This window comes from Mercenaria mercenaria, chromosome 2, assembly GCF_021730395.1.
Source record: "Mercenaria mercenaria strain notata chromosome 2, MADL_Memer_1, whole genome shotgun sequence".
Lineage (NCBI taxonomy): Eukaryota > Metazoa > Mollusca > Bivalvia > Venerida > Veneridae > Mercenaria > Mercenaria mercenaria.
The window spans coordinates 10,712,808-11,001,165 of record NC_069362.1 but is presented as its reverse complement, the minus strand read 5'-3'; the positions used below and the strand labels follow the sequence as shown (position 1 = coordinate 11,001,165).

General features: G+C 35.3%; 12 protein-coding genes across 23 annotated transcripts; 3 read left to right on the top strand and 9 right to left on the bottom strand.

The window, feature by feature from the left end:
* Positions 1 to 7,494: 7,494 nt before the first annotated feature.
* On the bottom strand, positions 7,495 to 11,797 carry LOC128550494 (uncharacterized). Its single transcript, XM_053529689.1, has 2 exons — positions 10,071 to 11,797; positions 7,495 to 9,992 (listed from the first exon to the last, which is right to left on the bottom strand). The coding sequence occupies exons 1-2, from the start codon at positions 10,223 to 10,225 to the stop codon at positions 7,682 to 7,684; spliced, it is 2,466 nt and encodes an 821-aa protein (XP_053385664.1). The 5' UTR covers positions 10,226 to 11,797; the 3' UTR covers positions 7,495 to 7,681.
* An 11,711-nt stretch (positions 11,798 to 23,508) lies between these two features.
* Positions 23,509 to 28,495, bottom strand: LOC123563171 (uncharacterized). The gene is made up of 2 exons (XM_045355809.2): positions 26,234 to 28,495; positions 23,509 to 25,253 (listed from the first exon to the last, which is right to left on the bottom strand). Exons 1-2 carry the CDS (start codon positions 26,563 to 26,565, stop codon positions 24,089 to 24,091), a joined length of 1,497 nt encoding a protein of 498 aa, XP_045211744.2. The 5' UTR covers positions 26,566 to 28,495; the 3' UTR covers positions 23,509 to 24,088.
* An 8,547-nt stretch (positions 28,496 to 37,042) lies between these two features.
* LOC123563169 (uncharacterized) lies at positions 37,043 to 40,311 on the bottom strand. The gene is made up of 2 exons (XM_045355807.2): positions 39,770 to 40,311; positions 37,043 to 38,728 (listed from the first exon to the last, which is right to left on the bottom strand). The coding sequence occupies exons 1-2, from the start codon at positions 40,099 to 40,101 to the stop codon at positions 37,402 to 37,404; spliced, it is 1,659 nt and encodes a 552-aa protein (XP_045211742.2). The 5' UTR covers positions 40,102 to 40,311; the 3' UTR covers positions 37,043 to 37,401.
* Positions 40,312 to 56,410: 16,099 nt separating this feature from the next.
* On the bottom strand, positions 56,411 to 59,505 carry LOC123562567 (uncharacterized). The gene is made up of 2 exons (XM_045355194.2): positions 58,883 to 59,505; positions 56,411 to 58,728 (listed from the first exon to the last, which is right to left on the bottom strand). Exons 1-2 carry the CDS (start codon positions 59,212 to 59,214, stop codon positions 57,387 to 57,389), a joined length of 1,674 nt encoding a protein of 557 aa, XP_045211129.2. The 5' UTR covers positions 59,215 to 59,505; the 3' UTR covers positions 56,411 to 57,386.
* A 2,311-nt stretch (positions 59,506 to 61,816) lies between these two features.
* LOC123563165 (myosin-3-like) lies at positions 61,817 to 152,092 on the bottom strand. 8 transcript variants are annotated; one of them, XM_053529624.1, is made up of 22 exons: positions 151,257 to 152,091; positions 138,749 to 138,832; positions 138,155 to 138,205; positions 134,365 to 134,520; positions 130,604 to 130,627; positions 127,345 to 127,485; positions 125,900 to 125,945; positions 121,241 to 121,317; positions 114,036 to 114,203; positions 112,985 to 113,836; positions 106,027 to 106,149; positions 105,606 to 105,680; positions 102,969 to 103,079; positions 90,802 to 90,983; positions 90,317 to 90,379; positions 86,072 to 86,173; positions 84,992 to 85,027; positions 84,336 to 84,362; positions 70,084 to 70,191; positions 69,141 to 69,185; positions 68,470 to 68,590; positions 61,817 to 66,706 (listed from the first exon to the last, which is right to left on the bottom strand). In XM_053529624.1, the coding sequence occupies exons 1-22, from the start codon at positions 151,737 to 151,739 to the stop codon at positions 66,395 to 66,397; spliced, it is 3,387 nt and encodes a 1,128-aa protein (XP_053385599.1). In that variant the 5' UTR covers positions 151,740 to 152,091; the 3' UTR covers positions 61,817 to 66,394. The 8 variants fall into 8 exon arrangements, with proteins under 8 accessions (XP_053385599.1, XP_053385618.1, XP_053385605.1 ...); XM_053529643.1 differs by lacking the exons at positions 84,336 to 84,362; positions 84,992 to 85,027 and adding an exon at positions 85,301 to 85,315; XM_053529630.1 differs by lacking the exon at positions 84,336 to 84,362.
* A 3,936-nt stretch (positions 152,093 to 156,028) lies between these two features.
* Positions 156,029 to 173,992, bottom strand: LOC123563163 (uncharacterized). Its single transcript, XM_045355784.2, has 9 exons — positions 173,779 to 173,992; positions 167,938 to 168,768; positions 167,457 to 167,497; positions 165,806 to 165,950; positions 161,857 to 161,982; positions 161,488 to 161,565; positions 160,317 to 160,416; positions 159,609 to 159,783; positions 156,029 to 157,358 (listed from the first exon to the last, which is right to left on the bottom strand). The coding sequence occupies exons 1-9, from the start codon at positions 173,855 to 173,857 to the stop codon at positions 157,323 to 157,325; spliced, it is 1,611 nt and encodes a 536-aa protein (XP_045211719.2). The 5' UTR covers positions 173,858 to 173,992; the 3' UTR covers positions 156,029 to 157,322.
* Positions 173,983 to 183,264, top strand: LOC123563164 (translation machinery-associated protein 16-like). 2 transcript variants are annotated; one of them, XM_045355787.2, is made up of 2 exons: positions 173,983 to 174,005; positions 182,561 to 183,264. In XM_045355787.2, the coding sequence occupies exon 2, from the start codon at positions 182,580 to 182,582 to the stop codon at positions 183,216 to 183,218; it is 639 nt and encodes a 212-aa protein (XP_045211722.2). In that variant the 5' UTR covers positions 173,983 to 174,005; positions 182,561 to 182,579; the 3' UTR covers positions 183,219 to 183,264. The 2 variants fall into 2 exon arrangements, with proteins under 2 accessions (XP_045211722.2, XP_045211721.2); XM_045355786.2 differs by lacking the exon at positions 173,983 to 174,005 and adding an exon at positions 174,142 to 174,260.
* A 2,131-nt stretch (positions 183,265 to 185,395) lies between these two features.
* LOC123563162 (F-box/LRR-repeat protein 15-like) lies at positions 185,396 to 198,146 on the bottom strand. The gene is made up of 5 exons (XM_045355783.2): positions 198,050 to 198,146; positions 193,843 to 194,003; positions 192,124 to 192,681; positions 190,563 to 190,694; positions 185,396 to 189,162 (listed from the first exon to the last, which is right to left on the bottom strand). The coding sequence occupies exons 2-5, from the start codon at positions 193,950 to 193,952 to the stop codon at positions 188,973 to 188,975; spliced, it is 990 nt and encodes a 329-aa protein (XP_045211718.2). The 5' UTR covers positions 193,953 to 194,003; positions 198,050 to 198,146; the 3' UTR covers positions 185,396 to 188,972.
* A 17-nt stretch (positions 198,147 to 198,163) lies between these two features.
* LOC123563161 (DNA-directed RNA polymerase III subunit RPC4-like) lies at positions 198,164 to 232,760 on the top strand. Its single transcript, XM_045355782.2, has 9 exons — positions 198,164 to 198,257; positions 200,833 to 200,954; positions 201,882 to 201,980; positions 202,276 to 202,493; positions 219,439 to 219,563; positions 226,561 to 226,813; positions 230,096 to 230,208; positions 231,520 to 231,678; positions 232,334 to 232,760. The coding sequence occupies exons 2-9, from the start codon at positions 200,875 to 200,877 to the stop codon at positions 232,445 to 232,447; spliced, it is 1,161 nt and encodes a 386-aa protein (XP_045211717.2). The 5' UTR covers positions 198,164 to 198,257; positions 200,833 to 200,874; the 3' UTR covers positions 232,448 to 232,760.
* On the bottom strand, positions 201,313 to 218,028 carry LOC128550461 (heat shock 70 kDa protein 12B-like). Its single transcript, XM_053529571.1, has 5 exons — positions 217,916 to 218,028; positions 214,746 to 215,054; positions 210,136 to 210,354; positions 205,902 to 206,052; positions 201,313 to 205,254 (listed from the first exon to the last, which is right to left on the bottom strand). Exons 1-5 carry the CDS (start codon positions 217,916 to 217,918, stop codon positions 204,206 to 204,208), a joined length of 1,731 nt encoding a protein of 576 aa, XP_053385546.1. The 5' UTR covers positions 217,919 to 218,028; the 3' UTR covers positions 201,313 to 204,205.
* Positions 232,761 to 245,394: 12,634 nt separating the features above from the next.
* Positions 245,395 to 256,348, bottom strand: LOC123563158 (multiple inositol polyphosphate phosphatase 1-like). Its single transcript, XM_045355780.2, has 4 exons — positions 255,463 to 256,348; positions 254,948 to 255,069; positions 249,266 to 249,387; positions 245,395 to 248,407 (listed from the first exon to the last, which is right to left on the bottom strand). The coding sequence occupies exons 1-4, from the start codon at positions 256,196 to 256,198 to the stop codon at positions 248,026 to 248,028; spliced, it is 1,362 nt and encodes a 453-aa protein (XP_045211715.2). The 5' UTR covers positions 256,199 to 256,348; the 3' UTR covers positions 245,395 to 248,025.
* Positions 256,349 to 256,365: 17 nt separating this feature from the next.
* LOC123563159 (DNA-directed RNA polymerase III subunit RPC8-like) lies at positions 256,366 to 271,884 on the top strand. 4 transcript variants are annotated; one of them, XM_045355781.2, is made up of 8 exons: positions 256,366 to 256,483; positions 260,054 to 260,175; positions 261,378 to 261,474; positions 262,124 to 262,210; positions 267,759 to 267,822; positions 268,404 to 268,490; positions 269,430 to 269,544; positions 271,658 to 271,884. In XM_045355781.2, exons 2-8 carry the CDS (start codon positions 260,065 to 260,067, stop codon positions 271,706 to 271,708), a joined length of 612 nt encoding a protein of 203 aa, XP_045211716.1. In that variant the 5' UTR covers positions 256,366 to 256,483; positions 260,054 to 260,064; the 3' UTR covers positions 271,709 to 271,884. The 4 variants fall into 4 exon arrangements, with proteins under 4 accessions (XP_045211716.1, XP_053385540.1, XP_053385532.1 ...); XM_053529565.1 differs by lacking the exon at positions 256,366 to 256,483 and adding an exon at positions 257,227 to 257,545; XM_053529557.1 differs by lacking the exon at positions 256,366 to 256,483 and adding an exon at positions 257,596 to 257,768.
* The last annotated feature ends 16,474 nt before the right edge of the window (positions 271,885 to 288,358 follow it).

The window sequence follows — 288,358 nt, the reverse complement described above, 5'->3', positions numbered from 1 at the left end:
CTTAAGTGTCAAAGCCGTGCCTATCTATATTTTGTTCACTTATGTTTGTGATAGGGGAGGTAAAACTCACTTGTAAAAATATTAGGGGGTAGGGTAAAGTTTACGTCTACAAGTTGCTTCACTGTTTAATTACAGTAACTATCTTATTGTCAGTAAATGTATAATTGTCAAACAATGACAGCCATAAGAAATTTATCAAAAAGGACTGAAGGGCAAACTGGATTTCAAGGTCAAAGGTCAGATTTATGTTAAAGTCACAAAAATTGGCACATTTGAAATTTATTTTTATTCTTAAAAAATACTTTGTTATCATAAGTCACTCATCTTTATTTATGTAATGTGAATATATCAGCCAAAATCAGAAATGCAAATTTTATTGCAAAAAGTCAAGGTCAACCCTGATAATTGTAAGTCAAAGTTCATTTTCATGCAAAAATGTGAAAATTATTATCTTTACTTTTTTTAATCTGCTTAATATGTCTTCACATTATTAGTCACTGAAGTTAATTCATTTTAATGTTTGTATGTCAGGCAACGTCACCAGTGCAGATGTAACCCCAAATCTGCCAAGAGTAAAGCTAATATCAAAGGTCAAAGGTCAAATTTGTGTTAAAAATTGCACAAATAGCTTCCTGTTTGAAATATAACAGATATGTTTTCATCATTATAAGTAATTACTCGTGGTTTATTTTAGTGTATATATGTCTCACAATGTCAATAAAGAAGATATCGTCTAAAGGCAGACAAGTTCAAATGTAATATTAAGGATCAAAGGTCATTTTCATTTAAGAGAATGATAAAATAGCTCTTTTACTTTTCTCTTTTTTGACAATTTCCTGTCGATCTAGTCAATGATATCTGTTCATTTTAATGTATAAATGTTAGGCGATGTCTTGTATGCACATATAATTTCAAAACATTCAAGTTCAACCATAATATGAAAGGTCAAAGGTCAAAAAGTGAGTAAAATGTTGCAATAATATCACCTATTTGTAATAATTTTTATTGTTAAAATGTATTTGTTTTGTCATTTCAGTAACTGATCGTTGTTCATTTTACTGTATATATCTCAGACGATGTCATGGAAGAGAAAATAAGTCAAGGTCAAACCTGGTATTAAAGGTCAGGGGTCACTTTTGTGTAAAAGATCAAATGTAGCATACTTACTCATTACTTTTTTCAAAAATAGCTTTTTGTTATAATTCACTGTTAGAAATTTATTTTAATGTATACATGTCAAGCAAGGTCAGCAATATAGGTTTTGTTCTAATAAGTCGAAGCTAGTCCTTTTTATCAAAGGTCAAATGTCAAATTTGTGTGAAAATTCAGAAAAACAGCACGTTTGCAATGATTTTTCTTTATTATTTTAGGGTATTTTTGTCAACACTAGTAACTGATTATTATTCATTTTAAAGTATATATAACAGGTGATAACAATCTTCCTTAATTACGAAAATATTAGTCAGTGTAAATCCTGACATTAAAGGTCAAAGGAGAGCGTCTTCAAGAAACTTGCCATTATGAAAAAATGGCTTGAACAAGTTGGGGAGCAAATGAAAAGATCCTACGGCAAGTCTACACAGGCACCGAATGGCCCATAGCAGAGTAAGCATCCACCTCATGGGTAACTGCTTCCATAACCAGTAAAGATAAACTGGACAACGTTCAAAATTCAGGCCTGAGGATAAGTCTTTGAGCAATGTAAACAACTCCAATAAAGGAAATGAAAAAGACATCCAACCTTGAGCCATTAGAGACAAGACGAGAGTACAAAGCCCTTAGGCAGGCAGAGAAGGCAAAGAGACTACAATCACACCCACTCTATTCAAAACTCGAGAGCAGAACAAAGAACAGACTGAAATGACAGAGTCTCAACCATATCGTCAAAGGACTGCAGAAAGGAAAAGCAGAAGCACTGGACACAGAGGCAGAACCGCTTGTGCCCGGTGAATGGGCTCCTAGACAGTGTGCTCCAAAGATCAGATTTGAGGTGCCAGGAGTAGAAGAAAAGGGAAAAAGAACATCAGGCTCACCAACAATCTTTTACACTAGAAATGATCAATGACCGCTATCCAGCATACTCTTGGATCCAAGCATATACCGATAGATCAGTGGAAAAGCAGTTCAGAATGCTGGGAGTGGTGCCTACATCAAATTCTCTCACACTCTGTCATCCAGTAGGCAAGAGATTCTTCAACTTTAGAACCGAGACGCAAGCCCCCATTTCGGCCACACCCCAACTGTATGAGCGAGGAGAAAAGGTACAAAGTATTTTTTTCCTAACAGACTCCAAGTGAGCTCTTCAGGCTCTCTCAGCAGGTCCATCAGACATCTTAACGAGACAGCTGCTGGAAATGTGGGCATAGCCGAAAATGAAGCTGCGGACGAACTTTGCAAAGGAAGCAACCAATAAATACAGTCCCAAACCTCCAACTTCATACAGAGAATCTCAGATTCTGCTAAAGAATAGATTTGCGTCAGACTAGAAGAACATAAATGATGGAGGCTACCTGCCCAATAATAACGGTCTACACAAGCTAATCCGAGAAAGCCAAACAACTACCCTCCGTTAGTGCACTGGACACTGTGGCCTGAGAAAACATATGAAGAAGCGGGGTGTTGCAAAGACACCAAAATGCCAGTGCGTATCAGAGGAACAAATACCATTACACATCCTGCAAAGCGGTTTCTATCTGGAAGAAGTACGCCAGTAGGTTTGGCCCACAGACATCCCATATGAGACCAGGCTGTGGGGAGATGCCAGCGACCTGCAGAACCAGTGCAGTTCACTGCCGCATCTAGTGTCAAAGCCATGCCTATATATATTTTGTTCAGGAAATTTGATGTAGGCACCACTCCCAGCATTCTGAACTGCTTTTTCCACTGATCCATCTGTATATGCTTGGATCCAAGAGTGTGCTGGATAGCGGTCATTGATCATTTCTAGCGTAAGAGATTGTTGGTGAGCCTGGTGTTGTTTTCCCTTTTCTTCTACTCCTGGCACCACCAATTTGATCTTTGGAGCACATTGTCTAGGAACCCATTCATCGGGCACAAGCGGCTCTGTCTCTGCATCTAGTGCTGCTGCTTTTCCTTTCTGCAGTCCTTTGACGATATGGTTGAGACTCTGTCGTTCCAGTCTGTTCTTGGTTCTGTTCTCGAGTTTTGAGTGGAGTGGGTGTGATTGTAGTCTCTTTGCCTTCTCTGCCTGCACAAGGGCTTTGTACTCGCGTCTTATCTCTAATGGCTCAAGGTTGGCTGTCTTTTCCATTTCTTTTATTGGAGTTGTTTATCCTCAGGCCTAAATTTTGAACCTTGTCTAGTTTATCTTTACTGATTTTGGAAGCAGTTACCCATGAGGTGGATGCGTGCTATGCTATGGGCCGTACGGTGCCTGTGTAGACTTACCGTAGGATCTGCTCCCCAACTTGTTCAAGCCTTTTTTCATAATGGCGAGTTTCTTGAAGACCCTCTCCCTTGACCTTTAATGTCAGGTTTGACCTTGACTAATTTTTGATAATCAAGGAAGAATGATATCATCTGTTATATATACTTTAAAATGAATAATGATCAGTTACTAGTGTTGACAAAAATACCTAAAACAATAAAGACAAATAATTACAAACATGCTGTTTTTGCGAATTTTCACACAAATTTGACCTTTAACCTTTGATAAAAGGGTTGGCTTTGACCTTTTAGGGAAAACCTACATAGCTGTCCTTGCTTGAAATGTATACATTAAAATAAATTGCTAAAAGTGAATTACAACAAGAAGCTATTTTTAAACAAAGAAATGAGTAAGTATGCTACATTTTGATCTTTTACAGAAAAATGACCCCTGGCCTTTAATACCAGGTTTGACCTTGACATACTTTCTCTTCCATGACATCGTCTGACATATATACAGTAGAATGAACAACGATCAGTTACTGAAATGACAAAACAAATACTTTTAAACAATAAAAATTGTTACAAATAGGTGATATTATTGCAACATTTACTCACTTTTGACCTTTGACCTTTCATATTATGTTGAACTTGAATGTTTTGAAATTATATGTGCATGTCAGACATCGCCTAACATTTACATATTAAAATGAACTGATATCATGGACTAATATCGACAAGATATTGTTAACAAAGAGAAAAGTTAAAGAGCTTTTTTTTCATTCTTTTACTTGAAAATGACCTTTGATCCTTAATATTACATTTGAACTTGTCTGATTTTAGACGATATCTTTATTACTGGCATTGTGAGACATATATACACTAAAATAATTCACGAGCAGTTACTTATAATGATTAAAACATATGTGTTATATTTCAAACAGGAAGCTATTCATGCCATTTTTCACACAAATTTGACCTTTGACCTTTGATATAAGCTTTACTCTTGGCATTTTGGGGGTTACATCTGCACTGGTGACTTTGCCTGACATACAAACATTAAAACGAATTAACTTCATTGACTAATAATGTGAAAACATATTAATCTGATTAGAAAAAGTTAAGGCAATAATTTTCACATTTTTGCATGAAAATGATCTTTGACCTTCAATTATCAGGGTTGACCTTGACTTTTTGCAATAAAATTTGCATTTCTGATTTTGGCTGATATATACGCGCTACATAAATAAAGATGAGTGACTTATGATAACAAACTATTTTTTAAGAATAAAAATAAATTTCAAATGTGCCAAATTTTGTGATTTTAACATAAATCTGACCTTTGACCTTGAATATCCAGTTTGCCCTTCAGTCCTTTCTGGTGAATTTCTTATTGCTGTCATTGTTGGTCATATATACATTTACTGACAATCAGATAATTACTGTAATTAATCAGTAAACTTTACCCTACACCCTAATATTTTTACAAGTGAGTTTTACCTCCCCTATCACAAACATAGGTGAACAAAATATAGATAGGCACGGCTTTGACACTTAAGAAATGGGTTTTCATGGAGGATATGAAATACTGTTTCCAAAAATGTATAAACTTCTTTTGGCCTCAATTATTGCAATAAAAGTCCGTGAGCTCTCGGACTATACGTTTTGGTGCTTGTTCCGATAATAATTCAGTCAAGTAAGATGGAGCTTGGCCGATTGAACAATTAAACATGACAGTTAAAATCTTAAATTCAATTCTAGCTTTAATAGGAAGCCAATGTAGTCGGAACAAAGCTTGTTTTGAAATGTCGTACTTGCTGAGTCTTAAAACGAGTTTGTGTGACAGGAAAGGCCGTACCGGCGACAGTAACCATCAGAACAAATCAACACCCTTTACAATATTTACAAATTTATTTACAAAAGATGATTATTAACAATGAATAGATATGAAAAGAAAAAAAAACTGATTATAAGAAAGAAAAAAAAAAGAAAGTTCAGTATCTCTAGATACAAAAGTTCTTAAATTCCATTCTAATCTGACGTGACACAGTTCTTTAATTCAATTGTGAACTTTAAGTAGCACAAACAAAACGCAGCTTCTAAATTCAAAATACAGTCCCTTTAAACCGTGAATACGTTGATTCCGTGTTGGCTCCCTATGGTGGTAGGTGATTGCATCCCTGAGCTGACTTCAGAGGATAACAAAAATCATCGTCTTTGCGGTTTACGGCACAACCATGGGACGAAAGCTCTGCGCTGGGAATATCACATCCAGGCGAGTGAAGACAAGTGAACCTCGGGCATTGTACTTCCGGGTTATGACATCACCAGGTAAAATCGTCTGGCGGAAGAAGCTCGATCGAGCATAAATTTCTAGCAAGAAAATAATTCAGACATAGATTCGTCTATAAAGTCGTAAGGTGGTGTGCGCAAGGCATATCTAGTCCAGTCTATTTAAAGGATAATGTCCCGCCAAATACTAAATTTCATGGGATTCACGGCTAAGCCGTGAGCTATGACTATTGTCATTTTCACGGGATTCACGATATAGCCGGGAAATCTAACTACTTTGGCGCGAATTTAAATTGACAATTTGAGGCCCATTATAGTGGTTTTGGGGATAAAAACATAAATTACTGAAGTTTATAAAATATCAACTTTCTTATTACTGAACAGAATTTAATGAAATTTACATGGAAATTTAAGTTATGAAATACAGAAAAACATGAGAGGTATTTCATGCGTGAAATCTGACATTTACCTCAATAACTCAAAAATTTACAAAAAGATGATGCAATACCTGCATTTACAATACATATAAAATAGGCCCGTATGTCAATTTGTGACACACGTCCCCCCTTAAAAAGAAAATTTATAATTTTCTTAAATGAAAACAAAATGACATACTGAAAATAGCAAACACAAAAGAAAACACACACTGTCACTATCTGTACACAATATAATATAGCCACTTGTCTACACTCTACTCAAATAATCTGCGCCTACATTTTCTCTACCAGGAATTGCTCTGATACTGATCCTATATGGCTGCAATGCCAATGCCCATCTCATCAGCCTGGAATTGCTAAGTTTCGCTTTATTCAAATAAGTAAGCGGCTGATGATCTGTCTCTAATACAAAGTCTTTACCGAACAAATACCGGTGAAACTTAGCTACTGCCCATACTATCGCTAAACACTCCTTCTCTATCACTGAGTACTTTTGCTCCTAGTAGAAATTTTCTACTAGCATACGCTACAGGTAATTTCTCTCCATCACTTTCCTGAAGCAATACTGAGCCTAAACCTAAATCTGAAGCATCTACTCTCAATATAAAAGTCTGATCTAAATCTGGCAACTTCAAAATAGGCGGACCCATTAAGCTAGCCTTCAAAGTCTGGAAAGCCTTTTCTTGACTTTCACCCCACTCTACAAGATTTGGCTGACCCTTTTTCGTCAAATCTGTGAGCGGAACTGCAATGGCGCCGACATTTGAGATAAACTTAAAAAGTATCAATAGAAGTACGCATACAAAATATATATCTGTCAATACCTTTGAGAAATTGTCTAACAAATCTACTACTTCCTGTTTACATTCTACTGGTAACTCCGGATTTATCTCTACATCTTTGTACGTTTCTGTACCCTGCTTTATAGGACACAAAACTATATCCTTTTCTACTCTACTCGAAAACTCATCACTACTTTCATTCGGATCTAATCTGTCATAATCTCTCTGATCCTCCTCTACAATAGCTGCTCCAACCTTACTTAAAATACCCTTATCTGGTATAGACTTACTATCATCCTTCCTTTCACAGTACTGTTTCAGCATGTTTGCATGAAACGTTTTCAACTTTCCGTCTACATCTATCCTGTAATCTAGTCTATTTACTACCTCTACTACTACGTAAGGACCCTTCCAATGTAACAACAACTTATTATGTTTCGTAGGTAACAATACAAGTACCTTACTACCTGCCTTAAACCTCCTATCTCTAGCCTTCTATGTAATACTTCTTGTATCTAGCACTACTTTTTGCTAACTGTTGCTGAGCTATCTTACACGTATCCTCCAACTTTTTCTTGCAAATCCATAACATACTGGTAAGTGGTTTTAACCTCATCATTCTCCATCTTACCAGCCCATAACTCTCTTAGCACAGTTATCGGTCCACGGATTGTTCTACCGTAAAGTAACTCAAAGGGAGAAAATCCCAAACTTTCTTGCGGAACTTCACGGTAAGCAAACAACATAGCATTCAAATACCTATCCCAATCTCTAGGTCTCTCACTACACATACGCTTTCAACATTTGCTTCAAACTACCGTTAAACTTCTCTACTAAACCGTTACACATAGGGTGATACGGTGTTGTAGTTAACTGCCTTAATGACAATAACCTACTAACTTCTGCCATAAGTTCTGACGTAAACTGCGATCCACAATCGGTAAGCATTTCCTCTGGCACTCCTAATCTACTATACATATCTACTAATGCCTCTGCTACTCTCTCAGTTTCAATACTAGGTAGTGCTATAGCTTCTGGATATCTAGTAGCATAATCTACCATAGTCAAAATATACCTGTTTTTCCTATCAGTCATAGGTTCGATCGGACCAACGATATCGACGGCAACTCTCTTAAACGGAGTATCAATCAAAGGCATTTTTCCTAACGGAACTTTACTTACTCTACCCTTAGCTATAGTACGTTGACAAATACTACATGACTGACAGTACCTCCTAACCTCTGCCATTACTCCTGGCCAGTAAAATTCGCCTAATACCCTATCACTAGTTTTCCTTATACCTAAATGGCCTGACAGTAATGAATCATGTGCAACTTTCATTACAGTTTCTCTAAGACATTTAGGTACAATCAGCTGTCTACTTTTGTCTAAATTCTGGGCGGTATACTCTCTATATAACAATCTATTCTTTATCTCAAACCTAACTGAACCTTTACCTCTACACTGCTTAATCGTACCTTCCTCAGCCTTCTTTCTACACAAATCTAAAGTGCTATCTTTCTGTTGCTTTTCTAAGAACTCCTCTCTAGATACATCTAAAATCTGAGACGGAACTTTAAGCTTTACTTGCTTCTTAACTTTGGCTTGCGCCCTAGTTTCTACTGCTGACGCTAAACTACTAAACTGAGGTTCTACAGCTCCCTCTACATTACCAATTATAACATCATTGGTAGGATTATCTACAACCAACGCCTCTACTGTACCCTTGAAATACGGACAATCAATATCTATTCTAGCTACATCTAGCCTATGTTCACTCCCATCTATGTACTTACATCTACGGGTTTTCTCTAAAAACTGACTTGCTTCTACTAAGTTCCGTTTCACTATCACACATGTACAACCTGTATCCCGCATAGCGATTACATCCCTACCATTACAAGTACCGGGTTTTGTAGGACATGTACTTACACTAAGCATACCTAACTCCTCAACATCACTTAGTTCTATAATGCTATTTCCACTCTCTGACCTACTTGACTTACTCCTATCTCTATCTCTATTTCTTCCTCTACCTCTACTCCTAGATCGGTCACGGCCTCTACCTCTATTTCTACTTTCCTTACTATTTCTATTCCCCCCTTTACTACTTTCCTGCTCTACCTCTAACTCTGCTGCTGCATTGGCACTATTACCGCCGTACTTTCCACTCCTACAGTAATATGAGCTATGCCCTATTCGACCACACTTATTACACTTTAGTACACCAAAGGGTTGAAAACTTCTACCTCTATTAGCAACATTGCTACTACCTCTATTACTAGTGCCTACATTACGACTACTAGGATAGTGTCTCTGAGGTATTTCATATGGTTTATAGCTCCGGTCCTTATTGGTTCGATTCACGACATACTTGGGACCTCCTCGAGTCTTTGCAAACAAATCTGCATCTTCTGCTACATCCTTAGCTTTAACTAACCTCTTACTACTCAAATTCTGGTATAGTTCTCTATTACATACATCTAAAAATTGGTCCCTAAGAATAAAATCTAACAATCCTTCGTACGTTTTATCTACCTTACTCAGTCTAAGCCAACCATCTAAATATCTACTTATTCTGGCTAGAAACATCACAAAGGTCTCATTATCACGAGGCCTCTCAGTTCTAAACTTTTTCTTATAGCCATCGTCAGTGAGTTCGAACTGACGTAGCAAAGCGGCTTTCAGTTTATCATAATCCTTCCTATCTTCCAACGGAAGCCTATCAAAAACCTCTCTTGCCGTACCCTTTAGAAGGAACGGTAAGTTAAGTGACCATATCTCTTTATCCCAATCCTGCGCAACAGCGTACGTTTCGTACACATTCAAGTACGCATCCATGGAATCAATTTTCTCATCAAAGGGAGTCATCTTAACCTTTACCTTTTTCTTACTCATCTTTTCTAAGTCTGTCTTAAACTTATGCTCTGTTTCTAATTTCCTACTTTCTGCTTCCTCCTTCTCTGTTTCTAACTTCCTAGCTAACACTAACTTCTCCTTTTCCATTTCTAACTTATCCTGTTCTAACTTACGTCCGTATTCTAACTTATCTAATTCTAACTTACGTTCATACTCTATCTTTTCCTTCTGCAATCTAGCTTCTAACTCTAATCTTTCCTTCTCTGTCTCTAAACTACTTTGTCGTTCATATTCTATCTTTTCCTTCTGCAACCTAGCTTCTAACTCTAATCTATCTTTCTCTGCTTCTAATCTACTATGTCTTTCATCACGTTCCCTAGCCTGCTCTTCCTTAACAAAGTTACGTAACTCCTCTCCTTCATAACCTAACTCCTTTCCTACCTTCGTTAACTCTACTACACTAGTCATGATTACACTACGTTAACACTATATAACACTACGCACTACAGCTACTATAACAACCTGAGACACTAAATAAACAATCGTGAGGGAATACTAGACTACACTAGTTTACACTAAAGCTCTACAGTTACCACTGGAGCCAAAACAAAATACTATACTCTACGTATATACTACACCAAACGTCCTCACTAAAATAATAATACACTAAGTTGCGCAACAGTACTATGTGTCAATCAAGGTTGCATAGGCAACAATCAACAAAGTACAGTGACAGTAGGCTGTAACAATACCCTAGCCTTATCAAATATCAATCAACTGTAACTGGTGTTAACACTTTAGTGTAACAAATAAACAAAAATAAATCAACGTGCTTTATCCTAAGATAAAGTATAGGTATAACACAACAGTGTAGCACTAAAACATAAGAGTAGGTTAAAAGTATATGCAAGTAAACAAGCTTGCTAACACACACAAATTAAAAAAAAATACTGTATCTGGTATGTATACAGTACACTAATACAAAATAAGATCACTGGGAGAAGTAGGGCGACGCACAATTATGAGTGAGTAGGATAACTCTCCTTGTCAAGGGCGATCACTCTCAGCACAGATATATGGTGGCTTAATCATAGAGTGACACAAAATAAACCCAAAAGAAAAATAAAAGGAACGAACTCACCCCAGAATCCAAGTGTCGTAAGCAACTGTCTATCAGTCTGTGACCACTAAAGCTGGTTAGCTGAAGTTACGGATCTGTCTTGTCTTGTCTGAGGTAAGCCGTCACTCTGAAAAATGAATAAAACTATTATATGTGTAACAATAGAACAAAACAAGAGGAATCTTTACAAATTATTGCTGCAGTTAAATGGGTGTTAATAATGTTCGAATAGCTACTGTGTCTGGTCGACCAATCCCACTTCTGACACCATTGTGACAGGAAAGGCCGTACCGGCGACAGTAACCATCAGAACAAATCAACACCCTTTACAATATTTACAAATTTATTTACAAAAGATGATTATCAACAATGAATAGATATGAAAAGAAAAAAAAACTGATTATAAGAAAGAAAAAAAAAAGAAAGTTCAGTATCTCTAGATACAAAAGTTCTTAAATTCCATTCTAATCTGACGTGACACAGTTCTTTAATTCAATTGTGAACTTTAAGTAGCACAAACAAAACGCAGCTTCTAAATTCAAAATACAGTCCCTTTAAACCGTGAATACGTTGATTCCGTGTTGGCTCCCTATGGTGGTAGGTGATTGCATCCCTGAGCTGACTTCAGAGGATAACAAAAATCATCGTCTTTGCGGTTTACGGCACAACCATGGGACGAAAGCTCTGCGCTGGGAATATCACATCCAGGCGAGTGAAGACAAGTGAACCTCGGGCATTGTACTTCCGGGTTATGACATCACCAGGTAAAATCGTCTGGCGGAAGAAGCTCGATCGAGCATAAATTTCTAGCAAGAAAATAATTCAGACATAGATTCGTCTATAAAGTCGTAAGGTGGTGTGCGCAAGGCATATCTAGTCCAGTCTATTTAAAGGATAATATCCCGCCAAATACTAAATTTCATGGGATTCACGGCTAAGCCGTGAGCTATGACTATTGTCATTTTCACGGGATTCACGATATAGCCGGGAAATCTAACTACTTTGGCGCGAATTTAAATTGACAATTTGAGGCCCATTATAGTGGTTTTGGGGATAAAAACATAAATTACTGAAGTTTATAAAATATCAACTTTCTTATTACTGAACAGAATTTAATGAAATTTACATGGAAATTTAAGTTATGAAATACAGAAAAAACATGAGAGGTATTTCATGCGTGAAATCTGACATTTACCTCAATAACTCAAAAATTTACAAAAAGATGATGCAATACCTGCATTTACAATACATATAAAATAAGGCCCGTATGTCAATTTGTGACAGTTTGGCACACATGTTCTGTATCCTTTGCATTTTCTGAATTTCACAGTGAGGAATGCTATACAATATTGCATTGCAATAATCTATACGTGAAATGACCAGTGATAATACCAGAATTTCAGTAGCCTCTTTAGTAAGGTTTTTTCTAATATTTTTGATTCTAAGATAATTAACCATTGCGGTCTGACATTTTCTCTTGACATGATCCTTAAAACTAAGATTTTCATTTAAGAACGCCCCTAGGTACCTTATAGAATGTACTGATTTGATTGTCACCTGCAATGTCAATTTCTGTTATTGAACATTTGTCAAGTTGCTGTCTACTACCGAATAAGATGAATTCAGTTTTTGACGTATTCATTTTAAGTTTGTTTTGTTTCATCCAGGTATCAATGGTGAATGCGCAGTTTTCAAGTTCTTGAATAGCCTGTTTCTCATTTTCAACTGAAGATGGTCGAAATCGTTTGTTGGCAATATGGTCATCAGCAAACCCATACACTGATATTGACTTGGGAATGACATTAAATAGAGTTCCTGCGTAAGTGAGATAGAGCCAGGGGCCTAAACAGCTACCCTGGGGAACGCTACATTGTAATGGGCGTGGAGTTGAAACAGCAGTTTCTACACTTACACTACAACTGCGTGGCCTAAGATAAGAGTCAATCCAGTTGAGAGCTGTACCACATAGCCCGTACTGAGAGTGTAACACTTGCACTAAAATATCGTGGTCAACAGTGTCAAAGGCGGCACTCAGATCCAGTGCAATTAGGGCACTGACCTCTTGATTTTCCAAACCTTCCAACAAGTCACTTGTTAATCGGAGTAAAGCCGTTTCGCATGAGTGAAAGCGTCTATACGCAGACTGATCCTTGGGAAGAAGATTGTATTCACTAGCGTGTTTATTTAATAAGAAAAGAGCTGCCTTCTCTATAAGTTTCGATAGAAATGGCAAATTGCTCACAGGGCGATAATTGGATAGCACAAGTTCGAGTCCGACCTTCTTCAACAAAGGCCTGTCTATCGCATGTTTCCACTTCGATGGAAAAACCCCTTGACGTAATGACAAATTAACCAAGTTAGTTATGAAAGGGACCAATTCATTGAGATGCATCTTTAATATTTTTGTGGGTAGTTTATCAAGCTCACAGGATTTGGTTTGAAGTTCATTTATCAATGTTTTCACTTCTGCTTCACTTAGATCTCTGAAAACCTCAAAACGTGGAACATCCCTTTTTTCTGGTACGTAACTTTCATAATTTTCAAGTGATTCGCGGATCTTTTCAATTTTGTTCAAAAAGAAATCCGCAAATTTCTCTGCCAATGTAATGTTACTTTCTTCAGCGGGCATTGGATTTTCAGACTTTGTTCCGGTGAGTTCCGATACTTACCTGTACAATTTTTTTGAATCGCCTTTTGAACTTACAACTTTCTCACTAAGAACTGATCTTTTTTCTTTACGAATTTCATAATGATACTTGAAACGTAGCTTTTTTACAGTGTCAAGTTGATAAGGTTCTCGGTATTTTCTCCATAATCGTTCAGCCTTACGTAATGACCTTTTATGTTGATGTAAGTCGACGCTAAACCATGGTTTAGGTGGCCGACAAATCTTAGCTTTCTGTGTCAGTGGTGCATGTTTATCAAGAACTGACTCTATTTCTGTTTCAGACCGATCGGCAAAAGAATCGACGTCTTCACTAATTACCGATATATATGCAAGGTCTTTTGAAAATTCTTCGTGACTGATCCGTTTAAGATTTCGAAATTCCAATGTTTTGCTTGTTATACTTTCTTTTTGTATATTTAGAACACATTTTACAACACAGTGGTCCGATACAAATAAACCAGGTTCACAAGATAAAATGTTGACACCATTTGCAGCTTCAGTAATAACCAGGTCCAGACTTTGACCTGCTGTATGAGTAGTAAAGTTAACATGTTGCTCTAGACCCATAGCACATAACGAATTTTTGAATTCTGAAATTGTGCTGCTGTTTTCATCTATATGTAGGTTGAAGTCACCCATTACCAAGATATTTGTAAACTTTGGGAGTGTGTCTTCCATAAACTGAAAGAAATCTGAGACAAACTGAGCAGGAGTCGACACTGATGGAGATCTATAAATGCCGAGCAAATGAACAGTAATGTTTTTAAGAATAAGTTGCCAGACGCCAAATTCAAAAGTCTGTGTAGTTCCCATGGACAGTCTACGCATATTCACTCCTGTACGGCACGTGACTGCAATACCACCCCCGCTGTCTAGTGTGAAGAAGTACAATGCAGTCTCTAATGATAACGAGTACATTGCAACCCTTGTAGCATGAACAGTTACATTGCAGTTCCTCGTTTGGATAAGTACTGTGCAGCTATTCAAGTGTGAATGGGTACAGTGTAGTCTCTGTAGTGTGAACTAGCATAGTGCAGTCTCTTGCTTGAAAGAGTACAGGTTAATCCCTCTAGTGTGAACGAGTACAGTGCAGTCTCTGTAATATGGACCACTAGAGTGTAGTCTCTAGTGTGAACAGGTACAGTTTAATCTCTGATGTGTGGAAAAGTATAATGCAGCCTCTGTAGTGTGAACGAGTGCAGTACAACCTCTCTAGTGTGAACACGTATAATGCATGCTCTATTGTGAACGAGTACAGTGCGGCCTCTGCAGTGTGAACGTGTGCAATGCAGCCTCTCTTTTGCGAACGAGTAAAATGCACCTTATCTAGTATGAACAAACACAGTGCAACCTCTGTAGTTTGAATGGGTACAGCGCATCCTCTAGTTTAAATTAGTACAGTGCAACTTATCTAGTGTGAAAGAGTACAGTGCTGTCTCTGTAGTGTGAACGTGTGCAGTGCAACCTGTGGACAAATATAGTGCAGTTGCTATTTTGAACGAGTAGTGTGCAACCTCTCCAGTGTGGACTAGTACATAGCAGTCTCTGTAGTTTGAAATAGTACAATGCAATTTTCCTAGTGTGAACAGATTTCAGTATATTATCTGTAGTGTAAACGAGTACGTTGCAACTGTTCTAGTGTGAACAAGTGCAATGAAGTCTCTGAAGAGTGAACGAAAACAGTGGAACCTCTCTAGTATGTACAAATACAGTAAAGACTCTGTAGTGCGGAAAAGGAAAGAACAATCGTTAATTTGAATTATTACAGAGCTACTTCTCTAGTTTGAAAGAGTAAAATGCAAATTCTCCAGTGTGAACGAGTACAGTGCAATCTCTGAAGTGTCGACAAGTATAGTGAAGACTCTTCTGTGAAGGAATACAGTGCCATTTCTGTAGTGTGAACGAGTACAGTGCAACCTACCTTGTGCGAACACTAACAGTGCAACCAATTTAGTGTGAACAAATAAAAAGGAACTTCTGTGGTGTGAACAAATATAGTCCAGTCTTTAGTGTGAACAAGTTCAGTGCAGCCTAGGTAGTGTGAACGTGTACAGTGCAGTTTCGAGTGTAAACGAGTACAGTGCAACATCTGTAGTGTAAACAAATGCAGTCTATAAAGTAAATGAGAGCAGTGTAACCTCTCTAGTGTGAAAGAGCACTGTGCAGTCACAGAAGTGTTAACGAGTACAGTGATGCTTATGTAGTGTGAACGAATGCAGTGCAACCTCAGTAGTTTGAACGAGTACAGTGCAGCGTCTGTGATGGGAATGGATATAGTGCTACCTCTTTATTATGAACAAGTATCATGTAACCTCTGTAGTGCGAACAAGTACAGTGCAACCTCTGTAGTGCGAACAAGTACAGTGCAACCTCTGTGGTATAAACAAGTATAGTGCAACTTCTGTAGTGTGTATAAATGCAGTTCAGCAATATGCAAGCTCTGTGCAATATATTGCATCTCTACAGTGTGAACAACTACAGTGCAACCTCTGTAGTATGAACAAATATAGTACAACTTCTGTTGTGAGAACAAATGCAGTTCAGCAATATGCAACTTATGTGCAATATATTGCAATCTCTATAGTGTGAACAAGTACAGTGCAACCTCTGTAATGCAAACAAGTACAGTGCAACCTCTGTAGGTTAAAGGTCAGTAATTCAAATCCTTCTTTGTTTCATATAAAAAAACGACAACTTCAGGTAGTCTTTACGTATCTTTAGAGAACATCACTTTTTCCTACACCTATTTTTCATGGAAGTTCTATCACAAATTAACGAAAAAATGAAAAGAAAATAGGGGGTTATGTAGTTCCTAGTGAAATGCCAGTCAGTTGTGGTCTGCTACTCTAAAAATGGCGCATATTTGCTCTCGTCCGCGCAATAAACACCTACTTCCGGTTTCGATCTGCAAAACTTGCCATGTGGGGTGTATGAACATGAAAACCGTCTCATTTCATGCAGGATATATTCTAGTAGTGAAAAATGGTGATTAAAGCACTCGTTCTACACGAATTTGCGCAAAAAATGGGAAAATTAGGATCTATGTATTATGGACTTCTTTCGACTACACCACGGAAGCACATTTTCGACCGACTTACTGACCTTATTCCTGTAGTATGAACACACATAGTGCAACTTCTACTGTGTGAACGAATAAAGTTCAGCAATATGCAAACTATGTGTAATATATTGCAATCTCTATAGTGTGAACAAGTACAGTGCAATATCTATAGTGTGAACAAGTACAGTGCAACCTTTGTAGTGTGAAAAAGTATTGTACAAGCTCTGTTATGTGAACAAGTATAGTACAACCTCTGTTGTGTGGAGAGGTTTAGTTCGGTCTCTATAGCGTGAACAAGTATAGAGCAACCTCTGTGGTGTTAACAAATACAGTACAACATCTAGTGTGAACGGGTAAAATGCAAACTTTCTAGTTGCTCAATTTTCCTGTGCAAGAACGAGATGACTTCTTGTAAACACATGATGGATAATAGACTGACAGAAGCAACTCTGTTTAAAAACATCTTGTAGCTTAGTTAAACACAAAATAAATGTAGCTTAGTTAAACAGAAAATAAATGTAGCTTAGTTAAACACAAAATAAATGTAGTTTAGTTAAACTATATTTTATTTCTTCATGAATTAGATAGTGAGTAAAAGAATTTGAAAATTAGGACTGGCATTAGTAGAAAAAATAGTTCATGTAACAGCTAAAAGGTTTTGTGAGAATTTTTAGAGTTACAAAGTGTCATTAGTATGACATGTGGCTATGGGTATTACTATTATTATCTCTATAATCAGCAAAGCCTCACCAGGAACGTTCATGTTGTTTGTAATTTTGTAAGTTGGTGAAGGTCAGAGTAAGGAAGTAGGCTATCATCTGTCTTTCAAATAATGTACATATATGACCTGAACTTAATTAGGACAAGACGAAAATGAGCTGCAGATTAACTTATGCTTTACAAATTAATAAAATATATGAACAGTGACAATGATTTTATGTCCTACATCCTTTGTATTTCTACATATTTTAGAGAAGTAGCCAATTCCTGTGGAGTTTGATACGGCTGCGTTACGTTATTTATGAACACCAGCATAATATTTGAAAATAAACTAGATCTAGTTCCTAGGATATAGTATAATCAATTTCTGCTTCTATTTACAAGGTTTCTTTACTTTGTTTCTATGCAGTTCATAGACACTTAAACTATTACTGTTGAGCACAGTAACAAACAATGTTCTCCGATGTTGGTCGAAGCAAACCGATATACCGTCCTTCACATCTCCTAGAACAGTCTGTTCTGATATATCTTTTCCCGACGATATGTTGAATTTCTTTTGTATCTGTACAACACAAGACGAACCATAGCCACAGACAAATGTCATTTCTTTACCATCAGTACAAACACCCCAGAGATTAACTAGTTCAGGATGAGAAAATGACGATTCATAATTTCCTTGAATGTCAAGAGTTATCAAACCTTTCTTTTGGTCTGCAACGTACATTTTGGCCCCACCACTGCTTAAACATATATGCCTGATGCTACTGAATATCGGATTGCCTGATCCATCAGTTGTAATTTTATGGAGCATAGTGCCTGTCATTTCATGTACATAGATCGATAAACATACATTTGAAATATACAGCTTTTCTTTATTGCAAACCAGTCCATAGCAGTCATGATTAAGCTGTAATGGTTTTGTTGTTTTCATCTTATTTCGCAATGAAACAAACTGAACGGTGTTTTTGTTTGGAGTTGTTGCAGCCTCATCTCTGTTGGTTTGACAGACTGTAAAACATGTGCCATGAACAGAGCATGTGTATCCTTGAGTTCTGTGAGGAATATCTATCTGATTCTGGCTTTTCACAGTGTATATGTGGGCGCTTAGCTCGTTCGATTGAGAGTACGACATCAATATCACATAATAGCATTGCCGAGGTCGACAGTAAGACGACATTGATAGCGTGTTATCATGTTCCAGTTATACATGCACAGTCACAGTAACATAGTAGGTGTAGGTTATATACCTATAATGACAACGACTCAGTTAAAAAAGAAGTTTTTGTAACAGAGATAGCTTCTGCAAGACAAAATATCGTCAGAAATACACTATGAAATGCAAATCTGTAGTAATGACATCTGGAATGATAAGATTATAGTTCACGATCAAGGCTTGGGTGGAACGGGTGGCCGCATCATGTTGTCATGCTATCGCGTCGTATCATCGTGCTGTTGCATCGTGTTATCGTGCTATTATTATCTCTATAATCAGCAACATCTTTGGTCACCAGGGACGTTCATGTTGCTTGTTATCTTCTTTGTAAGTTGGTGAAGGTCAGAGTAAGAAAGTAGGCTATCATATGTCTATCACATAATGTACATATATTACCCAAACTCAATTTGAACTAAAGGAAAGTGAGCTGCAGATATACTGCAGTGATTTGTCTTGGATGCTTTACAAGTTAATAAAATATCTGAATAGAGACTTGGCTCCCCACGGCTGTTTTAAACAATGATTTTATGTCCTACATCCTTTGTATTTCTACATATTTTAGTGAAGTAGCCAATTCCTGTGGAGTTTGATACGGCTGTGTTACGTTATTTATGAACACTAACATAATATTTGAAAATAAACTAGGTCTAGTTCCTAGGATATAGTATACTCAATTTCTGCTTCTATTTACAAGGTTTCTTTACTTTGTTTCTATATGCAGTTCATAGACACTTAAACTATTACTATTGAGCACAGTAACAAACAATGTTCTCCGATGTTGGTCGAAGCACCTACACATTTCCTAGAACAGTCTGTTCTGATATATATTTTCCCGACAATATGTTGCATTTCTTTTGTATCTGTACAACACAAGAAGAACCATAGCCACAGACAAATGCCGTTCCTTTCCCGTCAGTACAAACACCCCAAGGATTAACTATTCAGGATGAGAAAATGATGATTAATAATATCCTTGAATGTCAAGAGTTATCAAACCTTTCTTTTGGTCTGCAACATACATTTTGGCCCCATCATTGCTTAAACATATATGCCTGTTGCTACTGAACGTCGGATTACCTGATCCATCAGTTCTAATTTTATGAAGCATAGTGCCTGTCATATCATGTACATAGATCGATACAGTGGCATCTGATATATGCAGCTTTTTTTTTTATTGCAAACCAGTCCATAGCAGTCATGATTTAGCTGTAGTTGCTTTGTTGTTTTATCTTATTTCGCAATGAAACAAACTGAACGGCGTTGCTGTTTAGAGTTGTTGCAGCCTCATATATATTGGTTTGACTGCAATTGGACCAACCTCTAAATCCAGATGATCAGTGTCTGACTTTGAAGATATGTGTATTCGCATTAGTGTTTTATTTTTGTTATCAGCCAATAGTAAGAAACCTTCCCTTGTAAAACATGTGCCATGAACAGAGCATGTGTCTTCTTGAGTTCTGTGAGGAATATCTATCTGATTCTGGCTTTTCACAGTGTATATGTGGACGCTTAGCTCGTTCGGTTGACAGTACGACATCAGTATCACACAATAGCATTGCCGAGGTCGACAGTAAGACGACACTGATAGCGTGTTCCAGTTACAGTTATATAGTACGATCCATATTCCTATTCGATTCTATGTTGAAAATGGTAATAACACACTGATTATTATTTTGGCCTCAGTTGTTGCAATAAAAGTCCGTGAGCTCTCGGACCATACCCACAGGTTAGTAAAATAAACTTCATTGTTATATCGTTTGAGATTCTTGGCAAAAAGGTAATTAAAAACTGTAAAACAATAAATCACTTATCACATTTTATGTGTACAATGTCGATTTTTATTTCCAATATAAATATGTATAGATTTAATTTTTTTATACTCACTAGGCCTATAGCCCTCCAAATGCGCATAACGTAATATACACTTGTAGATGAAAGTAGGTCGTCGGTTTGAAAATATTTACTACAAAGATATCCGGTGGTTGACACATAAATATACAAATTGCATTCTTCAATCTCAAATAGCATATAGTAAATTAAATAATAATATTGAACACTTATGTGTATATTTATCCCTTTGTATAACCCGTACAGTGTTAGAGTCTTATTTAATTGTTGAGTGTGTTCCCCTTTGTTTCTTTGACATATAACTGTGCAGTGCATATGTGGTGGCATCAGTAAGGCATCCAACATTGACTTCATTAGTCCCAAGATATAAAGATATGGTATATATGGGGTTCGATCCTTGTTAGGGAATTTCTACCTCTCATTTACATATTAATATATAATTCAACGTGTTTCAAATGAACCTTTACATGCTTAAACATTAAACATGGACGACACACTATGTATTTTCCAACATCTATTCTCCTCTACTTATGGCCATGGCTATTATTTTATGGCGATATATAATAATTAGGAAAACGTATTTTAGATCTGTTATGTCTAAAATGTCAAAATGTTATTTCTATTCATTATCTCTACAATGTGCATTATACATTATTTATTAATATAAATAATGACACACCTTGAGAACAGCAAATGGGCTGGAGTTAAAATGTATAACAAACTGCCCCTCATCGCAATGTGTTCAAAACTTCGTTTGGGATGTACAATTCTTGCATGTTATAATGCCATCTTACTGAATTACGCCAGGTCTGTGGTGCTGCCAAGCGGCCTGAAATATTTTCCACGGTACACCAGGGTTCTTCATATAAGACACAAAATTAAGACATATGGCCTGATTTGTGTTGGTGTGACAAAAATAATAAACAAAACAAAATTTACGCTGAATGAATTGCGTCTGCGCATATAAATTGTGGTACTAGGTCGACCATTTTCTAATATCCTAATCTGTCCACATAAGGATGCTATAAACCGAGTTTGTTAAAGATCCATTCAGTTGTTCATCACGAGAAATTGTACAAACAGACATAGCGGAATAATTCTAATAAACTTGAGAGAGGTCCACAACAGGATGCTACAGCCGAAGTTAGGTATAATTCTAATGAGAAATTTCAAAAGAGAAGATATTTAAGTAAAAAAATGCGATGGGTTCAAGACGACATACCATCCAACTAAATATACTAACACAATGCTAACGGCTCAACTTGAACGTTTCCTCCGTGTATATCAAAGTTATGAGATAGACCTGCCAGACAAGTTCTTATATGACAGTAACCTTTGATATAAGGTCTGTGGATTTGCACGCATATTCCGTCAAATGTTTGCAAACATTACTGCAAAATAATAGAAATTGCTGCATACATCTTAAGTTATTGTCCAAACATGAACGGCCAAACGGACGGACAAAACAACGCGCATACATCGCAAGCAGGCTCCATATAACTAGAATTTTGAGACATATTATGCCAACTATCTAGACGGACATTATGTGAAAATACAGTATCATATCGTCAATGGTTTCAGATATTTTAAATTTTGTTACATTTCCTATGTCCAAAGAGAATATTTTTTGATACAGACCAGAAATATTAAGGAAAACCTTCATTATCCTAGAATTTGCATTTATATTAAATTTGAAGAATTTGCATCATATGTAATAAAGTCGATCCCAACATACAAAAAAGAGTAATAAACAGGGCATAAAAACCTGAAATATCGAGGCGTGCCCTGACATGATGCCTTTGACATATAAACTTCAGTATTCATTTTCCCTTCATCCACTGATTCACATTTTTATTTTCATATTTAATCAATTTTGAAATTTATTTGAGTGCCTCTTTGAGAAATATGTTAAATCAATTTTTAATACATTATCTTACTTTTATTGTAGAGTTTCCACATTTTTTTTAAATGAAGGTAGACTAAAATTATGTCTTATAATTCAAATCCTTAGGTGTTTTATATTCTGTTAAAAAATGCACATCTCTACCAGCGATCTCTTTTGAGAGTGAAAATGGACGTTGTACCTTTTAAAGTGTGTTAATAATCTATTGAAGTCGTAGATTTTGTACTTTGCTCTGTCAAAATTTAGACTGATAAAGTTCATATGTTATCATTTCTGAAGGTCGATGAAAGCAAGTAAAATAAGTAGGCCATTAAAATTATCAATAATATAATGTCCATGTATTGCATGACATCGTTTGTACTGTGGGTATTTCAATGGAAAACATGTATCAATAATATCTATAGTGTACTTTAATGCTGATAGCACGAAAACATTACAGTCAAACCTGTCTGTAAAGGCAACCATTGGGAGAGCCAAAATGTGTTTTTATTGGAAGTTGGTTTTTATTCACAGGTTGAAGTACACTATAAATGTTAAAATGGTAAACAAAACATGTAGTCTTTATAGCCAAGTGGTCTCTGTTCAGAGGTGGTCTTTAATACAGGTTTGACTGTATATAGAAGAAAGACGTTTTAGGACCTGCAGATAAAACTTAAAAGAAATGAAGAGTTCTTGTTTCACGGGTGGTAAACGGGCAATCCAATTCCCACTGCGAATACGTTTCAAATGGGTTGCGCAACTTCAGGTGCTGGTGTTACTCATCAGTATATATAAAATCGAGGTAGATGGGGTTTTGTTTTTGTAAATAATGATACATTTACGAGTGTTTTCGAAAAAAGCAAAATGCTATTCGACACAAAAATGAACAAAGACCATATGTTTGAAATACCAACTTATTAATTTAAGAATCAGCCCTGATATCACGAAAATCTTGACTTGTTTTTCATATGATAATTTAGGTATAATATATATATAAATGATGTCAAGATGGGTTGAAATTAATGTTATCAGTGATAACGAAGATAAAGCCGAGGACGTTGGATCAATTGAAAACTAGGTTAAAATGTATGTTGCCCCACGTCTGGACAAATAATTGTAGTGGACGGAGATATTTACCAGTTTTAGATTTGATGGTTCTTCTGCAGTTTTCCATCATGAGTGTATTTGAACTTTTTACTTTTTAACTTGTTATAACTTGAACAAAGTTTAAAGCCATCAAACGATTTCTACATTTCTTATTATTTTCTTAAATGCTTTAAAAATAATGTCATACACATTTCTGTAAAAGATTATTTTCATTGTTGAAATGCGATTACAAAGTTTACATCAAGTAAATAGAATGTATCAGTTCCTTCCGTAGTGACATTATATGAAAAAACAAAACAACAACAACAACAGATAACGCATGCGACATATGTAACAAAGGATTAACTTTGTAGTCTGAATTGACCAGACCATACATTCAGCATATTATATAATTGATCGCATGAAATGGTTATATCATTTATCACTTGACATGATTCTACTAACAAGTCGTTTGTGTGAAGAAATATATACTTAATAACATTTGAAAAGAAGAATGTAATGTTTTCAGTCCTTTAATCCCGTAGTCGAATGATTGGAAAAACAAAAACATTTACTCTAGTTCGTATATGTCTACAGTATCTCTGTTACACATTGTAACAACTAGTTGTTGTTGCTCTGGATCAAAAGAAACTGTCTGACTGTCTTTAACTTTCCCAATCAACCCCAGCTTCTTCATTGTCTTTTCATTCATTTGGAAAATATTGGACTGTTTTCAGCCACAAGTGAATATATTTCCTCTACCATCGGTACAAACTCCCTCTAGTGGAACTAAATCAGGATCATTACATGTTGATTCATAATTCCCCTGCAAATCAAGGATTATCACACCTATGTTGCGATCAGCTACATATACCCTATCTCCATAACTGCTGAGACTGATATGTCGGTTTGCATAAAAAATGGTATTTCCTTGCCGGTCGGTTGTGATTTTGTGTAGCACAGAGCCATTCATGTCATGAATATAGAGAGAGGTACTGCCGTCAGAGACAAACAGTTTACTATCCTTGTAGGCAAGACCCCAGCAACTATGATCTAGCTTTAGTTGTTTCGTTGTTGCCATCTTGTTTCCGAGTGATACGAATTGAATAGATTTGTTTTGAAGGTTTACAGCAATTTCATCTTTACCACTCTGACAGATAGCCTGAGGTGAAGCTCCCAGGACTAGCTGATCCTTGACAGATTTTGAAGAAAGATCTAAACGTTTCAGGCTTTTGTTGTTTGAGTCAGCTAGTAGTAATAAACTATCCGCTGTGAAACATGAGCCTTGGATATAACAATTCCTATCATTTGCATATCTGATATTTACTTCATACTTGCTTTGCACTTGATACAATGTAGTTTTTAACCCTGCAGAGACCATTCCTAATGATTTCACCTCATTCAGAAAAGCTGCAATTTTTGAATAGGCAGTAAATAAGATTTTAACATCCAAAGCTTTTCTAAGAACTCTTTTTGATTTTGTTGTTTCAAAAATACGTTTGTTTGCCATTTTAACAGAGACAAACTCTTGTGCTTTATTTCCAAAGGATTTGCTAACATTTTCAGCCGACAGTCCTAGTTTATCTATGGTCTCCTGTGCAACTTTGATCTCGTTTTCTATGTTTTCTCTCATTTTCCTGTATACTTCTTCCAAGTTTCTGATAGACTCTGTCTCAAGTGTGTCTAGCACAGCTTCCATTTCTTTTCGGAAATTCCTAATTGACTTCGCTGCTTTCTCTTTGTATTGATCAAGTTCGATGACAAGATGTTCTTTTGCCTTCTTTATGTCTTCCATATTAGCCTTCTCTGCGAGTAGTTGTCCCTTTATTTCATCAGCAGTTGACTTCTCATATAAACTGTCTATTTCGTCAGGAACAGAGTTCATAGTTTTGCACGTTCTGAAAGATTAAATGTATAAATCTGCTAATTAACTCTAACAAAGTACTTTGTTTACGGATCATTTAAAGTGTTTAAAAACACACACAAGTGGATTTTAATTTCGGAAATCATGCACCATAGACCCATTACTTTTTCTAATACACATATACTACAGCAGAAGTATTATTCTATTTTGTAGAAAATGTCAAACTTCCTTTTTAAAAGTATTTTTCCTTAACTTTGCTTTGATTGTGTGGTTAACACATGTATAAGTAACGGAATATAATGGTTAACGTATGTGAGCCGTGCTACGAGAAAACCAACATAGTGGCTTTGCGACCAGCATGGATCCAGCCAGCCTGCGCATCCGCGCAGTCTGGTTAGGATCCATGCCGTTCGCTAATGGTTTCTCTAATTGCAACAGGCTTTGAAAGCGAACAGCATGGATCCTGACCAGACGGCGCGGGATCCATGCTGGTCGCAAAGCCACTATGTTGGTTTTCTCATGGCACGGCTCATACAGTAGCAGTATTTTATCATTGTGAGAGCTCTATTTTCACTTTCGTTTTGCCGTTTTTGCAATTTTCTGAAATGTACTTGTTTTCACTTTTGTCACATTTTCAAGACCCTGAGTGCCCATCAAAACAAGTTGGTTAAACACTAGTTAAAGTTAAAATAACAAAAAAAAGTTTGATATTTTCTACAAAAAGAATATGGACAATTGAAGTGCATGTGATATAACATAAAATTTGTTGTTCCAACCGCAACAACATGTATTGAAAACAGCTTATACTTATACTTTTTCCGAAAAACAAAGACATACGAGACATAAAAATCCTAAAACACAAAAAACCGTAAATGGATAAATATGAATATGAAAGTTAACTATTTAATGGTTTTAATGTACAGTACTCGTTATCTCATTGAGATTTTTTTCAATGTTTGGTACATTTGAAAGCAGTAACGTTTGATTGTTACAAGTTATTATATGAAGTGTTACCTGTGATTTAAAGCTATACAAGTCACACATACGATTTCATCATGGTCTGCACAATACATGTCAAGCAGGTTGGTGTTGTGAACGGTACATCTTTCTGTTGGGCAACTTGGCAACATTGTCTGTGCACTATCTGTACTGAAATTCGACTTGTCAAGGAATTGATGTTCCCCAACTGCAGATGGAAACAGCTTGTGAATGTCTGCGCATGGTATACAGAAATAATCCTGACACTCCACACAGTATATATCTGCCTCTCTTGTTATACTTTTCTTTGCACATATACAACATCTAAAGTTGATTGTTTCCTCTGATCCATCTCCTCCAGTAGCCATTTTTCCCACTTGTTTATTTTACTTCCTCGTAACAAATGCAATATATAACCGATCAATTTTCAGAAAAGTACACTAAGTAAACGGATGCATAAAATTAAATCCTCGTATCCTGGTATCTAGTTACTGATAATGTAATACAATGTTCACCATCTTTATCTAAGTGTGTAAGTTTAAAAATAAAAGTGTTTTGTTGGTCAATACAAATTTACACCGTAGCCTGATTTAATAACGCTATTTTTGCTAAAGTATATATATATGCAGCATTCATGTTAAAAAAGGAAAGTGGGGTATCATTAAGTGTACTGTATACTAAGTTTCAAGTTTATTGATATTCCTTTAAGGGCATCTGGCAACTCCAACAACATAAACAGTAACAAAATAATGAAAATGGCAAAAGCGGCAATGATATTGAAGTGTGACAGCATGAAATATTATTAGTTATAATAATTGCCATATCGTACAATTGTCGTTTTTCAATATGGAAAGCCATAGCTGTCTGGTACGTTATGCTGTTCTTGTATGAGTGTATGAAGTGGATTTTGAGGGGTAGGGAAGTGGTTAACGTCACACCGACACAGTTAATTATAGGTCATTTGGCTTCAAGTTTGATAATGGCGGAAGACCTCTGGTGTTCCCGGAACATCATTTCATCACGAGCTGGCACTGGGTAGAACAATCGACCTTCCGTAAGCTAGCTGAATAGCTTCCACAAATGAAGTATTACACGCCCTGAGTGAGGTTCGAACCGACATCAAAAGTGATTCGAAGTCAGCGGGTATGCCATGGAAGCCTAAGTATATGATTGTGACTACTTATATGTGTTTATAGTTTATATGTATACGATGATATCATGTGCTCAACAATGTATATGGTGTTCTTTCATCATTTCTGTGCGGTCCTTCCAGAAGTACTTTCGATTCTTTTATTTTATTGTGCAGTTTATTTCACTTCATATGCGGTCTTTTCAGCTGTTTATGTGGAGCTTTCAACTTAATATGCACTGCCTTTGACTGTATATGTTATGTTTTTAACATTATGTGCTTTCAACTTTATGCGGATTTAACTGTATACGAGGTCCTTGTATCTGTATATATAATGCATGTGGTTTTTATATCTATAGCCTGTGATTTCAATTGTATCTGCGGTGCTAGTTTGAACGAGTACAGTGCAACCTTTCTAGTGTGAACGAGTAAAGTGCAGTGTATGTAGTGTGAACGAGTACAATGCAGTCTCTGTAGTGTGAACGAGTAAAGTGCAGTGTTTTTAGTGTGAACGAGTACAATGCAGTCTCTGTAGTGTGAACGAGTACAATGCAGTCTCTGTAGTGTGAACGAGTACAATGCAGTCTCTGTAGTGTAAACGAGTACAATGCAGTCTTTGTAATGTGAACGAGTGAAATGCAGTCACTACAGTGTGAACGAGTACAATGCAGTCACTGCAGTGTGAACGAGTACAATGCAGTCTCTGTAGTGCGAACGAGTACAACGAGCACAATGCAGTCTCTGTAGTGTGAACGAGTTAAGTGTAATCTCTGTAGTGTGAACGAGTACAATGCAGTCTCTGTAGTGTGAATGAATATAGTGAAGTCTGTGTAGTGTGAACGAATACAATGCAGTCTCTGTAGTGTGAACGAGTACAATGCCGTCTCTGTAGTGTGAACGAGTACAATGCAGTCTCTGTAATGTTAACGAGTTCAATGCAGTCTTTGTAGTGTGAACGAGTACAGTGCAGTCAATATTTGCAGTCTTTACTTTGAACGAGTACAGTGTAACTTCTTTAGTATGAACAAGTGTATTGCAGTCTCTAGTTTGAACGAGTACAGTGAAGTCTCTGTAGCATGAACAAGTATATTGCAGTCTCCAGCTTGAAAGAGTACAGTGCAACCTCTCTAGTGTGAACAAGTACATTGCAGTCTCTAACTGGAACGAGAACAGTGCAACCTCTGTAGTGAGATCAAGTGCATTGCAGTCTCTAATTTGAACGAGTACAGTGCAGTATCTCTAGTATGAACAAGTATATTGCAGTATCTAGTTTGAACGAGTACATTGCAGTCTCTAGTTTGAACGAATACAGTGCAACCTCTCTAGTAAGTACAAGTGCATTGCAGTCTCTAGTTTGAATGAGTACAGTGCAGCCTCTATAGTGTGAACGAGTAAAGTGCAGTCTCCAGTTTGAACGAGTACAGTGCTGTCTCTGTAGTATGAACAAGTGCACTGCAGTCTCTAATTTGAAAGAGTACAGTGCAACCTCTCTAGTATGAACACTTATATTGCATTTTTTGTTTGAACGAGTACAGTGCAGTCTTTTGTTTGAACGAGTAAAGCGTAACCTCTCTAGTGTGAACAAGTGCATTGCAGTCTCTAGTTTGAACGAGTACAGTGCAACTTCTCTAGTGTGATAGAGTAACGTGTAGTCTCCAGTTTGAACGAGTACAATGCAGCCTCTCTAGTGTGAACACGTGCATTGCAGTCTCTTGTTTGAACGAATTCAGTGCCACCTGTGAACGAGTGAAGTGCAGTCTCTTATTTGAACGAGTAAAGCATAACCTCTCTAGTGTGAAAAAGTAAATTGCAGTCTCTAGTTTGAGCGAGTACAGTGCAACCTCTCTAGTATGAACGAGTAAAATACAGCTTCTGTACAGTGCAGTCTCTAATGTGAACAAATGCACTGCAACCTCTGAAGTGTAAACGAGTACGCAGCTCAGTGCCTGTAGTGTGAACAAATACAGAGCAACCTCTTGGGTGAACAAGTACAGTGCAGTCTCTAGTGTGAACGAGTTAGTGAAACCTCTGTACTGTGAACTCCTCGGTTATGAACAAGTACATTATAAGCAAGTACAGTGCAGTCTCTGTAATGTGAACAAGGACAGTGCATTCTCTGTTGCATGGAAATTATAGTGCAGTCTCTAGTGTGTACGGTTACAGTGCAACCATTGTAGTTTGGACAAGTAAGGTTCACACCTATAATGTGAACGAGTATAGTTCAAACTCCCTAGTGTGTGTGATCAAAAACAGTGCAACCTCTGTAGTGTAAACAAGTACGCCTTAGCCTCTAGTTTCACGAGTACATTGCAACCTATTTAGTCTGAACGAGTAAAGTGAAGTCTCTATAGTTTGTACGAGTATAGCGCAGTCTCTGTTGTGAATGAGTACAGTACAACATCTGTAATGTTAACGGGTGCGCAGTGCAGTCTCCGGAATATGAACAAGTACAATACAGTCTCTTATGTAAACGAATGCAGTGCAACCTCGAGCTCTCTAGTGTGAAGAAGTACAATGCAGTCTCTAATGATAACGGGTACATTGCATCCCTTGTAGCGTGAACCGGTACAGTGCAGTTCCTCGTTTGGATAAGTACTGTGCAACTACTCAAATGTGAATGGGTACAGTGTAGTCTCTGTAGTGTGAACTAGCATAGTGCAGTCTCTTGCTTGAAAGAGTACAGTTTAATCTCTCTAGTGTGAACGAGTACAGTGCAGTCTCTGTAATATGGACCACTAGAGTGTAGTCTCTAGTGTGAACAGGTACAGTTTAATCTCTGATGTGGGGAAAAGTATAATGCAGCCTCTGTAGTGTGAACGAGTGCAGTACAACCTCTCTAGTGTGAACACGTATAATGCATGCTCTATTGTGAACGAGTACAGTGCGGCCTCTGCAGTGTGAACGTGTGCAATGCAGCCTCTCTTTTGCGAACGAGTAAAATGCATCTTATCTAGTATGAACAAACACAGTGCAACCTCTGTAGTTTGAATGGGTACAGCGCATCCTCTAGTTTAAATTAGTACAGTGCAACTTATCTAGTGTGAACGAGTACAGTGCTGTCTCTGTAGTGTGAACGTGTGCAGTGCAACCTGTGGACAAATATAGTGCAATTGCTATTTTGAACGAGTAGTGTGCAACCTCTCCAGTGTGGACTAGTACATAGCAGTCTCTGTAGTTTGAAATAGTACAATGCAATTTTCCTAGTGTAAACAGATTTCAGTATATTATCTGTAGTGTAAACGAGTACGTTGCAACTGTTCTAGTGTGAACAAGTACAATGAAGTCTCTGAAGAGTGAACGAAAACATTGGAACCTCTCTAGTATGTACAAATACAGTGAAGACTCTGTAGTGCGGAAAAGGAAAGAACAATCGTTAATTTGAATTATTACAGAGCAACTTCTCTTGTTTGAAATAGTAAAATGCAAATTATCCAGTGTGAACGAGTACAGTGCAATCTCTGAAGTGTCGACAAGTATAGTGAAGACTCTTCTGTGAAGGAATACAGTGCCATTTCTGTAGTGTGAACGAGTACAGTGCAACCTACCTTGTGCGAACACTAACAGTGCAACCAATTTAGTGTGAACAAATAAAAAGGAACTTCTGTGGTGTGAACAAATATAGTCCAGTCTATAGTGTGAACAAGTTCAGTGCAGCCTAGGTAGTGTGAACGTGTACAGTGCAGTTTCTAGTGTAAACGAGTACAGTGCAACATCTGTTGTGTAAACATATGCAGTCTATAAAGTAAATGAGAGCAGTGTAACCTCTCTAGTGTGAAAGAGCACTGTGCAGTCACAGAAGTGTTAACGAGTACAGTGATGCTTATGTAGTGTGAACAAATGCAGTGCAACCTCAGTAGTTTGAACGAGTACAGTGCAACGTCTGTGGTGGGAATGGATATAGTGCTGCCTCTTTATTATGAACAAGTATCATGTAACCTCTGTAGTGCGAACAAGTACAGTGCAACCTCTGTAGTGCGAACAAGTACAGTGCAACCTCTGTAGTATAAACAAGTATAGTGCAACTTCTGTTGTGCGTATAAATGCAGTTCAGCAATATGCAAGCTCTGTGCAATATATTGCATCTCTAAAGTGTGAACAACTACAGTGCAACCTCTGTAGTATGAACAAATATAGTGCAACTTCTGTTGTGTGAACAAATGCAGTTCAGCAATATGCAACTTATGTGCAATATATTGCAATCTCTAAAGTGTGAACAAGTACAGTGCAACCTCTGTAGTGCAAACAAGTACAGTGCAACCTCTGTAGTATGAACACACATAGTGCAACTTCTATTGTGTGAACGAATACAGTTCAGCAATATGCAACCTATGTGTAATATATTGCAATCTCTATAGTGTGAACAAGTACAGTGCAATATCTATAGTGTGAACAAGTACAGTGTAACCTCTGTAGTGTGAAAAAGTATTATACAAGCTCTGTAATGTGAACAAGTATAGTACAACCTCTGTTGTGTGGAGAAGTTTAGTTCGGTCTCTATAGCGTGAACAAGTATAGAGCAACCTCTGTGGTGTTAACAAATACAGTACAACATTTAGTGTGAACGGGTAAAATGCAAACTTTCTAGTTGCTCAATTTTCCTGTGCAAGAACGAGATGACTTCTTGTAAACACATGATGGATAATAGACTGACAGAAGCAACTCTGTTTAAAAACATCTTGTAGCTTAGTTAAACAGAAAATAAATGTAGCTTAGTTAAACACAAAATAAATGTAGTTTAGTTAAACACAAAATAAATGTAGTTTAGTTAAACTATATTTTATTTCTTCATGAATTAGATAGTGAGTAAAAGAATTTGAAAATTAGGACAGGCATTAGTAGAAAAAAATAGTTCATGTAACAGCTAAAAGGCTTTGTGAGAATTTTTAGAGTTAAAACGTGTCATTTGTATGACATGTGGCTATGGGTATTACTATTATTATCTCTATAATCAGCAAAGCTTCACTAGGAACGTTCATTTTGTTTGTAATTTTGTAAGTTGGTGAAGGTCAGAGTAAGGAAGTAGGCTATCATCTGGCTTTCAAATAATGTCAAATATGACCTGAACTTAATTAGGACAAGACGAAAATGAGCTGCAGATTAACTTATGTTTTACAAATTAATATAATATATGAACAGTGACAATGATTTTATGTCCTACATCCTTTGTATTTCTACATATTTTAGTGAAATAGCCAATTCCTGTGGAGTTTGATACGGCTGCGTTACTTTATTTAAGAACACCAACATAATATTTGAAAATAAACTAGATCTAGTTCCTAGGATATAGTATAATCAATTTCTGCTTCTATTTACAAGGTTTCTTTTCTTTGTTTCTATGCAGTTCATAGACACTTAAACTATTACTGTTGAGCACAGTAACAAACAATGTTCTCCGATGTTGGTCGAAGCAAACCGATATACCGTCCTTCACATCTCCTAGAACAGTCTGTTCTGATATATCTTTTCCCGACGATATGTTGAATTTCTTTTGTATCTGTACAACACAAGAAGAACCATAGCCGCAGACAAATGTCATTTCTTTACCATCAGTACAAACACCCCAGAGATTAACTAGTTCAGGATGAGAAAATGACGATTCATAATTTCCTTGAATGTCAAGAGTTATCAAACCTTTCTTTTGGTCTGCAACATACATTTTGGCCCCATCATTGCTTAAACATATATGCCTGTTGCTACTGAACATCGGATTACCTGATCCATCAGTTCTAATTTTATGAAGCATAGTGCCTGTCATATCATGTACATAGATCGATACAGTGGCATCTGATATATGCAGCTTTTTTTTTATTGCAAACCAGTCCATAGCAGTCATGATTTAGCTGTAGTTGCTTTGTTGTTTTATCTTATTTCGCAATGAAACAAACTGAACGGCGTTGCTGTTTAGAGTTGTTGCAGCCTCATATATATTGGTTTGACTGCAATTGGACCAACCTCTAAATCCAGATGATCAGTGTCTGACTTTGAAGATATGTGTATTCGCATTAGTGTTTTATTTTTGTTATCAGCCAATAGTAAGAAACCTTCCCTTGTAAAACATGTGCCATGAACAGAGCATGTGTCTTCTTGAGTTCTGTGAGGAATATCTGTCTGATTCTGGCTTTTCACAGTGTATATGTGGGCGCTTAGCTCGTTCGGTTGAGAGTACGACATCAATATCACATAATAGCTTTGCCGAGGTCGACAGTAAGACGACATTGATAACGTGATATCATGTTCCAGTTACAGTTATATAGTACGATCCATATTCCTATTCGATTCTATGTTGAAAATGGTAATAACACACTGATTATTATTTTGGCCTCAGTTGTTGCAATAAAAGTCCGCGAGCTCTCGGACCATACTTATAGGTCAGTAAAATAAACTTCATTGTTATATCGTTTGAGATTCTTGGCAAAAAGGTAATTAAAAAACTGTAAAACAATAAATTACTTATCACATTTTATGTGTACAATGTCGATTTTTATTTCCAATATAAATATGTATGGATTTAATTTTTTTATACTCACTAGGCCTTTAGCCCTCTAAATGCGCATAACGTAATATACACTTGTAGATGAAAGTAGGTCGTCGGTTTGAAAATATTTACTACAAAGATATCCGGTGGTTGACACATAAATATACAAATTGTATTCTTCAATCTCAAATAGCATATAGTAAATTAAATAACAATATTGAACACTTATGTGTATATTTATCCCTTTGTATAACCCGTACAGTGTTAGAGTCTTATTTAATTGTTGAGTTTGTTCCCCTTTGTTTCTTTGACATATAACTGTGCAGCGCATATGTGGTGGCATCAGTAAGGCATCCAACATTGACTTCGTTAGTCCCAAGATATACAGATATGGTATATATGGGGTTCGATCCTTGTTAGGGAATTTCTACCTCTCATTTACATATTAATGTATAATTCAATTTCATGCGAAACTCGTTATCATAGTATATTTTTTATTTGAAATATGATACACACGTGTTTCAAATGAACCTTTACATGCTTAAACATTAAACATGGACGACACACTATGTATTTTCCAACATCTATTCTCCTCTACTTATGGCCATGGCTATTATTTTATGGCGATATATAATAATTAGGAAAACGTATTTTAGATCTGTTATGTCTAAAATGTCAAAATGTTATTTTTATTCATTATCTCTACAATGTGCATTATACATTATTTATTAATATAAACAATGACACACCTTGAGAACAGCAAATGGGCTGGAGTTAAGATGTATAACAAACTGCCCCTCATCGCAATGTGTTCAAAACTTCGTTTGGGATGTACAATTCTTGCATGTTATAAGGCCATCTTACTGAATTACGCCAGGTCTGTGGTGCTGCCAAGCGGCCTGAAATATTTTCCACGGTACACCAGGGTTCTTCATATAAGACACAAAATTAAGACATATGGCCTGATTTGTGTTGGTGTGATAAAAATAATAAACAAAACAAAATTTACGCTGAACGAATAGCGTCTGCGCATATAAATTGTGGTACTAGGTCGACCATTTTCTAATATCCTAATCTGTCCACATAAGGATGCTATAAACCGAGTTTGTTAAAGATCAATTCAGTTGTTCATCACGAGAAATTGTACAAACAGACATAGCGGAATAATTCTAATAAACTTGAGAGAGGTCCACAACAGGATGCTACAGCCGAAGTTAGGTATAATTCTAATGAGAAATTTCAAAAGAGAAGATATTTAAGTAAAAAAATGCGATGGGTTCAAGACGACATACCATCCAACTAAATATACTAACACAATGCTAACGGCTCAACTTGAACGTTTCCTCCGTGTATATCAAAGTTATGAGATAGACCTGCCAGACAAGTTCTTATATGACAGTAACCTTTGATATAAGGTCCGTGGATTTGCACGCATATTCCGTCAAATGTTTGCAAACATTACTGCAAAATAATAGAAATTGCAGCATACATCTTAAGTTATTGTCCAAACATGAACGGCCAAACGGACGGACAAAACAACGTGCATACATCGCAAGCAGGCTCCATATAACTAGAATTTTGAGACATATTATGCCAACTATCTTAGACGGACATTATGTGAAAATACAGTATCATATCGTCAATGGTTTCAGATATTTTAAATTTTGTTACATTTCCTATGTCCAAAGAGAATATTTTTTGATACAGACTAGAAATATTAAGGAAAACCTTCATTATCCTAGTATTTGCATTTATATTAAATGTAATCATATGTAATAAAGTCGATCCCAACATACAAAAAAGAGTAATAAACAGGGCATAAAAACCTGAAATATCGAGGCGTGCCCTGACATGATGCCTTTGACATATAAACTTCAGTATTCATTTTCCCTTTATCCACTGATTCACATTTTTATTTTCATATTTAATCAATTTTGAAATTTATTTGAGAGCCTCCTTGAGAAATATGTTAAATCAATTTTAATACATAATCTTACTTTTATTGTAGAGTTTCCACATTTTTTTTAATGAAGATAGACTCAAATTATGTCTTATAATTCAAATCCTTAGGTGTTTTATATTCTGTTAAAAAATGCACATCTCTACCAGCGATCTCTTTTGAGAGTGAAAATGGACGTTGTACCTTTTAAAGTGTGTTAATAATCTATTGAAGTCGTAGATTTTGTACTTTGCTCTGTCAAAATTTAGACTGATAAAGTTCATATGTTATCATTTCTGAAGGTCGATGAAGGCAAGTAAAATAAGTAGGCCATTAAAATTATCAATAATATAATGTCCATGTATTGCATGACATCGTTTGTACTGTGGGTATTTCAATGGAAAACATGTATCAATAATATCTATAGTGTACTTGAATGCTGATAGCACGAAAAAATTACAGTCAAACCTGTCTGTAAAGGCAACCATTGGGAGAGCCAAAATGTGTTTTTATTGGAAGTTGGTTTTTATTCACAGGTTGAAGTACACTATAAATGTTAAAATTGTAAACAAAACATGTAGTCTTTATAGCCAGGTGGTCTCTGTTTAGAGGTGGTCTTTAATACAGGTTTGACTGTATATAGAAGAAATACGTTTTAGGACCTGCAGATAAAACGTAAAAGAAATGAAGAGTTCATGTTTCACGGGTGGTAAACGCGCAATCCAATTTCCACTGGGAATACGCTTAAAATGGGCTGCGCAACTTCAGGTGCTGGTGTTGCTCATCAGTATATATAAAATCGAGGTAGATTGGGTTTTGTTTTTGTAAATAATGACACATTTACGAGTGTTTTCGAAAAAAGCAAAATGCTATTCGACACAAAAATGAACAAAGACCATATGTTTGAAATACCAACTTATTAATTTAAGAATCAGCCCTGATATCACGAAAATCTTGACTTGTTTTTTCATATGATAATTTAGGTATAATATGTATATAAATGATGTCAAGATGGGTTGAAATTAATGTTATCAATGATAACGAAGATAAAGCCGAGGACGTTGGATCAATTGAAAACTAGGTTAAAATGTATGTTGCCCCACGTCTGGACAAATAATTGTAGTGGACGGAGATATTTACCAGTTTTAGATTTGATGGTTCTTCTGCAGATTTCCATCATGAGTGTATTTGAACTTTGTGCTTTTTAACTTATTATAACTTGAACAAAGTTTAAAGCCATCAAACGATTTCTACATTTCTTATTATTTTCTTAAATGCTTTAAAAATAATGTCATACACATTTCTGTAAAAAAAATATTTTTATTGTTGAAATGCGATTACAAAGTTTACATCAAGTAAATAGAATGTATCAGTTCCTTCTGTAGTGACATTATATGAAAAAACAAAACAACAACAACAACAGATAACGCATGCGACATATGTAACAAAGGATTAACTTTGTAGTCTGAATTGACCAGACCATACATTCAGCGTATTATATAATTGATTGCATGAAATGGTTATATCATTTATCACTTGACATGATTCTACTAACAAGTCGTTTGTGTGAAGAAATATATACTTAATAACATTTGAAAAGAAGAATGTAATGTTATCAGTCCTTTTATCCCGTAGTCGAATGATTGGAAAAACAAAAACATTTACTGTAGTTCGTATATGTCTACAGTATCTCTGCTACACATTGTAACAACTAGTTGTTGTTGCTCTGGATCAAAAGAAACTGTCTGACTGTCTTTAACTTTCCCAATCAACCCCAGCTTCTTCATTGTCTTTTCATTCATTTGGAAAATATTGGACTGTTCCCAGCCACAAGTGAAAATATTTCCTCTACCATCGGTACAAACTCCCTCTAGTGGAACTAAATCAGGATCATTACATGTTGATTCATAATTCCCCTGCAAATCAAGGATTATCACACCTATGTTGCGATCAGCTACATATATCCTATCTCCGTAACTGCTGAGACTGATATGTCGGTTTGCATTAAAAATGGCATTTCCTTGTCGGTCGGTTGTGATTTTGTGTAGCACAGAGCCATTCATGTCATGAATATAGAGAGAGGTACAGCCGTCAGAGACATACAGTTTACTATCCTTGTAGGCAAGACCCCAGCAATTATGATCTAGCTTTAGTTGTTTCGTTGTTGCCATCTTGTTTCCGAGTGATACGAATTGAATAGATTTGTTTTGAAGGTTTACAGCAATTTCATCTTTACCAGTTTGACAGATAGCCTGAGGTGAAGCTCCCAGGACTAGTTGATCCTTGACAGATTTTGAAGAAAGATCTAAACGTTTCAGGCTTTTGTTGTTTGAGTCAGCTAGTAGTAATAAACCATCCGCTGTGAAACATGAGCCTTGAATATAACAATTCCTATCATTTGCATATCTGATATTTTCTTCATACTTGCTTTGCACTTGATACAATGTAGTTTTTAACCCTGCAGAGACCATTCCTAATGATTTCACCTCATTCAGAAAAGCTGTAATTTTTGAATAGGCAGTAAATAAGATTTTAACATCCAAAGCTTTTCTCAGAACTCTTTTTGATTTTGTTGTTTCAAAAATACGTTTCTTTGCCATTTTAACAGAGACAAATTCTTGTGCTTTATTTCCAAAGGATTTGCTAACATTTTCCGCCGAGAGTCCTAGTTTATCTATGGTCTCCTGTGCAACTTTGATATCGTTTTCTATGTTTTCTCTCATTTTCCTGTATACTTCTTCCAAGTTTCTGATAGACTCGGTCTCAAGTGTGTCTAGCACAGCTTCCATTTCTTTTCGGAAATTCCTAATTGACTCCGATGCTTTCTCTTTGTATTGATCAAGTTCGATGACAAGATGTTCTTTTGCCTTCTTTATGTCTTCCATATTAGCCTTCTCTGCGAGTAGTTGTCCCTTTATTTCATCAGCAGTTGACTTCTCATATAAACTGTCTATTTCGTCAGGAACAGAGTTTATAGTTTTGCACGTTCTGAAAGAGTAAATGTATAAATCTGCTAATTAACTCTAACAAAGTACTTTGTTTACGGATCATTTAAAGTGTTTAAAAACACACCTAAGTGGATTTCAATTTCGGAAATCATGCACCATAGACCCATTACTTTTTCTAATACACATATACTACAGCAGAAGTATTATGTACGTTCAGATTGTATACTTTGTCAAATAGCACATGTACTGCGACAGGCCACGTTCTATTTTGTAGAAAATGTCAAACTTTTCAAAATTATTTTTTCCTTAACTTTGCTTTGATTGTGTGGTTAACACATGTATAAGTAACGAAAAATAATGGTTAACCTATGTGAGCCGTGCCACGAGAAAACCAACATAGTGCCTTTGCGACCAGCATGGATCCAGCCAGCCTGCGCATCCGCGCAGTCTGGTTAGGATCCATGCCGTTCGCTAATGGTTTCTCTAATTGCAACAGGCTTTGAAAGCGAACAGCATGGATCCTGACCAGACGGCGCGGGATCCATGCTGGTCGCAAAGCCACTATGTTGGTTTTCTCATGGCACGGCTCATACAGTAGCAGTATTTTATCATTGTGAGAGCTCTATTTTCACTTTCGTTTTGCCGTTTTTGCAATTTTCTGAAATGCACTTGTTTTCACTTTTGTCACATTTTCAAGACCCTGAGTGCCCATCAAAACAAGTTAGTTAAACACTAGTTAAAGTTAAAATAACAAAAAAAAAAGTTTGATATTTTCTACAAAAAGAACATGGACAATTGAAGTGCATGTGATATAAGATAAAATCTGTTGTTCCAACCGCAACAACATGTATTGAAAACCGCTTCTACTTAAACTTTTTCCGAAAAACAAAGACATACGAGACATAAAAATCCTAAAACACAAAAAAAACGTAAATGGATAAATATGAATATGAAAGTTAACTATTTAATGGTTTTAATGTACAGTACACGTTATCTCATTGAGATTTTTTTCAATGTTTGATGCATTTGAAAGCAGTAACGTTTGATTGTTACAAGTTATTATTTAAATATGAAGTGTTACCTGTGATTTAAAGCTATACAAGTCACACACACAATTTCATCATGGTCTGCACAATACATGTCCAGCAGCTTAGTGTTGTGAACGGTACATCTTTCTGTTGGGCAACTTGGCAACATTGTCTGTGCACTATCTGTACTGAAATTCGACTTGTCAAGGAACTGATGCACACCAACTGCAGAGGGAAACAGCTTATGAAAGTCTGCGCATGGTATACAGAAATAATCCTGACATTCCACACAGTATATTTCTGCCTCTCTTCTTATATTTTTCTTTGCACATATACAACATTTAAAGTTTATTATTTCATCCGATTCATTTCCTCCATTAGCCATTTTGTCCAACTTGTTTATTTTTACTTCCCGGTAACAATGCACACATATAAGGCTATTACCAATTTAAACATGAACAATTCCGATACAATAATATACAACTGATCAATGTTCAGTTAAGTTCACCGAGTAAACGGCCTTAATACGAATGCAGAAAATTAAATGCGCGTATCTAGCAACTGATAATCACTATCTTTATATATGTGTGTTAGAGTACCGATAAGGGGAAGTAACACTTTGTTGGAGTTTGGTTTAAAAGATAATAGATTTTGTTGGGCAACACAAAATTACACCGTAGCCTTATTAACGATATTTTTGCTAAAATGTATTTGGAATAGAACTGCGACATCATGTAGAGCTTCGCAGCCATTGCCAATAATATTCGTATACATTTGTCACATTTTTCAAAAGTAAAGGCCTAGATCGATCTTGACAGTGGGCCAATGGATTTCTGTCTTCATTAGCATAGTTGGGGGCTAATGACTATCACAATATGGTTCCAGTAAACAAGGGTCATTGTTTATTGGAAAGTCAGTCTACCTTAGAAATGTATCAATTAGTGGAAAGGGGAAACAGTGTATTTTATTTAATAAATATACCGTACAGTGTACTGAAATTTCCATCAGTAATAAGTGTACTTCACCAGCTGTTTCAACTTATATTTGACTCAAGTCTGATTCCATCAATATGGAGAAAAGCAATTATCAGTCCAATTCATAAAGACCCAGCATCTGATCCCCGTGTCCCAATGAACTACAGAGGTGTGAGTCCGCTATCGTGTGCCAGTAAATTATATAGTGTTTTCATGAATAAACGTTTAACACACTATTTAGAGAACTCGGAGCTACTTCACATTGAGCAGCATAGTTCGGAACAATTCGCCGCCTTTATCGGCCTTCGGAAATGTTTTGACTTTATCAATCGTAAAATGATGCTATATAAACTACTTCTTAATGGAACAGGCGGGAAACTTTACAAGTCAATTAGGAACATATATCAACATTCTAGCTCCTGTGTTAGGATTAATGACAAACTGACAAGAGTGGTTTGACTGTAAGTCTGGTGCAAAACAAGAGGACAATCTTTCCTCAACACTGTTTTCCGTCTTCATTAACGACCTCGTGAAGGAAATTAGTGATTTGAACATCGGTTTCGATATAAGAGGGAATAATATCTACATTACTTTATGTAGTTGAGATTGTTTTATTGGCAAAGCCAGAAGACAGACTTGCAAATACTGTTGTATACTTTACACACTCGGTGCAAGCAGTGGCGTGTTTTAATTAACACTGAAAAATCAAGATGTGTTCATTTCCGGAAAGGTAGAACATTACAGACCAATCATGTTTTTAAAATAGGAAACAGTGTCCTAGAAATTGTTCAGACATATAAATATATAGGTGTAGTATTCAACAGAAATGGAAACTATGTACAACGCTGGCACAGTTGAGTGCAGGGACAGCACTCGGAAAAATCATTTCTAAAGTTCACCATTTAAAGTCTCTCGGTATCAAAACCTTTCAAAAACTGTATTTCTCGTGTGTAGTAAAATTTGGATTACTGTTCGGGCGTTTGGGGATACCGGAAATTTTAATGTCTCAAAAACATTCAGCATCGGGCAATCAGATACTATCTAGGCGTCCATCGTTTTGTACTTGCCATCACAGGAGACGTCTCATGGCTCCCGGGAAACTATAGACGGTGGATTAATATTATCCGTTATTGGAACAGACTATTATCGTTTAGTGAAAACCGATTGACAAGGAATGTATTTGAAATGGATTACAGTTTTTGTACAAATAATTGGTGCAGCGATTTAAAAGGAATGGTATCTTTAATTGGTCTTGACGAGTCTTTCAACAACAAAACCGTTATCAATCTAGACTTAGCACTCTCAAAGATAAACCATTATTACAGTTGTATATGGAAAAAACGGTATTGAGAGTGTATCTAAATTGAGAACTTATGTTTCATTCAAAACAGATTTTGAGACAGCAAACTTTGTTAAATTAAATTTGAAAAGAAATGAACGATTCTTTCTCGCCCAATTAAGATGTGGTATTCTACCACTACGTATTGACACAGTGGCCGGTACATCGGGAAACGAGTAGAAGACAGAATATGTCGTTTTTGTAATGACCAGTGTATCGAAGACGAGACGCATTTTGTGATATGCTGCTCTTTCTATAGACACATTTACACATTTACATCACTAATACGAGGGTTGTTCAAAAATTACGTAGACTTTTTCTCTAGCTTTTATATACTTCAATAAAACAAAACAAAAACATATACTATCGTGATTCGCAATCTTTCTACTCACTGCACTGCAAATCTGGCGTGATTCTGTTCATACTGTCAGGAATTACACCACTTCGAAAATAGTCACTTACACGAACCCGGCGCACGGTGACCATATTTTAACGACGTTAAAGACGCCGTGCCTTCATCGAGATGCTATCATTAAGTTTGCATTATTCAATATTTGTAAAATTCTTTTATTAGTTTGGATGAACAACACCTAAGTCATAATGAGTTGTGTGGTTAGAATACTGAAAATTATGAACACTTATGCCAAGCATCTCAGACAGAGTGCTAAACATGAGTACTTGGTATTGACGTTAACACAGAATCACGGATTTTTGTTTTGTTTTCTCCCTTCATCTCCACTGCTTTTAAGCCAGTATGGGACATTTGCGAATCGTTTTTACCACTTGAAAATCAAGACACAGATGACCTTACATTGCTGTGGCCTCTGCTTTATTAGTTTACAAATTTCAGTTGCGTTTCGCAAAAACTTCTACATAACTAAACAACTGCCTGATTATCTATGCCAGCCGATGACGACATTAATTGCATTATAAACAGTGATACTGACTTAGTTTAAATGTTGTTCACTCTCACCGCTTACGTCCGAATGATGCCATACTCTCGGTGCATTTCAGTCTGATGTGTTGCTGCACTTTGACATATTTTCTGGCGAACAAGTAAACTATCAGTGCACATATTATCGATTAAATTCAAATTATGACAGACGAAAAAGCGACTGCGCCGGTAATGCGTAGCTGTGGTAATTCAAACGTTCCACGCGCTTGGCCTATCAGCAAAAATGTTACAAAAAAAGTATGACCAAATATGAGAAAGATTGCGAATAACAATGATATATTTTACATTGCTCTTTACATAATATGCGTCTTCTGACAACAAAAGTCTACGTTATTTTTGAACCGCCCTCGTATATATTTAATTTTAAAGCAGAACTATTACTACCTTATATATACTTGTATTCACTTGTGACTTCATGTAAATATTGTATGATTACTTGCATGTTTAAAAGTGACTTATAGGCCCATTTTGTATGTATTTGTATGACTTAGTTTTGTAAAACTATTTACACATGTCACTATAATAACTTTTTATGAAAAGGAAAATATTTGTTGATCAAACTATAATAAAATAACAAGCCACGTATTTAGGAATATGTTATAAATCTTATGGTGTTTTTAGGGAAAAAAGCAAGGTTTATTTTTCAAGTTCTGTCTGGAGATGTGCACATATTCAAATTTTATATTTTAGAAAAATGTGACATTGACTCATTCTAAAAGTTTTGTTTTAATGCTTGCAGATTATTGTAAATAACATTTGTCTAACATTGAAAACCAAATGCGCATTTCAGTGTTATAAAGTAAAGAATGAAAAAAGTACACTTTAAGGCAATTTATTATGGAAATCGAAAATAGTATGATAGAACACAATAATTTGATTTTATCAAGTAATATTATGTTCAAATAATGGTGATTGCATGTACATGAGAAAATCATTTCCCCATTTTTTTGTAAATGTTTTATGTAAATATAATGGAAGGGTCACCTTCATCGGTATGACCTTTTTCATTATAATTATGATATTATAGTTATTGTTTGTCAACACAAAGAACACATTGAGTTTTCACATATAATACATGTACCTGAGTTTTATTATCATTATTATTTTTAATATTATTACTATATCTTTTATCATTTTAATTTGTAATATTATAGAATAATAATAATCTGATGATAATAATTGTCTGTATAATAACAATGATAATAATAAAATAGATAGATAGATAGATATATTCTTTAGTTATTCTTAATAATTAGTACTTAATGATTAAATACTCCCAAATGGGATTTTAGCCATATAGTTACTGTTTATTTTTGTGCATTATATTCATACCTATAATATGTGATATGCAGTACTGTCTAATATAATGGAGTATAATAGGGCTTGCTATCCTTTTTGTATTCTTCGTTTCGTTTCGGAAGGATGCATGTCGGGATATCTCACCTGTTGTATTTTAATAGTTAAACTGCAAATATACCTTAATCAAGGATTGAGTAAATTTGTGTATATATGCTGATTATTTCACAGTATCGTTAACGTACTGATGCTTTGTGCTGTCTGTACATAAGATTGTATGTTATAAATGTTGTTCTATTTTGATGTGATTATGTTTGTATGTATATCTGTAATTATTGATAGCTCTCCTTGTTGGAGGTAATAAAGAATCTATCTGTATCTAAGTTGGGACCCCTTTGGGGGCGGATACACTTATATAGTAGTGGATCTAGGCCTTTAAGAGCAATTTATTGTTAGGTTTTCGTTCTTAAACATGTTCTTTCTCAGTTTGTATAAAAATAATCTTTGTAAGAATAAAAAAGCTTTATTCAGTTTGTACTTTCCATATTTTACATACATAACAACGATAATTTCAAGATGAATTTCAATTTTTTATTTGGTAATGTTTTCATAAATAGCGCAGACAAAGAAAAACAATATCTACAGCATTTTCGAAAATATGTTGAAAAGTAATTTTCTAGACCACTCTAAACAGATTCTCTTTATATAGATTTAGGATTGTAACTTGTAAACATAACAAAATACCAACAATATGAACATAAAAGAAGGATGGCTTAAGCTTCAATGATCTTGTTTTAATTAGATTTATGCTTTCTATGATTTTTCAATGTACTGATAATCATTTAGTTACCATCCTATATCCTTTGCAATCTTACAGTGGTGTTATTCTATGGAATGCCGGAGTGACATGCTTCTTGCTATTTGATTTTTGCTTTTCGTGTTTTACGTTTTTGTTTTTGCCTTTTCCGACGGTGGTCATATGTGCATATTATTTCAAATACACTTATGTCTACTGCCAACATTTAAAATTTCCGCTTATGCCGGTGCTAGAGGGTATGAGACTGCTATACTATTTTTCTGCATTCTGTGCTTCAAAATGATCTTATAGATTGTATTGCTTGTTATTTTATCGTTTTTTTTTATTTACTTGAACGCTTCGAAAAGCAAAAAGGTAAATACCAAGAAAGCTGAATGTAGTATAATAATAGAAAATAGAAAATAGTAAATAGTAAAACAAACACAAAATAAGAATATATAAGAAACATCCCATGTAATAGTCAACTCTTTGCAAACTCCTTCTTGCCATCTACAATTACCTCTTGAAATTCCCTATCTGACAACGTAAAAAAACTCACCATCAATATCAGCCTTCAAACATGCTCTTAATAAACCCAGTTCAAATGTTCCAAACTTCTATTATTCTATTATTCTTCAACGCGCAAGATTACGCATGCACTGTAGCACTCTTAAACAACACCTCTTCTCTAAAACATCATCGATAGCCCTTTATGTGATTGTGGAGTCATCGAGGATACAAACCACTTTCTTCTGTCATGTCTTCTATACACAAATCAACTGCCCTCTTAAACAATTTAGCAAATATAACACCAATCACTACAAATATTCTACTTTTTGGAAATGACACTCTTGACAACAACACAAACACAGTTATATTTCAACATGTACATGACTACATCACTCAAACCAAACGATTCAAACACTAAACCCACACTTGCTTCTACCTGGAACTTGACCCTTCCTTTCTCTCTCTCTTTCTACATCTTTCACTCCTTCCTATAGCATTATATATGCTATACCTGATATTATTGCAACTGTCATCACTACTGGTACTGATGATAAACCCGAACAGAAAATGAGGTTTTTTACCTGTAACTTTTTTATTTCTGCAAATTGAAATCAATGGTCGGTATCAAAATAAAGCTTAACCTTTGCTGAAAACTTTACATAATTCAAATTTATATTTAGTAAGCAAACTCACACGAAGTGAGGGCCTCAAAGGGGTATGTAAAAAGGGGACTTTATGAACGTTGACTGATGATAAATTCGAACCCTTTGTCATTTACAAAATTTCCTTTGTATTATTATATTGAAACTTTCCCCAAAAAGCTGCAACAGTCATTCCTGATCAAGTAATGAAAATTTTATAAATGTCAGGCCTTCATGTTTCGGCAGTGAGCATGCACAAAAAAACACCCTCTTCCCCAGTAATTTTGGATAAATATTTTTATACAAATTTATGTAAGTCATTTATTTATACAAAATATTTACCAATTTTGTTTTTGTTTACACCAGTTGGTGTTGTAAGTGGAAACTATTAGATGGTGTGTTCAATTTTATGAATAACCGATTGCAATCGAATATTTCCAAGGTGTTCGACTTTATCATCTGTCCGGGTTTATCATCAGTACCAGTATACGTATGCCACTCATGCTTGCTAAGATATTCATTCTAAGTTTCCATTTATTTCTTATTATGAACCATTCCTTTACCTATTTATTTTTTGTTTTATGTAGGTTTAAACCCATATAACTGAAATGTTTGAAACAGCGTAAGTGCAGCATTATATGACCTTCAGAAGCGAGGCATTAGTATAAGCTCCAAGCTTTCTCCTCAATTCTGTGAGCAATAAGTAACACCATTTGTAATTTGTTCTATCATTTTGTACAGCTATTATTTTGTAGTGTGTATATTGTATGAATTGCTTGTAATACATCTGAAAAATAAATATTGTTTAAACCAAAAAAAGTGGAAACTCCTAAGGTCGCTCAACATAACAAAAACGAAAATGTTGCAGGCTCGGTTTGATTGAGCATGTTCATGGACGGTAGTGTAAATGCATGCTACCGTCCACGCCCTCTAACCCCGGGTTGAGCAGTACTCAACATTTACACATGCTAAAAGTACAAAAAACAATTTAGAGACATTTGCAGATGTTCATACGGCGGTGCACATGGAACCTTCAATGCTACACTACCGTGTAATTCCATGAAAAGCGGCGTATGGTCCCCAGTTAAAATAATGGGTTTGCCCTAAACGAGAAAACCATGGGCAGAACTAAACAAACTGGAATTTAGAAAGGGGATCTGAGGTTATGGTGCCTGCATGTCACAGGGACTGCCAAATGACAAAATTAAAAAGCAGGCACCATATCCAAGGGGTGATTATACAATTCCCAAAGCTATGAAAGCGGGAGTATTGGAACCACCCAGGCCGAAACGTTCATGCTGAGAAACTAAACAGTACCAGTAATACGACATAAAAGTCGTGCTGAACGATCTCAGAAGATCGAAATATGACAGCCCATAGGGATTTCATAAAATGGAGCCGAATCCGCTGCTTAAACCTAAAACATCATCAATTTTGAATCTTCAAAACTGCCAGATACGATGTTGTCTTCATAGGTATTTATTGGATTTAGAAAAGCAGAATGTATAATAGCAAAACAACACAAACATCATATAGCAAGAGGCAAAACGCTAAACGCAGGAACAAATAGCAAAAAGCTTGTCGATTAGAATTCCATATCAAGCATTGATTATGCAAATGCTTACGTGACCAAGAATCAGCTTGCGCTAAAAATAAATCCCAGTCAACATCTTGGTAAATAATAGTTTTACAATTCATTTGGTAACGCTATGGTGTTTTTTTATAAATCGAAAGGGTAATTTGTAACAGAAACATATTTGGAAAAAATGAAGAACTCTCAAGAACAGGTAAAATGTATTAATGTCAAGTTGTTCAGTACTTAAAGGGAATTCCTATAGTTTTTTTCCTTTCATAGAATTTTTTTAAATTCACATATATGATAGGAAATTTTGTGCTGAAAACAATGAACAAATATAAACAATAGGTCACCAGGCTTGTTTTTGTGAAAAAATGTATTGAACACACCCACTGTTGCTGAAACTGCTAGCGATTTTTCAACATTTTCATAATTTTCTGCTTTTTTATAAATACCAACCAGAATAAACATTAAGACAGCACAATAAAGTTTTTTCTTTTTACAGATTTTATTATATACTTATTTGATATCATAGTCATAATTGTAATACTCTATCCTTACAATAATGGGTAAAAATGAAAAAAAAATATTGTTTCATATTTACTTTTGTGAACTTTTTTCAGTGAAAAATACCCATAGTGAAGAATTTTTTTTTAAATTTTGAAAAAACTCTTTCATAGATTTTTTCCTGTTTTTCTTGTGTATAGATAATTGTATTGTGAGCATAAAAATGGCTAAAAATATATGGGTCACCAGGCTAAATTTTATGTTAAGACCGCTAGAATACAACACCTGTTCGGACGGAAAATGGCGCGAACCTGGCCAAATTGATTACATGTATGTCTGCTAGAAGTTAAAAAAAAAGTTTAAAAAATTCTTAATTCTTTCTATAATTGAATACAAAATAATCTGAAAGGTGATATTGTCTTATCAGTACTAAGTCAATTATCTTACATTATATGAACAACACTGTCTTTGTACTAAAATGCGATGTGAAAACACAACCACAAAAATAGCAAGATACCGGTCAGGCATGATACTTGTCAATACAACATAAACCAGTATCAACATTTGATTACTGATAAAACTTATCAAAAATGTTATTTCATTCAAGATTCCTCATATTTAAGACTGTCTGTAACATGTTTCAACAAATGTTGACTTCAGTTCAGTTTTCCATAGAAAGTGTCGGCTGCGCAGAAAGATGCGCATAAAAAACTATCGGAATTTCCTTTAAGCAATACTTTTAAAGGACGTGTCTCTGAAACAACATTTCTCAAGCGTTCAATAAATATTTGATCATCGTTTTTACTTCTTTGTTATTTCACAGTCACTCTTATTTCCATTTTGAACAATTTAACTACAATTGTGAGCGATAGTGCAGTCTCTGTACACGGTGAGGATGCGTACACTGGATATTACCATTGCCATTTAGTGGTAAGATATTTTCCGAAAACGTGATTATTTTTCGTCAACAAGGTAAGTAAAACCCCATTTTACTATTGTATTATACTACAATAGAACAAAAGAGGAGTAATTTTAATAACCAGATACTGTGCTCTCACAAGCGTAAAATAAGCCAATCTTAAGTAAAAACGCTAAAATTTGTGATAAAATGACAAGTTTATCATTTGAACACATTTGTCCTGATGCCATCACCTATTTGCATTTTGGGAAATCTGAATCAAACAATTTATTTAGTTACATCCAAAGAAAAAATGTGCAAAAATTCAGCTTTGTAAATGTTCAAATGACGGAGAAATTAGTGATAAATGAGCTGTGTGTATTGAATTTTCAAAGTAATATTTCTAATGTGTATTGTAGTTTCGAGTACTGAGTATTAATTTTGAAAATCGTGCAAATTTTCAGCATTGATGGTCATGTAATGGCATTGGCCCAAATGATGGAATGTCTTTTCTGTTTGCAGATGAAATTAGACAACACAGCGAAAATAACAAGTACCAGTTTGAACACCACTGAAATTACAACTTACAATTAAAGCGGCACGCAAGTGATCACTCCGAGAAAATGTCTAAAGACTAGCCATTGCCGATTACAGGCTCGGACACAAGAACACCAGTGAAGTTTTATAATAATGTAACACAGGATACCCCTATTGATTTTCGTGTCAGTTGTTCAAAGGTCAATGTCGTAGGGGTTTTGAATTTTTAAACTGGTTTCTCCTCAATAACCTCAGACTCATTTGACATAGAACCTTCAAATTAGTTTCACTTGAAAAATTTCTAAAAAATAATATAGTCAAAGTTATTTTTATTTCTTTAAATGTATTGATCTGAAAGGTAACCCGCTCAGCACTTGCTTTATACGAAACAAAATAGATGTCATATGCACTGAGCAATTCGTTTTTAAAATAGGAGGAAACAGTGCCATGTGTTATTCTTGAAATATATTTTACACACTTCATTTACAAGATATATGCCATTTCTATGCAAACAGTTCGTTATTACTTTTATGAAATCAACTTGTCTGATCAAATGGTCAAAATAGTATATTTTTTTGTCAAGGTCAACTCTGAACAATAAGAAACGTTCATAAACTGACTTGAAAATCATTCCGAATGTTTGCATGTATTCATACTGTTAAATGTAAAATGTTTATGAGCTGTGTTATTTTATGAATTTGTGTTTACGTTATATGTTTGTTTAATAATTATTTCAATGAACATGACTACTTGTTCTTTATCAAAGTAAAACATGGCTTAAAATATTACTTGTCAAATAATGTTTGGTAAAATAAATGTCACAACAGAACCTATCTCAGTATCAATGTCCAGTCTTTTATTTGGAAGTAATGTACTCTCACCACATTTATGCAGTAACTAGCTGCTTCTTTTAATGTCAATAAATATTTGTTTGTCTTGCTTTTCTCTGTCCTTTTAACTGAGCGTCAGAAATGTGGTATCTGTTATGCAAGCAGTTGTATAATTGTAAAATCCTCGGAAGAGTCTTAAACCTGTTCTTCAAAACATTTTGTTACATTCTTTCAAAGACTGTATAACAATGTATACTTTCATAAAATCTCGTTTGTCCGCGGAATTGCACGCTGTGTATCATTGAAGGTTCCATGTATACTGCCGAGTGGGTGTCTCTAAATTTATATTTTGGTACTGGTAGCATGTGTAAATGTTGAGTTCTACTAGAGGGCGTGGTGGGTAGCATGCATTTCGTCGTGTCATTATTACGATGCTCTAACTCCATTTTGGTAATTTGTGGGAAATTGACTTTGAAAATTTGGTCTCTTATTTTCTGTGATAAAAATGGAAAAATATCAAGATTTTTTGGCTGGACATTGCTTTGGTAACAACTTCAGGTGCCCCATTTTCATGATATCTACCGGTATATCGATTTTTTTGAAAATTAAATTTTTCATTTGGAGATAGAACTTTTTCCAAATTCCAGCATTTCAAACGTTCAGTATTACATTGCTTTTGAATATAGGACGTTTTAAGATGACACATGATAGCTGTTTGTTCAGTATTATGATGCAACAGGACTTAGCACTATGTAAGAGAGAAAACTAAGTGGATAATGTTACAGTACTGTTCAAGAATATTGCAAAAGATTGTCACGTGATCTCCACTGAAATGCAATATTTCTTATTATAACACTGCTCTATCTCCACTATAATTTAACATTTCTTAGAATTACATTGGTCTATGTCCATGTAATAACGGACATAAGACATTGTAATACTAAGTTCAACTTCAATTTTAGAAAGCAAAGAAGGAATTCCATGCTATTTTGTCAAGTAGAATTGTCAGATCAATGAATGGAATAGAGCTGGAGATAGGACTTGAAATCCCGAATCCAGCGGTATATCATACTCAATTTTCATAAAAATGGAGTTAGAGCATCGTAATAATGACACGACGATTTCCAGAGCCGTCCTTGAACAGGCTCCTCACAATTTGCCCAAATCAAAATTGTCTTTACAACCTTTTTGAAGGGTTTCTTTTTGTTGAAAATTGGTCCCTTTTGTAAGCGGGTTCATTTTTGAAATATGCATTTAAATATTTTCTGCATCATCATTATTTTTCCACTTTTTTCTCTGCGTATTTCTGGTGTTATCTTGTAATTTACCTTTTTGCGGTTTTAGCCGTTAGCGTACTATAGTATTTTCATCATTTGGGTGGTATTCAACAAAATGACAGACAATGGCTTTAAACTCATTTTTTCTAGCTATAAAACAAACATAAATAATTTATTTGATAACTGGTAAGCATAACAATCAAAGGCCTGAAGGGCCTGAGTCGGCTAATGATTGATGTACTGACAGTATAGTCTACCAGTTTCAGTTTGTTTTTAGTTTTTTTCCCCAACTAAAGAGAGATTTTGTTACAATAAATGAAATGAACATTCGGTCGATGCCTAGTAAAACTTTGATTGACATTATACAAGTATTTAAACCCAATATATTTCTCTAAAATTGAAGTGGTTCGCAGAAATAAAAATGTTGAAAGTACAAACTACAATTTGACAGCTGACACTAAGATACTGCCCATGACTTTATATATTTTCCAGTAAACATTTGCCTCCGGCATTGCCAAAAGAGGCAATTATCGGCTGGTATATATTCGCACATGATAAAATTTGAATATGACAATTTATAATATTAAAATTTTACAGCGCGGATTGCCACATACAATTTGTAACGGATGGACGAAAGAACTGATATTTTACAGATATTATAATGGGCCTGGCGATAGCCTTGTCATATGTTAGGTATTGTTCAATCATATTATAAGTGATGTCAATTTAAAGTATACTTACTTTTGCGTTTAGAGATACATGTATGTAAATGTTGCTGAGTGTCAATATATAGTGTAACCGATATTAATAAATGCAGTTCTTTTTTAGTTAAAACTATCATTTATTCTATTTCAGACTTGTTAACCCTTAAAAATCATGTCTGTTATCCCGAAGTCCATCCACTTTCAATTATCCATTTTGATTCATGCAGACAGACAGGCCCAGACTGGGCAGAAAAAATGTTTGAGCCATTTTTACAGTGGTCGGTAGCAGGGTGGGTGTGGGGAGGGAGTTTCTTTCCGCTTTAAATTGCAGTCAGATTTTGAAATGGGCATTGCGGCAGGTGGTAAAAGGGCAAATGTATCAAACTGTAAAGTGGCAATATGGGGGAAGGGTGTGGGAGGATACCCCCTCCTGCAAGAAGGGTTTGGGGTATTACCACAAGAAATTTTTGAATATGTAGACCCTTGATACAGCCTTTGGTGCGATTTTAACTGAAAATCTTCTGTTTCAATTTCTAAATATTACCTAGATTCTTTCTAGTATTACAATATCCAAAGTATGACTGTCACTTCATCTTTTTACTTTCAGATCATGCCTCAGGACTAGAATATGAGTCTGATATAGATTATATGTAGGTGTAATAAAAATAAATTCTAGAATCATTTCTGTTACAATAATATCTATCATGTATGTTTCTTGAATGTTAAAATTTCATAACACAGCTCGATATTTACCCAAAATATTATATCCGGATACGATTACACTTTTCTCCAGTATCTGACATTGAAGTTTACGGTTAAATTACCTCTTATTTAAATCTTTTCATAAAAACGTTGTTTCGTTTCGTCAAAGCAGCCAAACATAGACGATCTACTTTCGATTTCAAAAACTACAAGAAAATACAATTTAATGTTTCGCCGATTTGTTTATTTCTCGAAAAATCAGAAATAAAATCATTTTTAATATCAGTAGTAACTAAACAAACCAGTAAGAGCTTCTTCATCCGATAATTTATCCGTTTACTGACTGCAAATTCAACCCACGCAAAGTCGTAGAAGCGTTGTTATAAACAGGTCACGCGTGTTCGCCGACAAGTGTCCAGAATGTAGTTAGGATTCATCCGCGAAGTCTCGCGGAAGAATTAACGTACTGCACATATCTTATTCGGGTCATTTAAATGAAGCTGTCATAATTAAATTTCATCGATTGGTAAACTCTTTGATAAGAGACATTCAAATGCTTTCAGAGGTACCCACTCAATAAAATACTAGCAGTATGTTCTGGAACTATATTTTGTCTTTCGCTGGATGTTACGCAAGCTTTGTAAGTCTGCGCAATTCATAAAATGCACAGCGCAATAAATTTGTTATTTACGCAATGATTTTAAAGATTATTTTTTGAAACGGACAGGGTAACAAATGGATAATTTGGCTAATAAGTTAATATGCAGTTTTTATTTGAATTTGTGAACATCATATTTGCTATTTTGTGACAAAAGGGCATAAAATTCGTCACCATAATCATATGCGCAAATGTATTACCAAATCCCGCAGAATCGTTATGCGTGTTTATGCTTAATGAGTTACCGCGGAAGAAAATACGTGGCTTTATTCGAGTATTGCACAATTACAAGTCATAAATATGACGATTACATCGTATATTGGTCATAGCAAATAGGATTGATATAAATGAACTTCATTCGATCAATGAACTCTTTGAAATTAGAGACAATCTAATGGAACTACATCACTTCGCTGTGTTGTGAGGCCATTTAAGAATGAGAAATCGTGCGATAGCAAGGACTCATCAAACGCTTGACAGCGTTTAGCCGACTCAAAAATCATTGCCCACTGTTGAACTTTTGAGACTGTGAGTTACGATTTAGAGCTTATTACATAAACTACAACAGACTAAACGTTATAGATATCAATGTAAAGACAGTACGTATCTTCAGGACTAAAGAAATTACTTTTTCGAACTTTTGAAAAGGAAATGATAGTGTACATTTTGTAAGATTTATTCTATAAAACTCAGTGTTAATGTTAACATTACACAGTAGAGTAACATGTGATACAGGTCAATACACAGTGCATATATTTGCAATACACAGTACACCATCGACGCTCATTTATGTCCGATTTCTCCGGTATTTGAACATTTACAAAGCTGAAATTTTGCACATGTTTTCTTTGTATGTAACTTAACAAATCGTATGATTCAGAATTTTTATCACACGACAATAAGTGACGATATTGGGAGAAATGTGTCACCGACCTACATTTATCAAATGATAATGTTGCCATTTTATCACAAATTTTAGCGTTTCTTCACAAGATTGACTCATTTTACGCTTGTGAGAGCATAATACACTGTAGCTGGTTTCAAAAAATATAATCCCCCTTTTTCTATACTAGTATTAGTACAATAGAGAAGTAAATTAGATTTTTATTTACCTTGTTGACAAAAGTCAGTCACCTTTTTTCGGAAAATGCCTTATCACAAAATGGAAATATCCGGTGTACGCATCATCACCGTGCTGTAGAAATTCTTGAAAATGCATTTTGTTTGTCACTGGGGATGCACAAATATTTGTTTGTAGTACAGAATGTTTTACAAGGTGAGATCATTTTACGAAGAAACTGGTATGAAAATATGTGGGTTTTTTTAACAGTCAAGTTTTCTTTGGAAATACTTCGGATACTTCTTATACTGTATTGCTGTTTTGCATACCAAACGTAGGGTAATAATAACGGTAACAAGTTATTTCACACAGTTAACGGGTATTTGTAAACTAGAACATGTTTGGCTTAATACATTTATTCTGTAGCTTTCTTACTTGAAGAAAGTGCTTTCTAGCTGCCAAGTTTGGACAAAATCTAATCAAATTTTGTAAAACAAGCTGATTTTGTAGTCTACCCTTTTCGATGAACTTGGAGCTTTGTAAAACGAAAGTAACATGTCATTTACCTAGAAACAACTATTTTGATAAATGCATGCTTTAAAATAGGACATTACTCTAATCATTATTCAAGACAGCTTTTCTAGCTTGCAGGTCATAGGATATGTTTTAAAATGCAAGCCTGAATTTGTACCCTGTGAGCTCTTTTGGTGACCTCGTGGCCTGTGTAAAACTTGAAATAAGCAAGTCAAGTAGTGTCCTAGAAACAAGCTTATATTGTCTTCGTTTATAAATGTGGTGTTAAAAGAATCTAATTCTATTTCTTCAGAATCTAGCTTCTCAATGTATTTCAAATACTTGTTGATTGAAAGTGAGAGATCTGTAATATAAAGTTTCACTAAAACTCCTATCTAAAGGTGGGGGGGGGGGGGGGGGGGGGGGGGGGGGGCAAAATTTTTGCATAATGCAAGTCAGAGTTATGAAACTTTCTGATCATGAACAATTGTTAAAGGCTAGGTATTTAAAAAAAATCAACAGTAAATTAACACATTTGGTGAAAATTATCCAAATGATTTTCAACTTGTTTTAGCTTTTGCAATCAAGGTAAATTGCTGCTGCAGCCATCAAGTAATCAATCAAGCGTTTGTACCTAACAGGCTATTTTAGTTAACGTCTCTAAGAATGTATCACCACGCCCTCTTTAGGAGTTAAAAAAAATTCTTAAAGGGGAATAACTCAATGGAAAATGGTTCCCATAATCTATATCTGTACACGTATTCCTGCCCCTTGATCGCATCTGCTTTCGTATGTTTACAGAGCCATTAAAATGGCTTCGGAATTACATACTTTGCAGCTTCCAAAAAGAGAATTAAGTACATAAAATTTATTATAACAACAGATAACACCCGAGACATAACGAATACAACTACATTTTTGTTCAATTCCTAAATGTAACAAAAATCTAAACAATTAATGATGCATGTCCATTATGATAGATATTTATGCATGCCTTCATAATTCCTCACCCCAAAGTCATTACAATGGTAGGTAAACCTTTATCTGTTGTTTGATATAATTATTATATAATTGTACACACATGTATTTCTTCTTGTAATCTTGTAGGGAAAACAATTATTTACACAACAGCCAAAAGGTTTACTAACAAACAATGAGTTCATTCCTTTAAATTGAATAAACATACGAAAAAAGTTCTTTCGAGTACACCTATGTCTTTCTTAATACAAGGGATAGCATAATCAAGTTGAGTTTAACATGCTTAACAAAGCATTCATAATGCAGATTCATTTTATTACAAAACATTATATTTCATTATTTCACAAAGTCACAATATCAACCAATATATCCAGAGTTACAGCCTTAGCTTTATCAAAATGTCAGTGTACGCTGCATTATCACTGATTATTTTGAATGATTTAAAATCTGGTTTTAAACAAAGTTGTAAAAACATGTGAGAATAATCTATTTCCAAGTCATTCATATGGGAAAGATAATGCAGAGCTTATTTCACCTTAAAGATGAGTTTGTGGATGTTTGTTAAATATAAATGAAAATGAAGTCTTATAACTGGCGTTTTTTTTCTGACAAATTGATACTGCTTGCTGGTGTACCAGTGAACTGCTGTGACTACTGTTACTGCTAACTTCTAATTTGTACAGTTTCTGCATACTTGTATTTCGCCTGTAAACTATGCCACGTACTCTCCGTGTGTCATTTAGTCATTTTGGAAACATTTCATGCAATGACTAGTACGTAATAAACTTAAATATTTGAAAGAAATGTCTTTGATACATCTTTTGATTAATATCATGACTGAATTTTAATTGGTAAGTGACATCGGTTTGAGTAATTTAAGGTTTTTCAATTTTTACTTACTCTAGCTTTAGCTAGTCACTTATACTAACTCGTACACTTCTACAATATCGATATCGCTCGGAGTAACAACCAATTTGTTCTGTTGCGGATCAAAGCAAGCTGAAGTACTATTCTTCACATTCCCAAGCACTCCTGTCTTGTATCTCGACTTTTCATTTACCTGAACAACATTGGACATTCCAAAACCGCATGTGAATATATTACCTCTACCATCGGTACAAACTCCCCATATATGAAATAAATCAGTATCAGTACACGTTGATTCATAATTCTCCTGCAAATTAAGGGTTATCACACCTTTGTTATAATCAGCTATATATATCATATCTCCATCACTGCTGAGACTGATATGTCGGTTTGATTGAAAAAATGCCTTTCCTTGCTGGTCGGTTGTGATTTTGTGTAGCATAGAGCCATTCATATCATGAATATAGAGGGACTTACCGCAATCAGTGACAAACAGCTTGCCATCCTTGTAGGCCAGACCCCAGCAGTAATAATCAAGCTTCAACAGTTTCGCGGTCGTCATCTTGTTTTCGAGGGATACGAATTGAATAGAGCTGTTGAGAAGGCTTACTGCAATTTTATCTTTACCTGTCTGACAGACATCTGCAGGTGAAGCTTCCAGATCGAGATAATCCTTGACCTTTTTTGAGCAAAGATCTACACATTTCAGCTTTTTGTTACTGTAGTCAGCCAGTAGTAACAATCCATCCGCTGTGAAGCATGATCCATAAATATTACATGTAGCCTTATCATTTGCTTGTCTGATATTTATCTGTCTCTTGCAGTCAACCTCATACAATGTAGTTTTCGGCTTGTTTATTGCAGGGTCAGGAACAATTCCAAATGTCTTCAATTCATTGAGAAAATATTTGATTTTAGGATTGGCAGTAAATTCGATATTTACATTCACTGTTTTTGTCAGAATTTTTTCTGAGTCTAGTGTTTCAAAAATAGTTCTCTTTGCAACTTTAACACAGACAAACTCTTGTGCTTTATTTCCAAAGGATTTGCTTATTTTATCCCCCGATAGTTGAAGTTCAGCAATGTAGTTCTTTGCTACTTTGATCTCGTCTTCTAAACTTTCTCTTATTTTCATGTGTTCTTCCTCCAAGTTTCTAATTGACTCACTTTCAAGTGTGTCCAAGACAGCTCCCATTTCTTTTCTGAAGCGCTTTATTGACTCTACTGCTTTCTCTTTGTATTTATCCAGTTCGGTGACAAGAAGTTCTTTTGTGTTCTTTATGACTTCCATTTTATCCTTTTCTGCGAGTAGTTTTAACTTTGTTTCATCAGCAGCTGACTTCTCAAAGAAATTGTCTAATTCATCCGGGACCGAATGCAAGTTTTGGCATGTTCTAAAAAAGTAAATAAATGAATTATGGTTTGACATTATCTGCACGTAAATGCCTTTTTGATAAAAATATAAATGGATCAAGTTTTAATATCTTTATGACTTAAATACTGCTATTTGATTGTGATAAATTGTGCTAAAATATTGAAAATAGATACCTGTGATTTAAAGCTACGCAAGTCGCACACACAATTTCATCATGGTCAGCATAATACATGTCCAGCAGCTTACTCTTATGGACTATACATCTTTCTACTGGGAAACTTGGAAGGACAGTCTGTGCACCAGAAGTACTGAAATTCGTTTTGTCAATGAATTGGTGAACACCAATTGCAGAGGGGAACAATTTGTGTAAATCCGTGCATGATACACAGTAATAATCCTGACATTCTACACAGTAGTTCTCTGCCTCTGTAGTTATATTTTTATTAGCGCATATACAACATTTAAAGTTTATAAATTCGTCTGATCCATTTCCTCCAGTCGCCATTTTATCCAATTTGTTTATTTTACTTCCTGGTAAGAAATTAAAATTGAAATGCTGTTTCGTTTTGCTTCGTTTTGTCACACAAGCCTTGATACCGTTTTTCAATTTGTGTTTACATTATTCTTATCACATGCTTGTATTAAGCCTTGATATGGAATAAACTTGACTTGAAAAAGTCACAACCGATCAATATTCTTTAGCTAATATGAGATATACATGTAATACACAATCATGTCTAGTCCAGTATATCAAGTAACTGATACCGTTAACTACTGTTCATTGTATATTAATTTATTTTTTATTTATTTCGGGCGCTATGCTAGTTTTAAATGTTGAACATAATAAAAATACTCTTATTGTTCCGATCAATAAGCAGATTGATATCTACTTCAAGTGCTACTCGTCACATTTTAAATTTTAATGTAGGCTTTTGGGTTAACTTGAACATAAAGTCTAAGTCTATTGCCAATGAGTAAAGCGTCTGAAACACAGTCGAAACAATATTCTTAAGGAGGTTTTACTGTAAGATTAAATTATCTTTCAGTGTCCATACGTATGTAAACCCTGCCAAATAAGGGTCTTTATGCTAAATATGTGCGTTATTCTACAAGGTTTACACGTGTACGAAAACCAGAAAATATGCATTAATCCCAACAAATGCAAATGATTAAATGGTTAAATGTGTAATTAAAGAATGAGACAGAAATATGTGAATAGACTGTCATTTATGAAACTTGAACTTTACTTATAATATACTAATCTGTCTTAATCAGAAAAGTCCAAAACTGTAATGGTTAAAATCATTATCACTTAATCAGTCAAACCGAGTCTGCTACTACTTTGCGCGATTGCATTCTATGCTTCCAATAGATTTTATTATATGGAGTTCGAACGAAATCATTTGATCAAGAGGTTCCATGAATCCTACTTACATGTACTTACAAAGGGACAAAAGCCCTGCATGAAGAGAGTGAAAATAAAGCTCTACAATTCAGTGAAAAAAAAGATCAAGATGATTTTTTTTATTCTGTACTTCTGTGCAGCAAAGAAAAATATCTTGAAAGCATGATTCGCGCAAGATTTTCTACATATCAATGTTTATAGCCTACTCAAGATTCTTTACCATGTCAAAAATTGTACACATTTGTAAGCCCATCTAATCCTACTCTGCAAAATTATCAATTAGTATATAAACAAGGTGTGTTTGTAAAACACTGATGTCCTAGAGAGCTGACTGCCTCCCAAGATCACTATAACTTTTGTCCTTTGATCAACTGACCGCAAAGACAATAGGGATTATCTACTGACCCGGTGCAATCATCTGAGATGTTTCACGCCTGTTGGCCAAAGCATTCATGTTATCGCTAGGCCAACCTATAGTCGGCAGAGAGAAACAGGCTTTGACACAAACACCAATTAAAAATAATGGCTGCTGAAAAAAAGACGAGACTGTTTAACTTATTTGCATGCATAGTTTGAATGGTGCCAAGTACATTATGAAGGTAATGAAAAAAATTAAATGACTTACCATGCTTAAGATCTCAGTACTGTAGACAATTTTTACTGACTAGCCTCTAAGCAATTTAACAGACTCCACACTAGAGGTTATCTACTTCAAAAGCCCAATCATCTTATCATGTTTGAAGGTCCATGCCCATGTGACCTTGACATTTCATCTACTGACCCCAAAACAATACGGGTTATAAGCCCAGTCATGCTTCAAAGTTTAAATAATCTGGGTCAAGTGGTTTTCAAGTTATTGATCGGAAACTGTTCGCTCTTCTGACTGACGGGCATATCAACCGACGCGACCGACATGTGCATAGCAATATGGCCCTGCTTCATTACTCTGATACCCATTATACAAGACAAAAACACAGCATTGATCTACAGTTTTATTATACAAAAACAGAGGGTGTACACAGGTGACAGTTTGACGGAAACTGTAAAATGCATATTGTAAAAGAAGTGTTCATTTCTAAAATCTAACAAACACATAAAATAGTTTATAGTAATAGTTTCCGTAATAAAAATTTCCATATAAGTTTCCAATGTTCATGACTCCGAGACCTTGATCTTTGACCTATTCGCCCCCAAAACAACAGCGGTCATCCACTTCATGAACCCAGTTATGCCATTAAGTTTGCAGATACTGGGTAAAGTGGTTCTCAAGTTATTGAGCCTAAACCGTTTTCACGGTTCAGGCCCCCCGTCACCTTGACCTTTGACTACTGACCCCCCCACCCCAGCTACACACACACCACCACCACCAAAGAAGTTGGGTCGCTTAATTCATACACTCAATCATACTATTATGTTAAACGTTTTGGGTCAAATGGTCTTTAAGTTACCTTGCAGAAATAGTTTAGTTATTGAGCATGGAAACCGTTTACTTTACTGATAGATAGGCATACTGACTAACACAACCGACATGTGCAAAGCGATATATATTCCAATTTTTTTAAAGGGGGTGAGGGAAGGAGTATAAGTACTAGCTACATTACACTGTATACATTAATTTTGACCATAAGCCTTAGTCATACAATAGAACATGGCTGGATTCTTCATTACTCTGATACCCACTATACAAGACAAAAACACAGCATTGATCTATAGTTTATTATACAAAAACAGAGGGTGTACACAGGTGAACAGTTGGACGGAAACTATAACATGCATATTGTAAAAGAGGTGTTCATTTCTAAAATCTTACAAACACATAAACAGTTTCTGATGTATTTTCATATAATAGATATACATGAAATGCTTAATACATGCCATCACCAAAAAGCGACTACCATGATCAAAAAATGAATACTTATCTGATGTAATCCAATTCTTCAAGTCATAAAGAAAAAATCTCCTTTATACACGAGCCATGAGCTTGATTCAAGAATAATGATACACTGATCATGACAACTGATCCTTCAGTACATTAATCATGCAATGAAACACTTTCATATTCACCTAGGCTTTCTAAAACTTCTAAGAACATCTTGCAAATGTCAATTTAGCTGATCATAAGCATGCGTTCAATTACAAATAGCTAAATAAACTAGTTTGTAAATGATTAATACTTGCTTTGTTTATAATTTCTGATATATAACAATGACAAATTATACTTCCGCAAAAAACAGTAAAGGGATGCAAGTTTTAATCATTACCTGAAGGTTTGCAGTATTTGAGAAAATAAAGTATAAAGATATTAGACATGTAAACTTTTCAGACCAAATATGAAAAAGAGTTTTATTATTTACCAAGTATGAAAAATCATCTCAGCTGAAAATGAGACATGTGATATTGTGTACTACTAAGTAAATCATTTTATGAAAACAAACTGGACTTTAAATGGGGCCTAGACAATAATGTGTTATTCTACCCTTTTTATTCTTTTACTGACCACAAGTCTTTAGCTACAAGTGTAACAAAAACGGCGAGTAAATCTTGGCCGAGTCATTAAATAATTAAAGTCTTGTACATGTATTACTTGATTTTCAAGCAGCTAGAAATCTATATTAGGTTCCAACATGACAGGTCCTGCTAAATTTCCGGTACATGATAAAAAGTTTCAAGCTGCTAATTAAGGTTAAGACATGGTTGTTTCGCTTTAAAGATCAAAATTTCACTTTAAAATCATTTTTTTTATATAAAAAACAAGTTAAAAATAAACTCACTGTAAGACTTAGAATCAAGATATCACTGTTAACAAATATCACAGATAAGTTTATACATTTCAAAGTGAATCTTTAAATGACTACCTTAGATAAGTTTAAAAAGCGTTTTTATACAGCAATATGATTAAATGTTTCCTTTTTGTTGGGTTTAATATCACGCCAACACAATTATAAGTCATATGATGACTTTCTTGCTTTTGACAGTGGAGGATGACCCCAGGTGCCCCTCCGTGCATTATTTCATCAAGGGCGGGCACCTGGGTAAAAGCACTGACCATACTTCAGCTGGATGGCTTCGTCACATGAAAAAATTCAATGCCCCAAGCAGGTCTGAAACCCACATCTGTGAGGGGCAAGTGATTCAAAGTTAACAACCTTAACCACTCGGCTTAAGAGGCCCTGTCATTGTAATAAAATAGTTCCTATATTAAGATGGGATACAATAGAGCACACTGGAAGTTTGAGCATACTAAAGATACTTCTAAGGCAATATCAATTTTGCAAGCAGAGATGTGTTTTTTTATAAATATTAACAATTACAAATAGTGTTAACATTTCAAACATACAGATATCTTAAGCTAACAATAAAACAGGTTTTCTTTTTTAAACTGTTTGCCGTTCTACAAGGCAGTCCATTTTGACATGACTTTTCACAAGCAAAGGTAACTAATTCAGAATCATTCTTTCATTGTTTAGCATGAAAGCAGAAAAATAATATCAGCAAAGATTTTTGATTATAAGATATCAATAGATATATTCTATACTTAAGCAGGAAGTAAATATCATGCTGTTAGCTCCTTTCTTTCTTTGTAAAGATCAAAGAAGTTTAAGTATAAGAAAAACATGCTTATGTGTATTAATCATAGTTCTTATTAATGGTCTCCATTCAAAGTGCCAAACCTACATAACTTAAAAGGGTAAAAAAGCAGGTATTAAACTGAACTTCATAACAAAACCCCTGAAATTTCAACATCTTTCGTAAGTAAATCTTGTGACAAAAATGTGGTTTTTACTTCAATTTTTTTGCATCATTTATATTTATTTATTTACTTCTCCTGTAACCTTTCGGCATTTTAAATGGAAGTCATTGACATAATATTATTATGGGACATTTGTATATAAATAACAAAAGGGACGGAAGCACACAATAAGGCAATTTAATTACTAAACATGACAGAAAACAAGACTTAGCAACATTGTAAATTATGAAATTTACATCAAAAAAAAAGAAAAGGTTTAAAAGAAATTATTCTAACTTTCTGTTCTCATGTACGCTATTCAAGATGAGACATTTACAGCAAATATACTTTTGCAAAAAAAAAAACAAGTAACTTTCACTTTAATTTTTTACTCACAGAGGTAAAGGTTGTTTAAATTGAGCCCATTACACCCTTTAAATATAAAACAACAAAAAACATCAATGTTAAAACTCGCTTAACACATTTTCTTTTATAAGCAAATTATTTCATTTAGAGACTGCTAATATAATAATAAGTGCTCTGTATTCCCAAAAAGGACATTACATTAATTTTGTGTTTATACACAAAAATATCTTTCTCAATAAAGGTTTTTTTTAAAAGATTGCGTAAAAAGAGTTGAAATTCACAAAAATCACATAAAACCAAATATTTTCTGAAACAGGAAATATCAAATATCATTAATCTGGAAAATAAAAGTTTCAAAACTTTCAAACCAGGTGTCCTATTTAGATATCATGTCTCACATAAATTACTGAAACATTCAGAAATGTGTACAGAAATACTCTGTACAGTTATACGCCTACTGGCTTTTGTAAGAAACATCTTGAAACAAACGAGACCAACAGACATGTTAAAGATTGCACTTGAATGAAAGACAGTCAAGATGTCAATTTGTGAACAAGTGAACTCAATATCTACCAGTACTGCTGACATTACGTACACAGACTACTTGCTTGCTGTCTTTATATAACTTTTTATTTCATTTTTAAAAAGAAAATCTCAAAATGAGAAATTTATTTCTGATAAAAATTTGTAATAGATAAACTAACTGGTACTAATGTATTCTAAAATGGAATATGTATGCTGTATCTATATCAAACCGAAAACTATCACATCACTAGAAAACCATATTATACCAGGTTCTTGCTCATATTAGTGAATTTCCAGCTTTAATTGCTGGAGGCAGACCAAAGGTGCTGTTCCCGACATTATTCCAGGCTTAGGTGCCCCCTCTCCCCCACGGATAGAACCATCTTTCTTCTGTAAGCTGTCAATTAAGCTTCTTAACACGAAAAAAGTCTACAATCCAAGTAAGCTTTCGAAACACAAAGAGGTGAGAGGCACTTGATTCACAGTCAATGACCTCTAAACAATCACTCACCCCTTAATTCAAATCATTACGTACTTTTATTTTGAAATAACAATTACGGCACAGACGTTGACTATCACTAACTTGTTCACAGAATGCCATCTTGAACTGATGTCAAATGTAGGTTGCACAAGGACGAGTATATATATAAACATTTGGAAAAAATAAGGTCTACAGGACACTGGAACAGATATCTACTTGTAATGATACACAGAAAAGTTAAACACAAAGAGAAGGAAAATAAGGTCATAACAAAATTTTAATGAAACAAATTTATATCAACGATGTAACACTATTTTAGTTTCAAAGTTGTTAGTAGTTTATAGCTATTATAATTATAGCTAAAATTAATGAAAAATATACCAAAAAGGCGTTAATAGTGTAGTTTTTTCTATATTTTTTTTTTTGATTCAATGTAATAAACTACCACTTCCTGCATGAGTATGCCTAAAATAATAATGTAAAACTGATTTCTATAAATAGAATGACAGCACATAAATAATCAAGTATGTTGATTTTTTTTTATAATTTTCATGCATTCAAAAAGATACCTGTATTCTATCTATAAGCATATAATTTTGATACTTAGATAACAAAATAGTTATATTAATACAAGGTATATATCTTAAATGAACAAACATAATATTTGCAGTAATACGTATAAAGAAGCAACCATACAAACTGTGCACTACTCAAGGAACACATAGTAAAGCAAAGACCGACTAAAAACTGACTTTAAAAGGTGCAATAACTCAACAAATCACAGAAATATGCTTGCAACAACAATAATTGTGGTTAAACAAAGAAGGTTTTATTTACAAATAAAGAAGTAACAACAGAGCTGTACATAAATTTTAGAGACAATCTAAAAAGGTTATCACAAGGCACATAAATAATACTGGAGGTACAATTGTAAATATTCTAGTTAACAAGCCTTATATAAATAAAATTCAAAATCCAATGCCTTTCTCATAAACTGAGCTATTCCAATACTTCTATTAAGCAAAATACTTTATGCAATTTATACAGTTGTAAAATTCCTACAGAGGGTTTTAACTTGCAGAAAACATTCTAAAAAATCACATGTCCTATAATATAATAAAATATTTTTTGTAAATTCTATATTGCTAAGTCATTGCTATGTCAAGAAAGTCATCAATTCAATTTCCAACAGGATCAGCAGACGGCATTTCTAACTGGATGCTTTGTTCCTGTACTGGTTCCACAGCTTCCTGTTGCCCCTGTGATGACTCAACAAATGCTTCTCGAGCAGTCTGCTCCCGAGTCTTGACAATTTTAGCAGACATTGGCCTTGACCCTTGTTGCTGACCTTGACCAGCAGATGAAGGTCGAGGTGATGGTGGTGTCCTGGCAGACACAGGACGTGCTCGTTGCTGCGTAACCAAAGGAGACTGTGGAGCTTTAGGTCTATATTGTGGAGGATGTGGACTTGTAGACCTTACATTCATTCCCTGAAAAAAAAAGATACTGTAAATGAAACAGACTTTATTCTTTATCCATATGAAATGGAAACTAGCATTGAGCTTAACATATGTAAATTAAATTGGATATTTGACTTAGCTGGAGTAGGTGACACCCATGTATTCCCTGGCATGACCAACAAAACCCCTTTTGAAGCTTTCTCATAAAAAATATGTGATGTTATACATATGACTTCATGAAATTTGAAACTCATGATTTACTGATCAGTGTTACAACGGATTATTAAGGTTTCATTTACTTATACTCGACACTCCTGGCAAACAAGAAATGTGAAAATTCCATGAAAATCAGGTTTTCAAACTTTGCATCATCCCAACAGGTTCTGTTTAAAAAAGGGTTATGTTCTGTTATACAGATTTGACTGCATCCAATCGTGCCAGTTATTCAGCAAATACAATTTTCTATCTTTAGTAACAGTGACCTTGACCACAGTGACCCCTAAATATACTCCCAACTGTTTTCTTTGATAAGAGCTACCTAAACATTAAGTTTGCTGACAACAGGTGTACCTAAACTAAGATATTTTTAAAGTGTCCCCAAATACAATCTGAAGCATATTCTTCATAACAGCTTGCTAAACATCAAGTTTGGTGGCAGTAAGTCTATCATAACTAAAACTATACACTGGAAACCACTCTTTTAAACAAAATCTATTTCTAAAGAATAGAAATTTAGACCCTGACTGGGGAATATGAGCTGCTATCCACCTGTTCCACAGCACAAAAGACCACTTTGGCCCACTGCACCACAGAGGAACTTTCAAACTGTACAGATTAATTAAGTTATCTCATTTCAAACTAGAGTTATTGAGCAGAAACCATTTTTCTATTTTTGGTAACAGTGACCTTGACCTGAGAGACCCAAAAATTTGTGTTTGAAAAAAAGCTATCTACACAAAAAGCTTATTGACAATATGTGTACCCAAACTAAAGATATCGAGTGGAAACCATTTTTCCTTTTTCAGTAACAGTAACCCCAAATGTTATTCAAAGCTAAGGTTTTGTATTAGCTGGCTATCAACCAAGTTTGGTGACATTAAATTAATCCAAACTGAAGTTATAAACTGGAAATCACCCATTGATTCAGACCACTGTGCTGAGGTGGAATTTTCTTAGTATGCACATTAATTAAGTTATGCTAACCTTGAAATTGACCCCCGTGACCCCATACTGTAAAATCATTTAATTTCGTGGGCATGAAATTTCGTGGTTTGGGTCAAAATGGCAATTTCGTGGGGATATGAATTCGTGGATTTCAACTTTTGAACATAAAATTAATGGGAATTTTACTTGTTCGTTGGCATTAAATTTCGTGGATTGACTCAACCATGAAATCCATGAAAATTAGTCCCCCACGAATATTTATGATTTCACAGTATACAATCCCAACCATGGTTTTTCTATAAGCTACCTATAGGCTAAGTTTAATTTCAATACATCAATCCAAACTAGTTATTGATCAGAAACCATATTTTTTCTATTTTTTATAAACAGTGAGCTTGGCCTTGACCCTAGTGATCTCATATGTAATCCCAAACTCTGATTCTATACAAGCCACCTATATACCAACTTACATTGAAAACAATCACACTAAACATTAGTTATTGAGTGGAAACCAAAAGTTAAGGCCATCTGCCAGCCAGCCCAACGACATAAAATTATGCCAGTCTAATAACCAGATTTTTTTTAAAAACCTGGCAAAAAAACAGACTGCATTGTATGTAAAAAATTACCATATTATTGTTATTCTGTCCTAGAGTTGTTGGAAACCTAGCCTCAAGTTTTTGTGTAGGTCTTTGATCGTGACGTCCACGGTAAATATGGCCATCAGCTCCCTGGATATCTACCTCTTCCCTAAAAAATAAACATTTTCTGGTGGTATAGTCATTTGATATGAACAAACAGAATTATACTTGATTTGTGCTAACATGCTACTGTCTTTGAATATAATCTTTAAAGTAATATTCACATGAGCAGTTTGATTTTTAATAACTTTGTAGAGATGGTATTCAAATTCCAACTTCTAGTCAAAACAAGTCCTGTATTTCCACTTGAAAATTGAAATACCTATATCTATAATGTTTATTATTATTTTTTTTTGCACCAACACTTTTATATATCATATAGTAACTTTCCAGGAAGACCCCTCCATGCATTATTTCGTCATGAGCAGGCACCTGGGTAGAACCACCAACCTTCCTGTGTGTGATTTGAAGTCAGCAATATTACCACTTGGCCATGGAGACCCCCTACATTGTACATGTAAGTCATCATTATTTCTAACTTACGTAAGTTAAATGTAATTTTAATCTTGTTTTTTAATTGGGTTTTTTTGCTTGTTTTTCTTTTGTGTGTAAAAGTTACAGAAGAATAGCAAAAAGCAAATAATATATTGCTGTCTTACTTTGTTGCTGGGATGATAATCGCTTCATCTTCACGGAACAAATGGCTGCAAAACAACAGTAGAGAAACATAGAATGTACCCATAACCCAATGTTGCTAGCTGCCTGTGATTTAAGAAAGGTTACAACCTACTGAATTTACTCTAGGGTGATGCATCACTCACCGTTTATCTTACACATGCATGTTTTATTTTCCAAACATATACAATTTTCAGAATGTTCATTTCATAGGTTACGAGCCAGCTTTGTTGAATGTGAAACACTTTTTTACTGGATTTGTTACTGATCCTCCCTATAAACATGTAGGTAAAGTATGATAAATGTGGAGGGGAGGGAAGGGTGCATCAAGGCATTAGCAGCACTAGCAGCTGAGTTCCTCTATTCATCAATGTTCCCCAACACAATTCTGTGGAGGGTCAGTGACAAACCCATTAATCAATCTGATTTATCTAGCCTAACTTGGTACAGAAATATATGGAGTTATCATGTGACAAGCTTTTGATCAATGAAAATGCTCGAAGCTTGTAAAACAAAATTAAAACATATTGTATGGCTGACCATAATTCTCTGATATTCTGAACTAAATACTCTAGATAAAACAGATTAGACGACATGTAGAAAAAAAAGCCATGATCTATATCCATCAAAAGCTGAAGTCCACTTTTTCAAACTGTTGCATATACTATGTCCTGTATTTGTCAGTGTATAGAATCTTTTGATACATATGTTATGCTATGATATTACACACAAAATGCTGATACACGCTAGCTAAAACTGCAATCTGATGCCATTTTCATGACCTATCATTACAATACCCAAACAAATTATATGATACTTAAGAAAAGCTATGATAAACTGTACCCAAAAGCCACAATTTGCTAGCTCATACTACAATTTATAAAATTTTCATCACCTGTTATTATTATGGCATGCATAAAAACCTACCTAAGGTGTGTGAGCTTTGTGTTCCTCTTGTGTGGGTAGGTCAGTGTGTGACTCCCACCACACGGTCTTGGTGTTGCATAGTAATCTGCGACCTCAGTGTTGGTAAAACTGAAATCATCCAATCAAAATACAACATAAGAATACAGGTCTATTTTCAGTGCTATAAACTAGCAGGTGGGGTACAAACAATTACAATAAAGAATCTTTAAAAGCAGAGAAACTGTCGACAGAAAATGACTAGTATAACTAAACAGACCAACTAAACAAAGCACTATAAGAGAAGTTAGTAAAACTAAGCTCTAGCAATTACATTTTAGTGTTATTACAAATAAACTATTTGCAACTGTTAGTATTGTATATAAAAACATGCAAGAAAAATTCACAACAACAAATTTAACAAAGAAAAGAACCAAATGAACCAAAGAAATTCGAAAATATAAGAAAAATACAATGGTACAGTTCTCACTTTGAATTTGCAGTTTACAGAAACAAGAATGATGTCAATATTGTAAAACACAAGCCCGGGCCGCCCCCCACCCCATACCCCCTCCACCATGCAAATGCTTGATAGAGTTAAACAAAAAGTCAACAAGAGCTCTGCCAAGTGGTGCAATATACGCCCGAAGGGTTACATCAGAGGATGGGAGCAAATTTAAAGAACTTGACTGTTGAAGCCCAAAGGACAGGAACAACAAAGGGAAGAAATTCAAAAAAAAATATTCTAAGTCCACAAAAAAATCCTTACCAGGTACAGGTATGTCAAAAAACACCTAAAAATTTGAGGTACCATCCATGTTGTACCACAGGAAAGTTGTCTCGGTTTTTCCCTACGGCCGATAATAAAAAAGTTTCAAAATAAGCTATTTATAGTAAAATAAAAGGGAAGTACATGTAACTAAAAAAAATTAATTGTAAGTGAACAAAAAAGAGATCTGCCAAATAAAAACGAGAGCACTATAATGCAGAGCAATATACACAAAGCAAAGTCATATAATGACCTTTGACCCCTAAGTGTGACCTTGACCTTGAAGCGAGTCATCAGAAACATGCGCTCTGCATGTCGTCTCAGTGTGGTGAACATTTGTGCCAAGTTTCTTTGAAATCCTTCAAGCAGTTCAAGAGTTACAGAGCGGACATGAAACAAACTGATTAGACCTTTGACCCCTAAGTGTGACCTTGACCTAGAAGCGAGATATCCAAAACATGTGCACTGCACATTGTCTTGGTGTGGTGAACATTTCTGTCAAGTTTCTTTGAAATCCTTCAAGGGGTTCAAGAGTTACAGAGCAGATACAAAATTGTTAACGGACGGACCGATAGACGGAGGGACAGACACCGGGGGTATAACATAATACGTCCCTTTGGGCGTATAAAAAGGGGACAAAGTCCACATAAGTATCTTACATGAAATTCAAAACAATATATGCATGTTTATTTCACACTGAAGAAGGACACCAAGTTCATTTTTGAATTGGATGGAAACTGTAAGAGTTGAGTACACGAGGTAGAGATGTACTTGCATTATAGTTAAGTCCAAAAAGGTGCAAAACTAAGAACATTTATAAAAAACATAATACCATCAGGTTAAAATGGCATTATGCGCATCTTACTGCACATAGTGTGTGTTTTGGTGAATGTTTTATAAAAGCAATTTTCGGTTGTTGTGCATTTAAATGTGTTAAAAAAACGATAATGCCGCGTAAGTATTTGAAGTTAATGCTTTAGAAATAAAGAAATCGGACTAATAAAATAACAGTTCTTTTCTTCAATCTTCTATGCAGTGTTCTCCCTTACCTACAGGTAGAGATTTCTGAAGTTAAAGGGAAGCAACTCCTGCAAGCAGTTTGACTTATTTAAACAAGAGGACCATGATGGTCCTGAATCGCTCAACTCTTCCCACATGACCCAGTTTTGAGTATGACGTTGTTTTTTCTATTATTTGACATAGTGACCTAGTTTTTGAGCTCATGTGACCCAGTTTTGAACTTGACCTAGATATTATCAAGATAAAAATTCAGACCAATTTTCATGATGATCCATTGAAAAATATGGTCTCAAGAGAGGTCACAAGGTTTTTCTATTATCTGACCTATTGACCTAGTTTTCGAAGGTACGTGACCCTGTTTTGAACTTTATCTAGATATCAACAAGGTGAACATTCTCACTAATTTTCATGAAGATCTCATGAAAAATATGGCCTCTAGAGAGGTCACAAGGTTTTTCTATTTTTATACCTACTGGCTTAGTTTTTGACCGCATGTGACCCAGTTTCAAAACTGACCTAGATATCATCAAGGTGAACACTCAGATCAATTTTCATGAAGATCCATTGAAAAATATGGCCTCTAGAGAGGTCAAAAGATTTTAATAATTTTAGACCTACTGACCTAGTTTTTGTCCGCAGTTGACCCAGTTTCAAACTTGACCTAGATATCATCAAGATGAACATTCAGACCAACTTTCATACAGATCCCATGAAAAGTATGGCCTCTAGAGAGGTCACAAGGTTTTTTTATTCTTGACCTACTGACCTAGTTTTTTAAGGAACGTGACCCAGTTTCGAACCTGACCTAGATATCATCAAGGTGAACATTCTGACCAATTTTTATGGAGATCCATTCACAAGTATGGCCTCTAGAGAGGTCACAATGTTTTTCTATTTTTAGACCTACTGACCTAGTTTTTGACCGCACATGACCCTGTTTCAAACTTGACCTAGATATCATCAAGATGAACATTCAGACCAATTTTCATACAGATCCCATGAAAAATATGGCCTTGAGAGAGGTCACAAGGTTTTTCTATTGATTGACCTACTGACCTAGTTTTTGACGGCACGTGACCCACTTTCGAACTTGATCTAGATATCATCAATATGAACATTCAAACCAACTTTCATACAGATCCCATGAAAAATATGGCCTCTAGAGAGGTCACAAGGTTTTTCTATTATTTGACCTACTGACCTAGTTTTTGAAGGCACATGACCCACTTTCAAACTTGACCTAGATATCATCAAGGTGAACATTCTGACCAATTTTCATGAAGATCTCATGAAATATATGGCCTCTAGAGAGGTCACAAGGTTTTTCTATTTTTAGACCTACTGACCTTGTTTTTGACCGCACATGACCCAATTTCAAACCTCACCTAGATATCATCAAGATGAACATTCAGACCAACTTTCATACAGATCCCATGAAAAATTTGGCCTCTAGAGAGGTCACAAGGTTTTTCTATTATCTGACCTACTGACCTAGTTTTTGATGGCACGTGACCCAGTTTCGAACTTGACCTAGATATCATCAAGGTGAACGTTCTGACTAATTTTCATGAAGATCTTGTGAAATATATGGCCTCTAGAGAGGTCACAAGCTTTTTCTATTTTTAGACCTACTGACCTAGTTTTTGAAGGCACGTGACCCAGTTTCGAACTTGACCTAGATATCATCAAGGTGAACATTCTGACCAATTTCCATGAAGATCTTGTGAAATATATGGCCTCTAGAGAGGTCACAAGGCTTTTCTATTTTTAGACCTACTGACCTAGTTTTTGAAGGCACGTGACCCAGTTTCGAACTTGACCTAGATATCATCAAGATGAACATTCTGACCAATTTTCATGAAGATCTTGTGAAATATATGGCCTCTAGAGAGGTCACAAGGTTTTTCTATTTTTAGACCTACTGACCTAGTTTTTGATGGCACGTGACCCAGTTTCGAACTTGACCTAGATATCACCAAGATGAACATTCTGACCAACTTTCATAAAGATCCCATGAAAAATGTGACCTCTAGAGTGGTCACAAGCAAAAGTTTACGGACGGACGGACGCACGGACGGACGGACGACGGACACCGCGCCATCACAAAAGCTCACCTTGTTACTTTGTGACAGGTGAGCTAAAAAGACTGCCCCAGTCAAAATAAGAAAAGTCATATTTGGAAAGTTATTATTTTGTACTGGTAACAGGAAGTTTGGTATTTAAGAAATGAAACTTTTTTTTCAGGGGACATGCGAAATGAATGACAGAATAGGATCCATGTTTAAAAAAGTTTCATTTCTTATACTTGCATTATATTTCCGTTCCATTTTTAAACAGGATGATAATATAAATTGCACACATTTTGATGCATTTAACATTAAAATTAGCTTCCCGTCCACTCTGTTCACCAGACAGAAAATCTGCGACATCATCTAAGGAATGTTCTCCCTGACGTGGACGTCGTCAAAACAGCGTCCGTTATCACTAAGCAGCAACGATGTAACTTTCGCACCTTTGTTTTTGCTGTTCATACGAAATGAACTTCATAATTTTCAATGGAAAAGAATAGGGTGAATGTAAATATATTGGGTTAAAAGCATAATTTCCTCCACCTTTTTTACAAACACATCTATTTCAGCTGGATTTTTACTTGAAAAATGCACATATTTCCACTTTAACTAGAACAATGTTGAAATGTGTTACTTTTTCTGTGCTTTTGGATATATGGATGCTCCATAATTTAGGCTATTCATTCAAAGTGAGAACAAAAGGGAAGTGTTAGCATGCACTTACTTATGTGAGTACTGTGCAACGGATGGTAATTCTTGTTTAAAATGAACAAGAAAAGCTCTAAGATCGGACTTTTTCAGTGCGGCTAGCTGTCTCTCGGCAAGGGCCCGCTCAAAGTTCAGCAGATTTTTACCCCCATTGTAACTACAGAAACAGAGCAAACAAAACACAGTGCACAGCAATAAAGTAAGAAAAAAAACTGAGAAAGCAACCAAGCATTATTGATGGACTCCACTCAGGATGACAAACCTACATAAACTAATTTCTCAGGAGAAGAAAACTGAATATTTTTCAAAACCATGCAAAAGCAGAAATTGCTACTTAAATGCTTCAGCGTTTATGAAAAAGGCTTAAGTTACACCTTCTTTGCAGGTTTTCTGTTTTTGTTTTCTTTTACAACCAGTTGTGGCATGACAATTTACCACATGATCAAATAAGAAATTTTCTGACTGGGTTAACATGTTGTTATCATTTTTCTGGAGATATGCTACATGCATTCTTACCTTTGATGATGAACATTAAAGTAGAATCAATACCTTGAATGGAGACCATCATTATGTCTCTTTATATTCATTACGGATACAACACCTGTTTACTGCCTGCCAGTGAATGTTAGTTCTGATCAGTAAGGAAAGTTGAACTAATGTTAGTTACTTACCCTCTATATATTCAAAACTACAGTGAAATTCCACTAAACAGAAATCCCTGAGTAACCGTAACCACTCTAAAATAAGCTGCTCTAATTGGTCCAGAATATTTTCCATTGCAAACATTCTCTCTAAATCAGAAACTCAAATAAACTGACATTTTCCTTTGGTTCTGAGGCTGTTCTGTTAAGAGGGGTTCCACTGTACTTTCAACTTCGATTATTTATATGGTGAAGTATCTAATGCTTGAGTTATTTGAAAATCCTTTCATGCTGCATGCTCAGTGAATACTCATGATGTTGCACAAGATTTCAAACATTTTACTCTCAGCTGTGTAGTGTATTATAGTTGTTAGTGTTTGAAATTATTATTTGTCCAATGGCATTGCAGTATTTTTCAAATTATCGGGAAATTTATTTTGGTAAATCAGCGTTTACTTCCAGTCGTTTACTAACCCGGTAAGTCACATACTTTTAAGAGAAACAATTGTGTCCCGCCATGACATTTTTATCCCAAATGACACAAGCCTCGATATCGGTAAAATGACGTTGAAGTTGACGTCACTTAATTAGATATTTGTTTTCAATAATTTGTTTTTAAAGCAACAGCCATTTAGTGTTAAAATCAATAATATAAGACGAAGATTTTTAAGTTTAAACGGTTCAACATTTAGTTATCGCAATACAATGTAGTATTGAAATATCACAAATAATGAGTGAATTAGCGAATTGTTTCCCTTTGAAATCTTCACGCCATTAACGGTGTATACATGTGTGAAACTGGGTCAGAGAAAACATGTAGTTATTGCTCTGAATATACGCGGATATTTAAAGTACATGGCGGACTTATTGGTTGTTATGGTAAGTGTTTATTTTTATCATAAATTTATTCGTAAGTTAAGTAAAAAAAGAATGGACAGACCGCTTCTTTTGTTGATGCATCGAAGATACAACTTGGCAGCGAAAAATGGCCGTGTTGACATTTTGATTTGACTGTCTGCTTTCAAATATTTTTAATATTTTTTTCTGTATAGATATTTGTAAATTTTCATGATGGCAGAATATACTTGCAGCCAAGACAGTCAGGCATCTACTATATTAAGTACATTCTGTAGGAAATTTTCTATCCAGAAATTGTAAATAAACAGGATTTTTGTACATTTTCTTTTATGGGTGGACGGATAGCTCAGTGGTTTGCACACTGGCCTTCCAATCCTGAGGTCGGGGTTCGATCCCTGGCAGCTCCTCGGGAATTTTTAGAAACGCTTTTCAGTGTTTCCCACCCAACTAGAGGTGTACTGGTCAGGAACCCAGGCAATCCTTGCTTGTATCAGTGCTATACACTGGGCACGTTAAAGAACCAGGCTGTCTATTCGAAACGAGCTAGGCTAAGTTAGCCGGATAAGCCTGTATCTGATTTCTGATCTCTCTGTCGTGGGGGCTTTGTCTCACTCTGTCCCTCTGGTCAGATCGCTCTGTGTCTGTACTAGTAGAGGATGAATTATGCGCCCTGTGTGGCTGCATTTGAACTATGTAAAGCGCCTTGGGCGCTATATAAATCTGGTATAATTTAATGTACAACGCCAGTGAATATACTATGTGTAAAATTAGGCGTTTAATCAAATAAAGCAGTTTCAGTTTTTTTTTTTTTTTTAACTGTCACAGATGTGAACTGGTGAATAATTACATGGTCATTAATTATTAATTTATGCACATACAGTAGAATCTATGACAATTAGAAAAGAAAAGTACAATAACACAGGAAAAGTGATGTTTTAAATTGTCACTTTTTGTTGTAATAGCAAATAAAATAGACCTTGAAAATTTCTTTAAAAAATATACATGCAATTTACAATGCTTTTTTTATTCTCACTACTGTCAGTACTGACAGAAAGCATACTGGTTGGCTACTAAATAAATGAAAAATTCTTTGTTTATATTTTTCAGGACAACCTCCAGCAGTATGAGATATAAAGGTTCACTGCAGTTTTGACTGTGCTCGACAAGTACTGTACACATACTATGCTCAGCAAGTGGAGTTGCTGTGAGTTCTCATGCAGGTATAATATTTAAAGTTAGTGTTTACATTCATATCAATGTCAGTATTAATTTCTCAAATGCATTTTTTTTTCAATATCAATTTTAAATATGAAATTCCATATACTGCAGTATCACTAACTTAAATTCCACAGTCTTCAAAACAACCATGGCTCTACAAATAAAACCTACAAACCTACAGTGCACATTTTACTTTTGAATTTACAGTGACACCTTAATAACAGAAATTTGTTAAGTGAAATTATCCAAAGGAAGTTGTATTTTTAAGACTTGATTTTACTATTAATTTTTTGCTTGTTAGTTTTTTTTTTCATGAACTTTTTGTAAATCCTGAAATGGGGTGAAAATACTGCATTGGTTTATAATAAAGATGCTGTATAATAAGCACTGTAAATCAGAATTCAATTAAATTCTGATAATGCAAGTTTTTGTCAAGCAGGTGTCTATAAGAATGATGGACATTTTTGGTCAGTGTTGATTCACCTATTTTGATCAGGATTTTGATATTTCTCATAAACTGTTCTTGTTTTTAAGGCTCTCAGTTTCTACCTAGTGTATGAAAAGTACAGTACTGCTGTTGGAAGAGGAGCATCATGCTGTTTCATTACATATGGCCAACATATTGGGACAATAAGAAGTGTTAATAGGTAGAATTTCCAAAAATAAAGAAATATTTATCAGCCTCAAAGAACTTGATGTTGAAATTAATTTCACAGTGTGTCATACACCAGTTTGGAGGTCACTGATTTCAGTTTATAAATTAATGTGCATAATATTTATGTAATGAAACATCAATCTCCATGATAACATTGATTTGACAATCTAATATTGCATACTTGCATAACATATTGTATTAAAAAATTCACTGTGTAGCTGGTATTTAATTGTTGTAATAAGTGATGCTATGTAATATCTAAGGACTACACTATTACTACTTAAGGTTCTTGTTAAGATTCATTGTTTAAAATATACAATTATTTCAGTCTGGATGTGGCTTGTTATGATGGTCTACATGATGACTTGGGGGTACAACCTAATGGAGGCCGGCTTGCAGAATTCATCCTGAACATTTTAGGTATATTGGCTTGTCACATCTTTAAGCAGTTTTTGTAATAATCAAGTATTGATAAACTTGCTGCAGAGTTCTGTCTGTAAATAGGCACTTATATTAAGATGCCACATTCTGTTTCTTCTTATGTTGTTAAAGAGTTTGTAGCTCACTGCAAGCATTCAACAGAAATAACATAATTGTAATACAAACTATTTTTTCTTATCCAGGTTAAAGAACTATTTGTTAAAACGAGATCAAAATCATGGCCCTTACTTGATGTAAAATATGTGCAATGGTTGAAATTTTTGATGAAAAGAGTTGTCATTACTATAATAAATTCTAAATGTAAATTAATGTAATTAGGGTGAGCATAGACAGCGTTGTTCAGAATTGAAAAAAGGTTATTAGTGTTCTTTGTCTTAAATATTGATACATTTATCATACAGATTCTTCTGCGAGACTTGGTATAGCATTCTTGAAGGATTATAATTCAATACAGAGACAGAGATTATATTTTAGGCAGGTGACTGGCATGAGCAAACTTCAACATTACCATCCTGAGCTGGATGCAGTCGACAGTTGTACCTGTATAATGAAATAGCGCCGCTTTGCAGCAACAACAATGTATGCTCAAAATTAGCAGTGCAAAGCCATTAACTGAGAACTCAGTCATGTAAACAAAATGAATGAAAAAAGTGTTTAACATTAAAGTAATACAGGAGAAAGAGCTCAGCTCATTGGTACTTTCTGAAATTTGATTAACTGAAAGTGTTTTTGAATTTTTAAAAGTGTACTAGACCAAAATTCCATATATATGAATATGAACAAATTGCTACATTTGGTGTCAGCAGAGTATGCATGTGTTTAAATAAGACACACTGTATGTAGTAGGCTGACACAGTATAAATGTGAAATTCCTAAAAGGACACTGGAAGATTGTTCAACAATCTACAGTTTAGTACTGCATGACATAAATTATGAATGGACCTACATACACATGATTTATACATTAAGCAAAGTAAATATATTTATTGATCTTCTTGATGATTTTCTACATTGAAGTGATTACCTAAAATGTTAAATTTTAGTGAAGATATATTTATGCACTATATCAGTTGAAAAAGCTACATCCAGGAAGATATTTTGAAATGATACTTTTACTAGAAAATTTTTGTGAAAAATGAAGGAAATAGATGTTATATGAATCTTTTTTATAAAAATGTTGTGCCATGGAAACAGAACTTGAGTATTAAGTTTATCTGCTTTCATACCAGAGTTATATGACTTTTAATTATAATAATGTTAACAATTTAATGTTATATAATCACCACTCATCTGATACTTTTGATTTTCAATTAACAGTCATTGAGCAATGCATCTTAAGTACATTTGAAGTTGAATGATACATTACAAATATTAGATATTGATGGAATTGCTTTTAGATATTTTTGAGTTGAATATAAATAAAAAAATTCACAAATTCTAGTTCTTCTAGAGAACTAATATACATTTTATAAATTTACATTTTTAGTACCAAATGTAGACTAAAATGTCTGTTAAATTTACATTTAAAGCAATTCTTGTATTTTGTTGCTATGGAAACATGAATTGTGACAATTTTTTAATATAAAATAGCATATTTATAGCAAGAAGGCATTATCAACTGTGCTAATCATGTTAAATACTTTTGATATTGATGGCAAAATATGAAATTAAAATATATGATAAAAGCAAATGATTTTATCATTTATCATTATTATTAAACAAAAAATGCAAGTTTGCGATGGGGAGTTATTGTACAAAAAATGCTATAATTTTGTTATTTTAAAAGATGCAGGTCTAAAATTTTGAATTTATGTTAAGGACACATGTACAGTTCAGAATATGTGAAAAACTCAGTTTCCATAAAAATGTCATTTGGGACCATTTTGTCATGACTTGTCACAATTTACAAGCGCTGTATAAGAGGCGTGCGTGGTTATTGATTTTACTCAATCTGACGTCATCCGCGACTCTCTATGAAACTAGGGGCCTTACAATGTTCAAATGTTACGCAGATTGGGAAAATCATTTTCTACTTTTAATGAAAAATTGTAACAATTAAAAAACAACAACAAAACAAAAACAAAACAAAAAACAACAAATCAAATGAATGTCTACTTACGTGCCAATAGATCTACATGTAATTAATTTCCAAGAGAATAATCTCAATCGGACAATTACAAATGAAAAATATTTGTTGTATCTAGTCCAAAATGACTACAACGGAAAAGTGGCACACGTAAAAAAAGAGTCATGTTTAGTTACCTTCACAGCGCAACAGTTACAGAAACTATATAACTATTGAATTTAAAACAGGTCAACTACACTGTTAGAGTAAACCCTTGGAGAGAAAATACCAAGGTCCCTACTAAGGGGTAGAACCCCGGACCTTATGATCCGTAGGCGGACACTCTAACCACGTCGCTAAAGGGTTAACCCAACAGCTAAGCTGTTGGAAGTGGCCTATAAGCCTACTACCACAAAACTGTCAACTGTTAAAGAGTCTGAAATATTTATACTTCAAAGATCATTTACGTCCCGTCATTTTTAATAATGACTGGATTCTTTACACAGTTAGGAACAATAATCACTAACGCATCATTCATGAAATTGTTAAGTGGCACAACTGGTTGATCTGTTTCCGGCATCTCAGAGATTTGTTCGGACTACACGAAGGGAGCTTTATCATTGCCGTCGGCGCGTTAACTGGTAATTCAATTTCAGTTGTTTTTTTAATCCGGCTCCAGAGCACCGCTGTTATATCATTCAAAATCAAGCAGATGGAAGCTCAACTACATGTCTTTCTCGTTTTCATTCATAATTGTTGCAGTATTCGGTACTGGAAATGACCATGTTCCTAGTGATAACATCAGCTGTTCTACATGTATAACTAATTTGATCGCCTTGAAAGATAGGTTTAACTCTACCAGGTAATCAGGTACACAGCACGTGTTTCTGTAGGCGGAGCTTAAATTTGTAAACAAAAAATAATTTCAAACACTAAACAGGTTAGTATTTATTAGTAAGCATTTATCAAATTAAATTGGTCGCGCGGCTGTGCCGCGCCAGACCAATTTAATTTGATAAATGCTTACTAATAAACACTAACCTATACTTAGACATGCAAATGTTTTTTCTCTCCTAAAATGTGTTAGTATATTGGTTAACAATAGGAAAGAAAGTCTGTAAACCCTTTTAGATTACGACAGAAACAAAACTTATGATAAAGGAAAGTACAAGGCCACTGAAATATTACTTATATAAAAAATAGGCATTTAATCAAATAAAGTGTTTCAGTTTCCAAGTCTATAAATGAATAAACAATAAAAAATCCTATTTCTTAAGAAAGGTAAACATTATGGCACTTAATAATTGACATTCATGATAAATGACAGATTCTAAAATATCATTTTATAGTAAAAATTCACATTACTTTGGTATTTCATAGAAGAAATAATTATGAATTATACCTTTTGAATATGGCATATCATATAAAAAGCAGCTTATATTCCCCATTTCTCCAAAAGCATAACAGGTTTTACATTCTACATGTTCTATTTATAAGCCTTCACATACAAGAAGATTTATTTCAAAAATCTGATTTGCAACAGAACAAACTGATGAGGATTTAAATGTGTTTCAAGAAAATCAATAGATAACCATTTTAACAAATATAATGCATATGCACCACCTAATTCTGGTCTTCAAGTTCATTGTAAATCTTAACACCAAAATCTTATATTAGCTGAAAATACTGTGGTTTTCAAATGGATGACCTTTTTCTTGTCTCATAAACATGATTCTTTATGTCTGGATAAACTGCTCTAAAAAGAAGCTCTGTTTCATGAAAGGTTTGGCTCCGGCAGCAAGTCTTGTGGAAGGTTTAGCTTAGACAGTATGTCTTGTGGAAGGTTTAGCTTAGACAGCATGTCTTGTGGAAGGTTTGGCTTAGACAGCATGTCTTGTGGAAGGTTTAGCTTAGACAGCAAGTCTTGTGGAAGGTTTAGCTTAGACAGTATGTCTTGTGGAAGGTTTAGCTTAGACAGCATGTCTTGCGGAAGTTTTGGCTCAGACAGCATGTCTTGTGGAAGGTTAGGCTCAGACAGCATGTCTTGTGGAAGGTTTGGCTCAGACAGCATGTCTTGTGGAAGTTTTGGCTCAGACAGCATGTCTTGTGGAAGGTTTAGCTTAGACAGTATGTCTTGTGGAAGGTTTAGCTTAGACAGTATGTCTTGTGCAGGATTAGCTTAGACAGCATGTCTTGTGGAAGGTTTGGCTTAGACTGTATGTCTTGTGGAAGGTTTGGCTCGGACAACAAGTCTTGTGGAAGGTTTAGCTTAGACAGTATGTCATGTGGAAGGTTTAGCTTAGACAGTATGTCTTGTGGAAGGTTTGGCTCAGACAGCAAGTCTTGTGGAAGGTTTAGCTTAGACAGTATGTCTTGTGGACGGTTTAGCTTAGACTGTATGTCTTGTGGAAGACCTGACTCAGGCAGTAAGTCTTGTGGAAGGTTTAGCTCAGACAGTATTCCTTGTGGAAGGTTTAGCTTAGACAGTATGTCTTGTGGAAGGTTTAGCTTAGACAGTATGTCTTGTGGAAGGTTTAGCTTAGACAGTATGTCTTGTGGAAGGTTTGGCTCAGACAGCATGTCTTGTGGAAGGTTTGGTTCAGACAGCAAGTCTTGTGGAAGGTTTAGCTTAGACAGTATGTCTTGTGGAAGGTTTAGCTTAGACAGTATGTCTTGTGGAAGGTTTAAGTTAGAGAGCATATCTTGTGGAAGGTTTGGCTAGCACAGCATGTCTTTAAGAAAGTTTGGCTCAGACAGCATGTCTGGTGGAAGGTTTGGCTTAGACATTATGTCTTGTAAAAGGTTTTGCTCAGACAGCATGTCTTGTGGAAGGTTTGGCTCATACAGTTTGTGGAAAGTTTAGCTCAGACAGCATGTCTTGTGGAAGTTTTGGCTCAGACAGTATGTCTTGTGGTTTTGGCTCAGACAGCATGTCTTGTGGAAGGTTAGGCTCAGACAGCGTGTCTTGTGGAAGGTTAGACTCAGACAGCGTGTCTTGTGGAAGGTTAGGCTCAGACAGCATGTCTTGTGGAAGTTTAGGCTCAGACAGCATGTCTTGTGGAAGTTTTGGCTCAGACAGCATGTCTTGTGGAAGGTTAGGCTCAGACAGCATGTCTTGTGGAAGGTTAGGCTCAGACAGCATGTCTTGTTGAAGGTTTGGCTCAGACAGCATGTCTTGTGGAAGTTTTGGCTCAGACAGCATGTCTTGTGGAAGGTTTGGCTCAGACAGTATGTTTTGTGAAAAGATTTGCTCAGACAGCATGTCTTGTGAAAGATTTTGCTAAGAAGTGCAAGGTTTAGGTCAGGAATCATGTTTTCTGGAAGGTTTGGCTCATACAACATAATTATTTTGTAGATGATTTTGTTCAGACAGCATGCTTCGATGAAGGTTTAGTTCAGGCAGCATTTTTTTACAGACGGTTAAGCTTTAACAGCCTGAATTTAGATTGTTTCATCTTTAGGCGGCCACAGGAATTAAAGGCTGATACTATTGTTAATAATTCCTCACTTTACAGACATGTTAAAATTTTATGAATACAGACATGTAGTGTTTCTGGGTACAACCTGCAACAGTTTGGACCAAAATCAGTATTATGAATTGATGTTCAGTCCAATAAATGGCTTTCTACATGCAACCAAAAAATAAATACAAATATACACACACATAATACATCACAATATAACATTTTCATGCAAATATACAATATCAAAATATGTGCTGTGTAACATTATCAATCATGTGCAAGTTTATTTATCAAACATTTTTATTTTATATTTGTAAATATACAGTCATGCTCCAAAGCTTTTTAACATTTGTTTTTTTTTTACTCACCAACGTTTTGTATACTTGTGTAGGTGACTGTGGATACAGTGTGCAGTAAAAGTTCAGGCATTACAGTTTTTTTTTTCACTTAATGTAACAGCTTAGAATTTTAGTATGTAATTCAATCCTTAATCATGTACTGATGGAAAACATATTTTACACTAGCATAATACCATAATATAACAGTTTAGGTGTTAAGACAATTTTTAAAACTAAAAATTCCAAATAACATTTTACTTGGAAAATTATTTAGCATGTATAATATATGATAAAAATTCACATAAAATTTTTATCACTTAATTCCAGATAAAATGCACTTTCCAAATGAAATATGATAATTATACTCTTTGAAACATAAAGTTTGGAACATTAACTGAAGTTTCGCATTTACATACAGGCATTTTAATAGAAAAAAATAACAGTAACTTTCTATTTACCAATAATTTCTATTTTTTAAATTTCTTTAACGATCATGCAAAGAGGATAGTTTATATAATGAACCTTGGCATGCACTAAAGTTGTGAAAATGTTTGAACATTTTCTATAAAGTACCAGCATAGGAGAAGACAGGTTAAAGGTAATACATGTGAAAGGGAAAAAAATCTAGAACTCTGATCTATGTAAAAGTTATATGGGTTAAACATCTAAAAGCTAAAATTTGTTACCGGGTATAGGCTGACTTATCCGCACCATGATAAACTCTATTAGATAAATTATTATTGTTAACTTCTTATTAAGTTTCAGTAGAACATGTTATATTTTCTTAGTTATGTGTATTCTATCTTGCAAACTAGTTTCTTTAAATTCTTTCATTTTTAATTAGTAGCTTTCGGCAAATCCTAGAAGATAGTTAAAAAGTGACTTATAATCAGTATGTTAGAACAGTTCACTAGTCCCAAAAGAAGTTATTAAAAGATACCCCAGCCAAAAATTGAACCGACAAAAGGTAAGAGTGTCTGACTTTAAAAAATTACCTTGCATAATCGTAGCTAAAAATTGAAAATTGTTCTTTAATATAGTGAAAACTGAAAACTGCTCTTTAAAAGTAAGACAAGGCTACATCTAGCAAGAAACACAAACTAACATCTCTATAAACTGGGATTTAGAAGTCTAACTAAAATGCTTGCAGAGATTGCAATCTTATAAAAATTAAAGTGCTGTAGCACAGAATTTTTGCAATTGAGAGAAACTGAGCAAAATGAAAATATAGATGTAAAACACCATCTGTTTCTAATAAATGATTAAAAATGTTTTGCCAGGCTGGTCTGGATCCATGCTGGTCACAAATGCACTATGTTGGTTTTCTGATGGTGAGGCTCAATTATCTGCTTGTAAGTTTGTAAGACAATAAAACAGATAAGCAGGTCTTAAATTTCTACAGCTCTGTAAGGTTAAAAATGTACTTGAAACAGCATAAATTTGAGCTGTATATATAGAAAAGGGACAATAAAATTAGAACAAAAGAAAACTGTCATAATAAGTCAAGCTAATAGACATCAGAGTAAATGTAAGCTGTTCAAGCTTGTGTAAGGCTTTGATATCATTTCATTGAAATAAACTCTCAAACTTTTTTATAAATAAATTCATTTGCTTATCTAGATAGACTGAATTCTGAAAACTTAGTTAATGCTATACATAAGAAACAAAGTTGTAAGCCACTAAATGACTGTTTGTGAAAGTGTGCTATAAGCTACATAAAGTATTGATTTGTGGTCAACAATTTTTTATATTCTTATCAAACTTACCTCTTTGCATGTTGTCTAATCTGGTCCAGCTCGAAAGTGGTGTAGGGTCTTGGAGACTTGGTTGGGTTCAAACCCATCTGAGAAGGCAGGGAAGGCACTGGCCTGTATGATAGATAAAACATAATTAAATAATGTTAAATATGAAAGTTCATTCTGAAAAAAACATGCATTGTATACTTGATTGTACAATTTGATTAGCAACATCTTGTCCTGAAAGTGATATGTCTGCTCCTTTATATTTATAATTTCCCAGAATGGGGAATACGATAACACTGTGATTGTATGAATACAAGACATTGTTAAATTCTACAGATATAGCTCTGTGCTAATTTTTGTGAAAACAAAGCTATTATGTGACTTAAAATTTTTCAAAATCGAAAAAGTAAGTATGGTTCATATTTTCTATAAACATGTGAAATAGATGACCTGTATTTTGTAAAAAATATACCGGTAATTATCAAATCATGCAGGTTTTAACAAAATCAGAAACCTGAGACACAATTAACAGAATGGAACTATGTAAATCAAGTGTAACCTGAGACACAATTAACAGAATGGAACTATGTAAATCAAGTGTAACTTCAACTGGAACAAAGAAGGTCATGATATTACCTGGCTCTGTCTCAAGTCTAAAACTCTGATCGAGGCAATAACTAATAAACTTCTCAAATCTAACAAAAATGTTAAACATAGAGAGGTTGATCTTATACTCACTCCTTTTTTCTTGGAGAACTGTTATGGATATCATTCAATTATTTGTGTAAATGGATATTTCTCAAAGTTTCTACATGATTTCATATAAAAGTAAGAATTTCTGGGGGTTGAAATTTGTTGAACCTACATGCCAGCAGTGCTTAAGCGCCATTCCTGACCGTAAAAAATATGTCTAATACTTGGACTCAGTGTTATTATTGTATCTGGTACATTGAGTCAATTTGATGACCCAAGTAGGGCCCAAACCCAACACAGGTGAGGCAAGTGATTAGCATCCTTAACCACTCTGCCAAAGGGGCTCCCACAAACACATAGAATCTGCGTCTCAGTCAGAATCTCAGAAACAGACTTTGAATCAATAATGACTCCTTCCTTCAACATTTACGATACATGTATGATACAAATACAGCTAAAGGAGTATGTTTCTATTATTCAAAATATAAATGTAAGTGCTATGGATAAAATAAATCCTAGATATGTACATTATGTAAATAATATAAAGTTCCGTTTATTGTAGCTTACAAAAAAAAAAAAATAGTTCTGAAAATTAGAAAAATTTCAAACATAGAGCTTCTACCACAGGTGTTACACAATTCAGCAAGATTTAAGCTGTGAAAAAGCATTGCAAAATATCACATATTTATATATTATGTTCTCTTCTATTTCATATGTAAGTGTGTTTAAGTTAAATATGAAACTATACAAAAATTATTTCTATATACCCCATTAAGCTGAGGAAGTTGCTGGTGAAAAAATTGTGCAAAATAAAAATGCTTCTCAAGACAGGGTAAAAGATGATTCAAAAACTTTCCTAAGAGCAAGTGAAAGTTGAAGCATTCAAAGTATTCAAGACTCAAAGAAATTTTTGCCTATAACCCATGCAGAGACTTTAATTTATTACAAATAATTAAACAAAGTTGAACCTATTTCAAAAAAACCTTTGCACTGTTCCTATACTTTACTAACCCAAGTTGAGAAGCATCATATAAGATGTTTCTAGGTTCTTACATCTAACTTAAGTAAACCTTATGAAAGACCAGAGTTCAAGAGAAGTGAAAAAGATATAAAATACTTCTGCATTTATCACACTACAAACTTACGGTAAAGGTCTGAAAATATCAAACAAATTAGTGTAAGCTAAAATTAATAAACCAAGAAAAAAAACTATGCAACCATTTAAAACAAAAAAGACCATTTAATTGATTCTGTGCCTAAAAGTGACACTGACACAAGTTTTAGTTGGGTCAAATAATGTGTCAGACTGTCAGTAAACAGACTAAAGTCATCCTAGCTCACAGTGAGAACATTGTTCTCTGTCAGGTTTCCATCAAACTGGCCATAAAACACAAACCAAAACAAAGCAAAGAAAAAATCAAGTAGCAGCTTACATAATATTAATACTTCTATCAAAGTAAAACTCTACTTTTAGTTCAATTATTATTTGGCTAAAATATACTGAAATCTTGTTTTAATCACTTTTTCTTCAGATGTGCCAAAAAACAAAAGAAAGATTTAAATATTTTCATGTCCAAGAATTTTAAAAAGAGAGAGAATCCATTAAGCTTAATTAAGTCTGTCGAGACAGAGTACAATGGTATGCCATGAAACAGCGTCTTGAGACCAGTCTAAAAATAAAAGTTTGCTATTTGCTATGAAAATTGTTCTCAGAAAGAGCAAATCAAATGCTGTCATACTGAGACTGGTCTCAAATTAGACAGAAGTCAGAATAATTTTTTGTCAATGATACCTTGGTGTCACATGGTAAAGTTAATGACCACGGTTGTAAACTTTGAAAACTGAGTAAATTTTAAGTTAAGTTAAATCAAGCTACTGTTAGAAAATCTGAAATGAGCCGTGCCATGGGAAAACCAACATAGTGGCTTTGCAAACAGCATGGATCCAGACCAGCCTGCGTATCAGCACAGTCTGGTCAGGATCCATGCTGTCCGCTAACGGTTTCTCTGATTGCAATAGGCTTTGAAAGCGAACAGCATGGATCCTGACAAGACTGCGCAGATGCGCAGGCTGGTCTGGATACATGCTGGTCGCAAAGCCACTATGTTGGTTTTCTCATGGCATGGCTCAAATTATGCTAACATCTACTTTGTTTAAAGTCTAATAACTGGCCCTTACCCAGTACTGCTTCACAAAAAGATAAAAATGAACACTTCAAATTCTGATAAAACTGCTATCTTAGAATATACACAACATAAAATTTTTAGTAAACACATCTGCTTAATGTTACACATACAAATTTATATCAAATCCAACTTGTCTAATTTCTATCAAAATAATATCTATTTTTATTCAATATCAACCCATGAGACCTTTAAAACTTCTGTATCCAAAAGCCCGATTAGAAACAAGAATATTGTTAAAGTTGATATCTTACTCATCAAACAAGTTCAGGGACCTGTGTTAAAACACGATCAGACTGAAAATAACATATTGGTGACAAAAATCAAACCTGATTCAGTGATCATCTCTATCAAAGAAACTTGATTATCTTTTGTACCTCAAAAAGTTTACAAATCCAATTTAAAAGCAATAAAATTTTGTGTTGTAGCATTTACAATTTAACTGACTGCTTTAGACAAAGAAGTAGTTAAAATCCTGTTAAATGCACTCAATTCAGGCATGCATGCTTTTTATGAAGGATGCTTTCAGTACAAAAGATTTCAATTAAAAGTACAGCAAGACCATCAAAATAAATAGATAAATACACAAAAAATACTCTATAAAAGAATAACAAGAGTATCACTGTGTTGAGCAAAATACGTCTAACGCAATATGCCAATAAAGATAGAAAATCATAGATCAAAGCATTCTTAGCTAAATTACAAAAAGATAGATGACCAGCAACATGATATAACACATCCATTTATTTGCTTTTCACCACAGTGACCATGACCTTTGACTAAGAAACCACAGAGTCAAAGGAGGACCATGGTGAATGTTCTTTTAGCACTAATGATCACTGTAACTTGAACCTTTGACCCAATGACCTAAAAATCTTTAAGGGTCATTCACTGTCCATAAGCAGTAGTAGGTCAAGTCATTCTCATGCTATTGAGTGGAAACTGTTTTGTTCTGTAAGTCAGTGTGAACATGACCTTTGGTCCATTGACCTCAAAATCAATGTCAGTCATCCACTGTATGGGCAATGTGCAAATCAAGTTTGAGAATCACTGGTCAAAGCATTCCTAAATTGTATATATTGGGCAGATAAAATTGCTAAGACTGACAAAAATGCCAACAGACGGACGACCTGACCATCACATAATATATCCTTTCAGTATATAAGAAGGACCGACTGAATATACATATAGACAAACAAATGCATGCATAAGGTTGTAACACACAAGAATGGTTTCTGTTTTATGTTGTCATAAATTTTGTAGTTTTAGCTGTACTGATTATTAGGTAGTGCCATGAATGCATTGTAATGGCAAGAAAATTAGCACCTCATAGATAACAATGACTTCACAGAAATTTATATTTCATGCAATACTGAGAGGAAGTATATCTTACCCAGTTGGAAGCATATCTACTGGTCTATCACATGATATACAGTGGAACCTCTGGATCAGTTGTCTGTAAACAAGGTATAAACCGTAATTATTTTGGATGTTTAGTAATTTGTACATAAAACAAAAAAAAATACTCATACAAATCAGATAATTAAGTTTACAGACACTGACCTATTTCATTATGATAATACATTTCTTACCCATTGTACCTGAAAATCTCAATACAGAGTAACTTCTACAAAGGTCATGACTTGAGTTCCCTCCCATGTGTGATTTTTCCATAAAATCAACTGCTACACTTTCTATGAAAACAGAACACCTAACAGAGTGTTATTTAATGCTCATCTGCAGATGTCTTTCTAATTCCTACAGAAGCATCTAATTACTTAATCACAATACCTGTCTCTTTACTGCCTTAGGTTTGTACACAGTCAGAAAATGAAATAACTGCTGGGCGAGTAAAACCATCACACAGCTTATACATACTTCCTAATTCCTGCAGCATCATCCTCTGAGAACTCCGTGTTTGTCTGGTATTTCTTGAGTTTATCATTGAGAGCTTTCAGTCTAGCCTCTAACCATTCCTTCAGTGGATCCAACTCGAGACGGTCCAGCTTTCCATCAATGTCTTCTGTAAGTTTGCTGTATGCCTTCTTCCAATCTTCATCCTAAATTAATAGTGAAAATTGACTTTTGAAAACTATGCAGAACTTAAAATTCATACAGGGGTGCACGCATTACCCTCCCCACTCATCATCCAGCACCATTTGACTGTATCAGGTTGACATTTACTGCAAATATTGGGTTAATCGTTTTGGTACCAAAATGCAGACCTTATCATATGATTTGGAAAGCAAGTGATTTGATCAACATTTTATAAATGGGTATCTTTTCAAAATGTCAGAGAGTGTAAATATTCAATATTTCATTAAAAACCAATTTTTCAAGCCTGCTTCATACCATCTTCAGATAGGATTAAACAAGCAATTGGTATCCCCCGCCGAAAGGGTCTGTGGTGAGGAACGGCAAAAAAATACATCTGGCAAAAAGTTAAGAATGCTACAAAGAAGCAAATAATTTCAGAAAATGAATGCTTTTTTTGAGGGGGGGGGGGGGGGGGGGGGGGGGTAAGGGTACAAAACTTTACATGTTGATTTTAAATATTGATGGAAAATTAAAAATTAAAAAAAAAAACAAGAGGGTCATGATGACCCTGGATCGCTCACCTGAGTAATATGAGCTACATGTTTCAAATGTCAAACTGATAATTTTTTGGAGGATTTTCTGATGTACAATCAAGTAACCCCTGGGGCAGGGCCAATTTTACCCCAGGGGTCATGATTTGAACAAAGTTTGTAGAAGTCTACTAGGCAATGTAACATATCATATATCTAAGATCTAGGCCTTCTGGTTTATTTTTAGCAAATTTATGAAGATTTCCCTATGTACAATCAAGTAACCCCTGGGGCAGGGCCAATTTTACCCCAGGGGTCATGATTTGAACAAAGTTTGTAGAAGTCTACTAGGCAATGTAACATATCAAATATCTAAGATCTAGGCCTTCTTGTTTATTTTTAGCAAATTTATGAAGATTTCCCTATGTACAATCAAGTAACCCCTGGGGCGGGGCCAATTTTACCCCAGGGGTCATGATTTGAACAAAGTTTGTAGAAGTCTACTAGGCAATGTAACATGTCAAATATCTAAGATCTAGGCCTTCTGGTTTATTTTTAGCAAATTTATGAAGATTTCCCTATGTACAATGAAGTAACCACTGGGCCTGGGTCAATTTAACCGAGGGGGGGGGGGGGAACATTTGAACAAATTTTGTAGAGGTCCACAAGGCAATGCTACATGTCAAATATCTAAGCTCTAGGCCTTCTGGTTTATTTTTAAAAAAAATTGAAGATTTTTCTATGTACAATCAAGTAACCCTATGGGGTGAGGTCAATTTGACCCCAGGGTTCATGATTTGAATTTTTTTTGTAGAAGTCTATTAGGCAATGCTACATGTCAAATATCTAAGCTCTAGGGCTTCTGGTTTATTTTTAGAAATTTTTTGAAGATTTTCCTATGTAAAATCAAGTGACCCCTGGGGCAGGGTCAATTTTGATCCCGGGGGTCATGATTTTAACAAATTTTGTAGAGGTCCACTAGGCAATGCTACATGTCAAATATCTAAGCTCTAGGCCTTCTGGTTTATTTTTAGAAAATTTTTGAAGATTTTCCTATGTAAAATCAAGTGACCCCTGGGGTGGGGTCAATTTTGACCCCAGGGGGTCATGATTTAAACAAATTTTGTAGAGGTCCACTAGGCAATGCTACATGTCAAATATCTAAGCTCTAGGCCTTCTGGTTTATTTTTAGAAAATTTTGAAGATTTTTCTATGTACAATCAAGTAACCCCATGCGGCGGGTCAATTTGACCCCGGGGGTCATGATTTGAAAATTTTTTGTAGAGGTCTACTAGGCAATGCTATATGTCAAATATCTAAGCTCTAGGGCTTCTGGTTTATTTTTAGAACATTTTTGAAGATTTTTCTATGTAAAATCAAGTGACCCCTGGGGTGGGGTCAATTTTGACACAGGGGGTCATAATTTGTACAGATTTTGTAGAGGTCCACTAGGCAATGCTACATGTCAAATATCTAAGCTCTAGGGCTTCTGGTTTATTTTTAGAAAATTTTTGAAGATTTTCCTATGTAGAATCAAGTGACCTTTGGGGCAGGGTCAATTTTGACCCCGGGGGGCATGATTTTAACAAATTTTGTAGAGGTCCACTAGGCAATGCTACATGTCAAATATCTAAGCTCTAGGCCTTCTGGTTTATTTTTAAAAAATTTTTGAAGATTTTCCTATTGTTGTAAATTTAGCAGCTAGTCTTATTAAACTTGATTTATTAATTGATTCTACTGATGTGAAACTTTGACCTCTGCTACTAGAGATGTCATTCACCAGTTACCCTCATAAATTGCTTGGGACTGGAGTGTGTATCATTTTATCAGGGTATGTTGTCATCATGTACCATCGTAAACATGTCTGATCTGTTAGAGTTAGAGGTTGCTCCATATTTGGGATGGTACCATCAGTCAACGGTTATCCTCATAAATATTAGGGGTAATCTTTGTCTTTCATCACTATGATACACTCCAAATATGGGAGGGTACCTGCTTTTGTATATAAGCCTAGGTCAGAACTTGGGAGGGGAATTCTTTACTTTTGGCTCGGACTTTGAAAATGACAGATCATAGGAACAAGAAATGAAATATTTACAGTTATAATTATAAGTGACTTTAGACCAGAGGAATGAGAGAAATTATACCTTTGATGACTTATTTCCATCACTAGACAAAATCTCATAATAAACTAACATTGAAAATTGGAATTAAAGTGTATTTTATCAATGGTGTATAAACCCCCTCACCCGAATCTACGTTTTTCAACACTGGTGGCAGCGACGGAAACGGACTTACACACGTGCTTATAAGAAATTTGGACATATATTTCTATTCAAATATTTGTGGTGACAATTAAGTGATAATTATGGGACCTAAAAAGCAACACGAAAAAGATTCTGTCACAACTGAAGACGATGATAGTCATGAACAATTATTAGCTGAAGTTGAACTTTTAAGACAAAAACTTAAATCGGCAGAAGTTGATAACTTGACCTTAAGTGAGAGACTACGCAAAAATGAACAGGAAAGTACTTTACAAAGAGATGAATTAGTACGCAGTTACCAACAACGAATCAATGACATTTCTATGGAAAAAGACAATCAGATAAGAAATTTAGTCAATGAAAGGGACACAGCTTCGAATGAAAACAGCAATACATCAAGGCAGCAAAATCAACAGAGAGGCCGTGATAAATACGAGGTTCCTCTACCAAGGCAAATTATCTTTGATGGCAAATCATCCTGGGAGAGTTTCATTCACCCATTTGAAGCTATGGTTGATGCGTGCAAGTGGGACAATAGTGAACGTTTGTTCCGCCTTAAGAACAGTTTACGCGGTGATGCTGCGGAATACGCTTTCAAGCAGCTGGGAGCTGACGAATTGTCAAGTTATGTGAAGATAAAATCATCTATGGCGATGCGATTTCAGGAAAAGCGCTCCACTTCCTCCTATCTGGCTGAGTTAGAAAACCGGAAATACAATAGGGAAAAAGAATCGTTGGCTGAATATGTGGCAGAGGTTAAGAGGTTGGTAATAAAAGGTTACCCCACAGCAAACAACGAGACGAGGGAAACGATAAACCTTCGACACTTTCTTAAGGGACTTCAGGATTCTCAGGCGGCTTTGTTCATTGGGATGCAGGACCCAAAAACTATCGATCAGGCAAGAGAATTGCTCGACAACTATTCCAGCATCAGAGATGACGTGAGAGGGGCGAGAATTAGGAACATTGACACGGGCAGGGAACCTTATGTAACAGAAGCAAGACTGCAAGAATTTGGTAGGGATCTGAAATCCAACATAGGCAAAAAGATTGATCATCTCGCGAACCAGCTGAATGTTAAAAGTAGTAGATCAGCCTCGGATCGTAAAGTAAATCAGCGCCCAAGAAAAGATGTGCAGTGTTTTAGATGCCAGCAGTTTGGTCACTATGCGGACGAGTGTAAGGCAAACCTTCAGGAAGGTAACAAGTCGGAAAACTAGCTTCGACCAAGCCTAACGGCCCAGACTTGGTCAATAACAGTGAAGTCGAATTTAAGACTATTAAGTGTAGGAGTGCTAATACGGATGGTGTTTCCATTATATTGCCTGTAAATATTTTTCAAACTGTGCGCGCGAACTTAGTCATAGATACTGGTGCCTGTACTACAATTTTTTCTACTGCATTATATCATAGAATACCAGAGGATGTGCGACCTGAGTTGTGTAAAGTTGACCCTTCAATACGTCTTGAAGTTGCGGATGATGGTTTATTAGCCATAGATGGACAATGTGAATTTTCATTTAGTGCATCGGGTCAAACTTTTAATTACACTGTATTAATTGCACCTATTCATGAAGATGGACTAATTGGATTAGACTTCTTGTATGAAAATGATTACCAACTTAGTGCTAAAAAGGGATTAAAATTGAATGGGAAAATGTGTAGAACTCTAGTTGAAAAAGTTCCCTTGAGGGCAGTCAGAGTGACCACAAGGTCAAGAGTAACAATTCCAGCGAATTCAGAAACAATAATACCTGGGGAAGCTATAAATTTCGGTGCAATTAATTCATCATTGGGCATCATTTACCCTACAGAGAATAAACAACCAGCTAACAATGTTTTGATGGGAAGTGTGCTCATTGCTCCAAAGAGAATTCGGGGTGATTCAATTCCCATTAGACTAGTTAACACCTCTGACAGAAAAGTGAAATTATCAAAAGGGTCATTATTGGGATATTTACATGAAACTAAACAGGAGGATTTATTGAGAGAAAATGTTGATTTAAATGACTGTGAAATATTGGACAATAGTATCAAAACAAGTGAAAATAACATTAAACATGACATGACTAAATGGAGTAGTGGGTTAAAGGACCTGTACCATAGATCCTCTGAAAATCTCAATGAGTCACAAAAAGAAGCATTGAAGTGTCTATTGGAGAAACATAAAAATGCTTTTTCCAGTTCCTCCACAGATTTAGGGCGTACTTCATTAGTGCGACATACAATAGAGGTGGCAGAAAATGTTCGACCTGTAAAAATACCACCTAGACGGGTGCCAAAAGCGTTCGAAGGCCAAGAAGAAAAAATTATTCAACAACAACTTGAAATGGGAATAATTGAAGAAAGTAAGAGTCCATGGTCTGCACCTTTATGCTTTGTAAGGAAAAAGGACCCGCAGGCAGGATGTGCGTGTCGTTGTGGATTATAGGGGTTTAAATGATCTAAGTAAAAAATGTCCTATCCATTGCCGAGAATTGACAGTTGTTTAGAAAGTTTGGGAGGAAATAATTATTACAGTTCATTAGATCTTTTGTCAGGATTTTACCAAATAGAACTGGATGAGAGAGATCGTGAAAAGACTGCATTTGGCACCAGCAGGGGCGGTCTGTATCAATACGTTACTATGCCGCAGGGCCTTACTGGGGCTCCACATACATTTCAGCGGTGTATGGAATTAGTGTTTAAGAACTTACAGTGGAGGACAATGATTATTTACATGGATGATATTTGTACTTTTGCTGAAACTTTTGATCAGGCATTGTTTAGGTTAGATGAAATTTTAACCAGATTGGAGGAAAATAACTTGAAATTAAAACCAAGCAAGTGCAATCTACTCCAAAAGCGCATAAATATATTAGGTCACACAATTGACAGTTCTGGAATACGTCCTTCAGAAGAGAAAGTTAAAGCTGTGAAAGAATGGCCTGTGCCGCGGAATTTAACCGAACTCAGAAGTTTTTTAGGTTTTTGTAGTTATTACAGACGTTTTATCAAGGGATTTAGTGCTAGGGCGTCACCACTTAATCGCTTAACAGAGGCCGGTCGAGCGTTTATCTGGGGACCAGAACAGGATAGTGCTTTTATGGACTTAAAAACTGCATTGACAGGCGAAGAAGTGTTAGCATATCCAAAAGAGGAAGGCTTATTCATAGTGGATACTGATAGTAGCAATTTCTCGTGCGGGGGTTGCTTGTCGCAAATGCAATGGTCAGATACAGCTCAGGATTATGTTGAAAAACCAATTATGTTTGCGAGTAAATCATTTGACAAAACACAGCGACGTTATTGTGCCACAAGAAGGGAGCTGTTGGGTGTAGTGACATTTATAACCCAGTTTAGACACTTTCTGTTAGGTAGAGAATTTTTATTAAGGACTGACTGTTCCAGTTTAAGGTGGTTAACGTCGTTTAAGTCACCTACTGATCAAATGGCGCGCTGGCTAGAGGTTTTGTCACAGTATAACTTTAAAATCGAAACATCGTAGTGGGAAAAAGCTATCAATGCTGATAGCCTGTCCAGAATTCCATGTGAACCAGAGGAGTGTCAGTGCTATGATGGGAATACAATACTTGAGAGTTTACCATGTAAGGGGTGTCAGACTTGTTTGAAGAAACACGATTCCTGGTCAGATTTTGCACAATTCAATGACGTTGTTCCATTATTCGATAAAAAACTTTAATATTGGGAATCAGAGTAGGCCAGTCATATTACGAGTGAAGGCTCAAAATAGTGGATTTTGGAGCAGTATTTTTGTGCTCATGCAGCTGCAAATCATGAAGTTGATAGGTTGTTTCAATACACTTTTCCATGGATTAAAACAGACTGGGAAGTACTTCCGAAATCGCGTTCAACGACTTCGATTCCATAATAGTCTGGATTTAAATGGTGTACAAAGTGGAAATAGCTTCAACTATGGTGACAATAACGAGGAGGTGTTGAACAAGGACGTAAATGCTATACTGGATGAACATGTTGCATTATCCGAGGATGCAGCGCAAACATCTAACTTAGGTTGTCTCAAACAGTTTAACACAGTTAATTGTTCACCTGTCAAAATGGCCAAATTACAGAGAGCAGACCCAGATTTAGGAATTGTGATACAGTGGCTTGAAGAAAACAGACGACCCCTGAGAGATAAGGTAGCAGGGAATTCACCAAGTGTGCGGAATTATTGGCTAAATTATGACCTGTTAACTCTGATTGATGGAGTGTTATTTAAAAAGTACATTGTCAGTGCAAAGGACCATCGGCTTTTGTTGATAGTGCCAAGGTACTATATAAGGAACTTTTGATATCTTGTCATGATTCAATTACTGGAGCACATTTAGGAATTTCAAAGACATATTCAAAATTACATCTCAAATATCACTGGTATAAAATGAAGGAATACGTCCAGTTGCATATCAAAAGTTGTGAAAAGTGTGCATTCCGAAAAAGGCCGAAAAAACATACCGAGGGCACCATTAACAGAGTACACAGTCGGCAATCCTATGGATCGTATACAAACAGACATAATGGGACCACTTAATGAGACAGAATCCGGAAATCGGTACATTATCGTGGTCATTGACGGATTTACCAAGTGGGCTGAGTGTTATGCAACCAGAGATCAGTAGCAAGTACCGTTGCTCATAAGATTGTATATGAATTTTTGTCCAGATATGGTATGTGTTTGGACATACATTCTGATCAAGGGACAAATTACCAATCCAAGTTGTTCAGTGAAGTCTGTCGGATTTTGGAAATTAATCAAACTAGGACTAGTGGATATAGGCCAATGGCAAATGGTGGACCAGAGAGATTCAATCAAGTTTTGCAAAATATGATATCTACTTATGTAAACTCCAATCAAACAAACTGGGATGAAAATCTTAATTTAATCACCTCCGCATACAGAGGATTTGTCCACCAGGCGACCGGATTCACGCCAAATTATTTAATATGGGACGCGAAGCTATTATCCGGTTGACGTTTCACTTGGCTGCATTTTAGAGAATAAAATAAGTTCAGTGGACTATGCCATTCAACTACAAGAGAAGTTAACAGAGGCGCATCATATAGCACGAACTAATTTGCAAAAGAATGCTGTCAGACAGAAGCGTGATTATGACACCCGGATTTCAAAAACACATTTTAGTAAAGGACAGTTAGTTTTGTGCTTAGAGAAGTCTAGACATAAAGGAATCAGCAAGAAAATTGACCCTAATATTTGGAAGGGGCCTTATGTTATTACAAGGAAGATCACAGACCTTTTGTATGAGATAAGACTTTCCCCAAATGGCAAATCAAGAATAGTGCATCATGCCAGATTGAAAACCGTTTCAGGGAAGTAAAAGGACCCATTGGCAATCAAACATGGTGAAGTCTAAGGAAAATAACCATAAATCAAAAATGAAAGGGTTCCAGCAAACTTCCAAATCCTGCCTGGACAGTACCAGTCAACAAGTGAGGAGAAGTTCTAGGAACAGGACCCAATACAGACCATACCAACATGGTGCACAATAGTTATAAATATTAAAAGTGTTAATTGTTTTGGATTAAGTTCATATTCCTTCTGGATTTTAAGTGCTAACTAATATTCGTCCTGGATTATAAGTGTGTACTTATTCATTTCATTATTCTTTGTATGGATTTAATTAGTGGCTGCAATGGTAATAATAATCCCATTCAGCACAAGTGTATTCAAATGGATTAATTATTCTTTGTATGGATTTAATTAGTGGCTGCATTGGTAATAATAATCCCATTCAGCCTTGGTGTATCGAAATGGATTTATTTGTGGGCTTCATTTTCAGATATGAAAATTTGTGCCATTTATTAAAATCATATGTTGTATAATTAGATGCTCTTGGCACACAGGACTTAAAACTTTGGTAGAGACGACTACCATAGCCATATAAAATCCAACATTGTGCCTATTCCCTTTTTTTTTTCTAATTAATTTAAATAAATTAAAGGCACCAGGACTTACATTAGTAAATGGTAAAGACGACTACCATATCAATGAAACTAATCAAAATTGTGCCTATTTCTATCATCATACTGTGTTAATGTTTAAAATAAATAAAGGCACCAGGACTTAGTGTGAGTGAAATAAACATTGTGTGAAAGTGCTTACAAAAATATATTCACCTTATAGATGAACTGAATTCAACACTGGATTTTATTTTACATGTGTTTTACTAGGACAGTTGGCGATTTTTTTTTACACTTTTAATGTTTCATACATACATTAGTATAATAGTCATTTTACATGTATACTACTTCGAGAAGTATTTAGTCACATAGTTCTTCCGAACTATAATCATGAGTTTTATTAAAACACAAAGTATAGCATGTTGCTACTATTCATGACACTTAATCATTTATATTGAGGAGCAATTTCAGTGATAATATAGTTTAGGTATTCATATTCTTATGTACCTTCTTCATAGTATTTGAGAGCAAGAGTCTGGCTCAGTAGTCACTTATATTTTAATGTTAAAACTTAATTGGGGACAATTAAGAAGCTAAGGGTGGGGGAGTGTTGTAAATTTAGCAGCTAGTCTTATTAAAGTTGATTTATTAATTGATTCTACTGATGTGAAACTTTGACCTCTGCTACTAGAGATGTCATTCACCAGTTACCCTCATAAATTGCTTGGGACTGGAGTGTGTATCATTTTATCAGGGTATGTTGTCATCATGTACCATCGTAAACATGTCTGATCTGTTAGAGTTAGAGGTTGCTCCATATTTGGGATGGTACCATCAGTCAACGGTTATCCTCATAAATATTAGGGGTAATCTTTGTCTTTCATCACTATGATACACTCCAAATATGGGAGGGTACCTGCTTTTGTATATAAGCCTAGGTCAGAACTTGGGAGGGGAATTCTTTACTTTTGGCTCGGACTTTGAAAATGACAGATCATAGAAACAAGAAATGAAATATTTACAGTTATAATTATAAGTGACTTTAGACCAGAGGAATGAGAGAAATTATACCTTTGATGACTTATTTCCATCACTAGACAAAATCTCATAATAAACTAACATTGAAAATTGGAATTAAAGTGTATTTTATCAATGGTGTATAAACCCCCTCACCCGAATCTACGTTTTTCAACACTATAGAGATCTTTGTAAAATCAAGTGACCCCTGGGGCGGGGTCAATTTTGACCCCGGGGGGGGGGGGGGGGGTCATGATTTGAACAACTTTAGTAGAGGTCCACTAGGCAATGCTACATGTCAAATATCTAAGCTCTAGGCCTTCTGGTTTTTGAGAAGAAGATTTTTAAAGATTTTCCTATGTAAAATCAAGTGACCCCTGGGGCGGAATCAATTTTGATCCAGGGTCATGATTTGAACAAATTTGTAAGAGGTCCACTAGGCAATGCTTCATACCAAATATCTAAGCTCTAGGGCTTCTGGGTTTTGAGAAGAAGATTTTTAAAGTTTTTCCTTTCGGTTGCCATGGCAACCAGAGTTCTGCATGGAATTCAATTTTTGATGTTGTTTAAAGTAAAAGCTTACGGACGCCGGACGGTAAGTGATCAGAATAGCTCAACCTGAGCCTTTGGCTCTGGTGAGCTAAAACTGGGTCGGTGGGTGGGTGGGGGGATGCATGATCGGGGTGGTGAGCATGACTGGGTGGAGGAGTGAGGTGAGAGAATGGTACAACTTTGCATGTTGATAAATATTCATGGAAGGTTTTAAAAAAAAGAAATGAAAAAAAAAAAAAAAAAAAAATTAGTGGCCGGGGGGGGTGACCAAGACAAGGTGGCGACCAGGTGTGGGTACACAACTTCACATGTTTATAATAAATGTTCATGTAAAACAATGAAAGAAGTTTAATGAAATTCTTCCAATTGGTTGGTTTGTTATGCACAAATCTGTGGATTTTTAAACAATTAAAGGGCAATAACTCTATGGAAAATTGACCAATAAAATAAGAAAATGACGGGCATCATCAAAGTATGTTGGTTCATATTTATTTCAGGTTTCATGAAATTCTACAAACTTGTTACTGAGAAATGGCTGTAGACGTGTATTTTTCATTAAATCAAGGGCAATAACTCTAAGGGAAATTGACCAATCCAAAAAAAAATCTTGACAGGCATCATTGCAGTATGTTGGCTCATGTTTATTTCAAGTTTGATGAAATTCTACCTGCTAGTTACTGAGAAATGGCTGCGGACAGACATTTTTGTGCATTTTTCATTAAATCAAGGGCAATAATTCTAAGGAAAATTGACAAATCAAAAAAAAACTTGAAGGGCATAATCGCAATATCTTGGTTCATGTCTATTTCAAGTTTGATGAAATTCTACCTCCTAATTACTGAGAAATGGCTGCAGACAGACATTTTTCATTAAATCAAGGGCAACTAGAGATGCTTTTGAGAAAAGTGCATGTCTCCCACAACTGCCCCATTGAAAAATGTTTCTCTCGATGGCTTGATGAGTGGACACCATTGAAAAATGTCTAGTTTCTCTCGATGGCCTTGATGAGTAGACCAAATCAGTAATTCAAGGGCCATTATTCACAAGTGCCTAGGGGGATTTGGCTAGTTATCGAACTTGGCCGAGGTCTTATGGTCAAACACATTTTGTTCAAGTTTGGTGAAGATCGGATGAGAAATGTTTGACTTAGAGTGCGGACAAGCTTTGTGACAGACAGACAGACTGGAGTAAATCAATATGTCTCCCACACCACTGTGTGGTGGGAGACATAATAACTCTAAGGGAAATTGACCAATAAAAAAAAAACTTGATGGGCATCATCGCAGTATGTTGGTTCATGTTTATTTCAAGTTTCATGAAATTCTACCAGGCAGTTACTGAGAAATGGCTGCGGACGGACAGACTGACGAACGGACAACGCCATTTCAATACCCCCCCTTCCGATTTCATCGGCGGGGGATAATAATATATAACATGACATTTTCTTATCTGGAGAAGGAAACAAAGGTATAGTGTTTAAGCATCATAGAAATCTCTATTTCTGAAATTTATCTCAGTGTAAAAACCCTTGGTAACTTTTCTAACAACATTTAGATATGAGTGTTGAAAGCAACACCATCATAACTCCTGCTATATTTATCGAGTAACAACAGTACTGCATTCAACCCTTGCATGCCTTTGAATTCTCCCAAGACAGAGGCAGTTTTGGCTGCATGAATAACAACAATATGATTGTATGAAATGACAGTAAAAATCTGCTTACATGTCCTGTTAGTTTATCTAGTATCTCCTTTATCATGTTGTTTATTTCCTCTGTTGTCTTGTCAAACAATTTATGATTCACCTTCGTCTCCAGAGCCTTCTTGTCTGCTTTCTGAAATATATAGTTATCTCCCCTTATCTAACCATACGACAATTCATACTTGTTTTCTATATCCTTAATGTTTATTAGAAAAATAACAAAATATCAACAATGAGGCAAGCCTACAGAGCTTTTCCATGGTACTAAGAAACATTTGGGTCACTTAAAAATATATGTTTAACCTAATAAAAATACACTCTTCTTTGTAACATGTAAATGCTTCAAAATATTTCAGCATCAGTGGGAAGATTTGCATGTTTGGCATGAAAAAAGCCTGCAGTAATCATCTGAATATTTCTATAGCATCTAATAACTCTCTGTTGACATTATGTTCAAACTGAAATACATGTACTTCAAGTAAGGCTAAATCTCCTTCATTATTGATATGATATTTCAAGCCATGTCATTACTATTTTCTTTAAAAATTAATGACATGTCAGTATGTAATAAATATAATGATGATAATAAAAACATGTACATTATCATCTTTCTTAATTAACTAGAGTACTATTTCAAAGCAAATTATTTTTCATACTATTTTGTGTAAATCAACTGAATACAACTGTAATAACTTCAGTATGTCAGAAAGCAGAACAATGACCTTTTTTTTTATCATTTTGTATACTGTTACAAACTCCTGTGAAGTAACATTCTAAGTTTACATTTTGGTTTCATGTTCAGTTTAAATCTGTCCATACCAATTCTTCAAGGTGTTTGTAAATATGATTTTGTATCATTTTATTTTTTGTTACTGATGCTATTTATCGTTGTTTTTCTCTCTTTTTAATACAGGTATGTGAGTATCTGTCAGATAAACAAATGGTAAGCATTTGGATACATTGATATGCTTTTCTTTCTTTTCTTTTTTCCAAGAGCAAATGAATCATGAAATTGTAAATGTATGTATGGATGTATATTGTTGTTGTAACATGAAGGCAATGCTGGAAATAAGTATGCACATCATTTTTACACTATATACCCTTTGCATGTTAACTTCATTTGATAAAGATTTTTTTATCATTATTGTTATCATTAGTAGTAGTATTATTATATAGGATACTAGTATTTGGCATTTCAGTGCAACAACTCCTGCTCAAGTATCTGTACTTACTCGAGCAGTTAATATGGTCCTCAGCGGTTTTCCTTTTTTTGTTCTGTTAGGATTGCTACAAACCCTAGAATACTCGTGCACTTTGCTCATTCTCGACTTACGACACTGATTTTCGCATTTTACTTGTATTTAGTCATCTTGTATTTTATATACTAAAGGCAAGCAATTCCAAGTCTGTGACAGCCACCACTCAGCCAAAGAGGCGTCTTATTTCATAACCTGAAGGGCAAGCAATTCCAAGTCTGTGACAGCCACCACTCAGCCACAGAGGCGTCTTATTTCATAACCTGAAGGGCAAGCAATTCCAAGTCTGTGACAGCCACCACTCAGCCACAGAGGCGTCTTATTTCATAACCTGAAGGGCAAGCAATTCCAAGTCTGTGACAGCCACCACTCAGCCACAGAGGCGTCTTATTTCATAACCTGAAGGGCAAGCAATTCCAAGTCTGTGACAGCCACCACTCAGCCACAGAGGCGTCTTATTTCATAACCTGAAGGGCAAGCAATTCCAAGTCTGTGACAGCCACCACTCAGCCACAGAGGCGTCTTATTTCATAACCTGAAGGGCAAGCAATTCCAAGTCTGTGACAGCCACCACTCAGCCACAGAGGCGTCTTATTTCATAACCTGAAGGGCAAGCAATTCCAAGTCTGTGACAGCCACCACTCAGCCACAGAGGCGTCTTATTTCATAACCTGAAGGGCAAGCAATTCCAAGTCTGTGACAGCCACCACTCAGCCACAGAGGCGTCTTATTTCATAACCTGAAGGGCAAGCAATTCCAAGTCTGTGACAGCCACCACTCAGCCACAGAGGTGTCTTATTTCATAACCTGAAGGGCAAGCAATTCCAAGTCTGTGACAGCCACCACTCAGCCACAGGGCGTCTTATTTCATAAACTGAAGGGCAAGCAATTCCAAGTCTGTGACAGCCACCACTCAGCCACAGGGGCGTCTTATTTCATAAACTGAAGGGCAAGCAATTCCAAGCCTGCGACAGCCACCACTCAGCCACAGGGGCGTCTTTTTTCATAAACTGAAGGGCAAGCAATTCCAAGTCTGCGACAGCCACCACTCAGCCACAGGTGCGTCTTTTTTCATAAACTGAAGGGCAAGCAATTCTAAGTCTGCGACAGCCACCACTCAGCCACAGAGGCGTCTTATTTCATAAACTGAAGGGCAAGCAATCCAAGTCGGCAACAGCAACCACTTGGCCACAGAGGTGTCTTATTTCATAAACTAAAGGGCAAGCAATTCCAAGTCTGCGACAGCAACCACTTGGCTGCAGAGGTGTCTTATTACATAAACTGAAGGGCAAGCGAGCAAACTTTATTGGTTGGGGAGACCACTTATTTTATAATCTGGTCTTAATAATGTCTAGTTCTCATGTATCACACTTATCAACTGTATCATCTATATTTGTACCTACCACATCAACTTCCATCTGTACATAGTCCTTGTCTGCCTTCTCTTCCTGGAGTTTATCACAGTATTTCAAGGTGTCCTGAATTAGACAAACATATACTATAGATAACACCCCGCAATATTCTTATACCTTTTAATCATATATTCAATCTTTTATGCAATATCTTTTGTATATTTGTAGAATAAAATCTCATTAAATTGTAAGATCTAAACTCTACTTGATAATAAGATTATCTAAGGATGAGACTGCAATTCAGAAAACAGACAATATTACAATATCACCTGGGGCTGAGATTGTAGTCTGCAATCTAGATAAACTTAATTTTTCTGGACCATAGCAATCTCCTTAATTTAATCATCAACTGAGCATGGATAAACATACATGTTGCAATTTGTACCGTCCATCTTACAAAAGAAGAAAATACCTGTATCTGTTTGGTCCTTTGTTTGTTCTCTTCAATGATGTCAGAAGTTGTATGATGCAACTTCTCCACTTCGGCTTGCAGTTGTAAGATTGCCTGCTGGGCGCGTGTCAAGGCATCGCTATCCTGTAACAGAAAATGTTATGTCATATATTATCTTCGAAAATAACATCATTTTCTGAAGTAAACTTTTCAGTCAACTGATTGAGGATATAATATTTCTTTAAAAGCACTTTTAACATTGTTGTCTATACATATTTATGAAATACAGTATTAATGTTGTTGATTTTTTCAAGAAATTCAGATGAAAAAAATTGAAACTGGTTACTTTTCGGTAAAGATTGGCTGACTGTCTCTTATGTATAGTTAAAGAGTTTATGGCAAAATACTTTAAATATAATGGTAAACTTAAAATGTTAGCATTTGCAAATATCTTGATGGAAAAATAAAAGTTCTGAGCATGCAATTAATCATTATACATTGTACTGGCATCTTCCTTACGGCTTCTGTGCTATTTATAAAAACATTTCTTTCTTTTCTAAATACAAAAAGTGAGTGCTTCTAATCCAAAATTAATTACATACATAACTACTGTTTATAGAATGATATTAACAATTGATTGTAAAAAATACAAAAAACAAGAATGAAGTCAACATTGCATGACATACGCCCAATTAAAATGCCTGAAAGGGTGATAAATAAAATCCACAACTGGGCCATAATTCAGGAAAAAATAATTGATATAAATTAAAGTCCTGATAATATGCACAATATTTTGTGTTGCTGAATTGTATACCAAAGTTCATTTAAACTGGACAGAAAATGTAGGAGCTGAGTACACAATGTTCTGGTATATTTTTAATATTTCAAGTAAAAAAACAGGTCAAAACTAAAAGAAAATAAGCAAGCATGAAAGTCCAAAAAATATGTGCATGACCACTTTATGCTTATGATGTATACCAAGTTTCATTTGATTTGGATAGAAACTGTACAAGTTCAGTACGTAAGAAAGTGTGACGGACGGACATACTGAGGACTGACAGATGGACAATTCAAGCACTATATGCCTTCTTGGTCTTTGGCACAAGGGGCATACAAATATGCAATACCCATAAATCAACAGTAAACATTCAACAAAACAGGCCTTAGTCAACAAATTAAAATGGCATTTTAACAATATAATATTGTAACTTCAATCTAACTTTACCATTTTCTAAGATTTTATGCCAGCAAAAAATTAATTTTGAAGTACACTTTTACACAACAGACAAAAGACAAGATAATAACTGTAAACAGAATATCAAAACCACTACTGTGCTTAAGTTTCATACTCTACGTAAACAAAATGAGCCGCGCCATGAGAAAACCAACATAATGGGTTTGCGACCAGCATGGATCCAGACCAGCCTGTGCATTCGCGCAGTCTGGTCAGGATCCATGCTGTTCACTAACAGTTTCTCCAATTCCAGTAGGCTTTAAAAGCGAACAGCATGGATTCTGACCAGACTGCATGGATGCGCAGGCTGGTCTGGATCCATGCTGGTCGCAAACCCACTATGTTGCTTTTCTCATGGCACCGCTCATTAATGAAAGTTCAAAATTCCTTTTATCATGATTACGTGATCTTGTACTTCAACTGTTTAAACCATTTGTGACTAAAAATCTGAGTATCTGATCTGACAAAATGATTTGTACTTGATAGATCCAATTTCTAAATACTTTGGTTCAAGGTTTTAATACAATACAGTGTGCTGTGCCGTTCCAGGAAAAATATTCAAATGGTCAGGAAAACTAAAAAACAAGAAACAAAAATGAACAGTCATGCTGAATACAACTGTACATTTTGCCAATTTGTATTTTTAATCCATTTCACTTCTGAGTGGAGTTTGTTTCTTTTGTATAATAAAAAAATACAAGGGAAATGACAATAAAAATTCAACAGAAAAATAATACAAGGGATCTGATATTAAGAATATGTAAGAAAAATACAAAGAATTTAACTTTTTAAATATGATATATCTTTGACATTACAGCTTTAAAAGCAGTTTTATTCATTTGTTTTCTTAATTTTATTAATTACTTCAAACACATTAGAAACTAGAGCTATCACTAAAGGTGATGAATGTACCCCCCGCATGCACTGACACAGTACATTGCAATTTGACGCACACAAGATTGCATAATTACGATGAATGTATGTATATAGACTGTATGTATACAATAAAGTAACAAAAAACAAAGTCCCATAACTATGCAGAATATTTATCTAAAAGAATGTAACATGCACCATGCACAACTAGGGTTGGTACTGATCACTTGTGTGAAGTTTCATTAAATTGTGTGTAAGGGTTTGGTAGATTAGGCATGCACAAGATTGCATATGCAGACTGTATGTACATAGTATGTTAACAAGAAACAAAGTCCCATAACTCTGCAATTTTTGTCGCTGAAAGAACCTAACATGCCCCATGCACAACTACTGTTGATACTGATCACTTGTGTGAAGTTTCATTAAATTGTATCAAGGGGATGAGGAGAGATGGTGCGCACAAGATTGTGTCTATGTATATAGTACAGTAACAAAAAAACAAAGTCCCATAACTCTGCAAATTTTTTTTCTGAAAGAACCTAACATGCCCCATGCACAACTACTGTTGTTACTGATCACTTGTGTGAAGTTTCATTAAACTGTGTCAAGGGGATCAGGAGAGATGGTGCGCACAAGATTGTGTCTATGTATATAGTATAGTAACAAAAAAACAAAGTCCCATAACTCTGCAAATTTTTTTTCTAAAAGAACCTAACATGCCCCATGCACAACTACTGTTGGTACTGATCACTTGTGTGAAGTTTCATTAAATTGTGTCAAGGGGATCAGGAGAGATGGTGCGCACAAGATTGTGTCTATGTATATAGTATAGTAACAAAAAAACAAAGTCCCATAACTCTGCAAATTTTTTTTCTAAAAGAACCTAACATGCCCCATGCACAACTACTGTTGGTACTGATCACCTGTGTGAAGTTTCATTAAATTCTGTCAAGGGGATAAGGAGAGATAGAGCGCACAAGATTGCGTCTATGGACAGACGGACAGACAGACAGACGGACAGAGAGACAGAGAGACAGACAGACAACCTGAAACCAGTATACCCCCCCTTACAACTGTGTTGTCGGGGGGTACAATAATGACTTGCAAAGTGTTTAAGTATACAAAAAAGATAACTCTGAAACAATAATCTTTAAAGAAAATTAAGGTGTCCCCCTCCATCACCACCAAAAAAAGTAAAATACAAAACTTGTCCAGAAACATTTTTACTGAAAATTAACAACTTTAGTGAAAACTGACGAAAACCAACCATTTGACAAGTTGACAGAAACTATCAAAATAGATATTGTTAGGCACGTCAATGAAAGTACTTTGGGTGTTTATATAACGGAATTAACGACACTTTCTAGTTGAAGATATATTTATTTTTATAACAAAACGACTCGACGGAATTGACGGACAGTATGGATGAACTACAGTACACATCCAAAGATTACTATACAGGGTTATATGTATTTACTGAAAATCTGTTATGGCTTATAATAAAATGTTGTTGAGAGTTCTTTGGGCGTTTATATAACGGAATTAACGATACTTTCTAGTTGAAGATATATTTATTTTCATAGCAAAACGACTCAACGGAATTGACGGACAGTACATATGAACTACAGTACACATTCAAGGTTAACTATATAGGGTTGTACGTATTTACTGAAAATCCGTTAGAAGTTATAATAAAATGTTCTTGAGTGTAAACTACTTAGAGTATTGTTTATGTGTCTTAGATTTCTTACGGTTTTAGCGGATTTCTGGGTCCAGTGTCTTAGTTTTTATCTTTGTTTGTTTTCCGTGTTTAACGGATTGGAAGCTAGTAATGAACAGTTCGGGCCTGAATTTATAGTTTCCCGCGTAGAAATCTTTGAAAGAAGGTGTGTTGCCGCTAGCCAATGATTCTGCAGTTCCTCTCCCGTTAGCCAATCGCTGGATGCCGTCAGATCAGTTACTCAGCAATTCATACGCCGTACAAGACAAAGATCCGTAAAATGCAAATATAGTTCCGTAAAACGTCTCTGCGGATCCGTTGGCTCCACAAAATGTCTTATTCTGGTTTAGTTAGGATAGCGAAAGGCTTTAGAAACGCCGAAGCAAACATCACAGTTCTTCTCTTTATTTTCCGACCAGTTCGGGTGATTGAAACGGTTTTGTATAATAGAAATAAGCATTTGTCACATCCGATCGGCAGTTGTCTGTTCAATGTAAATCAGTTAGTAATACCCTGATTTTAGACGAACTGGAGTTACTTGTGATGCAAAATATGGATGTAATGCATGGAGATGTATTGTTACGATACAGCAGTATCATATTTTAGTAATAACAGTTCTGATATAGGCATAAGAATTATGAATGTCGTCCGTTTTCACGACCAGGAAGGAAAATAATGGTTAGAGTTTTCCTTTATGTATTGCTTCTACCGTCTGTTTGTACGCGTTATGATAGTTATAGTAAGCATAAATTCAAGCCCATTAAATGCTTATGTCCACAAATGAAATAAGAATCTATTGTGATTGTCATAGACACATAAAATAAAGCAGGGTGGGGTATCTCATACTGCAATATTCTTTAAACAAAACAAATGGGACACATTGCAGTGACTGTGCTGGTTATTGTTGTTAAGCACGGATAGAGTGATCCAGTGGTACCACTGTCTGACTACAAAAGTAAGGGTCGTGAGTTTGATCCCCCATTCGTCAAACTTAAATGACTAACATCAAGACAAGAGTCATATGGGTGCTTTACTTCTCTCATGCTATTGAAGCTTCTGGAAGGAACAGGAGTGTCTTCTGTATCTTGCACTATCTTCCAACTAAAAATTAGTACCAGTCTAACAGTCACCCATATGGATTATCTAACAGGTGGTTATACTGTGTTGGGCTGTTTTCCGGTCTTGTAACTTGGACTAGTTAACCTTAAAATTTCACCAATTTCAAAATGGAACAACGTCCTGTCAAAATGATAATTCAAAGTACATTTTTTGTACTGCCTGTGGGACAAAATATGGTTGTACAATACAGTCATTCTGTCTGGACTATTACTGATAGAAATCTGATTATCTTAAATAAGGATTAGTTATCTTGATCCAGGTTTAAAACACCTTGTTGAAATGCACTTAAACAAATCATGAAAACTTAAAAAAATTGAAAAATCAAGGTACTGAATGCACCTGTGCACTATTTCTTCAATTTCGACTGAAGATGGCATGCAGTTCTGTCTACTTTATAATTTACAATTATGAAATAGGAATAAAAGCCCATTAAGAAATCTTGGTATCAAAGCTTGTATTTTCCAGCTTTTTTCTAACTTAATTACTTCAAAAAGGGAAGAAAAAAACAAGTTGCAAACATTAAATTTTAAACAAATTTGTTTTTAAGATTATAAAAAATTATACGTCTTAAACAGAACAATCTTTCAATTAAACGAAAGGTATGTACTTTTGCTCTGGTATAACGAGACTGCATCAAATTAAACTGGGCATATCAAATGAAAACTTTTGTTAAAAATTAATAAATATAACTAACAATGCAATAAAAATCATTAACGCATAAACTCTGAACAAAACAGGCACTTATAAACAAAATAAATAGGTTAACAAAACCATTAATTTAATTGCTTCAGAAAACATAAACATCTTATAAAATACTACTAAAGAGTTGATTTATTATTTGATCATATGCCTTTTATACAAACAAGGCAGTTTAAGAAAGCAGAATAAAAGACCTTTGACTTTTATAAAGCCTACAAACAGAAAAAATCAAAACTATAAAATAGCCTAACAGCTATTGAAATTGTACATTATATTATTTACTTATTTGGTTTGACTCTGACAAAGTTCAAAAGAAAATAATTTGGAAAATGTCACAAAATGTGACCAATCCATTCTAAACACCATGTTTGCTTAAATTCCAATATCAAATATTATACAAGATCTTGTTAAAGCTTTAATTTCATCACAAAATATTGAACCAGCAAACAAACTCTATTTACACTAAATCATAACTGATTAATATGGTTATAAAGATCTGTGTAGAAATTTTAGTTTCTATAATATGAAAATCTAATATATAGATTTCTATGAACAAAGTTATTTAATTTTCTGTAGTCTATTGAAATTGAACCAGACCAATTGAACTCAATTTCGGGTCAAACTGAAAGATTTGCAAATATTAAAACCTTTACATATTAGAGGTTTAGGACACAATACAAAGCCTGAAGGTGGTCAGATAAGAGATTCTCAGGGCAGTTTAAAATAGCCACTTCAAAATTTAAATTACATGTTTATGAACTCTGTAGATAACAATATTTCCACAATGCCTTGGTCTTCGGTTAAATTTAAACATAAAATATTACAAGAGAAATGCAAATATGGCTTATTGGTATAATAAACACATGTAAACTACATAACCATTACATGAATTTACTTTGGTAAATACAAAATGTGTGTGGGTGAAAAGGTATATTGATGTCTTTCATAAATCTTCATGCATGTCAACATTTAGCTTAAAATTCACTGTTGATGGCAAATTAAAATTTTGGCATGAAAAGGGTGTGGTTAATTTCTCATTCACAGGACATGCAATTTTCTTTAATTTAGTAAGAGAAATAAACTTAATGAAATGAAAATCTTAGCACTGGCTGTCACATAAAACAAAAAAAAGGAAACAAAAGACAAAAAAAAAAAAAAAAAAAAAAAAAAGAAAGAAGAGAAAAAGAAAAGAACACAAAGCAAAAAAGGTTAGAAGAAATTGACAAAATATCAAATAACTGAAACTAAACGACACTATCTACTTGTCTGTACAAACTATTTAAAAACATCAGTTTTACTCTGAAACCCTGAGAATATAAACAGTAATGACTAACCATTTCATTAGCCCCTGCTACCTTAGACCTCATAAGAGCAAATTCAACCCCTTTAGCCATTCTCTTTAGCTCATGATCCACCAGGAAAACCTTGTCCCTCAGTCCATGCAGCTGTTCATTCAAAGTGAAAGCAAGATTCTTCAGTTTCTCATTGGTTGCCTGTAGCTCTGGTGCTGACAACATCACCTGTGAGGAGACTTCTACCACTGTCGCATCACAGAAGATTTCTTCAATTTCATGCTTAAGCTCTGCTTCTTCTTCTAGTCTTTCCACAACAGCATCCTCTTTGGTCTTCTTTGGTTTCTCCACTACTGGTTTTGTTTCTTTTTCAGCAGGTTTTTCATCTGGCTTTTCTGATTTGCCTTTCCCGCTGTCTACATCACTTTCATTTGCTGCAGTTATATCTTCAGTGTTTCCAGCAATCCTGTTCTCCATCTCAGCTAACCAGCCAGTGAGATCAGCTACATCAGTCTGGTATGCACTGTCATCCAGTAAGTTCTCTTGGAACAATTTAAACCGATCTTCCAAAATTGTTAATCTTTGCTGAAGAGCAGACAGAGCAATATTTGACATGCTGTGGCCACCAAATGCTGCAAAAAGTTGTTCATCATCCGAAGACTCAGTTAAAGTATCCGTGTCAGTTGAAGAGGCTGCTTGTTTCTCATTCTTGCTACGAACCTTGGATAACACTGTAACAACTGAACCCAAAAATGAGATTGCACTTTCTTTTTTGTTCTCTTTGTCACTGTCTATCTTTCTCTCTTCATCACTGTCTATCTTTCTCTCTTCATCACTGTCTATCTTTCTCTCTTCATCACTGTCTGTCTTTCTCTCTTTGTCACTGACTGAAGGCTAGATAGAAAGAAGGGAAGGAGAGAAGAAAGAAAGGTATAGAAATAAAACAGAAAGAGATATAGAAAAGCAAAACTAACAACAACAGATATAGAATAGAATAGAATATGGTACATATGGAAGATGACTCACAAAGTATAAAGGAAGGACAACTTTAGAAACCAGTATGGTATCCTATGAATCATTTCAATGCTGTTACCTGGTCATTTAATTCACTGTCTTTCTTTCTCTCTTTGGTAATGTTCTTTCTCTCTTTATTAATGTCTTTCCTTTTCTCTCTGTCAATGTCTTTCTTTTTCTCTCTGTCAATGTCGTTCTTTTTCTCTCTGTCAATGTATTTCTTTCTCTCTTTGTCACTGACTGAAGGCTAGATAGAAAGAAGGAAAGGAGAGAAGAAAGAAAGGTATAGAAATAAAACAGAAAGAGATATAGAAAAGGAAAAATAACAACAGATATAGAATAGAACAGAATATGGTATATATGGAAGATGACTCACAAAGTATAAAGGAAGGACAACTTTAGAAACCAGTATGGTATCCTATGAATCATTTCAATGATGTTACCTGGCCATTTAATCATTTTTGTACATGTCAAAAAACAAAAGGAAACTAGAACTGTCACAGGAGTGACAAATTATACCCCTGCAATATGGCCTTGTCACAGAAATATGGCAAATTTTAAGTTGGAAAGAGGCCACAACTACATAAAACAATTGGTGGTTTGTAGCCAAAATCAAACTTGACTGTATTTTATGATGTTACACCTGTGTACCAAAAATAATTTAAATCTGTGAAGCCTATCAAGAGTTATTGTCTGGAAACCATGAAAACCAACCGACCCACTGACAGACCGACCAACAAGCTCACTCCTATATACCCCCACAAACTTCTTCATTTGTGGGGGTATTATAAACAAGAAGATTTTGGTGTTCTCCCTGAAATAGAGCTTGTCTAAAATAGCAATAAAGAAAATAGACAGCACAGGTAGGAGACAAAAACACACATCTAGAGTTGTCTGAAGGTGTTTTGGGGATAGGGAACACATAACATATAGCTTTAGAAGACATACAGTAATCAAGTTGCATGCAAGTAATTTTAAGCTAGGGGAGGGACATTTAAACTGGATCTTACATCAAGACATACAGTGAGTGTGTCAAGTGAAATGTATACTTGTCGACATGAATTAGTAATCATATGACATGCAAATTTGTGTTAGCATGATACAGAAGATGGGGGAACACTCACATGGGATGTAACATCAGTATTATATATATGTGTATCATTTTTTCTACCATCCTCAGTATAAGTTACTTTGTTAGTGTTCTGTAAGCAGGCATGATAAAAAATAAATTAAGATAAGGGTGGTTTTCAAAATAATGAAGCTTTTTCTTCTCTCTCACCTTACTTTAATTCAGTTCAGTTTTATAATGTGTTTTGGGCAAATTACCGTCTATATTCGCGTATAAGACGCAGTTTTGGGGATCATATCTTCGTTTCCTAGAAGGGTATGCGTCTTATAAGCGCATACTACAAGAAAATTAAGTGAAAATTTAAAAAAAGTCCCGAGTTTACAGCTCAGGACATCTCATTTCCGCGTCTGCAGACATGTACTTTCGTTTTTCGGCAGCCATTGCGCATAGCAGTGCTAAAAACTTTACGGACACGTACCGTATTTCGGTCCGCTATAAAGATTTATTATTTACCTATTTTACGATTTGATAGATTAATATCAAAAGTATATTTTATTTATAAATGTATTTTTTTCCGAGTCTGCAACCCGCTACTTACGTTTTTCGTCAGCCATTGCATATCGGTATTAAAATCTAAACGGACAAGCGCCGTGTTTCGGTCCTCAATAACGATCTATTATTTACTTACTTTACGATTTGGTAGTTTAATATCTGAAGTATTTTTTATTTACAAATGTATTTTTTTTCTTTTAAAATCAAAAATTCTTTCAGAAAATCTGACGAATTAGCTTTACTTAAATTGGAAATGACTGATATAATTGAGCAAAGAAAATACTTTTTCACCGCCCGCAAACAGAGAGTTATTAAAAGTTAATTATCCCCAATTGCATATGATACGGTACCTATAATTGTTGCAAGTGTAAACTGTTAAAACGCACCCATTATAAATCATCTGAAGGTGCAAACTGTTAAATAAACACATGTATAGAAATAGATGTATCATAAACACTGATTGATGTTAATTGGCGGCTTCATAGAATAGTCGGCTGCAATTATTTTAATTCTGCCCTCTAGTCAAATGAAGGTACAGTAGGGATGTCTAGCTACTCGGAACTGGAATATGATTGGATAACATTTCAAAGTGGGCATATCCATATTTGATTGACAAATGTGTCAGATTTACTGCCATAAAAGTACATGTATCCTAATCTCGCCACCTTTTTTGCTATCTTATCAGTAATCAATCGATACGTTATTGTCAGTTTTTTTTTGTGTTTGAAATATGTGATAAATTAATGCATTATTAGTTACTGTATGTCACATAAAATTAAAATATGTAATATGCTTTGTTTGTTTGTTTGCTTTTTTGAACTTGCGTTAATTACTTTGGGAAAATTGGTGAGGATATTTTATCCTCATTAATTTTCTCATTGTATGCAGCGCATGCTTGAATGAAAAATCCTAAACATGTATTGGAGATCCTTTGAAAGCAATTTAAAAATTGCGTATCCTTGAATAATTGCAAGAAATACATTATTTTCCTAAACATTCTGTGTTACTGTTATGGAAACATGGCCAAACATTCAGCGTTTCTAAGCATTATGAGTAAAATGGGCGAATATCGTCACATTTCTAGACGTAATTTCTCCCGTTTCGGAGATATTTTGTGCATATTATTACCAATGAAAGTGGATTTTAGAATACTTTATTTTATTCTACATATTATGAAACAGATTTTCAAGTTTCTTCAAAAATAAAATCGGCGAAAATCGTCAATTTTCCGCCGTTTTGAAGTTACTACATTGCATTTTTACACACGAAATTGATTTTAAAATAATTTATTTTATTTAACATAATATAAAACAAGTCTGCAAGTTCTTTTAAAAATAAAATCGGCGAATATTGTCAAAATTTCGGCCTTTCTTTAACCTTTTTCCGCTGTTACTAATTCATTTAAATTCTGCATTTTTACAATAAAATTGTCCATTTTCTGCTATTTTCTATTGCAAATCATAGAATGTTGGGGAAAATAATGCATCTCTACAAATTTCTGATGTAGTTTGTATAAAAATATGACTGCGTCTTATACGAGGGTCAGTGCAAAACCTCCCCGATCGATAGTCCAATATCAGGATGCGTCTTATAAGCGAGGGCGCCTTATACGCGAGTATATACGGTATATCCAAATCAGTGTAGTCAATAAATGTGTGCAATTTCAGCTTAATGGCTCAAGCAGTTTTAAAGTTATATTAAATTGTATAGCTAATTTTGTCCCCTGTGCACCCAAAAAAGTGTGACATTTTACATGAAGGATAGTTTTCAACTGTGTTTTACTTTTTCAAACCAAGCTTTATTGTTACAGCTTTGGCTTTTTTATGTAACTTAAACTCTGCACATTTAAAGCAAAATACTTTTTTTCATTAACTACATCTTATTCTTACCAATATTTCACATCTTGTGATGGAACCCCCTTCACAAAAAAATAGTGAAAAAATACTTAATTTAAATGTTGAATACTACAATTTCATAACCCCATTACTTTTTTTAAGTCCTAATGTTTTTCTAAGATCTTTATCCTTTCAGCTGTGAAGACACCGTATGAATTTTTTGTTTAATAAATCAATTTTCTCAGAATCTTGATGAATGTCTATACACCCAAAAATGTCCCCTGTGCACCTTTTCAGTTGTTAAGTGTCAGATTTCTTTTATTCTTTAAATAAAATGGGTTTTTACTTTATTATCCTTGAAAGGGAGTTACAATGGACACAAAAGCAGCTTTCAACTTCACATATTAAGGACTGTTAAACATTCACAAAGCCAAAAGTGATGTCCCCTGTGTACCCTTTTTTTAACATTCATCAATTATCATAGCATTACTGTAATATGTGGTGGCAGTTCTATATTCTTAGCAGTGTGTACACAAAATTTAGGCATTACTTGATTATTTAGCATTTATATAAGAAATCCTGGACAAATTAAAATTCATTGTTTGCATTTTTTCTGAAGTTGCCAGTTTTCAAGTTAAAAAGTGGAAAAATTAATTTTATTGCTTCTTAAGCTCTTAAGTTTACCTACATATGTAAATGTTCACTAGTGAATATTGTGTAGTTCAAAGAATTTTAATTACTATGAACAATATCTATAAAAATATATTTTGCTGCAATTTGTCCCCTGTGCACCTTCTTAGTAACATTATAAAGTATGTATGAATTTTACTATTCCATTTTACCATGCATGGCATTTTATAATTTTTCTACTCTGAATAAGCAGTCCATGTAAACTAAATGATTTCAATGTGTTAGTTATGTTTAAAGTCACTTATTTTTCATTTAAAGCATTACATGCTGTTGAATTTTCATGTTTTTGTAGTGAAAATTTTCAGTTTTGTAGTTATTTTGTGGAATAAACTAATTGTTTGATAGGATTTGTCTTAAGTTGATCACCATTAGTCTTTTTATGAACAGAAAACTAATAATGAATGAATATTACACTTATTTTCAGTATGTGTCCCCTGTGCATCTGTAAAACAACTCAATTTTGAGTTGACAATTTTAGAAATTAAAATTACTGGACATTTTTGAAATTTGGCATGTGATTTATAAACATGCAAAATGCGAGAAAAAAATAGGTTTTATAATAATATATTAATTATTTTTCATTCAGCAACAACTTTTCTAGGTAAAATCTTATTTTCATGTCAGATTTGTGCAGAAAGGGTGATTTTAAAAACCAATGTCCACAAACATTTGATTAAATAAGTTTCAAACCATGCACATACACCTATTACTTATTGTATATGTTGAAAAAATTACTGTTATACATATTTCCTTGTCATAAAACACTGCAACATTTATCACCCATCTTACTGGAAATTCGCTGAACTTTCGAATTAAAGGCTGAAATATTTTCTTATTGGTATTTCTCAACACTTTCCCAATGTTATTTTCTTGAAATTTGAAGTATTTGCTATCATAAAAAATAGGTGACCACCATAAGAAATAGGTTTGAATTTTCAACCGCTATGTCACACTTTTGCTTCATTATTTTGAAAACCACCCATAAGTGTTAGAAAATACATGATAAAAAAGATAAAAATTAATCATAAGGCCACATCCATGAAAAGTAAATTGCCCAAAACTATTTTTAAGATTTACCCTGCAAAATTTCTAAAATGGACTAGTCTGTCATTCAATTTGGGCAGTACCATTTATTATTTGAAGGGGTGTACACTGAAAATTTACTGACTGAATAGCAAACAGTGTAGACCATGATCTTGGTCTGCACTGGTCGCAAAGGCAAAACCACTTGCCACCAGCATGCTTAAGGTTAAGAAGCAAAAGACATCTAAATATTTGAAAAGAAAGCTCTTGGTTACATAACAAATTTGAAGGCTGGCAAAATTCAAATTCAAAAACTTATCACAACTTGGTAAATACAACATAAAATATCTTTATTTCGGGTTTTCTATCCTGAGAAATTGATCAATTTACTGCAACTCCTCCTATACCATACTCCACTACCTTAAAATATTTTCTTAGTAATGTGTCATCTTAACTGCAAATAATTTTCTCACAAGTCACTTTAATTTTGGAGGCAATCACTCCCACTAGCTCTCTTTCAGATAAACATTAGTTCATTGCATGTTTATACTCATACTTCTTAGTGAAAACAGATGAACCTTTCTGTTTATATTTTCTGAATATTACAAAAATATAAACCAACAATTACTGAATTACTCTTATAACCAACAAAAACAGAAACTGCTGTTAGGTAAGCAATGGAACAATAAACCCAACAGAACAGGATAACTGCACATATTTACCAAACTCTCAATACTTGTAGATTTTAAAGACTCTACGGAAGAAAGGCTTGGTTCAACAGACACAGTACTTGATGAACTTGGTTCCTATGTTTTAAATGTGCATTAAAATTGATTATGGAAGAAACAAATGTCAGTGTACCTGTGCATTTAGTGTTGTATCATTATCTAAGGTCAAACATATTTTTACTACACCAAGCCATTTATTAAACTCCTATTCAAATTCATCTCCAACATTTATGTTACAAGCTTCTTGTTACACAAGCACCCAAAACTTCTTGTAGCTCTCAGACACATTGCTACTAGCTTCACATATACAATACTGCTTGTTACACCCATTAATCTAGCTGCAATCAAACCACCTGTTACACCTATTCATCTATCTACTATCAAACAACCTGTTACACCTATCAAACCAACTGTTACACCTATTCATCTAGTTACTATCAAAAAACCTGTTACACCTATTCATCTAGCTACTATCAAACAACCTGTTACACCTATCAAACCAACTGTTACACCTATTCATCTAGCTTCTATCAAACCAACTGTTACACCTATTCATCTAGCTTCTATCAAACCATCTGTTACACCTATTCATCTAGCTTCTATCAAACCAACTGTTACACCTATTCATCTAGCTAGTATCAAACCATTTGTTACATCCATCTTCAAATTACATTCAAACCACTTGTTACTTCAATTCATCTAACTACAAACAAACCATTTGTTACTCCAATTTATCTAGCTACTATCAAACCGTCTGTGACACCCATTCATCTTGCTGCAATCAAACCACTTACTACACCAACTCACCTAACTACCATCAAACCACTTGTTACACATATTCTTCCAGTTACTTTCAAACTACTTACATCCACTCATCTAGCTACTATCAAACCATTTGTTACACCAATTTTTCAAGCTACTGGGGAACTACTTGTTACACCCATTCATCTAGTTACTTCTCACAGTCATAAGCATGCTACAACAAAACTCATCTTTCAAGCTTCTAGTCAGAATACTTGAACCCCAAGCATTTTATTACTTTTAAAATGTTAATATTATTTATTAAGTAAATCACTCCCATCAGCTATGTTATAGTGAGGCACAAAGCAAGCAATGACACCTATAATTGAGCCGCGCCATGAGAAAACCAACATAGTGGGTTTGCAACCAGCATGGATCCAGACCAGCCTGCGCATTTGCGCAGTCTGGTCAGGATCCATGCTGTTCGCTTTCAAAGCCTAATGGAATTAGAGAAACTAATAGCGAACAGCATGGATCCTGACCAGACTGCGCGAATGCGCAGGCTGGTCTGGATCCATGCTGGTCGCAAACCCACTATGTTGGTTTTCTCATGGCGCGGCTCATATATATGTGCAGAACACATTACCTTTTCTCTCAGAGCAGCGAGAGCATCCAGTTCCTCTTTCAGTTTACCTATCTGTTCTAGCATCTCAGCTGGTATTCCTACAAATTTATAATAAAAATTAAACTGTACTTGGTTTTGCTAATGAAAGAAAATGCCAATTTATGGGATGTTTTACTGTGTGTTTTGTCTTCTTGGATTTTAAGTTGTAATTAATAGGTTGCACACAAACAGCTACTTTCCAACTTTAAATGGAACAGACATTGACACAGGGTTTTCCCTGACGCACAAAATCCTACATTTTGACGCATTTTTGCCTGAGATGACCCTTTCTTGACGGGACCATGAAAAGCTCTCTAAGATCCTTTTGTGAAAGGATGTACCAATTTTTGGTGCGAAAGTTACTTGAAGATGAAAGTCATTTACTTTTATCAAATTAATCATTATTTGTATATACAAAAAATATTTATGAATTTGAAACTGTTTTTTTTTTCAAACTGTATGGTTCGGCGGTTTGGTTCTAAAATTCTCGCCTTTAAAAGATTAAGTTTTCATTGCGAAATCATACTGCCTACGGTATTGTTAGGAAATGGGTGCCTTGATAAAGTTGGGTTACTGACCAAAATGGTAAAAGTAATATTCAGTGACAAATCAACTTCAGAATGCATTAAACATGAGAAATATACAAAACAACAATACACAATCTGTTTATCATCATTAATATTGACCTACAACCAATAAAACTGTAATTTGAAATTTGGAACGCACTTTTGACAGATCGCGAAAATATGTGACAAATCATCCGTAACTCATATCAGAAAGCGAATTCAGACGTAATATTTAGTCAACTGTAATGAATAAACCTTACTTAATTTATGTAAACCAGTAGTGGCCTCCGACATCCTCGAGAGTGGCTGCAATTTGTGTGTGTTTACGCATTTTCCCAAAGTCTATAAAACTTTGTTTACGAATATAGTGCCCGAACGACAATTCTAAACGGAAAGATTACCAAATGACAAAAAGGTATTTCAACAAAGATTTTGTTGCCAATAACAGATCTGTAATCGGTTTTCTTAACAATGTAGTAGTTAACTTTTAATTTGAGTTACGCCGTTTAGTTACGGAACTGTATTTTTGAAGTGTACGAATCCGGGGCAAATAACGCTTTCCGCAACCAATTCCAGGAACTCTCCACCACTAGAAACCTATAGAAAAACCATCTTGTTGAGGAGCGGAATTCATACACGACAAAACCCTATAAATAGAGGTTAGAAACTTCATTTGGCGGTTCTGGTTCAAAATAGCGCAACCAATAGGTTAAACTTAGAAGTTCCACTAGGGTAGTTTATACAGTAATAGTCTAGTCCGCAACTGAAATTCCGTAACCAAGGTAAACAATGTCAAAGTTTAACGCCCATCATGGATTTATTATAGGCGCAACTGTTACATTCTAATTACAGCGCAACTGTTACATTCTAATTACGGCGCAACTGTTATATTTCTAGTTACGGCGCAACCATTTCGTATTACATGGTAATACACGGAATCTACGTAAATTTATGCGCAACCGTAACCGTTTGCGTAACTGTATGTATTTAAACGAAAAGGTACCCTTTCCGCGAAACGGAGTACATGGAGACGAATGTATTTGGACACCATCTACCAAGGGACGATAGTATGATTTATTAAAAGTCTTTGAATTAGAAGCTATTGGTTATTATTTAATAAACATTAAAAGTGTTCATATATTTAAATTCTCTTGGTTTGAAATATTCTGTGTTGTGTTCTTATCGGTCTTAATCTTGTGTGAAAAGGCGTTACACCACCAAATCTTGTGTTTATCAAGATATAGCTCAGGGATATAAATGACAACAAACGAAGTTCACCTTTTCACCTTTTTTAGCTCACCTGTCACAAAGTGACAAGGTGAGCTTTTGTGATCGCGCAGTGTCCATCGTCCGTCCGTCCATCCGTGCGTGCGTGCGTCCATAAACTTCTGCTTGTGACCACTCTAGAGGTCACATTTTTTGTGGGATCTTTATGAAAGTTGGTCAGAATGTTCATCTTGATAATATCTAGGTCAAGTTTGAAACTGGGTTATGTGCCGTCAAAAACTAGGTCAGTAGGTCTAAAAATAGAAAAACCTTGTGACCTCTCTAGAGGCCATATATTTCACAAGATCTTCATGAAAATTGGTCAGAATATTTACCTTGATGATATCTAGGTCAAGTTCGAAACTGGGTCATGTGCCGTCAAAAACTAGGTCAGTAGGTCTAAAGATAGAAAAGCCTTGTGACCTCTCTAGAGGCCATATATTTCCCAAGATCTTCATGAAAATTAGTCAGAACGTTCACCTTGATGATATCTAGGTCAAGTTCGAAACTGGGTCACGTGCCGTCAAAAACTAGGTCAGTAGGTCAAATAATAGAAAAATCTTGTGACCTCTCTAAAGGCCATATTTTTCATGGGATCTGTATGAAAGTTGGTCGCCATGTTCATCTTGATGATATCTAGGTCAGGTTCAAAACTGGGTCACGTGCGGTCAAAAACTAGGTCAGTAGGTCTAAAAATAGAAAAACCTTGTGACCTCTCTAGAGGCCATATATTTCATGAGATCTTCATGAAAATTGGTCAGAATGTTCACCTTGATGATATCTAGATCAAGTTCGAAATTGGGTCACGTGCCATCAAAAACTAGGTCAGTAGGTCAAATAATAGAAAAACCTTGTGACCTCTCTAGAGACCATATTTTTCATGAGATCTTCATGAAAGTTGGTCTGAATGTTCACCTCAATGATATCTAGGTCAAGTTCGAAAGTGGGTCACGTGCCTTATAAAACTAGGTCAGTAGGTCAAATAATAGAAAAACCTTGTGACCTCTCTGAAGGCCATATTTTTCATGGGATCTGTATGAAATTTGGTCAGAATGTTCATCTTGATGATATCTAGGTCAAGTTCGAAACAGGGCCATGTGCGGTCAAAAACTAGGTCAGTAGGTCTAAAAATAGAAAAACCTTGTGACCTCTCTAGAGGACCGACTTGTGAATGGATCTCTATAAAATTTGGTCAGAATGTTCATCTTGATGATATCTAGGTCAAATTCGAAAGTGAGTCACATGCCTTCAAAAATTAGGTCAGTAGGTCAAATAATGAAAAAAAGTTGTGACCTCTCTAGAGGCCATATTTTTCATGGGATCTGTATGAAAGTTGGTCTGAATGTTTATCTTGATGATATATAGGTCAAGTGCGAAACTGGGTCAACTGCGATCAAAAACTAGGTCAGTAGGTCTTGAAATAGAAAAACCTTGTGACCTCTCTAGAGGCCATATTCTTGAATGGATCTTCATGAAAATTGGTCAGAATGTTCACCTTGATGATATCTAGGTCAGTTTAGAAACTGGGTCACTTGCCTTAAAAAACTAGATCAGTAGGTCAAATAATAAAAAAACCTTGTGACCTCTCTAGAGGCCATATTTTTCATGAGATCTTCATGAAAATTAGTGAGAATGTTCACCTTGATGATATCTAGGTAAATTTCAAAACAGGGTCACGTACCTTCGAAAACTAGGTCAAATAATAGAAAAACCTTGTGACCTCTCTAGAGACCATATTTTTCAATGGATCTTCATGAAAATTGGACAGAATTTTTATCTTGATAATATCTAGGTCAAGTTCAAAACTGGGTCACATGAGCTCAAAAACTAGGTCACTATGTCAAATAGTAGAAAAAACGATGTCATACTCAAAACTGGGTCATGTGGGAAGAGGTGAGCGATTCAGGACCATCATGGTCCTCTTGTATTATAATATAAATCTTAAAAGTCATAATAAAGTGATCCTCATCAAAAGTCAACTCTGGTGCCATTCCAGAACGTAATAAGAGAGAGACGACTACACTACACTCCTCCCGTCCTTAAGGTTACAGTATCTTGTATTGTGAATCCAAATTGATGATCAAAGAAGTAGCATGTCCCCATGAAATTTCAAATGACCCCTTAATTCTAACCTTAGGGGGACCCCTCATTTTGAAAAGTCTAGGGAAAATCCTGCATTGACAGCCACTTAGGTAGAACAACTAATCTCTGACAATAAAAACATCTGGCTGGCCAATTATATTTTTGTTTTATTTCTGGTAAAAAGTGACTTGCTTGTTGTATTAAGCGTAAAGAAATATCTTGGCACTAATACATGTATAACCCATATATAGCTAGACTTCTTATGAGACAAATATGTCATATAATAATGCCAGAATCCATACAGATATTCTAATCAAGTTATATTAAGCAGACTTTTTTATCAAATATACCAAAATAAAAAAATATTACACAAAAATTAGCCATGTTTGGAAAACAAAAAACCCTGGAATGTGATTCATGAATAAATCAACTAGGACTGGGACGATTTAAAAATTTTGAAACCGGTTAATCGTTTGTTTGAAATCGCATTGAACCAGTTAATCGGCCTCCATATTGAAAATGCCGTTTTCTTTCCTGACGACAGTATCAAGGTACTTTCGGCAGCTGACTTCATTTGAAACTTACGGACTGTATCGTTTGCAAGTAGTGTGATAATAAGTCATGTTTTATTTTAACTATATATCATGTCAGGCAAACAAGAGACTATTGATTATGTTGATGTGTTTAAGTGGAAATATACTGCAGGTCAATGAAAGTGTTTAGTTACCTAATCCTTCAATAGCAGACTTGTCTAACTTGTTCTTCATTTCTTCCTGCAATAAACAATGAAACTGGTGAACATCAAAATAGTGATTATCACTCTGAATGGCAGTCCTCTCCCCTTCTACCTATTGAAGGTAGTCTTAGACTTATGTCCGAGTATGTTGGAATTGGTTTGGTTTGTATTTAGAATTCTTAATTTTCAGTGTTATTCAAGAGTCAATGAAAACTAATTTGCATAAAACAGGAAAAACTAGAGTTGTCACAGGAGTGACAAATTATACCCCCCAAAATATGGCCTTGTCACAGAACTAAGCCAATGTCAAAGCTGAACTTGCTTGACCTTTGACCTACTGACCACAAAATCAATAGAGGTCATCTGCTAGTCATGATCAACCTCCCTATGAAATTTCATGATCCTCCGCCCAAGCGTTCTCAAGTTATTGTCCGTAAAAGGTTTAAATGACCTTTGACCTTTGGAACTCAAAATCAATACGGGTCATCTGCTTGACATGACCAACCTCAAGATTAAGTTTCCTGATCCTAGTTCCAAACATTCTAAAGTTATTGTCAGAAAACTGTTTAAATGTTCCGGGTCACTGTGACCTTGACCTGTGACCTACTGACCTCAAAATCATTAGGGGTCATCTGCTAGTCATAACCAACCTCCCTATCAAGTTTCATGATCCTAGGCTCAAGCATTCTCAAGTTATCATCTGGAAACCATTTCACTGTTCCGAGTCACTGTGACCTTGACCTTTGACCTACAGACCTCAAAGTCAAATTTTAACTGCATTTCATGATGTTACACCTGTGTACCAAAATTTATGATACTAGGCCCAAGCGTTCTCAAGTTATCATCCGGAAACCGTTTAACTGTTTCGAGTCACTGTGACCTTGACCTTTGACCTACAGACCTCAAAGTCAAACTTGACCTGCATTTCATGATGTTACACCTGTGTACCAAAATTTATGATCCTAGGCCCAAGGGTTCTCAAGTTATCATCCGGAAACCGTTTAACTGTTCAGGGTCACTGTGACCTTGACCTTTGACCTACTGAACCCAAATTGGAACTTGACCTGTATTTTCTAATGTTACACCTGTTTACCAAAAATTATTTAAATCGGTCAAGCCTTTCATAAGTTATTATCCGGAAACCATGAAAACCAACAGACCAACCGAACGACCCCCCCCCCCCCAAACTTCGTTTTGTAGTGGTATAATAATAAACAAATAAGGGATTAATTATGGGACAGTTAACCTGCTTAGTTTTAACTTGGGTTTCAATGACTGGAGCACTAGTTTTCAAATGATTTTAATACGTTCTACCTATGATTGTGGAACAACTTTGCAATTGTCCCTAACAAATAAGTCAACTACATATATCTTAAAGGCGTAATTGCAAAAACATTAAGAAAATTATCTATCAACATAAAGCTACTGAAACTAACCTCTAGATCATCTACTCTCTTCTTCAGGGCTACATGGTCACTGTCCAGTTTTCCAAGCCTTTCCAGGACGTCAAGCAGTTGTTCTGAAGGACCTGGTGTGCTCACCCTTGATACTGGTCGTGACGACCCTGGCCGTGAAGCCTAAAAATAGTTCAACAATTATGATAAATGATAATTATTTCGTTATTACCATGATCACAATAAATGTACATAAATAAAAACACAGATTTTGCTTTAATCTTTCAAGAGCACAGAAACAGTGCAACTTAGTTTACATAAGCCTATCACAGACTGCTCATAAACAAAAATCTTATAAAAGCATAATAATTTCAAAGGGAACTACATTCAAATCTGTATCAAGCAGCCAGCCAATGAAGATACCTAAATGGCTACTTTAGGCAGGTGGTTGCTTAAGACAAGTTGGAATTAGAGATAAAAAGTTAACTGATTTCCTGCTTATCGCGAGAGGTAAAGCTTTATACAGATGGCCACCAAGGCTGGTTGAACTGTATCGTTGACTGAGCTTTCTTTTTGTCCCACCCTGCCCACACACACACAGGCATGTAATGGTTACAATTATACTAACAGGTCAAAACAAAACCAGTTTCCCAAACTTCACTGTTTCCATACTCTTTAGAAGACTATAAATACAATCATTTTACATGGAGCATAATTCTATAATTAATATATCCTATAGCTGAACAAAGAAAGTTGTAGATCTAACAAGTGTCTTCAACCTCCAAGGAAAATACCATACAAAGATCAAAAGGAAAAAAATAAAATGTGCAAAAAATGAAATCAAAATTACCAATGAAAAAATTGCTAATTTATCATGTGATAAGAAGAATGTTAGTCTGGTATCTCTGGGTGGAATTTCATTAGCGAAACAAAATTATTGATCCAAGATTTGCAAAAAAATCATAATATGTGCTTTTATTCAATACAGTCCTAGGTTTTTAAATGTGTCAGTTTGAAAATGACCTGACGAAATCTCTGATACATGAGTATCTGATAATCGTTGTGAAACAGTATATTAAGCGGCTCAAAAAGCATTTATCACTTTGAAAAAATAAAATCGCAATTGATTAAATACAATAAAGTGTCTGATACATCATGATCCGAATGATTTAAGATAAATCGAAGACCTGCTATCAAACAATGAGCGTGATTTGAAATCTCTATTGGTTACGTTAACACTGTCACAAACAACAAAAGTGCGACAACGAAACGCAACACGGGAATTCAAATGTATGACGGTCTGATTCAAACTACTTAGTAAAATAACAAAATATCTCATTTTCATTTTGAAATGAAAGTGAATAATTAACTAACATCATAGGTCTATTAAAAATCTTTTCAAAACTTGTACATTATTTAAACTTTGTCAATGCAGTACGATCTGGTATTCAATCAATTTAAAGTTTTTTCCACTCCTATTGACGTAATCAAACAAACGTTTCTAACTTTAAACAGGAAAGTCAAATTTCTAGGACAAATTTCAAGGCAAGATTAAAAAAGTTCACCAGTTTCTTTCTGCAGACTGTTTATTAACAGTACATTATAAGTACGTAAAAAACTGCTAAAGAGAACTAATTTAGCCTCAATTTGGAATAAGGTTTCAATGTATTTCTCAGTTTGTTTTATATGCAAAGTAAAAATTATATAAAAAAATTGTCAGCTAAATAGGATTTAAATTCTAAAATATGCAACACAAAATTAAAATATAGTATTTCAGACAATTTAGATTTAAATCTTTAAGAAAAATGTGTGTTCTACGACAGGAGGCTCTAAAAAGTCTTATTTAGGGTAGTCAAGCTTGGGGATAGAAATGAAGCAATGAATAGATAAAAGAACCCAGTCCATCCGCAGGAAAAATCCTTCATAAAAACGCTTTGAAAGAAATAATGAAGCTTTTTAAAAAAAAGGGGAAATTACATTGCATGTTGTGAAACTCTGTACATGTAACAGAGTTATAATATGTAACAAGGAATGCATTTGGAAAACTAACATAATTATGTCCCCAAAAAGGCACACATCACATAGGGAATATTAGGACATGATAGTACACTTTTTTCTGAAAATACCTCAAAATATATAGAATGTTCTTTAAAAGTTATATGTGTATCAGTCTTGCATGTTTCAATTAAATGGAGTACTGCACTGTACTGAAAAAAACAACTTTATAACCCTTAAAAGTGTCTTTGCCAGTTTCTGTAAAGTTTCATTGGAAATTCTTTAAATCAGGGAGAATTATAACTGAAGCACAAAGAACCTTAACGAGACTAAGTGCCTTTGCCTGTGACCTTGACCTTGTAGTATAAACCTGAATTTTGCATTTAACCAACTATTTCAATTGTGTAAAGTTTCGTTGGAACCCCTTGAATTATTTAAACGTATTGATTTTCTGAAGGACAAACTAACTAGCTAACGGGCAGTGTGATTATTCTATGTCCTCTCTGTGGAGGCATGAAAAGTTGCTGTGAATAAGTAAAAGTGATCAAGCATTTTCTACCTAAATTTCAAAGTTACATTGTGAAACATAATCACATCTAGAAAATGTCCTATTTTTCACTCACACAGTTTTCAATCAAATTTAAGGGGAAAAAAGGGAAGCAAGGAAATAATATACATTGAGAGAGCCTAAACCTTAAATTTTGACATACGGTAATCAAAAATGGTTTGGATGTTTTTGTGATGCTGTTGTTCTTGATGAGACCTTTGGTGATTATGATGATGATTATAATGATGATGATGAACATGCAAAAAGGTCAGCAGTAATTGAAGTAATGAAAATGAAGATAATTCATGAATAATGCCAGACAAAGTTTATCAGTCATGAATAATCTCACTGAAATCAGTAATAACTGAATTGATGAAACTGCTACTGTTGGGTGGTGATGATGATGACGATGATGGTGATGATCATGACGATGATGAATAGCTGTCTTACCAAAGTCAGATGCAAAAAATTTGCTACTTGTACACATATCACATTGTGTGAATTGTGTACACAACAAAATATTGTTTGTATGATACTGATGAAGCTGGTGTGATTGATGATAATGATGATGATGATGATGATGATGATGATGGTAGTGATAATGACTAAGTGAAAGTGTGCATTTTGACATTTTGTGCAACATATTTTGAATATATAGATGGAACTCACTATCAGCACATGCATTTCATGCTTTTTTTATACAAGTACATTTACCGCCTCATAATATACATTGATGCACATGTATCTTTACAATCTTACCCTCATCCTATGTGACCGTTTTGCCTAAAAATTAAACAGTATATACAAACTGCATGCTACAGAAAATCATGGCATTGCCAACAAAATCATGCTAAAAAGGAGGGATTAAGTACATAAAAATCACATCATGATATTACAATAATAACCATTATCATGCATGTGCAAATGTGCCTACTTACATACTTGCTTAATGGACCTAACTGTTTAGATGCCTATTTTCAGGACAGTTATGAAAAAGAAATTCTTTCTTTTACATTTTTCTTTTCACTAGAATAAACTAGATGGGTTTACCTAACTCAAACAGCAATGCTTTAGGACAACTAAGAGTCAATTTAAATTGTCAACAAATATTACACTGCTGAAATATCATTCCTTTCAAAAGTTCTATTGAATGTGTAGACAAAATCATTGAAAATGTAATTGAGGTAGCAAAATCTTGATATAACTTTATTCAATATTCAATTCCCATGACAAAATAATGAAATTTTCTGTATAGGAAAAGGCCGTCTATACCTTTGAATTTAAGCCGAAACAATTAATGAATTGGCATGCATACGTAAATACTAACAATAAACTATTATCCAAACCAAAAAGTTTAATTGAAACCAAACAGGGAAAGCAGACATTGATCTAACATAGCATGCCTTCATTCACACTGAGTTTAATACCAATCAATTATACACAACAAGTACTTTGAAATTTTGACATGCGTTTTTTTTTCCATTCCGAGTGTTACAATATCTATAATACCAATTCATAAGTTGTAACTATCTCACTATCATCAGACAGTACTTGTCTATTAGTGTCTATCTCTTTAACTATGTCTTTGTTTGCTTTTGAATCTGTAGCAACAACTTGCTTATCCTAAAATTGAGAGGATAGTGAGATACTGAAATAAACATGTTGTGATAGGAATTAGCCAGGGCTCAATCCAAATACATCACTCATTCTAAACGATTGTCTACAAACACTTAAAGGGGTGTATCAAGATAAATATTTGAAGTGTTCAATATCTCAAAATTTTGTCTTTTTTGTTGAGATTTGTACTTCTTTCTCTTTAAAGATTATATACAGAGGTCTGTTTGCCCACCAGTGTTCCCATATCTGGAAAACATGGCAACTTCAATACTGAAAGAGGTCAATAAGGACAATTCTTGACAAAGAATATGTATCTAAAATTAGACTTCTACATTAACAGTAAAACAGGGCTCAACGCAACCAGTCTAAATTATTAGGCCTAAAAAAAAAATTCTTTGTTTCCGGTAACATGCTAAAAAAATTAGGGTAGGTAGGTTGGAAAATATTTTGTTTTTGGAATTTTTTTTTTATTAAGGGAGACTTTTCGAAAATTATTTTTGTGTCAAAAAATGAATACAAATAAGGGGGTTATGCCTTTAGAGCATCAGTAAGTTAATTTCTAACATCACTGGCCATATTTAAAGCACAAAAAGTGCAGTTTTACAACTTTTTGTTAAAAAGTTGAAAAAAATATTCTCCAAGGCCATAAAAACATTTTAGGGTCGGGCCAAAAATTTAGGTCGGGATAACCGGAAACAAACAATTTTTTTTTTACGCCTTAGACCTTGATGTAACCGAATCATCATAACATTAATTTTTTCCAATATTTCAAATTTTCCTTTTCCATACTTTTTTCTAGATAAGTAAAAACCCTGGATAATTCTATATGTCAAATATTTAAATTCAGCTGGAGTCTGAAAGAGGAACTTTTTTCACATCTATACATCTGGACTAAAAAGAGCAACCCTTTCTGTATCTTAAATATTAGCACCTCCACATAAATATCACAAAAACCTGTAACCACATTTAGACAAAAAAAAACCACATATAACTTTTTATATATTTAAACATGCTTCAAAAGCAATATTATTATAAAACACCAAGCCATCGTTCAAATCATACTGTTATTTACATTCGTAGTCTTACATGTGCATATTTTCTCTGAAATAAATAGTATTTTTACATTACACCAATACTGTACAGTCTTGAATATTATCTACTACGTAAGTCATTAGCAGGGAAGATACCGTAACTAGCTGCAGTTTATAATTAGAGATAACTTGCAGTCTTCACTATATATGATATCTGCACTTAAAACACATGCAGAAAAAAAGGTAATAGTAATCTATGTAGTTTGTTTGCATTTATAAGAGGCTAAAGTGGACTTTTAGTGATAATCAACAATTTCTGAGTGATTATGTATTTTTGTGTGCTATTACACCATACTTTGGTCCTTTAACAATAATCTAGCTTGAGCATATGCAGAGTGCCCAATCCATGTGACGTTTGGATACCATACGCACGGAGAAAACGTCTTGATTCAGGTAAGACTTTGCCTATATTTTCCTTATTACTTGATGGATTTTCATACAATGAAGAGTGTCAAATAAAGCAAAGTGAGTGCTTTCCTCCACACAAAGCATCAGCCATCAGTTCTCAGTACTTCACTCAACTGCGAAAGTGTTTGAGAAAAGTCCTGAGAACAGATGGCAGACACTTTGTATGGAGGAAAGCACTCATTTTGCTGTCTTTGACGCTCTTTATCGTATGAAAATCTGTTAAGTAATTAGGAAAATATGGGCAAAATCTTACCTGAATTGTGACATTTTCTCCAAGTGTATGGTATCCAAAAAGTCATGTGGGTTGGCCACATTGATATGGCTTTCTGCAACAAACAGGAAATGTTGAAATCACATAAGCATCTGAGAATAAGTCATCAAAGGCGAAACTGCTGATTGTTATTGCGGAACCTCTATATCACAATGATTCAAACATTATCAAAACTACCAACTCTATAGTCTAGTCTAACAACACAGCTATCATAGCTGGTTCAAAAATAAAGCAACTACCAATAATATTGTACATTTTTTTCTTGTATGTTTTACAGGTAGGATGAAAGAGGAATAGTTTATACACAGTCTCTGACAATGTCTTATTTTGTCTATTATATAGAGGATAATTGTTGGTTTCGGTGTAATATCACGTTATAATTTCACCGAGTGGGCACCAAAAGTGATATTTTCACGAGTGGCGCAGCCACGAGTGAAAATAACAACTTTTGGTGTTCACGAGTGAAATTACCGTGATATTACATCGATACCAACAATTTTTCTGTTTATTTTATGTCTAAAACTCTACTTTTGTTGTGTTTATTTCAATAAAATGTCGAAATTTGCGGGAATTTTTATCAGGAAGCATCGCAAAGATGACGTCATTTTAACGACGTCATCGTCATATTGTTTCCGGCTTTCAGTACGCTCGGTAAACTTTTTGACGTTAATCCGGGTATCAGATTTGATAATTTTCACTGAGTGGCCAGTGAGTTTATCAGGATATAATTCACCGTTATATTTCGATAAACCACCGAAAAACATAAAATAAGAAAAAAATCATTTGGAAATAATAATTATCACAAATCAATATTTTCTTTTCAAACCTGGCAGCCCAAATGTATGATTTCAGAAACTAGTTATAGCTTTGTGGCAATAAAAAACTTAATAGATGAATGCCTAGACCCACATTATGACATCAGCTTGTTTTTCAATAACTGATTTTCATTTGAAAATTCAATTTCTACATAAGAAAAAAAAAATGAAATAAATTACTAAAAAGCAAACTAAAAGCTAATTCAAAATAACAAAATCATGGTAAAATTAAAGGGAAGGTTCATGCATTAAAACATTTTTGTTTGTATCCCTTATTAAAAAGAACATGTACACTAAATTAAAAAAGTTATGACTTACAGGTTCTGTTTGACTAGACATTTCGATGACAACTCTCTCTTGTGGAGTTAAATCGTCCCGTATTCCCTTCAGAGCATCTTCTAATGCTGGCCAAGTTACATACGTACTAAATTCTTCAGCTGATGGAAGTTGGCTAAATTTTTCATTGAGCTCTTTCTGAAAATAAAACAAACAAACAAACATGCATGAAACAATATCATGTACTCAAACTCTCTATTCATAATTTTAACTTGTCCAAAACATTGTGGAATGATACGTATTTCACTTGGGTACTGATTACATTTTTTACTCGGACTTTATCATAGACTCCCTGTGTAAAATCTCAAACTTTTAACTAAAATAACGGTATTAAATCGATATAATATTTCAATGAAACTTCAAAGTTTTGTTGTTTGTAACATCATCTGGGGCATGTGCAATGAAAAATTTTAATTTGATTTCTAAAATAGTGTGATATGTATTTCTAAAGTCACTATATGTTCATTGTAAATATATTTCGCTATACCCAAGTGGAAACTGGCAGGTACTTGAAAATGCAGCTCCCTGATTGGTCAATAAGAACCCGTTATGTACTGTGATATCACGATAAAGTTATGAATTAATATATAACCATTACTTAAAGGATTTTTTAGAGGATGCAATCGTAGGAAATCCATACGGACATTGCAGGCAAGTCGTGCAGAGCTTGCAAGGAGCACAGCCATACCTCGTACAATGCCCGTTGGCTCGTATGGTGTCCCTGTGACAAAAATACACCAGTTCAACAACATCTTAATATTGTACGGACATCGTACGCTGACCGTGCAAGTCCCTAATTACAATAGTCATTCATCAGCATCAGCAAACCTTTTTCCAAATGCTCAGGGACATCGTGCGATGTTCGTACGAGCTCTTCCGCGGCCCGTGCGGTTCCTGTACGGTCGTAGAAAACTCAAGTTAACGAGTCCTCAGCTCTATGAGTTAAAAAAATCCGTACGAAGCTTGTACTAGTCAACGATGTCCGTACGGACGCCGTATGAGTTTGCCAAAATTTGACTGAAAACCTACTCGTACAGAGCTTGTAGCATTTTTGTGACCAGGGTATTAGCATCCCTTTTAACAGTTAATGGTACTGTCCAAATTGAAAGATAGACAAGTTCGTTATAGAAATTTAGCAGGATAAGGGTTAATAAATTTTTCTATCATATACAAACCTACACATATTGATATTATACAAACACTATGGATTTATTTAATAGCCTGAATAAAATTGACAAAACTGATGTAGATAAAAAAATAACTTTATCACATATATTAAAATGATGTCATGCACATAAATTTAATTCAGCTGTCAATATGAAAAAGTATCCCTTTGTCACAAGTATGTTATAATTCTATTATGTTTTGCTGGTTGAGAGAAAAAAGTAAGAACTTCATTTCTACGCTATGTAATAAATCACTTGCTTACTGAATTTTATTACAGTCATGTTTTTCAGTGAATCATTGAAATATTAGAGTGAAGTATACAGGTATTTTCACAGTGAAAATTAAATGTCAAATATATTTTTCACTATGTGTAAATAAAAAGATTTGTTTCTTCAACATGTAAGATCGAATATTACACTCATAAAAACCATATCACGCATCTTCACTTGTGGTTATGCCTGATCTTGAAAATATTGCATCTACAGATATATTTAGTTTATACTCATTTATTTTAGCTCGATTGTGATGTACCCTTCAAGCTTATTGTAACCACTCTTGAGTCCGCTTCCTGGAAAAACCAGTACTGGTGTCGTATAAGAAGTCATGGTCGTGACCCCAGTGGGGCTTGAGCCCACGACCTCCTGGATTGAGATATTTCAATCTTACACTGAATCAAAGGGACACCCTCAACATCCAGACCCATTCAAGACATATGTACCACAATATTACTGATATTAGCCCTTATCATGCTGGACACAACTGATTCTGCCATTCTGACTGATCTATGCAGTCTGAACATGATCTGCACTGTTCGCCATTCAGTCAGTATCTTTTTTGGAAAGCACACTTTTATGAATTAGATTTAAAGCAGGGTAATGATTAGCGTTTCAATCATGAAACACCTCCAAAGATATAATTTCAGTTATGTAACGACGGTGTAACCAGTGTTTAACACCATTTTTCAACAATTACACTGAGCTGAAGATAGTTTATATACATTTTTTTTAAAAACAAACAGACTGGCTTTAATTTCCCTTTAAAGTATCTTGCATTTAAAATTCTTCTTTTCAATATTTTATTAATCAAAATTTTTAAAAGATTTAATTATTTTCGCATTTTTATTTCAAATTATTTAGATAAACATTATTTTTCAAATATTAAAGGGAGATAATACAGTAACTACTATGTGTTATTGCTTAAGGACCGAATGTAGATATCAGAGATTGGCAGTTACCTGTACATGATGTATGTTATATCAGTCAATATGAAATACATTTGGTATAAATCAGTATAAAATACATTTATATAGATCTAAATCAGTCATTAAAAATTTAAGGTTTCAAGTACTTTCTTTTGTGCTTAAAACCTCTTCAGAGTTAAAAATATAATTGAATGTATAGAACTGTATTCCGTATTAACACAGACAATTTTTTTGCTGATATCAAAGCCAAATCGATCTGTCATTTGACAATATTAATCAAAACCACTGATATATAATACAGATTATTTATGTAAGATTACTCTATCAAGGTCACCAGTATGTAAAACTATCCAAAAACTGTCAGAAATTACACAGTTTGAACAATTACAGTATTTTACAGGTCATTTAATTCAACACCAGTTTTCAAGTTCTTTCAAACATTTTATGCAGTAAAAAACAGAAAACTTAAAAAAGCTTAAATGTTTCAAAACGTTAAATTATTAGGCAAAGAATATTTATTGGCATGTAAAAGTGGCAGAAGTCATTTAACTTCTGTTAATGAAATCTGTCAAATATTTTTTTAAACTTATTTTTATAAATGAAATTAAATGAATAAATTTAATCTTTTAACTTTTTGAATAATCAATCTTGATTAATGTAACAAAATGCTTTACTGATAATAGAGGAGATTTTTGGTGAAATTGTAAAAGTCTAGTATTTAGTGACAATGAAATATTTAACGAAAACCATTCATAGATTCAAAACATCTATTTTTCTTTTTTGCATTCTAAACCAAGGATCAGCAAAATTAAAGAACATGAAAGGTAGTTTACAATAAAGAATTCAACAGAAGTTAACATAAGCTCCTTGTCAGGCATTTTGTTCTGCTTTGAGATGGAATAATTAAAACTGTAAAAATGAAAGTCTAAAATACTATCTTTAGCATGAAACTAGGCCAGACAGGGCCCATCATTACCATCAACCATTCAAATAATAAATCTAATTTTTAATAAATTTGTTACTGTTTATATACAACCTGACTAATAGTAAATACATAAAGGAGACATTATTTACTTTGTCTTAAGGGACGTCACATGCTAAGCTGATTTACCGGTATTCCATATTCCAGTTTGAGTTAGTGTATGTATGATACGGATTTTGATTAAAACAAAATGGATGGCACATGCAGCATTAGCATAGTCAGATCAGTACTGAAAAACTGAAGTAATTATAAAATTTATGGTAGTTAGCAAGATAAAATTGTTTAATGGTGACTGGAGATATGGAATATACTCTGTCTCATAAATCCTTATCATATACTGTTGCCCGATACAGATTTCCTTGGCCAACTAACCATTTAATAGCTTCCTGTTTCTTATTTACAACACCAGTAACAAATCTTACCGTTATATTTTCCAAATCTGCCAATCTCTTCTTTAAATCATTCAGGTTTAACTGAAAAACAAAAATATTTATATTATATTAGGATTTCCTTGGAAAGAACTTAAATCTATTTATAGCCAAACAAGACAAAAACGATTATAGTCTGTGAGATCTTCAATTATTGTTAAATTTACTTAGTCAAACTTTTGATATTTTGACAGAATCTGAGGAAAATGCAGAAAACAATCCAGTTTGAGTCTGTCAAAAGATAATTTATTTCATCATATGGCGACATTCCAGCTTTGATGGTGGTGGAAGACCCCAGGTGCCCCTCTGTGTATTATTTCATCACAAGCTGGCACCTGGGTAGAACCACCTACTTTCCTTAAGCCAGCTGGATGGCTTCCTTATATGAAGAATTCAACGCCCATATCAATGAGGGGCATTTTTAGTGATTTGAAGTCAGCGACCTTAACCAATCGGCCATGGAGGCCTCTGTCAAAAGATTAAAAAGGCACAAAAAAGAAAACAATATTCTTTAAAATGAAGATTGCCATTTTGCCCTGGCACCTAGCATGAATATAGTACATTTCACATATAAATATGTATACGTACTCCTTTAAGTTGGTCTTGAAGAAGTTTATTTGCATCTTTAAGGTCTTTCATTTCTTTCATCATATCTTCTATCAATGAAAATAACTGAAACAAAAGAATGAGACATATAGAACTATTGAATTATATATTTTATGTGATACAAAATGCTATGTACATATTCTGCTCTATTACCCTGTCTGTTTCAGTAGGCTACAGTATGTTTTAATTCTTTCTTTGGCGAGCCTGTATACATGCAGTAATTGTGATCCAATTTCCTATGAATTACATTATTATATAGAACATATTTTTCTTTGATGCACCTGTATAATAGGGTTTCTGTGATCCAATTCTCAATGAACAGTAACATACTTTCTTTGATGAACTTACATAATTATATAATGACTCTGATTCCCAATAAATTACATATAATTATACAGAAGGTATTTTTCTTTGAGAAATTTCTATCTACAAGGATTATGATCACTACATATATACAGTTTATATATTTCTTGAATGATTGTGTTCTGAAACTCCTCATGATTATAAAATAATTGGCCTATAGTATGGTGACACAAAATGTTTTTATGTCTACGTGCCTGTTTTTAAGATATCTGACTATGATGAAAGAGATTCACTCATTTCAAGCTGATTTTGAGACATTATTTGGAATTAATCAATGTGTCAAACTTTTCAATATCATATTTTATTTCTAGAAAGATAGTAACATTGCCATTTTAATAATTAGACTTACAGGTTGCCTTTTATTTGTAAACTGATTTAGTTTCTGTATGCCGAGTTAAAGCTTTATTCCGGATAAATGACATTACGCCATCACTTCGATTTATCAAACGTGGAGAGCTACTTTAATTATACTGATCTTAAAGCATTTTTGATTGTTCCAACAACATAATGTTTTTTTTAATATTGATCTACTTATTACTTCAAATATATCATATTTTGTACCGGTAGTTTAAAATATTTCGAATGACAATAAAACAAAACTGTATAAATAAGTGAAATATGGTTCAGTATTTTACATTTGAGTATGAAGTAGATTGGGTATACTTAAATTATGCAAACTTTCGACAAACTAATTAATTCATATACCCAAATAAAACTTCTTGATTTGACTGTAGAGAATAACCTTGGCTCTCAGTAGCAATGGTAAAGAAATGAATGAGAATGGATATAAATTTGAAAGCTCTGAAATGTGTTTTTTTTTAAATTTCGCGGCCACAAGTTAATCATTAAATTATTAATAATTAATGAATTAATTTCATAAATACAAAGACACTCACTTGTCAACTCCGAGCTTTCATATAAAAGATACAATTCTTGGATGATATAAATATATTTGGAATGTGAACTATGATGTTAGGTTGATCAGTGTATACTATCGGGAAGAATTCAGAATGCATTACAGATTTTTATATTTAATCATAATGTTTGTTATTTTAGTTAAATATATTTGAAAAACAAGAAGCTGCATTCAATAAACGCTTGATGCCCCTGGTGGCATCCTTGTCGATACAAAGCAACCCAAGTCCAAAACGAGGTCAAGTTCATGGTCAAACTGAGGTCAGGTGATGTCTGAAGATGAGGAATGGTCATAGGTTACATCTGCATTAGTATCAAGTCATTCTAGTAAGGGGTATTGATGCTAGACGAAACGGTCCCATTTGGTTAACCAAGAAATGGCCCATATAAAGCACCCTAAGTCCCAAAAGAAGACTCAGGTCAAGGTCAAACTGAAGTCAGGTGATGTCTGAAGATGAGGAATGGTCACAGGTTACATCTGCATTTGTATCAAGTCATTCTAGTAAAGGGTATTGATGCTAGACGAAACGGTCCCATTTGGTTTACCTCGTATGGACGGACAAATGAACATACGGACGGACAGGACAATCACTATATGCCTCCCGCATCAGTAGGAAGAAATGTTACAGTTGTCAATGAGTTTGTTCAGGTTCAATAGTTCAAAAGTTTATTCAAGAAACAATTCGTTGTCAGTGCATACATCACGGACAATAAAGAAGACACTGACTTAGCCAAGAGCTCTCTGCTTGGGCTTACATATTGGCTTAATTGAATATGGGCATGACCATCAGAAAATGTTTAGTGTTACAATAGTGGACTGAATAACCTCTGACCACAAAGATAAAGATAGAACTGAAAGTATTCATTTTGCTGCTTCATTTAAATAAATTTGCATTGCTCATTTACATAATAATTGAATCCTATCAAAAGAGTGGTCAAATTACTAAATAGGATGGACAGACCATTTACTTCTATTCTATAATAGTTAAAAAGTTCCCTTTATCATCTGCAATGTATTCTTTTTAATAAAATTTATCATGTTCTAAGTAAGTTATATCATTATTTCATGCAAACAAATAATGTGTGTAGCCAATCTCTAACATTTCTCAATGCAAGGTTTGCAAAAGTGCCCAAACAAGTTGAAAAGGAGATTTTTTCCAGTTTGTTCGGAGTAAAGTTTATGTATCTATATTGACCTGATCATCTAGTTTGGATTTCATATATTATAAAGCATGGTTGGCTAGTCAACCGACCAACTATATTAAGGTTAATATTAATTTATTGATTTTCATCCATTAAAGTACAACTCAACCATTATATTTGAAAGGAAATTTATTAATTCATGATCGGAAGGAATTTTTTCAAGTGCCAAGTTTTGAGATACAAATGCATACACAACACGCCCAATTTAGTCACGTCAATATGAATAAATTATAACGTTAATGCACTAAACATAGCCGTCAAAACAATCTCAAGTGTCTTGATATTCAAACAGTGAAACAACAATCCCGATTTGTCCAACCGCTAGTGAACTGAGAAAAAATACTGTTACTTATATTATGTAAACTGTTACTTATATGTAATTAGATATGAAAATATTTGTAAATTCAGCAAAGCAATGAAAAGTAAAGATATAACATTTCATCGAAACTTTGAGTTGATTGTTTTAAAAGGTCCAGGTACTTTAAAGTTTTAAATCATTCTGCTGATATATAATTTATTAGTTTTTAAATGCAAGGTGTGACGCATTTCAGTTGCTTTTGTAAGCCGACATAAAGTTTTCAATACTCATTATACTCCAAAATCAGTTAATTTAAATTCATTCGTAAACCTGAACTAAACTCTTTATGAATAAGTTAGTGTATGACAGAACCAGCATTTTATAAAAGAAGATACAGAGATTGTTCATGAAACAGATCCACCCTACATTAACAAAATTTCAAATCATTTTTCTATGTTAAATTAAAATACGAAAGAGATTGAAAAACAATTAGAAGCATTTGAAAACTCAGAGACTTTTCATCAAATTGAAAAATGACCTTAAATTAAGGTTCATAATGCTTTAAATTTTTATCTTAAAAATCGATTCAACAGCTTTCCAAACAGAATTGGAGCCATAAAGGGAGGTAATAAACAAGAGGGCCATGATGGCCCTATATCGCTCACCTGAGTACCATAATGATTGCTCTTAATGATAAGATCAAGTTTTGACATTGATAACATAGGCATGCACATTAAACATCATCAGGATAAATATTTTCTTGTAACAGTCCCTTTTGACCTATGGGTCACATACTAGTGTGGGCCAATCTCAATACCAAGTTTGGGGGTCCTAGGCTCAAATGGTGCACTTTTGTACTAGCATGACTATTCCTTACCCTGGAAGACTTAAATAACATTTAAAACCAATCTCATTAGATGCTGCTGAGTAATATTCATTTACATAAAATAAAGGGAGGTAATTTGTCATAAATTCAGTTAAAAGTTGTCTACCCTGATTGTCCTAGTCCATCTGATGGCATAAATGACATTTCAAATCAGTATCTTCATTGGTTACCGAGATACATCCATTTTAATTTGAAACAAAGGGAGGTAATTTGACATGAAATCAGTTCACAGTTATCTACCCTGATTATCTCAGTCCAACTAATGACAATAATGAAATTTCAAATGAGTCCTATAAATACTTACTGAGATAAATCCATTTTTAATAAAATCAGGGGCGGTAATCATGGTGTATGCATGTAGAAGATACAAAGTACAAGCCTTTGCAACAATTTATTATTAAAGTATTCATATCGATAAACGTTCAATCAGAGTTATCTAACATGACTATTTCTTACCATGGAAGACATAAATAACGTTTCAAACCAATCTCATTAGAAGCTGCTAGGTATATTCATTTACATAAAAAATAAAGGGAGGTAATTTGTCATAAATTAAGTCAATATGTATCTTCACTGATTGTCCAAGTCAATCTGATGGCGTAAATGAAATTTAAGGTCAGTATCTTCATTAGTTACGGACATATATACCCATTCTAATTCGAAATAAAGGGAAGTAATTTGACATAAAATCAGTCCATAGTTACCTACCCTGATTGTCTCAGTCCAACTAATGACGATAATGAAATTTCAAATGAGTCCTATAAGTACTTACTCATATAAATCCATTTTGATTAAAATCAGGGGAGGTTTACAATCAGGTATAAAATAACTGCGGAACCTATGACTGGTTCTGACAGATTCATCATGGAATCCAAGATTTATTGTTGTTGAAGATATTTTGCAAGTTTGTATCAAATCAAACCATAAATGATGTCTCTATATGGCTGCAAAAGCCAAAATAGCAAATTTTGGACCTTTAAGGGGCTATAACTCTGAACCCATGATGTGATGTGGCCAGTTTTCAAAAGGAACTGAGATTGCCAATACAAGTTGTGTGCAAGTTTGATTCATGCTGACTGCAAAATGTGGTCTCTCTCGTGTTCACAAGCCAAAAATAGCAAATTTTGGCCCTTTAAGGGGCCATAACTCTAGAACCCATGATGGGATCTGGCCAGTTTTCGAAAGGAATCGAGATATTATGCCAATACAACTTGTGTGTCTGCAAGTTTGATTTAAATTGATTGAAAACTGTGGTCTCTATCGTGTTCACAAGAAATTGTGGATTGATGATGGACTGACGACAAGCATTCACAAAAGCTCACCATAGTGACAGGTGAACTAAAAACAATAGATGCAACAAAACATTCTAGCATATTCAGCAATATTCAAACCTTTAACAAATGGTACATAAAGTAATTAACAGATATAGGACAAGAAATTAATGTATTTTATGTTCATAATGGAAAATGTGGCAGCCACATTTTAAACAACGGCATTATGAGCCTTTAAATATCAAATGTTGTTTCATCAGGGATGAAATGAATGGAAATTCAAAACGAACAGTATTTTTTAATTTTCTCTACCAACAAAACAGGGTGCCTGCATATCGGAGATCAAATAAGCAGCCAGGTAGAATTAATTGGTATACCTGTGGGCTTAATTGAGAGAAGATACTGTGTCTCTTGAAATCAAAGGATGTCTTTTTGTTCCAAATCTGACCTAAATATCTCCATTGCCTAATGTCTTTCTAATTTTAAATCAGTATAAAATATAATGCATGTTTACATAAATAACCATTGTAGTATTATTTTGGGTATAAATTGTAGATGTTTACAACATTTGCTGATATTTACGTCCTTGGTTCTATGATTTATTGTCTGTTCCAGTTATCTTGGTAAAAGAGGGCACAAAATCTGTTTTTGATTACTTTTAAAAGTATTCATAAACCTTTTCATTCAAACTTCCAACACAAAAATGCACTGGTCTACGGATCGCGGGGTCATGAGTTCAATCCTCGGGCGGGGCGTGTGTTCTCCATGACGATTTGATAAACAACATTGTGTTTGAAATCATTCGTCTTCCACCTCTGATTCATGTGGGGAAGTTGGCAGTTACTTGCCGAGAACAGGTTTGTACTTGTACAGAATCCAGGAACACTGGTTAGGTTAACTGCCCGCTGTTACATGACTGAAATACTGTTGGAAAACGGCGTTAAACCCAACACAAACAAACAAACCCGCCCACTTAGCTCAGTAGGTAGAGCGTTGATCTACGGATCTCGGGGTCATGAGTTAAGATTCTCAGGCGGGGCATATGTTCTCTTGACTATTTGATAAACGACATTGTGCAAATTCATACACTTAAAATTAATGCAAATTGATATCAACCTGACCCTTAGATACAAAATTTGTAACTTATATACCAGAGTGAAAACAAGCACCTTAATTACCCAGATAATGTATTGAAAGTCTACCACTGAAACATGTCAATATGATTATGAAGTTATATCGTTTGTAAGTACTGAGATTAGACTGGGTTACTAACACTATATTGACTTTGGTGGGTATTCCGCAGCAGATTTGCTGTAGGTAACAAGAACAGAAATAGTGACTGTAACATCTGATTTAAATTGTCTCAATGTTGGCTTTTTTCTTTAAATAAAAAAAAATTTACACCAGAAACTTGGACTTCCAGGACCTATTCATAATTAAAGTACAAGACATAGATAGTTTGAGTGTGAAAGAAGTGTAATATGAAATATCTTCTTCTTTCAGGTTGGACTATATATGCCCGACTGATTTTAGAGGAGGTGCACATTGGGTTTGCTACACAGGCTCCGCAAACGACACAACCCAAACCCTAACGCCACTCTTGATCAAGCTACGAGACTATGACTGTTGTTAAAAACTGTTATTCCTGTTGCTATGATGTTGCCATTTTAATATTTTATTACATTCTTCCCTATTTCACTCACCAATGATGAATTTTTCTCTTTGTGCCAGACTTAATTTAAATTCACAGCATCTGAGCATCCATCATATATGAACAAGACTTCAATATAATAGCTGAATCACATGAAGTCCATCAATTATTTATGTGCATTTTGCCAAGGAAATAATGGCTTCTCTACAATGCCAGTGCAAATTCCTCATTATCTTAAATCACAACAGCAATTTCAAATCAAAGAGGCATGGAGTTACTCCCTGGCAACTGCTTAATGAGAACTAAATACAAAAGAAGCATGTAGCATTACAGTTTCAACCCCTATTATGAACTAGTTTGCATGTGGGGAAGTTGGCAGTTACTTGCGGAGAACAGGTTTGTACTGGTACAGAATCCAGGAACACTGGTTAGGTTAACTGCCCGCCGTTACATGACTGAAATACTGTTGAAAAACGGCGTTAAACCCAAAACAAACAAACAAAAAAACTAGTTTGCTGCATACAAAACTGTACTTTAGCTTGCCCAAAGGTATCTATCATAAGACTGCAAGTCAAGGTTTGGCATGGTGAATCTATGTTGCAGTTCAAGACAATCTGACTAAAGACAGCATGAAAGTGTGTCATAAAGATATTGTCATTCACCTCTAGTTTGTTGTTTGGTAGACCAGTTGTCAGACTAAATCAATTTGACAAATATCTCACAGTTGTTGAAAAACAGTATCCACCCAAACCAGAATGTATCTGCATAATTCAATGTAAATATATAACAGTCTGTAGGGAAAAAATCTATCATCTTTTATTTTTTATGTGGTCCATTCCACAAGGCAAAAACTATAAAAATTGGAGGTAAAAATCTATGATGTTGAGTGTGATTGGCCTAAACCTAATGCTGAACAAGTCAAGATTTCTAACAATGTGTTCCAAACAAAGCCATGCTGTAAAAGTTCTTTCAATTTCAATTTAGTGCTGTTCTACTCTGCAGCTTTTATTGCCCTATCCTAGCAATAATTGGCTTGGAGAACAGTTATTGAAAACTTCTGCTGATTTTTTAATACATCTCATCGAACATGATTGATTTGATAGCGTGACATAAAACATTTGGAACCATCCTTTGATCAATTGAAAAGTAAGAAATTTCAATTTTAGATTATTCCCAACCTCGTTAGCATCAAAATTACATAGCTTCCTAACTGCATATACATGTATCAAGTTTAATATTAAGCAGTTATAAAACAAGAGCTGTCACAGGAGACAGCGCGCTCGACTATTTCGATGCTGGATAGTGAAACTGGGCACATCTGAGGAAACTGGAGCTGTTACTGGAGTGTTTAATGACCCCAATGGTGGATGAAGATATTGCACAATAGCTTCAGTCTGTGCCAAAATATTAAGTAATAAGAGAGATAAAGAATGATAAAGTGTATCAAAAAAACTATATAAGTATAATTCTAAGAAAAAAAGGGCATAGTTCATAAAATATTAGTGCAAGAGTTATGCACCTTGTGTCATATGATGTGGGTAATGATGTGGAACAACTACTTCAAGTCTGAATCAAATCCATTTAGAAATAACTGAGATATAGTGAAAGTGCATCAAAACTTTAACCTGAAATTCTAAGTAAAGGGGGGATAATTCATAAAATATTGGTACCAGAGCTATGGGCCATGTGTCATATGATGTGGGAGATAATGTGGAATAACTATTTTCAGTTTGAATCAAATTCATTTAGGAATAACTGAGATAGCGTTAAAGTGAATCAAAACTTTAACCTGAAATTCTAAGTAAAAGGGGGGGGGGGGGGGGATAATTCATGAAATATTGGTATGAGAGTATGATGTGGTTGATGATGAGGAATAACTATTATAAGTTTAAAGCAAATCCATCAAGTAATTACAGAGATAAGGAGAAAAAAGAGAAAGTGTAAAAAAACTTTAACCAAGGTGGGGACGCCGAAAGACGCAGGGGTAAGTAGGATACTTCTCAACATACTTCATATAGTCGAGCTAAAAATGTTTAAAATTATGTATGGTCTTATCAATTTAAGGTTTACTTATGAAAATGAATAGAACCAAATCATATAAAGAAAGTAATATTTTATATGAAAATTAACTGCGAATAAAACACGGCACTGTTTATTACGCTTCTAAAGAATTGTCATTTTATTGACATATTATGCCTTATAAGAATTCAGAGAATGACTCCAGAAAGGGTCACACTTCTGGACAGTTCAAAATTTTTAACAGTCTTAATTGTTATAAGTTTATGTAGTGGTCCTAAATTTGAAAAATAAGTATGTTTTTCATCGATTAATCTTTTTTTCTATGAGTGATAAACAATTTTTGACAGAAGGGCCCTGGGCATTCTAATGAGAAAAAATAATGGTAAAAAGACATGAATCTGATAACTTTTATGAAACAGTTCTGACAAGATTCATCAATAAAAAAAAAGGAATATAAATTGTAAAATTAATTTCTCACACTAAGTCTTGTTGGTAAATGAACAAGATTTTCACCAACACTTAACCTGTCAAAAACATTTTTTTTTACCATACTCAGGGCTTTTCATCAGGAATTTGGGAAGAGGCCCTGGCCTTTCAAATTGGGAAATTCATATGCAATAATCACTCATGTAGGGAAAAAGAGCATTTTATTGAAACAGGGTCTTTTTTCCTTCTGCAAAAGAGGTATGTAACAGAGGACACAACACAATTTGGTGGTTTCCTAATCATAAATGAGCTCATTGCTTCTTACTGCTCTTGCTTTCCCCCCCTGACCTTATTTTCAATTGGGAAGTGGCCAAATATTGGCCTCTGTTAATTAAAGGATGAAAAGCCCTGATACTCCTATACTGTTCAGGTACTTGTCAAAAAGTTGTCTCTCTTCATAAGTCCTTTCTCAGAATTCAACTGTTTTGTAGAAGAATATACAATAGTAAAACAACTCTTTCTATGATTTAATGATGTTCAAATCATTCTTGTAAAAAGTATCCATCTAACCTAATTGCATGGTAAGTTCAGTAAATTTGATTTATCATTATTCTGACAGAATTATCTTTTGACAGAAATTCTTTGTATTATACATTTGGTAACTGTTCTTGAAATGATTCATATACATGTACCTGCAAAACAATTACTTCTGAAAAGGTATATGTGGACTATTCTCATAGACTTTTTTTCTGAAATCAAAATCTGGTTATTTAAAAACTTAAAGCAAATAAAGGTGACAATTTCAACACACACTGTTACAATTCAATCAAAATGAAAAATAAGGGTACAAAATAACAATTTACATGCAGGCGCACACTGTACGGTTTTAAGTTTTAAGTGAGTAGGTCAAGTCCTTTATCAGAGCTGTATGCTTGCATGGGTCTATGGATTTGATCAGATCTAAGAAGTTGATATTGTCGGGGACTACCCCACCTGGTCTTTTCAAAAGCACTTCTAATTGTATTAAGATAGGACCATCTTTAAACATTTCAATGACATTTCATTTTCACCTACTTCAACACTTTCATTAAATCTGTACACAAGATAAACAATTAAATTGACTTTGATTCAGCATAAACATTTCTAATCTGCTTGTTCTTTCCAAATTTATATTGCATACTTCAATTTTTTTTTTGCTGAACAATGTAATACTATGTTGGTAATAAATTCAAGACAGTTTATACTACATTTTCACCCAGACTGAAAGCTATATTATTTTTTTTACCAGCAGGTAAGAACAATTTTTGGAAAGAATGAAAAAAAAATCTTGATGTGCTTAATAGAATTTCAGCAGTACTAACTCTAGTGCCATGTTAGATAATATCAAATTATTTTTTTGTTTTTGCAATATAGTAAAATGGTGGCAAAGTGAAAACTGACATACTATGGACATTGTACCAATGTAAAAAAAAATTAACCACCAGAACCAGGATTGAAAAATGGTGTACATAGGAACTGAAAAATTCAATGGCACCAGAATACTACAACTGTGGATATGATAATAAATCACACTTGACTTCAAACTCCAAAATTGAGACAATAAATAACAGTATTTATTTACAAGGTTATCACTACCTTGGCTAACAGTGAAGTAAATAAAATATCTTGAATGAATGTATGGAATTTATTACCTTGTTGAAATACCAATGTTTCATTCAGAAAAAATGTCATAGTTATTTTTGGCTATCTTTTGATTATATTCTAAAAATGAGATAAATTCCTACCCTAAGTTTTAAATTCTCATTTTTATTTCATTTTCATTTTATGTCAGATAGACAAAAGAATATAGAATTAAAACATTTTTTTTACTTTAGTTTTAATAGTTTATATCGATTTATTTTAGCTTGACTGTGATGAAAGTTTGAAGCGAATTTGAATCTCTCTCGTCTACTTTCTGGAAAAACCAGCACTGGTGTCATATGGGAAGGTGTGGTCGTAACCCCAGTCCACAACCTCTGAGCTGAGCGGCTGACACATTAACCAGGGGCATTTTCAATGAAGACTTTCAGTACCAAATGTTAATATGTTTAAATGAAAAAAAAAAGCACAACTTTATACATGTATATATATCGACATCAAAATAAACACAAGGATGTGTTAACATTAATTAATACATTCATAATATATTGGAGTGTATTTAATATATTGAATCATTTAAAATATATATAGCATTTATCCTTTAAATTGGAAAAAGTGATAAGAACAACTCTTAAACACTACTGGGCATAAATTGTGTGCTTCTTTAACAAAATATCCTGGCTTAAATTTTTTTCTAAAATATAAACTGCTTTATGAGCATCACCATCTGATTTTTCTGGCTCATTTGGACATGGGTGTCGGTGAAATGATAAGGCGTAAAAAAAAAATTGTTTGTTTCCGGTATCCCGACCTACCCTAAATTTTTGACCTGACCCTAAATGTTTTTATGGTTTTGGAGAAGAATTTTTTCAACTTTTTGACAAAAAGTTGCAAAACTGCACTTTTCATGCTTTAAACATGGTCAGTGATGTTAGAAATCAACTTACTGATGCTCTAAAGGCATAATCAACCTATTTGTATTCATTTTTTGACACAAAAATAATTTTCGAAAAGTCTCCCTTAATAAAAAAAAATTCCAAAAAAAAAAAAAATTCCGACCTACCTACTGGGACTGATGATAAACCCGAACAGAAAATGAGGTTTTTTACCTGTAACTTTTTTATTTCTGCAAATTGAAATCAATGGTCAGTATCAAAATAAAGCTTAACCTTTGCGGAAAACTTTACATAATTCAAATTTATATTTAGTAAGCAAACTCACACAAGTGAGGGCCTGAAACGGGTATGTAAAAAGGGGACTTACGAACGTTGACTGATGATAAATTCGAACCCTTTGTCACTTACAAAATTTTCTTGGTATTATTATATTGAAACTTTCCCCAAAAAGCTGCAACAGTCATTCCTGATCAAGTAATGAAAGGTTAACAAATGTCAGGCCTTCATGTTTCGACAGTGAGCATGCGCAAAAAAACACCCTCTTCCCCAGTAATTTTGGATAAATATTTTTTATACAAATTTATGTATTTTTTATTTATACAGAATATTTACCAATTTTGTTTTTGTTTACACCAGTTGGTGTTGTAAGTGGAAACTATTAGATGGTGTGTTCAATTTTATAAATAACCGATTGCAATCAAATATTTCCAAGGTGTTCGACTTTATCATCTGTCCGGGTTTATCATCAGTACCAGTACCCTAATTTTTTTTGAGCATGTTACCGGAAACAAAGAATTTTTTTTTTGGCCCTGCGATCTTTATTTTAAAAGCATCTTATTTATACCAAAACATACAACCAAGTACCTGATAACTAGTAAATTGCATATACAATCACTGGTAAAGTGTATAAAACTGCAAATATACCTTTCCTACACCTTCTTCATTTGCATCAACTCTTTTTTTAAGTTGCATATATTGCCACATATCTGCTACAGGCCTGTCAGTAGCACTTTCACTTTTTGATTTTGTGGTACGATCGAATAATTCACTGTTAGATGGAAGCTGATTTAACTCTTCCAACTGTTGCGCTAGTTTCTCAACTTTTAACTCCATCCTGTGGTATGGTGATGGACGAAACGGAGGAACACCAGATTTTTCACTTGTAGCATCCTCTGAATCTTCTCCGCGCCCACTGTCAGCATCACTGAGTGTGGATCTTGCACGAATTTTTGATGTTGCCAAAAAATCCCTGTCATGTTCATTGATCTCTGCTCTATGGTCACCAATACTTAACTTTTTAATGATGGCATGAAGTAACGTGTGCATCACATTGAAATTGACAGACCCGATCTCTGGTGTCCCGAGGGACAAATCCACCATTTGTGACAGTGACACTGCAGTCGGCATGTTTGCCTGTATTTATAATACCAAAAGAATTAGAAACCTAACTTTTCTCATTCAATTACACGCCTTAATAGTCATTTTATTGCTCCTACATATTATTTACTTATTTACTCCCATAGTATGTTGAATGAAACACTACGCTACAACTTCCGGTTGAATCGTAACTTTTTTTCCGAAAGTTGTTTTTACAAAGTTATCCCCGTTTTAAGGGGGATAAAGAAGTGAGTTTTTGTCTTACAATGTAAAGTTTCAAAAAGTGAAGAGATGTTACGTCAAATCAACTCAGAAATGAACGTTTTACGATCTACATTTCAAGCGCACGATTATTAAAACTCCAAGCGTCTTGCGTAGCTATTGACAACATCAAGCTAACTTTTAACCACGTGACTTCTGTCAAAATGTTATTTCCCTTGGTTTGAGCCATACATCAAATGGATTACTCCCCTTCATCCTTGAGACTTTAAAGCATTTCAGTGATATAAAAAACATACACTAGATCTATCCCCTTTTCTCGTATTCTTAGGGTTTCTCATATTCTCGATTTCTGCTTTAAAGTTGTCGTAAATTATAGATCTAATGTTTGTTTATACTTTTCTGGTTAGGTATGGTAAATTTAAAAAAAATCCTTCTTTTTTCTGGTTTTCTAGCTGCTAGTGTAAGCAAAATTGCCCTAATTTATTCACTATGCAATTCTTGATGCATTTACTACAGAATAGATCTATATCTTTTTTATTACACCTTGGTAATTTTAATGTTTTAAACTCTACAAGTTGTTTGTGATAAAGGGTCACATCTAAATCCCCGGGATAACGAGAAACTCCTGTTCCATTTCTGTGTGGTATAATATACTGTAACAAAATAATTAAATGGAATAATTTCTGTAACATGTCATGGCTCCATCTGAAAGACTAGCAAATTTTCTACAACTTTTTCTGCTACTGCCACCTTCAGGCACCTGGTTAGAACCACACCAACCTTCATATTAAGGGGGAAAACTGTAACTTTACTTTGTTCAACTTGTCAGTCAACTTACTTTAATGAAGGGAGATAATTTAACAAGAGCTGTCAGAGGACAACAATGCTCGACTTTTCAACGGCCTTGTCAGTTGAAATGAATATAAATGTCAAAACAGGGGTACAATTTTGAAATAATGCAAAAAAAATATAGATCCTGTATAATGCAAATCAGCTCACCACAGTGGACAAGTGTGTGAAGTTTCAATCCATTCCCATTAGTGGGTACTGAGATACCAGCATATATAAAAAAATTCACAAAAAAATGCATAGTTGAAAAAGGGGCATAATTTTGTAAAATTGCAAAGTAAAGTTATGAAACCTGCTCAGTGCATGTCAATTTTAATTCTTTCCTATTAGTGGATGCTGAGATACCAGCTTACAGAAAAAAAATTTTAACCAAAAATTTGAAAAACAGGGCAGGTGTTTGTAAAACAAGAGGGCCATGATGGCCCTATATCGCTCACCTGAGTTTAATTTCTTTCTTGAAAAAAATTCTTTGCTTAAGGAGGTAGGTTACCTTCATATTTGTATGTGCGCATGTCCAACCGGAAGCTAATGTGACGACTTACGACGACGTTTACGACAAACTAAATGTGTTTGTATATTCATTCTTCTGAAAACAAATCATGCATTTGTCTTCGATCTGATGCTTTATGGTTTAATAATGCAGAAATAATGAATAAATTGCCGCAGAAACGCTTCAAAACAATGTTGCCTTAAAATGACGTCATTGACGTCATGACGTTACGTGTCAGTTACCGCGCAAAATTAATAGCTTTTATCTTGAAAGTACGTAATTCTGTACATTTTCTTTATTTTAACTATTTTCAAATAACCATTATTTGCTGAAATATTTTTTATGAGTCTTTTGCTCTGAATAATAATCAATATTTTGCTTCTTTTATGTAGTTATATTGAAATGTTATGCAGAATGTAAGAAAATAGATGATGGCAACCAATGTTATTTGGAATATAGCTGGGTGAAAGGTTACTTGTTACGGCCATTTTCAAATAAAAAGTCTAGCAGTTCGATTTGTAATATCTATTTTTCAGGTTCCATTGATAATTTGTTACTTATATACTAAAACTAAGATCTAAAATTGTTCAAATTTCAGTAGAAAATTGTGGTTTCTTGAATTGAATTGATGTTACCATGGAAACGAAGCCCGTGACCTATGTATCTAAATGTAAAATTCAAAAGCGTTGACACTGGTCTATTTAAGAAACGCAGCTTCGGCTTTTTATTTTCATTTCAACAATATCCATGAGAATAATAGCAGCACGCTGAACGATTTTTCCATGAAAAATGGCAGACGAGGGGTACTGCTGTACGTATTCTAAGCTGTGAAATTTGTTTGAATAAATGCAGATGACACGAAAATGTAACCTACGTTAGAAATAATATGTTTTAAAGCTACATCAACTAGAAAGATAATCTTATTCAATATTTTTTTAAAGAAATTACGACAAACAGTAAGATATAAGCTATTTTATTCATCTCTGTTGCCATGGTTACTTTAAAATTTAAGAAAAATAGGGTACCATGTAAAGTGCTTGGTATTTTGCTAATAATATTACCCAAATATTTCATGTTGGTCATTAACAGAATGGCACTGAAGCCGTCGAAAACCCCTATTTTTATACATAGTTGTTTAAAAATGAGAGAAAATGCGTTACCATGGAAACACGAGCCCCGCGACATATACATTTTAAGCTTATATTAGAAAGATAACGTGCATACCAGTAAAATTATCAATTATGCAGACATCTACGGATATCAATGAAACTAAAATACACTGAAAAGTGTTAAATATCCGTATTTTCCTTCTTCTTTCAATATGAAATACCTTTGGAGGGTCATGTTCTTCAAACCTGGATAAAAATTGAACTTGAAGGGACAGAGACAAACGAAATTGAGATTGTAGCAGTTAAAACTTCATATTACACGAAATACAAAAACATGCTGCGGTTCAACTAATTTGAATTTACCCTTGTAACAAGGTATCCTACCTCCTTAAGCTAAACAAATAACCCCATGGGGTGGGGTCAATTTGACCCCGGAGGTCATGATTTGAACAAATTTTGTAGAAGTCTACTAGGCAATGCTACATGTCAAATATCTAAGATCTAAGCCTTCTGGTTTATTTTTAGAAAATTTTTGAAGATTTTCCTATGTAAAATCAAGTGACCCCTGGGGTGGGGTCAATTTTAACCCCGGGGGTCATGATTTGAACAAATTTTGTAGAGGTCCACTAGGCAATGCTACATATGAAATATCTAAGCTCTAGGCTTTCTGGTTTATTTTGAAGATTTTTCTATGTACAATCAAGTTACCCATGGGGCGGGGTCAATTTGACCCCGGGGGTCATGATTTGAACAAATTTTGTAGAAGTCTACTAGGCAATGCTACATGGCAAATATCTAAGATCTAGGCCTTCTGGTTTATTTTTAGAAAATTTTTGAAGATTTTCCTAAGTAAAATCAAGTGACCCCTGGGGTGGGGTCAATTTTGACCCTGGGGTCATGATTTGAACAAATTTTGTAGAGGTCCACTAGGCAATGCTACATGTCAAATATCTAAGCTCTAAGCCTTCTGGTTTATTTTTAGAAATTTTTTGAAGATTTTCCTATGTAAAATCAAGTGACCCCTGGGGCGAGGTCAATTTTGACCCCGGGGTCATGATTTGAACAATTTTAGTAGAGGTCAACTAGGCAATGCTACATGTCAAATATCTAAGCTCTAGGGCTTCTGGTTTTTGAGAAGAAGATTTTTAAAGATTTTCCTATGTAAAATCAAGTGACACCCAGGGCGGGGTCAATTTTGACCCTGGGGTCATGATTTGAACAAACTTGGTAGAGGTCCACTAGGCAATGCTTCACACCAAATATCTAAGCTCTAGGGCTTCTGGTTTTTGAGAAGAAGATTTTTAAAGTTTTTCCTTTTGGTTGCCATGGCAACCAGAATTCTGTATGGAATTCAATTCTTTGAACAATTTTTAAAGAAGACCATCCAAGGAACAACCCTGTGAAGTTTCATCAAAATTGGCCTGTTGGTTTAGGAGGAGATGTTGTTTAAAGGAAAGTGTGGACGGACGGACGCCGGACGGACGCCGGACGGATGGACGCCGGACGGTGAGCGATCACAATACCTCACCCTGAGCACTTTGTGCTCAGGTGAGCTAAAAAACTAAATAGAGATACGGAATATGTGCAGTGTAAGTCAGTTCATCCCAGTGAATAAATGTGTGAAGTTTCAATCCATTCCCGAAGGTGGTTACTGAGATACCAACTTACATACAAAAGCTTAACCAAATTGTAATGTGGACGCCAAAGCTGATGAATCCAATGTTAGGATTGTCTTTGAATAACATGACATAAAACATTTACATTTTCATAAAACATGTTTATTCATTACATAGAAGATATAAATCTGTCACAAAACTGGAAGGTTGGTTTTACAAAGTTATCACTGTTTAAAAGAACATAGTTGCAAGTTCTGTGTCTCCCCTTCCCCAAAAAACTGCATCTAAGCCCTCCCCATTCCCTTCAAAACTATGTGTCTAAGCACCCCTCCCGTCTTCTCCCAAACCATGTGTTGTGGCTTGACCCAAAGCCAAAACAGCTGAAATCTGCATCATGCATGTTTCATCAATATGGCAGACATTATCAAGATCGTTATCTGATGATAATTCAAGCAGGTAAAAAAATTGGACCTTGAAGAACAGATGGAAAATCCAACCAAAACCAATACCTCTCCTTAATATTGGGGGAACACATAATTCTTGCCTACCTAGCGGGGAAAGTATACATTTATCTGCACACGCGGCGGGGATAGATATTCCTGTCTTTCCCTAGGGAAAAACCTTGTCTAAAATAGCGTGCACTAAGGTGACGTCACATATTACTGGTACCATTGTGACGTCATAAACTTTATAAATAATATCAGGAAATACCCAAACCTATTTGTCTCCACGATCTATTTTGAACATGATAGGCAAGAAAAATGATCTAATGATCTGCCTGTGTAAGACAGCTGTTTTCCCTACCCTCGGGACAGCATGGATAAAAAACCTCGCTAACTAGTTTTCCATTCCACACTGTCCCTCGGGTAGGGAAAACCCCGTCTTACACAGGCAGGCATGTAAGATCCTTATAATGTCACAGCAGTTTCTCTTCTTCGTGTGCTGTTTCAAAATAATTCAAGCAGTTATGGACGTGTTCTATTGTACATCTATGTAATTTTCTGTTGTTGTTTCAATTGCTCTCATATCTAACTTATATTTATTATTTTATTTGCACTATTTCAGATATGCCCATAGCTCATGTCAATATAATCACTGCTGCTTTTGTTATTTCATCTGGTTATTTCATCTTTACTCATATTAAATTTTTAAACTACAAGTATGTTTTTGTCTTTTCCTGTGCATCTTCATTGCTGATTGTTGCTCAGGCCATTTTTATGCCACTTCTTACTCACTGTTTTAGTTTTTATCAGCTGCTACTGCAGTTCAGTCTTGTACTAGAAGAGACCTCCCTTTCGATTTTTTTGATCCACATGCCATACTGCACCTATGATCTGAGTTTAGCTGTTATCTTCCACAGTTCCTGAAAAGGAAACAGAAATAATCAAAGATTCAAATCCAGACAATCATCTTTCAATTGTGGGCTTTTGCGTTAAAACTCATGATAGAGCCCACCCAGTTAATTCCCAGAGTCCACCCAGTAAGCTCAGAGAACCTCCCCTCCCCAGTTTAACTCCATGAGCCAACCCAGTTATCTCAGACAGCCCACACATTTGAACAAAATTGGAGAGGACCTTATAATGATGGTACCAACCAGGTTTGATGTTGATCCATCCATTGATTCATAAGAAGAAGTTGTTTAAAGATATTTCTATTTCATCTAGCGATCCCTTAACGGGACCAAGTGCCATCATTTGTACAAACTTTGGAGAGGACCTTACAATCATGCTACTTAAGATCCAGAAGTTGCTTAAAGGTATTTTCATGTTGCACCTTTGCGCAAGTGCCTCTATTTGAATATATTTGAGAGAGGCTACAGACCAAATTTTGATGAGGGTGAGAAGTATAGATGAGGTAAGAATGCAAATCACAGTAATGGTTCTTGGCCTTCTGACCTTATAAATATAAAAATATGTTCAAAGTTTCAAAGCTCTAAAAGCTCTTTTACATTTCAAGAAAAACAAAGAACCTAAACAAAAATCTTAACCAACCAATATGCCAACAATCATATGACAGGAAAAAAACCAACTATGAATTGATTTAAGAGTTTTGTCTTTCCTCAAATTAAATTAAAGGAGTATGTTAGATCTCAGGCAAAATTTTCCACACAATAGAATATCTTCTTGGATATATAAAGACAATCACCTAAGAAACAAAGATATGCAATAAAAGTCATAGGTCACCAGTATTGAACAAGAGGACCATGATGGTCCTGAATCGTTCACCTGTCTCCACATGACCCAATTTTCATTAAGATCCATTGAAAAATATGGCTTCTAGAGAGGTCACAAGGTTTTTCTATTATTTGACCTAATGACCTAGTTTTTGAAGGCACATGACCCAGTTTTGAACTTGACCTAGATATTATCAAGGTGAACATTCTCACCAATTTTCATGAAGATCTCATGAAGAGTATGTCCTCTAGAGAGGTCACAAGGTTTTTCTATTTTTATACCTACTGACCTAGTTTTGACCACACATGACCCAGTTTCAAACTTTAACTAGATATCATCAAGGTGAACATTCAGACAAATTTTCATGAAGATCCATTGAAAAATATGGCCTCTAGAGTGGTCAAAAGGTTTTTCCATTTTTAGACCTACTGACCTAGTTTTTGAACGCAGTTAACCCAATTTCAAACTTGACCTAGATATCATCAAGATTAATACTCAGAGCAACTTTCATACAGATTCCATGAAAAATATGGCCTCTAGAGAGGTCACAAGGTTTTTCTATTATTTGACCAACTGACCTAGTTTTTGATGGCACATGACCCAGTTTCAAATTTAACCCAGATATCATCAAGGTGAACATTCTGACCAATTTTCATGAAGATCCATTGAAAAGTATGACCTCTAGAGAGTTCACAAGGGTTTTCTATTTTTAGACCTACTGACCTAGTTTTTGACCGCAGTTAACCCAGTTTCAAACCTGACCTAGATATCATTAAGATGAACATTCAAACCAATTTTCATACAGATCCCATGAAAAATATGGCCTCTAGAGAGGTCACAAGGTTTTTCTATTATTTGACCTACTGACCTAGTTTTTGATGGCACATGACCCAGTTTCGAACTTGACCTAGATATCATCAAGGTAAACATTCTGACTAATTTTCATGAAGATCCATTGAAAAGTATAGCCTCTAGAGAGGTCACAAGGTTTTTCTATTTTTAGACCTACTGACCTAGTTTTCAACCGCATGTGACCCAGTTTCGAACTTATCTTAGATATCATCAAGATAAATATTCTGACCAACTTTCATAAAAATCCCATGAAAAATGTGACCTCTAGAGTGGTCACAAGCAAAAGTTTACGGACGGACGCTAAAAAGAGTTATCTGCCCTTGAAAATGGCATTTTTGGGGGAAATGCTGTTTTCAAGGGCAGATAACTCTTTCAATACTGGTGACCTATGACTTTTATTGCATATCTTTGTTTCTTAGATGACTTTCCTTCAATACCCAAAGTATGAAGAAATTCTATTATTGGGAAAAATTTGGCGCATCTCATATACAGAGAGATCTAGCGTATGCCTTTAAATGCTCAACATTCTGTGGAGTTTTCTTACAAATGATGTTAGATAAATTGACACAAAGATACCATGAACATACCAGTTGTTTGATCCTGTTGTACTGGAAGTACTGGGGAAAGCTGGTATCAAGCTGCTCTACTTCAAAGGCAACCTCTGTATCATTCTCCTCTCCTGAACAAAGGTCTTCAAGATGCAGACGGAAATAATTGTAACCTGGACTGGTCGCAGTGAAGTCCTCCACAGTGAACACTATCCTAAAACAGTGAATTAAAGCTTAAACAGTCAAAAGTCGTATTAAAATGGTCACTTTAAAACTGTTGGAATCAAAGAACGCAATGCAAACTTTTACACTTAAACAGGTACAACAGATGAATTGTTTTTAAAGATAGCTGTACTAACTATGGATTTTGACTTTCTTTTCTAAAACTCCTTTAAACTCAAATAATTTAAACTATTAATTTTGTCCAAATGAAATTTTTTGGAAAATCCTTCCAGTCATTTAGAAGATATAGAGCTAATATGAAATAAAGCTATTTGACCTTTAAGGGTGACCTTGACCTAGTGGCATAGGTCATTCATGTATTTTTTGTAATATTATGATAAGAAACATTTCTTCACAGTTATATGAATACATGCCTCTGGAAAGAAATTACAGATGGACGAAGTCAGACAAACCAAACAAAGGATGTGCAAGGCTCCAATATAGATATCTAGTCCGAATTCTGGTGAAGTTTAAACTTAACATTTAGGGTCATCTTGCCCTTGTTTACTCATAATGCTCATTTACCTTTTTTCCAAGCCAATGTATAGAGTCTTTCTCGGGGGATGTATCATTATCTTTCTCACCACATTGAAAAATGCATCAGTAATGTCAAAATCATATATCACTGAAATAGATCAAATATCTCTCAAAATACTCGACAAAAACATCAAAGGCATAACTACTGTTAGGCACGTGTGTATTACTTTTTGTCAAAGTACCACCCTAAAAAGCAGCCAGACTACACCAAATGAAGTCAATATTTTAAAATTTTTCCAGGGGAGGTCCCCCATACCCCCACCAGCAGAAGGGGGTCACCCTCTCCCACTTCTCCGTGCATATAATTCATATTGCCCTGGGTACGCCTTTGAACATTAATACCACATACAAAATTCTGCATAAATAGTACAGTCCACTGTATCGCAAATTTTGGTCATTTTGTTGGCCGTTAACTGCGTTAAGACAGGCTCACTCTATGTTCTAAGATTCATTATATAGGGATTTTCATCTGTCCGACCTTAGGCTGGCCATTATGGACAGGATCCCTCTATATAAAAGTGTCTGCTAATTCAGGTTAGATAATATTTTATTTTGAAGTAGGGGAGAAGTCCCTGATTCTAGATTTTAGTTATGTTTCCATTCATATTATAACAGTCTCAGACACAGGATATGTTTTGACTATAACAACAGGTAAACAGTATCAATTTTTCAGTTACTGTCAGACCTGTGTTAAGCTGCCAGTCAAGGGGGCAACTTAATTTGGCTGCTTTTGGTTGGTGGCTGCTTAATCTTTAGCCTGCTAAATTTCTAAAATGGACTCTTCTATCATTCAATTTGAGCAATACCATTCATTATTTGAAGGGGTGTTCACTGAAAATTTACTGACTAAAAAGCGAACAGTGCGACCATGATCAGCCTACATGTGCACTGGTCGCAAAGGCAGAATCATTTGCTACCAGCAGGCTAAAGGCTACCAAGCTCACCGGCTGACTGCTAAAGGAAAGCGGCTGATTTACACAGGTGGCTGCTAAGGCAAGTTCCAAGTGTTGTATACATGGCTGGGATTAGAACCTGCAACCTCCTGAATGGAAGTATTGTGCTCTAGTAAAAGAGGTAAAAGAACTGACTACAAAAACATCTTTAAATGCAGAATTAATCCAAGAGCTAAAAGCTACAAATTAAAAAAGCAATAATTTACCATCAGCAGCAATTAAGATGTGACAATTACATATTCTACTTATGTTGTCTTTAGTTAAACCATGCTTACAGACATCCTCTGAAATGAAAATTTCACAGGTTAAAGTGACTGTAAATCAATTCCTACTTATCTGATTAAGTTGTCAGACAACAAGAAAGTATTCATTACCCTCGTACATATAAGTTTTGACTTTTCTTTGAGAATACTGATCAGAATATTATGTTTGCTTGTTTTCTTAAAATACATATTTTACAGAAATGCTGCATACCTGTAGCTTATACAGTTACAATAATCTCAACAAAATGTTACCTCTACAAATACATAGCACCAGTAAATAAAATATTTGACAGGTTTTAGGATTGCTCTAACCTTCAAGTCCTCTGAACCAGTCTAGCTGTCTGACATGTACATCACACAGAGTTCTAGGAAGAGTTGGGCAAGTTGTTGCAGCTAAGATGTTGTCTTCTGCCAGAGATAAAACTTTCTCTCCTGTATCTACAAAACAATTAAAGTCATCTTAGCAAAATACACAGCACATTATCTTAGAAATATGAAATATTAACATCGCTTTTCCTTTGAATAAGCTAAAGTCTAACAAAATACTGAATTACTCCCCCTGGGAAATTTTGAAATACAGGTATGAAATGGTGGCATCATGCATTTTTTGGTCTGTAATTTGAGAAAATATTCCACTGCTACAATAGTTTGGTGCAACTTTGACGAGTATAGGTCACTTCGTCTCCCTAAAATCTTGAAGTTGATTTCAAGATTGAAAATTATCTTCTTGATATAATGAGGAAGTTTCATTAATGTTTCATTCACAGCTGGCTTATTAAGGACAGAAAAGAGGTGACACAGTTTCAAAGCATGATTCAAAGAAGATAATTAGCAAAGTGAAGTTGTAGGAAGAAACAGGAGAAACTTTATTCTTTAAGGAGTAATAAAACAGCTACTAGATTTATTTATAAACATGATTTAAAATTAGACAGTCAGAAATCTCATAACCAATACCTTGCTTCACTGGCAAGGGACTATATAATTAGCTCAATTATTATGTAACTGTACTAGTCAGAAGGTTTGATTGTCATACATGTAGAATTCATATGATATATTTCAGAAAACAAGAGCTGTCTCCATAGGATGACACATGCCCCTGATGGCACATTAAATGATTAGTTATGGCCGATGTTAGAGTTTAGGACCTTTGACCTACGGAGCTAGGTCTTGCGCGCGACACGTTGTCTTACTGTGTCACACATTCATGCATAGTTATTTTAAAATCCATGCATGAATGACAAAGATATGGACCGGACATGCCCATCAATGCACTATCATGAAAAATGACCTTTAACGTCTAAGTGTGACCTTGACCTTTGAGAAACGGACCTGGGTCTTGCATGTGACATGTGGTCTTACTGTGGTACACATTCATGCCAAGTTATTTGAAAATCCATCCATCGATGACAAAGATATGGACCGGACACGCCCATCAATGCACTATCTTTTAACCTCTAAGTGTGACCTTGACCTTTGAGTTACGAACCTGGGTCTTGTGCACGACACGTCGTCTTACTGTGGTACACATTCATGCCAAGTTATTTGAAAATCCATCCATGGATGACAAAGATATGGGCCGGACACGCCCATCAATGCACTATCCTTTAACGTCTAAGTGTGACCTTGACTTTTGAGCTACGGACCTGGGTCTTGCGCGCAACACGTCGTCTTACTGTGGTACACATTTATGCATAGTTATTTGAAAATCCATCCATCCATGACAAAGATATGGACCGGACACGCACATCAATGCACTATCATTTAATGTCTAAGTGTGACCTTGGCCTTTGAGCTACGGACCTGGGTCTTGCGCGCGACACGTCGTCTTACTGTAGTACACATTCATGCCAAGTTATTTGAAAATCCATCCATCGATGACAAAGATATGGACCCAGACCGTTAGACAGTTCAACAAGAGGACCATGATGGTCCTGAATCGCTCACCTCTTCCCACATGACCCAGTTTTGAGTATGATGTCATTTTTTCTATTATTTGACATAGTGACCTAGTTTTTGAGCTCATGTGACCCAGTTTTGAACTTGACCTTGATATCATTAAGATAAAAATTCTGACCAATTTTCATGAAGATCCACTGAAAAATATGGTCTCTAGAGAGGTCACAAGGTTATTCTAATATTTGACCTATTGACCTAGTTTTCGAAGGTACGTGACCCTGTTTTGAACTTTACCTAGATATCATCAAGGTGAACATTCTCACTAATTTTCATGAAGATCTCGTGAAAAATATGGCCTCTAGAGAGGTCACAAGGTTTTTCTATTTTTATACCTACTGGCCTAGTTTTTGACCGCACGTGACCCAGTTTCGAAACTGACTAGATATCATCAAGGTGAACATTCAGATCAATTTTCATGAAGATCCATTGAAAAATATGGCCTCTAGAGAGGTCAAAAGATTTTAATAATTTTAGACCTACTGACCTAGATTTTGACCGCAGTTGACCCAGTTTCAAACTTGACCTAGATATCATCAAGATGAACATTCAGACCAACTTTCATACAGATCCCATGAAAAGCATGGCCTCTAGACAGGTCACAAGGTTTTTTATTATTCGACCTACTGACCTAGTTTTTTATGGCACTTGATCCAGTTTCAAACTTGACCTATATATCATCAAGGTAAACATTCTGACTAATTTTTATGGAGATCCATTCACAAGTATGGCCTCTAGAGAGGTCACAAGGTTTTTCTATTTTTAGATCTACTGACCTAGTTTTTGACCGCACATGACCCTGTTTCAAATTTGACCTAGATATCATCAAGATGAACATTCAGACCAATTTTCATATAAATCCAATGAAAAATATGGCCTTTAGAGAGGTCACAAGGTTTTTCTATTATTTGACATACTGACCTAGTTTTTGAAGGCACGTGACCCACTTTCGAACTTAACCTAGATATCATCAAGGTGAACATTCTGACCAATTTTCATGAAGATCTCATGAAATATATGGCCTCTAGAGAGGTCACAAGGTTTTTCTATTTTTAGACCTACTGACCTAGTTTTTAACCGCATGTGACCCAGTTTCGAACTTGACCTAGATATCATCAAGATGAACATTCAGACCAACTTTCATACAGATCCCATGAAAAATATGGCCTTTAGAGAGGTCACAAGGTTTTTCTATTATTTGACCTACTGACCTAGTTTTTGATGGCACGTGACCCAGTTTCGAACTTGACCTAGATATCATCAAGGTGAACGTTCTGACCAATTTTCATGAAGATCTTGTGTAATATATGGCCTCTAGAGAGGTCACAAGGTTTTTCTATTTTTAGACCTACTGACCTAGTTTTTGATGGCACGTGACCCAGTTTCGAACTTGACCTAGATATCATCAAGGTGAACATTCTGACCAATTTTCATGAAGATCTTTTGAAATATGTGGCCTCTAGAGAGGTCACAAGGTTTTTCTATTTTTAGACCTACTGACCTAGTTTTTGAAGGCACGTGACCCAGTTTCGAACTTGACCTAGATATCATCAAGATGAACATTCTGACCAACTTTCATAAAGATCCCATGAAAAATGTGACCTCTAGAGTGGTCACAAGCAAAAGTTTACGACGGACGGACGGACGGATGCACAGACGGACGACCAACACCGCGCGATCACAAAAGCTCACCTTGTCACTTTGTGACAGGTGAGCTAAAAACTATATGCCTCCCTTCGGGGGCATAAAAACTCATGGTTTCCAAATTCAGAGTATTCCAATTTAATAAAAAATAGACTGATATCGTTTATAAAACACTTATAAAACCTAATAAAAAACATTGCCACAGAAAAAAAATGTGTACATTTATATATAGCAATGCCTCTCAATTGATTTATCAAACAATTTTCAGCACACATTATTATACAGTTATTGACTTATGCTGAGGTCAATATGTGTTTTTACAGACCCATAAAAACGATACTGAACTCGGACTGCGTTGACCGAAACATAAGTCTATAATTGTTATATTATACGCCCTTCTCAAATGCACTCATTTGACTAGCCCATATTTCATACACATCAGAAAAAGTGATATCACAAGAGTCACTATCACTTTTGCGGGACAATATCGTTTTTTGCAGACCCGCGCTTGCACCCATTTTGACCAATCAAATGAGTGCATTTGAGAAGGGTATATAATATTATACATTATATAATGATTTACATTTTTATACTACATGTACGTGGACACATTCTGAAATTTCAACTACCAGCTACTCTATTATAAAGTCAGAACTCAATGTACCTGTACAAAACACCATGTTAGCATACATTGCAGCAACAATACTGGACAGCCCAACACCAGCTCCTAGATCTACAATGGTCCTGTTTTCAAAATTGCCATGGTCACTTATGATGTAATCACTCAACAACAGAGCACCATGCCATACCTAGATAAGTAAGCCAACAGAAATAAGATCGCAGCTAAATGAAATATTATAAAGCATTAAAGACTGTAGTAAGAATTTACCCTTATAATAATTACAAAATTAAATTCTGTCTTAAAACAGACTAATGGGCTTAGAATCACCAAAGATATGACCTCATTATGTCAGTGATGCCTATTTGCATCAAACCCTGAGACAATCACTGTGTGCTTAAATTTTTTTTTTGTCCAAACCCAGAAGCAAATTTCCAAAAATTGCAGTAAAACTTCACTAAAGCCATAAAGATTCTAAATAACATACTTTAAATTCATAATTATTTGCGGGGTTTAATTTTTATGAATTTCATTGTTGTGTCAATCCACGAAAATAAACTCCATGACCAAATGAAATTCCAATTCAAATTTTTCTTCAAAACTTAATATATCGACATGAAATAACCAACAAACTCCATAAAAATAAATGATTTCAAATTAGTAGTTTCTTTTCATTTTTCCTTGTGCAAATAAATTCTTGGCTGTTTTCTCCCCCCCCCCCCCCCCCCCCCCCCCCGCCCTTTTTGCTGCATGTCCTTTCCCAGTTTTTATACATTTATATTTCATTAAAGAACAGAAATATTCAACTTTCCTGCTGGTCCATCTATATGCTTTATCTGTCTTGCTCTGTGATACAGATAAATCCATCAAAGACAAAACATTTGCAGTTCCCTTTAAGGGTACACCTTTTTAAACATTTGTTAAAAACACCTACCGTATTTTCCCGAATTAAGGCCCCCCCTCTAATTAACGCCCCCCACCCGTTTTGGAGGGGAAAAAAAGTCAACAAGAACGAAAAAAAATCACCTACCTCATTTTTATAAGTCCACATAATAAGTAATTTACAGTAAGTATCCAATGTATTAAGAATTAAACACACTATTAAACAGTACATGTAACGTAAATCCAAAACGTTTATACTAAGTACGGTACGTATCCAATCATCAAATAGAAAAATAAACGGTAAATCCATTTTTGATTTGTTTTTGCACCACCCGCGCACAAGCTTCCTGTCGACTTTAAACAAATTTGCGGCAAAGTGTTAACCTTTTCTTCGGCAGTTCTAATAACTTTTAATTTAAAAGCCGGCACATAAACAGCGTGTCAAACCACTGACATTGTGTATTGCAGTACCCGCATGTACTAAGGAAAATATTATCGGAGTACACAGCTGTTTGGGTATGATGACGTAATGTGTAATGTCGCGAGCGTGTCACGGAATACATGAGGTACCGTATTTAAATGCATAATTTTAAGATAAACTGCATTAAATTAGATGCCAAATAATTACGTTTTGGGGGAATTAAACAACACAGAAACACTTTACAGTTGGTTTGAACGATGTTTTTAAGTTTTGTAAAATTTTATTTTTTTATTTTTTTACCTCAAATGAACGCCCCCTCTTTGGAAAATGTAACGCCCCCGGGGGCGTCTATTCGGGAAAATACGGTAGTTTTGCTAAAAGGTTAATACGTACCTGTTCTCCAACATCATCTAGATATGTGGCTAAACTGTGCTCTGAAAAAATAAATATACAGAACTCCTACTCGTAAATATTCACAGTAATTTTAAGAAGACTCGAAAGAAACTTTGATATATTTGAAGTTGTTAGCTAACAAAAAACAGAGAAAAAAAGACATTACTGAAACTAAAAACTAAGGAATATATTCTCTTACTAAGTAAAGAAACAGTGCTTTATATTTCTGGTCCTTTGGGATCACAGCTAGAGTACACCAGTTTATCCATATAGCAGAATTCCACTTAACCCAGTGCTATGGCACCTGAGAGGTGATGCACATTTTATAACCTCTAATAAACAGTCTCAGTCAAACTGAGTCAGCTTTTTTTTTGCTTGACTGCTTTCTATGCTCCCACAGGATCTTCTTATAGATTTTATTAGATTTTTATGAATATAATACCTAGAAAACTGAAATATATGTGTGCGAAATTATCCTTACTAATGTTTATGAAGTAGATATCTGGTCTGTCATCTGGTGTGTCATTTTCAGCTTCATCTCCAACATTACTAGATTCGCTAACATCAGTTGATTCCTTGTAATCATTGTTTTTATGATCAGTTAAACCAGTGGCTCCCATAACATCTTTCTTTTCTTGTGAAGAAAAATCACTTGTTCCTATGGCAGCAACCGCACTGGTTCCCTGACTGATATCTGGCAGATTAACTTGATTCTGTTCACCCTTATCAGGTGGCATCTTACTGACACAAATATCGCAGTCTTTCATGTTGCTACTTACAGATTTATCTGATGATATAAATGAACTCTCCTCTTTACAATCAGACACAAAATGCTGAGGACTTTCATTATTTCTACTACGGCATTGACAAGTGTCATGTTTAACCATTGGTAATTGAGAGTCTTGATTGACAGCGCTGCTATCTTCATCTAGTTTTACACTAGACTCATGTTCTCTGTCACAACAATCAAATTCATTTTCTAGCTCATTCTGACTTACTTCTACTACTTTAGTAGTAACATCTGTCACATCTAACTTTTTCTTCTTTCTACTAGTCACCTCTCTGAATTCATCACTTTTACATGGGTTTCTGTCTAAAACTAGGTCTCCATCTTCATCAAACAGGTGCTTTGTTTCACTAGAATGTTTACCCTTTTCTGTTTTCTTTCCTGCTGTACTTCCAACATAGGATTCAGGTTTTGTATCAATGTCAGCAGCATCTTGTTTCTTGCTGTTTGCATTACTATTTGGTTTTCTGTGTTGAATTTCTGAATGGTCTTTTAAGCATGGAAAATGTATCTTGAACCTGGTTACTGGAAGATAATGAAACATGCAAACTATTTTGAATCCTTTTAAGATAAATAATATCTCGCTAGGCTAGCCATTCAGCTTTTTGTAACTAATTTACATGGTTGTTGAAATGGCTATAAGATTTAATACCAACTTTAATTTATTTCAGAAAGAGGTCAATTTTGATTTGTGTATTTCAAGAGGATCTATTCATTTATTTAGAGAGAGCATCAATTGGATTAAAACGATGCTGATTTTAGTAAGGTTCAAATGTTTGCAATTTCTAACACTTGTTTCTATGTTTAGTGAGTAGGTGGGCCAACAGATGGGTAGAATGAAAAACGCAAAAAGAAAGAACAAAAACTTTACAGTTAAACACCTTTAAACTGTCATCTCTTGGTTTTATCATTGTAACAGGGAAGACAGAAAAACATAAAAGGAATGTAAATACCGTAACAGAAGTGTAAATACTGAATGTTTATACAAAACTTATCTATATATATTAGACTCCTAAAATTTGTTTAATGTACACTCAGAAGTCAAAGCTCTTTCTTACAATTTTGTTTACTAACAATGTGCATACATGTGAGAGAATGACGAACAAACTTAGGTAAATTATTATCCTGTTTATGTGAAAGGGCCAAAAGAGTTGCACAAAAACAAAATCAGAAAATGTCATTTTGGCAAGGACGAAAGGACTTATTTTTTGTTGATTTTTATTCTGTCCCATAGCAGTAACAAGAAGATGACAGTTTTAGATGCCATATAAGCATGACTGACTGTGCATTAGATTTGTTCTGTAAAAATTGTGCTGTGCTTCTCATTCTGTCATTTTGGTGACAGTGAAGAAGTGACTTTGAAACAACAAAAAAGGCAGCAAAATGTCTTCTTTATGTACTTATGGCAGGGGAGAAAGAATGAGATAATGTAACTAAAATACAACAAAATTTAATATACTTCGTTTATTGTGGTGGGAATGACTGAACAACAGATCAGCACTCAGCAGAAGGTGAAAACTGAATGCAAAGATGCAAAAGTACAATATTAATATAATACCATCACAATTGTTGTTATCACAACCTCATTATGTGGACTGGCTTTAGGGCCATAATACAAAATTGTATGAGGTGTGAGAACATGACATGACTGCAAGATCACAGAGTGACACTTTGTTCAGGATACCCCATATTCTCCGCCATAACCAACTGTCAGCCAATATCTTTTTGAATTTGAAAATGAACTGATAATCTTTAAAAGACATCACAACTCTTTATATTACAAGATGGGAAACTCTGCAATTGACACATGGAACAACAACTTGCACAAGATACCCGTACTGTATCTTGCATAACCCTTGTACCAAAATTAAGTTGTTACATATCTTTACATAATAAATACACCTCATGTTGAAATCATCTAGTTCTACTTTCTCATATAACTACACTTATTTTTATAATACTTTAACTTAGATTGATAACAAGAGCTGTCATAGGAGACAGCGAGCTCGACTATTTCGATGCTGGATAGTGGAAATGGGCACATCTGAGGAAACTGGAGCCGTCACTGGAGTGTTTAATGACTCCAATGGTGGATGAAGATACTGCACAATAGCTTGAGTCTGTGTCAAAAATATTAAGTAATAAGAGAGGTAAAGATAAAGTGTATTAAAACACTATATAAGTATAATTCTACGCAAAAAGGGGGCATAATTCATAAAATATTGGCGCAAGAGTTATGCGCCTTGTGTCATTATGTGGGTGATGATGATGAACAACTACTTCAAGTTAGAATCAAATGCATTTCGTAATAATTGAGCTATAGCGAAAATGCATGAAAATTAACAATAAATTCTAAGTAAAAAGGGGCATAATTCATGAAAAATTGGTGCCAGGATTATGGACCTTGTGTCATATGATGTGGGTGATGAGTAGGAACAACTATTTTAAGTTTGAATCAAATCCATTTAGTAAAAACTGAGATAAAGTAAAAGTGTACCAAATCATTAACCTGAAATTCTAAGTAAAAAGGGGGGATAATTAATAAAATATTGGTGCAAGAGTTATGACCTTTGTGTCACATGATGTGAGTAATAATGTTGAACAACTATTTTCAGTTTGGATCAAATCCATATAGGAACTACTGAGATAGAGTGGAAGTGCATCAAAACTTTAACCTGAAATTCTAAGTAAAAAGGGGCCCGGGGATAATTCATGAAATACTGGTGCCCGAGTTATGACCCTTGTGCCATATGATGTCGGTGATGATGAGGAACAACTACTTTAAGTTTGAAAGCAATCCATCAAGTAATAACAAAGATAAAGAGGAAGTGCATGAAAACTTTAACCAAAGTGTGGACGAGGAAGGTTTCGAACTTGACCTAGATATCATCAAGGTGAACGTTCTGACCAATTTTCATGAAGATCTTGTGTAATATATGGCCTCTAGAGAGGTCACAAGGTTTTTCTATTTTTAGACCTACTGACCTAGTTTTTGATGGCACGTGACCCAGTTTCGAACTTGACCTAGATATCATCAAGGTGAACATTCTGACCAATTTTCATGAAGATCTTTTGAAATATATGGCCTCTAGAGAGGTCACAATGTTTTTCTATTTTTAGACCTACTGACCTAGTTTTTGAAGGCACGTGACCCAGTTTCGAACTTGACCTAGATATCATCAAGATGAACATTCTGACCATTTTTCATAAAGATCCCATGAAAAATGTGACCTCTAGAGTGGTCACAAGCAAAAGTTTACGACGGACGGACGGACGGATGCACAGACGGACGACCAACACCGCGCGATCACAAAAGCTCACCTTGTCACTTTGTGACAGGTGAGCTAAAAACTATATGCCTCCCTTCGGGTTTCCAAATTCAGAGTATTCCAATTTAATAAAAAATAGACTGATATCGTTTATAAAACACTTATAAAACCTAATAAAAAACATTGCCACAGAAAAAAAATGTGTACATTTATATATAGCAATGCCTCTCAATTGATTTATCAAACAATTTTCAGCACACATTATTATACAGTTATTGACTTATGCTGAGGTCAATATGTGTTTTTACGGACCCATAAAAACGATACTGAACTGAAAAATTGGTGCCAGGATTATGGACCTTGTGTCATATGATGTGGGTGATGAGTAGGAACAACTATTTTAAGTTTGAATCAAATCCATTTAGTAAAAACTGAGATAAAGTAAAAGTGTACCAAATCATTAACCTGAAATTCTAAGTAAAAAGGGGGGATAATTAGGGGGGATAATTAATAAAATATTGGTGCAAGAGTTATGACCTTTGTGTCACATGATGTGAGTAATAATGTTGAACAACTATTTTCAGTTTGGATCAAATCCATATAGGAACTACTGAGATAGAGTGGAAGTGCATCAAAACTTTAACCTGAAATTCTAAGTAAAAAGGGGCCCGGGGATAATTCATGAAATACTGGTGCCCGAGTTACGACCCTTGTGCCATATGATGTCGGTGATGATGAGGAACAACTACTTTAAGTTTGAAAGCAATCCATCAAGTAATAACAAAGATAAAGAGGAAGTGCATGAAAACTTTAACCAAAGTGTGGACGAGGAAGGACGCCGATGCTGACGCTGGGCTGAGTAGGATAGCTCTCCATACTTCATAATAATAAGGTCAAGCTAAAAATGTGAAGCAAGTTCTACAATCATTCTTGACACCTCATTCCTGATGGTATCCAGTATGTGAAGGTATGACAGAGAAAAAGCCTGTTTTCTTTTACTGCTGAGCATGAAGCAAGTGAGCTTCTGATACCATTTTTCAAGTCTTTAATTAGTATGACGTGGTAGGGGATTGCATGCTTGACGTGGGCACTTTACCACCAGGCTATCGAGGCGCTTTACTACACTTTGTGCTGGTTATTAATTTTCAAAAAAATGTTTTTACACATCAAATTTGTGCATGTGCCGAACAATAAAACTTACAGTGTCAGTGAGTGTATTGGTTGCTGTTGAAAGTCTGATGGCAGTGATTAGAACAGGCACAGTGAAGACAGCTTTGAAGGAGTCAACTGTGGCTGCTGTGTGTACAACTGATCTACTGTTCTAGGGTAAAATGAATATTTGTAAAAATGTGTCTGAATCTGTTATATACCCATGGATGTTCATGCCTTGTTCTTGAATCAGCAGGCATTTAAGGTAGTTCTGCATGTTTGATCAACCGGAAGTGATGGCGTAACGACATTTATCCGGAAAACGTAGAATAAAGCCTGGATTCGGCATACAGAAATGAAAATCATTGTACGAATTAATTATAATATGTGAGTAAATTTATTACAATGACACTGTTGCTATATTTCTAAAGTCAAAATATGATATCAAAACATATAACATGTTAAAATATTCAAAATAATGTCTTAAAATAGCGTGAAATGTCCGGTACACTTTAATCATGATCAAATATCTCAAAATTAAGCATGCAGACTTATACATTTTATTTACCAAATTATAGGTCATGTATTTATTTACAACTGTGAGAAGTTTCATCAAAATCTACACCGTAGAAAAAAGTCTATTCGCAAAAATGTTATGAAAGTAATGATTTTCCTATAGACACCCATTATGAAATATTGCGTGGGGTCTAAATTTTTCAAATCAGTCTAGCAAAAAATCAAGCACACGACCCTATTTTTTTTATTTGCTGATTTTTCTAGGTATATTCTGAAGTTTTGAAAAATCAGAGTTTAATCAAATTCTACATTGTAGAAAAAAATCGATCCAAACGTGCAGTACTACCTTAAAATATGTTGTTTTCAAGCCAGGTCTAAGTACTAAAATATGATGATAACTTAACAGACACATCTTAAGTGCATCTAGCCCTGATGCACATCTGTACATCTGACAGGGTTTGTGGGTTGTTTATGTTCTTACCCAAAGTTAGGCTTACAGTTAAATGTTTGCACAAGTGTCTGTGTGTTTTAGCAACTTGAAAAAAGTGCCATTCTCCCCTTGAATGTAAATATTCTGTAAATGAAATAATTAAAATTATACCTGCATGAACAGACTCTGGTATTACTTGATACTGACAGGCTGTGTGTACATCTGACAGCACATGTGTATTTGGGAGCATACTTGGAATTTCCCTAATCTATAAATAGAACTCACATGGAGACAATGCGTACTCATTTTGATACGTACTCAAGTAAATGTATATATCAGTAAGATGTTACTAAATACGACGGCGTGTATTGTTTTCGGCCTTATTTTCTGCTACAAAAGTAAGAAAAGTGCATGTGCATAATATGTGTATAAGGAAAGTTATCATAATAGTGATAGTCGGAAATCGACGGTTGGGTGAAAGATGTAGATGTAGATGTAGATGTAGAAATCTATATTTTTAATGATAAAGGGAGATCACTTGTGAGACTGACAGACAACAACAACAACAATCCAAAACGAAAACGTGTTAGAAAATTTTATTTATGTTAGCAGAATTATTCTACACAAAGTTTACATTATATTTCGCTCAAAAGGTAGTGTACTTAGAACAGTTTCATATTTGATATCGTCATTATATCTGTCCATTGCAGTTTAAAATGGCGTTGAATTTTTAAATTGAGTAAAAGTCGGATATATTGTAATTTCGGCCAGAGACACATACAATTTTAAATATTGCCTGTACTGGAACTATGTGTAACGATGGAGTTTAACCTTATATATAAATTAAAATGTTGGATGCTTGGCAATTCAGATTTTACGTGCCAAATTGGGGTCTAAATTCGGGCCATATCGTCACCTTAGCGTAAAGAGTAATTAAATAAGTCCATTAAGTCAGTGCGCTTATCCACTTCTTGTGTCGAGGTGACGATATATTTTGGCCCAAAATCCAATTAATGGCAAAGAAATGTCTAGGGGTACGGTTCCGTACTAGTCAAAATAATTTGATGTTTAGATTGGGCAACCTTCTGCAGTGGATACGCAGTTTCCTGGCCAGCCGTATACACAGCAAGTCTTAGTAGAGGGAAGATCATCTGATACAGCACCAGTCACTTCAGGCGTGCCTCAAGGATCAGTCATCGGACCCCTATTCTTCCTGCTCTACATTAACGACCTCCCACTCCAAGCCAAGTCCACAACGCGCCTTTTTGCTGATGACCCTTGTAAAGGAAGATCAGCACCACACAGGGTGCACAAGCCTTACAAGAAGACCAAGACAGACTTCAGCAATGGGGGTGCGACTGGCAGATGTCGTTCCAGCCCTTTTTTTGTAAATTTGGGGAAGGGTACCAGGTCCATTTTGGAGGGGAAATTTACGTCGCGAAATCCTTGTTAGGGGTATAGGAATATATTTGCTGAAAAGTTGTTAAAATCAGGACTGAAAATCAAAACTAATTTCATTTTTTTTTGCATGGGGAATTTTTGGCCAAGGTGGGGTAAAAAGTATACTTTTTAGATTGGGGAATGGGGCCAAATTTCGGCCCTAAAATCAGCATAAAAAAAGGCCTGCGTTCAATGCATCCAGGTGCGAGGTTATAACCAGGAGGTCAGCCCCTATCAAGGCTGCCTACTGCATACATGGCAGTGAGCTCTAAGTAGTGAAAGAAGGCAAATACCTGGGTGTGTACCTTGACGAACAACTCTCTATGAACACCCACGTCGCCAAAACAGCCAAGAAGGCAAACAACAGCCTTGCCTTTCTCAGAAGGAACCTGACGAGCTGCCCACAGGAAGTCAAGGCACAGTGTTACCAGACCCTCATCAGGCCTATTCTAGAGTACGCCAGCCCTGCTTGGGACCCTCACACATAGACCAACATTGACCAACTTGAGGCCATCCAGCACCGTGCAGCATGCTTTGTGATGGGCGATTACTGCACCACTAGCAGAACTAGCCAAATGGTGTTACATATCGGCTGGCTACCCCTCCACAAACGTTGCTACAATGCCAAGCAGGTCATGACTTACAGAATCGTTCACGGCCTTGTCGACATAACACCACCAGCGAGTTTTTTCCACCCTACCTCCATCAACACCCGTGGCCACTCCATGAGACTCTATCCTCCGTTTTGTGGCAGAGATGTCCTCCTTCACTCCTTCGCCTCCACCACCAGACTATGGAACCGGCTCCCAAAGGAAGTCATCATGGCCGACAGCATCGAGGCTTTTAAGAGGGCCCTGGGGACATCATCCCACTAAGCTGCAACGTCGTTTTTATCTGCTTTTACTCTGCACTGTTAATAATTGGGCGCTGCACACACCACCTTGTACATACACCATTGTATGACGTTGCCCCAAAGTGGGACCTGTACAAGAACGGAAGAAGAAGAAGAAGAAGGTTTTATATTTGTGACTGGCAATCTAAACGTCAAAACTTTGAAGGACCAAAATAATGGAAGATGAATCACAGTACACAGTCATGTAAAGTTATTGGTTTTATCGCTTGTGCATATTGGCGTGTATAACATACACGGTAAATGTTAATTGTGTACAGTACATACATAGAATCAAAAGAAAATTCGTAATTTGGGATATTATTTGATAATTTTTACATGAATCAATGAGGAATTGAATCCCCTTTTGATACATGTAAGTTTCATTTGAATTTTTGGCCAATTTGTGAAATAATTGGCATTGAAACCTATAGCATGTAAAGTGTCAGCAGCGATGAAAATTTCATCGGAAATTGCTTCAATTATTTTGGTCTTTCGAGTGTTTGACACGAGTGGGGATATTGCCCATATGAAAAAATTATCTCAATATTTCCTGGGATCGCGTCAAATTAGTTGGACTAGGATCCGTACCTCTAGAATCTGATTCTAGAGGTACGGATCCGTACCTCCATCTAGACAAGAATGTTAGGGATTTTCTAGGGGTACGGACCTTCATTTTTCAAGAGATTAAGGGTCATTTACATTTCAAATTTTATTGAAAATGAAATAACAAATAAGACTTCATCAGTATTCACCTTAAACTTGGATCTAAATGGTTTACAGATAACAACGTTCACCCAATTGTTACATTTTCTGTTGAAACGTAAATAACCAAGGAACACCAAATAAATCACAAGGATTCGAATATAAAGATTAAACAAAATAATGTACCCTCAAGAAGTCTCTTGAGAGTTGAAACGTCGGTTATTTTCAGTAAACAAACGTTCAAACCATCCTGTGTTTATTGTTTGTTCCACTTTTCCCACTTTTTATAGTAAAATGTTAAATATGTTGTGAAAAAAAAACAAAACAATTTTTAATGATAATTAACCCTTAGGGTATTTATGTTTTCAACACATTTTTGGTAGCTGTTACGAGATACAAGGGACGTTTTCACAAACAGTTTCTTTTACTTAATTTCGGTTAATTGATTATTAAACAATCAGTTCCATGCTGATTATCATTATATCTTGTTAAATAACAAAATAAATACTTTTAATAGGTACCGTGCATATTATTACGCCAGATTTATTTTTTTTCTGCTGAATTTCAGATATATTTCATTCAAGAGTTAGATTCACTCATTAATCTGTTATCAACAGTTTATTTTACAACGAACTAATTGGCATGGAACAGTGTATTCATTTGGAGTTCCTCGGTTATTTAGGTTTTGAAGGAAAAGTTAAACAATCTGGTGAATGCTGGTATCAGTAAATCATTTAGATCCAAGTTTTAAGTGAACTCTGGTTAAGTCTTATTTGTTATTTCGTTTTCAATAAAATTTAAGATGTAAATAACCCTAAATCTTTAGAAAAAGGAGGTCCGTACCCCTAGAAAATTCCTAACAGGCTTGTCTAGAGGTAGAATAAGATTCTAGAGGTACGGATCTGTACCGCTAGACACTTCCTTATGGCAAATACTATACATGATCATCTGTGTCCACAGTTTTTCCCAATTTAAAAACTAAAATTCCTAAAGGTTTTGTTTGTTTTTACTATTTTTCCAGCCAAGATTGAATCTATGATATTCCTTAAACATTTGAAACAAGACAGTATGCTAATCTAACACACTACTGAACCATTTTTCCTTCAATTATATTAATGTAAACTTTAAATAAGAAAGAATGTATCATTAACAATTTCCAATTTGGAGGGTTTATGATGTATTTTTCCCATTTGTAAAGGCCTTGGCCCCAGTCCCAAATCAGGGGTAAAAGAAACATTGCATTGTCAGTTTGAAACTTTCTTTGAAATTACTGTAGGAGGTAATCTGTTATACTATAGTACAGGTCCCAGAAACCAATTAGCAATATTGCTAAATATAGCAATAATATCTAGAATTAGTTATAAAATCAATAAAAATAATGCAAAATATGTTAAAATCAAGTGGAAAATGGTCATTATTGCATCCCAATGGTTTCCAAGATGAAAGAAATTTTTGCAAAACCAAGATCTTTGCATACACACGGCTACTAAACGCTAGTGCCACCACCAAATTGTGGTGATAAGGAAATGAGCTATCGACATTTCCGTGGTGCAGCTATCGCCCGATTCTATTTGTAAACACGTGAGTAAAATTTATATTTTATCTTATATTTTTATTGATAGAACTTTTTTCGAAAATCGGAGAATGTAGTTCCGTGTAACAACACTTTTACTACAGGTTGGCTGTTATTTCATTAAAATATTATGCAAATTGTGGTGCCAGGAGCTTTTCTCCTGAATCTGACAGTGGCATATTTTCATATCGGTCAGTATTCGAACACCATTCCGATGACTAGACACACTGTAAGAACATACCTGCGTATGCAAATGGTGTAGAAATGAATTACACGTATTCCCATACATCAAAAAATTACAAAAAACACAGTAAAAAGTTAAAACACGACTATTTTCGAAAGTGGTGGCGTTATCACTCAAGTTGTGGCGCTATACTGTAGTGGTGGCGCTGTTGTATATGATTAGTGGCTAATATATTCAATTTTAATATATGAAAATGTCTGTCTGCAATCCACGGAAATTTCTACAATAATCGATGATATCAACCTATCCCACACTATAATAAAATTACGTTACTCAACAAAATACATACATAAAATAATCTACATATATATGGATTCAGATTGTACAACTAAGCTCTATTGATAATCATATTTAACCGATTGGAATTGAAAATATACTGTATTCACTTTTCAGAAAGAATTGTGAAAGTAAGGTCTTTTGTTTACAATGACATGCAAAAGACGTATAAAAACAAAGGGAAGTAACTTTCAGAATATTAAGATAAAAATAAATTCTACACTATCTTCAAATTATTGCCTGGACACAAATCTTCGTTTGAAATAAAGGTATTGCTACTATTTTTCTTTACCCGAATTTAAAGTACACTTACGTTTGTATTTAAGTACAATATTTAAAGGTTAGAAATAATTCTACATTAACATTTTAAACAAAGGAAATATTTACTTTGACTACACGAGTCCCAAGGGTCTGTGAGTATTTTGTTCTTTTTTTTTTCTTGGATAGAGAATGTTTCATAAAGGTAAATAAACTATGATCGTGTTTTTCTTTCTTTAATAACATAATTATTTGCAGGAAAATTATCAGTTAGAAAAAATATTGTGTTTGTTTTGTTCCGGACGCGTCAGCAGTTCGTATTATTGAATGTCGTAACAGCGCCACCACTACTGTATAGCGCCATCACTAGAGTTATAGCGCCACCACTTTTAAAAATCCTGGTATATTTCTTCTCACCCGAGATTCTATTATTCATGGTGTGTGCGTATATGATTATTTATCATTTCTGCACCATTTGCATGCGCAGGTATGTTCTTACAGTGTGTTTATTCATCGGAATGGTGTTCGAATACTGGCCGATATGAAAATGTGCCACAGTCAGATTCGGGAGAAAAGCTCCTGACACCACAATTTGCATAATATTTTAATGAAATAACAGCCAACCTGTAGTAAAAGTGTTGTTACACGGAACTACATTCTCCGATTTTCGAAAAAAGTTCTATCAATAAAAACATAAGATAAAATATAAATTTTACTCACGTGTTTACAAATAGAATCGGGCGATAGCTGCACCACGGAAATGTCGATAGCTCATTTCCTTATCACCACAATTTGGTGGCGGCGCTAGCGTTTAGTAGCCGTGATACAGTCACATTTTCAATAAATGCAGCAGTTTTTTGGTGATAAATCATTGAAAAATGTGTCACTTGTGAGAGTCGATGTTACTTATGACAAATCTAGTAATTATTTATTGCAGAAATTTGTATCCTGTATTGAACAAGAGGGCCATGATGGCCCTATATCGCTCACCTGTTATCATTGCACTTGAGGACAAGAAGGTCCTCAGAAAAAATATCTAAGTCGAAAGGACAGGAACAACAAAGGGAAGAAATTTAACCAAAAAGAAAAATACACCTAAAAATTGGAGGTACCATCCGTGTTGTACCACAGAAAAGTGGTCTTGGTTTTTCCTTATGGCCAATAATAAAAACGTTACTAAAAATAAGCTATTTATAGTAACGTAAAAGGGAAGTAATTAAAAAAATAAATATTGTAAGTGAACAAAAGAAGGATCTGCCAAATAAATCTGTTGACATAAATGAAATTTCAGATCGGTATCTTCATTAGTTATGGGGATATACCCATTTTAATTTGATATAAAGGGAGGTAATTTGACATAAAATCAGTCCATAGTTATCTACCCTGATTGTCTCAGTCCAACTAATAACAATAATGAAATTTCAAATAAGTACTATAAGTACTTACTGATATAAATCCATTTTGATTACAATCAGGGGAGGTAATCAGATATAAAATAACTCTGGAACCTACGATTGGAGCTGATTTGTCATGGAATCCAAGATTTATTGCTGTTGAAGATATTTTGGAAGTTTGTATTAAGTTAAAACCATAAATGAAGTCTCTATATGGCTGCAAAAGCCAAAATAGCCAATTTTGGACCTTTAAGGGGCCATAACTCTGGAACCCATGCCGGAATCTCTCCAGTTCAAGAACGGAAGCAAGATCTTGTGGTGATACAAGTGTTGTGCAAGTTTGGTTCAAATCAAATCATAAATGAAGCTGCTATTGTGCAGACAAGGTCAAAATAGCTAATTTTGGCCCTTTCAGGGGCCATAACTCTGGAAACCATTACGGGATCTAGCCGGTTCAAGAAAGGAACCGAGATCTTATGGTGACACAAGTTGTGTGCAAGTTTGATTAAATTCAAATCATAAATGAAGCTGCTATTGTGCAGACAAGGTCAAAATAGTTAATTCTGGGCGTATTAGGGGCCATAACTCTGGAACCCATAACGGAATCTCGCCAGTTCAAGAAAGGAACCGAGATCTTATGGTGATACAAGTAGTGTGCAAGTTTGGTTAAAATAAAATCATAAATGAAGTTGCTATAGTGCAGACAAGGTCAAAATAGCTAATTCTGGCCCTTTCAGGGGCCATAACTCTGGAACCTATGATGGAATCTGGCCAGTTCAAAAAGGAACCAAGATCTTATGGTGATACAAGTTGTGTGCAAGTTTGGTTAAAATAAAATCATAAATGAAGTTGCTATAGTGCAAACAAGGTCAAAATAGGTAATTCTGGCCCTTTCAGGGGCCATAACTCTGGAACCTATGATGGAATCTGGCCAGTTCAAAAAGGAACCAAGATCTTATGGTGATACAAGTTGTGTGCAAGTTTGGTTAGAATCAAATCATAAATAAAGCTGCTATTGTGCAGACAAGGTCAAAATAGCTAATTCTGGCCCTTTCAGGGGCCATAACTCTGGAACCCATACTGGGATCTGGCCAGTTCAAGAAAGGAACCGAGATCTTATGGTGATACAAGTTGTGTGCAAGTTTGGTTAAAATAAAATCATAAATGAAGCTGCTATTGTGCAGACAAGGTCAAAATAGCTGGTTTTGGCCCTTTCAGGGGTCATAACTCTGGAACCCATAATGGGATCTGGCCAGTTCAAGAAAGGAACCGAGATCTTATGGTGATACAAGTTGTGTGCAAGTTTGGTTAAAATAAAATTATGAATGAAACCGCTATCGTGCAGACAAGAAATTGTTGACGGACGCACAGATTGACGACGGACGAAGGGTGATCACAAAAGCTCACCTTGTCACTACGTGACAGGTGAGCTAAAAATGAGAATGCATACATCTGGCAACTTTTGTCTCATATATGAGATGCGTGAGTGGCAGTGAATGTCTTATTTTCACCTCCAGTTATGAGTTGCATTTTTATGCACAGATGTGCCACATTCAGTTTTGTTGGGAACAAAAAATTGCCAGTTGAGTGCAGATTTGCTTAATATTTCTGGTATAAAATTGTCATCTAATATCACTTTCAATAAATTATCCTTACACAATAGAATCTACTACAATTCTCCGCATCATATTCAGTAACAGTTATGTTTCAGTTAGATTTTACAATAATAAAGTCCTACATTAGTCCTAAAACAAGAGTTATATTTCAAATCTACTTTTAAACAACTTAAAAAAGTAAATTTCAATGATGTATTTTAAGCTGAAAGATATATAAATGGCTTTTCCCATGATCCAATGTCTTTTATGAGCTTTTTATGAACTCTAAAATTTTCGAGGGGGCTTTTGGATTTGCATTGGCCATCTATCTGCATATCTGATCATCATTCTGTCTGTTCGAATTTGTGCTGTGCATTAAAAGATTTTTCCCAGTCATCAAACATCATAGGATTGTTATTTAGAATGTTAAGTTGTGTGTCTAGGATTTTTTTTGGTGACCAGAGTTGTGCAATGGAAGTAAAAGAAAAATTATATAAAATAATATACAAAATGTAAGTATTAAATTGTGAAATTTATAGTCTGTATAACATCTTTAAATTTTAAAATGTCTATTTTCAGGTTTTGCTGAGATAAAAGAATGCCAAAGGCACCAAAAACAGTGACAGGAAAGTCCAAGAAGGTTGTTCATCCAAACAGTCGTCATGCTACATATATTCAAAGGAAGATTAACCGAGAACAAAGGTTGATGAAAAATAAAGCAGAATCTACAATCAAGCAAGAACAACTTCAACAGAAACTTTTATGGTACCAGACAAATCTTGATTCACAGAAGTCGATGTACACAAAACATGAATTGGCAGAACTCACCTCCAAGTATCTAGAGAGATTTGATGAAGAGCTTGAGCAAATAGGAATTGTCAATGCGGTGGGAAACAGGCAGGCCAAACAGCATCAGGCACGTGAAACTGCTATTAAACTTACAAAGGAAAGAGAAAATCTCGAGTTTGATACAATTGGTATAGAAGTACCTGACCTTATAAATGGGAAAAATTTGGAATATTTCAGGAATTGGACCGGTGAAATAAGATACTTCCCTAATATAAAGTTAAGGAAGTCAAAGAGATCAGACTTGAAAACATCAGTGGAAGAGCATATAGATGAGAGTGAAAATACTGAAGAGTTGCCCGATTATGTGGACTCGCTTCAAAATGAGGATAATGACATTGTCAGTACTTCCGATGAACTACCTGACTATGTTGATGCAGACACAAGTTGAATCAATGCAATCTTATTTGTAGTAATATTAAAGGTGATTAAAAAGACAGGTGCTTTTTAAAATTTAATCACTCCTATAATCGAGTGAGCATACATTTTAGTAGCCTAAAAATCAAGAGGCGTCCATGATGGCTGTTCTTTTTATACTGACAGACATCATTTTGATCCTAACCTTTGAACCACTGACCTCCAAATCACATGGATGCCAATTTTGAGGGTTGTAGGTAAAGCCATTCTCAAAATATTTAGAAGCAATGGTTTTTGTACTAACAGTAACTGCAACTCAAGACAGTCTTTGAGTCTATAGCCTCAAAATTGAAAGGGTAATGTATTGTATACGAGCATGTTGCCAGCCATATCTGAGAATTGTAGATCAAGGCATTCTCAAGATATTGAGCTGAAACATGCATTTTTATCACTGTGACCTTGACCTAAGACTCACTGACCTCAAAATCATTAAGGATCTTGCCCTGTCCATGGGCAGTTTGCCTGCCAAATTTGAGGATATTAGGTCAAGGAGTTCTCCTTATATTTAGTTGAAACAGTTTTTAGCTCGACGTCTTGAAGAAAAAGTTGAGCTATTGCACTCGCCCTGGCATCGGCGTTGGTTAAAGTTTTTGATAAAGTCAAACATCTCTGTTCCTTTCAAAGCTATTGACTTGAAACTTAAAATAGTTATTTACTATCAACGTCTACACCAGGAGAAACAATCCCCATAACCTGATTTGAATTTTGACAGAGTTATGCCCCTTTTCAACTTAGAATGTTTTGGTTAAAGTTTTTGATAAAGTCAGATATCTCGATTTGACTTGAAACTTAACATAGTTATTAACAACTATCAAAGTCTGCACCAGGGGAAACAATCGCCATAACTCTGATTTTAATCTTGACAGAGTTATGCCTCTTTGCAACTTAGAATTTTTGGTATAAAGTTTTTACTGGCAAAAGCTCTAATTCAGTCAAGCACTGACAAAAGTCAAGGTGCTGTCACGGACAGCTCTTGTTGTACTAACAGTCAAAATCAAAAGGGGTCATCCTCTACCTAACAGCAATATTCCTGCCAGGTTCGAGGATTGTAAGTCAAGACATGCAGAAACTGTTTTTGTATAAACATACTTTGACTGACCACACGTAAAAAAGAAAACAATTAACAAAAGCCAATCATCAGTTTGTATCAAATAACTTGCCAAATCATACGTTCTTTTATAAAAATGTTGCATCTTCCTGTTGTCTGCCATTTAAATTTCACGGATGGCATTAGAGGTTTAAGTTTGCTTCTTAGTTTTAATGATTGTTGGCTGATTTCTGACGTCCATATCGCAAGTGATGTGAAGCATTTGTATCTTGATAAAATCTGCAATATATTTTTATGACATATTCAGACCATAAAGTAAACAGATCAAGGTACTACCGGTATTTGCAAAATTCTTGTTTTCTTTTCCTTATACACAATTTTATAGTTCCAGTGACATTATTTCTAACCTATGACTAAAATTTAAAATGCCTTTACAGATTACATTGGACAACATTACTGTTTGTAAAAAATTAGTTTTGGATCAGTTAAGCCAGCCTATAACTAAAATTCAAAATGCCTTTACAAATTACATTGGACAACATTACTGTCTGTAAAATTTTTCGAAACCTTCAATATTAAAGGCCGGCAGTACATAGTTTGCGGAGTTATTGCTTTGACCACTGTGTTACTGCCATTGTGTCATTACTAAACTGTATTATTTTTTTTAAAAATTTTTTTTGGATTTAACGTCACACCGACACATGATAGGTCATATGGCGACTTTCCAGCTTTAATGGTGGAGGAAGACCCCAGCTGCCCCTCCATGCATTATATCATCAAGAGCGGGCACCGACCTTCCGTAAGCCAGCTGGATGGCTTCCTCACATGAAGAATTCAACGCCCTGAGTGAGGCTCGAACTCACATCGATGAGGGGCAAGTGATTTGAAGTCAGCGACCTTAACCACTCGGCCACGGAGGCCCCCCTAAACTGTATTAAATCATGACATATTCTAAAACCTTTATTTCCTGAACATGGCCATCTTGCATTAAATTTTTGACTATTTTCTAAGAAAACCAGTTTGTACTATACATGAACTAGAGCTCTGAAATGTACCATCTTGTGTTTTATACTGGCTATTTAAATGGAGAAAAAACACCATAGTTCTGTATACATCACTTTATAATCAGACAGAATAACAATATTTCAACAATTACAAATTTCATTACAAATACTGAGACAAAATATGTATCACCTTTCGCACAGTCGTCAAATGATCTGTTAAAGAAAGTAGTTTTAACCTAATGCCCTGCTGAATTTCTATAATGAACTTGTCCATCTTTCAAGAAGGACAGTACCATTATCTGTCAGTAGGGGTGCTTACCAAAAAGATACTGCCTGAATGGCAAACAGTGCAGATCTTGATCACACTGCATGGATGTGCAGGCTGATCATGATCTACACATGTCGCAAAGGCAGAATCAGTCATGCCCAGTATGATAAGGGTTAAAGTCTTACTTTCCTCACAATACAAAACATACTAGATTTTAGCAGTATAATGCTATGCAATTTGAGTAGCTGGTCAGAACAAGAAAATATCTGTATGCATAAACATTTAAAGCCTGAAATATACACATCACCTAAAATAAAGTCACTAACGTCTTTGAATATGCATCAAACATGAAGAAAATATGCAGCCCTTTCTCCTATAGTAAGAACTTCCTTCAACCAAAGTTTTTTTTAACAACTATGATCACTTAATAAAACAAGATTGCATTGACAAATTGGCATTTTAGCCTTAATTTCAGATTTGAGGCTTAAAACGAATACAGGCACAGATTATGTAAAGAACTTCTACTTATGAAGAGTCTTTGTATAATATATCATCATCAGAAGTCAGTCTTAACCCTTATCATGCTAAACACAATTTAATCTGCCTTTGCGATTAGTGTAGATCATGATCAGCCTGCACATCCATGCAGTCTGATCAAGATCTGCACTGTTCGCCATTTAGTCAGTATGTTTTTGGAAAGCACCCCGTTAAACAGTTAATGGTACTGTCCAAATTGAAAGATGGACAAATTCATCTAGCAGGGTAAGGGTTAACCAGATATCACATAGCACAGTAATTAAGAATACAGAAGACAAAACTCTACATGTTATATCAATAAACAAATAAAATTGATTGGTTATGTTCAATCACAGGTGCCGCAGCAATTTTTGCTCAATATGATATACAATGAATAATGTTGTAGGAGTAAAACTGGTCTGGCACTGTATTCATTTGATGTTCAGCACTTCTGCATAGTAAAACTGAAAAAATAACTCTTTGTTTACATCCTGAGTAAGTAGGAATTACGATTTTAAAATGCAACACTATACTGAATATTAATTCTTTTAGTCAGAAAAGGGAAATAATTTACATTAAATCAAACTAGAAGTTATCTAACTTGGTTAATTCAGTAGGTGAGATTGTGGCAAGCATTGTGTGAAACTCGGTCCAATGCAAATAGCTGTTACTGAGATATAGCTTGATAAAAGGGCCATAATTCATATGAAGTTCAACCAAGAGTTACCCAACTTGGTTATTTCAGTATGTTTAATGGCAAGGAGACCCTTGCATAAAGTTTCAATCTTATAATATTTTATGCAACAGTTACTGAGATAATTTTGACCTTGCATGTAAAATTTTAACCAATGTGCACTGGATGCAGACATTCAGGTGAGAAGTAAAGTTCCCACTATTCTTGTAAAAGTGTAGCTAAAACCAATTTTAACTACTACTCCCGCACAATAATTTAAACAACAGCATGTTTATTTTATTGTTTGATTGTTATGGTTCTCATGCATCGTTGAACTTAAAAAGGTTGTCAATGATAGAAGTTAAGTGCATACTGTGATATTATACAAAAATATTTTCTGTATTGAAACATTTCAGTGAAGAAAAATCATAATTATCAAACATGTTTTCGTTTGAGTTATTGTGCGGAATTTATAGTTTAGTCACTAAGAAACAAACATCATATTATCAGCAGCTATTTCATACTTTGGTCCATACTTTTGAAGTATAGTATATTTGAAATAAAATAAATTTGGTAATCAAGTAATCTACTTTGCCACAAAACAATGTAATGACAATCATTTGAATACAAAACAATATTCATACAATAACAATAATATCATTCCTTTGTGTCTAGGGATGCGACAGCTTCAGACTACCTTTAAGTGAAATTAGCCACAATTTAGGCAAAACTGCCAATGCCAAAGCTTGCTTGTTAGAGTATTTATACATGTGGGTGTTAACCTAGAAAAAGAGTGTAATAATGTGCTGCTGGTTGTATATCTCGGTTTTCGAGCTACGGTTTGGGCAGTAATGAGGTTCTGCGCTGAGCTTACACAAAAGCTGGACATTCCCATCTGCATCTACATCCAGTCATAAATTACTTTTCTTGCAGACAATATTTTATGAAGTGTGGGAAGCTAACATCCATAAATAGAAATGACGTCATGATGTTTCAAAGACACACAACAACAAAGTTCAGTTTAATTTAATCATTTGTAGGCTAATGTATGTTTTGGTAAAATAGCATTTTTTCAGTCAAGGAAAAAAGAGCAACTATAAAAGTAATTAGATTTTTATCGCATTTACATGAATACATAATCTATGCACAAATTGTTAGCAGTAATCAACAGCACAAGGGGATGCCTGATGGGTTTTGCTGGCATGGGAAAAATCACAGGAAATGCCAGTACGGAGTGCAGGAAGTAGCATTTTCAAATTCGTTGAAGTATTGAATATTGACATTGAAGTAAAAAATCTACCAGTCAGATAAATAATATTTGGTGCTGAAATCTATGTCTCCCAGGCCAAATGGTTATGGTCTCTTAACTGAATGATTAATATCAAATAAGGCAAAGCCTCAAAGCGAGCTCAAAGAAATCGGATTTAGCTAAAAATATTATGCATCATTTATTTGTCACACAGAAACTATTCCCTACTCAAAAGAATTCAGGAGAACCCATTCACTTGAAAAAGTCTACATTTAGTGTCACCATACCTATAACAGTGAATATCATACGTTGCAAAAATTACGGGAAGCCGGTATCACGGTGACGTCATTACCGCGTTCCCGTTTCTTTCTGCTTATTAATGACATTTTTACCATTTTCTGGCCGATGCTTGATCTTTTAAATGAAAATTATATTTTTTTTCAAACAACTGGAAAGCATTCTTTCATTACTGTTAAGTGATGAATATTTTTTAGCAATTGAATGAAGTTCTGTATTCACTCCGGAAAGAAGTACTTCCTGTGAGCACCTATCCGTTAGGGTGCGCTTTTTAAGAACTTCCGACGAAACTTTTCAAATCCATCACCAAGTGTGGAAGTATACTTGCGTTACCGTAAAGCTCGATTCTCGAGCAGGCCCTTTGGGCCTGCTCTTCGAGCTCGCTATAATATAACTGAGCCACACCATGTGAAAACCAACAAAGTGCATTTGCAACCTGCTTTGATCCAGACCAGCCTGCGCATATGCACAGTCTGGTCAGGATCCATGCTGTTCACTAACGGTTTCTCTAATTGCAACAGGCTTTGATTTAGCGAACAGCATGGATCCTGAACAGATTGCGCAGAGGTGCAGGCTGCTCTGGAACCATGCTGGTCGCAAGTGCGCTGTGTTGGTTTTCTCATGGTGCGGCTCAATATTATTTGCACCAATTATTTTCTTTCCAAAGTGATATTCACATCTGAACATTTAATTTATGTCGCATGCTCCACAGAAGTTGACTGACTCGTGGATAACTACTTGGTGGGGATAATTTATCCATTTTGACGCCGTTTTCTCGCAGTTTTGATAATGTCATCTCTGTAACCTGATGGCATTCTCGTATCTGTAACATCTTCAAATTTTTGCCATATTCTGCCAGAAACCTGAAGAAGAAAATCATTCTTTCCCTCTAACTGTGCAAATAACAATAGATTTTGAACAAGACGTCCAACTTCAGAAAGTTAAATTGTCAGTTTTATCAAGTTTTTTTCAAAGAAACAAAATTAACATCTACTTATAAGTTACAGTATTACATTGATCTTCACAAGGTACTAGAATATATTGTTTATATGGAAAAATGCTTGTCTATTTTACTGATTATTTATTTTGGGTCTGAAAGTTTAAGAGTTGTAAAGATAACACTTCAATGAGAACCTGCCAAGTTATATGAGCCGTGCCATGAGAAAACCAACATAGTGGCTTTGCGACCAGCATGGATCCAGACCAGCCTGCGCATCCGTGCAGTCTGGTCAGGATCCATGCTGTTCCCTAACAGTTTCTCCAATTCCAATAGGCTTTAAAAACGAACAGCATGGAGCCTGACCAGACTGAGCGGATGGGCAGGCTGGTCTGGATCCATGCTGGTCGCAAAGCCACTATGTTGGTTTTCCCATGGCACGGCTCATATGTTTAATTTACATATAAGAAGAAATAAGACATCTCATTTAGTGATTTGTCATTCAATAAAATAATTATTTGGATTTCAGATGCCATGAAATTATATCTTAAGGGTGCAGTCCGAGTGATATAATGATACGCATCTGAACGACAATGATTTTATTAAAGAGCATTTTAATCACCGTTTGAGATATATTATTATTTCGATTCTAACATGTTATCAAGGATTGTTAACTATATCTTTGAAGATATTCATCAAATAGTAACCTATTTTGCGCGATTTCTTTTCCAGCATGCCGCTATGACATTTGACGCTATGATTTTATAACTGTGACATACAAACTGTGTGTGTGTTTCATGATATTAAACACACAGTTTCAATCTTCTTTGTTCAATAGAGAAATAAATTTGGCCGTGAATTTGGAATATTTTTTTTGTTGTAGTTTGGCTTCAAGTCTAATTGACAAAATGCCGCTGACATCTTTGAATTGGAATTGGATATTGGCAAAACTAGGAAAAATTGAGTTATCATAATGTATATAAAGATGCTTTTTTGTTATATTTACAAATGTGGGATGACATTTTAAATTTAATATTTGTTCAACAGAATATTATAAAATTTACGTTTTTTACATTACAAAAATGAGCATACAAAGAAGCAAACCTATTGTAAAACAGCAAAATCCATGAGTTAACTATCATTTGGGAATTTTTAAGTTCAGAATGGTGGGGGGGGGGGGGGGGGGGGGGGGAAGCATACATTTTTGTTTTGGGACTGCCTCCTTTTATCCAAGGCAGATTTATAGGGGGTTAGAGGCATGAAGACCCCGTTATAAACTCAACTCTGGTCTGTAACAGAATACAATGTACATTATATATATTATACCTGATACTATCATCTGTTATTCTCCAACATCCCTGGATATTTAGATGATATAACTGACTACTACACTTAGCTAGAACAGTCATGGAATTATCTGTTAGCCCATATATCTTCGCCAGCTGTACAGATTTCAACCTAGAAAAAGAAAACGGAAGATGGTCTGCACTGTTCGCTATTCAGTCAGTAAATTTTCAGTGAACACACCTATGAATAATAAGTGGTATAGCCCAAATTGAATGATGGCCCAGTCCATTTTAGAAATTAAGCAGGTTAATGGTTAAAATTGTATTATGCCTAATTTCATATCTGAAATAATGAACAATTACTACACAGTATATATGTAATCATGTATTAACCTTTACCCTGCTAAGTTTCTAAAATAGACTGGTCTATCATTCAATTTATGCAGTACCATTTTTTATTCAATGGGGTATTCACTGAAAATTTACTTACTGAAAAGCAAGCAGTGTAGACCAAGATAGCCTGCACGGACATGCAGCCTGGTCTTGGTTTGCACTGGTTGCAGAGGCAGAATCACTAAATTCGTAGCCAGTAGGCTAAAGGTGTTAAACATGTGTATGAATGTAAAAATACTAGTGTGTATTAGGTGAAAAACTGTCACAATAAACGTACAACTAGCCAAAGTATAATTAAATTTTACTATCACTTAAAGCACTAGCTGTTTCTTTTAACAAATTTATGCCTGTTAGTCATAACAGTTTTTACATTTAATATATTATACCAGATTTATATAATGCCAACTTCATGACAAACATGTTCAAAGGCTTCATCCTCTACCTGTACAGACAGAGTGATCTGACCAGAGGGACAGACCAAGACAAAGCCCACAGAACAGAGAGAATTAAAGCCTTTTTAGATACAGACATGTACCGCTACCTTCGCTTAGCTCTTTTGTGAATAGAGAGTCTAGTTCTTTAACGAGCCCTGTGTAAAGCACCAATATACACATGAACCCATCTTTCATGGGAAGAACCAGTACTGGCCTCTTAGTTAGGTGGGAAACACCCAAGAGTACCTCAGAAATTTCCAGTGCCTGATCCTAGATTTGAGCCAAGACCTCTGGATTGACAGTCTAGTGTGTTACCACTAGACCAACATTTAGCGAAATGAAATACAGAATATATGATGAGGATTTTCAACTCTTAAATTTAAATATGTATCTAATAATAAAATACATTTCAGTGAAAGATTTGCGTAGAATACAGGAATAGTCTTACCAACAAAGATGAGATTCCTGTGGCATTTTGATGACCATTTCCTATGTGATAATAAAATACATAGAAAAACCCAAAAGCAATAGGAATTTTAGTCTTCTATAAACTTCCTGAGTTGGCACTAGATCTAGAATTTCTTAATAAGAGTTGTCTAATTTATACCGTACTGTATTATTTATTCATTTTCTAAATCTTTTACACACTGGCAACATATGAGAATGGGTACATGTAATGTGGAATTAAAAAAACTGTAGGCAGACCATTCAAGAGGATGATAATCACACTTGAAAGAGGCAGGGTAAAGCACAGCACTGAAAATTTAAACTCACCGAGGGCAACTGGAGACAAGAACGGATAAAGATTCATCATTAACATTCCAGCACCCATTGAAGTCAATAGCTTCTAAATCTTTACAATAAAGACCTATCACAGTTACTCCTTCTGGACTTAACCAGACACAGTCACGAAGTATTAGCTTCTGTAGACCTGAGCAATTAACAGCCACACATTGAAGAACTGCATTGGTAACACTCGTACAATTAGTCAAATCTAACAACTGAAGTCTTGGATTGCACTTCAAAACTGGCATTAACAATTCATCACTCAACCATCCCTTTGAATTTCGTAAATTTAGACGTAGCAGGTTTGTATTCTCGTCTGTTAATATATGGAAAGCCGTAGTTGTCACTTTCCCAGCTATCCTGGCAATATTTATTTCTTTGGTTTGGCTCAAGTAATCTTTGATCATGAGCAATGAAGTCTTACAAACTCGTCGCAGCTGGAATAAAGTTTGGACAGGCAATAATGGCAGTATGTACTGAAACAATACGTCATCCCACGGGATATCAAACAGGTTCGTTGATGGTACATCTTCATAATGGTCCCTACTGCAATCAAGAGGCAAACAAATAAACCTTACAGACTATTATTGTTTAAATTCATATATTAAGAAAAAATGCTATTCATTTAAGGATAACATGGTGTAATAGCCATATTTCATATCTTGTAACTGGATGGTAATATTTAAATGAAATTTGGTCTTTTTAAAGACATTAAAAATTAAAAATGTTTCACCGAGAGATTTTTCGAATGTTATCATTTTTTGGGGAGATAATCAGTATTGAAGTTAACATTGATGCCTATGGGAAATATATAATTTCTTTGATTATGAGAGTCTGAGCTCGAGTTTCGAGAAAATTTTGCGGTAGAAAGCTGCATTATATGATTCTGATACAAACATCAAAAAGAAATATAAAATTCCCTGTAGGGAAAAGGAGAAAATTATTTTTTTTCTAGTTTTCAGGGGAGATAACTCATGAAAAACCAAAATTATCAGGGGAGGTAATCTAAAGGAAATTTTTGAGAACTTCTGTCACTATATAACATGTTAATATGCACCTTATTTCTATCGTTTGACATTTTCAAAGCTTACATTATCAAGTTGTATGTATGCTTTTGGTGAAATTGAGGCCTATTACGGGTAGTCATCCTTAAGCAATGTGTAACAGATCAAATTTCGAAACAAACCTATCCGTAAGTGAAATGTTCAACTGGTTGACAATTTCCAAGCTGACTACAGGGGTTAAAACTGCCATCGCTCAGGCAACAGTTACACAAGACTATTTTATTACAAAATAAAATTATATTATGACAATGATAAAAAGCTGTTAGTGAACCTTTAACCAAATCTTGAAAGTCAAAAAGGGCCATCATTTGAATTGATTTTTAACCAAGATTTGTCTAACTTGGTTCTTTCAGTATGTTTGTTGGGAAGGATGTATTGTGTGAAGAGTTACCTAACTTGGCTAGGCTTTTCAGTAGGCTTGATGACCAAAAAGCCTTGTGTAAAGTTTCAATTCAATACTGTAACAATGGTTACTTAATACAACCTTGCATGCAAAATTTTTTTAAATGATTTACACCAACGCATGATTAGAACATCTCTCATTATACTTTGAATAGTCAAGTTAATAATACCAAAAGACAGAATTATGAAAATATTAAAATCATTATATGGATATATGTGTTATATTAAAATGATACTTTACCTAGCACTATATTCATTCCCTGTCACATCTGGTAGTCTATAATCATCTTTGTCCTCTCTAGTTACATAGTTATCTCCATGGCAACCAGGTACATTCTCCATAACTGACATTCTGCTACTCAGTGTTTCGATTTTCTTTTATCAACATTTCGCACATTTTGCCTGAAATTGAATTTAACATCTACTATCTTTGACTAAAACAATTCTGACAGGTTACTAGTATTACATGAGTTTATAATGTATCCGTATACAGACTGAGAGAAAGGTATATCACTATATCATGAAAGACTGTAGACAAGGTTAATTAAGATTCATCTAGAAGCTTATAAGAATTAGTCATTTAATGAGGTTTTTTTTCAAGATTTAGCCCAGGCTAATCCTATACGCAATGTAGTGAAACTGTTTAAAAATCTGGGAGAGATATGCATTCAATATTGCTACAAACCAAATTTTGTAAAGATTTATGACGATGACCATGATTGAAGTCTCTTAACCATTACCCTGCTAAATTTCTATAATGAACTTGTCCATCTTTCAATATGGACAGTACCATTAACTGTTAAAAGGGGTGCTTACCAAAGCAATACTGTGCAGGCTGATCATGATCTACAATGGTCGCAAAGGCAGAATTAATTGTGTCCTGCATGGTAAGGGTAAATTGTGGTTTTTTTTGTGTGTAGAAATCAACCTGTTGCATAAACATGACAGAGGTCTTTATGAGTATTGCCAAAGTCAAAGTTTGGAGACTTTCCATCAAGTGGTTTATGAGCTATGTTTGAATGTGTTTTCTATACTTTTACTAGTTTTAGTTTCTGGTGCCTCCTGTTTGCGGTATAGCCAAACCATTTTGAGAAACTTGAAAGATGGCAACAATCCAACAGAGAAAATTTGGTGCAGATCTATCATGTGGTAAATGAGTAGATACTTTTAAATACTAGTAATAAAGCTGATGCCGTGACAAATGTCGTAAGATAGACTAGCTCCAAGGATAAGACATATTTTTCAGTAAAATGTTCTGATTACACAGCCAGTTTTTGTAAAACAGCAGTGCCTAACAGCAAAATCTTTTTAACACTTAAATATAATCACTTTTGACTAAGAAGAGGTAGCCACTTTGCATTACATGTACATGTATATATGTCAAAACATGATGCAATGAGATTAAGCTTGGAATGGTAAATAGACTTATTGCCAGTGCATCCTTACATCCTGAACTCATTGTATGGATAACTCCTCTGTTTTCTTGTTCTTTTTTTATATGTGTATTCTTTTTCCTTTAACTTTAGAAAATTACAGTTTCAACCTTTACCCTGCTAGATTTCTAAATGGACTGGTCCATCATTCAATTTAGGCAATACCATTTATTATTCAAAGGGGTGTTCACAGAAAATTTACTGACTGAATAGCGAACAATGCAGACCATGGTCGCAAAGGCAGAATCAGTTGCCGCTAGCAGGCTAAAGGTTAAAAAGAAAATACCAGTATAATATTTAAGATTAAAAAAAATAGAAAACAGATAGCTCCCAAAGGGAGGTGAACCCATGGCTATATAAATATACAAGCATAGATATCATGAGCCCCTTAGACCACTCTGCCACTGCAGAAAATGACTGATGAGGAGAGTACATCTCTTATAACCATACAATGTCATGATCCAGTCAGTAATTGCGCAAAACCAAGCTTCTCAAATTTCTTAGCCCAGGGAATTGTATTCAAAATCCTGAAGTAATTTAAGCAATTTTTACTTTTTGGCTCCACTATTTGGAGAATAGGGTTACTATGCTACTCGCTCCGGCGTCGGCATCAGCTGAGCTTTCTTGGTTAAAGCTTTTCGGCAACCTTTGTTTTTCTTTATTACTATTGCTTTTATCTTACTGTAACTTCACATTAACATTGTTCAGCATGCAAATAAAGTATGTGCAGGGGCTGGGCCCATTATACATAAGGTCAAGGTCACCAAGTTGTTATACTTAGGTTATTTTTAAGGTTAAAGTTTTTTTTTGGTAACCTTTGTTTTTCTGTCATATCTTTGTACTATTGCTTATACCTTATTGTAAGTTCACATAAACATTGTCCAGCATACAAACAAAGTATGTGCAGGGGCTGGACCCATTATACCCAAAGTCAAGGTCACCAAGGTGTTATACTTAGGTTATTTTTAAGGTTAATGTTTTTCGGCAACCTTTGTTTTTCTGTCATACCTTTGTTACTTTTGCTCATATCTCACTGTAACTTCACGTAAACATTGTCCAGCATACAAACAAAGTATGTGCAGGGTCTGGGCCCATTATATCCAAGGTCAAAATCACTAAGGTGTTATACTTCGGTTATTTTTAAGGTTAAAGTTTTTTTCGGTAACCTTTGTTTTTCTGTCATTTCTTTGTACTATTGCTTATACTTTACTGTAAGTTCACATAAACATTGTCCAGCATACAAACAAAGTATGTGCAGGGGCTGGGCCCATTATACCCAAGGTCAAGGTCACCAAGGTGTTATACTTAGGTTATTTTTAAGGTTTATATTTTTCGGCAACCTTTGTTTTTCTGTCATATCTTTGTTACTATTGCTCATATCTCACTGTAACTTCACGTAAACATTGTCCAGCATACAAACAAAGTATGTGCAGGGGCTGGGCCCATTATACCCAAGGTCAAGGTCACCAAGTTGTTATACCGGTACTTGGAATTATTTTCATGTTAAATTTTTTTTAAAGGATATCTTTGGAACTTTAAAAGATAATGACTTGAAATTAAAAATATTACTTTATAATCATCATCTGCATGTGTGGTTAAAATCCCCATAATACTAACTGTATTTTTGACAGCCCCTTTCAATCTTAAAAGTTTTTTTTTTTTTTGGCAATCTTCGCTTTCTCCTGGATATAATTTTAATAGTACAATATAAGATAATGATCTGAAAATTAAAATGTACCTTTATCATCATCATCTGCATTAAATTTTTTAACAAACTTTGTTTTCTGCGGACATAACTTTGGTACTATATATATATTGACATAAATTCATTTTACTGTCAAATCGCCGAATATAGGAGTGTGCTGTCTTACGGACAGCTCTTGTTTAATATTGCATTAATAGTAAATGGGAATATTTTTAAAACAAGCTGAAAATGTAACAAATGGAAACCAAAGTGTCTGTGGATATTTCATTCAGGGCTTTTTTAAAGGTACCAAAGCAGCCTGCACCTTCTTAGGAGAAAAATCCCACCTTTCTCAAACTTAGGGGATTTTTACATAATGTACCCGGTACCAATTTTAAAAAGATTATAATATGCCCACTTGAAAAGTCAATGGCAACATAGAGTTGTTTTATATTTGTTTTTGTTTGGCTGGGATGAAGGAACTGTAGTAGGAAGTGATATTCTTTCCTATTATTTCACAAGTCTCATTTGTTGATGCTGCAATTTCTATGGACATTTCTTTAACTATCAGTTCTTTAGTAACAGTTAAAAGACGTGTACAGTACTGTTTACATTGTAGTGATAGTAGGTTTATAGGCCACTTCCAACAGCCTTGCTGTTGGGTTAACCCTTTAGCGACGTGGTTGAGTGTCCGCCTACAGATCTCGAGGTCCGGGGTTCGAGCCCCAGTAGGGACCTTGGTATTTTCTCTCCCTGGGTTTACTTTAATGGTGTCAGAAGTGTTTGACGGACTCATGCGGTGGGCATGGAGTGTCATACTGGAGAGCTGGTAAGCTCTGAAAAGTAAAGGGGGAGAAGTGTAGTGATAGTAGGTTTATAGGCCACTTCCAACAGCCTTGCTGTTGGGTTAACCCTTTAGCGACGTGGTTGAGTGTCCGCCTACAGATCTCGAGGTCCGGGGTTCGAGCCCCAGTAGGGACCTTGGTATTTTCTCTCCCTGGGTTTACTTTAACATCTTGAATATGATGTTGAAATTGCATCTTCACACACCATAGACAGTGTTTTTAACAGCCATAGTTAAGTCTTTAAAGACTGGTATGGAACATTTCAGGAAGTCTTTAAAAAAAAACTCTTTGATACTTGGTGTGCCCTTTGCCTCTGATTTATTAGTTTTTTCTGCACAATATTTTCTCCCATTTCAATATTTACAGAAGCAAATATTTTTTTCTCAGGCTCACTTTGAGGCCTTGCTTTGATTGATTTTATGATCATTTCTTGCCTTTTTTTTTTTTTAATTAATCGTCAAGAAACTCATCTGTGCATTTTCTTACCTTCCTATAATTGTTGTTGTTGTTGTAGGATTTGACGTAACCGCTCTTATAACAGAAGAGATGATTAGTTAATTTTTCATGTTTCTGTCCAATCAAATTTTATTTGACAAGTCTAAACTGCAGAAACGCATGCTTCTGACAACGTCTGATGTTCCAGATGAAATATTGCACAAATTCTAGCTTTTTTTCGATTGTATCTGAATCAGTTGTAAGTGACCATGAGTTTCATGTTTGCTTGATGGGTCCATAAGTGTATTTTTCTTTTTACTAATTCTAGTGATATTTGCCTCTATTCGAACGCGTATATTCAGTTTGTCATATAATTTCGCGATATTATAGAATTTTTAGTTTTGCCACAGAGGGCAACCGTGTTGTGAAATTCTCAAATTTGGGTATTATCCTGGCTGCTATTATCCTATTGGTTAGATTTGACCTGAGTATGAGCTTGATTGGACTTAGCAAAAAAATTTCAGCATAGAGATGTTTATATGCTGTTACGGATCTCTGAGCTGAAACAAACAAATCCCGTACAGAAACTTAACCAGGAATCGTGCCAGAAATCTGTCATGCTATACTTTCATCAAATGAAATGCAATGGACTCACCTTTTCCTTTAGAATATCCATTTTTCTTTTGATCTGGCATAAAATGCTCGAGTGTCTCCCACCTAACTAGAGGCGTGTAGTCTGGTTCTTCCCAGGAAAGACTGCTTCGCATGTATCGGTGCTATAGACCGGGCACGTTAAAGAACCAGACTGTCTATTCGAAAAGAGCTAGGCTAAGTTAGCCAGACATGTCTGTATCTGAAAAGTTCCCTCTGTCTGTCCTGGGGGCTTTATCTCACTCTGTCCCTCTGGTCAGATCACTCTTTGTCTGTACTAGTAGAGGATGATTTCGCACCCTGTGTGGCTGCAGTTGCTGTAAAGCCTTTGAATTTGTTTATCATGAAAAGGGCGCTATATAAATCTGGTATAATAATAATGATAATAATAAAATAATCAGTGCAACATAATTTGATAAGATTATATAGCGTGACAGACTTATGGCACGATTTCTGGTTAGGTACAATACAGGATTTGTTTCAGCTCAGAGATCCGTAACAGCATATAAACATCTTTGAACTGAAATTTTTTAGCTATCTCAAAAAGTATGTTTGACCTCCATTTTTTCTTCTTTTTATGCCCCCACACGTTTATGTGGTGGGCATATAGCATTGCTGCTGTCCGTCCGTACGTCCGTCAGTACATACTGAAATCTTGTGTGTCCAACTTCTCCCACACTATTGGCCTGATTTGATTCAAACTTTCACAGATGAACAACCTTGGTGTGTAGATGACCATGAAGGAAGGATTTTTTTCTGTGACTATTTTTGCCACAGTTATGACCCTTTGATAGCTTTTGCTAGAGAAATATATTGTCAAATTGTGTGTCCAACAACTATCAGCCCGATTTGCTTCAAACTTTCACAGATGAACAAGCTTGATGAAGGAAGGATTTTTTTCTGTGAATATTTTTACTGCAGTTATGACCCTTTGATAGTTTTTGCTATATTAAGAGGATGGCATGTACAGCATGTGGGGGCATCCATGTCCTATGGACACAATTTCCAGTTATTAAACATATTTCAAACAAAACTCTCATACAATGTGTAAAACTGCATGACAATTACAGTTGAATTGTGCTAAAAAAAGGCCAGAGACATTTCACATTTTGTAGGCAGAAAATTTTATTTACCTTTGTATTTTGTGTCATGTTCACTTGATTGTTTAAAAAACACAAGTGAAGATTGGTCTAAACAATAGCTTACATTTAGAATTTAATTGGATATTGACGAAAATGCGTAGCTTATCAGTTGCACTGAGCCACATAGTGGTTTTAGCAAGATAATTTTGCTATGCAAGCCAAATTGTACCAGTAACTCCATTGCTTGGCAATCAGCATTAAAAGGGAAACTGGCTTCTCTTCTCTCATACCATCATGGTGATGGATTCCATCATGATCAGGAATGAGGTGTCGAGAGTGATTTATTAAAAGTTGTAATACTTGCTTCACAATCGACCTAAAATAAATAAATGAGTATTAACAAAATAGTGGTTTAAGCCTGTAATTTTGTTAGTACACTGATGATATCTTCTACGCTATATTTATTGAATTAGGTTTTGACTTGTAGACGTTAAAACTTCTTAAGTATTATTAAATCTAGAATAACTTGTAATTGGATTTGAGCTCACCATTTATCTTGGACTGTCTTGATTTTTGTGCACTTAGCAAAATATATATTTTTGCCATTAGCTTGCCATTTACTTATATATCCTTTGCCTTTAGTGGATAGGAATTTGGAAAATATCGCAGTATTTCATCATTGGCAAAATATTAGGGATAGCATTTTAATGATTATTCAACTGTTAATGATGTTTACTTAACCGATAAATGCATTATGAAACTTTGTTGGTAGCATCATGATAAAGTCTGCTCCGAAATTTTTCAAATGAGGGTACTTGACCCCTCTTAGGGGCCTCTAGAACTAAAACTAGAAATACCTTTAAACTTCTGACGAACCACTTTATGGATCTTCATCAAACTTGGTTAGTGGCTTGATTATACCTATTACTCTTGCATTAATTGAACTGCAAGAACAAATTCCTTTGCTACTTTCTCATTCAAAATGTTGATCAAGATCCCACAAGTGTCTTATTAACAACTGCTAGCCAGTAATGCCATTAAAATTTATCATTGAAAACCAACAGCGGTTGGTTTATATTTATAGTTATCTCATAATTTTAGAGTTTTTGAGGTGACTTACCACAGAGTGCTACATTGATAGAGATGGCATCAGATGGAGATCCACCACAACTTCCTCGAGGCCTGATTGGAAGAACAGGGGCACCAAGCGGAAAAGGGGCCAGGTGATACATTATTGCTTATTACTATGTTATCAGGTTTTATGATGTAAATGATACCTGCAACATGATGTAGAATCAGACTGCTACAACCAGGTGTTTACTGATTGATGTTGTGAATGGATACTTTTGATATGTACCGGTAACATTTGAGTAGTTACCTTTTATTTCGTCAGCAGTGGTTTTAGAAATTTAAGGAACTTGTTTTTTATGCTGACAACAGTTTCATGAGTGGAGTAATAAAGTTAGAAGTTGTAGCAATCAAAGCCTTGAGATGTCTGGTGGGGGCGGGCTTGGGTAGATTGGTTTTCTCTTTCATGGCAACTGTTGTGTACCTCACAGCAAGGAAAAAGCAGAGAATACCTGAATTTACATTCTGTCTATTAAAAAATTCATGTCACCAGTACTAAATGTTACTGTATAAAACAAAAACAACAAAATCAAAAACAAAGCTAATCACTGCGAAGTATTTAACATTCACCACTTTTACTTTATAAGTATAAATTGGGCTATTAATAATATACTTCTGATCTATTTGTAAGAAAGCAAATGCCAAACTATTACAATACACCTATGAGAAACAAATACAAAATGTGCCTCAAATCTAAGAAATCAACGTGACCTCACATGAAGTTATTTAAATGGCAAGTTCAACCATTGGCTGGAATACCTTGTTATTGATAGATCTTATATAATCTAAATGGTCAGTGTGAATGGAAACAGATTCAGTAAGAACGTCTTGATCATTGATAATTAATTTCCAATGTTTATGAATGGAACAATATTGTGTTACTAAGTGCATGAACATCTTTTTGATGTGATTAGGAATAAAATGAAGATTCTTTGGTTGTCAGAAGTACACTTATAACTTTGATAGTGGGTAAACCTACCCCACAAAACAGAATTTTATTTGGAATTTTTTTTTCATTAAAGATTACCATCAATAAGAGGACCTCGGGATCTGACTTTGGGTGGTGTACAGAAGAAAGTGTTTGTACCAAATATACCTGCTAGAAGAGTTAAAAATGAAAGGTAAATAGCTCAGAAAACTTATTCAGCAGATCTGTGTTTTAGAAAATTCAAATCCATACAGCCAGTTTGATTGTGCTAATGACAACTTTAATTTTAGAAAGAGTAGGTTAAGAAAGAATTTTTTTATCAGTTTGTATTAAACCCTTATTACTGCTACACTGAGCACAGACAGAATTGTTTGAAAATATAATCCTAAAAGTTTTTTTTGTCTTGAAATACTAACTACAAGACCTTTTGCGCATTGTTACATATCATGCTTTAGTTTTCCTGCACTTGCTTTGTGTTTTATTCACAGTGGAACTAGTGATGCAGCAGCAGCATCAACATCAACATCAAAGCCCAATGACAACAAGAACCAGCGCCCCAATTCTGGCCACAGCGGTAGAGGTCGTGACTCTGGAGATAGGGGCAGGGGGAGGGGACGAGGGAGGGGGAGGATGTCAGCTAATGTTATACAGACTCACTCTCTGTTTGAACAAGGTCCTACAGAGAAAGTAAACAAGCCAACTGGAGGTAAGAAATTAAACAAACATGCCCTTATTTTTGTTTGTTTTAGCTTTCTATGGTATACTTAATATTCTATGCTGCCTCATATGATTTCAAGAGGTTGTTGCACTGGCACATTTGCCATTGAAGCGCCTTTGAACGTATATTACATATGAAAAGAGCGCTCAACAAATCTGGTATAATATATATTGAATATGTCCCCAAAATCTCAGGAGTAACAGTGCTAACAGAGAGCAAAATAAGAGAGATGTGAAAACACAGGTCAGGAGTAACAGTGCTAACAGAGAGCAAAATAAGAGAGATATGAAAACACAGGTCAGGGTTATCAATGCTATCACAGAGAGCAGAATAAGAGAGATATGAAAACACATGTCAGGAGTAACAGTGCTAACAGAGAGCAGAATAAGAGATTTGAAAACACAGGTCAGGGTTATCAATGCTTTCACAGAGAGCAGAATAAGAGAGATATGAAAACACATGTCAGGAGTAACAGTGCTAACAGAGAGCAGAATAAGAGATATGAAAACACAGGTCAGGGTTATCAATGCTATTACAGAGAGCAGAATAAGAGATATGAAAACACAGGTCAGGAGTAACAGTGCTAACAGAGAGCAAAATAAGAGATATGAAAACACAGGTCAGGAGTAACTGTGCTAACAGAGAGCAGAATAAGAGATATGAAAACACAGGTGAGGAGTAACAGTGCTAACAGAGAGCAGAATAAGAGAGATATGAAAACACAGGTGAGGAGTAACAGTGCAAACAAAGAGCAGAATAAGAGATATGAAAACACAGGTCAGGAGTAACAGTGCTAACAGAGAGCAGAATAAGAGAGATACGAAAACACAGGTGAGGAGTAACAGTGCTAACAGAGAGCAAAATAAGAGATATGAAAACACAGGTGAGGAGTAACAGTGCTAACAGAGAGCAGAATAAGAGAGATATGAAAACACAGGTCAGGAGTAACAGTGCTAACAGAGAGCAGAATAAGAGAGATATGAAAACACAGGTCAGGAGTAACAGTACTAACAGAGAGCAGAATAAGAGAGATATGAAAACACAGGTGAGGAGTAACAGTGCTAACAGAGAGCAAAATAAGAGATATGAAAACACAGGTCAGGAGTAACAGTGTTAACAGAGAGCAGAATAAGAGATATGAAAACACAGGTCAGGAGTAACAATGCTAACAGAGAGCAGAATAAGAGATATGAAAACACAGGTCAGGAGTAACTGTGCTAACAGAGAGCAGAATAAGAGATATGAAAACACAGGTCAGGGGTAACAATGGTAACAGAGAGCAGAATAAGAGAGATATGAAAACACAGGTCAGGTGAAACAATGGTAACAAAGAGCAGAATAAGAGATATGAAAACACAGGTCAGGAGTAACTGTGCTAACAGAGAGCAGAATAAGAGATATGAAAACACAGGTCAGGAGTAACTGTGCTAACAGAGAGCAGAATAAGAGATATGAAAACACAGATCAGGAGTAACAGTGCTTACAGAGAGCAGAATAAGAGATATGAAAACACAGGTCAGGAGTAACAGTGCTAACAGAGAGCAGAATAAGAGAGATATGAAAACACAGGTCAGGGGTAACAATGGTAACAAGGAACAGAATAAGACATATGAAAACACAGGTCAGGTGAAACAATGGCAAATTCATCCTATTTATGTTGTGTAGTCAACACTATGCTATCTAACTATATTGCTTTAACTCTAGCCCAAGAAGTTCAGATTTACTTCTACTTTTTTGCCAGTCATATCATCTTTTGCTTGCATTTCTATTTCTGTTCCACCAAAACACATTGAAACCGTAAATGCTCTTTCCAGGTTTGTTTTTGGATTTGGATTTGGAATCTGAATCGTCAGGGATCCAATACAGTGACAGTTTTCAGTATATACTGGATTCTTTTCCTCTGAAACATAAACTGGAAAGCCTAATTTTCTTTGTGACCTGTTCACAGGATAGAATGTATTGGAAACTAACTGTCCGGTTTTAATATTTTGATCTTTTTCTACAAGTTTGCTAAATATTTGACCACATCTTTCACCTGCATCGGTATATATCTTCTTGCTGAGGGGATGTATTCTAGGATCAAATGGTATTAAAATGTTGGTTCCATATGTATACTTTAATACTCTCTCTGTAAGTACGCTTGGATTATGACCATACATAAGTGCTCCACGCAAAATAGCTGACTGGGGCTCTATGGGAATTACAACATTCAGGTTTGGAAAGGCGGACTTGATTGCCCCTTGTAGCAGCTGATTTTCAGAATACCCTCCTACCATTAAGATAGCTTTCAGATTGCTGATATTTTGTTGCAGATCCTTTACATGATTGACAGTCTTTTGTACAGATTCTTGAAAAAGCATTGCAACTGTGTCACTAGAACACTGGATTTTATCCCCGCCAACAAGACGTACTTTGTCAGAATTTTCTGATTTGTCAAGAAATGTTTTTAAAGTTGTTTTTCGGTCATTTTCAAACAGTTCAACCAGATTTCTTGGCATTTCAATTCTGATTTCTCCATTTGGCTTAATATGACGCTTCTTTACCTCAAAAGCTCTCAGGAAATCTAAATAATCTTCTTTAAAAGTGTCTTTGAACTTAGTGTAAAGATCTGGCCCAAATAACTTCCCTAAGAACTCTTCATAGGCTCTGTCAACCATAGTTCCTCCCCAGCCACCACCACTTGCTGCTGCTACTTCTTTTAAACCTCCATGAGGAGCAACTTCATGGACAGTAATGTCTATGGTTCCTCCTGCAATATAGTGAATGGATGTCAGACTCAGTAAATGAAATATTTCTCTAATCAACTAAGGTGATAACCTATGGTTGAGTGTTTTGAATCACTTATGGCATTCTGCTGATGACAGTAGGGGTCTCAGGTGGCAAATTATGGAGTGACTCCTTCCACATGCTGTCATCCTATAAAGTTTTATGTCTGTAGACCAAGGGGTTTCCCACTTGTTAAGTGGAAACTCATTGGAGCCTTCATGAATCTGCATTCTTGGCATTTGACATACTTACTGAAAACAAGAGGGATTATTTACTAACCACATTACAAACAGCTATGCTTGCTGTTTAGTTTTATGGCCTTAGGCCCAGGTATTCTCAGCTTAATGATTGGAAACCTTTTCCTTTATCAGTCACTGAGAAATTTACCTTTGACCTACTGAGACCCAAAATAATAGTGGTATTCTATTAATCATAATCATCCTATAAAGTTTGATAAAGATGATCTCACTATTATAGATTAAACTGAAGATAAAAAAGGCTTTCCATTCAAGAATTACTATCCCTCGAAATATCAAGGGTACATGCCATCTGTTTTAAGCAGTGCAGCCAGATATTAAATGATAATGATTTTGAGAAGGGACAGGGTCATGTAGTTAATGAATAATGTACCTCCAGCATCGATTATCATGTATCTGTCACCAACTTGAAGTCTTGACAAAGCTCTCCTTCCGACAGTTTTCTCAACTGGAAGTTCATAGCAAAATACTGAAGCAGCCTCTGGTTCCAATGCGATTGTTTGTCTTTCTTTTGGTATTCCTGCCTGAAATGTTAGTAGCATGCCAAACAAAAAAGTCAGAACTGTAAAAGTCAAATGTTTTCCCATCCATCTTAATCTGTTGTAAAAAGATGTGCATTCTGTTTTTGTACAGGCTTGCCATTGAAAATTTAGTCAACATTGCTGTTACAACATTACTTATAAATGAAACATCTCTGACAATGGATATGCAAACGGTGATGGTTTTCAAGCTTTATGACCCAATGATATTACTATGAAGTCATAAAAATTTGTAGTGGCTTAATTTCCATGAATTGCATGGTTGTGTCAGTCCTCAAAAAAATCTCATTAAACGAATAAGATTCTTATTCACTTTATAACAAATTGATATCCCAATGAAATTTTGGTTTTGGTCAAATTACCAAATTTCATACCTTCGAATTAAATGATTTCACAGTACATAGAAATTGAGATGACATACTTCATTTTGTGCTTACACATTCTGCAGCCTCTTCAATGAACTGACATTCTTCACTTTGTGCTTACCCATTTTGCAGCCTCTTTCATGAACTGACATTTTTTATTTTGTGCTTACCAGTTCTGCAGCCTCTTCAATGAACTGACATTCTTCATTAATTTTTGTGCTTATTCGTTCTGCAGCCTCTTTCATGAACTGACATTCTTCATTTTGTGCTTACCCATTTTGCAGACTCTTTAATGAACTGACATTCTTCATTAATTTTTGTGCCTACCCATTCTGCAGCCTCTTTCATGAACTGACATTCATTTTATGCTTACCAGTTCTGCAGCCTCTTCAATGAACTGACATTCTTCACTTTGTGCTTACCCATTCTGCAGCCTCTTTCATGAACTGACATCCTTCATTAATTTTTGTGCTTATCCGTTCTGCAGCCTCTTTCATGAACTGACATTCTTCATTTTGTGCTTACCCGTTCTGCAGCCTCTTTAATGAACTGACATTCTTCATTAATTTTTGTGCTTATCCGTTCTGCAGCCTCTTTCATGAACTGACATTCTTCATTTTGTGCTTACCCATTTTGCAGCCTCTTTAATGAACTGACATTCTTCATTAATTTTTGTGCTTACCCATTCTACAGCCTCTTTCATGAACTGACATTCTTTATTTTGTGCTTACCTGTTCTGTAGCCTCTTTCATGAACTGACATTCTTCACTTTGTGCTTACCCATTCTGCAGCATCTTTAATGAACTGACATTTTTCATTTTGTGCTTACCTGTTCTGCAGTCTCTTTCATGAATTGACATTCTTCACTTTGTGCTTACCCATTCTGCAGCCTCTTTAATGAACTGACATTCTTCACTTTGTGCTTACCCATTCTGCAGCCTCTTTAATGAACTGACATTCTTCATTTTGTGCTTATCTGTTCTGTAGACTCTTTCATGGACTGACATTCTTCACTTTGTGCTTACCGATTCTGCAGCCTCTTTAATGAACTGACATTTTTATACGCCCTAAGGGACGTATTATGTTATACCCCCGGTGTCCGTCTGTCCGTCCGTGCGTACGTCCGTCCGTTAGCAATTTCATGTCCGCTCTGTAACTCTTGAACCCCTCGAAGGATTTCAAAGAAACTTGGCACAAATGTTCACCACACCGAGACGACTTGCAGAGCTCATGTTCCAGATGACTCGCTTCAAGGTCAAGGTCACATTTAGGGTCAAAGGTCATATCAGTTTGTTTTGTGTCTTCTCTGTAACTCTTGAACTGCTGGCAAAAATGTTCACCACACTGAGACGACGTGCAGAGCCCATGTTTCGGATGAGTCGCTTCAAGGTCAAGGTCACACTTAGGGGTCAAAGGTCATATATGACTTTGCTTTGTGTATATTGCTCTGCATTGCAGTGCTCTTGTTTTTATATAGCAGATTCCTTTTTTGTTCACTTACAATAAAAAATTTTTGAATTACTTCTCTTTTATGTTACTATAAATAGCTTATTTTGAAACTTTTTTATTATTGGCCGTAGGGAAAAACAGAGACCACTTTTCTGTGGTACAACATGGATTGTACTTCCAATTTTTATACGCCCGTTTGAAAAACGGGACGTATTATCATTATGGGAACGTCCCTGGCGGGCGGGCAGCATCCACAGACTTTGTCCGGAGCATATCTTCTTCATGCATGGAGGGATTTTGATGAAACTTGGCACAGTTGTTCACCATCATGAGACGGAGTGTCATGCACAAGAATCAGGTCCCTGGTTCTAAGGTCAAGGTCACACTTAGAGGTCAAAGGTCAAATTCAAGAATGACTTTGTCCGGAGCATATCTTCTTCATGCATGGAGGGATTTTGATGAAACTTGGCACATTTGTTCACCATTATGAGACGGAGTGTCGTGCGTAAGAACCAGATCCCTAGGTCTATGGTCAAGGTCACACTTAGAGATCAAAGGTCAAATTCAAGAATGACTTTGTCCGGAGCATATCTTCTACATGCATGGAGGAATTTTGATGTAACTTGGCACAATTGTTCACCATCATGAGACGGAGTGTCATGCGCAGGTCTCTTCTTTAGAATTTCTTCCCTTTGTTACTATAAATAGCTTATATTGTAACTTTTTCATTACTAGTCGTAGGGAAAAATCGAGACCACTTTTCTGTAGTACAACATGCATGTTACATCCAATTTTGAGGTGTATTTTGACCTATCTCTTTTTTTTTTTTTTAAGATTAACTTCCCTTAGTTGTTTCTATAAATAACTTATATTGTAACTTTTTTATAATTGACTGTAGGGAAAAACCAAGACCACTTCATAGATGTTTCTTTCAAATTTTAGGTGTATTTTAAGGTGTCTCTACCTGGTAAGGAGTTTTTATGTGGATTTAGAAAAACAAAAGAATCACAATAATTACTAAACAACCACAAAATTAAAATTCCATTTGCAAATACAGGTGCTAGTGTTAAGAAATTTGCTGTGACGGGCGTATATTGTGACATTCTGGCACCCTTGTTAGATGTATTTTGACATACCTGTACCTGGTAAGGATTTTTTTGTGGACTTTGAATATTTTTTTGTGGACTTAGATTTTTTTTTTGAAGTTCTTCCCTTTGTTGTTCCAGTCCTTTGGGCTTCAACAGTCAAGTTCTTTAAATTTTGCTCCCATCCTCTGATGTAACCCTTCGGGTGTATATTGCCCCGCTTGGCGGAGCTCTTGTTCATTTTGTGCTTACCCGTTCTGCAGCCTTTTTCATGAACTGATATTCTTCACTTTGTGCTTACCCATTCTGCAGCCTCTTTAATGAATTGACATTCTTCATTTTGTGCTCACCCATTCTGCAGCCTCTTTCATGAACTGACATTCTTCATTAATTCTTGTGCTTACCCGTTCTGCAGCCTCTTTCATAAACTGACAATCTTCATTTTATGCTTACCTGTTCTGCAGCCTCTTTCATGAAATGACATTCTTCACTTTGTGCTTACCCATTCTGCAGCCTCTTTAATGAACTGACATTCTTCATTAATTTTCGTGCTTACCCGTTCTGCAGCCTCTTTCATGAACTGACATTCTTCATTAATTTTTGTGCTTACCTGTTCTGCAGCCTTTTTCATGAACTGACATTCTTCACTTTGTGCTTACCCATTCTGCAGCCTCTTTAATGAATTGACATTCTTCATTTTGTGCTCACCCATTCTGCAGCCTCTTTCATGAACTGACATTCTTCATTAATTCTTGTGCTTACCCGTTCTGCAGCCTCTTTCATGAACTGACATTCTTCATTTTGTGCTTACCTGTTCTGCAGCCTCTTTCATGAACTGACATTCTTCACTTTGTGCTTACCCATTCTGCAGCCTCTTTCATGAACTGACATTCTTCATTAATTTTTATGCTTATCCGTTCTGCAGCCTCTTTCATGATCTGACATTCTTCATTAATTTTTGTGCTTACCCGTTCTGCAGCCTCTTTCATGAACTGACATTCTTCATTTTGTGCTGGCCCGTTCTGCAGCCTCTTTAATGAACTGACATTTTTCATTTTGTGCTTACCCATTCTGCAGCCTCTTTCATGAACTGACATTCTTCATTAATTCTTGTGCTTACCCATTCTGCAGTATCTTTCATGAACTGACATTCTTCATTTTGTGCTTACTTGTTCTGCAGCCTCTTTCATGAACTGTTTAGCTTCATCTCTCCAGATGGCAGGAACTGTTAGTATCCAGGAAATATCTGACTCTATATCATCCAGTTGTGTATCTTTTACACGCTCTAGTAGGTTTTCTTTGAGATACTTTATTGCTAAGGCAAACACTTGAATAGCTGGGAGAGTCTTTTTTGATTCATCCTCCAAAGTCATTTGTAAATCAATTTTCTGAAGAAAAACATCATTTCTATATTTATATCAATTAATGAAAAACTTTCTTTCGAACCAGAGAAGCAAGATTTTAACATTTCTTTCACTACTCTGCATAAAAGATTTTGGAAACTGCCATGGACCAGTGTTATAAACTCAACTTTGAAACAGAGAGGTTTGTCATTGGGTCATATTGTATTACATCATATACACATTTAATATGTAATTGAAAGGATATTGGAATAATTTAGTTGAAAAGTTAGAACTGTCTTGAAACAGAAGTCGGACCTTGTTAAAGCACGCCAGTCACATTTAAATTACACTTTAGGGATTTAGTTAAGGAATTAAAAGACCGACATAGAGTTAGATCCCTGTTAAAAATGTTTGGTTTATTATTTTTATGCCCCCACTTTGTGGGGGGCATATAGATTTGCCCTTGTCCTTTGTCCATCCTTCCAAGAATGTTGTGTCGCGCCTAGCTCCAAAAGTATTTGACGTAGAGTCACAAAACTTTATAGGAATGTTGGTCAGCATGTGTAGTTATGCACCTGGAGTTTCGCGTCCGGATTCATTCAGTCGTGTAGGAGTTATGGCCCCTGATTTAGTAAAAAAAAATGGTCATTTTAATGTTGTGCCGCGCGTAGCACCAAAAGTATTTGACCTAGAGTCACCAAAGTTTACAGGAATGTTGGTCAGCATGTGCAGTTGTGCACCTGGGGTTTCGCGTCCGGATTCATTCAGTCGTGTAGGAGTTATGGCCCCTGACTTAGTTAAAAATTGGTCGTTTTAATGTTGTGTCGCGCCTAGCTCCAAAAGTTTCCCAAAGTTGATCTGTGTCCTTTGTCATGTAGTTGGGGCATCAGTGTCCCATGGACACATTTCTAGTTTGTATAGTGTTTTATTCCATTTTCTGTCCATCTGGAGTCACATCTCAGACATAGTGGGATTAATTTCAGTAAAAAATGGTAGGAATGTTAACTGCTACAGGGCAATGTGGCCTTGCAAGTTTCATCCTGATTGGTTGAGGAAGACGGGATTTATGGCCGTACAGTGTATATATATAGAGTGTTTTTATCTGATTTTTTGTCCGTCCGGAGTCATATCTCAGACATGGTTGGAAAGATTTCTATAAAACACAGTAGAAATCTTAGATGTTATAGAGCAATGCAGCCCTTTAAGTTTCATTTAGATTGGTTGAGGAGTGTGTGTGTGTGTGTGTGTGTGTGTTCGGGTTTAATGTCTTTTTCTGAATCAACAATTTTTCAGTCATATAAACGACGGTGTCTACTTGTAGCAGTGAGCACAATGCCCAAATTTATAGTGCTGCTTCACTGAAATATCACGCCATAGACACAGGACATGATACCCTACCCAGTCACATTAATTGGTTGAGGAAGACAAGATTTATGGCCCTTTATACTTATATATAAAGTACACAAATAGTCCATTTTCTGTCCGTCTGGAGTCATATCTCAGACATGGTTTGAAGGATTTCAATAAAACATGGTAATAATTGCAGTTGGGAAATGTTGCCCTGCAAGATCCAGTGCATTTTATATAATTAGAGCAATGCAGAAATAAATCCTGGAGGCCAGGATATCCCAGGTAAATCCTGAGATATCCTGGGATATCCTATGTGGTATTTTAAGAGCTCAGCTTAAGACAGGAAAAGCCAGGACCAGAATAAAAGAAGACAGGATAAGGCAAGACAATCCAGGACTTATATAAATTGATTGAGGAACAGGCAGGACAAGCCAGGACTTCTTAAAATAAGATTCAATAAGCTGTAACAAATGTAAATCATAATTTTCTTTATGCAGGAAATCCCAGGATATCGTCAGAAGCCTTCATTTTCATTGGTTCCTTTCTTGATGCAGGAAATCCCAGGATATCCTGAGAAATCCTGCATCAAGAAAGGAACCAATGAAAATGAAGGCTTCTGACGCTGTTATACATGTGCCAAAAAAATATTCCCCCTTTTTCTGTTTGTTTTTCTGTGATTATTGCAAATTCTGTTGGCTAAAGAATGGTCAAATTCACTCTTGTACTGTATATATTTATATCAATAACATTCTAGATATTCCTTCAGTAACTATATTGTACTCAAGAAAATTGCTCATGAATACCAAAAATTTGAATGTAAACAGGAAGTGCTTTGTTCATGTTGTTGCTGGCACATGGAATGGAGCAAAATATTTTAACTGGAATCTCTAAAAATGCTTAAGTTTAAGAAGAATATCAGGTAAGAACATTAAACTTTTTAATTTTAAATTTAATTCAAACCTGTCACAGGACCAGAAAAAAATTATAGACTAAAATACCATCTTTATTTCCCTCAGTGTCTTAATTAAACTTTTACCTGGTCATAGGTATTTTTTGTTCAGGTATATGTGAAGGATAGATAATTATGCTTCTGTAACAAGAGTTTATCTAATACTTGTATATATTTTAGGTGATTGTTATATAAATAAATTTGAACCACTGACTTAATTACATGGGTGCCTAAATATAATGAGGGACAGGCTGAAGCTGGTCAGGCAAAGGCTGATTACATTCAGCAGTTGATGAAATGAAATGGTAAAAAGGAAAAGAGATGTTGAAAAATTATGCTAATTTGAAAAAAAAAACAACAATACAACCTGTCAAATATGATCATATTTAAGTATAAAAATAACATTTAACATTTGACATTTTTTATTACATTAATTTTTGTTTATACAGTTGTCAGTGTTTGTGAGATACCTATTATATGAATTCCCCCAAAAAGGAAGAAAAGCTTACAACTTGTGTTTGTCTTTAGGGTCTCATTTCAGTCTAATAATAATCTTAAAGCTACAAAAAGTTAATTCTTTCCAAATGAGACACAATGATTGATTATTTCTAACAATTATTTTAAGGTAAAGTCCTGCACCCAGGATAACCTTGGATGTCCTGGCCCCAGGATTCATTCTACTTGCCAAGAAATCCCAGGATATCCTGGCCCCAGGACACTACCATCCTGGCTTCCTGGGATTTCCTGGTCCTGGTACTCCATCTACATCCCAGGAAATTCCAGGATATCCTGGCCCCAGGACACTTTTTTCAATCTTGGCTTCCCAGGATATCCTGGGATTTCCTGGACCTCAAAATGTTATTTTCTACACCCTGGCATTTCCTGCTTATACAGGATTGTCCAGGAATGTGCAGGAATAAATCCTGTTCCAATTACCGGCGTGAAAAATCTTGAGATATCCCAGGATATCCCAGGAAAATGGCAGGAATTTCTCCTGAGATAACCTGAGATATCCCAGGATAATCCCAGGATTTCCTGGCCTGTTTTCGCACGGGAATTATTAGTGTTTATTCAAATTCTTGTCCATCCAGAGTCATGTCTCAGAATTGGTAACAGGATTTCAAAAAAAAACATGGTAGAAATGTTAACTGCTATAAAGAAATGCGGCTCTGCAAGTTTTAGTTGGATTGCTTGAGGAAGATAAGATTTATGCCCCTTTGTATTTATATATAAAGTACACAAATAGTCCATTTCTGTCAGTCCAGAGTCATATCTCAGACATAGGTTGAAGGATTTCAATAAAACATCATAATAATTGCAGCTGGGAAATGTTGCCCTGCAAGATACAGTGAAATTGCTTGCAGGAACACATGAGTTATGGTCCTTAGTACTTACATAATGCTTACTATATAGGACATTTCTGTTCAAATTTAATGTCTTTTGAAAGTCCATTTTTGCTATGGGATATTGTGAACAAGCTTAGTACATGTATAGCTTTCTTGGAAACTGATATACAGTATGCATTTTGGTCACTGGTGTCAAGGTCAAGGTAGCTTTTACTAAATATAGAAAATATTTTCTGATCAATAACTTCTGTAAGGAATAGGGTATTGCGTCGAAACTTAGAATTAAGGAAGCCTGCTTGGAGGCCAGATTTTAGACCTATTTTGGATTGCTTAGGTCAAGGTCAAGATCATTGTTACTAAAAATAGAAAATTGGTTTTCTCATGAACTTGAACTTCAGTTGGGAATGAGGTAAGCAGATAACCTGATAAATAAGTAGCTTTCATAGAGACAGTTTTTTTGTTTAATTTTTGGTAACTTGGGTCAAGGTCATTGTTATTGAATATAGGAAAATGGTTTTTGATCAATAATTTAGAATGAGTAACTTTTAAAAAGACTGAAATTCAATTGCATTTAAGTGCTTTTTGTAGGCAGAAAATGCTTCCTAAATAGAGGCGAAGCCCAGGGCCCGATACCAGTTCACTGAATTTGCTTGTTGGTTCTTAAAAGTTGGCTTAGACAGCTATGATGAAAAAAGAATAATGAAATTTTGGACCCAGAAAATTGATGGTTTTGGAGGGATTTTCAGCGGTTTCAGTTTTGAGGGGTTCCACTGTAGAGTATTCATGATTACCTTTGTTAACTTCTGATGTAGCTTCATCTTGAAATGTTTGAAAAAGTAATAGTCTTGGCCTTCACCTCTTCCATGCTTGTCTTCATACATATCCTCTGCTTCATATCCAAATGCTTCAACTGTTTTTCCATCAGGCCTGATAAGTATGCAAGTTGGTGTCTTCTGTGTTGCAAGTGATCCGGTACCTGAGTACCAGTAGCTGATATCGGCTTTCCTTCTATCTGTCTTATAATCATGAGCAAACGAGAAGGCCCATCCAGAGTATGTGGTTCCAAAATCTATTGCGGCCACTAGGAGTGGTTGTGCCAGCTGAAGATTGAAGGAGAATCTGTCAAAAACCTTCAAGTTATGATTATGTAAACAGACAACCTGTTGAGGAGACTGACTGAAAGTGGGACTGAAAGTGGCCACTTTAGGCAGTTGTCCAGTATATCCAGATTTTCAGTGAAGGACATCAACATTGGTTTAAAACTTGATTATACTTACAGTGAAACACCGCTCGCTCGAGGTCGCAAGGGGATGAGCAAAATGCTCGAGTTATCCATGGTTTCGAGCGACCCAAACATTGACCAACATACGAAGAAAATTTAAGTTTGTTTTACCAATTGTCATCGAGACCATTTGCAGAGGAAACGGTGATGCGTAATAATAACACACTCGTGACATTTTCACAAAAACATATTGCAAACGTTATTTATGATAGATTGTTAATGGCACATGTGAAGAAACAGCTAAGACATTTTATTTTCATGGTTTTTTTATTTTATTTTTTTTATTATTTTAAATACTGTAATCGAATTCGCAATTTTCTTCTCCAAATTAAGATCTCATAATTATTGTCTCAACTTTATGAAAAGACTATCTTATTTCCTTTATTTGCATGCAAACAACTGTTGATTAAAATATTCAGACCTCATAATTATCTCCTCGATCTCGCAGAAAAAAGTAATAATTAATAACAATTTTGATCAGTAAAATTTTTCTTCCACCTTTCGTCAATAATTAATCTCATTATCAGGTCAAATATACCGACAAACATACATTTAAGATAGTCGGGGAATTGGCCATGCAATTCTCACGGCGTGCGAAAATTTTAAATTAACCGATACATTCTGACCACCGAAGGTGTGAAAAATTTTGACACCTCTGCTCGAGTTTGCCATAAGCAACAAAGAGTAAATTAATACACAGGGACCAGGTGTCATGCTCGAGCGATCGAGTTATCGATGCTCGACCCAGCCATGGTAATTTCACATAGAAAATAGAAGGAAATCGGCCGAGACCACACGAATTGCTCGAGCGAGCCCGGGAGCTCGAGTCATTGATGCTCGAGCGAGCGGTGTTTCACTGTATTATGTATATGAGGTGGTAATTTATAAAAGGTACAAATTCTTGCATTATGTTATGCATGTTAAAAAGCTGATATATAATGTTTTCTTTTATAACATTATAAAAACCTTTGTCTTTATAAGATATATTACAATTTTATATGACAACCTTATATGATAACTTCCTCCTCTCTTTCCTCAGGAAGGGACACTGTCTCATTAAAGATAATAATAACTTTTGGTTTTAATTTTGACATCCTGTTATAAGGGCTTTAATATTATATTGACATATTTGCTTTGAAAATGTTATAGCAATAGTTTTAATCTACCATCATCGATGTACAAAATATTTTGATTTGTGGCAGTTTTGTGCCTATTAGGCTTGTGGGTAACAAAAAATTTACCTTAAAAAAGTACTAATTAGATCATTATCTCATAAATTTTTTCGATGTTTAGACAGCTAAATTATCTGAGACCTTATTTTAACAACAGTACAGTAGAAAAATATAACACCTTCTTATTTTACCACATAAGTTATAGTGACCTCTATTGTGCATTTTGCTGACTTTTCTAATGACTGCCTTATACAAGGTCATGCTACATAAAGGGTCATTTATATAGGGACTTCTAACGGTTGCACCAGAAGGTGAACATTCTAAGCAGGATCATGCTATGTACAGGACTGGTGACCTCTCAAGCAGGTTAGACTGTACATTCATTAAATAGCCTATACTGCAGTCTATGGGTTGTACCTAGTTAGCTCCACTATTCAGAGAATAGGGGGAGCTATTCTACTCGCCCTGGCGTCGGTGTCGGTGTCGGCGTCGGCGTGACCTTCCTTGGTTAAAGTTTTTCGGCAACCTTTGCTTTGTTTTTCTGTCATATCTTTGTTACTATTGCTTATATCTTACTGTAACTTCACATAACATTGTCCAGCAAACAAACAAAGTATGTGCAGGGGCTAGGCCCATTTTATGTAAGGTCAAGGTCACTAAGGTGTTATACTTAGGTTATTTTTAAGGTTAATGTTTTTCGGCAACCTTTGCTTTTCTGTCATATCTTTGTTACTATTGCTTATATCTTACTTTTAATAACTTCACATAAACATTGTCCAGCATACAAACAAAGCATGTGCAGGGGCTGGGCCAATTATACCCATGGTCAAGGTCACCAAGGTGTTATACTTAATAGGTTATTTTTAAGTTTAAAGTTTTTCGGCAACCTTTGTTTTTCTGTCATATCTTTGTTACTATTGCTTATATCTTACTGTAAGTTCACATAAACATCGTCCAGCATGCAAACAAATTTTTTGACAGAATTATGCCCCTTTCTTACTTCGCTTTCTTATTATAACTTTAGTATAATATAAGATAAAAACTTGAAACTTAAAATGTATCTCTATCATCATCATCTGCATGTGTGGTAACAATCCATATAACTCTCATTTGTATTTTTGACCAAATTATGCCCCTTTCATACTTAAATGTTTTGACAAACTTCTTTTTCTGGACATAACTTTGGTACTATATAAGATAATGACTTGAAACTCAAAATATATCTTTACCATCATCATCTGCATGTGTGGTAACAATCCCAACTCTAATTGGTGTTTTTGACAGAATTATGCCCCTTGGAGTATCTTCCTTTTAAAGTAGAGGTCTCTTATTGAGACATATGTTCATGATTTTACTGTCAAATCGCCGAATAGTGGAGCGCGCTGTCTTACGTACAGCTCTTGTTTTTGATTAAAATTAATATCAACACTGCAATTTTTTTGACCTATGAAATGAATTATAATACACAAGATTGTCATCACTAAAAGTATTGAAGAAATTAACTTACCATTTCTTTTGATGTAAATAGTCTGTTGTTGTCTATAGTCCAGCTCAAAATGTTTATGAATAATCAATATAAATGACTGTTATCTCATATTGCATATGCAGATCAAAGGTTTGATAATAGAGGCTGTGTGTGGGTGATAATTGAATCCGGATGATCAGATCCATTTTGAAAGTGTTTGTATCTTAACAAAGTCTGAATTTGCAATCACATTCCTGTCAAGTTATCAAAATATGAAAGAATGAGACTTTTGCAAGTCCCGAAGCAACGAGTTGTGGTGGACGGGGGGTATTTTGGGGATCCCGCCCTAGAAATTTTTTAAAAATATACATGAAAATATGCATTCTGGTGCTTTCTGAGACCATTAAATTAAATATGAATTTCAGGTCCACCCTTTTTTTTGCCTTGCTTTAACACATTCTATATGGAAAACACATTATTTATTTTGTTTGATTTTATTTCATGATACTAGAAAATTTAGCTACTTTCAGTTTGAACCTGCACCGGAAAAATGGTTGTGCAAACAACTTACTTCCTACATAGCTTGCAGAAAGCAAAACTAGGTCCATTGTCTGCTTTTCTAAGCCAAGGAAATTCCAGTTCCTACGCATTGTTATATTTTGAAGAATAATTCTTCTTCTTTTTTTCTGGCATCTTCATGTTGTTTTTTTTTCAGTGTCAGTCAAGGTCAAGTGCGCGAATGGTTCTAGTACTTTTCTGACAATGCAACGTCCACGAATAGCATATAATAGGCCAAATCGAACTCCATTCTGCAGAATTTACTGGTGCAGAAATTACGAGAAAGGAGTAGCATGATAACTGCAGATTGTTGAAGACATAGAACCGTTTTATCAATTTTTGCCACCAAAACAAATCAGATCCCTGTCAGTTCCCTTCCTGGCTAAGAAAATTCCAGAGGATTCCATGGAATGTCTGTGAATTTCCATGGAAGTCCGGACTACAGAGTATTCGGACAAACTTTCCGGAGTTGGATATGAAATACTGCAGAAAAATGTCCAGGGATATCCAGTGTACTTTCCATGGACAATTTTCCGGAGTGATTTCACGGACGTCCATGAACAGTTTTCTGGAGTTATTCCGTGGACATCCATGGAAAGTTTTCCACAGTGGTCCAGAAAGTTCTGCTGACAGTATTATTCAATAGCAATACATGTGATTAATTACTCTTTTTTGCAGTACATGTGTAGTGTCAGCAATGACATTTTAGTACAAGCAATATGATTTTATTGCATGTGCTCACTTTTGCAGTTTCAAACACTATTATGATACCGGTATATATGAACAAGGAAAATGAATCTTAAAGAGTGACTGATTAGAATATTTTTAAGCATATACATACTTGTGAACAAAGATTAGTTACACTTAAATAATGATGAAATCATTCAAAGAAAGTACCTAAAGTCATCTGTTTTAAATATGCATATTATTTATAAAACCTTTGTGAAGCCTTTGGTTACTTTAGCATTGTATTGCTTTTACAAGAGAATCTTGCTATTTATTTTCAGGTGGAGATTATACGTACTCTGGAGGAGGACGTGGAGGATCTAGTTCTAGTCCAAAGAAGTCTGTAAAAAGAGAGAGGACAGATGAGGAAACTAAAGAAGTTCTAGATCATCTTCTAAGAGATGATGCAAGTATTTAGAGAAATCTTAATCTATTCTGTTATTAATTATGATCACCAAGGAGCATCTAGAATGTTTTATTACACTAGTATAACTTAAACACACAAAAACAGTACCTTGTCTTAGAGAGGCAGTTACGTTATAATTTTCATTTGATTTCAAAACATAGAAAGGAATATATTATACAGAGAGTACTGATTGACTGAGTGGTCAACGTTGCCCTTGTACTCTCTCAGTTTAAAGAATTCTTCAGTTTGAAAAGTCTCTACCTGTGGCTTGCAGAAGGTTGATCGATCCACTTTGTTGTCGGAAGGCGTGACCAGGTGAGTTCCAGCAAAATAAACACCATGACTGTAGTAATCACTGTGTTTGCACTTAAGAAAGACTCATTTCTTACTATGGATAAAACAGGAACTGTGTTAAATATGAATATTTTTGAGACATTTTTCTTTAGTTATTTCCCATTTTTAACTCCATAATATTTCAACTCCTGTTGTATCTTGTGCACTCAATTACCCCAGTGAGTGTTTCTGTCCAATTTAAATGAAACATTAACTTGAAGTGGACATGTGCATATTGTAAACACTCTCATATCTGATTTTTATGCCCCCGAAGGGAGGCATATAGTTTTTGAACCGTCTGTCGGTCTGTCAGTCTGTCGGTCTGTCAGTCTGTCAGTCTGTCCGCAATTTTCGTGTCCGGTCCATATCTTTGTCATCGATGGATGGATTTTCAAATAACTTGGCATGAATGTGTACCACAGTAAGACGACATGTCGCGCGCAAGACCCAGGTCCGTAGCTCAAAGGTCAAGGTCACACTTAGACATTAAAGGATAGTGCATTGATGGGCGTGTCCGGTCCATATCTTTGTCATCGATGGATGGATTTTCAAATAACTTGGCATGAATGTGTACCACAGTAAGACGACGTGTCGCGTGCAAGACCCAGGTCCGTAGCTCAAAGGTCAAGGTCACACTTAGACGTTAAAAGATAGTGCATTGATGGGCGTGTCCGGTCCATATCTTTGTCATCCATGGATGGATTTTCAAATAACTTGGCATGAATGTGTACCACAGTAAGACGACGTGTCGCACGCAAGACCCAGGTCCATAGCTCAAAGGTCAAGGTCACACTTAGACGTTAAAGGTCATTTTTCATGATAGTGCATTGATGGGCGTGTCCGGTCCATATCTTTGTCATTCATGCATGGATTTTAAAATAACTACGCATGAATGTGTGACACAGTAAGACGACGTGTCGTGCGCAAGACCCAGCTCCGTAGGTCAAAGGTCCTAAACTCTAACATCGGCCATAACTATTCATTCAAAGTGCCATCGGGGGCATGTGTCATCCTATGGAGACAGCTCTTGTTTTTCTTGAGTCATGCCCCTTTTTTGGACGTTTAACTATTATAATTTCATTTGTACTTTGTGACCTTAACTCCTCCTACAGTCTTCATCAGTTTTAAATGAAACTTGGTATACAAATCATCAACATTAAGTGGACATGTATATGTTGTTGGGACTTTCATGTCTGATTTTTTTAGCTCACTAATGCTCAGGTGAGTTTTTCTGATCGCTCGATGTCCGGCGTCTGTTGTCTGTCTGTCCATCTGTCGTCTGTCAACATTTGGCTTGTGTATGCGATAGAGGCTGTATTTTTCAACTGATCTTCATGATATTTGGTCAGAATGATTACCTTGATGAAATCTAGACCGAGTTTGAAAATGGGTCATCTGGGGTCAAAAACTAGGTCACTAGGTCAAATCAAAGAAAAACCTTGTGTATGCGATAGAGGCTGTATTTTTAGCCCACCATCATCAGATGGTGGGCTATTAAAATCACTCTGCGTCCGTGGTCCGTCCGTCCGTCATTCCGTCCGTCCGTCCGTCCGTTAACAATTTCTCGTTATCGCATCTCCTCAGAAACTACTAGGGGGATTTTGACCAAACTTTGTCAGAATGATGTATTGGTACCCTAGTTGTGTCCCCTTGAAAATCAGAATGGTTCAACAATTTATGAGTGAGTTATGGCCCTTTGTTTATTTCTATATTTTACATAGATTTATATAGGGAAAAACTTTGAAAACCTTCTTGTCCAAAACCACAGAGCCTAGGGCTTTGATATTTGGTTTGAAGCATCATCTAGTGGTTCTCTACCAAGATGATTCAAATTATTTCTCTGGGGGTCAAATATGGCCCCGCCCTGGGGGTCACATGGTTTATATAGACTTATATAGGGAAAAACTTTGAATAACCTCTTGTCCAAAACCACAGGGCCTAGGGCTTTGATATTTTGTATGTGACATCATCTAGTGGTCTTCAACTAAGATTGTTCAAATTATACCCCTAGGGTCAAATATGGCCCCGCCCTGGGGGTCATATGGTTTACATAGACTTATATAAGGAAAAACTTTGATAATCTTCCTGTCCAAACCACAAAGCCTAAGGCTTTGATACTTGTAACGTAGCATCATCTAGTGGTTATCTACCAAGTTTGTTCAAATTATCCCCCTAGGGTCAAAAATGGCCCTGCCCCGGGGGTCACATGGTTCATATAGACTTATATAGGGAAAAGCTTTTAAAATGTTCTTGTCAATAACTACAACATTCAAATTTGGACCACATGTATATTATTGAGTGGCAAGATGAACCTTGACATGAGTTGACCTTGATTTTGACCTAGTGACCTACTTTCACATTTCTGTAGCTACAGCCTTCAAATTTGGACCACATGCATAGTTTTGTGCACTGGAAAAAACTTTTGATCTTGATTTTGACCTAGTGACCTACTTTCACATTTTTGAAGGTACAGGCGTCAAATTTGGACCATATGCATAGTTCCGTGTTTCAAAATGAAATTTGACATTGATTTTGACCTAGTGACCTACTTTCACATTTCTCAAGCTACAGCCTTCAAATTTGGACCGCCTGCATAGTTTTTTGTACCGAAAACTACTTTGACCTTCACATCGACCTAGTGACCTACTTTCACATTTTTGAAGGTACAGGCTTCAAATTTGGACCACATGCGTAGTTTTGTATTCGGAAATAAAATTTGACCTTGATTTTGACCTAGTGACCTACTTTTACATTTCTCAAGCTACAGCCTTCAAATTTGGACCTTTTGCATAGTTTTGTGTACCGAAATGAACTTTGACCTTTATATTGACCTAGTGACCTACTTTCACATTTTTTAGGTACAGGCTTCAAATTTGGACCACATGCATAGTTTTGTATTCCGAAATAAAATTTGACCCTGATTTTGATCTAGTGACCTGCTTTTACATTTCTCAAGCTATAGCCTTCAAATTTGGACCACATGCTTAGTTTTGTGTACAGAAATGAACTTTGACCTTTACATTGACCTAGTGACTTACTTTCACATTTTTGAAGGTACAGGCTTCAAATTTGGACCACATGCATAGTTTTGTATTCCGAAATAAAATTTGACCTTGATTTTGACCTAGTGACCTACTTTTACATTTCTCAAGCTACAGCCTTCAAATTTGGACCTTTTGCATAGTTTTGTGTACCGAAATGAACTTTGACCTTAAGATTGACCTAGTGACCTCCTTTCACATTTCTGTAGCTACAGGCTTCAAATTTAGACCACTTGCATAGGATTGTGTACCGAAACAAACTTTGACCTTGACATTGACCTAGTGACCTACTTTCACATTTCTCAAGCTACAGCTTTCGAATTTGGACCACATGCACAGTGTTGTGTACAGAAATGAAATTTGACCTTGAGCTAGTCAAGAAGTCTTGAAATTTGGAACACTCAAAAATGGCACATTGGTGGGCGTCAAGATCACTCTGTGATCTCTTGTTCAATTAATCTTCATGAATTTTGGTCAGAATGATTACCTTGATGAAATCTAGGCCGAGTTTGAAAATGGGTCATCTGGGGTCAAAAACTAGGTCACTAGGTCAAATCAAAGAAAAACCTTGTGTATGCGATAGAGGCTGTATTTTTCAATTAATCTTCATGAATTTTGGTCAGAATGATTACCTTGATGAAATCTAGGCCGAGTTTGAAAATGGGTCATCTGGGGTCAAAAACTAGGTCACTAGGTCAAATCAAAGAAAAACCTTGTGTATGCGATAGAGGCTGTATTTTTCAATTAATCTTCATGAATTTTGGTCAGAATGATTACCTTGATGAAATCTAGGCCGAGTTTGAAAATGGGTCATCTGGGGTCAAAAACTAGGTCACTAGGTCAAATCAAATAAAAACCTTGTGTATGCAATAGAGGCTGTATTTTTCAATTAATCTTCATGAATTTTGGTCAGAATGATTGCCTTGATGAAATCTAGGTCAAATTTGAATATGGGTCATCTGGGGTCAGAAAGTAGGTCACTAGGTCAAATCAAAGGAAAAGCTTGTATATGCGATAGAGGCTGTATTTTTCGATTGATCTTCCTGAAATTAAGTCAAAATAATAATCTTAATGAAATCTAGGCCGAGATTGAAAATGGGTCATCTTGGGTGAAAAAATAGGTCACTAGGTCAAATCAAAGAAAAAACCTTGTGTATGCGATAGATGCTGTATTTTTCAATTGATCTTCATGAAATTTGGTCAGAATGATTACATTGATAAAATATTGGTCAAGTTTGAATATGGGTCATCTGGGGTCAAAAAGTAGGTCACTAGGTCAAATCAAAGAAAAACTTTGTGTATGCGATAGAGGCTGTATTTTTCAATTAATCTTCATGAAATTAAGTCAGAATAATAGCCTTTATGAAATCTAGGTCAAATTTGAATATGGGTCATCTTGGGTCAAAAAGTAGGTCACTAGGTCAGATCAAAGAAAAAACTTGAGTACGCGATAGAGGCTGTATTTTTCAACTGATCTTCATGAAATTTGGTCAAAATGATTGCCATGATAAAATCTACGTTGAGTTTGATTATGGGTCATATGGGATTAGAAAGTAGGTCACTAGGTCAAATCAAAGAAAAACCTTGTGTATGCGATAGAGGCTGAATTTTTCAACTGATCTTCATGAAATTTTGTCAGAATGATAGCCTTGATGAAATCTAGGTCAAGTTCAAATATGGGTCAGCTGGGTTTAAAAACTAGGTCACTAGGTCAAATCATGGAAAAACCTTGTGTATGCAATAGGGGCTGCATTTTACACTGGATTTCATAATATTTGGTCAGAATGGTTGCCTTGATGAAATCTAGGTCAAGTTCGAATATGGGTAGTCTGGGGTCAAAAACTAGGTCACTAGGTCAAATCAAAGAAAAACCTTGTGTATGCGATAGAGGCCGTATTTTTCAATTGATCTTCATGAAATTTGGTCAGAATGATAGCCTTGATGAAATCTAGGTCAAGTTCAAATATGGGTCATCTGGGGTCAAAAACTAGGTCACTAGATCAAATCAAAGAAAATACTTATTTATACTCAAGATTTTTTGCTCCAATTTTAATGATAATTGGTCAGAATATTTTTCCCATGAAATCACTAGCAGGGTTCAAATTTAGACAAGCATACAAGCTAAATGCTAGTGGAATTTGAGAATAGCTAGTGGGCTTGGAATGTACTAGCTAATTTCAGCTAGGCAATAATATAACAAGCAAATGTCTTCAAAGCTTGAATAAAGTTTTTTCTGCAGGTATACATTTTTCTGCATGAAAGGAATGTTATCAGTGTTCAACAAAACTCTGATATAATGCATGACTGCAGCTTGCATCAAGTTAACATGGAAGGATTTGACTTTAGCTTGTAAGTGGATAAAAATGGCACTAGCTATTTTAAGCTAATATAATTTTTTTTTGTGACTGGCTACTTACAGAGATTAATCAGTAGGTTTTGGCCAGTAAAATATTAATAAAGTAATTAAATATTATTGTTTAATATTAGCCGGTATCTTTTCATTTTAGCTAGTGAACAAAAAGGGCACTAGCTACTTTTAGCTAGTAGAAAATGTTGCTAAATTTGACCCCTGACTAGGTCAAACATGTTTACACTGTTATGGTGTGTTATGGTGTGTTTCTCAGGTGAGCGACCTAGGGCCATCTTGGCCCTCTTGTTCTTGAGTTATGACACTTTTTTGACTTAACAATATACAAAGTTCTACATTTTTACCATGTATTCTCAAGTTGCCAGCCAATTTGAATGAAACTTACTATACAGCATCAACATCAGATGGTATGCACATGTTATCAAGAGTTTCCTGTCTGATTATGGGTTTTTGGACTTCATAATATAATTCTGTCAAGCATATACAGGGGCATGTGTCATGAAATGTTGACATCATTCTTGTTTTAATAATCTTTCTCATTAACTTCTACTCGAACTTCAGAAGTTATATTTTGACAGGAGCTCACTTTCATATTTGAAGATGTTTAGAAAAACTTTGCCTGTCTGTTTCTACTGAATGGACCATTTGATCTGCTTTGAAACAGAATAAATACTTATTTATTTTAACCTTTAGCCTGCTGGCGGCAAGTGTTTTTGCCTTTGCGACCAGTACGGACAAAGGCTGATCATGGTTTGCACTGTTCGCTATTCACTCAGTAAATTTTCAGTGAACACCCCTTCAAATAATAAATGGTTTTGCCCAAATTGAATGATAGAGCAGTCCATTTTAGAAATTTAGCAGGGTAAAGGTTAACAATCATGATTATGATGAATGCTTTTCTCTTACTTGAATCACTCTCAAGTTCTGAGAATCTCTAATCTCTAGGAAAAGCAGTTCTGTTATATGAGAAAATGTTGTCTTAATCTCATTGCTGGGATCAAACAAATAATCTTAGGGTTAACATTTTAACCACTAGACCACCTATTCCCTTTATTACAGAATTGAGCATCTACACAGAAATGTTGCATGCTTCACATGGACTGAAAGTGTCTTAACCTGAAATATGTAGCTGTAGCTCTAAATTTCTTAATTAAAATGGTCTGTCTTTAATTAACTAATCTCCGCAAAAAATACATTTATGCTTACACTATAAAATATATGAGTAACATACTAATTCTTTCATTCCTTCCATCAGTTTATAGCAGGTGGTAGTTTTGAGGAAGAGGATATCACACTGATGCCAGTCAAACTTCCGATAGAAATCAAAGCAGAACCATCAGAGGACTATACAAAGGTCAAGGTCAAATCAGAACCAATGGATACAGATGAGGTCAAGGATGAAATAAAAGGTCAAAGTCAAAAGGGTGGGAAAGATGAAATGTTGAAAGGGAAACCCAAGGAAAGACAGATAACATGCAGTGAATTGTTTACAAACCCAGTCAAATCAGGTATATATTGCAGGACATTTGCTGTGCACATATCTGTAATGCAGCATTATGCTTCATTTCATGTGTATCATAAGCTTTTAGCCAAGCACTCCTCCATCTCATGTGGAGAAGTTGGCAGTTACTTGTGGAGAACAGGCTAGTACTTAACACTAGTTAGGTTGACTGCCAGTTTTTACGTAACTGAAGTACTGTTGAAAAACAGGGTTAAATCCAAACAAAATCAACCAATCAAATGCCAGACATTATAAGTTTTGCACTACCTAGTTCTGTAGAGAGTACAGCTTGCCTTTTCACCACAAAGGGTGTACTGGAGACTTGCTTAGAAAAAATGGGAAAACATTGTAGTGGATAGAAGTTATAAAGTGAAATTTGCAGGTTTAGAAATTGCATTCAGTTTATATGAAGATTTCACTCCATAGCCTCTATTCTATGTCAAAAACTTTTAACCTGTTTTATGAATACCAAAGCAAACTTCCCTTATTTTTTTTAAGGACATAAACAGGTTAGAACACTATTATTTCCACTATAGAGTAGTTGGAAGCTTATTAGTCCCCTACTGGTTGAAAACCAGTTTCGGGGACTATAGGAATGCGCTTTTCCGTCATTCCGTCCGTCCGTCTGTCCTTCCGTCCGTCCGTCCGTCCGCAATTTCGTGTCCGGTCCATAACTCTGTCATCCATGAAGGGATTTCAATATTACTTGGCACAAATGTTCCCCATGATGAGACGACGTGTCTTGCGCAAAACCCGGACCCCTAGCTCAAAGGTCAAGGTCACAATTGGAGGCCAAAGGTCAACAGGGCTTTTTTCCTGTCCGGTCCATAACTCTCCCATCCATGAAGGGATTTTAATATTACTTGGCACAAATGTTCCCCATGATGAGACGACGTGTCATGCGCAAAACCCGGACCCCTAGCTCAAAGGTCAAGGTCACAATTGGAGGTCAAAGGTCAACACGGCTTTTTTCCTGTCCGGTCCATAACTCTCCCATCCATGAAGGGATTTTAATATTACCTGGCACAAATGTTCCCCATGATGAGACGACGTGTCATGCATAAAACCTAGACCCTAGCTTAAAGGTCAAGGTCACAATTGGAGGTCAAAGGTCAACAGGGCTTTTTTCCTGTCCGGTCCATAACTCTGCCGTCCAGGAAGGGATTTTAATATTACTTGGCACAAATGTACCTCATAATAAGACAATGTGTCATGCACAACTTTCAGACCCCTAGCTTAAAGGTCAAGGTCACACTTAGCAGTCAAATGTTAACATAGCATGAACAGGGTCTGTTTCGTGTCCGGTCCATAACTCTGACATTCATTAAGGGATTTTTATATTACTTGGCACAAATGTACCCCATGATGAGATGACGTGTCATGCGCAAATCCCGGACCCTTAGCTCAAAGGTCAAGGTCACAATTGGAGGTCAAAGGTCAATAAGGTTTTTTTCCTGTCCGATCCAGAACTCTGTCATCCATCAAGGGATTATAATATTGCTTGGCATAAATGTTCCCCATGATGAGATGACGTGTCATGCGCAACACCCAGTACCCTAGCTTAAAGGTCAAGGTCACACTTTGAGATCAAATGTCAGTAGGATTTTTTTCCTGTCCAGTCTATAACTTTGTCATGCAAAACAGGATTTAGATATCAGTTGGCACAAATATTCCCCTGGATGAGACAACATGTTATGCGCAAAACCCAAGCCCAGGGTCTAATGTCAAGGTCACACTTAGAGACCAAAGGTCAGACACGAGAATGACTTTGTCTGGAGCATTTCTTCTTCATGCATGGAGGGATTTTGATATAACTTGGCACAAATGTTCACCAACATAAGACGGATTGTCATGCGCAAGAACCAGGTCCCTAGGTCTAAGGTCAAGGTCATATTTAGAGGTCAAAGGTCAAATTCAAGAATGACTGTCCGGAGCATTTTTTCTTCATGCATTGAGGGATTTTGATGTAACTTGGACCAAATGTTCACCACCATGAGGCACCCTTGTTTTTAGAATTACGTCCCTTTGTTGTTACTTTAAATAGATTTTATTGTAACTTTTTTATTATTGGCCGTAGAGAAAAATCGAGACCACTTTTCTGTGGTACAACATGCATGTTACATCCAATTTTTAGTGTATATTGACCTATCTCTACCTGGTAAAGAGTTTCTTGTGGACTTATATTATATATTTTTTTTTTTTTTTTTTTTTTTTTTTAAGATTAATTTCCCTTTGTTGGTACTATAAATAACTTATATGATAATTTTTTATAATTGGCAAAAACATTTCGATATGAAGACAACTGTGGGTTTTTATATATGCACATTTTAATCCAAGTGTGCTGTTATAACATATTGTATATATAGTACAATATTGTTTATACATCATTGACAGATATCAGTTCATTATGTTATACTGCAGTATAGAAAATTAGGTGCCTTCCAGTAGAGGACTTTGTATTGCATGGCAATACTTCATTCACTTGTTCTCAGTGTTTTGAATTGTTTAGTAAAAGTTAAGAAGTTTGGGGTAGAAATTAATTTTCTGTACACACATGCTACATTTTTATGTCCCAAAAGAGGTGAATAAATGCATTATAATAATCATGCGGTAAGTTCGTTCTTTTTTTATGAACAGTCGTTCAAACATTGTGACTCGGCTATAATTTCAAACTGTTCAAGGTATTCAGTGTGTTGGCTGTAGATGTCAGACCTATATTGTCAAGGTCACAGGGAAGGGCTCCCTGCTTAATAAGTATTTGTCACTTACTAATAACACTTCTTTTGTATTTATGAAAAAGGAGGAGTCCCTGATTCAAAATTACATAACATAATGTTGAATTTACTGCAGATACAGTTTTCATACAGAAGACAAAAATGAAATGTAGCATTAAATGACAAATAATTGTCTCCCACACCACTGTGGTAGGAGACATATTGATTTACTCCTGTCTGTGTGTGTGTGTCCATCTGTCACAAATCTTGTCCACACTCTAAGTCGAACATTTCTCATCCGATCTTTACCAAACTTGAACAAAATGTGTTTGACAATAAGTCCACGGCCAAGAACGATAACTAGCCAAATTGGCCCAGGCACTTCAGAATTATGACACTTGAATTACCGAATATGCTGATGCCAGCGATACAGGTCTTGGTGGGTGGTTGACTGACTCAGATACATAATGGAGAAGAAATGCCAATTTAGATGATTAGGCAGTTGTGGGAGACATGCACTTTTCTCAAAAGCAGCTCTAGTTTTGTATTGAATAACATAAATGTCTGACTTACAGAGGAAGGACAGTTACTGTATTTCCAACTACCAGACATGCTACCTGGTCTGCCTGTAACAACAGATGAAGACTTTAAGAAAAAGAAAACTACAGAAAAATCTGGTAATGAACAGGTAGGTATAATAGACAGAAATTGGGTTTTGCTTTCTATTTTGTCTATAAAAGACATAATCGATTGAAATTGAATGTTTGCTGTCTATTTTGTACAGGCAAGACATAATAATTTGTTGAAGTTGGCCTTTGCTTACTATTAGTATATGCAAGATATAATTATTGGCTAAAACTAGCTTTTGCTTAGTATTATGTATATGCAAGACACAATAATTAGCTGAAATTGACTTTTGCTTACTATTTTATAACTGGCTGAAATTGGCTTTTGTTTTATACTATTTTAGGCATGCTAGACATTATAATTGGCTGAAATTGACTTTTGCTTACTATTTTGTAACTGGCTGAAAATGGCTTTTGTTCTATACTATTTTAGGCATGCTAGACATTATAATTGGCTGAAATTGACTTTTGCTTACTATTTTATAACTGGTTGAAATTGGCTTTAAATTTGTTTTATACTATTTTAGGCATGCTAGACATTATAATTGGCTGAAATTGACTTCTGCTTACTATTTTGTATACGCAAGGTATAATAATCGACTGATATTGGCCTTTGTTCGAATTGATGGATCCCAATACATTATCCCCAATTCTATTACATATATATAGTAACTACTGACATTTGTACTTTGCTGAAATATTTTGCTGGTCTTCAGCTTTTGTCTTAAATGGGAATAAAAATATGCACATATAGTGGAACTTCTGAAAACCGGAAACCTTTGAAAACCGTACGAAACTCAAGGTCCCGTTTTGTTCTGTTCTTATTTCTATATGTTTTTAACTTCTGAAAACTGGAACTTCCTAATTCTGAAAACCGGACAATTTTTGAAGGACCGCTTATATTTTAACACTAAAATTTACTTCCGAAAACCGAACAGCAAACTATTGGCCGGATTAAAAGTGTCACCAATCCAAAAATGCCTGTGGCAAGTAGTGATGACAACATGTTCTTTTATCTATCAGCGATGCTCATTTAATTAATTACTTGATATAAACTTGTAAAATTGTAAAGGATAATAATCTCCTTCATCCTACGTGTAAGAAAACATAACTCTTGTGCACCACCTCCACTTTGCCCACAAAATTTCAAACTTCTGAATTTCGGAAACTTCCAAATACCGAACTTTTAGGCTGGTCCGGAGGTCGTTCGGTTTTCGGAAGTTACACTGAATTGTGTTTTTATCTACTCTCAACTCCCAGTTCATAAGCTTGTTCTACAATTAGGATAGTGTATTAAGATACAAACTTAAAAAAAAAATGAGTGTATTTTGTCAGTTGTAATTCAGTTATAAAATGTTGATATTTTCTTTCAGGAAAATGAACTAAGCAAGAAAATGAGTGGATGTAATCTGGATAACTTCAGTGAAGGTGTTATTGGAAAGTTGGTGGTACGCAAGTCAGGGCGGGTACAGCTGATGTTAGGCAACACTTACTTAGATGTTAACATGGGCACACCATGTGGTTTTCTACAGGTATTTGATTCCATTGCATCATTTCTTTTTCTTTTCTTGTTTCAATCTACCAGTCAAGTGGTTGATTCACATCATGCAGATAATAAGGATGTTGCATGTCTGATTGTGTACCTCAGGGAGAGCATGGAATTAAAAAAAATGTGCACTAGTTAGGTTTCATATCTTCACTGTCCTGATGGTTGGGAGAAAACACTTGTCTGACACAAGCAGATATGTAAGACCATTTTTCTTGTCTACCACTGCAAAATTGTCAAAGATATTGTAAATTATAAAATCATGTAAAAGATGAAATGATCTAAATTCAGGATATCCTTGTCTTTCTCCACTAGGTAAGCAGTCAGTATGTTTCTGTGTGGTGATTTTATTATTTAATGAATTAGAAATAAGTTCTCCTACGCTGTTTTCAACAGAATTGGGGCAAAAGTTGAGTGTTCCTTTGTTACATGTGTCACTATCAGGAAATTTGTTTCAATTGTTTAGATGACTGAACTGCTGTGTTCATCTTTGCAGTAGACTGTATTGTATGATTTCACAATATTGACAGCTAAAATACACAGTAATCTTGTGAATAGGACTGTATATTTTATAACTGTAGCAAAAATTCCAAAGCCTTTGTTTGGTTTAGTATTCAGACCTTGTTATTGATGTATTTCAGGATGTTGCCTCAGTAAAAGTGAATGGAGAACAGGGTGATATATCTGTGTTAGGACATATAGATCACAGGCTTGTGTGTACACCAGACTTTGAAATGCTACTAGATAGCACTTGATACATAATTCCAGTAGTTTAGAGTATTCTTTTCCATAACAGCAAATAAGTCAGTAAGTGACTGTCTTCAATACTGGCTGGCACAGATGGGGGAATAGTTATTGTACAGAATGCCATTCTATGAAGATAGACTTTATTCAAATGTTACCAAGTGTGTAACAGCCTTTTGATGGAAGGTACATTCTGACAGTCACAGCCGATTAGTAATGGGACTAGGGAAGACATATTTGTCTTGTTATATGTTTTATTCATACTAGAAAACAGATTATCTGTTCTGTTAGTTGTTACTGAAATAAATGTTTTTGAAAAATGAATTGTCATTAGTATTTTACGAAACAAGACTGTAGTATTTAGCTGAGTCATACTTTTCATATACCGGCGAGACAATATGATACATGTCAGATTGATACACGTCAGATTAATTCCCAAAATCAGGTCCTAACTTGTGAAGGCTTTAACATTTTCAAACCTAAAAAATGCTTTTTGACAGAATAATTGTGACATATTAAATGGTACAGTAAGTTCCACATATAATTAATACAGAACTACTTGAGATGTCCAGATTTTAGCCATTCTCTGTTGTATGCTTATTAAAATCATCACAAAGATTTTGGTAATAGTGCTTAACAGAATACAAGGAACACATTTTCATGTCTCAGTGTTAAATTGGGCCTAAGTCACTCACCTGAGGACCACGACTTCTGAGCAAGTCTGGCAAACTGTCATCAAGCAATTCATTAGAAGTTATTTAAATTAGGGTTTTCAACATTTTTGTCGCTATATTTTTTCATCAAGTAATGTCTCAGAATGCATCTGCCAAGCTACACCCCTGACTGAATAATAACTTGACATCATGTGTCTAGAGTTAAGAGGACAGCAATTTAATCAAACAAAAAGCTATTTATTAATCCCCCGCCACAAGTGGTGGGGGGTTATAGGAATGGTCTCCGTCCGTCCGTCTGTCCGTAACACTTTCGTGTCCGCTCCATATCTCCTAAACCCCTTGAAGGATTTTCATGAAACTTGGGTCAAATGATCACCTCATCAAGACGATGTGCAGAACCCATGAGTCAGCCTTGTCGGTTCAAGGTCAAGGTCACAACTCGAGGTCAAAGGTTTGAGCCTGCCATTTTGTGTCCGCTCTATATCTCCTAAACCCCTTGAAGGAATTTTATAAAACTTGGGTCAAATGATCACCTCATCAAGACGATGTGCAGAACCCATGAGTCAGCCATGCCGGCTCAAGGTCAAGGTCACAACTTAGGGTCAAAGGTTTTGAGCCTTCCATTTTGTGTCCGCTCTATATCTCCTAAACCCTTTGAAGGATTTTCATCAAACTTGGGTCAAACGATCACCTCATCAAGGCGATGTGCAGAACTTATGAGTCAGCCATGTCGGCTCAAGGTCAAGGTCACAACTGAAGGTCAAAGGTTTGAGCCTTCCATTTTGTGTCCGCTCTATATCTCCTAAACCCCTTGAAGAAATTTTATAAAACTTGGGTCAAATGATTACCTCATCAAAACGATATGCAGAAATTATGAGTCAACCATGCCAGCTCAAGGTCAAGGTCACAACTAAGGGTCGAAGGTTTGAGCCTTCCATTTTGTGTCCACTCTGTATCTCCTAAACCCCTTGAAGGATTTTCATGAAACTTGGGTCAAATGATCACCTCATCAAGACGTTGTGCAGAATTCATGAGTCAGCCATGTCAGTTCAAGGTCAAGGTCACAGCTAAAATCAAAGGTTTACCCTTTCACTATCCATAGCAGTGGTGGGGGATTTAGCTGTCTTTCAGACTGCCTTGTTAGTTTAGATATTTTTCAGGATGTACAAAATATAAAAGGGAGGTAATTTTTTTTTATCTGCATTATTTCGAACTTTGTTTAACAGTTAAAACAAATGGAGTTTATTTAAAAAAATGATGATTGGAAAATGAAATAAGGACTTATTAGACAATCTAATGCTTTCCCACTGAAGCAGAACCAGTCTATAAATTATTTTTAAATTTATATATAAGCTATTAGTACTTGTTTTCAAATTGACAACAATAGCTCTACTTATTATAGCTCAAGACTATTTAAGTTGAAACCCTAATTTTGCAAGATCCTCAACAAGGATCTACTTTTAAAAATAGCGACAGTTACTAGATGTTCCTCAGTATTCCCTACCTCCACAATTTTTGTAGGCGACGCTTAGAGTTGCCCTATCTTTTCTAAAGAATGACACTGCAGTGAGAACACATAAAATCATGCCTTGAGGGTGAAAAGGTAATGCTATTATGGAACTAACTTTACTTAAGTTACCAGAGTGCTATGGAACACTTGAAACGGACATAGTGATATTAGAAAAGAAGTCCTTAAAATTTATGTATGTCTTTAGCTCTAGTGGCTAGTAAAAGGGATCAAGCACCTATATTGGAGTAAAATTTGGAAAAGACCTTAAAATAATGCTACAGACCAAGTTTGATGATCCATCAAGTGGCACATCACAAGACGTCATTTAAAAGTTAATTTTAGATGCATTGGCCCCTAAAAGGGAACCCATTTGAAAAATATCAGAGCAGACCTTATTAATATGATACTACAGACCAAGTTTGATAAAGATCCATCAAGTTGTCCTAAATATTTTTTTTTAAAAATCCCTATTTAGGGGCCGCTGGAGTTAAATATAAAAAAAGAACTTTCACGAACCAACTGATGCTGACTAGCAACCTTGTATGGTCGTCTCTCAAATCTATTGAAATGGAGACATACAAGGACAGACAGTGTTTGGTGCAGCGTATCACTGATGTAAGTTTCACTCATCTATAAGACGTCATTGATCTCTAAAAAATAGCATATTAATTAATTATTTTGTTATGTTCTAAAACTAAGGATAGATATGGACTGTGCAAGACAAATTACATGTGGTGATCTACATCCCTGGAAACCATCTCATTCAAAAGCTTCAAGGTTGGAAGTAAAAAAAACAAGTTATCAATTATACACAAATAGATATTTTAGAAACTGGCCTTTTTCGCATCCATCATTACAAATGACATAAGATAATAACATTTCACATATTCCTGTTTATAACACAATAAGTAAACAAGAATTAAACTGCATTTTATTATATAACGCTTAAAAGAATGCAAAGGAAATAAAAATTTAGTTTGTTATATAAATCAATTCAAATACGGTTTACAGTACAAGAAATTTGTTTCGCTATATGCATATAACAAACTCTTCTCTGGCAGAAAGGAGTTCTCTAAAACTGTAGATTACTCCAGTTTAATCTGCGAGTACCTGCAGTAATTTTCTACTTGTCTGATTTCTTTCTTCTCTGTTTTTTTTTTCATCAAGAAAATGTCATTTAGGCCTAAAAAAAACAAGAGCTGTCACTAATGGTGACAAATGCCCCCGCAGCATCTTGACCTTTGACCTGGTGACCCCAAAGTCAGTAGGGGTGGTGTACTCAGTAAGTACTATCAGCATGTGAAGTTTGAAGGTCCTGAATGAAGTGGTTTGCATGTAAAGTGCCTTCATGCAAAAAGTTAACGTTGGCCCCTGTGACCTTGACCTTTGACCTGGTGACCCCAAAGTCAGTAGGGTTGGTGTACTCATAAAGTACTATCAGCATGTAAAGTTTGAAGGTCCTGGGTGAAGTGGTTCGCAAGAAAAGTGCCTTCATGCAAAAAGTTAACGTTGGCCCCTGTGACCTTGACCTTTGACCTGGTGGCCCCAAAGTCAGTAGGTGTGGTGTACTCAATAAGTACTATCAGCATGTGAAGTTTGAAGGTCCTGGGTGCAGTGGTTCGCGAGTAAAGTACCTTCATGCAAAAAGTTAACACTGACCCCTGTGACCTTGACCTTTGACCTGGTGACCCCAAAGTCAGTAGGGGTGGTGTACTCAATAAGTACTATCAGCATGTGAAGTTTGAAGGTCCTGGGTGCAGTGGTTCGCGAGTAAAGTGCCTTCATGCAAAAAGTTAACATTGGCCCCTGTGACCTTGACCTTTGACCTGGTGACCCCAAAGTCAGTAGGGGTGGTGTACTCAATAAGTACTATCAGCATGTGAAGTTTGAAGGTCCTGGGTGAGTGGTTCGCGAGTAAAGTGCCTTCATGCAAAAAGTTAACGTTGGCCCCTGTGACCTTGACCTTTGACCTGGTGACCCCAAAGTCAGTAGGGGTGGTGTACTCAATAAGTACTATCAGCATGTGAAGTTTGAAGGTCCTGGGTGCGTGGTTCGCGAGTAAAGTGCCTTCATGCAAAGAAACGATAAACGTATGGCGCTGTGACCTTGACCTGTTGTACCCAAAGTCATAGGGTGTGTACATGTACTAGATGTAAGTTTGAAGGTCCTGGTGGTGGTTGCGAGTAAAGTGCCTTCATGCAAAAAGTTGTTTGACTGGTGACCAAAGTCATAGGGGTGTGTACTCCATAGTCATCACAGTGAATTTGAATCCTGTATTTTGAGTAAATGCCTCATGAAAAAGATTGGCCCTTCTGACTACTGTGACCCCAAAGTCAGTAGGGGTGGTGTACTCAATAAGTACTATCAGCATGTGAAGTTTGAAGGTCCTGGGTGCGGTGGTTCGCGAGTAAAGTGCCTTCATGCAAAAAGTTGACCTTTGACCTGGTGACCCCAAAGTCAGTAGGGGTGGTGTACTCAATAAGTACTATCAGCATGTGAAGTTTGAAAGTCCTGAATGAAGTGGTTTGCATGTAAAGTGCCTTCATGCAAAAAATTAACGTTGGCCCCTGTGACCTTGACCTTTGACCTGGTGGCCCCAAAGTCAGTAGGTGTGGTGTACTCAATAAATACTATCAGCATGTGAAGTTTGAAGGTCCTGGGTGCAGTGGTTCGCGAGTAAAGTACCTTCATGCAAAAAGTTAACATTGACCCCTGTGACCTTGACCTTTGACCTGGTGACCCCAAAGTCAGTAGGGGTGGTGTACTCAATAAGTACTATCAGCATGTGAAGTTTGAAGGTCCTGGGTGCAGTGGTTCGCGAGTAAAGTGCCTTCATGCAAAAAAATAACGTTGGCCCCTGTGACCTTGACCTTTGACCTGGTGACCCCAAAGTCAGTAGGGGTGGTGTACTCAATAAGTACTATCAGTATGTGAAGTTTGAAGGTCCTGGGTGCAGTGGTTCGTGAGTAAAGTGCCTTCATGCAAAAAGTTAACGTTGGCCCCTGTGACCTTGACCTTTGACCTGGTGACCCCAAAGTCAGTAGGGGTGGTGTACTCAATAAGTACTATCAGCATGTGAAGTTTGAAGGTCCTGGGTGCGGTGGTTCGCGAGTAAAGTGCCTTCATGCAAAAAGTTAACGTTGTGACTAACGAACGAACGAACTAACGGACGGACAGTTGAAAACTAATATGCCTCCCTTCGGGGGCATAAAAAAATCTTTGTTTCTGGTAACATGCTCAAAAAAATTAGGATAGATAGGTCGGAAATTTTTTTTTTTTTGGAATTTTTTTTTATTAAGGGTGACTTTTCGGAAATTATTTTTGTGTAAAAAAATGAATACAAATAAGGGGGTTACGCCTTTAGAGCATCAGGAAGTTGATTTCTAACATCACTGACCATGTTTAAAGCATAAAAAGTGCGGTTTGGCAACATTTTGTCAAAAAGTTGGAAAAAATATTCTCCAAGGCCATAAAAACATTTAGGGTCGGGCCAAAAAGTTAGGGTAGGTCGGGATACCGGAAACAAACAATTTTTTTTTTACGCCTTACTTGGTTTTCTAATATGAAACGAAACATAAATGTCATGTCTGAGATGACACATAACAGCACTACAGGAAATTAATTGTGAAACCTGATCTCTTGTCTAGAAACATTTACAATGATTTTACTACAGTGCAATTCAATCAACTGTTTTGCCTACAGTATTTAGGAATAAGATCTTTTTCTATTTCTCTTTAATCAAGATACAAACCCATTAATGTTTAACCTCTGAGAATGCTAATACAAATTATTTTTAAAAACACAAAGTTATCTTTAATACTTTTAATTAGCATTCAACTAGAGCCATCACTGATGGAGATGAATACCTACAAATGCCACTATGATACACAGAAGGCTTTTGGTCCTGGTTCAGATTATTTGATGTGTAGAAGAAATTAAGCTATTTGACCTTTGGCTTCTATATCTGGCCTGGACACAGGTGATGTACTCTACATGACATCTTGATGAGGTAAACAGCTGATGTTAGTTTTATGAGAATCCTTCCATCGATTTAGAAAATATGGTACAGAAATGAAATAGAGTTTGCTGACCTTTGGCCTCCAATGTAACTCTGACCTTGTTCATAAATTTATCTTTTATTACGACAGTAAACATTTATATGTAGATATTTGAAAATTCATTGAACAGTTTCAGAGAAATACCTTTGTACAGACAGACGAGCATGACTCAAATATAGTCCAATATACTTTTTGTTTTAGTTGGGTTTAATGTCATGCCGACACAATTATAGGTCATATGGCAACTTTCCAAAAGATGCTGGAGGAAGACCTAGGTACGGACACCTGGGTAGAATCACAGACCTTCCTTGTGCCAGCTTGATGACTTCCCCGTGTGAAGAATTCTATGCCCCAAGTTGAGTTGCTGACCCAAAATCGATAGAGATCTTTATAAAAAATTGACTGAAATATAAATGTTTGTAAAGTATCGTGGTCAATGATTACAGCCACTGAGAGGGGTAAAGTATAAAACGATTACAGAAGGGTAAAGTACAATCTTCAACTTGGTAATAGTGTTGGGAATGTTCCAGTGATTCTATGTACTATAGACTGTCCCACCTAATTTTGGACTTCCGATAATTTATTTATACTGTATATAAAATTGTCAAAAATGACATCGTTAATACCAGATGGTTAATATCTCTAGGCACCTTTTTCACTTTTTTGAAAAAATGTAAACTGAAGTAAAAAATCAAGATTTTATGTTTTTCCCCATAGACTTGCATTGTAAAATGACGCGACGTCCATTTCAAGATGGCGGCGTCCATACAAACGTCATTTGGGGGTTCGCTCACAGTTAGCGACGTCAGATATACTTATTGTTGAATAACAGACATGGAAAATTAAAACAAACTTTGTCCAAAACGTGTAGTATTTCCTTGTACGGAAGACCCTGAATTAACATTTTACTCCAAATTAAACAGTTATTTCCGTTTCAGGTTTTCAGCTTTTTTTTCTGAAAATGTATTAATTTTGTACTTACTCGTTAGTATTGACGTGAAATAAATACATGTCTCAAGTCAAGTGCGTATCATTGTTTCAGCCGTAGATATCATAATAGAGGTGGGGACAGCGGAGATGCGCGCAACCCATTTAACTCGTTTTTATTATTGGTTACTGATAACAGTCTGTTTTTAAATAGCATGAATACATGTTTGTGTATTGACTGGTGCTCACTATTGTAGTGACCGTTCGATCAAGGTAAAACATTATTCCTCAATGCAATTAATGATTTAAAATATACATATTTCAATTTGAGACAACCGCCTATATAAGGGACTACGTTAAACAAATTAATAATTGCCTTTATTCTTTAAAATAACATCATACCAGTTTTTCAATTCCATCCTCGCGTCTTTATTTCTCATGCTCGGTCGTTCAGTGAAATCCAAAGTGGCATGTTAAAACATTTTTGTGCTATTGATAGGCATGGTAGAGCTATAGACAAAATAAAAATATGAGCCGCGCCATGACAAATCCAACAAAGTGCATTTGCGACCAGCATCCGCGCAATCTGGTCAACTGCCTACTGCAATTAGAGAAACCGTTAGCGGACAGAATGGATCCTGACCAGATTGTGTGGATGCTGGTCGCAAATGCACCATGTTGGTTTTCTCATGGCGCGGCTCATATGACCTTAGATAAAAGAAGCATGTTCAAGCGCGTCAGTTACTTTCATTTTCGATGATATAAAACAAGTGTTATTTTTGTGGGTTTTACGTATACGAAACATTTACTTCTATTACAAACCAAACGGGGCAGTACATAGCTATATTGAAAATTCAACCAAAAACACGTTGAAGTCAAAACAACAACAACAACAAACAAGAGGGTCATGATGACCCTGGATCGCTCACCAGAGTAATATGAGCTACATGTTTCAAATGTCAAACTGATCATTTTTAGAAACTTTTTGGAAGATTTTCCAATGTAAAATCAAGTAACCCCTGGGGCGGGGCCAATTTTACCCCAGGGGTCATAATTTGAACAAAGTTTGTAGAAGTCTACTAGGCAATGTTACATATCAAATATCTAAGATCTAGGCCTACTGGTTTATTTTTAGCAAATTTATGAAGATTTCCCTATGTACAATCAAGTAACCCCTGGGCCTGTGTCAATTTGACCCTGGGGGGTCAAGATTTGAAATTTTTTTGTAGAGGTCCACTAGGCAATGCTACATGTCAAATATCTAAGATCTAGGCCTTCTGGTTTATTTTTAGAAAATTTTTGAAGATTTTCCTATGTAAAATCAAGTGACCCCTGGGGCGGAGTCAATTTGACCCTGGGGGTCATGATTTGAATAAAGTTGGTAGAAGTCTACTAGGCAATGCTACATGTCAAATATCTAAGATCTAGGCCTTCTGGTTTATTTTTAGCAAATTTATGAAGATTTCCCTATGAACAATCAAGTAACCCCTGGGGCGGGGTCAATTTTGACCTGGGGGGTCATGATTGAACACATTTTGTAGAGGTCCACTAGGCAATGCTACATGTCAAATATCTAAGCTCTAGGCTTTCTGGTTTATTTTTAGAAAATTTTAATGATTTTTCTATGTATAATCAAGGTCACAAGGTTTTTTCATTATTTGACCTACTGACCTAGTTATTGATGGCACGTGACCCAGTTTCAAACTTGACCTAGATATCATCAAGGTGAACATTCTGACCAATTTTCATGAAGATCCATTCAAAAGTATGGCCTCTAGAGAGGTCACAAGGTTTTTCTATTTTTAGACCTAATGACCTAGTTTTTGACCGCAGCTGACCCAGTTTCGAAACTGATCTAGATATCATCAAGATGAACATTCAGACCAACTTTCATACAGATCCCATGAAAAATATGGCCTCTAGAAAGGTCACAAGGTTTTTCTATTATTTGACCTACTGACCTAGTTTTTGATGGCACATGACCCAGTTTCGAACTTGACCTAGATATCATCAAGGTTAACATTCTGGCCAATTTTCATGAAGATCTTGTGAAAAATATGGCCTCTAGAGAGGTCACAAGGTTTTTCTATTTTTAGACCTACTGACCTAGTTTTTAACCACAGTTGACCCAGTTTCGAACTTGGCCTAGATATCATCAAGATGAACATTCAGACCAACCTTCATACAGTTCCCATGAAAAATATGGCCTCTAGAGAGGTCACAAGGTTTTTTTATTATTTGACCTACTGACCTAGTTACTGTCGGCACGTGACCCAGTTTCGAACTTGACCTAGATATCATCAAGGTGAATATTCTGACCAACTTTCATGAAGATCCATTCAAAAGTATGACCTCTAGAGAGGTCACAAGGTTTTTCTATTTTTAGACCTAATGACCTAGTTTTTGACCGCAGCTGACCCAGTTTCGAACTTGACCTAGATATCATCAAGATGAACATTCAGACCAACTTTCATACAGATCCCATGAAAAATATGGCCTCTAGAGAGGTCACAAGGTTTTTCTATTTTTAGACCTACTGACCTAGTTTTTGACCGCACGTGACCCAGTTTCGAACTTGACCTAGATATCATCAAGGTGAACATTCTGACCAATTTTCATGAAGATCTTGTGAAAAATATGGCCTCTAGAGAGGTCACAAGGTTTTTCTATTTTTAGACCTACTGACCTAGTTTTTGACCGCACGTGACCCAGTTTCGAACTTGACCTAGATATCATCAAGGTGAACATTCTGACCAACTTTCATAAAGATCCCATGAAAAATGTGACCTCTAGAGATGTCACAAGCAAAAGTTTACGCACGGACGGACGCACGGACAGACGCACGGACGACGGACGCTGCGCGATCTCAAAAGCTCACCTTGTCACTTTGTGACAGGTGAGCTAAAAAAAAAACAGTAATTCCTTAAAAATGATTTGTAGCAATTCAAACTTTATATAGATATTCAGTCGAAAAATTCGTACTTGCAGGAACTTTACCGTACTGTGTATATCTAGCTTATTAAATACATCTACCCATCAAGTTCATTACAAAAATATACCCCAGATGGCAAAAATGACGGTATCAATTGCCACAACTTGTAACTAATGCAACATAAAGTTTACAAGTTTACACAGAATATCACTGCGGTCATGTACATAAGCCTTGATATAGTCATAATTTTGTCGAATGAATTTTCATTGTAGGCCTATCATAAGGAAGAGGCCCGGATAAAGAAACTTTTGACGGCGGAGGGGGGGGGGGGGGGGGGGGTGCACCAGTCTGGAACGAAGATGTCATCGCCAAAGTGCATAGTGAGGGATTTGAGGGATGCCATTGCCCATGTTAGGGGTGTGGGGGTATGAAATGGTGTCCTCTGGTGCATTTATTAGTGGGTGTACTCCCCTCATTTTAGTGGGGTCAGGGGGTTCTCCCCTGGAAATCTTTGAAATACAGGCATAAAATGGTTGCTTCCGATGCAGTTTTTGGTCTAATATAATAGTAGTAAGGAGAGCGTGGACCCGGCCCTGGATCCTGGCCTGCGGAATCTCATGAAACTTCAGAACTTATGTTGACAGCGATACATTTGTTGGTTTTCGTGTTGTTGTTTTTACGCTTGGTTTTACGTCACACTGACACAATTTAGGTCATAATGGGGACTTTCTAACAATCATCTAACTTTACAGGTAAGAAGTCAAAATTTCAAATTTATAAATATAACGCACCTTCCATAACCGGTAACGTCAAGGTTGTTTGTTTTTGTCGGTGATAGAAAAATCCCTTTTTACACGTTTTCTTTTAAAATAGCTGTATCGATATGTTATAAAGGAAACAAATTAACTATTTTTCTAAGATTTAGGTCTGGGCTCAAAAGCAAACTGAACCATTCCCGCCTTTGATTTAAATTTTATCCACGTAGTCAGACTGGCACGACAGCTAATTTGCTTTATCCACATTAAATTTGGAACTCAGTTTACTGGCAATAATATTAATTCAAATTTCACAGCTTTCTCATACTGTATCTACAGATAGTGTAAAACATCGGGGTAACATCCATTCTTAAGACATATCACATAATAAATGAACACAAAATGAACAAGGTCAGTTTTTATTTAACTTTCTAACAAATTGGAGTTTATTTTACTAAAATCAAGAAGAAACAACAATTTAACCAACTATTTGACAAACATTTGAAATAAAGGGACAATACAATTTAATTTCCTAACTTAAATTTACAAATCCTTTTATTAAAAAAACAACAACATTTTTGGGGGGATTTATTGATTTTACTGCTGACAAAAACGTAAACAAACTCAATACACACATCATATCAATAAGGTTTTGCATTCCTGATAAAAACATTAATACTAGTATAACTTCCTATTGTAAAACAAGTGAATGAAGTACTGCCATGCAGTATAAAGTCTCCTACTGGAAGGCATTTAATTTTATTGACAAGTAAAAACTAGAAGATGCTTTTGTAGAAAAGCACATGTCTCCCCCAAAGCATAATAGTAATAGGCAAGAAGTCAATAGGGGACATGAGCGGAAGTCAAAGAGACACTGATGGATGGCTTATTGACTGAACTGCAAAAGGGATCATCTACTTGGTCTGATCATCCCAGGAAGTTTCAACATTCTGGGTCAAGTGGTCACGTTAAGTTATGGCCCCTGTGACCTTGACCTTGGATAGAGTAACCCAAAAATCTATATGGATCACATACTCTGTACTGGTAAGTCCTATCACCCTATGAAGTTTGAATGTTCTAGATCAAACGGTTCTTAAGTTATTGATCGGAAATGGTTTTCCATGTTCTGGCTCCTGTGACCTTGACTTCTGATCGAGTGACCCTATCAATATGGGTCATCTACTCTTCGTGTCCAATCATCCTACCGGTATGAAATTTCAACATTCTGGGTCAAGTGGTTCTCAATTTATCGATGGGAACCAGTTTTCCATATTCAGGCCAGTGACCTTGACCTTTGATCAAGTGACCCAAAACAATAGGGGTTGCATACTCTGTAAGCACCATTACCCTATTAAGTTTGAAGGTTCTAGTTCAAATGGTTCTCTAGTTATTGATGAGAAATGAAGTGTGATGGACAGCCCATGACCTGACCCTTAATTATGTGACCCCAAAATGAATTGGGGTCATCTCTCATGTTCAATCATCCTATGAAGTTTCAATATTCTGGGTAAAGTGGTCCTCAAGTTTGTTGATCGGAAACAGTTTTCAATATTCAGGCCCCTGTGACCTTGACCTCAGATCGAGTGACCACAAAATTAACAGGGGTCATTAACTCTGCATGTCCAATCATCCTATGAAGTTTCAAGATTCTGGGTCAAGTGGTTCTCAAGTTACTGACTGGAAACAGTTTTTGATATTCAGACCCGTGTGACCTTGACCTTTGATCAAGTGACCCCAAAAACAATAGGGGTCATCTACTCTGTTAGCCCTTTCACCCTATAAAGTTTGAAGATTCTAGGTTAAATGGTTCTTCAGTTTTTTATCGTAAATGAAGTGTGACGGACGTATAGGCAGACAGATGAAATGATGGACGGACATATGTGTATCTATGTGGCTACTTTTGTTCTCTCTATTTTTCTTTTAGCCACGTAAAATAAAAATAGCCACATAATAGCCTATGGAATGAATGACATCAAAGAAAATGTACAGTTACCTATTGTTCCTATAGCCAACTAAGTATGCAAATGTTACCATGGAGAGATGGACGGATGGATGGGCAGAAAAGCACAATCCTATAGTCCCCGAAACTGGTTTTCAACAGTTTTAAAAATCAAAATAAATATAAAAAGTTTTGATTACTAATGGACACTGAATTTCATAATATTCATTCATTTTTTACACTTCAGTTGTTGAATACATTCTATGCACATACATAATGAGTATTATAATTCTACAACATTAAATAAAATGGTAAATACAATTATTATTATGTTAACAGAAATAACTTCCATATTCACTGCTGTCAAAAACATAAACAAAATGTGCCCAATACAACAAAAGTCTGAGATTCGAAAGATAATGAAGAATTGGTCATGTACATGTTTTGATAAGCATCAGTCATAAAACTACAGCTGTCACAGGAGTGACGAATTATACCCCCACAATACGGCCTTGTCACAAAAGTAAGCCAATGTCAAAGTCGAACCTCAAAATCAATAGGTGTTATCTGCAGGTCATGACCAACCTTCCTATCAACTTTCATGATCCTAGGCCCCTAATGACCTCGAAGTCTAACTTGACCTGTATTTTATGATGTTATACCTGTGTACCAAAATTTATGATTCTTGGCCCAAACGTTCTCAAGCTATCATGCGGAAACTGTTTAACTGTTTCGGGTCATTGTGACCTTTACCTACTGACCTCAAAGTCAAACTTGTCCTGTATTTTATGATGTTACACCTGTGTATTTAAATCTATCTAGCCATTCATTAGTTATTGTACGGAAACCACAAAAACCAACGGACCAACAAGCTCACTCCTATATACCCCCAAACTTCTTTTGAGGGGATATAAAAATGCATATCACTGGCCAACATTTAAAAATACTGATTCTATATATTGGTGACTTTGGGTATCTTTTTTCATCATTAAGCACAAGAATTTATTCAGCAATTTTATTTTAAAGAAACACTAATACAATCTTATTTGATAAAATGTCAAACCAAAAATGACAGAAACCAGAAAATCTAAACAAGAGGGTCATTCACCATAAAGCACTCAACTGTGTAAAAGGGTATAAGGTAATGGTACAAATACAGAGTTAGATTTATATAAATATCAAGGCTCTAGCTCTTATGGTTCCAGAGAAGAAGATATTCACAGTTTCTTTTGCATCTGCCTATATATATATATATACACACACACATACACACACACATATATATATATATATATATATATATATATATATATATACATGTCACTCACATGGGCATGGCTAGTTTTAGACCTAGGGCAACAATTTGAACAATTACAGTAGACAGTAAAACCCTGATATCATGCACCAAATATCCAAAAAATATCTGTGTAAAATTGTTTTAAAATTGGGCCTGCTGTTTCTGACTAGAACATTGTTAAATTTTCCAATAAAAACATATAGGGAACAAGAGCTGTCAGTGGACAGCGCGCTCGACTATTCTCAGTGCTTGATAGTATAATATAAGCTATGAGTAAAACTTTAACATTACAATAAGCATATTCTAAGTCGAAAAGGGGCCATAATTCAGTCAAAATGCTTGATAGAGTTGCCTCCTCCTTTTTACAGACTGGGGTCATGATGGTAAACAAGTATGCAAAATATGAAAGCAATATCTCAATGGACTTTGAAAATATTTGGGGTGGTACGCAAACTTTAACATTACAATAAGCTTATTCTAAGTCGAAAAGGGGCCATAATTCAGCGAAAATGCTTGACAGTTGCCTCCTCCTTTACACAGACTGGGGTCATGATGGTAAACAAGTATGCAAAATATGAAAGCAATATCTCAATGGACTTTGAAAATATTTGGGGTGGGACGCAAACTTTAACATTTGTGTGACGCTCATGCTAACGCCGACGCGAGTAGGCTAGCTCCCCTATTCTTCGAATAGTCGAGCTAAAAAGTGACTGCCATGTTTTAAGACAAATCTAAATCATTTGAACAATCTTGGTAGAAGGTCACACAAGGATGGAAGATGGATACAGCGTGATCACAATAGCTCATCATGCTCAGGTCAGCTAAAAGCAAACTTTCAGCTTTACCAGTTTTATTATTTACATATAGATAACTGTTCAAAATACCAAACCAACATCTTTTCAACTTTAATTTGTTGGATCATTTAAAGAAAATAATAATTTTATTTACCTGTCAGAACAGTCAAGCTAAAAATTGTACCTATGAATATACATGTATCATACACTAGAGACATGTTATGTATATCACAAATATGTATTGCAGAGGTAATTTAAATACATTTGAAAATGATTTTTAGTTTTAGTATAAATTATGAGAATATAATGCATAGCTGTTACTTCTTAATAGCACTGGTAATAAAATAAATGCAAATATAATCATGACATACAAACATAATAAAATTAAAATTATTTTATCATTGTAAATAAATATGTGTAAAATAGTTTTAGAAATTATGGCATCAACTCAAAGAAATAGATGTACAGATTCAGTCTCTTTTAGTTCACAGCTATACAGACATTGTTAAGAATTTGTGTCTTGTACAAAGTGGCATCACAATCATTGGTTTAAAAAAGATTTTTATCGGGCCTGCAATATATTCAGAGGGTATTGTTATACAGGCTATTGAATATATGCTTCAACCTCAAAAATATGTAAGATTATTGTATATGTCTCTGGAAAAAATGCAAAATTTTGTAAAGAGGTACATGTTACATTACATCACAATTCATCATGTACCTTAGTTCTGCAGACATTTTCAAAATCACACCGATCAACATGATGGGTATACATATCTCTAACTTTACTGTAACTACAAACATAGTCCCCACATGCTGGAACGATAACAGGCTCTTCATTCACATAAAAGCGTAACACAAAATCATTAACACTCGGTTCTGGTTCAGTTTCGTAATCACATTTATATAGCACCATGGCAATATTTGCAGAAAATGGAAGAATTCTACTGGATTTGAACACTCTATCTTTCATTTCATGAAAATTGGAGTCTAGAAGAGGTGATGTGTCATTGAACAGACCCAAGGCAGCATACAGGGGTGCTAAACTCTCTGTGTGACCGAAATAGAAGGTTGCAACATTTCCTCTGTAAGTACAGAAAATGGTGAGTTAGTTAAGAAAATCAATAAGTACTATGCAGAACAGACTTCTAATATTCATTGTCTTTAAATGTAATCCTTTGCAAATCACAAGTTTATTTTGAAAACTCAAAATTTTATAAGTAAGTTTTCTTCTCCTGTTTATTTCTGAGCTTTCTGCAGCCACCTGGCTAGTACTTTGGAGATCTTCTCTCAATCAAGAGATCCTAATTCAATCTTCGAGTGTACAAATGTTCTTCAGTATGTTATGCCAGATGGTTATATTTGAAGTAATTTATCCTTCACTGCTGATTTTAACCAGGAAGTTGTCATTTACTTGCAGAGAACGAGTACTGTTATGAAATACAGGAATACTGGTTATGTAGACTGACTGCTGTTAAATAACTCAGTCTTGAAAATTGCCATTAAACCCATACCAGAGAAGCCTATATTTAAAATCATCAACTTCTGTTGCAAAGATTACATCTTAATGTATTGGACCCATAATAATTATCAACCAATTAAATATTCACCATATATGATTGTGGCATTCTCTGGTTTTTAAAGAAAGTTATGTGCTAGCTCAGGTATATTCACATCCAAAGAATGCCAAATTGTAAAATGAGGGTACTTATATGGATATTGCCGAGTGTCATTGTGGGTCCACTACCTTAAGACTTTGAGCTTCTAATGAACTGACTTATTCATTGACAATTTATTCCCTTCTTTTTTGTATGGAACAACTTTGTGTTACATTTGTGTCAGATACAGTGTCTTATTTCTTCCTGTCATGTCGAGTAAAGAGAATAGAAAAATATGCATGTATCTTAAAGCTGATGAAATACAGATATTAACAGAAACAATACCTCTGATTCCTGTTATTTAGTTGACTTGCTATGACTTTATCAAGTGCACCAAATATTTCTGTCATCAATGGACAGGCCATTTCTGCAATCACAGGATGTCCATATGCTTTCTTCCAATATTGCTGCAACAAACATAAGTAGCAGGTATATAAAATGTCAAAAAAATATGTGAGCCATGCCATGGGAAAACCAACATAGTGGGTATGCGACCAGCATGGATCCAGACCAGCCTGCGCATCCGCGCAGTCTGGTCAGGCTCCATGCTGTTCGCTAATAGTTTCTCCAATTCCAATAGGCTTTAAAAGCGAACAGCATGGAGCCTGACCAGACTGCGCGGATGCGCAGGCTGGTCTGGATCCATGCTGGTCGCATACCCACTATGTTGGTTTTCCCATGGCACGGCTCATGTAGTTAATCTTTTGCAATGTGCACAATATTTAAAACTCCCAGATTTCATTAAGTTAATTTCACCTAATGTTAAGTAAATATTTTAGAATTTTACTATTATTTGCTAAAATTAGAGTAATGTACAAGTAATCATATTGTACTAACTATATCTTAATGTTCATAATCATCAAGAGGACCATGATGGCTACAAATCACTCACCTTGAATGTATATCATGACAAAAAGTTTCATGTAAGGTAACATAAAGCAGTTCATGAGAAGTAGTCATTTTAATGTTTTATTATGTTTAGCTCTGGCAGTACCCACAAGGGATCAAGCAGGAACATTTAGCAGAAAGTTGGGGAAAGTCAATACACTGATAATACAGACCAAGTTTGGAAAAGTTACATCATTTAAGCACTTGCTAAGAATAGGTTTAGACCTGAGATGACCTAGATTTTATGGAGACGGTCACACATTAAACCGGAATCCACCTAAAAACCGGAATACTCTTCCCATAACCGGAATACACCTGTATTTTTTAAGTTAAAGGTATTTTTGAAAGTTTTTGATATAATTCAATCATATATATCATAAATAATTAACATACGAAAGGAAAATAAAATACGTTCACGCAAAATGACTATACGAGATTGAAGTTCGGCAACCGCGCGGGAAATTTCCATAACCGAAATACACCCTATTTTATTAATAAATGGTAGTTTTGTAGGGTTTATTGCAGAAATCATTCGTGTATAATATAAATAATAAGTTTACAAAAGGAAAATAAAATACTTTAACGCAAAACGATTTTATAAGAGATTGAAATTCGGCGTGCGCACGGGAAATTTCCATAACTTAAATGCACTCGTCCTTTTTTAAAAAGTAATATTCTCTTATATAAACACTTTTTATCCTTTTTTTGTAGGTTGTAGAACCATGTTCAATCAGATTAAACATGAATGAATAATTGGAGAATTTTATTAAAAGTTAATTCTGTATATACATACGAGATTATAACTTTACGATCTTACGGAAATGTACGCTTACGTCGCTATGACAAGATACCGGAATGTTGATTATTGGAAATTATTTATGTTTCTTCGCATTTCATTTAACAAATGAAAAAGAAAACAATTTAAGATAAAAAAATATCATTTATCAAATAAAAAGGAAAATAAATTATGAATTATAAAATAGCAATTTTCGATTTTTAAATGAATTATAGACAAAATACGAGTGGCATAAACCGCGCTGATCAGAAAGGACATAAAATGATCGGAAGGGGCATGTCACATGTTTATTATTGGAAATTATTTAATTATTTCTTCATATTTCCAGGAAGGTCTAATACGTATCAGTTATTCCAGATATTTCGTATTTCGTATAACAAATAAAAAGTAATAAATTAAAAAATATATCGATATTCGATTTTTAAATGAATTATATATAAAACACATGTCAGACAAACATTATCATTTCTGGCTTAAGTTTCATCAAGATCAAGTAGAAAATGTGGCCTCAGGGAATTAGGGTCTGCCTTAATACAGTAATGTACAGTAATGTAGCAAAATGATGCGTAATGGTGCAAAATGGGGCGTAATGTATATATGAATTTAATACCAGAGCTAAAATACTTGAATAGTGGCATCTTTTATTGCATATAAAACATTTTATATCATAAACTGAGAAAAAAAATGTATAAATTGTAAAACACATTATCTAGATAGCATTCAAAGCTCGGGTCGGCGTAATGATGCCCCGTAAGTCTGGTAGAAGCGTAATGTATATATGAATTTAATACCAGTGGTAAAATTCTTGCACAATGACATCTTTTTATGGAATATAACTCATTATTTTTATAAATTAATGAAAAATATTATTTTGTAAATGGTAAAACATATTATTTGCATAGCATTCAAACCTCAGGTCAGCGTAATGATGCCCTGTAAGACTGGTAGAATCGTAATGTATGTATAAATTTAATACCAGTGGTAAAATGCTTGAACTATGACATCTTTTATGGAATAAAAATCATTATCTGTCATAAAATGATGAAAAATATTATTTTGTAAATGGTAAAGCATATTATTATATAGTATTCAAAGCTCGGATCGGCGTAATGATGCCCCGTAAGACTGGTAGAAGCGTAATGTATGTATAAAATTAATAACAGTGGTAAAATACTGGCATAGTGACATCTTTTATGGAATATAAATCACTATCTTTCATAAAATGATGAAAAATATTATTTTGTAAATAGTAAAATACATTATCTAGATAGCACTCAAAGCTCAGATCGGCGTAATGATGCCCTGTAAGACTGGTAGAAGTGTAATGTAGGTGTAAATTTAATACCAGTGATAAAATACTTGCACAATGACATCTTTCATGGAATATTAACCATTATTTTTCATAAATTAATGAGAAATATTATTTTATATGCGGCTAAACACATTATATAGATCGCTCTCGGAGCTAAGTAATGATCACCAGTAAAGCTTGTAGAGGTGTAATCTGTGTATAAATTTTATACCAAAGGCTAAAATACTCGCTGAGTGACAAGTTTTATGGACTACAAAAAAAAATCTATGGTAAATTGATATTAGATATTTAAAAAATATATATATAAGGTTATACTTGATCAACTAAAATTATATTAATATCAACTTAAATTCCTAAAAGTTACACTATTACTAACGTGAAAGTCATAATTTGAACATTTTCTTGAACATAGGACAATATTGACTTAAAATACCTTTCGTGTTAATTGAGATCCTAATTGGTGCGGTCTTTTAATAATTTCAGTGTTGTTTTAAACCGACATATTTTTGTCAATCAAATATGACACGTGCGACATACACGGTAGTTGATTAAAGAAGACATGTGTGATATACACTGTAGTAGCACGTTATCGTTCCTGCGTTTGATTAACAAACATTCCTCGATAGTGCGATATAATTTTGATTTAATCAAATATGATACAATGTAATGGTTTTTAAGAATTTGATCCGCGGTATCCTTTGAAAATATAAAGGCATTTAATGGCTTTATAATATATAGAAAATGATCCTGAATAAGACTTTTAAAGAAATTAACAAAATCGCAAAAAAAATTAATGCTGTTTATAAATAACTTTTCATTGCCTTCTTCGTGTCTGTTGATACTTCTTTGTAGTTAGACATTTTTATAAATTCCTTAATTGTAATTCATAACATTCTTGAATATATACTGAATTAGTTTTACATTTTCTTGTTTCTAGTTTTAGGATCAAATCATAAATATTATTTGCCGAGTAATTATAGACTGAAAATGTAAAGTAATATATAGAGGCGTAATGTATATTGTGTATTTTTTTTTCACCACAGCATTGATGTGTTCAAACATAAGCAATGAAATGACCGCAATATTTATTTACTAAATCTATTTAGTAGAGCAAAAGGATTTAAAATTACCAAGACATCACACTTTTTACTAGTTCCGACTTTTATGTCTTTGTCAAAAATAAAAACGAATTAAAACGGTAAACGCAAAGTCTATGAAATATGGAAAATGTTTTATCAATGTTATCAAACTTTCATAAGTAGTTGATATTTTCGGTATTACTAATGCTGTGTATTTTTCTTACGTATTCGAAAGTTTAATTACATATGCATTTGACTTTGAATCCTTACTGTCGTATCTTCTTGAACTAGATTTAAAATATCTGTGAATTCTTCCCCAAAATCTTAAAAAGATCGCATGAAATAAGTCAAACATGACTGTATAACACCTAGATTATTAATAATACATTTTCGAAAAAATATATATAGTGTTATATTTAATCAACTACAATTATATCAATATCAATTTAAATTCCTAAAAGTTACATAATTACTAATGTGAAAGGTTCATGCAATTATTTCCATAATCAACACATTCACGGTATCGTATTTCACAGGTAACCCAACGCATTTTTTTCAATCAAATATGACACGCGTGACATACACGGTAGTTGATTAAAGAAGACACGTGATATAACGATAGTAGCAGGTTATTGTCCCCTCATTTGCTTGAAAAACATTCCTCCATGATGCGATTTGATTTTGATTAAATCAAATGTGACAATGATTTTTAAGAATTTGAACGGCAGTATCCTTTGAAAATATAAAGACATTAAATGGCATTATATCAATACATAGGAAATAAAACTTATATTCAAATGTCAAATTATATTCAAAATAAAATAGTATTTTTCTTTATTATTATACAAAAGATAAAGGGGAAGGAATGTCTAAATTTGTATAAAAAATGCGCAAACATTGGAAAAACATTGCCTTAAATCCCTGCTAATTGCTGCAAATTATGGAAATTCTAATAATGAAAGAAATTTACCTTTAGAGGGTAATATCCTAAAATATTTAGAGAATTTGGTTTCAAACCAATATGAACAAAATCGCAATAAAAGTATATTGTTTATAAATAATTTTTCATTGCCTTAAAACAGTCCTTCTTCATGTCTGTACTTCTTTGTACTTAGACATTTTGATAAATTTCCTAACTGTAACACATAAAATTATAATACTTGAATATATACTTAATTATTTAACATTCTTATCCCTATTTTATCAAATCATTAGTATTATTTGCCGATTAATTATAGGCTGTAAATGTTTTGTTGCTAGTTTTGAATATACCTTTGCCTGATTTCTAGGCTATAAATGCATAATTTAGTAGTATAAAATCTTTTTCCTTCCATTAAAACAATCAATAACCAAGATAAATCTACATTACGCCCAATTCCCCTATTCATTATATAGCATTACGCCTCAGTATGCCTCATTTTGCATCATTACTTAGATAAATATACATTACTGTATTAAGGCACACCGCAGGGAATTATTTTTCTATGACTTGACTTTGTGACCTAGCTTGGAAAACTTAGCCTAGTACTTTGAGAATAGACAGTCTGGTTCTTTAAAATGTCTGATCCATGTCAAAGATACGCATGAAACTAGCTGTCTTTCCTGTGCATCTCTGAAAATTCAAAGCTTGGACTGGGATTCGAATCCCTGACTTCTGGATTGAAATTGAAGTGTGTTATCACTAGACCATAGGGTGAAAGTCATCCTTATGTTTTATCAATTGAAATTATATAGATAAATGTAACTGAGCATTTTTAATATATCAAAACAAATACAATTACAGGATACAAACTTGACAAACTGACAGTTGTTTTTCCAGATAGGCATTTTAACCTGCATGCAGGACGAGTACCTTCTGATCAGGGCAAGCAGAAGTAGTGCAAAAACTATACCTTCAAATCATTGTGATATTCTATGACCTCTCTATCTTCATCGGTGAGAAGATGACACCAGTCATCTTTTTCTAAGATGATCATCTCAAAGGTGCACCAGAAATAAATCAGTTTCAGTTCACCTGTAATACAGACAAGAAAGGCAAATATACATGTCATCAGTTAGTGAACTAAAAATTTGAATACTATCTAACATTAAATTTTTAAGCCTTCCCTTAATCGCAGTCACTTAAACAATTGTTAAAGGAAGTGGAACAGGTGCAAAAGACTTCACTGTCCAATTGTTCTTGGATGCTTAATTTATTAAGAATATAATCATATCACAACATGGTCAGTGATGTTATTTATAAAAAATCAAGTATTTGACATGAATGCAAAGGGAATCACAACATAATGAAACGTTGCTACATCAGCATCTGCTCAGTTGAATCTCAGTAGTTTTCTGTATATCTAAGGTTGTTCCTAACTGCAAAATTTTAAAAAGAAATAAAGAAATAGTAACCTAAAAGAATCACCTGCATTAAGTGTTGCATGTTCAACCCCTAATCTTTTTCGTACTCTGTCTACAACATTGTTCATTTCACTACTTATCTTAAACTTTTTGTGAAATTTCATATGTGATCTGTCATTTTCAACCTCCTCAATAAATTTACCACACTTTGTATGAAACCTTAGAATTTCGTCATTAATTATAGGCTTGAGATCGTCAAAGGCTTCATGTAACACTATTTCAGTCAATCCTTCATAGAATGAAAGAGCACTCTCTGTACAACGATCCTTGCTTGAAGATATAAATTTTACATTTTTCATGCTATCTCCATAAAGCTGCAATAAACGTTTGCCAAATCTCTGCCCAAGCAAATATTGCTCTTCTTCACCCTCATCAACCAATTGTTTTTCTTCACTTTCAGGAAAGTCATTCTCCCATTTTCTTAAGAAAGGGTATTCTGGACTTTTAACTGTAAGTTTAAGCTTTTCGTGAAGAGCAGTCATCTTTCTAATGTCTTTGTATCCAGGGTATCTTGCACCGTGTCTGAGAAAAGCTTGAACATTTACAGCAGCACAAGTTTTATTCCCGAATTTCGTGCTCATCTGTTCATTTAGATCAACATTTTTGTTCGTATCGTAGACCCACGAGTAAGCTGTTTTCGTTGAATATATATCCTTTCGAAAAGATCCCGAAATTACTAAGAAAACCGAAGAAAAGTAAATGAAAAAAAAGAAAACAAACTTCCCCATGGACGCTGCCATCTTGGATTGATGCACAAAACTACACAAATAAAATATCTATATGATACAATTTAATGAAATAAGCCATGAAAGATATCAAGTTGAAAATGTGTTGGTAAAATCGTTGCTCGAGATATTTTATATCTGATTGACTTACTGTAACTCAAAACATTAAATAAAGTTGCGCATCAAGTATACGCCGGCGGTGTTAATTGTAAATTCTACTCTATCAAATTATCTACATCATGCAATTTTACCAAAGTGGATGAAATCAATGATATTTTGCCTCAGTTTGAAGCATATAAGGTTAAACCTTTATATTTATGATAATATATGAGTATTCCATTGGAAAATAGTGTTGTCACGTTCATTAATCCATTTTTTACAAATATACTTTAACTTTACTACATGTGTAAATTCCCACAGAGCCTTAGATTCATGCAACAGGGTAGTTCTGGCTACCATAACTTAACTGACGCTATTTTTATTTTCTGATGGTCGCGTCCATTAAGTTATGGCGAAACCCCATTTGGTTAACTAACCAGTATCAAACCGCAACATCTCGCACACTTCTCTCGTGAGAAACGGATGACGTCATGCAACAGTTCAGAGCACGTGGTTATTTTTGAAAATCAAGATCAAAATTTCACTTATTAATGCATTTATTTTAATCATAAACATAACCAATTTCGATAAAAATTCATAAAAAACATATCCTAGAAAGTTTAAGTTCTCAGAAAAGGTCAATAAATAACAATTCTATACCGAATATTGGTTTTCAAATGAAGAGTACCCTGATCAGGTGACAACTGCAATGGCGGACACGATATTGCAGACTGGGGTACCAATTTGAAACTTGTATGTATAACTTGTGTTCAAATTATGTTGCATGGATTATTTTATACCAGATCAAAAGAAAAAATAATTAGAAACATTTTAAAATAAAAGGTGAGTTCATTGCATTTCATTTGATGAAATTATAGCGTGACAGACTTCTGGCACGATTCCTGGTTAGGTTTCAGTACGGGATTCGTTTCAGCGTAGCTAAAAATATCCAGCTCAGAGATGTTTATATGCTGTTATGGATCTCTGCGCTGAAACGAATCCCGTACTGAAACCTAACCAGGAATCGTGCCAGAAGTCTGTCATGCTATAATTTCATCAAATGAAATGCAATGAACTCACCTTTTATTTTAAAATGTTTCTAATTATTTTTTCTTTTGATCTGGTATAAAATAATCCATGCAACATAATTTGAACACAAGTTATACACACAAGTTTCAAATTGGTACCCCAGTCTGCAATATCGTGTCCGCCATTGCAGTTGTCACCTGATCAGGGTACTCTTCATTTGAAAACCAATATTCGGTATAGAATTGTTATTTATTGACCTTTTCTGAGAACTTAAACTTTCTAGGATATGTTTTTTATGAATTTTTATCGAAATTGGTTATGTTTATGATTAAAATAAATGCATTAATAAGTGAAATTTTGATCTTGATTTTCAAAAATAACCACGTGCTCTGAACTGTTGCATGACGTCATCCGTTTCTCACGAGAGAAGTGTGCGAGATGTTGCGGTTCGATACTGGTTAGTTAACCAAATGGGGTTTCGCCATAACTTAATGGACGCGACCATCAGAAAATAAAAATAGCGTCAGTTAAGTTATGGTAGCCAAAACTAGTTTCAGCGCAGAGATCCATAACAGCATATAAACATCCATTCTCGCATACCAGAGGTCTACCGTGGTTCCCCGGATGAACCTCTGGCACATTTCGCCGATATTTATGGTTTGGTTACAATACAGGTAAAACGTTTCAGCCAATCAGCGTCGTTTCGCGACAAATCGTAGCGAACCAATCAAAATCGTCCGTGAAATGCGTGACCGCGTCCTTTCCGTATTATCGAGGGAATACGATGTCCATTTACGACGAATATTATTATTTCTTGATGTAAATCTCTTAACGTCGAATTACAGGAATAAATCTTTATTTATCGCAATCATGGAATACAGCCTTTATCCATCGTAAGCAAGTATCTTGTTTACATATTTTTTGAAGTTTCAATTCGGAGTTCCAAATAATGGCGAACAATGATTGGCTGAAACCACTCCCGATAGTAATTACGAGTGCGCATGCTCACCAAGTAAACGATGGAAATAAATCAGAGGTTCGTCTCGGGATTTTGACGAACCTCTGATGGATGAGAATGATAAACATCTCTGAGCTGGATATTTTTAGCTAATCCTTTCCCTGTGTCCAAGGTTATATTTGCAAGGGCATAGGAGCTGGGGTGGGGGCGGCGCCCATCGCCGCAGTATTATAAGAAGCGGTGAAATGCCGAACTCGTAAGTTTTTGAAAAGGCTAGAAAATATAGCTGAGAATAAATACAGCAGTCTTCCCTTGCCAATAGTCACCCTATCATGAAGTGCATCCGTAACTGATATGTTCACAGAATCTTGTCATATCGCTAACACCTTGCTAGATCACCTTGGTGTCACGGTATTGTACAAAATTGATAATCAGCAATGACCAGGGTTGGTGTATTTTCACGCCCTGCAGACTCGGATTATAGGGGATACATTAATTAATAGGTCCCAGAAAAGTCACAAATTAGCTATATAGCTAAATCTAGCTATATATAGCTAGAAGCAGATACAAAACCAATACCAATAAGGCAAAATATGTCAAAATAAGATGCAAAATGGTCATAGTTACGTCCAAAAGGTTTGTAAGATGAAAGACAATAACACAAAACCAAGATCTTTGTAGTCACATTTTCAATAACTGCGGCAGTATTTTGCGATAAATCATCACTGAATTTTTCACTTGTGATAATCATTGTGTATATGACAAATTTATAAATGACTAATCGCAGAAATTCGCAACATGTATTGAAACTGAAACTACATAGATCTCCATTCTCTTTTGTCTCATAAACCATTTGAATGGGATAATAACTATTTTATATTTGATATTCACATATTTTGAACAATTGTTATTGGTTTTAGCTAGATTTAGCTATATAGCTAATTTGTGACTTCTGGGACCTGATTAATGAAAGTTACTGCCGAATGGATTATAGACACTTGCAATTAATGTTGTGTCTCAAATTCTGCTGATAAAGGTAAGTATCTTGAGTAAAACACAAACACAAATCGGAATCTTTAGATGTCATTTCATAAATGACCTTTCATAAAATATATTAAATAAAAATATTTTTGACACTTAAATATATTTTTGAAATATCATTAAAGAAAACAATCAAAATGATTAAATTCAACACATCAAAATTAATATAGAAAAATCCTCATAGATTTTACAGATCTAGTCACATTCGGTGGGGAATACCAATTCATCGAATTTGCTTGTTTGTTTTAGCTCGATTGTGATGTAAGCTTCAGGCTTATTGTAACCACTCTTAAGTCCGCTTCCTGCAATAACCAGTACTGGTGTCATATGAGAAGTCATGATCATGACTCCAATGGGGCTCAAACCCACGACCCCTGGATTGAGCGGCTTAGACCTTATCCACTAGACCACCGCTCCCCTGAGGGCATTGATTGGTCGAGGGAGCCAACGTATTCTAAGGAATTCTATGGATACTATATTTATGAAATGCATGAAATTCAGTATTGTCTGATCATGTTAACATCATTTTCTTTTGAATTATGCCCCTTATGTTCATGTTCTGCCACAGAACGTGCATTTGTAAAAATGTGTGTTAAGGTGTTGGCGAGTGCAAAAATTTCTGTTAAAACACCTATTGAATTGAGAAAAAACAGCCTCAAGCTGTCATAACAGTTGTGCTGAAATATATAACTTAAGAACCTTTGAACCTATCTTTAATATATCTGACATTTACACTATTTCAGCTGCATAAACGATGTTTGTCTTGGTGGAGATGAAGGATACAGTCCGTATACAACCTTGGTTGTTCAGCTTAGATCCCAATGAGGCAATCATCAATGAACTCAACAAAAAATTTGCAAATAAGGTATCATTTACAACTTTTATTAAGAAAAATGTTTAGAAAAAGAAGTAAATTTTAGATGCAGGTGTAAAATAACTGTAAATGATCCAAGGAATGACTCCTTAATGAAATAGTTTAGGCCACTGACTCATTAAACATTTACCTCCGCCAGATGCATCAGGCTGTCCATACATTGATGACTTTACGCAGGTAAGGTACTGGAGGAGGGTACCTTGGGTCTTCCTGCATCATTTGAGCTATCTTTAAAGCCATCAAAAAATTTAGTGGTCAAGAGTTAGTTGACAGCAGAATGCTGTAGAAATCATCTATAGATATGTTTACAGATTGAAGGCTTAAACCACTTCATAGCTGTTAGATAATATTAGTGTTTTAAATTTTTAGCTCGACTATTCATAGAACAGTAGAACTATTGGACTCGCCCGTGCGTCCGCATCCGCGTCAGCGTCCACGTCCGCGTCCCGATTTGGTTAAGGTTTTGTATGTAAGCTTGTATCTCAGTAACCACTTGTGGGAATGGATTGAAACTTCACACACTTATTCACTGTGATAAACTGACTTACATTGCACAGGTTCCATAACTCTATTTTGCTTTTTTACAAAATTATGCCCCTTTTTCGACTTAGAAATTTTTGGTTAAGGTTTTGTATGTAAGATGGTATCTCAGTACTCACTAATGGGAATGGATTGAAACTTCACACACTTGTTCACTGTCATGATCTGACATGCACAAAGCAGGTCCCATAACTCTACCTTTTTTTTTCACAATTATGCCCCTTTTTCGACTAAGCAGTTTTTGGTTAAGTTTTTGACATGTATGTAAGCTGGTATCTCAGTATCCACTAATGGGAAAGGATTGATACTTGACACACTCGTTCACTGTCTTGCCTTAAGACATGCAGTGCAAAGGTTCAATAACTCTACTTCCCATTTTAAAAATTATGCCCCTTTTTCAACTGTTTTTAGTTAAATTATGTAAACTGGTATCTCAGTACCAACTAACGGGAATGGATTGAAACTTCACACACTTGTCCACTGTCATGAGCTGATATGCAGGTTCCATTACCCTATTTTGCATTTTTACTAAATTTTGCCTCTTTTTCGACTTCTGTATTCATTCAATTGACAAGGCTGTTGAATAGTCGAGCGTTGCTGTCCTCCAACAGCTCTTGTTGATGAAACAGTAACTTTATGTTTTTATCTTGTAGGTAGTACACAATGTAGGACTGTGTATTGCATTATGGGATATTCAGAAAATGGAAGAAAGTTTCTTATTTCCTGGAGATGGTGCACATCATACCATAGGTTAGTTTTGAGTTCTCTTAGTATGTACATTTTTTTCCCTTTATCATAAGGGTTAATTTAGTACTTTAAAGAATCTGATATCATTTTTCACTTCAGATGAGACAAAATGTGTCAATGGTACCCATTCAGCCCTCACTCCATTTTATGGTATTTGGGCCATGGGAATTTCATGCAGTTTTGAAGAAAAAGAATTTCAGAATAAATTTCAGAATAAAGTAGTTAAAAACATTGAAATGTATTTAAATGAAAGAGGGTTTTTTTTTCAAGACTTGGAGAAAAATTACTTTTGGGAGAGGGGAATGGGTCTTAATTTGAGCCCCAATAATCATTAAACAACAGTTTTGACCCATCAGCATTATTACCCAGATAAAAATTTACCATCAGATTCCAAAAATTTAAACCAGTCTTACAGAAGAATCCTGACAAATATTGATAGTCACTTCCTATTTGGTGTAAAATTTCTTTTAAAATTACATTTTTTACCTTCATTCAAAGTTAACTCTAAGTTGTCCTTCCCTGAAGGTAAAAGGGATGGCTATAATGGTGTGCTGTCTTGTAAAGTAAGTACTAAATTGGTCCTTGCTGTGAACTAAAGAAGTTCTTGCCTTGACAGACTCTTGTATTTTTCAAAGTTTTCTTTATTTTTCAGTACATTTCAGATACGTTGTGTTCCGTCCATTTGTAGATGAGATCTTATTGGGTAAAATAAAGTCCTGCAGTAAGGAAGGAGTTTATGGTATATATCTATAATTTTATGCAAGTTTTCCTTAACTGTTAACTTTTTTCTGTCTGTCCATCATGAATTTAAAGCAACAGATGGGATTTAATATACGTTATCTATGTTTACTTTGGAATGAATTTATATAATACTTGAGACATATATTAATCACTTTTGATTCACCATTTATGGTGTCTTATAAAGAGTTGATTTCATGGGACGGTCCGATACAGACTGAGTGGTTAAAACTTTAAAGATAATGATAATTCTCTGAATAGTGTGTTTGAAGCAAACTTTATTTATAGTTACCCGTGATATAGGTGACTCCTCTAGATGAATGATCATTTTAGATTTTTGGTGATTTAAGATTTTTAATTTCCATAATGCACATGTATTCAACTGCAAATTTAAGACAGGCATGAATACTAAACTGCAGTTTGTCCTTGCTTTACTGTAGGGGAGACCATTGTGTAGGTGATTGATAAATGATTGATGTGAGAATTGCTGTTCTCCAGTAACTGCACATAATAATGATATGAGGGGTATTCAAATATGAATGCAACTAGGCCAATTTTCGGAAGTGCTAAACAAACAATGCCAAAATAATTATATCAATCCTTCAAAATACTCACCACCATGTGATATACAAAGTTTCAGTCTTTTAATCCAATATTTAAAGGCGTTTTCATAATCTTTTCAAGGTATACTGTTCATATTCTGGAAAATAGCCGAACCAAGATTTTTCCGCGTTTGATATTTTCTTCCAGCAAGGTGTATTTTGTGCCTAGGAAATAGGAAAAAGTCACAAGGGGCAAGATCTGGCGAATAAGGAGGCTGAGGAAGCTCGACAACCTTTTCCTGTTTCAGATATTTACGTACAATGGCCGCTTTTTGTGTGACGAAGCATTGTCATGCAACAACCTGACTCCATGGAGACCAGTTGCTGGTCGACAGTTTGCGAAATATTTCTTAATTTATGAAGGACCTTGCCTTTGTAAAACTTGGCATTTACAGATTTACCCTTTCGTACGGCAATTTGAATGGCAGACCTTGATTTGTAAAGAAAATTACATACATTACCTTTTAGACGCTCATGGTGTGTTTTGCTATGCAAGGTCTTTGGCTTCCTTTGGTTGCCCATATTTTGTTCTGTATCTTTCGCTTGGGCTCATAAAAGTGAACCCACGTCTCATCGCCCGTGATGATATTTGCGAAAGATCTATTGTTGTATTTAGTACCTGTTTCAACAATTGTTTAGCGATTCTTACCCGAGCAAGTTTTTGCTCTTTTGCAAGGAGATGGGGTATCCATCTGGCACTTATCCTTTTTATTTTTAAATCACGTCTGAGAATTGTATGAGCAGCTCCTACTGAGATACCAACACATTTAGCTATATGCCTAGTTGTAAATCTTGCATTGGTAGCAATCAAATCCTTTGCTTTTTCAAATGTTTTTGGCAAAGTTGCAGTTTTCGAATGGCGTGCATGAGGCGCATCTTTTACTGGATCTACACTATTTTTAAATTTCTTACACCACCGTGTGACAGATGAAAAAGAAAGTTCATTGTTCCCATAAACACAACATATTTCATTAAATATGTCTTCGCCTGTATACCAAGAATACAGCGGTTCTTGATATAGGACTGTATTTGGTCAGTGAAAGGAGATCTTTTCCCAAGCATTTCAGCTTTAGTGTACACGAGTAGATAGTGTTAATCGAGCTGTTGTCAAAGCTAGACTGAATGGATTTAAACATGTATTGTATCAATGGAGAGCTTACACAACCCTCTATGCGATACATGTACTATTTCGTACAAATCATGTTTAAAAGCGAAATATTGGCCTAGTTGCATTCATATTTGAACACCCCTCGTAATAATGATATATATTAATCATTATGATAATAATAATAACAACAATAGAATAAACTAACATCAGTTACGTCAGAAAGAATATGTCTTTTCTTTATATACAAGAAACTTAGTGAATGTAAATATATTTTTAATTATGTCTCCCCCCACTGGGGAGATATATTGTTTCTGCCCTGTCCGTCCGTCCGTAATTCACATTTTCCGATCAATAACTGGAGAACCATTTGACCTAGAACCTTCAAACTTCATAGGATGGTAGGGCTACTGAAATAGACAAACCCTATCGTTTTTGGGGTTACTCCATCAAAGGTCAAGGTCACAGGGGCCTGAACATTGAAAACCATTTCTGATCAATAACTGGAGAAACACTTGACCAAGAATGTTGAAACTTCATCAAATGATTGGTCATGCAAAGTAGATGGCCCAAATTGATTTTTGAGTCACTCTATTAAAGGTCAAGGTCACCGGGGCCAGAACATGGAAGACCGTTTCTGGTCAGTAACTTGAGAACCACTTGACCCAGAATGTTGAAACTTCATAGGATGATTGGTCATGCAAAGTAGATGACCACTAGTCCACTATCGATTTTGGGGTCATTCTGGTAAAGGTCAAGGTCACTGGGGCCTGAACATGGAAAACTGTTTTCGATCAATAACTTGAGAACCACTTGACCCAGAAAGTTAAAACTTCATAGGATGATTGGACATGCAGAGTAAATGACCCCTATTGATTTTGGGGTCACTCTATTAAAGGTCAACTTCACAGGGGCCTGAACACGGAAAACTGTTTCCGTTCAATATCTCAAGAACCACTTGACCCAGAATGTTGAAACTTCATAGGATAATTGGTCATGCAAAGTAGATGACCTCATTCGATTTTGAGGTCACTCTGTGAAAGGTCAAGACACCAGGGCCTGAACATGGAAAACCATTTCTGATCAATAACTTGAGAACCATTTAACCCAGAATGTTGAAACTCCATAGGATGATTGAACATGCAGAGTAGATGACCCCTATTGATTTTTGGGTCACTCTGTTAAAGGACACAGGGGCCTGGTCATGTAAAATCATTTCCAGACAGTAATTTGAGAACCACTTGACCCAGAATGTTGAAACTTCGTAGGATGATTGGACATACAGAGTAGGTGACCTCTGTTGACTTTGGGGTCAGTCTATTAAAAGGTCAAGGTTACAGCAGACTGTGAGACAGAAAATGGAAATCCATTTCTGGTCAATAACTTGAGAACCATTTGGCCTAGAACCTTCAAACCTCATAGGGTGATAGGACTTACAGAGTAGATGCATGGCCCCTATTGTTTTGGGGTCACTCCATCAAAGGTCAATGTCACAGGGGGCTGAACATAGAAAACTCTTTCCAATCAATAACTTGAGAACCACTTGACCCAGAATGTTGAAACTTAATAGGATGATTGGACATGCAGAGTAGATGACCCCTATTGATTTTTGGGTCACTTGATCAAAGGCCAAGGTCACAGGAGCCTGAACAACAACTTGAGGACCACTAGGTTCAGAATGTTGAAACTTAGTGGGATGAGTGAATTTGCAGCCAACCATCAGTGTCTCTTTGACTTTCACTCCTGTCCCCTATTGACTCCTTGCCTATATGACTATGCACTGGGGGAGACATGCGCTTTTTTACAAAAGCATCTTCTAGTTAAACTGTTGCTTGATATTTTGATGTTTAAAACGGAGATACAGAAAAGTGTCTATTCTTATCATTTTGTTCAGCTGCCTAGCATTTCACTAAACCTTCTAAAAATCTAAAGATATGAAATACAGTAGTTTGTTTACAAAAAATTTGATAAAATACTAATTTGTATTCATGAACAGATTACATTATTTGCATCTTTATCACAAGTTCTTAATATTTTAATTATTTTTCCTCACTGTCATTGCAGTAAACGGAATAAAACTGAATTCTCTTAATTTCAGAAACAACATTATGTACATTTTTTGGAAACAGATATATTGGTTTTCACAATACTGCAGATTTTCAATCAGTTTTCCGGCTAGCTAAGCTTCGGCCTGCAGCGTCTTTCTTAATTAAGATTTATCAAGGATTTTACTGTCAGTTATTTGTGTATCTGTAATTTCCCCATTCCAGACATATTATATATGTTCTAGAAGAAATGTTTTTAGGCTGGAGACATATTACAGTAAAATATGACCATAAATTTTAGGTCCCTCTATAGTACATTTCATATAGATTGAACCTGTATTAAAAGACCACCTGTCTTATGAGACCAGTCTTTTGCTCTCCCTCAAGCAGTCAGGGGTGTAACTGTTTCAAGTTATGTAACTTATTTCAGTTATTTTTTCAAGCATTTTATAACCTGTATTAGTTATAAAAGTATAGTTAACTCAGGTAAGTTATTCAAAAAAAAGTTGTTTTGCTGTTCTCACAAAGTGACCTTTAATGTGTAATTAGTAGCAAACTGTGGCAAATCAAATTCACTTTTAGTCTGATCATGACCTGATAAGCATAATAGGATGTTAAGAGTTTTATAGCTTTAAAACTTCAGCGTAAAACTTTTATCAGCCTTGCGTAAAAAAATTTACTGCATAGCTAGAAAGATAAAAGTTCAAGGATTCAGGAAATAATTGCATTAGTCTCATTCTTACAGGAGGGCTTTGTAATATTTTATGATAACTGAAACAAGTTATGAAAGTATAAGCAGTAACTCAAATGGGTTATAAACTGCAATAACTTTAAACAGTTACACCCCTGACTGTTAAGTACTAGTCTCTTAGAACAGGTTTCACTGTATTTAGTAGTATTTTCCTACAGGACAGTTCACTTGATGTAATTCTTGGCTAAAATGGAAAAAACCTGTGCAAAAAATTGCAGTATATGACCTATAATTATGTTGGTGTGATGTTAAAACCCAAGGAAAAAATATATGTTTTAACCTGTGAATATAGACCATCTTGAAATTGATATATACAGTGAAACACCGCTCGCTCGAGGTTGCAAGGGGATGAGCAAAATGCTCGAGTTATCCATGGTTTCGAGCGACCCAAACATTGGCCAACATACGATGAAAAATTGAAGTTTTATTGTATCAATTGTCATCGGGACCATTGGCAGAGGAAATGATGATGCGTAATAATAACAAACCCGTGACATTTAAAAAAAACGTATCACAAACGTTATCTATGAAGTAATAAGTAATAACATACTTGCTTTAATCTAAAGCAAACAGTAATTGATCAATATTTCATCAATAAAACTTTTCTTTAACCTTTCATCAATAATTAATCTCATTATCAGATCAAATATACCGACAAACAAACATTTAAGATAGTCGGGGAATAGACAACGCAATTTTCACGGCGTACGAAAATTTTTAATTAACCGATACATTCTGATCGCCGAAGCTGTGAAATATTTTGACACCTCTGCTCGAGTTAGCCAGAAGCAACAAAGAGTAAATTAATACACAGAGACCAGGTGTCATGCTCGAGCGATCGAGTTATCGATGCTCGACCCAGCCATGGTAATTTCACATTTAAAACAGAAGGAAATTGGCCGGGACCATATGAATTGCTCGAGCGAGCCCGGGTGCTCGAGTCATCGATGCTCGAGCGAGCGGTGTTTCACTGTAATGACCACTTTTTAACTGTCCTAGTTATAGCCATTATATACAGGTTTGACTGTCAGTTTTGTGTATTTCAGTGTCAATGGGATTTTTTGATGACATAGTTATTCCAGCAGACTCTATGCAAGATCCCACAAGATTGTATCCTTTCTTTTCGAGATTTACCTCTGGTGTAGATCCTCACAGGCACTGTAGGCCCGGGCCTGCATGTAATATTCATGTAAAAGTTATCACTGGCAAAAGGTATCATTGTAGCTTATACTTGGTTTACTAGACATGCGTTGTTTTGTATTTTTCTTTGTCTTAGATATGCCAGAAAAGTATCCTACATGCATTCCAGACAAAAAGAATCATTCCTGTGGGAGCATGCCCCCAAGTAGGCTGGGCCTGCACATATATTCAGTTATGGCTGCATCCCTGTTTTCTAACACAGGTTCTCATTTCAGCTCTTGTATTTCATAAGTAATAGGGATACAGTTATTACTTTGTCTAAATAGACTTACCAAAGTTTATTTTAATGCAATTGTAGCCAAAGTTCATAGCTTAATGATTCACTTCCAAGTCTGCTTCCAGAAAAATATTTGTGCCGAATTAGAGATAAAGGTGTTTATTGGATCCATAACTTTTTGGAAAAAGAACTTAAAGCAGCTGACTTTAATATTGTATGTAGGCCTGCTACAGATTTTGAAAAAACCTATACCATACCTTAACTTGTGTTTAAGTGATGAGAATGAACAGTTGTGGGCCTGGGAGTATCAAATGGAGGATGGTAAACATGATCTATTTATGGACATTGGAGAAGAAATCAGGTATGATGAAGTAAATATTGAAGTTGCAGGTCTGTGTTTCATTGTAGATCTATTATATGAGCTTATGTTTTTATATACTTGTACAAGGCATCTGTTACCAAATGATTAAAGTCAGCTGACATTCCTGCTGTTGGTTCCAATCTTTTCCATCATTAGGATTTTCTTCTTTCCTCCAAAGAAGCTGTCCACTGTAACAACAGTGTTCCCCACATGCTTAAAAAGTCTAGTGGTGCATCTTGATTGGATCCTCTTTCACAGCTGAAAAGATGCATTCTGACCAAAATTATGTTGGAGCTACTTAAAATCCAACGAAATAAACCCAGATTTATGAACAGTATCAGTGTTCTGTGGCAAGGGAATTTAGTTTCTGCTGTTGTATTACTTTCTGTAATGAAATGTGTAATAGTCCCATGTACGTAACTTAACAGCTGTTTGAAAGAAAAAAATGTTTGTTTAAGTGCCTTATTTTATCAATACTGGCATCTGGTGATGTCAGGTTGCATGTCACCACAACTTTCCATCATTGAACATAATTCACCATAATTGTTGGATGTTCTTTTAATCGGTACTATTTCCTGTCTGGAAAATTCTGACATTAAATGACATCAGATAATTGAGATACCTGAAGTTTACAACATTTTATATCAGAAAGTGCATACATATATTTTCTTCAAATGTGCTTTAAGCATACATGTAGTAGTTGAGTTCAAATTTCTCTTGCTCTTTCCTTGTGTGTTCAATGCTGGCTGGTAGAACACAGACAGGAAATTGTTCGTTGGAACCCCAGTTGAGAAATAGTGAAAATTAATTCTTAAAGATAAGCCATTTTTAACAGCACTATGTCTTTATTGAGGCTAACAGGATATCTTTTATCTTTACAAAATTTACAATATCTATCATACTTGGATGTCTCCAGTTATAGGGCATGCTAATTTGCAGGTTTAGAGTTGTAGACAACACATTTGTAGACACAACTCCTGTTGGTCCAGAGAATGTTGGTAAAGATTCTGAAGTTACAGAACCAGAGATGAAAAAATCTCCATATACCATCACCGTAAGTTCCTCTCCACTTTCTTGTTAATCATCTTTTTCAAAATTGTAAACCTGAGAGAGATTGTAGCCATTACCTAACTCTTTTTGAGTAGGTAGCCTAGTTCTTCAACATGCCTGGTGTAGAGCATTGATTCAGTTGATGACTTCCTGCCTCCCCTCATGGGTTTATAACCAGTACTGTTTAATTTGAACTAGTATGAACAGTACACTAGAAATTTCAGTGCCAAGGCAGAAAATCAAAACCAGGTCCTCTGGATTGACAGTGTCTTACTACGGGACCACTGTCCATTAAAATAAATGGAGCCAGTGGGGTCAAGGTCAAGTCAGCATTATAGCCCTTTTTTACATTCTGTATGCCCATGAAACAGGATGTTAGGTTCACCTCTGGCTGGCAGGAATATGTTGAGGGTGAAGGGGGTGTGGTTTGAAGGCAGGTCAAACAGTTATTATCCAGTGTTCACTGAATGTTGTTAGAATGTTTATTAGCATAATATCTTACCCAAGTAAAACTTTAATATTGACCATCTGGATTGTCTCTGTGCCATTGAATTACTCAAAATTGTGAAAATTGACAAGTTTCTGCTCTCTAACTCAAGTTGTTTATATTGAACGTTAAACAGACATGGTCAGAATATATATGGGCATAATATAATGGCCAGGTTTGGTAGCCAGCTGAATAGTTCCAGTCGCTCTTGAGTGCCAGTTCTTCAAATACTTAAAATTTCAAAAATCCATAGTGTCCACTCTTTTACTTGAGTAGTTTTTATCCACTTTTCAACAGACTTGGAAAGTCATTGCCTTAATTAAGAAATAATTTATAGCGAAAGAGTGTTTTATGCACAATGGGCAGTTATATGTTGGGCTCAATAAATTCACGATGGGCAGCCCGAGTGAAATTATTTGTATGACGTATTACCGCCCGAATGTATAAATAGTGTTAAAACACGATTTTGCTATATATTATTTTGATTCTAATATGCCCTTAATCTAAAACAGTAGATAAAATATAGTAGCACTCCTTCTTGGTCACAACAAAAACATTGACGTCACCGCACGTTAACATGACGTTATTCTAGCATAAGAGTGTTTTAACAGAGAAGAGCATATTAGAATGTCTAGTAGAATTTGATAACTAGTCAGATAGTCCAGGTTGCTCTTGACTTATGGCACATGAATTACTAAAAATTGTGGGAAAAAAAAGAAACTATCCAGAGTTCTGACCCTTAAATTTCTCAGAATTGAAACAAACAGTGTCCGCTCAATTACTAGAGTACCTTTCCCTGGAACTAAACCAAATGTATACAGAACTTTATCTCTATATAACTTTAGGCCAAGTTTGATAACCAGCCAGATTTGAATAATATCTCCAGAGTTATGACCCTTGAATCACCCAGCATTAAGAAATTGACAGTGTCCACTCAATTTCTGGTGTACACATATTATTTCTTTGAATTTAATCATACCTCAATAAATTAAAACAAAAACTGATTTTTAAAGCTAAAAGCTCTGTGCCAGTCTGTCCATTGAATTAATGGTAAATGTAAAGTCTGTATAATGGGGTTTTATTTTTATCAGGATTACTGCTTTTCTTGTACCAGAGTGACAGATATAATTTGTACCGGTGACCACATTGCTGTCTACCAATTTATGTTTTATGTAATCTTTCACTTTTTGACCAAACTTAATCTTTCCACTAATGTATCCCCAGACAAGTGAAGAGGCCATTTAGAATAATCAGAATGTCATCTTGTCCGAGTTGAATGCTCTGGGGGGTTTGAGTGAAAGAAAAGTTGTTGGTCAGCAAGAATTAATTGTTTCTCCTGGAAAGTTCTTTTCCTTTTAGACCAGATCTCAGACATGAATTCTATGAAGATTTTTGTTATTAATTTTAAATTTTGTGCAAAGTGGCATGTATGTAACCTATTTTCATATGTTTATTCTATTTTCCTACTGTGTCTTTAATCTTTAATGCTAAAATATAACATTTTCCAAACTACTTTTGATTTGAATATTTTAACACCGGATTTATTTTGTCTGTACAAGATAAGGACCTCTTTACAGCAACGCTGGTTTGATATTTTAGTGCTTACATATTGTTTTTTGTTCTGTTTCAGGCATCTACAAGTGAACCAGGCCTAGGTCTGTTGTCGTGGTGGAATTCTTGACATCACAATTACAGCAATATTTTTACCAAGGTGTGTTCAAACTGTGATAAATATGTCCAGAAAAGAATGGCTGTAATAAGGGCAGAACATTGCATCGATGGTTATATAATGGATGGTCAATTTTGTTAAATTCTTACATTTGCAGAAATTCTTTTCAGCAAAGTAGACAGTGAACTGTGCTTTGAGAAATGAAGTTCCAGACATAACCGAAAGTTCCAGACATAACCGAAAGCATTTAATTCCAGACCTTATACTTGAAGCATTTATTCCAGGCATAACCTGCAACATTTAATTCAAGACATAACCTCAAACTTTCAGTTCTAGACAAAATCTGAAGCATTTAATTCCAGACATAACTCGAACATTTAATTCCAGATATAGGCTAAAACTTTTCAATTCCAGATAGACTTCACCTTAAGCATTTAATTTCAGACATAACCTGCAGCATTTAATTCAAGACATAGACTGAAACTTTCAGTTCTATACAAAACCAGAAGCATTTATTCAAGACATAACTTGCAGCATTTAATTCCGGACAAAGCCTGAAGCATTTCAGTTCCAGACATAACCTTCAGCATTTAATATTAGACAAAAGCTGCAGCATTTAATTGCAGACATAACCTGAAGCATTTAAGATGAAATAACATATTTACTTATCATTTGTACATGTATGTAGAGTTTTTGAAAAATGGATGTGGGGTTTTAGAGGTTTTCTGACATTGTCAGGGGGTACTTTACAATTATGAGTGAGTATTGTTAATTATGCTAGCGTTCATCTGATGATTATAGAGACTGGAATCAAAGACATTGTGGTATTACTTGTGTTAATGTATAATGATAGAACTATATTTATAGGTTGTTAGATTTGTATCGAGATATTTTCAGGAGTTTTGTAGTGAAAATATTGCGCAACTTCAGAAGCGCAATATTAATCCGCGAAAGAATGAGTGCATATTTCTCAATGTAAAGCTAATAATCTTTTTATTACATATGGAATATGGAAAAATATTGATGTTTCCATGTTCATTTCAACTTATTGGAGAGTAAAATCTAGTGTGTATTAAGGTATTTTATAAAATAAGAGTGTTACAGAAAAAATGTAGAATGCATACCTAATCAAGCAAATTTCTACTTCACGTAAATTAACAAGGTATCACACAGACATTTAAAAGCAAAATGTATATGTAGACATTATTTATACTGTCATTATGCATAAAAATGTAGGAATCTTTGATTTTGTCATTTCATATTTTATGATCATAATGAAATAAATTAAAATGTTACCAATATGAAATCACTGGTGTTTGTTTTCAGTTTGGCTGTTTTGTAATCTTAAAGACACTGGTAGACCTACATCTTAAATGGGTTTTCAGTGGAAAAGCACAGAATTTGCAACTTTATACCTTGACATGCTTTCACTTAAAGGGAATCATTTGCTATATACTAGTAACTGAACAGGTACATGAACGGTAGTTCAGAGATATCAGGTGGTTTGCAAATTATTTAGTGGTTTCAGAGATATTTATTGCTGTCTGACCTTCGATTTCACATGCAAATACTGCAGTTTTCTCTTATACCTGAGGACAGCAGTTGTAATTACTACTGTAACAGTAGAATTTAAAGTTGAATGAATTCAATGAGATAAAACTTTTAAGTTTTCTGTTGTTCAAATTAGTTTGTATGTATATTATTTCTATTATTGAAACAACATAGCAATCCAGTTTTTAGTTCACCAAATTATATGATATTCATTTTATTGAATTCAAACAAATAATCAAAGCAGTGTCACCCAGCGCTTGTAAACATGCTCAATAAACAACTCAAAACTCTGTAGTTCTTATTTGCATATATACATATAAAGACTGAATAGTAAATGATACATTTTGTGTTAAGATTTCCATTAACTAAATATTAGGCACTTCCTATGTTTTGTAGATGTAAAAGGCATCTACATATATATATCATCCAAGAGTTAATTGGCATTGTCTACCTGATTACAGATTGGATTGTATTTCTTGAGAAATGTCAGCCCGATAACTAAATGGGTAAATATATGAGCCGCGCCATGAGAAAACCAACATAGTGGCTTTGCCACCAGCATGTATCCAGACCAGTCTGAGCATCCGCGCAGTCTGGTCAGGATCCATGCTGTTCACTTTCAAAGTCTATTGCGATGAGAGAAACCGTTGGCGAACAGCATGGATCCTGACCAGACAGCTATATTGGTTTTCTTATGGTGCGGCTCATATTACAGGGAAATTGAGTACTAACTGCTTTTAGTAAATTCAGTTTTGTTTGAACTTAAATTTGTTTGACACTTCTTTGCAAGCTGGTATAGAGCAGGCTTGACCTTTTAATTGAATTAAGAAAGCAAGACTTCTACAAAACATATACTCCCTTTTAGTTACTGCCACGCACAATTATGTGAGTGAACAATAAGCCCAAAACAAAAGAGTATATGAAAAAAAAACAGCGGTAATCAGCATAAACATAAATTGACATTAAAAAGATCAAAGTAAATGGTCAATAAATACATCAAAATCGTGTACAACAGTCATCTTGACGGAGAGTATCAAAATTCATTCTGTCACAAACATAAATGTCCATTACAACAGTAACTTCCTATCTGCCAGCCCTTTGATTGTGCTAGTGCTGTCATTCTTTATTCACATCCTGGAAAATGACGTGAGCACAAACAGTATCAAACCATACATGTTAGCTCGTGCTCTGGGTAAGCTACTAGTATTGTGATCGCTCACCACGTTCACACTTCATTTGGTGGAAGTTTATGCTCCTTAGGTGATCCTCATCCAAAGTTGTTCGAAAGATTCAGATTGGTTGCACATAACTAAGGGCCGCTAGAGCTACAAATAGAAAAATCTTCAAACCACATCTCTAAACCGCTGGTCCAATTTTGACCGAGATCGTTCAAATTTATTCCGATTGGTCAAAAGCATGGCCGCAAGGGAACTTGGGTCATTTCCCCCTATATGTATGTAGTCGAAACTTTAAAAATCTTCTTTGATATTGTCATATCATATCATTCGCCCCAACGTCTTACAGCCCCGCTACCTACCCGCCCCCAAACACGTGCACTTTACCTGGGAAATTTTTAAAATATTCTTGTCGGAAAACACTCACTATTTCAATAATTTCACAGACGTACAATTTTCTTGCATAATTATCTACCAAAACTGTCAAGCAAGAAAGCAGCGTTCTAGGGCCATCATTGCCCTCTTGTTTCTGTTAAGTGCCATGAATAGTCGGCGAAACTTGGTGACCACTGTGCAAGGGTGTGGAAACAGTGAGTTAAACTACATACAGCCTGCTTCAATAGTTCAACAGCGCGGTAGTGCTTCTGGTAAAGACAGTACAATGCACGTAGCGCCCATACCGCATAGCGATACAGTAACTTAAGGAGGTCAAGGGCGATACAAATTCGAATTTGAAATTAACGGAATTCGTTGAAGCACGTGACCTTCGGAACGTCATAGCCATACTGTAGAACCCGTGACTCCAGAAAAAAAGTCTTCTTCCATCCAGCCACTATTCAATTTCATCCATCCAGGGGGAGCAAACCTTTCCAGGCTCTCGTGCGCTTCCTCAGGATAACAATTTGGTCCGGACGACGAATACAGTTTTTGATAGGGCAACAACCAACGCGAAAGAAGAGCTTACACAATTCGTGCACAACAGTGAATTTGACGGACAGTATCACAAACGCATGAAAAGCCGTAGTTCACCCTGGAGTACTATTCATTTTTTCTATATAACCATATATGTCTGTTCTATTTCCCTTATTCATTGTGGGAGGAGTATCCAGACTATATTGTGTTCTTCTCTTCCGGATTGTAAAAAAAGACGAAGAACAACCAACACCGGTATCGAACATCTCCCCATGATTTTTCGACGAAGCATCTAAACGTCGACTTATTGTTAGGAAGTGAAGAACAACCAACCGCATGCTATGCAACTCCCTTAGGGTTTTTTTTTTCGATACTTCGAACTATGTTGTGTTCTTCTCCATCGGTTGTTAAATTAAAGATTGATGGTTCCGATGAGCATCGGTTTTAAAACAGGCTCTTTCTTCAACAGACAGCGCCAATGGAGTATTAGCAACAAACAAAGAGGCAAGACTTCTACAAAGCCCAAATCCTCTTGGACGCCGCCATGTACAGGGTGGAGCGGGGGAAACAGCGATGTCCCTGATCGGAAACCGTACATAAACTAAGAAGAAAAGTAGGTGTTTGGTTGGAGGGTTACTCAAAAACAACATTGCATACTTTTATAAAACTTCATCTGCGTACTGCCACCTCTCTTTCCGAGTACTACGCATTTGAAGTATACTATATACAACCCATCAATATCTAAAATGAGCGCAAAATATTAGTGCCTTGGATTTTGCGACACAAAAAGGTGATATATCACTAACCACAAAAACTGGCAAAAGGAAAGGGCAACATGTATAGTAAACGTCCCGGCTAAATGTATCATATTGCTTGAAAAATGTCAAGTCGCCACAGTTTCAGAGTGCTCACAAGTAAAGACTCTTGACATTTTTTGTTAGTACATGTAATTAAGTTTTACTTTTTGAATAAATCATTTAACACAATGTGTTTATTTTCCAGTAAATGTTTTTGACCTTTATATATTTTCGGTATAATAAAATAAATATTGCATTCCTGAGAGGGTGATATGAAAAATCGGCTGGCGCCTCGGTCGATATTCATATATCTCGCGGTGAACATTTTTCATATCACCCTCCCAGGAATGCAATATTTATATAATATCGAAAATGATATTACATTAATCATTTTTTTAAATAATGAAATGTTTTTAGAATTAAGTTCAGGTGTCGTTCCTTATGTGTCTAGTTAAAAGCTAGAGACACTGATATTCCAACAGTGAGTCATGTCTATGTGAGTGTATCTCTTAAATTTTGTATTATGATGAATTGATTTTTAAAATCTTGTTTTTTAATTTCTTCCTATACGCCTGTAAATAGAGTGATCGTGCATGACCCTACAGGGAGTCTACAAAGTAAGGGTTTCAACTTAAATAGTCTTGAGCTATAATAAGTAGAGCTTTTGTAATCACGGGTTTGTCAATAAACCATTAATTTATATATAAATGCTATTAAAACTTACAGAAAGGCTTTGCTTTAGTGTTCATCACTTAAAATTTTGTATAAAACAAATGATTTTATTTTAAATATTTACTTACTGTTTGTTTCATTTTTTAGCCACGAATACTTATTTTTAAAATGCAGAAGTTAAAAAGCATTACTCCCCTTTTATATAAACCGTATACTTCAGATTATATATTCTACTTAATTAGTAATGTCAAATTAAGCTGCGCAAAGGTTTTCTCTCAATTAAGACTGTAAGTTATAAGTATTAAACATACCTATGTAGGACCACATTCGTAACAGATCGCATTTGTAACAGGTGTTACAAATGCGATCGCATATGTAACACGTGTTACAAATTGGATCGCATACGTAACGGAAATCAAGCACATATGTAACAATTTTTGTGACGAATGTGATCGATGCCGATTTTTGATGTGACATCTGATCACATTTGTCACATGTCATTTTCAATCGGAAAAATGAACAAAAAAGTGCATTTTTACATCTGAAACACATTTGTAACATGTTTTAGCTCACTTGTACGAAGTGACAAAGTAAGCTATTGCGATGATCCGTCCGTTCACATTTTTCTTGCGAATATGACAGAGAGAATTTATCATTTGATTTTGACAAAACTTGCGCAGAACTTAATATAGATCTATATCTCGGTTCCTTTCGAAAACCAGCCATATCACCTTATTCGTCTAGGAGTTATGGCCCCTGGAATGGCAATACTTTATGATTTTAGCCTTGTGAACCCGATTAAGGCCACATGTTTTGTTATTTTGACTCAATATGCATACAACTTGTATATCTATAAGATCTCGGTTCCTTTCAAAGAGAACCGTATTGCACCATTTATTTGACTTCGAGTTACGGCCCCTGATTTGGTAAAAAATGCTGCTTGTGAACACAGTGGAGACTACATTTATTATTTGATTTTCATTAAACTTATATAGGATCTCACTTCCTTGAACACAATAGAGGCCATATTTATTATTTCATTTTGACCAAACTTGTAGAGAAGTTATATATCTATGACATCTCGGTTCCTTACGAAAACCAGCTGTATAACAACATTTTTACTGGAGTTATGGTCCCTTAAATGACAAAATTTGCTGATTTTAGTATTGTGAACATGACAGAGATCACATTTATGATTTGATTATGACCAAGCTTGCCTAGAAATTATATATTGTAGGAGCTATATATCTTTTTTCCTCGAAGAGTAGCCATATCACGCTATTTGTCTTAAGAATTATGACCCCTAAAATGGCAAAATCGCAGATTTAATAACATGTATAGTGTAGTATTACTCATGTGAGCAATAGTGGGCCATGACGACCCTCTTGTTGATAGAGGGATTTTCCGGTTAGGTTAATATCTTGGTACTGGTTGGTTATCTGGCAATTAAACTTGGCAAGAATACCGAACGGTTATCATGACTAGTCTGTTCATAGTACTTCATGTACATGTCACTTATAAATTTCCCATATAGGTTTTGGTTTGTAAGATTTCATTTTTATTAAATGCATGAATATATGTATATGAATATGTATGATTAAAGGGGAAGATACACCACATGCAATCCCTGTTCAACTTTCGCTGGTTGTATCGCTTCAGCAACTAATAAAGTGCACTCGAAAATCAAGATCAAGGCAGTCTCAACTAGCATAGAAAGTCTTGTTAAAGCTGAACACTAGATATATATACATCTACGTATACTTAAAAATAGTGACTAGCTTGACTATCCGAGGACTGCTAATGGCTATTGTTCTGATCCTGATGTCGTCGGTGTCCGCGGGTTCGCTGCAAGATAAGTTTTACGTTTTCGTTTTGTTTATCTTTGTCAATTCGCATTACTTTAAACATAAAAAAAACTTAAACTGACGACAAATGAAATATGTCCAACTTAAAATCCTGACGTGAACTTTATTGGATTATATTTACTATGAGAGTTTTCTTGCCAGGCCTGGTGTCTACATTCGCATGGAAACACTCTTATTTTGTATCTCTATAGGAACGGTACGAGTAACTCCATCGGCGAAGCTGGTGCAGTGGATAGTTTTGCAGATTACGAAACCGGCGGAGCGGGTTGAATTCCTAGTCAGGGCCGGAATTTCCAGAGATATTGTGTCTCTCATCCACCCAGTTAATACCAAGTACGTGTATAAGTGCGTTTTACCAGACCTGTAAACGAACATATGAGTGTAAACTCGTATATGAGCCAGGGTATAATTTCAATTGAAATTAATGGGAAGAACTTACCATCGACCAGAGTGTCGAGGTACACACGTTCGAGACCGGGTGAAAACTACTCGTATCTGTTGCTATTTTCGCCACTCAGTGCTGTTTCAAGCTGGGACGTTGTCGGTTACTAATATAAAGATACTGTTGTACTCATTTTAATATTACTGACATTTTTATCAGCATTATCAGCATCATCATAATAATAATCATCATCATCATCTTGGACTGGTCCGTTCTAGGATCAATGGTAAGATTAACTGCCCGAAACTAAATACTGTTGGAAACAGGCGCTCTGAATCCAACAAACAAAGATAATATTCATCAAAACCATTCTACAGGGTCCCAAAATTTGAGACGTTTGCAGTAATAGGTGTAATATGATCACTACAGATTGTCAATAAATGGTGGTTATTTGTACCAAGGTATTTGGAAATCTGACTAAAGCGGGTTATGATCCGGGCACAAACATATATATTACAACAAAATAACAAAACAAATCTAAGTTCAAAGCTGTAAACTTTATCTTGGATATATACATGCAGCAACAAGGATCATGATCTCAACACACCTATCCATGCTGATCATTTGTACCAAAAAATTTGAAAATCTGACTAAATGGTCAAGTTATACCAAGGACATGAACTTATATATATCACTGCACGAACGCACAGCCTCCTCTATTTCCCGGCAGGATTATAAAAGAAGGCCTATTACATGTATCTCACAGACGGTCTCAGTGGGGTGAGGTTAATTAGAAAATAAGGTGTATTTTCTTAAAATCCAATAGACATTAGTTCGCAGCACAAGTTGTATATAATTTGTACAGTGACATAGCAGCTTCCTGTTTGTCAACCAACTTGAAACAGCTCTGGATGACGAAAGACAGCTACAAATGTATGTCGCAACCGGGTTCGAACCAGTGACCTGGGCATGTGGGTCTACATTTCAGCAAGTCGAGGTAACAGTAGAAGTAGCTGAAGTTGTACTCATATTAAAGTGGCAGTGGCTGTGGATGCAGAAATGATTATAAAAAATGAGACACGTCACGGAAAAATTGGCATTCGGACATTTTCGTGAATTTCCGAAAAGTCTATATTTAGGCTGACCTGTGCATTTATGCATCTGAATCAGGGTCAGAAAATTTCATATTCAGGTAAAGTAAGCCTTCTTTGAAATAACAGCGAACGGTGTGGGCCATGATCAGACTGCGCGGATGCGCAGGCTGATCTGGGCCCACACTGGTTGCAAAGCCTCGAAGATTCCCGAAGGCCCATTTTTCTCCTGATGCGGCTCAAATAATTTTATGATGTCATTGACCTCGACGACGACGACGCTAACTTGTGATATGCTTATGGCAGTCATTTAATGATGTTGCGATGACAACCAACTCATTGAACATTTTGCAGTATAAAACTCAACATGATACATATGTGCTTCTCATGTCAACCCCCATGTTGGCCAAACACATTCGTAACACATTTTACCTGTTACGAATGCGATCGCATACGTACGAAATCTGTTACAAATGCGATCTGTTACAAATGTGGTCCTACATACCTAAAATACACCTAGGAGATGCTCTTCTACTATATGTCAACAGAACTATTGATTGTGATCGGTTGTTACGCTTACATTATTTTCTTATTATTAGTAGATACATATATAAGCTCATAGTAAATAGGTAATGTACCTAGTCAAAATCACATTCTTACTAATTCGGTGCAGATTTATAAGAATAATATCTTACGTCACAAGCTCTAAGAAATTACTTTTTTTGTTATTATTGTTAGTGCACTTTAATGTTTATTACCAGTTAAGTTTTAACCGTATTTTAGGCACACTGTGATCTGGTTAGCAATGATCTTGTAGATCCTGTGGATTTTTCTTGAACAGATAAGAGATATTACATTGTATTAGAAATATGGCAAAGACACAATAACAATATTATTTCCTTAAATGTAATCCAACGCTTTCCCGTATTTTTCTCACAAAAAAGTTTTTAGGGTTTTAGTGCGCGGATTACAAATAACATTTATTCTTTCACCACTTGTACATAATTTTATCTTATCTTAATCTCTGTTCATTGTACTACATACTGTTTATGCCACTAAGAATTAATTTGTTCATAATACATTATTTTTCGGCGAACGCCGTCTAAGAACGAATTCGTTACCTATGCCACGTGACTTCAGTTTGCAAATCAAACTACTTGATAACGCATTATAGATAATTTATCAAAATGGAAGATTTATGCAACACTTTGCCTGATTGGACGAGAGTGTCAATTTCTTTCACTCTGTTGATTGTGCTACGCTGAGTGAAATGTAGACAAAGCGTTTATCCTAAACGACGCTGTTCACAGTTTTAAAGCTAACTTTGGCTCAGTATATTTAGCAAGAATATTGATATATCTCAAAATGATAAGTAAGTTTAATAAATATGATAAAAACCTGTTCAAATACCAACATATATCAAATTAAAGAAAGAGTTGAATACGGTCTGCGTATCACATGAATAAGGGTGTGATAAGAACAAAGAAAAATATCAAACAGGGAGTGCCACGCACCAAAAGCGCAGCCTCCTCAAAACGAACCCCCAGCACGCAAACGCGTGCACCACACACACACTCAAAGCTTACACATCAGGCCAACAAAACGAACAACACACACACACACACATACACACACTCAAAGCCAACACTTAAAAGAGTCTTTTATGTAGAGAAGTGCTTTTTAAAAGATTTTCCCTGTTACAATTGTAGTCTGTATATGGAAAGGTTTCTTGCTTTTGTGACTTATTTAGATTGCATATTAAAATGAGTACTTGTTTGCTTTGATATATTTGTTATAAATTATTTAACTGATTTATTATATATGAATACTTTTCTTTAGTATGGTATGCAAATATTGAACTCAAATGAAATCTGTTTTATTATGTATATGCTATATAATGACTGAATCTCATTACACTGAAATGAAGGTACGCTGCATACAGTTTATCTATGTGATATGTCTACGGTCAAACTTTGCTTATGAAACAGAAATATTGAAATAATTACAATTGTATGTTTTGCTTGACTTCACTTTTTTATAGGTGTGACGTCATTGTCCAAAGATTCATGAATAGCGAATATGCATTTGTTAAAGCGGGATCAGTTGGCCTATTTTAGAAATAAATAAAAATAATAAATAAAAAAATCCTTAAATTGATTTTTTCTCATGTATTCTAATCAAACTTGATTTGTAGCATCTTTATTAGGCCCGCAGCCAACTTTGTTCAGCTGGGACATTTGACCCCTTTTAGCGGCTGCTCGAGCTAAAACTAGAAATGCCTTTATATAGCGTCTCATGAACAGCTTGGTGGATCTTTGTCATACTTGGTCTAATCATTATAAAGTCCTCTTCCAAATTTATTTATATAGGAACTTGGGCCCTATTAGGGACCACTATAGCTAAAAGTAGATATGCCTTTCTTCGCATAAACCACTAAAATGTAATGGATTTTTATCAAACTCGATGTGTAACAATATCGTAAGATCTCCTGCTATTTTGTTACAAATGGGGATAGGGGCCAATTTAGCTAAAAATATAAACACGTTTAATGACCTCTTTTCATGAACCGCTTCATGAATCTTCATCAAACTACTGCTGTAATTATTCGTCTAATGATAAACGAAACAAAATTGCAACCCTACGAAACCTTTGCGAAAAATTAAAAGAGAACCATTTAAATTGTTAAAGTGCGGTGTTTAGTTTTGCAATTTGAAAAATGTTAGATGAAAGATGAATGCTAGATGAAAAATTCATAAACTTCTCTCCTTATAACAATTCGCCGACCATCGTTTTTAAAGATATTTCTTGTTATTCATGTCTTTCAATTCACTGTATATATTAGGATGATTTTTTACATTATTATGTTAGAGGACCATATGTTAGACTGGCTATAGCCAAATATGTTATCCTCTTTAAATAAAGTTATTATTATTATATTATTATTATTATTAGTGCACTTACAGAATATAATTATATGTAGCCTGTTTTAATACTTCTGTTTTAAAAAATATCGATATTTTATTGCCATGTACGTAATACCACAATGTTTTATTGTATTTCAATCGTAATAAAATCGGCCTTATGTAATTGTTCATAGCTCCCTTTTCATCACAAATGTGCATGCATACATGTATAGTACATATCCGTCGATATTACGAGCTTTACAAGATGACCCGTATGTTTTTCTCGGAATGTCACCGAAGTAGCCTACATTGCCTTACAACTGAGACCCACATATCCATGATCTGATAAAAGTCTATGTTATTAGCTAAAAGGTATGATAATATAACTTTTCAAGATAACATCATGAGCATTTCTAATACCCCCTTCACATCTACGATTTTTTCTTAAGATTCCTTACGATTTGCCAACTCGTAGGCAGTCGCACGAAATCGTAAATAGCTCGTCGGTAGTCGTAAATAGCTCGACACTACTCGCAGACGATCGCAAGCAATCGTGAACGTTGAGGTAATATTTTTGACATGTAAAAAATTTCTTACGATCGTCCGCAATTTGAATTATAGGCGAATAGCTCGAAAAGGGCTCGTAAAGAGCTCTTAGCAAGTCGTAAGTATCGTAAACCACACGTAAACCACTCGTAAGCGCTCGTAAATGTATCGTAAAGACTTTGTTTTACTATTAAATACGATGTGTTTACGACTTCTTACGAGTTCTTACGATTTCTTTCACGATGCGGTACGAGGGGTTTACGATTTGTTACGGGCACTTTACGAGCACTTTACGAGTACTTTACGGGTACGTACGTATGCTTTACGCTTTATGAGAAGTATAAAAGCTGCCAAATCGAACAGTTCCTTTCAGTTGCTGTCAATACGTCAAAGGAGTGAGACCTCAATCATATCTGCAACAATGCCACCTAAAAAGAAGGTAGTCAACAAGAAGAGGAGAGCAAAAACATGATATTCGTAAATATTCGTATCTAACACGCAACTACTCGTAAACAAATCGTTATGTACTCGTAAAGCCTTTGGTTAATCATGATATTCCGTAATTCACTGGCAACAGCTCGTAAATAACTCGTAAATAGCTCGTAAAACGATCGTATTAATCCATAATTACTCGGAACAAATCGGTAATTTTTGTCGTAAATGCTTCGTAATAACTCGGAATGAATCGCAATTTGATAGCTCGTAAATTCGGGGATCGGTGAACTTTTGCGATTTTGTGCAATCCGTCACAAATCGTAAGAAAAATCGTAGATGTGAAGGGGGTATTTTCAAGTAAGCATCAGAATCCTTTCTTAAATTGCCTACATGTCAATTCTTATTGATGTTTGTCAATAATGTAACTGCTTTTACATTGTTTATTAAACGACACTTTATATTTCCGAAGGTGCTTTGTGTAACGAGCGCTTGATGTGGCTATTGATGTTTTACTAAATTTGTTTCAATTAGATATGTCTTTGTCACATTCTGTCACTGGCAGCTGGGACTTCCGTAGGAGATATCGTGTCTTTACGCACAATTGCTTTAGACATATGTAAATTTACTTCGAAACTCACGACCTACATTTCCTCTGTTTTATGTAAGATGTTTGCGTTATCGTATCTTATTATGTCACTCATTTGTCTTTCTGGATTTAGCGAATTATTGTTTCACTAATATAATCCAACCCGGCGGAAAATTGATAGCTTGTGGCACTGCTAATGGATGTTTTAAAAGTATGTTACATTGTTTCGTGAACATTTCTCGACTACCAGTTGCAGCACGTACGTCTGCTTAATATCACAGGCAATTTAAGAGACAAAGTATACCTCAACAATTATAATTGAGCCGCGTCACGAGAAAACCAACATAGTGCATTCGCGACCAGCATGGATCCAGACCAGTCTGCGCATCCGCGCAGTCTGGTCAGGATCCATGCTGTTCGCTAACGGTCTCTCTAATTGCAATAGGCTTTGAAAGCGGATGCGCTGGTTGGTCTGGATCCATGCTGGTCGCAAACGCACTATGTTGGTTTTCTCGTGGTGCGGCTCATATAAGTTTAGCCTTTGGACGAAGCTTAAGTTTCATTCAACTTGATATCCTTCAGTTTTGTAAAGCTAACTTAAAAACTGTATGATAGCCATCTTTGTTGTTAAGTATATACTCGCTTCGACAAAGACTTAGAGAGGGAGTATATTACTTTTTCAGTTAGCTGACACGTTGTTGATCTGGTACATGCTTTATGCGGTAGCTGTCATACTTCATAGGAAGATTGGTCAATCATATTATTTTTCACCTTTAAGCAAAATCGTGCCCCGTTTTAGATGTTTCAATTTTTTGTTAAACTTTTGTGTATGAGCAGGTATCTCATCTTATGAGAATAGACGGAAACATCACACACTTGTTCACTAGGATGATCCGACATGCAGTGCAATGTTTTTGCTTCTTCCACCTTAACAATATGATTATGTTTGTGTACTTACATTGGTATCTCAGAACTTTATTTTCACATACCCGTTTGAAGACTTTATAAGCTTAAGCATTTTTTTGTTTGTAAGCTTGTAACCCGTTTTTTGCACTAAACATTAAAAAAAGAAACAAACAAAAAACAACTTTCGAATAGTCCAGCGTTATTGTCCTCTGACAACTCTCGTTAAATTAGTAAGCCAATAAGGTCATGCAATAATATTTCTGATATCGACTACCACAACCTTTGTTTTACTGAATTACTAGAACTTACGCTTTACAACAGGTCGATGAAAAAAATGAAAAAAATGGCAAGGTCGCATGGAAAAACAGAGTGAACAAATTCAAAATGTCTTTAAGAAGAATAGAACACAACTGAATACACAAAATCAAGAATATATAGGTTCAACACATGATATAATATACATAATCAATGAATAGGAAATCACATGGCATACGTAGATTTAATTTTCACAGTTTCACGGATTTTTGATTCAGTCATAGAATAATCGATTTGTTTTCATTTTTGTTTCAGTCCTCAAAGTTGGCGATGATATGAGCAAAATATCATGTTCGGTCAGTACTTTAATGAGAATTATATTACTGCCGTGAAAAGTTTTACGTAATTTTCTCCTGAGACAAACCTTTTTCCAAGAAGTTATTCAGTTTTACCTCTCATACCAGAACGGTAAAAGCAAAAAATCGCTTGAATCACAAAATCAACATTTTTAGCTCGACTATTCGAAGAATAGTCTAGCTATTCTACTCACCCTGGCGTCGGCGTCGGCGTCGGCGTCGGCGTCACACCTTGGTTAAGTTTTTGCATGCAAGTACATACAGCTATCAATTACCAACCTCACTGGGTCAAGTTCCATAACTCTAACATGTATTTTGAGCAAATTATGCCCCCTTTTGGACTTAGAAAATTCTGGTTAAAGTTTTACATGCAAGTTACTATCCCCAAAACTAATGCAGATATTGAATTGAAACTTACCATGTTTCTTCGGGGTTATAAAACTAGTTGATAGCATCAAGTCCCATAACTCTGATATGTCCCCTTTTGAACTTAAAACTCTTTTGATATTTAACAGATTATGCCCCCTTTTGGACTTAGAAAATTCTGGTTAAAGTTTTACATGCAAGTTACTATCTCCAAAACTAATGCAGATATTGAATTGAAACTTCACATGTGTCTTCGGGGTTATAAAACTAGTTGATAGCACCAAGTCCCATAACTCTGACCTTCATTTTGGCCAAATTATGCCCCCTTTTGGACTTAGAAAATTCTGGTTAAAGTTTTGCGTGCAAGTACATACAGCTATTACTAAAAGGCATATAGATTTGAAACTTATTTTTTCTTTTTCTAGATCAATTACCTACCTCACTGGGTCAAGTCCCATAACTCTGGCATGTATTTTGGCCAAATTATGCCCCCTTTTGGACTTAGAAAATTCTGGTTAAAGTTTTGCGTGCAAGTACATACAGCTATTACTAAAAGTCATATAGATTTGAAACTTATTTTTTCTTTTTCTAGATCAATTACCTACCTCACTGGGTCAAGTCCCATAACTCTGGCATGTATTTTGTGCCAGTTCATTCATTTCATTTTTACAACTTGATGTTGCACGACTCATAGGTACAGTGGTGAAGAGCACATACTTTATGTGTCAAGCCGCCCTATACACAAACATAGAACTTATTTATTCTTTTTCTAGATCAATTACCTACCTCACTGGGTCAAGTTCCATAACTCTTAACATGTATTTTGAGCAAATTATGCCCCCTTTTGGACTTAGAAAATTCTGGTTAAAGTTTTACATGCAAGTTACTATCCCCAAAACTAATGCAGATATTGAATTGAAACTTACCATGTTTCTTCGGGGTTATAAAACTAGTTGATAGCATCAAGTCCCATAACTCTGATATGTCCCCTTTTGAACTTAAAACTCTTTTGATATTTAACATTTTGGGTAATAATTTCCAGCTTCTGTGACAATATTTCGAATAGTCGAGCTTGGCTGTCTTATGGACAGCTCTTGTTATATGGACACTCAGTTTCTATATCACTTACGCGTTTATTTTGTTGTGTAAACTCTTTTTAAGTAAATTATATACGTTCGGATCAAAATGTTTTCTGCAATGTAAAATTCGGTTAAATCCTGATTTCCGAAACTTTGCACTTTACCAAGAAAAATCGGCGTATAAAAAGGTAGGGCAGGGTGCTTGATGTTTTGCTTGTTTGTTTCGGCCTTACACAAGTTTTCATAATGGAATCTATGGAAAAATCACAATTTTGATAACATTTTCGTGAATAGAAAATATCCCACGATGAAGATTTTAATGAAACTTTTCACAGTCGTTAATAAAATATGGTCTAGCCCGCCCGCTTAGCTCAGTAGGTAAGAGCGTTCGTCTACGGATCGCGGGGTCGTGAGTTCGATCCTCGGGCGGGGCGTATGTTCTCCGTGACTTTTTGATAAACGACATTGTGTCTGAAACCTCTGATTCATGTGGGAAAGTTGGCAGTTGCTTGCGGAGAACAGGTTTGTACTGGTACAGAATCCAGGAGCACTGGTTAAGTTAACTGCCCGCCGTTACATGACTGAAATACTATTGAAAAACGGCGTTAAACCCAAAACAAACAAACAAGCAATTAAATATGGTGAAATGAAATGTATAGGTTCGTGTGTTTGTTCCTGAGATATTTGTCAGTGATTAAAAAGAACCGCACATAACATGGTGCTTTTAAGACATCATTTTTGAATAACTTAGTATGAACTGTGTCAAAAGTTTTAATGTCATAAAT

Excerpts from the sequence above, each read along its gene's own strand:
- LOC123563164 (XM_045355787.2), top strand. The coding sequence starts at position 182,580 with ATGCCAAAGGCACCAAAAACAGTGACAGGAAAGTCCAAGAAGGTTGTT.
- LOC123563158 (XM_045355780.2), bottom strand. The coding sequence starts at position 256,198 with ATGGCAGCGTCCATGGGGAAGTTTGTTTTCTTTTTTTTCATTTACTTT. Across the intron at positions 249,388-254,947 it reads AATATCACAATGATTTGAAG|CAATATTGGAAGAAAGCATA; the intron begins GTATAGTTTTTG and ends TGTTTGTTGCAG. Across the intron at positions 248,408-249,265 it reads CTAAATAACAGGAATCAGAG|AGGAAATGTTGCAACCTTCT; the intron begins GTATTGTTTCTG and ends CTGTACTTACAG.
- LOC123563165 (XM_053529616.1), bottom strand. The coding sequence starts at position 151,739 with ATGCCGACTGCAGTGTCACTGTCACAAATGGTGGATTTGTCCCTCGGG. Across the intron at positions 138,833-151,256 it reads ATGAAGAAGGTGTAGGAAAG|TTATTTTCATTGATAGAAGA; the intron begins GTATATTTGCAG and ends CTTTTGTTTCAG. Across the intron at positions 125,946-127,344 it reads AGAGAGTAGATGATCTAGAG|GAAGAAATGAAGAACAAGTT; the intron begins GTTAGTTTCAGT and ends TGTTTATTGCAG.
- LOC128550461 (XM_053529571.1), bottom strand. Across the intron at positions 206,053-210,135 it reads TGAAAGAGGCTGCAGAACAA|GCAGGAATACCAAAAGAAAG; the intron begins GTAAGCACAAAA and ends CTAACATTTCAG. Across the intron at positions 205,255-205,901 it reads CATGATAATCGATGCTGGAG|GAGGAACCATAGACATTACT; the intron begins GTACATTATTCA and ends ACTATATTGCAG.
- LOC123563169 (XM_045355807.2), bottom strand. The coding sequence starts at position 40,101 with ATGGCTAATGGAGGAAATGAATCGGATGAAATAATAAACTTTAAATGT. Across the intron at positions 38,729-39,769 it reads TGTATAGCTTTAAATCACAG|AACGTGCAAAACTATAAACT; the intron begins GTAACACTTCAT and ends TTACTCTTTCAG.
- LOC128550494 (XM_053529689.1), bottom strand. The coding sequence starts at position 10,225 with ATGACTAGTGTAGTAGAGTTAACGAAGGTAGGAAAGGAGTTAGGTTAT. Across the intron at positions 9,993-10,070 it reads AGATTAGAGTTAGAAGCTAG|ATTGCAGAAGGAAAAGATAG; the intron begins GTTGCAGAAGGA and ends GTTAGAAGCTAG.
- LOC123563162 (XM_045355783.2), bottom strand. The coding sequence starts at position 193,952 with ATGTCAGTTATGGAGAATGTACCTGGTTGCCATGGAGATAACTATGTA. Across the intron at positions 192,682-193,842 it reads GGGAATGAATATAGTGCTAG|TAGGGACCATTATGAAGATG; the intron begins GTAAAGTATCAT and ends TCTTGATTGCAG. Across the intron at positions 189,163-190,562 it reads ATAACAGATGATAGTATCAG|GTTTCTGGCAGAATATGGCA; the intron begins GTATAATATATA and ends TTTCTTCTTCAG.
- LOC123563161 (XM_045355782.2), top strand. The coding sequence starts at position 200,875 with ATGGCATCAGATGGAGATCCACCACAACTTCCTCGAGGCCTGATTGGA. Across the intron at positions 202,494-219,438 it reads AGTAAACAAGCCAACTGGAG|GTGGAGATTATACGTACTCT; the intron begins GTAAGAAATTAA and ends ATTTATTTTCAG. Across the intron at positions 219,564-226,560 it reads ATCATCTTCTAAGAGATGAT|TTTATAGCAGGTGGTAGTTT; the intron begins GCAAGTATTTAG and ends TCCTTCCATCAG.
- LOC123562567 (XM_045355194.2), bottom strand. The coding sequence starts at position 59,214 with ATGGCGACTGGAGGAAATGGATCAGACGAATTTATAAACTTTAAATGT. Across the intron at positions 58,729-58,882 it reads TGCGTAGCTTTAAATCACAG|AACATGCCAAAACTTGCATT; the intron begins GTATCTATTTTC and ends TTACTTTTTTAG.
- LOC123563163 (XM_045355784.2), bottom strand. The coding sequence starts at position 173,857 with ATGCTCCCAAATACACATGTGCTGTCAGATGTACACACAGCCTGTCAG. Across the intron at positions 161,983-165,805 it reads TAACATGGTGTTTTGTACAG|ATACAGGAGAGAAAGTTTTA; the intron begins GTACATTGAGTT and ends ATTGTTTTGTAG. Across the intron at positions 160,417-161,487 it reads CATCTTAATTGCTGCTGATG|TGATATATGATTTTGACATT; the intron begins GTAAATTATTGC and ends GATCTATTTCAG.
- LOC123563159 (XM_045355781.2), top strand. The coding sequence starts at position 260,065 with ATGTTTGTCTTGGTGGAGATGAAGGATACAGTCCGTATACAACCTTGG. Across the intron at positions 260,176-261,377 it reads ACAAAAAATTTGCAAATAAG|GTAGTACACAATGTAGGACT; the intron begins GTATCATTTACA and ends TTTATCTTGTAG. Across the intron at positions 267,823-268,403 it reads ATGCAAGATCCCACAAGATT|TGATGAGAATGAACAGTTGT; the intron begins GTATCCTTTCTT and ends CTTGTGTTTAAG.
- LOC123563171 (XM_045355809.2), bottom strand. The coding sequence starts at position 26,565 with ATGGCTACTGGAGGAGATGGATCAGAGGAAACAATCAACTTTAGATGT. Across the intron at positions 25,254-26,233 it reads TGTATAGCTTTAAATCACAG|AACGTGCAAAACTATGAACT; the intron begins GTAACACTTCAT and ends TTAATCTTTCAG.